This window comes from Corvus hawaiiensis, chromosome 4, assembly GCF_020740725.1.
Source record: "Corvus hawaiiensis isolate bCorHaw1 chromosome 4, bCorHaw1.pri.cur, whole genome shotgun sequence".
NCBI classification, from domain to species: Eukaryota; Metazoa; Chordata; class Aves; order Passeriformes; family Corvidae; genus Corvus; species Corvus hawaiiensis.
The window spans coordinates 56,234,378-56,478,170 of NC_063216.1; the positions used below are offsets into that span (position 1 = coordinate 56,234,378).

Genomic DNA, 243,793 nt, shown 5'->3' on the forward strand with positions numbered 1-243,793 from the left:
GATGAAAAAAACACAAATGATAAAATCATAAACAAATGTTATCATTGGTAACCCATCTATTTATGTGTGCTTTAAGAAGTTTACAGTGATTGTTCTTATGGACACATAATGTAAAACAGGGTTAGATTTTCTTTGCTTTATATCAATACAATTTTCAACACCTCATAAGAGTCCCTTTCTATGACCACCTTGTTCCTTGAGATTGTAAGCTATCACTTGAAAAGATACTACTGCCTTATATTAACCTATGTATGACTTACAGCACATATGTGGAGATATTTAAATGATATTATTTTCGTCTCAAACTCATAGTTTGGATCTGAAAAAGGTTTTCAAAGAAACAGGGGAATTTAATCTGTGTTTTGAGTAAGACTACTATTATGCTGAATCAATAGATGAAGAACATCAGTGCTATTGTATTTCTAAATATTTCAATATTGTTTCCCAAATGTTTCTTTCACAAAAAAATGGTTACACATATATGATATTAATTGCTCTATTTCACCTATTTCTGACACGTTTTGCTACATAATTAAGAAAATCTAGAAAAATTTACTGTCAGTCGTATGCCACCTTTCATATTCAAAGTAAACAAAAGCTTCACTTTTGAACATACATACTTTGAACCAAATCTTTTGTGATAATGTTTACTATATTAATACCATGGGAGAAAAAGCTACAAAATGCCTTTGGAGGTTGGGGGAAGGCTCTTGTAGCCAGGAGAAAGGGAATAGAGATTTTTATTTCACATGTACGCTTGCCTATCCAATGCACCTCAACATCTCTGGTACGCCTCAAGGTTATAGAATCCAACCTTTGAAAGCTGTAGCATCAGACTCCAACTCTTTCTACAAATAATCACATGAAAACTAGAATAAAATGACAGTAGAGGTATGAATGCAGAAAGTGAGGAATGGGACAAGATAAAGGGATTCAAATTTGATGATACTGTCTTTTAGTTACTATGTCAAACTGTTTCAGACTGAATGCCTTATGGGTGTCCATTAATCTATATGCATCTCCCAATAGAAAGGATAGAATGAATATTTCCAAACTCTAATATGGCAATACAGTCTCACACACAAATTACTACTTCTTATTTTGCTGAAGTTAATCTAGCATAAAATCCTACAACTGACTGTACATTTCCTTGAAGTAATTAATAGCACATTTAGGAGTCACTCACTACAGACACTAAATTTTGTAAAGGCTCTTGGCCAAGTCCTGTAGAGCTATGATAAAACTGAGGTAAATATTGCTTTAACTATATGGAAATGGCCACATAGGATTGGGGTAGAAGATTAAGAAGGTTTAGAAATAAAGTGAAGAAAACAAGACGTGGAGGTAGGAAGACAGATGGGCAGAGAGGGAAGGCTCACAGGGTGATGAAGCGCAGAAGTGGTACTAGGGACTATTAGTAACATCAAAGACATACCTGACAGTTTCCTTCACTTTAAGAGTTTTAATGTAATAAAAGACAAACAATTTTTTCATGTATTTTAAAACACAGAAGAATGTCTAATGAGAAACACTTCCACATATGGATACCTAAGAGTTGGGTTTTTTGTTTAATTCCGATGCACATAATCTATTTATCTTTTTCTGTTCTGGAATGCAAGCATGTTCTCTCTACATGAAAAGAGCAGGAGTCACATAGAAAAGATTTTGCATTAAATTCACAGCATGCACAGAGAGGAAGCAATAGATGAGACAGAAGCTGGCTATATACTTCTACAGTAGCATATTTGAGACAGCATATAAATTGTTTTCTTGTTGAGAAATACAGGTACATAATCTTCCAAAAGAAAATTTGATTTTTTTTTCACAGGCAGAAATAACATTACTAGTAGGAATTGAATTCTTTTATATATAAAGAATGTTCTAGGAATGTTTTTTCTATCTTTTACTGTTATTTTTTTCTGTCTTTCTTTTGGGACAACTGGTACAAACTCCACTCTGAAAGGTATTGTATTACATGCAGAAGTTCAAATTGTGTCCTTTTTTGCAGATCTTAAAACTATGAAACAGAAAATAAGAAGCATGAGAAGAATAAAAAAGTTATAAGATATCATTGAGGACATTATAAGTATTATGGTAGAAAGTAATTAGAACAATCTGCTAAAGTTTGCAGTTTTCCATGATGCCCTTCCTGTTTTCTCAAGAGCTGCATAGCACAATCAGGATCTTCATATTCCAGTCTCCAGTTGTGATGAAGAAAATTATCTCAAAACAAGTAAAAAGCCACTGATTACTAGACAGTCAGTTTATATCATTGTCATGAAATGGATATGAAACGGTCAGCCAGACATAAAGTCTCACTTTGTTATTCATTGGGTCAGATGAGTTTCAAAGACCAGAGGTTAAACAGAAAATAACTTCAGTCCTTTGATATGCACTTGCTCAAGTAACAGTCTTTCAGTAAATTCTGTTCAACTGGGATTAAAAAGAAACATACTTGACAAGAGTACATTTCAATGTTACACCCAGACAGCAGCTAAGCACCACTCAGTTGCTCACTCTCTTCTTCTGGTGGGATTTGAGAGAAAATTGGAAGCATAAAAGTAAGAAAACTTGTGGGTTGAGATATGGACGGCTTAACAGGTAAAGAAAGAATCACACACAACAGCAAAGCAAAACAAGTAAGCAATTCGCCACTTCCCATGGGTGGGAAGATGCTCAGCCATGCCTAGGAAAGCAGGGCTCCATCCTAATGAACACCTGGGAAGACGAGCACCGTCACTCCAGACGCCCCCCTTGCTTCTTCCTCCTGCAGCTGCCTGTGCTGAGCATGATGCCATGCAGTATGCAATATCCCTTGAGCTGGTTGTGGTCAGCTGTCCTGTATGTGTCCCCTCCCAACTCCTTGTGCACCCCTAGCCTCCTCACTGGTGAGGTGGTGTGAGAAGCAGAAAAGGCCTTGGCTCTGTGTAAGCTCTGCTCAGTGATAAGAAAAGCATCTCTCTGTAGTCAACACTGTTTTCAGCACAAATCCAAAACACAGCCCCATACCAGCCACTGTGAAGAAAATGAACTCTATCCCAGGTGAAACCAGCACACCCTTGAAAATCAGTATTCATTGAACTTAAACATTAGAGTTATAAACATGCATTAAAATACTTAAATTCCTATCTATTCTATGCAAACAAAAGAAAACAAAGCAACACCACAGTCCTTGGAAAGATAATAGCAAACAGTGTCTTTGTAAATTAGAGTAAAATGTTGTGTTCTCAATAAGTAAAAATGCAGCAATTAGGTAGCATACTTGAAAAAAATTAATCATTTGTTTCAGCAAACATGCTGTTATAATATTCCCTATTATTATTTTGCTCTTTTTCTTTTTAAAGTGAAATCTTTCATCATTACGTATGACCAGGTCTTGTGGAAAAGGTGATATTTGTTATTTATTTTTCTCAGAGTTGCTTCAAATTGTGGTCACCGTTCAAGAAGATGGAAGATCCATGAAGAATGCATTACCTGTTGGGTTGTGCAGTGTGGCAGTTTTTCCTACTCAGAAATCACAGCTCTGTGTCTGTATGAGTTCATTTATTAAAGTGCATAAAAAAGCAAAATCTTTTACTTAGTGTGGTCATTCTTTTCTTATGTGTAAGTTGAATAGTTTTTCAAAGGCCTCACTATCGTTAAATTAGTGTGGAATATCAAGAGCGGCAAGTCCTGACATTGCTAATTGTGGGGTATGCCCAGCCCCTGCCCTGGAGGGATCTCTGCTGAGACAAGAGATTTCACAATCACCCAGCAGGACTCCCTGGAAAGGCAACCACTTCTTTGGTCACAGCGAGAAAAGACAGACCCACAATCCTTTAGGAGACCCTATGCAGATCCTTCATAACCCATTGGTCCTCACCCATCCCCTGCATCCCTATAAAAGCTAAGCCCTCTGCCCATGTGGGATAGAGAGAGCTCTCTTCCCTGGCTTTCCCCTTCGCCGGAGGGGACCAACAATAAAGCTACATTTGTGCGGAACCAGCCACACGAGCCTCTCCTGTCTCTCTCTGGTCTGGCTTGGCCTGGAGGCTGCCCTGCAGAGCTGAGCTGGGATCACGAGCTGACAATCACTAAAGAGCTGACAGCCTCTGCAAGGGCCCTCCTGCCATCAGCTGAGGGAAGACACCAGGCCTCAGGAAGGTGATTCCTTTCAGGACCATCTCTCCGGACCGGTCACCTCTTCCTGGGTCAGAGCCAATGACCCCATCACCAGCCGTAATAACCAGGGACATAAGTTAAGAGAGTCTTTTACATCATCTGTGACCTTAAAAATTATCCTGAAAGTATGAGGATTTATAAGTTTCTCCTGTTTATATTATTTTTCTTACCTTGATACATCTTTCAAAACTGTGAATAGGATTTAAGTGGAGGGTCTATTAGTCCTTAGTATGGAGAAGAATATTTTTCTTGCCACCTAAGCTGGAATGATAAATTGAACCAGAAACTGATATAATGTAGGAATAATAAATATGGCACAACAAGGACTGAATCTCAAAAGAGATGAAACCTAAACTCCAGGACCAAATAAAATTGTAAATATTATTGAGATAAAGATGCCCTCTTTGAGATCTACTGGGTTTTGCATTAAATGTTTCACCTTGCATATAAATATAAGTAAGACTGTAAAAAATGGTTGTTTTTATGTTTTACAAGTGTGGCCCTTATCTCAGATGGCAATAACTCAAACCCTTGTAGGGGAAACAACAAGAATAAGAGCACAGCAGTGTGATAACAGACCTTCAGAGCACTGTCTTAATAATGGCATCAAATAGAGTACACTCAGATTTTTTTTTAAAAAGAACACTCTAGGATATTTCCTATTTTTAAACATGCCAGCAACAACTAGAGGAAGCATCTAACTTTATTTTTGGCCTAGAATTAAACAATTTTATTTAACAATTAAAAAGATAACTTTTGCAATTTGTAATTCCAAATGAAGTCATTATGAGAAAGAAAAATTGGAAGCTTCTCTCTCAGAAAGGGTCTCTCCTATACTTCTGCATGAACTTCTCTCTCCATGTTCAGCCGGGAGTCTGCTCCAGCATGGACTGTTATGATCCAACTATATGCCTCTGCCCAAATTAAGATGCAAACGAGATCATATGCTGCAGTCAAATAGTACAGATTTTATTGAATAGTAAATGTGAGGGAGAGAGAGAAAGACAGAAATAGGAAAAAGAGAAGCGTGTAGGAGAGAAAGAGAGTGACAGAGAGACAGATTAAGTAGAAAGATGTCACCACTCTGGATCCTGACAGAGTCCTGTTGGTCCTCTTCTTCTGGTCTTCTCAGTTGTGGGGGTCCCATGAAACATAGACTTCAATGGTTAATACATGTTCAGGTATGCATGGGAACACCCAAGCAGAGGGGGCGTGGTGGTGGAATTTTGCAATTGAGCCAGTTTGTGTAAAGGAAAACAACTGACAGGATAAAAAACACCATCCTGGCTCCGCTGGGTCTGCTTCTTATCAGCCTCTGGTGATGGATGTTCACCCCCTCTGTCTTATGCACAGCAGAGGTTTTGCCACCAGACACCCAAAACCTCTCCTCCTCCCTCTTGGTTGGGAGGAAAGAGCATGCAAACCTGAAAAAATGAGGCTGTGGGCTGTGGCCTCTGCCTGCTGGACCTAGCCTTGTTTAACTCTCCTGAGACCTGAGATAATTGAACAATAGTACCACTCTTATCTCAAGTTTCTGTCAGGTAGCTTAACCCACAGTCCAAATTTCTGAAAACCAAAGAGGCATATTTGGGGAGGATGGACCTTGGTGGTCACAGCTTCTTTGTACAGTTTGCCAAATCCTTTGATGGTCTTAATAGTGTTTAAGACAATTATGATTTTTAAGTCTCTTTCACTTCCCACAGAATCACAGCTTCCTTCGGGCATCCACCTGGGCCAGCATGGGCTCCTCCATGGGCTGCAGGGGAATCTCTGCTTTGGCGCCTGGAGCACCTCCTCCCCCTCCTTCTTTACTGACATGTGTTGCAGTGGGGATCCTGCAACACGCATATATCAAACCAGGAGTCCCGTGGAAAGGAAATACATATGGACAGACAGATTCTTGATAGCTATTTCAGAGATGTTTATTTCTCCAGCCGCATGGCCGGGGCTCTGCCGAGGAACTGTTCCAGTCACGGGACCAAGGGTCCTTCTGCCCGCGCAGGGAACACAAACCAACCAATGGGAACGAGGCTGAGCAGGGACAGGGAAGCCCCGTGTCTGTGCCCTCAGGGCCCCTCTCCCAGGGCTACACGGCAGGGAAGGGACCCCAACACCTCACCCGTTTTATTTTAATAAAAGGAGAATGAAAACAACTGGATAAACATAACAAGAACAGTTTCAAAACAAAACAAACCACCCTCCTGAGTCTTTAGATGTCCAAACAGATTCTCTGGAACATCTTAGGGCTGACAGAAGGGAGACAGAATTCTCTGAGCATGCTTTGTGGGGAAACTGAGGCAGGAGAGGGTTTAACTTCTTCCCTCCCCCTTTTCATCCCCCACTCGGCATTGGAAAGGGATTTTTGGGGAAACAATTGGCAAAAGCATGGTTTTGTGAGGGAAACCATGGATGAAAAAACGGATTGGGAATACACTGGGGGTAATAGGACATAGGGTAAAAGGGAAAGGTGGGATTAGGAAAGGGAAACTGTAGGGGGGGCTTACAATGGAGATACTGTCTAACATGACTACGATTTTTTGCATATATACTGCCTTTTACAGGAACACCATCAGGCCCAGTGACCTGCGATGCTTGTAACCCTTTTCTCCCTAGTACAATATTAAATTCCACCACTTCTCCATCTCCCAAGCTTGGGATCCATTTTTCAGGGTTATTCTTTTTAATAGCAGTTCTATGCACGAATATGTCTTGCTGGTTGTCACACCTTGTTATAAAACCATAATTTTGCTTAACATTATACCATTTTACTATCCCTAAGGTCTTAGTTACTATGATCTTTTCCTTTTTCCTAGTGGCTGCTGTTTTCTGTCTCGCTGCGTCTTTGCTCTCTCCTTCGGTCGCTCCCGTGTTGGAATTGTCGGGGCTGCTCGTGCCTGCGCGCTCTTCCCGGGGTCGCGTTCGGGGCTGTGCGGGCCGGGCCGGGCCACGCCGCTCAGTTCTCCGTGCGTCGCCTCCTCTGGTCGCAGCTTCGCTGCCGCTGCCGGGCGCTGCACCCACGTCTCGGCCGGGCCCCCGAGCGATGACCCCCCCGTGCCCTGCTCCAGCGCGCGTCTCGGCTGGGCACGGCTCCGCTCCACCGCCACCGCCGCCAGCTGCCGCCCGCGCGCCGCCCCTCTCGGTCGGGCGTTCACGGGGCTCGCTCCACCACGCGCTGCACGGGGCCATTCGGGCACCGCCGGGTCCCGCCGCTCCCGCCGCGCCTTGCTCCGCCACCGACACTGCGGCTCGCGTGGCTCCGCCCGCGCGCGGGAACTGCCTCGCTGCTGCTCGCAGAGCGCTCGGTGCACGTGGCCTGGGCCGCACGGTCCCTGCGCCACGCTTCCCTTCGCCAGGACACAGCTGACATTGCTCAACAGTCTCGGTAACTAAATAATATTCACGAAAATATTCTTCCATCGGCATATATTTTGACTCCAGTATTAACTGTGTCCAAACGGTTTTCCAAAAGCCCTTGGTAAGAATTAAATCCCAAGAAACATAGAAAAAGTTCTTAAACAACCATGCCAGGAAGTGTTTCAGTTCTTTTTGAGCTTGAATCAAGCTAAAATTTACAAATCGTTGTTCAAGAATCATTTTAAGTTTAAGGTAAATGTCCATATGCGGCTCTGAGAGCCAAGAGTCTTCCCACGGTTCCTCCATAGTTCAGATATGGAATAGCAAAGCAAAACCAAGAAGAGGAATCCAAAGTTTCCAGGGTTTACTCACACAAATCAGTCACTTAGGGATCGGGGATCGTTCTGCTCACAAATCTCCACCATTTGTTGCAGTGGGGATCCTGCAACACGCATATATCAAACCAGGAGTCCCGTGGAAAGGAAATATATATGGACAGACAGATTCTTGCTAGATGTTTCAGAGATGTTTATTTCTCCAGCCGCATGGCCGGGGCTCTGCCGAGGAACTGTTCCAGTCACGGGACCAAGGGTCCTTCTGCCCGCGCAGGGAACACAAACCAACCAATGGGAACGAGGCTGAGCAGGGGCAGGAAACCCCGTGTCTGTGCCCTCAGGGCCCCCTCTCCCAGGGCTACATGGCAGGGGAGGAGACCCCAACAGACATGGATGCCTGCAGGGTTGTTCTTCTCACATATTCTCACTTCTCTCTTCTCTGTGTGCAGTTTTCTCCTGTGCATTAACTTTTCTCCTTTCTTAAATCTGTTATCCCAGAGGTGCTACTGCTGTTGATGATGGGCTCAGCCTTGGCCAGTGATGGGTCTATCTTGGAGCTGTCTGGCATTAGCTCTATTTGATGTAGGGGGAGCTTCGAGCAGCTTTTCACAGAAGTCACACCTCTAACCTCTCCAGTACCAAAACTTTGCCACGCAAACCCAATACAGCTGTGAATCCAAAAGAAAATAAATCTTAATATTGATGAGTTTCTAACAGTTTTGCAATGTTTCTAGAATATCTCTACAATATTTTCCAAATGTAAATGGAAAAATAGATGACAGAAATTTAGGAATCAAGCCTCAGTAAAACTGTCTGGAGGAATCATATTCCAGGTAGAGATGACAAACGCTTCTGTGATACCTTTGAGAAGACACAAAATAGGGAAGAGTTTTAACATTCTCCTCATTTTGCAAACATATATAGGTGGAACACTAAGTTTCCACATAAGTACAGTTCATGTTCCACTTTTCTAAGCCAAGACAATCAAAACAACCATGTGCTCAATCCAAACAAAATAGTAAAGGAATGATAAGAGGTAAACAATTATTAACTTGTCCATGACTTTATTGATCACTCACTGTAAGAAGACGAAACTCAAATGGCATTCCATAAAGACAATCAATTGCATAATAGCCTGCAACAAATGTTGATGAACTGTTAAGATGCATATATCATATATGATTAAGGAATAAATTATGAGTAACAAATTTCTCAGCCTACAAATTTCTCAGTACACATAGCCTAAGATGCACGCATGTGTCATGGTTTAACCCCAGCCAGCAATGAAGCCGCACACAGGTACTCACGTGCCAATGGCATCAGGTAGAGAATTGGAGGGGAAAAAACTAGAGAACTCATGGTTTGAGATAAAGACAGTTTAATAGCAAAAGCAAAAGCTGTACGCACAAGCAAAGAGAAACATATAATTCATCTACTGCTTCCTATGGGCAGGCAGGTGCTGAGCCATGTCCAGTAGAGCAGGGCCCCATCATGCATAACAGTGACTTGGGAAGTCAAACACCATCACTCCAAACATCCCCCTTCTTCCTCCTTTTTCTTCCCAGTTTATATATTGACCATGAGGTCACATGGTATGAAATATCCACATTTCACAGATTTCACAGTATATTCTGAGCTGTAAGGGACCCATAAGGATCATTGCATCCAAATCTTAAGTAAATGGCCTTTTGGTCACTTGGGGTCGCCTGTCCTGGATGTGTTTCCTCCCAACCTCCCATGCACCCTCAACTTTACCAGTGGGGCAGCATAAAAAGCAGAAAAGGCTTTTGCTCTGTGAAAGCCCTGCTCAGCAGTAACAAAAACACCCCTGTGATATCAATACTGTGTTCAGCAAAAATCCAAAACACAGCCTCATACTAGCTGCTGTGAAGAAAATTAGTCTAACTCATCCAAAACCAGTGCAGTATTTCACATAATTTATTCTGAAATAAGACAAGACAGAATTTTTGAGCAACATGCCATTTGACCTATGCATCATCCTCAGGGGACAACACTGGCATGAGATTCCTCAGTTGAAACAAGAGAGTCCTGTCATGGGAGACCAGGATGTGAGACCTTTTTCAGATTTAAAATCTGTTTTCTATGTTTTTCTATGAAAATAGGAACTCCACTTGAAACTGGCTCACATGTCAGCCAAGAACATAACAGTCATAGCACCAGCTGGTGCACAGGCAAAAGGAAATGCTGGGTGCATCCCTGCTGAACATGAAGTCAATTACTTGTCACTGACTTATTTAATAAAAAAACTCTGTCTGCTTTGGCATGGGAATGAATAGTAATGTCATTTATCCTTGAAATAGTTGTTCTTAAGCAATGATCTGAGAAATATACGTAGTAGAGGTTCATAACCCCATATCTTGCAGGTAAACCAGTTAATTAACATTTTTCAAGTTGTGTTGAGGAAGACATTTAGTGCAGGTAGCTCTGTGTGCAACTGCAGTGTGATGTTGAGCTCTGGGTGGCAGGAGCCTGAGGCAAGAGGCCCTGAACTAGTGCACAACATTTTGCACAACAAAGGGCACGGGGACCTATTGGCACTAACCAGGCGACTGGACTCTCAGAGACACAGCAGGACACAAGGACTCAGCAGGAGGACCCCAGACTATCGGTGCATAGACTGAAAAAGCCCAGGGAGACTTTTGTTCAGGGTCCCTCCTTGAAGGCACCAGCTCAAGCATTTGCTACACCATAATTAAATTATTTTAAGGATCCAGAAGTCTGGGATGCCATTATGCGAAGCTGAGAGTCAAGCCATTAGGGAAACCTTGTCCAACTGTGTGGGTGTGGTGTATGTAGGGAGTCAAGTGAGGCATTCCCTGGAGCTCACTGGAGCTGCCCAGTGTGAAGGGGCTTCACTCCCGGCACTGAAAATCTCTGGTGGTGCAAGTGTGACTACTAGAGCATCTTCTGAATGGCCAGACATGAAAGTTTCCTTAACACTTGAATAAATAGCTTGACGATGATAATTGTACTTAGCACTGAAGGTCAATAATGTTCTTACATTAATATTTAAGAATACAAGGACGAAAGTCCACCCCACAAAAATCGTTAACAGCTTAAGCATTTTTAAGTCTATCAATAGAGAAAAAAAATAAGCATTCTAAAAGTTCCAAAAACATAAGATGTTGTGAAAGTCTATTATATGTTGGGGTTTTTTTGGTGCAAATAAATTTTGCCCATACTTTAAAGGCTGGTCATGGCTTATTTGTACTTGCTTTGTCTAATGAGCTGCATTGGAACAGTCTACACAGCAAGATGAATTTATGTTCGGAATAAATGTTCTTGACAAATTCATTTGGGTAGACTCTGCCAGAGCTAGTCATTGAATAAGCAGGTGTTTTCAGAAAGAAAAAGGTTTACAGTATTCACTAAAGTCATATGTCTAAAGAGATTAATTAAAATCCTCTACTGGAAAGTTTAATGATCTTGTTAGCTTAAGTTTAGGCCTTTGTCTTGGACTTTATTAGACTAATGGGAAAAAATTCCATCATCATGTTTTCTTCTTGCTGTTTTCCCAGGGAAGAATGCAAAGAAATTTTTATTAAACACTTATGAAAAAAAAATGTACATTCTGTAAAGAGTTAAAATTAATTTGATCAGTACAATTCATTTTCATGATATCTCTAAACCAGTAATTCAAGAATGTTTTTACAATCATTAAGTATCTAAACACTATACTCAGTGTTTATGCTGTATGTTTTATTGAAAAGCTCAGTTATTGATTTTTTAGCATTAAATAATAGTAAAGAGGTCATTTACAAGCTGCAGAAGGGAGGTGTGCTCTTCTTACCCAGTGTTGTACAAATAAGTTACATGATGTTATATTTCACAGGCTGAAAGAACCCAGCATATTACTGTCAGCCCCAATTATTTCAAAATAATAAAAACCCCATAAATCTTTAAACTTGTGTGTGTGTTTGTTTACTGCAGGGTTTTTGTTTTGTGTGGTTTTATTTTTTTGTTTTGGTGTCCTGGATCCAGCCAGGACAGGGTTCAATTTTTGCAGCAGCCAGAAGGGGCACGGCAAGGACCCTGAGGTTGTTCTGTACCACCCCACACCATGCAAACTAGGGTCGCTTCTTCCTGTGTTTTGCAAGAAGTGTGTGGTCAGGTAGCACTGGGTTCCACATGGCAAACAATCACGTGTGAATCATTTGCCTCTCTTGTACACGCTACTATTAGTATTGTTACTTTTTGTTTTTGTTATTTAATTGCTGTTTCCAGTAAACTGGTCTTATCTCAAACTGGTCTTATCTCAAACTGTGATCTTTACCATTTCACGCTTTCATTCACGTCTGCACCTCACCACAGGAGCCAGAAGGGGGGAAGTGAGCACGTGGCTCGGGGTCTGGGGTTTTTTCAGCAGGAAATAAAAACTGGGGAATGCACTTCCTAAACCACAATATTTGGGTTTTTTGTTTTGGTTTGGTTTTTTAAATTACTATGTGAAAATATGAGGGCAGATTATTTGTTGTTGTGTTTTTTGGTTCACACTTGAGGTAATTTTCAAGCTTTCTTTTAGTGTCTTAAGAAGCAGAACTTTCAAAATGTATGTCAGACGATTCTTTCTGGTAGTGTGGCTCCAGAAGCTAATGAAGGTTGAATCTCTTTGTTTACTGGATTTTCCAGACTACAAGATGCTGAAAGTTTGTTCATTTTCTTTTTGCAATATTGGGGTATTCACTTGAACCATTTGCTGCAAATCTCAGGGAAATACAGCAATAAACTCTTTTCTATACCAATGATATTAACTAAAACAATCTGAGTAAAACAGCAATTTAGCCAGCTGTTATTTTTCACAAAATGTATAGATGGTTGATATCCTTGAAGCCTCTGCTTTTCTGCCAGATTTGCTTTACGAAAACAATCTTTCAAAATTATTCAGAAAGGGTACGTAGATGAACCCAGATTGACCCAACCAGGAAATCAAGCTAATTACCCCTGATGCGGCACTGCTTTTGAATTCTGAACAGTTTTCAAAAAATGTACATGAAATCCCATGAAGGGAGGATGAATGAAAATCTCCATTTCAGATAAACTGCCAGCAGGAAAAAGAGATTGCTAGCTATTTTTCAGGAAGCACCTATTGCTCAGCTTTGCAGAGCTGGTTCAATAGCAAAGGATGTTAAATTGCAGCACTGCTGGTTTGTTCCAGACCATCCAGCTCTACCTGCTACACAGCTGATGATGTGTGACTGAGTATAGTTCTGCCACAATGACTTAAAGGCTTACCCTGGCATACTGCCCTTATTATTGTACAAATAGAAGTGAACTCTGTGTCCACAAAATAGCTGTTATGTGAATGAAGGAAAAGTTTCATTATTGGGTATAGCACATCTCCCCATCCCCATCTGTCTTTGCGAGGTTAAAGAAAGATCCTGAGCTGTTGCTCAATACCATCTCTATTCTGGTCAGGTCTGAATTCAACCTTGATTAAAGCACACTGTTCTCAAGCCATGGATCTTTTGCTGTTTTCTCTGTTATTCTGAAGCATTGCACAGAAAACTTAGCAGAGAACAAATAGCCTGCCTTTGAAATGCAGGTGTTGGTGATGTTCCTGAACTGGTACAGCATTTCATTAAAGTTGACAAAGATCTATTGGATCATCAGATCAACCCTTCTGAATCAGCAGTATATTTCTCTGAAATAAAGGGTTTATCTTCTTCTGAAGCTTTAGCTTCTGTTTAATAGCACTACTCCAAGAGCAGAATCATTAGGAAGCCTTGTCTAATGAGTCCATTCGTATTCCCAGTGGAAGGAATCCATCTAGTTAAAAGAGCAACAGATCTTTTCTTATTCTGGTTAAAGAATTAAGGGGTCCAGCCAAACAGCAATTAATTATCTGTAATTTAAATTCATCTGCACAAAAAGATGAGTGGTAGCTTCAAAGAAGTTGATGTGCTTGTCAGCTTGGCAATGTAACCTACAGGATGGTCCATATTCACAGGGAAATACAAAAGCACTTCTGCTGTTTTGCTGCCAAGAGGGACACCATCCTTTGATCAAGGACTTTGCACTGAGTTGCACACTCTCTAGCCAGAAAAATTGTGACTTCTGCTGATAGCCAGACATGGCTTTCTGCTTTTGGTGTCTTCTGTCTTTCATAGCCCAACACAAGCTTTTAAAATGTATTTAACAGTACAAAAAAATACTGAAAAAGTTTTCATTGCTCTTTTCTCTGATGGTTTTATGCTTCCCTCTTGCTACCTATTCCCCTAGTATTTTAAAAAGGTTTATCATTCTGGGCATTAAGGCCGTCACTTCAGAACATCAATAGAAACAACAAAGTCCCAGTGAAGTAGTGATTCACTTGGAAATATCTGCTTTATGGACTAGATTCTCTTGATGATATTAGTCAGTGTATTTATTTATATACTAGTGTATATTAGTTTTAAGTTAATTTCACTGCTTCCAGTGTATTTATATAATTTTATGTTATAGAGTGGATGAGTGGAGTTACAGAGTGGATGGCATTGCTTACTGTGCTTTTATACAGTACAAAAATTAATTGAAAGACCCTTTTTTAAGGCTTCAGAACCAGTCAAATCCTGCATTCTTTCCTTTTTTTTTTTTTTTTGCTCCTGGGCTCCTGGGTATCTGAATGCCCTGAATAAAGTGTGTGGTCCTATATTACTTACCCAAATATTTGCAAAGATTGATTACAAATATTTGTTGATTCAACAAGTACCAGTTTGATTAAAGTAATGGTTTCCTCAGATGTATTCCTGCAGTTGCAACACCCATTAATTAAACAATTAGTCTTAATTTTTGATCTGTTATTAGATGAGTGTTGCCATAGGAAGAAATTTATTTGGAAGCTATTTCTATTCTTCAGTGCTAGTACTTGCACACTTTATTTATATAGAAGTTACAGCCACGGCCCTTATGATCTTTACTGCAGAGACTGGAGCTCTGTAGTGGTCTGATAAGTTGTGGGAGTCAGCCATTTTTCTGAAGTGGTTATGAAACACATGGCAGCAGATTCTTAGTCTGGAGAAAGGGAGAAAGAAACACAGAGAAATCAGAGTGACAGCTGATTATGCTAATATTGACAGTTTAACTGAGATGATGAGGTCAAAAGTTTACATAATGTTATCATAACTGGAAAAAGCATCAGCTTTTATTTCAACACTGTGTACACAAAATACGACCTGTCTTAAAGAGAGGCTCATCTATTAATTACTCTTTTTATGTAATATATACCCTGCATTTTATATCTCTCATTTTCTGTTTCTCTATCCTCGATTTAAAACTCCCACATATCCTCAAGCTTAAACAAATATGATTTAAAGAGAAAAAAAAAGATCCCCAGGAAAATTAGTGCAGCTGATTGACTTATTGTTATGATATGGTTACTGAGAGATGCCTTTGCCCAAATTAAAGTGCAAATGAGACCATATGCCGATGTCAATAGTATAGATGTTATTGAAGAGTAAATGTGAGGTAGAGAGATAGAAAGAAATAGAAAAGTGAGGAGAGAGAGAGAAAGGGACAGATTAAGCAGAAGATACCACTCTGTGGATCCTGTGGTGTCCTGTTGGTCCTTCTTCATCCTGGACTTCTCAGTGGTGGGGGGAATCTCAAGGTCATTCAAAACTTTTTGGTTTTTTTTCATTTGGGCCAGTCCTGTTTAATATCTTTATAGATCATCTGGACAAGGAGATTGAGTGCATCCTTAGTCACTTTGCAGATAACACTAAATTGCATAGGAGTGTTGATCTGCTGAAGAGTAGGAAGACTCGGCAGAGAGATCTGGACAGGCTGGATGGATGGGCTGAGGCCAATGGTATGAATTTCAACAAGGCGAAGTGTCAGGTCCTGCCCTTGGGTCACAACAACCCCATGCAAAGATACAGGCTGGGGGCAGAGTGTCTGGAAATCTGTCCAGTGGAAAAGGACCTGGGGGTGCTGGTCGATGACTCTGAATGTGAGCCATCAGTGTGCCCAGGTGGCCAAGAAGGCCAATGGCATCCTGATCTGTATCAGATACAGTGTGGCCAGCAAGTCTAGAGAAGTGATCTTCCTTCTGTACTGGTGAGGCTGCACCTTGAATCCTGCGTCCAGTTTTGGGCCCCTCAGTACAAGAAAGACATTGAGGTGCTGGATTGAATCTAGAGAACTGCAATGAAGCTGGTGAAGCACCTAGAGAGTGAGTCCTGTGAGGAGCAGCTGAGGGACCTCGGTTTGTTTATCCTGGAGAAAAGGAGGCTCAGGGGAAACCTTATCACTCTCTACAACCACCTGAAAGGAGGTTGTAGCCAGGTGGAGTTCATGCTCTTCTCTCAGGCAACCAGCAACAGGACAAGAGGAAATGGCCTCAAGCTGCACCAGAGGAGGTTCAGATTGGACATCAGGAACAATTTCTTCACTGAAAGAGTGGTCAAGCATCAGAACAGGCTGCCCAAGGAGATGATGGAGTCACCATCTCTGGAAGTGTCATGTAATGACTGGATGTGGCACTTAGTGCTATGGTTTAGTTGACATGGTGCTGATTGGTCAAAGGTTGGATTCAATGATCCTGGAGGTCTTTTTCCAACCTTAATGATTCTATGATAATATGATTCCTTGGTATACCATTTCCACGATGGTATATAGTTGTTTCTTTCATTACCATAGAGTTTTTGCCTCAACAATCTGGCCTGGGAGGCTTGCTCTACACTTTATTGATTCTCCTTATGAAAAAAGCATTTCTTGACATCTGTTTTAATGTTATTTTTCTTTACATTCTCTTTAACCTCTTTGTCCTACTGGTAATCATATTAGCTGGAAAAAGGTAACAAAATAACTAATATCAGGATACAGTTCCTGATTTCTACAGAGAACTTTAATAAAATTCCCTTTATCTGTATTATGCAGTTTAAAAATAAGCGAAGATTAATAGTACTTTCTTTTGTACAAGCCTGGGGTTAATTTTATAATTCTCATTTCTTCACATTGTTAGCTATATATGATCTTCTCATTTAAATTAGCAAGGAAGAAATATCAAAGGAAAATTACAAAAATACCAAACAAAAAATCCAACAAAAAAACCACTCCTCAAATTCCTCTTTATAATCCAGATACACTGCAGGGTTTTGCATTTCGCTCTATGCTAAAGAGTATGTGGTTTTTTGCAATCCACTTGCATTTAATTTCTACTTAAACTGTTTGGGTTTTTTATGAGACTGTACTTGGTATTTTGACATAAAAGTTGTAATAGGCCAGAACTGTTTAACATTCACCTGTATGTCACAGTCCTTGAAAGATGCAGACTTGTACAACCTGTGTGCTTTGGTGGGATGACCAGAAAAGGTGGCTTAAAGGTGGCATTGTTTGAAAAACAATCCAATCTTTGAGGCAGAGATATTTAGAAAAGGGCTGTAGTATCTATCTATATATAATTATCCTTTCTGCTTCCTTTTGCCATGCTTCTCATGAGACAATTCAAAATGAATATTGCTGCAGAGGAGCAGAGTTGTGCTACTTCTACTCATGAGGATACAGCCTAGGTCCTTGTGCCATGTAACCATGTCAGTCTTAGAAATGTTTTCTCAGAAGAGGCTTATGTGATACAAAGAATATAGCATCCTATGCCCATCTAATTTCCCATTATATTTTCAATTTAAGAAGCAATTTTGGCTTCCATGAAGAGCCATTTTTTGCTGTTTCAGTTGCAAAGTGGCTGTATCTAGTGACACAGGGTTACAAGAAAGTAATCCTGCTAGTTTATTAAATAAAGTTGAAGACAGTTAAGTTGGAGGAAAAAAGGGGCATAAGTTCAGATATAACCATTTTGGAGACTCAATGGTTCCTGATGACTATAGCAAGATATTTAAATGGGTCCTCTATAATGCAAAATTCATCTTAGAATTACAGAATCACAGAATGGCTTGGGTTGGAAAGTACCTTAAAGATTATCTGGTTCCAAGCCAACTGCCATGAACAGGGACATTTTTCATTAGACCAGGTTGCTCAGAGCCCCATCCAGCCTGGCCTTGAAGACATCCAGGGATGGGGCATCCACAGCTTTTCTGTTCCAGCAAACTGTTCCAGCACCTCACCACCTACACAGTAAAAAATTTCTACATAATATCTAATCTAAACCTACTCTCTTTCCATTTGAAACCATTTTGTCTTGTCCTGTCACTACATGTCCTTGTAAAAAGTCTGGTGCCATCCTTCTTGTAGGCTCTGGAAGGCCACAGTTAGGTCATCCCAAAGCCTTCTCTCTTTTGGGCTAAACAATCCCAATTCTCCCAGCCTTTTCTCACTGGAGAGGTGCTCCAACTCTCTAACCACTGTGGTGGCCTCCCCTGGACTCACTCTAACAGATTGATATCCTTCCTGTGATGGGGCCCCAGAGCTGGATGCAGCACTCCAGGTGGGGTCTCACCAGAGTGGAGCAGTGGGACAGAATCCCCTCCCTTGACCGGCTGGCCACGCTGCTTTTGATGCAGCCCAGGATACAACTGGCTTTCTGGGCTGGGAGGGCACTTTGCCTGCTCATGTCCAGCCTCTCATGCACCCCAAGTCCTTCTTGGCAGGGCCGCTCTGGATCTGTTCATCCCCCAGCCTGTATTGTTACAGGGGTTTGCCCTGACCCAGCTGCAGCACCTTGCACTTGCTCCTGTTAGAACTCATGACATTCCCACCAGGCCACTTCTTGAACTTGTCCTTGTTTATTCATTAACATATTATTAAAATATCTTTTGTTCTGAGATAATAATTTAATAATGCTCTTTGGAAGACTGAGGCACTCCCATAAAAGAAAAGAAATTGTCAGACACAATGGAGAAGGCAGGGTCATAGCTAAAAGAAATTAACGCAGTTGTGGGAAGTTACAACAGCATCTGCCTTGACACATAAGAATATATAAAAATTAAGCATGAAATTTGGCTCTGAATATATCACCTCTTCAATTACAGAATTTTTCAGTCCTGGGACTGGGGATAACATGCAGATAGTATGAAGTAGCTTTACTGTCTTCCACTCCATGAAAGTTCCTGCAGTACAATATTTACTATACTTGCTATATTTTGTAATTGTCATTCTGATTTTTACAGCCTCATGTTTTAGTCCAAAAGATTATATCAGTCCGTTGTTGTCCTAAGAAGAAAGAACATTCCCCTGAAACAAAAATGTTTTTCCTGTGAATCACATTTTCGTTCAGTATCATTGTTCAATCCCAGATCAGAAACTTTCATATATCAGTGAGAGAGTATCCAAACAAACACAGTTCTATTAATTTACCAATATAACCACTTCAAATTTGGACTTCAGAACAACTATTCATCTATTTTATTACACAATCTGTATTATTTTAGATTTTTGTCCAATCTGTTCACTCTGCTTATATGTGGAATCTAATATAAAAATATTCAAGAAGTGTCTGGACACAATCCTGTGCAACGTGCTCCAGGATGACTCGTCTTGAGTCAGGAGGTTGGACCAGATGACCCACTGTGGTCCCTTCCAACCTTTCCCATTTTGTGATTCTACGAATATACCTTATTTATCCTTGGAAGATATAACTTTGTTCATATAAGCCACAAGGTTGTTTACAATCACTTAGACCTGTAACAATAAAGGCTTGCAACTACCCTGCCTTAAAAGGCCTAGCAACCACATGATATATACACACAACTAAAACTTTTTCACAGTCTGGTAGCTGCAGGATGAAAGGATAAGCAGCAATTGAAAATAGAAGGCATAAAGCATAACCAGTGCAGAATGGAAGGGTTTGCATTTACTTTGCATAGCTGTAACTAGAAACACTAGTTAAAAGCGAAGGAGAATCATGCCCAGAAACTGCCAGTAACAATCCCTGACCTAATATAAATTTTCCTGGCTCCATTGATTTCAATGGAGGTAGAAAATTTACAGCAGTGAAAGCTGCCGTTTTATTGCAGTGATTCTGTTCTTGCCTGTGTGCAGCAAGGATGGATATCGTACACCCTGGTTTATCTCCACCCTGTAGAAGATGAGTTTGTTCCCAGATGGTTTTAATGTGCTTCATTCCCGAAGCAGCAGTAGGATTGGTGAAGAACAGGAACAATTCACCCATTGCGAATGCTGGACATTCTCGCTTCATCTGTATATGTGAGGCTACTAGTGAGGGCGAGCACAATCTAAGCAGAGACATGAGCAGCAAATACTTCTGGAAGAGATCATCTGCATGACCTCTGGGGTTCTAAGAAATTATGAAAATCCAGCCCTTCTCTACTCGCTATTACACAGTATTAATTGATGGGATTCAAAAGCAGCTTGAAAGTCTGAGGGCACTATTCTGCATAGGTTTGCATGTCATATCACATTTTCTCATAATTTATTAATTTTAATTTATAATTTAAATGCGAACGTTGTAAAACATGGCTCTAACTGAAGTTGTTGAAAAATCAGTATTCTCTACCTTTTTCCTTTGTTCAGTTCTCTGCACCACAAATCTGACATAAAGTTAGAGGAAACTTAAAGGAAGGGAAGTTTTTTTTGGCAGACAAAGAAAAGGTACAGCAAAACAAAATAACATGAGTTTGTATCTAGGAGTCATATTCTTTAAAAACAAGTTAACAGTCTTTATTTGCAAAAATTTGCTGGTAGCCAAAGGAAGAGGACAGAAACAGATTCCTGGCAATCCAAGAAATGTGTGACAAACTCACCTATGCATCAGCTCAACAGCCCTTGGCAATGCATTTTGAATTGATGGTGAGATGCCAGGTGGACAACTGCAATGAAGCTGAACATATAGAAATATTTAGGAATACCTTTAAACAGCTGTGCGTGACAATATAGGAAACAGTTAATGGAACAGAAAAGATGCTTCATCATCTCCTCATGGCCTCTTATTACACAAACACAAAAGGCTACTGAGTAACACTGAATGATGGGAGATTAGGAAACATTATTTTCTACAACATAATTAGCCAGCAATACTCATTATCCCCAATATCAGCAAGAGTAAGTGCAAGTAAGTTAATAAAGCAGTCAGGTGCTTGAGAATGCACCAACATTGATTCCAATAGGATTTGCAAAAGAAACACAGAGATACTGTAATAAATCCCCACTGATCTAGTTTATGATTGTCTGAAAGCATGATCTCTGGAAAGCAGCTTTGCATACAGTCTGTTACGCTACCTATATCTGCCTCCAGTCTACCTTACAGGAACACAGAAAATACACAGGTTGCCTGTGAGACATCCCAGTGTATCTGGCAATATGCAAGAACCCCGGGTGTGCTCCAGCACAGGGGATCCCAAGTTCTTTAAAAGGGTTTGCTGATCAACATGAGCACCCAACTTGAATGCTCTATCAGCAGCCATAGAGGTGCAATCCATGAGCTACATCAAACAGTGGCTTTTGGCCATGTCAGCAGATATTAGACATCATTAATCTACGGCATTTTATAACTTTCGTGAATTCAGATGCCATGACCTCAGGAGGATTTGAAAAACAGGCATTTTTTTTTCTGGTTAGCTGAGGTAAAAAGAGAGAGATTAAACTGAAATGTCTGTACCAAGAGAAAACAGAAAAAAAACCCAAACCACTTTGGAAGCAATAGAAATCCTTTTGATTTAAGGCATGAGCCATTTTCTTTCATTGGATTGTTTTCTGCACATGGTTCAGGGTAGCAGGTAGTGCTAGTGCAATAAACAGGCCTGATCTGAATGAGGGTAGCCACACCTTTGTTCATATGAGCAAAATCCAGGGTCTGCTAATTAGCTGCAGTTAGCAAAGCTCAGTCCTTTTTCTGATGAGGGCCTCTACATCCATCAAACCACTGTATTTGGTCACATTTTCTTTTGTTTAATTTTAAACCTCTCTCATCATCTTCACTTTCTCATGTCATTTTTTAATCTGTTTGAAAGGATATGCAAGAGAAAGGACTTTAATTTTTTTTAGAAATGCTTAATGTAGGTGGTGCATAAGAGCAGATAGAATTCAATTTGGGTAAATGGTAGCTAATACATACTTGCAAAAAAATTGTCTGAATTTCTTGTGCATTCTAAAAGGCTTTGGTCCTGGTTCAATAAGTATTTGAGTGTTCCTGAGAGGATAAAGTCCTTCATTCCCTTTTTAGGAGTTAGGGCTTCTCTTTCTACTCAATCAGCAATGCAAAGAATTTAATGTGGAGCTCTGACCCCTCTTAAGAAGAATGTGAGTAATTTTTCAATGAAGACCACTTCTTGGTGTAGCAAACAGGTTGCTTGGATGAATTATAGGCATTGAAAAATGCCATATAAATACCACAATCCTGTTACACAAAGCCATATTACAAGCTAGGTAGGTGCTGAGTCCCACATTCGTAGGACCACTTCAAAAGATTTAATACTAGAATTTCAGAGAAGGTTAATGAAAGCAGTAAATGATATGCTAGAATTTGCAGGAAACAAGGCAGCGCAAAGAGCAAGGCATTCCATTCCATCCTCACTGTGCCTTTTTTATGATGGCAGCAAAATAGTCAAACTGACCATTCCCCTAGACAGAGAGAATTTAAAGTCACTATTGGTGATCTTATTACATTGCCCTCTGCAGTCTTCAGGATTGCACTCTTGGAAGCTGGCCTGGAAAAGAAAGGCAACTGCAAGATTTCTGTGCTGGACACTTCATCTAGACCAGAAGTGCAGTGGGGTTTGTGAACGATCACTCCCAGCAAAACCCTACTTAGTAGAATATAGGCAGGAGCAGATCTCTCTTAGTGCTGCAAAAAGCCAGTTTACATCTTTCCCCACCTTTTTGCCTTGGTCAAGTATGGATTACTGAAATACGAAGAGAAAGGCTGGATACTGAGTTTGGCCAAAATTTGTCCATCTTATAAATTTTTGTTTCTTACATATTTCAGGATAGAATGAACCATTGGAATTCCTTTTACCCTTTACACACTATTTTTATTAGCTGCAGGTATTTCTGCAAAATATCCCTCTCTGGCTGAACATGGCAAATGAGGTTTCACCGTTTCCAGATGTATATATTCACATTATGAGTGGAAAGTTATACATCTATACATTTATTTCAGTATGTGTAGTTTATTTCATAATTCTGAGTGTACAGCAAAAATAAAATAATTATCGTGCTAGAAGACATGCCAAAGATTCAAAACTTTTTTCTAGGATTTCAATTGAATTTGGTTTCTTAATACTTATAAGGAGGTTGTTACGGTTTTAAATAAGATCTGTTGCTAACAGCAACTATTTCAGTAACTGTAAAATCTGTAAAATAGACAGCGCTATTTAAGCTGGTTGAAAATTTATAGCATATAATATTTAATTAATACATTCAAATACGAGAAATCATTAATAATTTGGAATACGAAGCAATATTTTTCTATATGTGTATGTTTTGTATTAAAAACAATACATGCAATTCCCTTAATAGTATTGGAATGGACAATTAGTCTAAAATGGAATAGTGACTTAGTCCACTACTGCATTTCTTGACCTCTGTATGCCACACTTGAAATCTGGATTAGATAGGAAAGAATTACTGTGGAAGATTCAACAGAGCTCTTTGCTGGCATGTGAAAACCAAGGTTTATTAGCAGGGTTGTAGTTGTATAGTCATTGCAGTGTTTATAGTTTATTTATCTCCAGGTGCAATTATCATATCTAAACTCACACATATTAATTGATTTTATTACAAACTACCTTTCCTCTCCTAATAAATAAAATTCGCTAATTATATTTCCTTCATCATAATTATGTTTTTAAAATGCTATAAAAAAATATAGAGAACTCTAGAGTGCTACTTAAGGTGATTTTTTCAAAGCTCCTTGAGGTCACAAGATAAGTGGAACTGAGTAACTAAAATTATTATTATCATTATTATTACTACTACATGGAAAGTACAGGAAAGACTGAGTACAGTAGGTGTATATATATGTGTCTATATTTTTGTACTAGTGGTGTCTGAATTATATGTAATTGCATTTCAGGATTATTTCATTCTACTATGAAAACAAATAGAAGGCTATTATTTTCCTAAACCACATTTCACTTGGAAGTGGGTTCCTTTAACTACAAAAAAAAAAAAAAAAAAAAAGAAAAAGAAAGAAAAAGAGAAAAAAAGAAAAGGAAGAAAAAAAAAAGAGCTAAGCCCTAAAAGAGTGAGTTTTTTCTAGCAGGAGATGGCATGGAAAATTAAAGTTGTAGTACTTCACTGAGTTTTAAATAGGAAACGATATGCAGGAAAATTCTGTAGGGTTTCCATTGCTAACATCTCTCCAAAATCTCCAGTACTGTGTAAAGGATGGGATGTATTTTTCTCAGACTCAATAGTGGTAGCCACGCATTTCAGACTGGAAGATCTCTGTAGATTTATAGTAATCTCCACCTTAGACCCTCTACAAGAAGATCCAAGACCAAAACAACAGAATCTCTGTTTTAATGCGGTGTTAATTAGAGAATTCCTCTTCTAAGGTGTTCTCTGAACTCCTTAACAGAGATATTTTTTATCAGCACGGAAATTATAGTACTCTTGCTTCTCTCAGAATCAGTGGAATGAATTTAAAAGATATGTGAAGATCTGTAAATCTATAGGAGTGTAAAACTCGAATCAAAGAATTTTTGCAATGGCTGCAGTTTGAACAGTTTAAAGCATATATTTCTAGCTATGTAGTATGCCACAACACACAGTTCAGCAGCTGACCTAATCCAGAAAGATTTTACAGCTGGTGTTGAATGCCTTGTCACAGCTGCTTTGCTTCATTGTTAAAACCAGTGTGAGCATCTTTACAGTGGCAGCAGTACCATCGTGTGTAATCACAAAGTGTGTACATAGAGATTGATCTGATCCAGCTGCAGATGTATGAGTTAAACATGCACCTCTAAGCTAATTACTGTTATCAATGGAGAAAAGTAGACACATGGAGAGATTAATTAATTTGACTGAACTGCTGACTAAAAGACACTGGCCACAAGGGACAGGAGCCTACATACCTACCTTAAATCAAGGCTTCTAAATTCTGGTGCTGCATTAGAACAGAAAAATCCCATTCACACTGCTTAATGGATCAGAAAAAGATAAAGTAGGTTCCACTTAAGACTACACTACTTAGAATTTCACACCAAACCCAAAGAGAAATGAGTCAGAATGTCAGGGTGGAGGTCTTGAGACAGCAGATATTCCTGAAAATAGTAAAATGTCTGAAATTATCCTATTGCAGGAAACATTCAAGCATAGAACAAGTAATATAGCTGTGTGCCTTACAAATTTCATAGAATAGGATAAATACCTGTCTGGAAAGAGTCCACACAACCTCCATATACATTTCTAAGCATAAGAATAAAAATATGTTATTTTTCTTTCCATCCTCTAGGTCATTGAAAGGAAATTAAGTGTTCAACTTTGAGGAAGATCTAAGGAGGGAACTAATTTAACAGAAAAGCAATAGATGCCTGTGGCTGTCTGGAGAAATGCTAGCAAAATGTTACAGGGGGAAGAGAAGGGAGACACTAGCTCAAGACTTCAGATATTTCTATGTAGGAAAGCAGCCTATATCACAAAACAGAAGAGGATGGTCTCAAATTCTGGTTAAATAAGACAAAAAAATTATTTCAAGAACACCTATAATTGGCAGGCCCCATCATGAAGCATTAACTCAAGGGAAGATTATCCATGAAATCTTGCCCCAGTAGTTTTAAAATTTTCATTTTAAGTAATAATTTTCTACTCTCCAAATGATTAAACTAGAGAAGCAGGCTTATCTATTTCTGTGGAGTAAGGCTTCCAACCTTAAGACAGACCCACTATATCACATACAAAAAGACAACCTTCCCCTTAATGGAAGCAGAGGTAAGAGTTTTGATGGCAAAACCTGCAGAACTCTGTGACCTCTCACCAAGATCAAATAAAACAGCATGTAAACCTGAGCATGTTCATGAACAGTAAATTTTTTAAAATAACTGAATTGATTTATTTATGTATTTATTTATTTAGTTGCTTATTTATTTATTGAAGAGGACCCTCCCAGGACTCAACAAGCAAGTCATGTTCCAAAACTGCATTGGGAGGCAGACGGCTGAACATGACTCCAGAAAGGGATAGACAGAACTCTATGCAGCCAGAAGATAAAACTGCCTGCCCGAGTGCTGGAATTCAATGTGTAGAATATAACTTCTAGCTCTCACTAGTAATCATTTACACTTTGAACTTATATGCCAGGGTATCTGAGTGCATACAGCTTCTTGGTTTGACTGATTTCATAATGACACTTACAAATGTTTTGGTTAACTTCAAACAGCTTTGTCATAGAAGCAGATATTTCAAATGTCTGAGGAAAACTCATGAGGCAGAAGAGAGAAATCTGAATAACATCTCTAGGGGAAAAAAAAAAACAAAAACAAAAGAGCATGGTAGAAAACAAAACAAAATAGCCTAGGTAGAAAGATATTCAAGGATCAGGGTTTTGGGGCTATTACATATTCTCTGTGATTCTGAACTGCTTAAGGATTTTAGTATTCCCAAAAATCTATTAAGTTTACAGAAATTCAAGAGTACAAATGTTTTGGGAACTATTCTTGACTTAGATGAGTGTTGGGGTAGTCAAAAAGTAATACAATATATTCAGTAGCAGGTAGCTTCTTATTGGCTAGATGTTGTGGGCTTATGGTCAGTAATTATATGTTAATTAATAATTAATGTTTTCTGCAGTAATTTTACAGCAATCTCAGATTGTCTTGACAGACAGCATGTGTGCTTTATATGTCATCTACACACTGCAATAATCCTTTGGCTTTGTGTACGTTGTTCCGTAAAATTTCTCCAAAATATTTTCACAGAAAAAGCAGTTGGTAGAGTTCCATCAGCACTTCATTGCAGAAATATTGAGCTCCTGCAGAGAACTACCTTGTCACCCATATTATACCACACACTGACAAAGTCTTAGAATTGTTTGTCTCATAAATCCTGTCAGCATCTTTACAGTACTTTCAAGTATTTTTCAAAGCCTTTGCAGTGCTTTCAAGAACTCCATCCTTCACCAACTCATCATCTACACTGTGTTTCATTCCTGCTTTTACACACCACTTCTGTTGAAACAGCCCAGGTCTTGAATATAGGTCAGTGCAACCTCTAAAAAACAGAAAAAAGAATAACCCTAACCAGAAAATAATACCACCACCACAACAGAAGTACTCAGAGAAGTACTACAGGTGTCACAGAACTACTAGAAGTAGGAGGCAACTCTGTTATGGTACAACTCAAATGCTGTCACAGGAGCAGATCTCTTACCAAGCACCTGAGAAGAACTGATTAGAAAGAATACGTTGCCCTCTGAAAGTTGCATGTGCTTGTGTAACTCCTATGTTTAAAGGGTACCTCAAATATTTAGTAGGTCATGGTGTGAAGACCCTGTCACTAGAAGAATATATGGTGAGATACATGCTGAAGGGTACTTCTGGATTGTGCGTAACATCTTTGATTCTTGCGCATTGGTTACAGTGAAACAAAACAAAACAAACAAAACCACCACCACCACCACCACCACCACCAAAAAAAACCCAAAGAAAAAATCCCCCCAAAAACCAAGAAAACCCCACTAAATTGATAGCTAAAACCCAGACACTTAATTTTTAAATCTTCAAATCTCCAAATCATATACAATTTCTTAAGGTAATATATGACATAATTCTTGTTAGCCCTTTGTTCTTGTTGACCTCTACAGGACACAGAGGGCAATGGAAGTAGGAAAATATTTCTATATCACCTCATTGTGATCTGAGAAAATAGTGGGCTGATGGAGCAATTTTTTTTTTTTAATGTACTTAGCTCAATGAGCGTACCCTCAGTTGCAAATCCCTAAAACAACTGGACACTTTTTTTTTCCTTATTCTGAAGCAGCTAGTGTTTTCCACTGCCAGAGGTCTGATACTGGATTTAGCAGACCAGGGAATTGCTTTAGGTTGTCACTTTCTCTGTTAGAAAACATAAGTGCCGGGCTGTCTGTAGAAATTGTATTAATCATCCTGCCAGTTCTCTTTAGGCAGAAAAGGTTGAAATAAAAGCATAATTGAATGAGAAAAGGAAAAAAAGTAGCATTTTCTGGTATCATAGCCTTGAGACTCTCATCATGCTTTTCCTATCCTTCTGGGAAAGTGATGGAATTTTTATTTCAGATCTGATTCTCATTACTGACATAATGTCAGGTGGCTAAAGGTAACAGCTGGGAGAAGAAAGGCATCAATTACATTTGCATTCAGACTATCATTCGGGTTGTAGAAATCTGTAGCACTTCAGGGCTAATTTCTGCAGCAATGTTAACTAAATAGAGAAGCAGATTTGTGAAACTTCCATGACAACTCTGTAGCAGTAAATGCTGCATAATTTATAACAGCAAGAAACATAATACATGTATTGTAAAGCATTTTGTTATTTGGTTTTATATCCAAATAATAAATCACACAGTGGAAACTTGTTGGGCTAACCAGGAAACATATAGCAAATTTAATATTTGATATGCAGACTCACAAAAAAAGAATTTTTTTCCTGCTGGCAGCATGTGGTAGCAAGCTCAGCACCACTGAGAAGAGCTTTTATTGTATTTAACCAAATGAGCAAACAAGATAAGCAATTAGATAGTAAAAAGAAGACATAAAAAGGCATCCAGAACTCCTGGAATAGGACTTAAAGAAGTAATACAGGTCAGATTGTTCTTCTTCAACTTCTCTTAAAATTGAAGGATGGAAGAATGCTCTCAGGCTTTGTATCATCCAAAACCAAATAAACCAGGTGACTGTGAAAACTACTGATTAACCTGGTGATTCTTTTTAGTATATTGAATTTCTTGCTCAAATCATATGTTCTTGTCTGTAAATAAATCTCCTTTTTGACAGACAAGAGTCCTGTCTCTTTTGATATGGAAAAATTCACACCAAAACTCCTAATTGATATTAACTGGTGACAGTGAGTGTTCATAAATTGCTGCAGCCTGAAATAAATGAACTGTGTCAACATGTTCCACAGAAGAAAAATTCTGCCTTTTGACAGGTGTATGAAGGTTCATGACAGTAAACAGCAACAGATTCAAGCTAACTGGCTGACTACAAAGAAAGTGGGATTAATTTTACTGCATGTCTGTGATTATAGTGATAACCACACACTGAACATACAAAAACATAGGTCCAAAGACAAGAAAAATTCAGTTAATTGCCATTTGTGCACATTATAATTTTTTTTACCTTCATGGTTCACCCATATTCATGAAATAATTTGAACTAATTACTTTCAAAAAAAACCTCCAGTGAAGATATAACTCAGATCTTTTGGAAATCAAATGTACTGTGTCTGACAGTTCTTCCATTTTGCTGATGTGCTCAAAGTACACAAAAAATTTGGTCAGTAGGATTTTCCTTTGAAAAAACTATCTTGTTCCTGCCACATTTCTTATAGTTTAAAACCAGTGGTTCTGGCCTAAAGCTAAACTCTCTGCTAGTCTACTGATTTATCTCTGATACCTTTTACAAGTTAGGTCCAGATTTACAATTGTCCATTTGTGTCGTTAATTACTTGTTCTTACTGAGGGAAGGCACATCTTTGGTAGTCATTCAACCATGTCACTTTACCAGTTCAGTTAATTTCTCTCCTCCTCTTTGAAGGTTAAAATCCCTTCAGAAACTTGTATTGCTTTGCACCTGTAATTTGGTGGTAATGACCTGACGTTGATTATGAATAAATGCTGGCCAAAATTAAAGACATCCCCATGTTAATATATGTAAATTAGGAAAATAGAGTTTGCAGATTTGATCAATAAAGGACTAAAGGACTCTTGCATTAGGGACAATATAAGCCTTATTTAAGGTGGGTCACCTTATGGCCCAGTGTTCTCTGCATATTGATTGGTTAAAGTTAGACAGGATAGTACATTTTATTTTAAGGTACTGTTAGTAGCACAAAAATCACAGAAATTTTTGATAAATAGATAAAGCACATTATACTTTTAATTTAGATAACTGTTTTATAGTGTTTAGAGAACCAAATTGGTGATAACTCTATGATATAAGCATCTCAAGAACCATTTTCAAGCAGTTTGTTTTGTATCCATCTATTATTTCCTGGGTGCAACACAGTCATTGTTAATTACTTTCCACATTTCTTAAGTGAATTTGGTGCTTCTGAGTTGGGAAACATATCTCATCAAAATCCCCTAAAACACTAAACAATATACAGAGCTAAGGGAGCCGATTTGCAAGCTTTCAGGCACTACTGACTCAGAGACTGTCCTGGGTGACCCAAAAAATGTGTACTGTATTCCGTATCTGTGCTACATCATATACCCACGATTGTTACTGTCCCTCTAACACCCAGGGGCCAGAAGCAGAACCAAGGTGTCTGGCCCTGGGTTCAGGAAGGAGGGGGTTCCAGGGTCACTTTAAGAATCGGAGGACATTCATGCAGAGCCTCTTTCCCTTTTTGCTCTTGCCAGATTGCTAAGAGAGTTGCTTCACCAAGCCAAAGCAGAAGCCTTCTTTTGTTTCTCTCTGGGCTCCTTGCTTGCCTCAGGTCTCCGAGAAACTGTATTTCTCAATCTTACACTGTTTCAGGAAAAATTCTGGAAATGGGACCTGCCAGTTTCAGTGCCCAGGATGCTTGCTTCTTTCCTTCCATAATGCAATAACAACTCAGAACTGCAGCACCAACACCAACTGGGTCCAGCTGGCTAAAAAAGAAGCAGAGAAATTGACACCACAGCTTTAGCCCTGCCCCAGTTCCCAGTTCTGACCACTGCCCAAGTACCTGGTTCCAGATGCTGCCCAAGCTCCAGCCCTGACGCAGTTCCATCTGCCATTGTCGACGCTGCTGCTGCTGGGAGAGATGCCCTTTTGGGTGGCATGGAGCAAATGGCTTGAGGGGCATTTGACTGTTTTTGGACTCTGGGTTTCTTTTTGTTTTGTCATTTTTCCCTGTTGGTTGTTTGTGGGAAGAGGAAGGCTTTTTTAATCGTGGAGGTTTGGTTGCTGTGTTGGCTTTTTGTTTTGTTCTCTCTCTCCACACATGGATGGGAGAAGAGGGCCTCTCCACCATTTTACCGGTGTCCCTTGGACCGTGCAGTCATCTATGGGGGCCACCATGTTGGGGCAGGACCTTACGTGACATTTTTTCCTTTGTTCCCAGGGAGTCCCTGGAATTCAGCACTTTACATATAATAATCTAGTGATTTTTATTGTTACTTTGCTTGCTGCTGTTTCATTTTTTAGCAAACTGTTATTTTTTTACTTTTCTCGCATTTGTCTCTCCTTATTGGCAAAAGGGGAGTAGTTAAAACTAAAAGGGGAGATAACTCATTTTGGAGTGTCTGCCCTGTAAATTGTCTTAAACCATGACGGAGGCAAAGGTAGCTGCCTTTGAACCTCTTTCCTCATTTGCCACCCTTTCAAGAGGGCCACACAATAAAACTGTTTATTATGAGGGTATTTTTAGTGTAGTGAATACCTCTCTTCCAGGGCATAGCCATTAAGTCACTTTGGATGTATCATTAAAACTCCATCAGAGCATTAGAGTAAATAATTGTTTTGTCCTTGCTCTATGTCTGGAATTTTTATGGACATGCACATGGTCATGGAGAGTCTTTATTTGACTTTGTGACTTTGCTGCTGACTTTGTGACTCATTGCTGTGAGTTCCTTAATTTACATTCATTCATGAATACAATCATCTCACAGAAATAAGACATTTTTTCACCTTAGTCCCCTAAAGGGGATACATTTGAAACACATCAAATTGAGTGGTATTAGACTCCACAGAAGATGCCACTATTCATGCCTTTTCCTTAAAAGCAGATTTGACAGTTATTTTCATACAAGGTCTTACTTGCTTACATACTAATTTGGGAAGTGAAATATCCATTTCTAGAAGATTTCGACTTGAATTTACCTAAAACATGCCCTATTAAGCAGATGTGTCAACAGCCTCCATTCACCCTTCTTAGAAATCTATTTTATGCCCCAAATTTAGATGAATAATATACATGAAATGGACTAACCTAACATTTTACCTGTATAATATTGGGAATAAATAATTTTGTCAACTAAGTGTCTAAAGCCTAGGGGAATGAATCCAGACTTTGGTCTAGATGTTGATCTGTACAAATATGTATAAACTGTAAATACAAGAGCTGAGAAGATAACCAATTAAATCTCCTCACCAAAAAGAGACATTTGTAGTATCTTTTTCTAGAAAACTGAAAGTCAGGGGTGCACCAAGATCATAAAAAAGTAGGCTGTGGAACCATCAGTCTCGGTGAAATAAACTGTTGATATAATTTACTCGGCAGTTGCAGGTAATCTGAAAGACAATATAGCCTAAGTGATTCATGTGTACTGAGAAAGCAGGTCTAATTCACTTCTGGAAAAGCTGTCTTCATTGCAGTCATTAAGCCAGGCTGAGTTCAGCACTGTACACCTCTAGTACAGCTGTATGCCTACTGTGCTTCAAACTCTGTCTCAGTTTGAAGATTACCAAGTAAGAAAGACCCTGCCTGGAAAGACTGTTCTTCGGTATACGCTGTCAGCATCTTTATATCCTGCTTGCTTTCCTAGGGCTTCCAGTCACAGTGAGGCACAGTAGTTATTCAGGGATGCCTGATACCTGTGTATGGCATGTGCACAGTGTCAGTCTACATTTTGCACACATCTTGTCTTGCTTTCCTGGCAGCAGGATGGTACTTTCCTTCATGAATACGTGTGAAGTAAACAAGCAGTGAAGCCATCTTTGTTCACAGTGTATCTGTGTTCTGCCTAATTGTTCTCTGTGATGAAGAAGCAATAAAGCCTATTTTTTAATCCTGCATGTTTTCAGCATTCTAGAAATTAAAAAATAATACTGTATATAAATACAATCAGACTAAATTATGAGGATGGACCTCAATGCCAAAAAATTCAAGCTGCTAGAAGGAAGGAAATTATTTGCCACAGCTGTTTTTTCAGTGGTTGTGGCCATTTTCTTTCTCTGAACAAGCTTGTCCTTCCAGCCCTGAAGGAAGAACTTAAAATAGTCTGATAGTTTAGAATCCAGTCTGGACTGGATGTTTTATTTGGAAATTCGGACTGTTGTTAAATCCTAAGAGATAACTTGAACCATTTAATGTAATTCCTTGATAGGGTTTCATGTTTTACAGGAGATTTCTGCTGAGAGTTCTTATGTTATTGCACAACTATAGCTCTGATCACAGCTTTTTTGTGACACAGATTGGAGCTAATAGTGCTGTGATCAGCAATGGCAAAAAGCACTTAGCAATGATTGGGTTTCTCTGCCCGCCAGATTCACTGGTAAGGGAAATTGTGAAGAGCAAAGGTAGGTGATGGAGTTTTCATTTAGCACAAGACTGCAAGGATGAGACATGGTCTTCCACATCCGTTTTTTCCCCCCTTCATTCTTCTTGAACAATTATCTATTCATATAGCAGTTTAGCAAAGTGTCAGGTGATGCTCTGCAAATATGGATGAGAAGAAGCAGAACAATTCAAATATCTTTCATAATATTCATTGCAATTGGAAGATTCTACTACCCACTGATAAAAATGCTATCTATGCAAAAAATAAAATGAATAATCAGCAAGGGAACATTTGGACCCTAAATCCCCTATTTAATTTAAATTGGTGAATTGCAGGCGTGATGATATGTAGTAAGCTTTTTCTCCTATACAAGAAATTCTATATTTGTATGGGGTTTGCTGGAGAAAACCCATATATATATATTATACATAAAATAATATATATGAAACTTTCTACTTGGAAATACAGAAACCATGGTTTGCTTTGGTATCTGTCATCATGTTATCACAGGATTTTGAGTTGTATAAAGCCCACAATAAACGTTGTCTGTGGTTTGATGTAGATGTGCATCTTTTTGGGTGATCTTTATCAGTTAGTCTAGTACATTTAACAAAATGCTTTAGGAATGTCTACAATTATATATACATATACTTTATATTCAGCCTGAAAGAATGGTTGAAAGAGATAGTTATTTTCTTTATTTTTCTTCATTTTTCTTCATATATTGTTAATTAACTTTTCAGTTCTCCTTTGCTAAGAAGGTTTAAGGTATAAAATAGAAGTTGCAACTGTGGCCATGCATAAAACCTCAAGTAGGTCTTGCTACACAACTTCATCCTGTGCTTTGATGGAAAACAAATGCCTTATAAAGTAATAAAGAATATTAACCTAGGCATCAATTTCTGCTGTATGATGTAATAGTTTCAGTGTGATTGACCAGAGACAAACTAAATAAAAGTGATGGATTCACTCAAACCTAAGTTGACTGCTACTAGCATGGTGGTAGTGGAGTGGTGGCAGGCAATAGTATACAGTAAAAATGCAGAGAAATTTGAAGACTATCAAGAGTCATGGAATATCCTGAGCTGGAAGGGACAAAGTCATAGAAGTTCAACTCCTGGCCCTGCACAGAACATCCCCAAGAGTCATACCATGTGCCTGAGAGCATTCTCCAAACACTTCTTGATCTCTGGCAGGCATGGTGTCGTGACCACTTCCCTGGGGAGCCTGTTCCAGTGCCCAAACACCTCTGGATAAAGACCCTCTTCATAATATCCAACCGAAATCTCCCCTGACAGAACTTCAGGCAATTCCCTCGGGTCCTGTCACTGGTCACCACAGAGCAGAGATCAGTGTCTGCCCCTCCTGTTACCCTCATGAGGAAGTTGTAACTGCAGTGAGGTCCCCCTCAGTCTCCACTTCTCCAGGCTGAACAGACCCAGTGACCTGAGCTGGTCCTCATGTGGTTTCCCCTCAAGGCCCTTCACCATCTTCATAGCCCCCCTTTGGATGTTCTCTAATTGCTTTATATCTTTTTTATACTGTTGTGCTCAAAACTGCACACGGTACTCAAGGTGAGACCGCACAGTGCAGAGCAGAGACGAGAAGAGACAAGGCATGTCTTTCATTCAAGTTTTTATTAGACTGGAGACATACTTGAGATGAATGTTTGACCCTGGTCTCGGTTAAACTTCCACAAGAGATCATTAGTTTGATGTTCCTTCTGGAAGAAGTGGATGGGTACTCTTCAGAGCTGGGATGTTTTTTCAATTGAAACACAGAACTTTTACCCAAAATGCTGTGGGACTAGACATGTTCTTTGTACATTGTCATTACTTTGGTTTTTTTCAAAATATTTGATTCCTGTTGCCCAAAAGTTTCTTTTATATTGAGCAAGCTTCCTGATTATAAGTTGGAGAAGGACTTTTAAGGGTGTACAGGGAAGAGTTTTCCAAAGTCTCTTGGTGGGAGCTCAAACAAGTTTGTTTTACAGTTTTTAAAATAAATTCTAGATTTTTGAGCTGGCTGCTCTTATCACCAACTCTGGCAGAAAAGTTACTCTTTCACTGTGAAATGGATCAAGTAAAGATAATGAACTTCTAAGCCGTCTATTTTTGCTCAGTGTACTGCATCTAGTCTTTCCATTTGGCAGAGGAGGGGCTTTAGCTTTTGAAAATAATATTTTAAAGTTACCAGAAATCACCTAAAAGTGAATATAACATTTCAATTTAGTCAGGTTTATTCATGTTAAAGATTTCATACTTGAACATTCACTAATATGGAACTATTTCTGCCAGATTCTGAGCTCTTCTCGAGTGATGCCAAAACCCCAAGTTCCACTGAGATGCACATAAGCTGAAGCTTCTACCTGGCAACATAAGCTGCTTAGTTAATCTTGCAAGCTTAGATCTTATCAGAAGTGTTTCCTTACAAAAAAAGGAAAGACCCTTTGATGCTCTTCCTTCTAATTTTAGTATTTCTAGCATTCTGGCATTTTATTTCTCACTTTTTCTATTTCTCATTCCCATTTATTATCTACTGGATCAATTAATGTTTTTCACTCCACTGTAGGTGGAGAAAAAGTAATTAGACTACTATGGGGGATACTAATTTCTTATCTTTTCCCTCAAACTTTAATCTCTAAATTTTAATGAGGATTTGTTTGATCCCTTTCAAACCAGAATGTTATATTAAAATTTTGCTTCTAATCTCATTGGTCATTTGGTTATATTGCATGTGCAGTGACCTTATATCCATTTAAAATTATATAATAACAGGAAAAATATAAAGGGAAAACTGAGAAGAGAGATGACATGATCCTATATGAGACTATCACAGGGATACTACAATTCTGGTGTTGCATTTTAAGTCTGGTGAGACTCAGACTTGTCATGCCATTTTTTTTCAGTGAAGCAAATCATGTCAAGGCATCTTTTTTCCTGTCCAGTTGTTACACAGTGTTGAGTTTGTACCACTTATTATGGTACTAATTAGGCTATCTCTAAATTTAATATCATCTGGAGAAATTTATCAACAAAAACTGTCAGGCTATGAATTCTGAACACGGAAGAAGTAGGAGGAAGCAAGCTGAAATTAGACCCTGTATTTATAGTTAGTGCTGTGGAAGTCCAGAGGGAGATGCATCTATTTCTATCATGACTAAGCATAGATTGGAAAATTATTCCTTACAGTGATACTCTTTCTGTGTGGCTGTTGTGCACAAATGGCTCTACCACTCTTGTTGCAACTTGCTCATTCTAACTTGATCTGACAAAAGCCAGAGAACATGACACTGTGTAGATATTCAGATGACGAAACAAAAAAAAAAAAAAAAAAAAAAAGGAAAAACAAGCCCACAGGCTGTAAGCAGGCTCAGAAAGTATTTTATCAAGTTCCTACAAAAGTAATCAACATAGGGAAAAAAACGGGAAAAAAGGCAAGAAAATAATTATTCTTTGTAATGGCTAGGAGGAGTTCCTGGAAAAGTTTGAAGATTGTTGCTGTTTCTGGCTATCTGCACAAATCATGTTAACAAAGGTTTTCTATGTGAATTTTTTTTGTATATATATGTACATATATATTTGTGTGTGTCTGTGTATATTAAATACAGTTTCATAAACACATAAACCCTGTAGTTCAGTATTTGATTTACTGTAATTGGGACTTTTACTTATCGTTTTTACAGGTACTAATCAAATAAACTGCCATCCTTAAATTGCTCAAAGATTTGCAAGTCCTCTGAAAGGAGTTGCAAAAATGCTTCAGAATTTCAGAAGTGAAAATACTTAGTAAGCTACTGGGTAGCTGCTGTAGCATTTGGAAGATGGTAACATGGAGAACACTGCTGGAACATAATCCTTTAAAAAACAGCCTTTGAATTTTTTTGGAGTAGCCTTGTGAGGAAAATCTGGACTCACAAAATGTGTATTGCCAGATTAACTGAACCCTCAGATGAAATATTGACTTCATTTAGATTTTAGGCCATATAAATTAGACTTCTAAATTGTCAGAAACTGAAGAGTGAAGGTCCTGCTGATGAAATTCAGCTCACTGAATGATTTCTTTCCAAAGGGTATCTAGGGTTAGCTGTTTGCCTGGTTTGGCTCTTCAGTCAGTGGCAAGAAATAGGCACTTCCAAGGACGATTAATGTAATCTTCAGAGAAGTATCTGTCCTCAGTCAGCACTAACTGATAATTTTTTTCCTGCCCTGAAGCTTATATATAAAGTTCCATGATACATTCTGAATTCTAATTCTTCCGAATGCCAAAAAAACATTTTCTGACCTGGATGTATATTAAAAAAAACCAATCTTGTGATAATGGGGTGAAAGCATGCCTAACACATTGTGTCTGTGTATTACTGATAAGTGATTCTTTGCACTAGACATCTGTATATTTAGTTCCATGTATACAGATATGAAGAAAAAAGACATTTTGAGAAAGACATTTAGCTTTTTTTGTTATCTTAAAATTTGAAATTTAAATAATGCCACAGAAAAAGGTAAAATATATAAGTATCCTACCCTGTTAATTTGGGTTTTACCAAAGAAGTAGACTGTTATGCCACACTTTGTCATGAACACTAAACAGTCTATTCAGAAACATTCCTGGAAGCTACTATTGGAAGCTACTGGGAACCATTTTAGGGAACATCTTAAATATACAGTGTATAAACTTCTGCAAAATCACGACAGATTTGTGAATCAAACTACTTACTGAATTTTTTATTAAACATTATTACATCAGAAAATGTATTTTTTTACTTATATCTGATCAGCATTATCACTGGGAAATAAATAATATCTCAGATCTGTTCAAAGCAATGATGATGATGGTATTACCTCTTCACAGAAGGCCTGTCTGACTTTCAAGTAACAATTACAAGATATTACATTGAAGTATTATACAAGGGTGTCTTTTGCAATCCATTCAAGTCAACATTAATATACAATGAGTAGCGCTACATAAGATAATAATTAGTGTTAACTGGGGTTGAAATGGGAGGAACTGAATGGTGAAGTTGAGTTATTGGCTCTTAGAGGCTGTGACAGGGAGTTTGTACATTATGACACAAAGTATATTTACACTGTTGCCACTAAAAAGTGTCCAGTGTAGTGCATGTAGAGTGTTATGATTTAATTTTTCCAATGTTATTCATATGATAACAATTAAGAGTCATACTGGCACCAAAGAGGAAATAGATTTTTATGAGAAATACAAAGAACAGAAAAATCCCCTTGCTTATGTTAATGTGTTCTGAATGTAGAAGCAAAATGGAAAGCAGGATTTTTAAAAAATTCTATTCACAAAATACCTTGCTTGTTCAGGCATTGAGATACAAAATAAAGTGTGTGTTACTATGAGATAATGTTCACCTCTGGGGCTGTTGTAAAGGAAAAAAAATACAAATTGCATTATAAAGAGAGCTATTGCCTTCAAAGAACTTGAGAAAATTGGTATTACTGTTAGAAACACTCTAAAGTACCTAATTAGGATTTTGGAGATGGGATTAATGAACATCTTTTAAGGAAAAGAATCTGTGCTTGTTAGAACAATGACAGATATTTCTACTTATTCAAAAAAGAGGAGTGAAACGTAATGGCTGAATCCTTTTCTTTCATATGTGCACTTAAGTACAATGCTTTAAATATACAAAAAGAACATCAAACTTTCAAGGAGGCAAGCGGTCAAAAGTCAGGCTACTAGAGTAACTTTAATTTACCCCTTGTGCTCATGTCTTAGAATAGATGTCTCAGTTTAAGACCATTACTTGTTTTATCTGTAATGGAACAGGTTTTTACAGCCTTTGCAGTGATCTTGGATTCATTTGAAGACAGCTGTTCCCTCCAGTTAGCTCCTCTTTACACTAACTAAAACCAGTGAGATAACCTTTTCTCTCCAGTCTTTTTACTTTTTGAACCATTCTTAGTGTTTACCTCTTACTCTCCTGTACATTTATTTCTTTTTTAAAATAGGTGGTAGTATTCAGATCTGGAAAAAAATGAGCCAATGAATAAGCAGAGGCCTATTCACACTGAAAAGAGGGGGCTTCATTTACTTTACATATGAACTCCTATCTACCAATTCTTGTACAATAATAGTTTCATTTCTGTCTGAAGTCATATTGCATTGTTGTTTTGTACTCAGCATTACTCCCAGAGAATTCTTACATACTCCAGTGCAAAATCCCTGTTCTGTGAAAAAACTATTTTACCCCCATATTTCTGCAGATGATTAATCAGGTCCTAGTAGTTGCAATACATATTCCTGACCAGAACTTTCTCCAGATGAGGAAAGTTCTATCCGGAATTCTAGCTGTGAAATATCATCTGTACTCATCTCTTCAATTAAAGTCATGTCTGACCTTAACTAATGCTCACTGAAGATTTAAAAGTCTTTTTTATCAAGTTATTTGAGCAAAATATACGCTTTTTAAAATTTGATTTTTTTTTTAAATTAGCATAATACTGAGGTGAGTACAGGAAGAGTCCAACTAGTGACACCCAGGTTTTCTTTGGTAAACTGCAGTTGTGGGTACTCTGAAGTCCAGAAGTTATCCCATAGCACCTCTTGGTTCTTGACAGCATATTAAATGTATTTCTCCCCGTGTTCTTCCTGACTGATTGAAGTGCCAGAGTCATGACTGAGCTGTCATGGTTTAAGCCCAGCTAGAAATTAAGCACCCCTCAGCCACTCACTCAACCCCCTTCTCTTTCCCCCCCACCCTGGTGAAATGAAGAGGAACATCAAAATTAAAACTTGTAAATTGAGATAAGAACAGTTTAATAGTTGAAAACAAAATTAAAAAAAAAAAGAAAGAAAAAACCCTCACAAACAAGTGATGCACAATGCAATTGCTCAGCACCTGCTGACCAATGCCTGAACCCAGATTGGCCATCCTTCAAGGTAACTCCCCCAGTTTAAATACTGGGCATGACATTCTATGATGTGAAATATCCCTCCGGCCAGTTCAGGTCACCTGTCCCAGCTATGCTCTCTCCCAGTTTCTTTTTTTGCACTTTCTCACTGGCAGAGGATGAGACACAAAAAAAATAGTCTTTGATTTAGGATCAGCAAAACCCAGAACATCAGTATGTTATCAACACCATTCTATTTGGAATCCAAAACACAGCACTGTAGGAGATATGGAGAAGTAGTTAATTCTATCCCAGCTAAAACCAGGACACCAACTCATCAATATTTTATGCTAGTCAGCTGAGAAATTTTAAGCAGGTGTAGGTCGCATCCAAAAAAATGGCTTTCCAAATAACAGTATCTTACTGGTTTTCACTGTGTATTTAGATCTATTGACATCTAGCAGAGCTAAGTGTCCCCACTGCAATGATTCAAAGTACTAAAAGAAAAGGAAGAAACAATAAACAATGACTCAGTCTGAAGAGAACAGATGTTTAAGAAGGCTTGTCTCATCAGAGGCCCCCCAATCTTTGCACATCTAAAATTTATACATCCAAGTATGAGATAGTCACCTATGGTCCACTCACAGTCAAAGAAGGGAAACAAGGACCTCCCAAAGAGAAATTCTTCTGAGCTGTTTTATATGGCTATAGCAGCACAAGACAAATGTCCCTCTGGTGCCTATTTCTCTGACTGCAGAAAGAGACCCATGTGAGTACAACAGACTTAGAGGTATAATTTTGAAATGCTTAAGCTAAGCCAGATGTATTTAACTCTAGGTTCTTAATTAGTTCCTTTTTGTCTTTATTAATTCAAAATTAAATGGTTTCAGCTGTAAGGACTGAGAAAGACCCACCATAGAAAATCACACTAGATTTGTGGTCTTCTGGAAGGTATGCATTGACATTCATGTCATTGAGAGAATAAGCTGGATTTGGTTCTCCTTACTTCTGGGGCATTTTATTTCTGTGGTTCACTGAATATAGAATTTTATTTTATCTGGTGGACTCATCTCTGAATCCCATTTTGAGAAAGGGGTTGATGGCTATGTTTTCAAATACAGGAAGATCCAGCAAGGCAAGGTGTGATGAGAAAACATTTCCTATGAAGCTGTGAAATCTTACAGACTTAGTAGGGTCCTGGATGCTGCTGAGGTTTATTACAATTCATTGAATACTGTAGTATTAAAAATGATTTTGTGAATCTAGGTTTTTATGCATTAGCATCAAATGATTTTACTTTCTTTACCTTGAAATGTGTTACTGAAAACCCCCTGATAATTATTCCAATTCTGAACTTCAAAGTGATACTAGATATTAGGCATGAACTCCATGTGTACAAGTATCTATTAAGATTTTTTTATGTGTTAGATATTTAATTATACTCATCTCTATAAAACAAAAATATTTTTTCCTTTATAGCTATTCACTTGCTAACAAACAGGAAGAAGTAACATCATTACTAAATATAAACAAACCTACATCTTCCAATAAAATAATTAGAATTGTCAGTAGCAGTTTAAAGTAGTGCAATGACTTATGTTTCTTCTGATGACAAGAAGTCTTAATGACGTAAATCAGTAGTCTATGAGGAACACATAAGCCTTCCTAATCAGAATTTTCAGTCTTCTCCTGTTCAGTGTGTAATTGATCACTCAAAGTTTTGTCATCCCATTCCTTGAGTGATCTGACACCCTATAACCTTTGGAGAAATTTGTCTTTAACAAATTCATAGAATTAAACATGGGTAAGAATGGAATATGGACCACTAGCTAGGTGAGCCTTTAATCGAATTTAATTTTTAGCTGTATATAAAGATAAAACTTTACTTGCTTTCATTTACTTGTACATTCAGTGAATATTGAGAGTGAGTAATGATTTGTTCACTTTGTGAAATGCACTCATTGTATTTCATGACCCATGATCAGTTTACAGCCACATAAAAGACAGATTTTATCATAGAGATGACACCTGGAACAAGGAAAAAAACCATTGATTGTATTAGATGAGGCACTTGTAGAAATTGCAAGTGATTGACTATTAACACACTGTCATAAAATCCAGCCCTAACAAGTAAAGAATCCACTGTTTTAATCACAGAGGGAAAATCAAAGAATAAGGCTATCAGTTTCTGCTGCAGCATAAATCACCTTTAAATAACAAATTAAGCAGAAATAATGGCTAATCTTTGTTCAAGCTGTTTTCATTGGTGATCTAAATTACTTTAGGTACATTTTTAGGAGTGTGTTTTTTCACACTGTAATTTTAGAAATGTCTCATTCAACCTGCTGAAGGAGGTTTTCTTCTCCTAGAGGAAGTCACAGTTCAATACCCAGGGATGTTATTTAAGTATCAGATGCCCTTTCATGAATGTTCTTTCCAGCCTCACAATAAAACTTGGCTGCCACTACTTCTTAGATAAATGATGCATGCAATATATATCTGTGTTAGTAGACATTTGCTAAGGTCTGGCTGTCTCAATGAAAGGATAGATGAAATAATTTAATGTATAACCTCCTATTGCTATCCTGGACCATAACTAAACAAATCCTCTTTCCTCTTGTCCAGTGTCTTTGAAACAATGCACCTACATAAAGCATATTCATACTATCTGCTTAAAAAGGCATTGCATCCCTGCAGAAAGGAATTAAGTAATTAATGTCTACAAGAACCATTTCTTCCTAATCATGATGAAATATTTTCTCTTGCCCACTGTGCCAAACACCTGCCAAACACATGTTCAGACTTGGCTTGACAATTTACAGCACAGCTGTGTGGCTCTGTTAAAATTTTAGTCATCCAGAAGTGTGAGTTTGCCCTTGCTAGAATGAGTAAAAATCTATGTTTAGGTACCCATTGGTCAATAAAGTTCAAAAATTAAGGTCTCATGTAGTTCCAGTGTTGCTACTTGTGTTGGTACATAAAACAAGATGTGTCTACAGAGGTAAGACCCAAACTCAGGTTATTTGAGATAGGAACCTAAATGAGAATATGTTTAATCTGTATCTATTCTCAAATATTCTTGAAAAATCTTTACATGTTGAAGTGGTATAATTTCTTTAATAATATAAACAATTAGAAAAACAAATATGTTTTTCTAAAAATAGTTTCTAAAATTATCAGATGCCTCTGTGTTTGCAATACATCTTTAACAGGATATAACTCTTATGTAGTCTAAAGGAGTTAGTGATCAAAGAACTTTTGTGGATCTTGTCTTCTGTCTCTAGAATTCAATCTAAGCAAAGTACAAGGCTGTATCGATTGAGATGAAATTCAAAGATTTTCAGGAATTTATAATGGAATTTGCCTTTGAAACAAGACGTTGATTTACAAATTAGATCCTACTTGATAAACTGGATAAAGTATATCAAACCAAATAGATTTGTATGATAATTCAGCTTTTTTTCAATACAGTTCTGTAAAGGAGGAAGTGGTTTCCTCTCTGAGGAAGATTGCTCTACTCCTTCATATAACCTAGGGTAGGCATCTTGATGCAAACTCATTTTTCACTCAATGCATAGAAAATAAATAACATATTCCATATCCTTTAATTTCATTACAGATTAAGCTTTGAGAAAAAGAAATGATAGAGATTCAAAGGTAAAACATAAGATACATAACGCCCATGAACATCATGTACTTCCCTTTTGTTCAGGTGCTGATAAAAACAACAGTAAAAAAGGTCTTAAAAATAGAAGAGAAGGATGATAGAAGCATGTGAGAGAGTGAATTTTATGGGTTAATGACTCAAACCATTCCCCAGTTGTGAAGGCATCAGAAGGTTTTTTTAGAGCTGCATTTAGAGGCGGCTAAATTTTTTGGGTGTGTAATGGTCAATCCCTAAGACAGAGAATGAATGATGAGCTATGAATAAGAGAAGAAAACCCTGTGGAGACAGGAAGGAGTCCCATGCCATGCCTACACAAACCCCTGGGTTGTAACTCCTCCTCCTTCTCTCCCCCATTGAAGGGAAGGAGCATCCTGGCTCAGAAGCCTGAGAGGCAACTGTCATGTCTTAGAAGGTGTCATAAGCCATCAAATACACCCAAAGCACTCCCAGACTCATTTCTGAGGCCTTCCACCAGAGCACTGAAAGCTCTTCCCTGAGAGCAGGTAGCTGGACATTCCCACCTAGCCTGAGAGTATTTTAGCCCATTGGACTTTATGTTTTGGAGGCTCCCCCCTCCACCCCCACCCCCGATGTACTTTGACCAAGGGACATCTAAGCTGCAACAATCAAGACTCATGGAAGGTTGACAGGGTGGTGAGATTTTCACACTCTTATTCTCCCTCTCTCTCTCTCTTTTCCCTTACACATGTCCTTGGATGGTATTTTTGTGTTTTCACATTGCAATGCTTTCATATCGTTACATTACTATAGATAATAACAATCAAAACAGCTACATACCTGCTTTCCTTTGCAACCAAATTGTTCTAAAATAAACCATAAGAAATTTTTACATATATATATAGACTTAAAAGCATTGATCATTCTATGTTGTTTCACTTTAATCCACCCAAGGAATCTATTAAAAAGAACCCAGGTTGCTCTTGTCTCCTGGAATGGGTCATGACAAAGCACAAGTGTACATTGGCTTGCTATAATCTGTCTTTTAATTTTTAACAAGAAAGTGCAATAAAATTTGCTATATAGGGTCCATTTTGCTTAGTAAAACTTTACAGTCAGTTGAAAGAGCAGCTGGTGGCATTGTAGTCAATGCTCTCCAAAGCTAATTGAGAATGATAGAAAAAAATCTGATGTAATATATAGCTGCACAGATTTCCTTTCCATCCCAGACACTCATTACACACATCTGTTCTTCATTCCCAATGAAAACACAATTCCTCTGAGTTTCTTCCAAAGAAACTCATCAAAAACCCAGAAAATAAAGAAGCATACGTGAAATACGTGTTGGATTCTACCCACCCTGGATTAACAGTTGCTCTAACCATTGTCAAATTCCAATGTAACTTCAAGTATATAATCAATGTATGTTTTCTTCATTAAATTTAGAAACATTCTGAGTTGTGTTATTGTGGTACCTATAATATGAAAAATTATGTTCATAAATACAGCGAAATTGTTGCAATTAAAAGGTTTGTAATCTAAAAGACATAGCAAATAGAAATGTTGATTAAAATACGTGTTTTGAAAGAAGAAAATCCATTTTGGTAAGTTGGTGAGTTTCTAAATCCTGATGCCATTTTCCTGGCTCTTTTCAGGTGTTTAAATAGCCACAGAGCATTTTTTATTAGTTCAGATATTAAATCAAGCCATATGTAAAAAATTAGGAAAGAAATACTTTCCCTTATATTTTCTCCAAGGTCTTAGGTACTGAGTGTTAATTTATCATGTGGTTGTTAATCTAGTAGACAGCTTTGAGGTTTCAGCAAGTTATGTTCTACTAATAACATCCTTTTCAATGCACCATTAATTGCATTTTTTGTCATCTGATATTAAAAGTCAGGTTTTCTGCTTGTACACAGCCATGGAGTCCTATCCCATTTGGTCTGATAACATTTTTTGCATGCTGCAAATTTCAACCAAAAGCAAAGAAAATGACATAGTATTCCTCTTTTGATGGAAGCACCACAGCATTATTTTCTAGATTCATATCTCTTCATGACTAAGTGTATCAGCTGAAATGGAGTCCAGAAATTGAAGTGGTCTTGTTTCCAAATGCTCATCTCTACCATCAGAATGTTAGTAATTGGAATTAATTGTAAATAGACCGTGTTCCTGCTCGTGGTTGTTGGAGACACTAGAGTTCAAAGATGCAGAGCTGTCCTATCTCTCATACTGAACATGACCTAGAATTATTTCTGGTCTCTTACTCCTTCACAGCTGGGCCTGTACCATAATTATTTGTATTTCTGTATCATCTTCCTGAGATTCTGTATCCTCACATGTCTGACATGGCTTAATAGATCTATTCTGAAATTTACTATTAATTTTGGAAATCCTGGTGGTCACAGATATGGAGTAGAGACTTGCAGATGCGGGACAGAGGCTTAGAGTGCTGCATTGCAGCTTTGAGTGTGCTTACTGAGTAAGCTCCACATGAGCTGTTTTAATTCACTCTTCTAGTTTCTTTTAGTGCCACAATCTCTTCATGGTCAAATGACCCAGTTCTTTTATTTTTTCCATAAAATGACATAATGCTTAGGTTCTTCTCTTTTGGGAGGAAAGAAACTTGAGAAGTCTACAGAGGAGTTATTCTGGATATACCGTATGACATTGACAAGACAGTACTTAAACTCCTTCAGGCATGTGTAAAGGAGAAGAGAGCCACAACTGGGTATTTACCATCGCCACTGCATCACAATAAGAAACACTGCTCTGAAAAGGAGGCCCAGAGGAGTAATCCCATGTCAAAAAGTGATGAGAACTCTTATTCTAAATACCAGAAACACCTCTGAGACTTAATTTTTCATCCAATGCAATGTGGGATACTAGTTAATATATTATATTTACCATTACAACTGTGTGTTTTTATACCGCTTAGCACAGAAAATCTTTGAACTCCTTGGAGGGATAAAAGTCACCAGAACTAGTAAATTATATATTGTTTCACTGGGAAATACAGATGTGAGCAGCGTTTCCAAAGCGCACCCACAATGATACTGGTGTTTTATACATGTTTTATCTCTGCAGCCATACGTTTAAGATTTAAATGAATAAACCAAAACCCTACGCTGTCCTAAGGATTTTCAGCCATTTAGAAATGCGATAATTATCCTATCTAATTCAGTAGAGCTCTAAAAGTCAGCACTTAAAGTGAATGCTCTTTTACCGACACTCATTTACCTAGATGCTCTTCTAATCCAGTCTACTACTGATAATTATGTTGGACTTCAAACACTGAACAGTGTTGTCTATTTCGTCTGGTAAACATGTAGAAGAATGTAGATATTTGAAGGAAGGCAGCTCTGATACATCCTGGGGTAGAAATGAGCAGTTTCACCATGCCCATGGAAAGGATAAAACTTAACATCCTCATTTGCAAGCAAGGTCTCTTATGATAATAACATTCTGTCCTATTGCTAAGAACATTAAAAATGTTACCCCACTGTTACCCACTCTTCGACATAGCTTCTTTTTTCTGTTGTGCTCTTCAACATATTCTCCTGAGAGGCAGATTGATAAAATACTAATGTGAAAATCACATAATCTTATAAGTTTATAATTTTGTGTTTAAATCTTCTACCACCTGTTATCAAATGAGGGTGTTGTTTGATAATCTTGGTTTTTCCATTCTGTTTTCTTTATTTTTTTAATTTCCATGTTACTTGGGAAATGTACTTGAGGACTTTTGTAGTAGTAGTTCTTTGAAAATTGGTAATGGTTTAGGTAGAACCACTGAACATCACTGAACAGAGGAGCATTGGTTACCTCACCAGGTTTACAACCTTGTAGAAATAACATGGCAGGCTCTGGCTATGCCAGGCTGAGCGAAGATAGCTTTATTATGTGGCTAAGGAGCAGACTAAGGTTCTTCCTTACAGGGTCCCAAACTCAGATAGCACAACAGCAGCTGAAGTTTGAATTACTGTTAAGAATCTGCTATTAAAACCTGCTGCATGTCTTACAGGCAGCAATCTGAGTGTATGGTGATGGGCTTGGGAGCCTGCCAAGCCTTAATTACAGCCTGGACTGCAGGATCTCTGCAACAAATAAATTAACAAAGCTTCTTGCTGGCTTTCTGTTCTCTGGTCATCCATAATTTCCCTACAGCATATTATTAGAGTAATGGCTATAGCATCATTCTCAGTGGAGACGTCCACAAGTGACTGCATTCCTTCAGATTTCTTGTTTGGAAGAAGCCGTCTAATTCTTGGGAAAGGATACAGTTTCTTTGTGTTTAGGAGCAACCTGTTCTTCAAATGGCAAACTTACAGCAGAATGTTAGCTGATAAACACTTAGGGTAGTATTCAGTTCCCAAAACGTGTCTATTAAACCAATTTAGGTGCCTTAAGGATCTGCATGTGTCTGGAAAATAAATACAAGGTCCTTTAGCAGCATCTTGATTTTCTGAAACAAAACCTATTGGACAGATGAGAAGCTGCAGAACAGCTCATATTGTAGCAGTGCCTATATTCAGACAACAGTAAACCTCCCCTGATGTCTGATCCCTGCTTCTGAATCCGTGGAAATTGATAAAAGGCAATCCTTCATATACTCCCCTTCGGATGCTGTCAGTAACACATTTCCACTAGAATCTACTTCCCTCTTTCCCTCTGCTATTTTTAGAGATAGCAGTTCCTCAGACAGATGGGAAGCCTCTTGCTCTGGCTAAGCCTATTTTGGAAAAACTTCTGTGACTGTATCCAGTGGGTTATAAAGATGTTTGAATAGTAAGCTTTCTGAAGGGCTTTCCAATAAATCATCTCAAGCTTTTGGCTTTTACTGGGCTAGTGTACACATATGCTGTTTGAACACCAACCAAGAGCTTAACTGACCAAATGGAAGGCTAATACTTTCTCAGATACAGCTGTGAAAATTCCATTCTTAAGCACTGATTCATCCTTTATGTCACATTTTATGGAAGAAAATAATTACATGGAATTGTTTATCCTTTTCCCAAGATCCCGCTAGGAGTTATGTCAAACAGAGCCTGATTTAATTTTGAGTTCTTTTTGGACACCTTTCTTTAGACTTCCAACTGCAATATGAAAGTATCAGGATCAGAACGTCCTCTTTCTCTTTTATTTCCTGCCCAAGAAAAAGGAAGTTTAACTATAAAAACCTAATTTAGAAAATGCATCAAGATGGCACAACTGAAAATTCCCTTTCTTTTGCTTCCAAGATTTGCTACAGTGTAGCACAGCCTTCAAAAGTCTATGACTATAAGCCTCTGAATTCACCAATCCTCCAGACTCCAACCAGCTACAAGACCAATATGTACCTCCATAGGCTTATAAGATGCAAACCTACTTACGGAAAGCAAGGATGACAAAATTTTGCTGTCTTCAGATAAACTCTTGGAAGAACAGTGCTCTATCTTCCAGCAGAAAAGAGTGGCTTGTATATTCAGTCTGCTCTCTGTGGAAAAAAAAAAAAACCCAACAAAAAATTCGGGTTTGTGGTCAACATGTGAGCTGTGAAGAATTCTTCCTGGGTCTGACAGCACAGTTAAACACAAAGGCGGAAGACTTTTTTACAACAGAAACATTTCCTGTAGCTTTACAGAATCCACTTACCAAAGACGTACATGCTACCAAATCTCTGTTTAAGGTTCCCTCCCTTCTCTGAACAAGATTAAACAGAAAGAATTTCAACTCAATAAATCATGTCTCTCTAGAGAGAAACCAGAAACACAGATGTAAGTCGAAAGCCATCCTAGCCCTCCTTTAGAATAAGAAAAACATTGAAAGAAGTTGAAAACGTGTAACAACATCCCAGAAACAAAGACAACACAAGTTTTAAATGTTGAAGTTTTGCCAAGCACAGTATGTTTTCTTAGATATAAAAGAGATGCCAGAGAACAGATGTAGGTTTGATCTTGCTTCTCAAACAGGTTAACTATTTATGGTCTTAACTTTTAATAGAATCTAATAAAAAATTTGTTCATTCTAATGAAAGACAAATGTCCTCTTTGTTCCTTAATTTCCATAAAGTACAGAGGGGCTGTAAGACAATGAGAAGATGACCTTAAGATAATAATATTATATTTATAGATCAGAAAATGCTGGTCCAGTTTTTTGCTAAATTAATATGTTGGATCTTAAATGAAGTGAAACAATTTTGTGTATTGAACAAATTCTCAGAACATCTGACAGTACAAATTTGGTAGTTCTTGAAAATTAGGTATACTGCTGTGAAAGAGTAATTAGATATAATTAGATAACAAATTAATGAGCTGAAAAGCTTAAAAGTAATGAAGAAAAAATATAGCTCAAATGAGTTACAGAGAAATATATAGATGACAAAATGAAATATTCAATGCTCAATAATTTCCAAATATTTTAAAACACAATTACAAGTATTTTATACCTGTTTAATATTCTTTTATTTACTTAATAGGCAACGTCATTTTTAATCTGCTTTTCTATCTTTGTAATCTTCTAAGCTGAAAGTATTAGTCTATCTCTTTGTGTGACATGGATGTAAACTGAAGGTTATTTCTTACACTTGCTCGAGCATGCATGTCTGTGTGTGGCTGTGCACATGTATTCACTCACATGCCTATGCGAGAACTTGGATTTCAGGTTCATATCTCATCCAGTCCCCACAGATGCACTCCAAGTTCTGCCTTCCTAAATCATGTCTACATTGCTCTAACATAATTACTATGCATCCATTGCTGTTTTGCTTGGTGAAGATTGCTCATATGTGCTGCATACTGATTCAGGAAACATCCACCAGTGGTGGTGAACAGCTAATCTATTACAAGCTTTTTTGCTTTCACTGTAAACACAAAAAAATATTTTACTAATGTTTTCTGCTAGATAAGAAGACATTTTTTTCTTGTAAATGTTTCTTTTTTTTTTCTCATATTACTTCAAATGCCAGTAGAGTTATAATGCTCTTAGACACAGCAAAATTTCCAGAAAGATTAGTACTGTACCTTTCACAATAGATTTTTTATTAATAGAAAAGAAAAAGATAAATACTACTCAATACTGAGCTATAGGGTGATGTATAGCATCCCAAATCAGTGCATGCAGATATGAGTTATGAGCCTGATCCAAGTCAACACTGTCTTTTCAGTTGACTGAGCAGTGCTACTACTCTAATCTAATGCCAGTTTCACAATATTATTTGGAAGTGCAGAATAAACATGGCACCCAAAAGGAACATTAATTCACACACATATATTCATGTTCATACATGAGTAGACCAGGATATCTTTTTTATTTTCATACTCCCTGGGTATCTTTCCACCGACTTACCTTTTATTGTCTTCCTCACAGGAGATACTGCTATTTCTTGCAAGCTTCACCTCTGCATCTCCTTTCTAGATCGTACTTTATTTGCCTGAATGCAGTTGCCTACTAGAGTCATGGTTGCCATTACTCCTGAACATAATGCAAAAGAAAACAAAAAAAAAAAAGGAGAAAATATATTCAGTTTAGACAATGTCTCCACTGTGTCAACTAACACCATCTTAGGAGTCTCACTCTTTCTTTGAAAATAAGCTCCTAATTTTTGTGTGAGAGAGGAAGTCCTCTTATCATACCTTTTAATACTCTTATCTCTTACCTTTATTTTGTTGAAGCATATTGCTTCTCCTACCATGAAGTCTCTCTGCTTTTATCTTTCTACCTCAACAGTACCTAACTGGTTGCAGTCTTAAAGTATTATAAATGAATCAGCATACATCTCCGTTGTAGTCTGCTAGAGTGCAGTTCTCATGTTTATTTATTGCTTCTCCTTTTCTTGCTTACTGCAGACAGAAGTATTCAAATCTGAACAGTTTGCCCATAGAAGACCCATCAGCTCATCAGATCTGATCATTAAGTGTGAAGGTAGATATAGGTTGGTGCTATGTGTGCATTTGTGTATGTGGACCACATACTTTCATAGATCAATCTGTTAGCCAACATTTATCTCATTCTTCTCACTGGATTGACCTTTTGTGGTCCATTCCTCTTGAACTAAATGAGGGAGAAATGTTGCCTTGAGTAAAGGCTTCTAAAAAGTGAATGAATGGTTTGTGTCATACAGCTGCATAAGGTGATTCACTAAATAAAGGTGTGTATCTCTGACAATGTAGCTTTATGCCTATGTTTTTGGGTTTGTCACGTTAGGAAGGTCTAAAGCTGTTTATCTTGACATCACACTCACACATCTCACCTCTTAATAATCACAACAGGAAAAAATAATACAAAATAATTAGCAGTTAAAGGAAAAAATGTGTAGAGAATAATAAACCCTACAAGTCACACAGGTAGGGCTCAATTTCTGTAATGATATTTCAAAAAGCAGAAGTCACTAGGTCAGTTTGAATAAAAAGACACTCAATTTTGCATCTTTTGGCAGACAAAGCTCATCAGAAGGTGCTCTGTAGGGAAGATGCACAAATGCATCAGGCAGAAACTTTTATTCCCCACAGGCAAATATTCCCTAAAAATATAATCGGGTTGCACAATGGAAGCATGTCAGGTTCTGGTAGGTTTCTCTAAGTTACAGTAAATTATTTTCCTCCATTATAGTGGCTAAGTCCAATGGGTGAGGTCTTTAGGAGATTTGAAATATAAGAATGAAAAGTTTATGCTGATAAAGCAAATGACTTTGGACATTTAGGTACTGACAGTAGTAGCCTACCACTTGGTATCCTTGAACACAGAACTATTACAGGATTGAACTATTACACTGGTGGTTGCAACTGATAAATAAAGCTTCTCGCCATATGTGAAAATAGCTTGACCTTATTAGAGAAATCTGCCAAAAAGGTCATTTTGAAAGATAAATTGTTCTTGACTTTTTCATATGTGCCTAGCTGTATGGCAAGAATATTTTCCATTTATGTACCCTAAATGATTCCCATTCAGTATTTTCTTAAAAGACTGCAACAACTCCCCTTTGGGAGAATTTTCTAAAATATAATCCTGATGTATAAAAATGAGATATGATTTGTATAGAGACATATAGGAAAGACTTAGCATAGCATTCAAAAACTGGATTCTGGGGCTATTTCTGGAATAGAAAGTCTACAGTTCTACTAATTTGGAAAGCAAAATAAATTAAAATATCACTTTGCCTGTGGAGAGCATAATTGTTCTTCAAATAGGCAAGAAACATTAGGATTTCAAAAGCATGACTTTTTTTTTCTCAAGGGAAAAATGATTAAACAATGCAAGATAGTCTTTCATAATCTATTATTCATTGGAACATATTTCTAGTTCCTATTATTGCCCTTAGATATTGAAAATGAATCAACATTTGTAGGAAATGATTTGCATTTTTTGTTAAGGTGCAATTACTGGACAGCATAATAGTAATACATGTACTATTTTGCAGTACCTGCTAAATGGCCCACCTCAGGTTATTCTGGGTTGATGGCCATTTTTCACTAATGCAGTGGGGCAAAGCATTTAAACCCCAGTCTAAGAAAGCAATCAAGCTGGGGGCAGTTAAATGCTTAAATGCTCTCCATCATAAGTTTAAACTGCTCAAAGACATTTCACTAATTTGGAGACCTGTAGTTCACTAATGAACGTACTCAATATTACTTTTGGGCAATATTTCTCTATCAAAGCACAGCTCATTAATGACATGAGAGAAGTCTACAAAACTGAGAGGATGATGTGATAACTGTTAGTTTTTTCTATGGCAGCCAGACTGTAAAGGTGTCTGTTATGTTTTGATATCAGGTAATTCTAGCAACAGGATTATCGTTAATTCTTCATCCAGCTAACCAGCAACTTACACCAAATGTCAGATAAGATGTATTTCAAAGAGGACTCAAATTGGCATAATATATTTTTTCCTTTTTTTGGTTCATCTGGGCTCTAAATTATTTAAATCATGTTTCTGAAATGGTGATAGGACTCATTTTCAATATAGCTAAAACCTAAGGCTGGAAAATTGTTATTCATAGGTGTGACAAGTTATCCCATCTTTGGGATGTTTTTCTTTAATTTCCTGCAGTACTGAATTTTTGGGGATCTCCATTATGCATATCTGTGTTTGTAGACATTACTTGTATGTTTCTGAATCTGCTTAGGTACCTTTCTCAGTTCCAAAAACATGGACAAATTCAATTAATTTGACAGACAGGAAGTGTAATGAATTTATGTGAGAAGATGGAAAAGAAATTGAGAAAACACCAAGAAGCCCTATAATATTTAATGAAAATAAGTATTGTTTATAACAATAAATTGAAACTAGTAAATTGGCAAATATCAAAGTGAAGAGATTAGCATTATATATACTGAATATCTTTTCAAAAATCAAGAAGAAAGAAACTATCCTGTTATATGATCATAATATCTTATGAAATAATTTTAAGTGCTATTACTTAATTGGCTGAAGTGAATGTTTTCATCATTACCTATCATATATATTAAACTGGCCCCTGTTCAAATTTATTCTGTTGTCCCAAAACACAGAGGAAATATTTGGTTTTTGTTTGCACAATGGTTTGGAAGGTTCTTCAGAGGCAATGAAGAGCTGGTGAAATACGAATAAAGGATTCTTTAAAAATACTCTGCCACATCCAGGTATTGGACTTTACAGGGGTAATATGGAAAAAACAGATTGACTTTTTTGCTCCCACAAATCTGACTGTCAACCTATCAGAATACTAAATTTCTTTTTCTTTAGCCCCCAGTGGAAGTTCACGTAGGTGGTTTCTTTTTTACAACACTATCAACAGCTGTTATTGGGGCAATAGAGCAGATTATCCTTGACTTTCTGATTTGGTTTCACCATCCATCTTCTTGTTACACGGAATCACACAGAAGATGGCTGGTGAAATGAATTTAAAGATACATTGCAAACTAAAACAGTGTCATGAACATCTTAAGTTTTGTACTGGTGATGCAGAAGGTGACCTAATCACCTTATTAATATATTTAAGCATGTTAAACCACTGTATATGAGTCCAAAGAGAGTTTTTTGCATTTATTTGCAAAATTTAAAAAAATTAGGAATTAGCCTACAGGCTGGACCAAGACCTGGCCAGTAGCACAGATGTGGTGATATTCAGCTGCTCAGGGTTTTCTTTCTTTCGGATATTTTAACTTTTTTTATATATATATTTTATATATATATAATATATATATAATTTTTTATTTCATTCTGTTGCCTTTTATGAAATGCTCACTCATGCAACCTTGGCAACTTTTGGACAGCTTTCAGTAACTTCCACGTGACACACAACTGTATGGCTTGTGTGTAAAGAATTTAATCTTTTATAACACATTTATGATCTAAAAGATGCAAAAAGGAATGAATGTAAAAGCACTCTAAATAACTGAGACATAATTCCCCTACTCTTGTTTCTCAGTGAGTATCAAATGTAACACTTGTAGATGAACAATTTGATGTAAACAATAACACAAGAAGTCAGCTTGCACATCAACTCTAAATTAGGCCTTTATTGGTGAGTTTAAAGAAATTAATATGAGAAAAGAAATACTAAATGAAATTGGAGAGAGCTTAAGCAGTAATAACGTGTACAGTAAGTGGCACGTAAGAAACATGTAAATATACCAATTTATATTTTTCAGTAGTTTCACTTAGAATTATTTGAGTTAATTTATAGCTCCATCTATGAATTTGGTCACTGGGTCATGAATTGGTTTTCATTTCATCCTTCAAATTTTGCTTGTTTATAACAACTGATGTTAACAGAAGTGGGGTCATTTCTCTTGTACTTTTCCTACAGAATAAAATGACGGATGCAAGCTTTAATTTCAGAACATCTATAAGGGGATAGCAGAGCAGATTAGCATATATATCAATTTGGTAATTTTTCCCAATGCTTCTGAATCAGTCTTTCATTTAGTTTGGATTATATATCAGCTGAGAAAACTTGAGGTCCTAACCTTCTATCTTCTGATATGAGATTAAACAGTAATGGGGTCACTCTGATTGTACCATGAATTAGGATAGGTTTAGTATGTTATTGAATTCTTTATTTTGAATAATAGCTTTCAGTTGTCAACAAAGCTCTGAATTCAGCTAGCAGATTTTTAATTATTTGCTTCTTTCTGCTGGAGTGTTATACCTGTCCATTTCTACAAGAACGATTCAGAAACTCCCTAAAACCATCTTAGAAAAGATTTAGGTCACTCTTTCCTTCTCTGAAGTAGAACTATGCAATGTTTATGGATCTGTCTCCACCACCTGAGTTTATTGATGTTTTTACTCGTTGGCACAAATTAGCAAAACTTGATTTTATTTGCCAGCATTCTCATTTAAACATTAAAGAGGCCAAATTAACAAAATGTAGTTCAGTTAAGAAGTGAGATGCTTACAAAAGTTCAGTATTTAACTGTCCTGGGATGTTGACTCTAATGTTTTATGTCATTAGGTTTCCAAATATTTTAGGAAGAATAATGCTGAGATCTAATGGCACAAAATCTGTACATAATTACAAAACAACTTTTAAGTCTAATTCTTAAACTGTAGTAATTGATCCTACAGTGAGATTTATTCAGTAATCTTGGAAGGCAACAGCATTTACAACTAGAATAATTAAAGTAAATGAAGAGGAAAATTGTATTCTGTATAACATTTAGTTCATTATAGGCTTAAACAACTATGCCAATCCATGTTCATCAATATAAGTTATGATGCTCACAGACATAATTAAATAAAAATGTTATCACCAAGAAACAGTTCATGTAACACGAGCGTAGAAATTTTTGCATTATGAGAGTTTTGCATTTTTAAAGGTTTTATTGGCAGGGCTCAAGAATATGAGTAGCAGAAGATAGTATAGAATTTTTTATTTCTTTTTTCCCCCCACTAGTGTTCATAATATATAACATTACAGCCTTTTCTGCACTCTCTGCTGCTGGGTCTTACTCCCTTCTGTGATAATGCTTGATTCCATACCTCATTAAGTGCCTCTGTGGCTCTTTATTTGTTCAGTTAAAGTCTCACTGGAGTTCATTAAACCACATTAAACATCACTGATGTTTCTGAGGGAATTGCAGCATAAGATGTGCAAGAGCCTAAAAGAGGATTCTATAATTTTGCATGGTACATATAAGCAAGGAGGTCCATAAGGTGTGTCACAAAATGTGCATCATGTTGCCTACATATCATGTTGTTCTGTATCTTCCCAGGATCTTGAAACCAGAAAAGTATGCAGGCTTAAAAAATTTTTTTTGAGATATCATAAATGATTGATTGAATTTTTCATTAACTGAAATTTCCAGATACAAAGATTTAATAGCTTTTTGATGTTTGCAGATACTGTCAAGAGGAATATGGCTCAAAGAATATAATCACACAATTTAAATATTTTCCTGTACATAAGAATGGCTTCAGATGCTTTTCTAATAGTCCTATTAGCATTGAATATATGAGGCATCTTAAGAGGTCCTGGTGAGGCACAGAAAAAAAAAAATCCTTAATTTGCTGGTGTTGACAGCTTTCGGTGGAGTGGAACAAGAGAGAACAATTATTCATACCAACATTCTTTTCAAAAGAAAGGAACAGTGGATGAAAACAATTAACAATATATTTACCTGAATATTAAAATATTGCCTGGCCAGGTGTTTCAAATGTGACAGATGAGTTCAAAATCTCCTCAGGTAGAGACAAGAATTGAAGTACAGTTCTATTTATCCTTGATGAATATCCCTAGACACTGTTCTTCTGAATAAAAGGAAAATTACTCATTTGGCTTTTTGGTGACACTAGTGATTTCTTTAATTTGTTTCTTTCACAAGTACATGGTATGGTGGTATTGTTTCAGATCAAAAAACTTGTTTTCTGTGGAAGTATATAGTAATTATTTTATAATGATTTACTTCAGGGGGAAAAAAAAGCAAAGCAAAATGAAATTTTGGTCAATTTTATTGTAGCTTCCTTCTCCAGCTTTGGGTTTTTTCTTTTTGGTTTTTTGTTGTTTGTATGTTTGGTGAGTTACAGCAAAAAAATAATAGCTATAGCTCCACTGAGATGTCATTGTGGAGGATTGACCTTGGCTGGACACCAGGTCCCTACTGCACAGCTCTATCACTCCCCTTCCCAGCTGGACAAGAAGGAAAATAAGATGGAAAACGACTTGTAGGTTGAGATAAGGCAGTTTACTAAAGCAAAAGAAAAGTTTGCATGCACAAACAAAAAGAAAAAAAATGTTTATTTTCTCCTTCCCATCAGCAAGCAATGTTCAGGCACTTCCCAGGAAGCAGGGCTTCAGCACACATAGCAATGTGCTCCAGAAGGCAAACACTGTAAATAACAAATACCCCCCATCCCTCTTCCTTTCCTTAGCTCTTGTATCGTGGCTGATGTGAAATGGTGTGGCATATCCCTTTGGCTGACTTGGGTCAGCTGGCCTAGCTCTGTTCCCTCCCAGGACCCTGCCCACCCCCAGCCTACTGATGGCAGGGGAATGTTGAGAGACAGGGCTGATGCTGTGCTGGTGCTTCTCAGCTGTAGCCAACACACTGATGTGTTATCAACACCTTTCCAGCTTTCTGTGCAAAGCACAGCACTGTGAGGGCTGCTATGGGAAAACGAACTCCATCTCAGCCAGAACCAATACAATCATGAATGACATCTAATTATTAACTTTACAGGGAATAGAAAAACTCATAGCAGTGTAAAACACCAAAGATTTTATCAGTTTGTTGGTGCTGATGATAAACAACTAAATGAATTGTGACACAGGCAGGTTCTCCTATAGAAAAGACAAATAAAGTACTGTATACCACGAGAGTTATGTCATGTGCTTCACAGACAAACTATTTCAGAACTGCATGAGAGAACTTTATCCATGTGAGTTCAGTCTGAAAGCAGCCTATAGAAGGTTGTAAAGATTTTCTGAGGTAAAGATTTTCTGAGGTAAAGATTTTACATATTTCCTTTCAAATTTCTGTAGTATCTGACTTTTAGTTCTGATTTAATCTTTCTTTAGGTGTAATTAGATATATTTAGGCATACATTTAGGTATATATAGCCATATTCTATGAATCTGTGATTCTATAATACAAGTCAGCTGCAATTATATAGTTCATTGATTTAAATTTTGCTTCTTAATAGCTCTTAAAAAAGTAAACATTCTAATAGAGATGTATTGAGTTGCAACAGTAGTTAAAACAAAGGTAAAAGAGATTAAAGAGGACATCAAATCTAATTGCATCACAAGGAACAAAGTTAGACCAATATATTAAGGATTGGATCATGGCTTAACTCTCTTTTCTTCACTGAGTTTAAAAATGCATTAACTACTTCTTTTATGTATCCATACTGTAACAGTGTTTTCCTCTCAGCACATTGTATACTTTCCTACATTAATTCCAACTACATATAGCTTTATTCGTAAAAGTGCAAACACAAAGAAATGAGCCTCAAAATACAACTTCAATCCACCCCCCCTTTTTTTCAAGCACAGAAAAATGAGGCATATTCAATGAAACTGAGTGATTTTTTAAAATCACTATTAGTATGAAGAACACACTTCAACAAGACTTTATAACTAAAATGAGTAATGACAACATATGCATTTACATTGGGATAAAAATACATAGAGAAGTCTTCATAGTCAGGGCACAAATCAACTACCAAGAAAATGAATTTTGAAAAAAACTTCCCCTTTTGGTGGATCAATACATGTAATGAAACTCACATAACTATCCCCTGAAGTCAGCAAAACTGATGTCTACAAACCCACCAAATCTTACTGAGTGCAACAACTAGAGAGAGAAGAATTGTATTACTTTGAGAAAGTAATTGACAAAATGAAACCATGCATGATAAGAGAGTTAATGGATGCCAAGTTCAGAGTTGGACAAAATAAATTTGGGCCCTTGGGGGAATCTGTGTACACTTGATACTCACATCAAATCTATTAATAAAAATACATATAGAAGAAGAGGTCCAACTCACATCCAGTTTCATTGATTTCATCATGACGTGTTTGTTCAGGCATACTATGTGGTCCACATGTCATCAGCCTGCTAAGTGAATGCCAGGAAGTATCCATCCATGTGGACATCATCTGTTACGATGCTCAGGAGACACATATCAAAATTTAGATGGTGCTGGAATGCAAAATCCCCAGATTGCACTTAATGTCTCTATAAATTTGAATTTCAGCATTCTGTATCTTGCCCATGAAATTACTCCAAATACAAAAATAGAAGACATGGTCGGTTTATATATAGTAATAGTGGCGAAAGTTCTCGGAGGCTTTTTGGGGGACTTGGGGTGGTTTTTTGTGGGTTGTTTTTTCTTTCTGTTTTTTAAAATCAGATTTTTAAAAACAAATAGTTTCAGGATAAATAACCTGGATATAGCCTTATTCCTTACTTATGTCAGAGGACAGAAGGATGGAGCTAAGTCTGAACTTTATTTCTTTGCCCTATTCCTCTGATGTTGGTTTCAGATTTTACTTTGTGGCATTGAGCATTTTTATATTATATTTATATAATATAAATATATTTATATTGAGCATGATTTTTAATGTAACCTGCATAAGACAAGCAGTATTTTTTTAAGCAATAGTGTTTTCTTAACTGTTTTGTATCTGATTTCCTGATCAAGGGGCCACTGCAGAAATGAATAGATTTCAAACAACTGGGAGGGCGAGTGGAAGAAATATGAAGCATAGCCTGGAGAATTTCATAAAACCTAGGAAGAGTTTCTCATCTATCAAGTGATTTTAAACATTACACATCTCAAAAATTCATGTTTTCTGGTATTCAATTTGCTGTGTTGTTACAGTCCTGACCCAGTGATCCAGTGCATTTTAATTTGACTCTGCTTGGAGTCACATATACTAAAAGTAGAAGAAACAATAAATCTTGCTGCAATTCATTGCCAGGTTTATAGTTTCATGTTAGAAAAAAAAGTTGTATATTTCATAAGCATTCTATAGAAAGACATCACAATGTTGGTAGCTGGTAACAAAAATTCAATGTTGAATTTTCTGTTGTATTTGGAAAGAGACAAAACTTCTCAAAGAGCATAAACTTCTTAAATAATGTTTAGCCTTTGTTCTTCTGTGTAAGCTTGAAATCTAAGTACTTTTTATACATTCTTATTTTAATAATGTGAGGTGTTTGTACTCTCTTTGGAAAAAAATGCATTCAAAATATGAAATGCACCATCTCCTTTTACTGAAAACTGAGGAAATTTTCCAAAAACAAGTAAAATGCCTTGTAAATCTAAAACTAAATGAGCTAAAATTTTGATTGAGTTCAAGAAATTTTATGTCATATTTTAGTTGTAGTACTTAACATATGAAATGAAATTTTATTAAAACAATAGTAATGATAAAACACTGGTAATATTTGGACTGATTATAGTTTTCATTATGCAAAGGATAGATAAGGGTAATATTTGATCTGATGAATATTAGGTTTTTTGAGTTTCATTTAGGTGTCCCTCAAAACATCACCTTGAGTAGTTTGAAAAATTTGGAATACCACATATTTTGGTGATATGATTTTGTTGAAATGACAAAAAAACTGTGACCATCAACACATATTTTCTGTATTGATTTCCTATTATTATATCATGCCATAAATTTACATGCTTAGTAATTACATCGCCAAAATATTTTCAGAGTGCACTAACAACAATCCAGATAATATTTGGGAATTGAGAGAAAATAGGAATTATATAAAGAGTTCAGTGCAAATATATTTATTATGGCTTCACTATTACTTTGCAGCTTCAAATGTTGCAACCTTACTAAGAATCTTAAGAAAACAAAAGAATTTGGTAACGAAATTAAAACTGGTCTTGATGCACATGTACTAAAAGATTAATGTGATTACTGTGTCATCTCATCTGATCTCTTGCATAAAATGGGCTAAAAGATTTCAGTCTTAATAGGCTTAATTTCTATTTGAAACTCTTTTCCTCCCAGAAATTTATTCAGTCTTGATATAAGTACTGCAAGTGATTCACAGTGAGCCTATCTGAAGCCTCAATAGCTCGAGAGTCATTATGATTAAAAAACCCCAAGAAACAAACTCAAAAAAATTACAATACCTTACTTTAGTTCTTAGCTGACCTGCCTAAAATTTTCCTTCACTTTGTCTTCCTATACCATTTTCTTCCCATTTGAAAAACTGTGTCAGAAATCTCTTCCCAGTGTGCATATTAACAATATTACCTGCCCCCTACTCTTTTATAGGGCAAATTACACAAGCTGAGCTTAGTGTTTCATAAATTAGTTTATGATATGATGCATTTTTCCAGGATCCAGATCACTATTGTTAATACCCCCTTCTGAATTAATTCAAATTTTTCAAAAATCATAAAATACCTCCATTAAACTTCTAAATATTATTAATACCTCTGCGATTATGAGTAGTGTTCTGCATATACATACACATAAGGTCAGTGTTTATCCTTCAGTGCTGGAACACTCACAGGATCTGCCACCTGCATCACCAAAGGCTGCAGAGCCTTATGGGATCAAAAAGACTCTCCTTCCCTCCCCTCTCATGGTTTTTTTTTTAATTTCACACAACATCAATTCTTCAGTTTTTTTGTTATTTTTTTAGTACCATAGCTTACAGCAGTGACTGCTTTCAGTATTTGGAGAAAGGAATTTAGTCTTTAAATAAATTCCATTTAATATTCCTTAAAAACAAAAAGTTATATCCAATGTAACAGTTTTCAATCTATTTCATGTTGGAACCCTGGGTTCAGAAAATTTAGGGTTATGGGATATAGTAATATACATGTAACAAGATGGAGGATTGTGGGTGTGTGTTAGTTCTTCTTTTTCCTTCCTTCTTCTTCACAAGTCTGGGTGATCTGGTATTGGTTCAAAAAACCTGCAGTGCAGAACATGGATGATTAGTTATTGGATTATAAGTAAAAATAAATTAGTTGGCATTCCATAATTGGGTAATTTGGGCTTTAAAAGACCTTGGAGGGTAACACTCTGGGGCCATTTTCCACCTTGTTAACTTAGAGGCACATTCTGTACAGCTGTACCATAGATAAGAAATAATAAACATCTGAGTCAGAAGGAAAGCTCGGCATCTCCTGCATTTAATCCGAACTCTGAGTAAAAGAACTCACGAAACAGAGGCAAAGAAGAAAGGAACAGAAATGAAAGATTTAATAATTTCACATATTGGTAAAGACACTATAAAAACAACTTTCTTATTTTCCTTATTTGTGGCACTGAGTCATAAGTTTTTCTCAACAAGGACAAGTTTGTTCTGGTTTGGGTTTTGGTTTTTTTCCCATGACAGTGATTTGAAGATTTCAGTTACTAATTTTTCCTAGTTCTCTTTGCTGTATATTATAATAAATTTTGGCTGACTTATAGGATCTCTTACAGGGAATGATTTCTTCACTTCTCCCATTTCTGTTGTCTGAGATTTGTTCTCTAACGTTCATCTGTCTGTTTCTTAACTGAATGTAATATGTGTGGATGCCTAAATATTTAAAATTCCTCTATAGGTGGTTTAATTCTTTTTAAGAAAATGTCATGCAATAGACCAAGAAGACTCAGTACTCATCTCCCCATTCTTATGATGTCACTTGTTACAATGTATTTTATTCTGAAAATGACTGCTCAAATTTCTTCAAAAATACCAATTAAAAAAATTCCAGTGGAACTACTGCAGAATAAGCAATACACTTATATTATAATGGTATTAAGAAAGCAGTTCTTAAAGTTTCATTCAATATTGAATTTCTGTGCCTTGGTTGTGACAAGGATAATGTCTGTATTTCCTCAGCTCATTTCATACGACTGACTTTAGACTCCCAAAGTAGATAAGATACCATTTAAAGTAATATAACATGCTTGCTTCCTATAAGTTTCAACACATTGAACTAATGAGAAAAGTCTATTGGGAAGTGTGAGAGGAGATGTCACTCAGCCTTGGAGAGTGTCATTACCACCCTGTTTGTGACTTTCTCACTCTAATTTGCTGTCTTGAAGTGAGAAAATGTTGGATTTCAGGTTCAAGGTAAATTTAAGGCTCATGGCAATGATAAACCAAGGGGTAGGAAGTGCCATCACTAGCTTCCACTGAGCTTCTTGTTATTCCACTTTTTCACTTCTGGCTTCTCTTTGATTATTGTCTTTTCTTATACTCTGTTTTAAAACTAGTATGTCCCTTACAAGTCAATCTCTTTTCTTTATTTCAGTCTTTTAGCATTTCTTCATTGATCAGGTTACTTTTTGTTTTCACTCCTGATTTGAATACTCACAAAATATATAGGAAGGGGAGAAGGATTCCCATCAAAGAAATTGTGCAGCTTAATAAAGTAAAGTAAGGACAGAGATAGGCTTCAGGATCCAGGGAGAATATGCCACAAGGACATGGGACCAAGCTCATCACTACAGATGAGAAGCAAAGTGTATAGGCCTATTAAACACTATCAGTGTGGCTGTGCTGTTGTGGAATCACAAACTACCTAAATTAACAGCAGCTGACTTACCTCTAATAATCCTAGGGAGATTCCAGATGCCATAGAGAGATTGGCATATTGTTCAGCTTTTCCCCTAAACTATCTTCTGGCTCCTTCCCTGTTACATCAAGTATTTTTGTTGTTTTGGGTTTTTTTTAATCTGTTACTTCTTACAGATTTTTTTTGGTAACATTGGTAATATTATTCTTCAAGCCACAAGCTTCTTGCTGTTTCTGCCACATCAGTTTGTACAAACAGAATGTCATGATACAGCCCTGAAGCTGTCAATTCTTAAACATTCTACATAATTATTTTACTTAATTATATGACAATAGAGAACATAAGAGCAAGGTCTCTGAACGACAGGCTGACCCTAGCATACCTGGCCTAATCTGTACTATAGCTCCATGATCAGGTGAACTTTACTTTTTTCAAGGTTCCAACATTGAAAATTGAAACATTTCTGATTAGAGAATTGATCATTTCTTTGATGTCTACATAGCAATTGGCTCATGCAAGTGTAGTGTATGCATATCTGGAGTAGCTTCTTTTTAAAGATGAATAAATCTGCTCCTTAAAGTCTTTCAGTATAGAAGAAGAAAAGAAGTTGTCATTTGAAGGCTTATGGCTAGTTGCTTATAGTGTCTTAAAATTGTTTCGCTGGAATATGCAGTAATTTAGAATCTCTGAATGGAACTTTTCTGTTTTGGATTGCAATGTCATATAATATGGTTTAATCTATTCAAGTAAGCCTTTTAGGAACAAAATGTGACCAGGCTGGCCAGGTTGTAAGCTGAGTTCCATTCCAGAGGGAATTAAATTCATTGAGTCATAAACTCTTAGAAAACAAGGATTGCAATAGAACTGTTCTAGTAAGCGTAGCTATAATTACTCTTTAAATAATGACAATGGCAGAGTAAAATAACAGGTTTAACACACTTCTCTAGTAAAAAGGGAAATCTGGCTTCTCTGTCCCTAGTGGTAATGAATAAGTTGAACATTGAAGAGGCACCAAATTTTTTTTTTTTAGAACCTAGATGTGGCAGCCTCAAGTTGGACACTCTGTACTTCCTTTCTGCTGTTTATCTCACCATTGAAAAAACCAGCATTGTAATTGTGTAATTGTAGCATTATCCAGTGCATAAAGGCTCTTGTAATTTTTAAAGATTTGTGTTTCACAGCTCCTAATTCCTTTTTTTGCTATTATATATATTACATTTGTTCTTCATTGAGATGACCTGCATGAGGAAGCTCACTGCAGTGTTAGTTAATATTTGATGACATCCCGTTGTTTCTTTTAGTTCTTCAATAGACGTGGAAAAGCAATAATATCAATGTCAGAAAAGATATCAGATAAAGACATGACTGGTTAATGTTTTATGGGAAAGATACATTATTTATTACAGAAAAGCAACAGTCTTCACAGAATCACAGAATGGATGAGCTTGGAAGGGACCTCTGAAGGTCATATGGTTCAACATCCTTGCTACAGCATGTTTCCAATACTATGACCAGATAACTCTGAATACCTCTAAAGATGGAGACTCCACAATTTCCCTGGGTAATCTGTCAGGTGTTTGGTCATCCTCACAGTAAAAAATGTTTCCTGATGTTCAGAAGAATCTTCCCATGTTTCAGTGTGTGCCTATTGCTTCTAGGCACATCTTATCTCTAGGGTCTATCATCTTTTCACTCTCCCTTCAGATATTTGTACACATTGATGATATCACCCCTGTGCCTCCTTTTCTACAGGCTGAACAGTCCTAGCTCACTCATATTTTCCTCATATGGAAGATATTCCAGTCCCTTAATCATTTTAGTGGCCCTTAGTTGAACTCTGTTTCTGGTAGCTCCACCTTTCTCTTGTACCAAAGAAGCCAGAACTGGGCACGGTACCCCAGGTGTGGCCTCACCAGTGCTTAGTAGAGGGGAAGAATCACCTCCCTTGATCTGCTGGCAACAGCCCACTTAAAGTAGCCCCGGATACCACTCCCTTTCTTTTCACACAGAATCACAGAATGGATACGGTTGGAAGGGGCCACAGTGGGGTCATTTGGTCCAACTTCCCAATCTTTCCACAAGGGCACACTGCTGGTACATGTTCAGCTTGGTCCACCAGAACCCCATGGTCCCTTCTGTAGAGCTGCTTTCCCAGGCAGATGGATCCCAGCATACAGCTGTGCATGGAGGTCTTCCCTGTGGGTAATATTTTGTATTTAGCCTTGTTGAACTACATGAGGTTCCCATCAGCCCATATATCCAGCCTGTCAATGTCCCTCTGGAAGACAGCACAACCCCCTGGTGTATCAGCTACTACTTCCTGGTTTGTGTCAAACTTGCTGAGGGTACACTCTGCCACATAATCCAGATAATTAATGAAGATTTCAAACAGGACTGAACCTTATATTTGCCCCTGGGGTACACTGCTAGTCACTGGCAACTGGACTTCATGCCACTGATCACCACTCTCTCAGCCTGGCTGTTCTAACAGTTTGCAATCCACTTCACTGCCTACTTACACTGTCCATACTTCCCCAGCTTCTCCATGAGGATTTTATGTCCTATAGTGTTGAAATATCCACTGCCCTCCCCTCCATCTACCAGCCTTCTATGCTCTGTTCAACCTCTCCTATCACATGGGTAGAGTTTTAAAAGTATTGTTACACTTTCTCCTGGAAATGCAGCCTACAAATGTATTTCATTGCTACTGTTTGATAATATCCAAAACAAATGAATATCTGACTAACTGTCATTGGTTATTTGCCTTGTTTAGGACTGAAAACCACCAATACAGTTGATGTTATTTTAAGCCCAGCTGGAGGTGTAACATCACACAGACGCTCACTCAACCCCCTCTCCCCACCACTTCCGGTGGAATGGGGAGGAGAATCTAAAGTAAAACTTGTATGCTGAGATAGGAAAAGTTTACTAGTTGAAAATAAAGTAAAATAAATAATAATGGTAAATAATAATAATAATAATATAAAAGGGAAAAAGATGAAGTCACATGATGCAGTTGTTCACCACTGCTGACCGATGTCAGACCCCTCTTCCCAAACCTAGATCATCTGTCCTTCTGGGTAAGAGCCCCCAGTTTATATACCAGGTATGATCTCTGGTGTGGAATATCTCTTTGGTCAGTTTGGGTCACCTGTCCCAGCTATGCTCCCTCTCAGTTTCTTTTGCATACCCCCTCACTGGCAAAGCAAGAGACAAGAAAAAAATACTCCTTGACTTAATAAAACCCGAAACATCAGTGTGTTATCAACACCATTTTCATTCTGAATCCAAAACAGCACTGTAACAGCTACTGAGAAGAAATTAATGGTACCCTAGCTGAAACCGGGAAAACAGTATAGATAAATTACATCTGACAGCAGTATACTGAATACGGCTAAGAGAGGAAGGACATAATTTACCAATGCTAGCAGTAGCACATTTTTCACCACTAATAATTTGTCCTAAGTGTAAAAGAAAATCCACTTTTCATTTGTTTTGGGATTGTTTCATAAGTGCTTGCTTAATTGGAAAATTGATACAATCCCCTTTTTTCACAGTATTGGAAACAGGTATTTTCAAAATACATATTAAGTTATTCTTACTGCAGAAATATGAAAGAGAAGAATTTGGTATTTATCACACTCTTAAGATAAAAAGGAATTACATTGATTCTGCCAACTGGTTTTCTATAGAAGGTCTGTAAACATTTAAACATTTAAAAATAAATGTTTCCATACCATATTTTTGTCTCATCTTTTTCCCATGACTGGGTTCCATCATATCAAAATAGTCTGAACAGTTTGTTTAGCTGGTTGATTATGATGCATAGATCAAAGTTAAGTGAGGATATGGCTAGCTCTATGACTCCCAGTAGAACAGCAAAGTTAATGTTCCCTTCCCACTATATGTTTGGCTCAGTGAAACGTAATTAAACAATAATTAGAATCAATGTTTCCAAATGTTGGAAAATAAGTCAGTTGTAGTATTGATGGCATTTTTTCCTGTCACACATATTCGGAATTACCAACTAATTTTGGATTTCCTTTAGGCACAAAGTAGCATTCAATCCCAACAAACAAAGCAGTGTCATTCAGAGAGGCCTTTCCTTCAATTCCATCAGATTATTTAGTATACAAGAAATCACTTATAATGCTAAAATGAGAATTCAAGTCAGTACAAGTTTTAAAAATTATGTCTACCTCCATCTGGAGTTATACTTGGCAGATGCCATAGAATGCTAGGTAGTGGCTTTGGAAGAACAGAAGCTACTGTTCTCTGTAAACAGTTCAAAGACTCTTTTAGCAACTGAGATGCTAAATTAATTTCCATTATTCATTTTGCTGATGTTTGCCATATTCGGTGTTTGTCCTTTCTTCCAAGGCTTGAAATCTATTATGCACAAGGTAACAGCATGGGAAAGATGGAAGCACGGTTGTGATGCCTCACTGCTCCTCCTTAACGCGCAAGTTTCAGTCTTGTGTTTCATTTATATTAAGACAGTCTGCATCTGGCATTGCAGCAGCAAGTGATGTCTATCACACTGAGCCACATAGCATGTAATACTTTGTTGGTTTGAAAACAGAATGAGTGTCCCACACAGGAGTTATTTCTGGAAAGGCATGGATTTACTCCTTCTAAGATATAAGCATAGGAAAAGTAGGACAGAGTCTTATTTAAACTAAGCATTTTAAATTTAACCGTGTTTAAGCCAAACAACCAAACATTAAGTTTTATTTAGACCTTTGATCTGTTTAATCCTAGTATTTCTTAGTTCTGAGAAAGCAAAAAAGAAAAGGTACATTGCCTCTGTCCCTCTATACCGGACCTATCCATGTGATGATAACTGATGGAGTTTGTGCTGAAAAGTGCCCAGCTAATGTTTAATAAATAAAGCAAATTAGCTAAGTATTATTTGTCAAATCTGTATATAAACTCCCCAACGTTTTTATCTTTTTTATCTCTACAAATATCCACCAACTTCTTTATGTGGATTCATGAAGGAAGAAATAATAGTCATATTACTCTTGCTGTTTCACCTACATTTATTTGGTGTAAGAAAAATAATCTGTTTCAAAGACCAGGTTCTTATTCTTTTCAAAAGTGAGGGAAAATCCTCCATTTATGTTTTACCCTTTCTAAGGTGCTGAAAATTTAATTTTTTAACCAAAGTATGAGTTACTACTTTGGAAGTATTAGTAAGGCATTTTATTGGGCTGCTGAGACTGAAAACCAATATTTGTATCAGTACACCGTGCATATAACCTATATTTGATCCAACTTTGTTTCATGACAGACCTTTTGAGGAACTTTTAACTAAAAGAAATTAGTTTTTTATGGTCTGCTTGTTCAATGAAGAAGATCAACTATGAAAATTCTAACTGTTTTCTGCAATGTAATGACATGAAAGTGGTTGCAGCAAGTGTAATTCTTACACAAGAATTAATTATCAAGTATTATCAAAAGCCTCTGTATTGTATTGATAAAACACTTGTTTCAGAAGGACAACAACATTGGTGATCATTCTTAGGTATGTTTAAATATAAAATCCTGAACTTGAAAGAGAACAATTCTGTTTTAAATATTGAATAGATTCTTGGGAGAAGGATAACTCCAGCACCAGAATATTTTTTAACTTTCAATTTCATCTAACTGTTTTACATTCAATGAGAATTCCTATTTGACAATTGAAGGAATATTGAACTCTTTTAGCTACATACTAAAAGTAACAAATACAGTAAAAAGATCCCTTTTAATAGAGAAAGTGAATAGTCATGCAAGAGTTGATTAATGCAAAATGCAGAGATACAGATTTCAGTTTGCTTCAAGTATAGTTGCTGAGAAACTATCTGAGTGATGAACATACCAAATATGCATAGGAGTTTACCAAATCACTTCTGCCCTTCTGAGAACAGTCTTCAGTTTTAACAATACTCCTGTGGGTTATCGAGATGCTATCACAAAAGGCAGGTAAAATTTTAAGGATTTATAAGAGCAGTATCTTCTATTTCTCAGCTATATTTTAAGAAACAAAATAGGCATAGGACTTCGATGCTAACTTTATCCACATGATACCAATGGACTGCAAATGCTTTCCTTTGTAAGCCACAGGAGCCCTTAAAGAGAACAATACTCACACAAAGGGACTTATAAATGCTAAAAAGAATGTCATGCATAGTGACTCAAAGTAAAACTATGCAAAAATATACAAAAAATTTTAACTTATAATACAGACTTGCATAAAGCCAACAGGAAAGAAGTCATAGTAAAACAGGGGCTAAAATAAAGTGACAGTTTTAATGGCATTATTCCACAATGGGCCAAAAAGTTGCCTTTACATTAAATAGCCTCACATTAAACCCTGATATATTTCTAACACAGTCTATTCTTAGAATTTAGAATTTTACCACTGACAAAAGCATTTCATACAACAGGAAGTAGACCCCACTATAAATGACTGTACCATGAGGAAAACAAAACTGGCATTTATTTTTGTACTGTAGTTAAATCAGTTTAACCAAGATCAGAAAAGTTGTTTATTTCCTAAATGAATACTTACAGATGTTACACTGTTAAATCCTTTAAATTATTTTATGGTAAAAATTCCCTTGCTTTCCACTGATCATAATAGTCTCTAGCAGCTGGTGACAGCTGATCTGTGCATGAGTCATATTGGATATAAAACACAATTCATGTTAAGAAACAAATTATGGAATTAGGCACTCCATGCTCCTTTAAGAGTGAGCTGAATGAGTTTCAAGGTGGCTTTTTTGGTCAAAGTTAACTCTAAGCACAGACAGCACAAATGATAGTCTTGAAAAGGAGGGTGTTTATTTAAATAGTGAAACATGATCTGAAGTTCAATTTTCAGTGAATTAAGTAGCCAGTTCCTGGCAGTAATGTTGATACAAAAGCCAGAAGATTTGAGAAGTCCTGAAAGAAATTACAGTTCTTTAAGAAACAAGGTCCACAGCTCTGGAGAGGGCAACTAAATTTGTAAATAGAGTTCTATTTTATTTTCATACTATTTGGCTTCAAAATATTGTGTTACTGCAGTAGGTAACATAATAAATAATATTTGTGTATCATATATATGCAGTTATATACAACTTGCATATAAAGTAGATACAATTTGTATACAATGCATCGACTAATATAGATATCTACTATATTGACACAAAAAATCCAAAACAACGGAAGAAAGGGGAAGCAAAATACTCCTTTTGACATTGCAGTTGTAGAACAGGTTTTTCTTTAAGTTGTGTAAGAAAGTCTGCAGAATGTAAGAGGATATGGATTGTTAAGGCAATCATAGAATATCCTGAGTTGGAAGAGACCCACAATAATCATCAAATCCCACTCATGGCTCTGCACAAGACAAGTCCAAAAATCACTCTGCCTGAGAGCTTTGTCCAAATGCTTCTTAAACTCTGGCAGCCTTGGTGTCATGACCACTTCCCTGGGAAACCCGTAACAGTGCCCAAACATTCTCTAGGTGAAGAGCCTTTTCCCAATATCTCCCCTAAAGCCCCCCTGACAGCTTCATGCTGTTCCCTTGGGTCCTGTCACTGGTCACCTGCTCCTCCTCTTCCCTTCATGAGGAAGCTGTGCACTGCAATGTGTTCTGCCCTGTCTCCTCTTTTCCAGGCTGAACAAGTGACCTCAGACTCTTATACGGCTTCTCCTTTAAAGCTTTCACCATCTTCATAGCCCTCCTTTGGATGCTCTCTTAATAGCTTTATATCTTTCTGATATTGTGGCACCCAAAACTGCCCCCAGCACTCAAGGTGAGGCTGCCCCAGTGCAGAGCAGAGCGGGACAATCCCCTCCCTTGCCCGGCTGGTGATGCTGTGCCTGATGCACTCCAGGACACAGGTGGCCCTCCTGGCTGCTAGGGCACACAGCAAGGAGCTGCATTCAGCTCTGCGGTCCTCAATATCAGAAGGACAGGGAGCCTAGAGAAGAGAAGCCCTGGGGTGTCCTAGATCCAGCTCAAATCAGAGGAAGGTGGTGTGGCCATTTTATTACTTGGTACCCTCTCTCACCGTGGCCAGGGGTGGGGTGAAGGGACTCTCTCACTTCTGAGAAGGAGCGTGGTTTCTAGCTGGGAGCAAGTATGGTTGGAGTGGGGTGGTGCCAGCTCCTGTTACATCGGGCCATGTCAGGTCCTGGTGAGCATTTTGTGTGCAAATCACCCTCTTTTCACAAAATCTGAAATTGGTAGAAGAGGATAATTTCTCCCACATTCCTTGAAATGAATGAATAACTGAACCAGGACTCTTCAGTCTGAGAGAAAGACAACTGAAAAACAGTATGATAAAAAGCAAGAATGACAGAAGGAATGTGAACAGAAAGCTATTCTTCATGCTCTCCATCTAACAAAATGTCTAGAGGTGATCATATCAAGTGACAGCTGGCATTTAAAACAAGAGAAAGAAGATGTTTCTTTACTCATTTATTTATATTTGAGGAGTATCTGATATAGGGACCAAATAATTTACGTGAATGCAAAAAAACAATTGGACAAACAGGGAAGATGAAGATCATTGAGATGACTAAATTTCATTTCTAAAGCAGAAAGTTCTTGAGATAGAAATGTCAGGGATCTGGGAGAGAGAGTTGCAAAGCACCAAGAATTCCTGCTCACTCTGACCCATCCTTCTTCCACAGGTGTCCTCTACTGCCTGGTTTTGGATGTGGCATACTGGAGATGGTAATCTCTTGGTATGACATGAAATAACTGTTCTTTTTGAGCTACAGCAGAGTCCTGTCTCTCTTCAGCAAGATTCAACATTTCTCCTTTCATCTACTTTCTAAATGCTTGTATAATTCCATTTCTTCGTTCATTTCAAATTGAGGAACTGATTTCAAAATTATAAATCCAAAAAGCCTATTTCTGTCCTGGTCTTCTTTTATCTATTACCTTGTCTCTTTAATTACATTGCATGATCTATTGAAATTGAAGTTACATTAGGAACACCAAAAATTTCAGACTATTAAGATGATGTAATACTATGGGGTTTATGTCATTTTTTCTCACAGTACTTTTATGTTCCAATATTTTTATTTTTAACATCTTACAGCTGTCCTCAACATAAATTGAACCATGTGGATATTTTGCTAAATGAACAACATATTCACTATAGCAATTCAAACAATATGTAATGCCATTTCCCCCCCAAAATGAGAACAATAGAATACATGCCCTGTAACCCCATTATTTCATTATGAACAATATCCGGAGAAAAAATCCTGAGTTGATTTAAGTTAGCTTAGCAAACTTCCTTCCCAATTCTGTAGGCATTGCGCTGAGATGCACAAGCCCTCCAGCAATTCTTTTAAAGTTTTTGATTTTACAGAGCAGTTTGGTTCGTGAAAGAAATAGATTTCTTGTATTCTTAGTGCCCAGAGAACAACACAAATGATTAAAAAGTTCAGTTCATTAAAAAGCAAACAGAAAAAAACGTAGAAGTTCCATACTTGCAGCAGTGAACAAGTAAAACAAGAGTGTCTGAATAATATTTTTACCTTCTACCTGGTACACTGTGCTTATACCCAGCATCTTTCTCAGCCCCCTCATTTTGGTTCCTAGATTTATTTTTATAGAAAAAAACCACATGCTAGTAGAGAGCTTTGCGTTAAAAGAAATGCAAAAACCTAAAGACATATACAGTTGGAAAAAATTATCATAGTAATCTGACAGTTTGGAATAAAGAATTCCTTTGATAGATTTAATTTTTTACTATGTTTGGGCATGGTTCTGGAAGATTTAACATTTTTCTGATTTTTTTTTATAATTTGAAATTACAGAGCCAACATAATTGACGTATACTTGGGCGGCTGTTAAGTCAGGAACAATTTATTTTAAATATCTGACACTGCATGTAGGCACATTTACTGTAACACCTCAAAATTTCTGAGACTAATGTGTGTCTGCCTGTGCTCATCAATCCCATCAGGATTTTTTCTCAGGCTGCTGTCCCTGAAATATGTTCACTCGAGATGGCTGCACAGCGCACTGGAAACTTTGCATTTGTTATTATTATTGATTTATTTATGCAGAAACTATGCTGATTCTCCAGATGACAGGCATTTATAGCATCTCAGTCTTTGATGAAACTTCCAAAGTGTGAATGTCTGATCTATAAAGCTCCTTGTGATCAGGCATCCTACAGGCAACTGAACCTCAGAGCTGAGTCACACATGTAAGCACAGCAGCTCTTGGGCAGTAGCTGGGTAAGTGCAATCCATATGCATGAGTGTTTCAGGGGGACATATAGCACAATGCTATAAGTACATAATTTGCAGCAACAAGCACTTCGATGACCCAAGCTAATCCCCTGGCTACTTCCATTCTTAGTGCAGATAGGCTTCCTCATATGCAGGTGGAATTTGAGTGGTAAATGAAGGGCATTTATTTTGTACTCCTGGAACTCTTACTGAAGTATTGAGATTAAACCTGGGGTTATAAGAGGAGGGAGTAAGAACAGGCTGCCTTTTGCAGATGTGTCAGCCAGTCAGTTCCTAGCAAAGGCTGGAATAAATTACTGCTTCTACTGGCAGCCACAGAAAATGAGTTTCTGTTCAGGGACAAAGAAGACAAGAACCTTTTTATATGCAACTTGGATTCAAACCTGGATTTTGCCTTTTTTGATTCATCCTTTCATTTCCTTTATTCAGTTAGACTGAAAGCCCTCTTCTATGCTTCCTTAGAATAATTGCTTTGATGACTGTAAACTCTCTCAGCAAATGAATTGTTAATAGGAGATTAATATGAGAGAATGGTTGTTTTTTTCCTCCTAACTCATCTGCTCACACAGAGGTGAGAGTCCAGAATTGGTGTTGTTTTTCAGTTTAATTTACCATTATTACACAATAATCTTATATATTGAATTAATATGGGCTCAAATTCTGCTTCAGATTTGTAGACGTGGTTCTTAGTGAGTTTAAGAGGCAGTTTAGTTACATATCTTTGTGCAGACTTTTGCGCTGTGTAATGAATGAGCCATTAAATATGGCTGGAATAAAAGAATGCTTAAATTTTGCAGGGGGGCGGTTCCGAGTGCAGGTGAGCTGGCTGAAGTCATGATACAAACACCGATACGATTTGAGCATCGTGCTTCCCTTATTGTTTACTTTCACTAACTTATATCTACTTTACAAAGATTCACGCCCTATTCCCACGGGACAGCCTCTAAGCAGTGGGGGAGCTGACCAGTGTGTAACTTTGCCAAGGATTTTCAAGGCTGCCTGCAGCCAGGTGTCTTTCAAGCCTGTCTGCAGCCTGAGGCCCCTTCAGGGGTTCTTCCCTAGCAACCCTGGGGTGCCCAGACTGCCCAGACTGTCCTGGGGTATTATATCCCCCTGTTCCACAAGGAATCCCTCTACACTTAAATTTCATGCTTTTGTGTTGTAGGTATTTCTACATTCTAATAAATTGCAATTCTGAGTAGCCCAGTATAAATCTTCCCAGTGTCAATAATGTAAATAGGTAATGAACCTCAAACCTTTTTAGATATTTGAAGAAAGTTTCTGAATTTTAGGTAGCCCTGTACATGTCTGGACAGCTTTGCAATATAGACACTCTTAAGATTTTTAAGGAACATAATTTGCAATCCTCAGTAAAACTCATAAGACTGTTTTCTCTTAATTTTCCTTCTTTCAGAAACAAACAAAATTTTTGACAAAGATGGAGGCAAAAGATTTCATCCATATCAAGAATGTAATGAAGAATTAGAGGTTGTTATTACATTGCTTATAGAAACTTATGAAATGAAAGGAGAAGAGAATTCCCTTCCAACCTCACACATTATGTGATTCTGGGTTCTCTGAAAGTTTTGCAGTTCTAAATGGGGTTCCAGATGGTATGACAAACTGAGAAGCAAACCAAATGAAAAAAATATTATTTTGAGGTTTATAACAATTTTGTGAATGTAGGTTATTCATTGTAAGAAAATAAACAGAATTACTATTTTTTAAAAAAAATTAGCTATGTGGAAGAATTTAATCTTATAAAAATATAAATTATTTTATCATTAGCTTATATATTTACAAACACTTCAGTGTACTGTTTATAACTGTTCAGACATAATTTCAGAAATAATGAAGCAAAAAATAATTTAGTGGAAATATTCTGCTCTAATATCAATCAGCTACAGGGTGAAATCACCAACATGCCTTTTCAAGACCTTTGGAATAATACCCAGTCTTATGAATCCAAACAGCCAAACAACTAATTATACATGGACTTATAAATCATGAAGCTTGCATCTTAGAGTTTTAGAGCTCTTGTGAAAGCTGTCAGACAGCGTTTTCAGCTTTCATTCTTACTGTTGTACCGGAAGAATGACTGCTCTTCAGAAACTGTGAGAATCATGTTCTTTAAAGAGCACAAAAAATATATTTGCATTTGTTTAGGTTTTCAAAAATTCTTTTCTAACTTCATTTTTTTGGCTTTCAGTACTATCTCCCTACTTTACATCTGCTTTGGATGTTGTGATAGGTTGATGCTGGCTGGATTCCAGGCACCCACCAAAGAGAGAATACATAACTCAATATCTCAATACATTTGAGATAAGGACCAGGAGAGGGAGGTCACTCACCATATACCATCACATAATTGTGAGAATTTACTTGTTTCTCAGAAAATTGCAGTTTTCTTCTCCATTCAGGCTGCTTCAAATATTAGATAATATCACTGACTTATAAAAATAGGGGTGGACTTTCCCATGCTTCCTATTTAGAAAGGGGTTTGGTACAGAAGACAATCAATGGGTGTCTTTAACAGGTGCTAAGTTTAGCTGTTGTTTTAAACTCCAAAAAGAAGGAATATTTGCTTTGTTCACATATTTTAATTTATTTCATTATATTCGATCGAGGTATTTGTTTCGTCCCTTTTCTCTTGGTATTCACATAAACTCAGGATTAGATAGTACTGTGATGACAGTAGGTTTATTTCACAGGTCAACTGTTGACCAATCACTATAGAAGTCAAAGTCATTCCTTTCCATTTCAACTACATTTTTCCAAGAAATCCATCCCTAAATTTGTTACTAGAAAGGCATAATAATCATAGGCTCCAGACATCTCCACAGTCATCCTCATCTGTAAAGTACTCTGACATCTATGGATGTACTTTACCACTAAAACCAGTTCTAAATCAACCAGCTACTTAAAAATCTACAACTGGCAAGCAAAGGAACATGAATCTTCAAATGTGCTTGGAATAGCTCATGGAAAAAAAAGCACTTTAGTAAATAAAGGTCCATTATCTTTTCTTTCAATATCATATTACACCTTTGTAATTAAAATAGCAATTGTTCAGCTTAATATCTTCATTCTTAATACATTGTCATCTCAGGAAATAAGCAACTAGGCTACAAAATGCGTCAGCACAATCAGTTTTGAATAAGTTTAAATCATTTGTTAGGCATTCAGAAAATTGTCTGATCTCATTCTCTACTTTGAATCAGATCGTGAACAGAACTGAAAGTAGTGAATATAGTCAAAAATTTTTTGCAGTCAGGAAATTAATTTCTCCTGGTTTTTTGCTTCATTAAGAATTTTACATTTTGTTTATATATCCTTAAATCATCATTCATGACTTTCAGCTCAGATCTGCATTTATAAAAGTAAACCCATTGGAGTAGAAACAATAATATATTTTGGAGGTTAGATCTGGACTTAAATTAACCTCTCATTTTATTCCTCTCAAATTCTAAATTGGTAACAGACAGTTGAAAAAAATTAGCAGATTGTTTTAAATTGTTGGAGTCGCTTCAGATTACACTGCTTACATTCTATGAAGTTGCTCATTACTATCACATGATGTAATGTAATTTGTCAAAATGACATATCAGTAACATGGCAGAAACACCAGATGTCATAGAAATGTAAGCACTGCCAGCCTAATTTAGTTAATTTGTGCTTTCCAGCCAACCTATCTTTAATAGTGGCCAGAACCAGATGCCTCAGAAGAAGCAAAAAACCTTTGACAGTGAAAAACATTTGAAAAATCAGTGTAGGAGAGCATGTTCTTTCTTTCTAAATCCTGTTTAGCAAACAATTGGCTTATTTCCTGGGATATAAAGATACAAATTTCTGTGCTAACTCCTACATTCCTCAAGTCTGCCAAAAGCCTTCCATTTCTTCTAATTTTGATTATGTTCTTCATTCTCACTTTTATGTAATTCTGAACATCTTCACTCTGTCTCAACTGGCTTCCTACACGTCATTTAGGATGTGATTCAGCAAACCAAAGAGAAGAAATACGTGTGCAGGTAGCCACATATACATTGATTAAATGCATTTATAAAGAAAAAACCCCCCTATATTATAATGATTATCTTTCAGAAAAGTATGTTTTCATAAAAGAATCTGAGAAAATCAGAATGATGTTTTCTTCCAGATGCAGATTGCATTCATCTGGGGTGTCCCTTACATCATATACCATATGCACAGATAACAAGCAGTGAAGTGATATGCCAGTTAATATTTTGTTGAAAGTTCAGATGACCTTTGCATAAACAAGATTTCGACTAACTTAAACAGAGGAAAGTAGTCAGTTTGCCTTTTCTCACAGACAGAGTTAGAGAAGCTTCAGGAATTCGTGTTAGTAAGAACATAGACTTCCAATCCTTTCTTATCTGAACCACTTTGCTAATTCCTAGCTTAAAAAGTAGACAGTCAGTATAGAAAACTGTAATTCTTCTGTGAGAAGTAATGATTTACTGACATTCTATTAAGTTAGACAGAAAAATTCAATTTTCTGACTTCTGGCAAGGAGTGAGCTTCATTTCACACCACGAGTTCTTGAGACAATATCCATGTAATTCAAGAAGCCCATTCCTCAGTTCTTGTTGCTCTCACAGAAACAGAACTCATGACTTTTTTAAAGCAGCTTTTCCCATTTTCAAAGCTTTTGTACACTTTTGTGACTGTAAGGGACTTACTAGCACTGCTGCTTCAAATTCTCATGAGCTGCAGAAAAAATTGTTTATTTCTTGTTGATGAGTGCTACCTTGCAACGACATGCCGAGATAATTGAGAAACAGTGTATAGGAAAAGCACCATGGAGTAGATTCATGGATGAAATAGGTAAAAGGGAGGAGAATTTCATTGAGAATGTAGCTGGTTTGTATCCTCTTACACCAAGAACTTAATTTGAAAGAAGACATATGACTAAAAAACAGATTTTTGTCCCTAAAAATTGTCTTAGTTGCAGGATGATGCCCAGAAAAAAACAACTTACTGAAGCAGCATTGCTAGACAGTGAATGACTGACAGTCTGAGCAACGAGCCTCCTCAGGGGCATCTGTACACTGCTTCATAGCAGTCCAAATCTGGTAATGAATTTATAAGCTATAAACTATTTACTTTGCTGCATTTTGTTAGGCTTCAGTCCTGGAATCTGAGACTATTTAGAAGAAAAAGAAGGGCAATATCATATACTGCAATTCAGTTCCACCTGATCACATCTTTCTGATAACTAGATGAAGCTTGACCTTGACCCCGATGCTTATAAGAGAAAGAAAAGGTACAGCAAAAAGATGAGCAGAAGCAAGCAGGCAGGAAAAAGCAGCAACTTTTTTTTCCCTTTAATAACACAAATTATCTTATTTCAGGTTTTTGCACTTCTCTTTCTCTTTTTTCCTGTTCTGATGTGTATTTAGGGGGATTCAGATGCCTATTATTCCATAATGTCAAATCAGACATACTGGCCTGAGAACTAACACTGGCCTGCAGCACTTCTACTGCTAAATTTATAGAAAAAGGAATGATTTCTTTCTAGCACTAATTATTTTTCCTTATTAATGAGTTTGTGATACACTATTAGACTACAAGCAGAAACACCGGATTTATGCACATAATGTAGTTTTTCTCTTTCTGCTGCTCAGTAATATATTTTTTAATCAGCCTTTAGTTTTAGACTGAGCTGGCATGTAAACTTCCATTTTTTCCTGCAAAGGTAAGTTTAAAGTCAAGTCCATTCATTCTGGTACAGAATTCTGGCTGAAGAATGGAGCTTAGCTGTTAGAGATGAGATTGTGTGCACACGCATGGACTTGCAGGTGTATAATTGGGAAGCTGAACAGACATACCATATCTTGGTTTTGGTGTGGTGGGTTGACCTGAGCCGGTAGTTTAAGTCCCTACACAGCTACTCTTTTACCCTGTCCTGCCCCAGAGGACAAGGAGCAGAATAAGAAGAGGAAAAAGAAGAAAACTCATGCGTTTGGAGAAAGACAGTTTAAAAAGTAAAGGAGAGAAAAAAAACAACTAGCAGCTTAAAGTTCCTGAAGGCTCTCTGAAGAAGATCGAAAGCTGAATACTGTTGAGATAATGTGATGGACAAAAATAATTCTTATCAAACTGGCAGCCCTTCCTTTCACTGTGTCATACACTCCTCAGACCCTATGAGTCGCCTCAGTATAAGGGCCCTTATGCTCTCACAGGGCTTTTTTGCTGTCTTCATCCACAAAGCTTCAGTTCCAGAAATACTGGATGTCCAGAAAAAGTATTCTTAGAAGACACCATAAACTCCCCTTGAACTGGAGCCTGTTTTTCTGACTATCAGTACAGAGAATATGAAACCTTTTGACACTGTGTTCGCCCCACTAGGTACCCCCTGTTCTCCCAGAGAAAGGGTCTAAATTAAGTGCTGTAGTTTTATTGCTCATAAACAATATCATTAGCAAGAGTCTTCAGGTTTCTTAGTCAAGATTTTTTGTAAAAGATCATGTAGAATACTTCAAACTTCCTTAGATAGGTATTAAATTGGTTTCCCATTACAAAAGGAAAAGGAAACAAAAAAACATGTCTCTGCATGATTTAAATTTCTGTGACTACAGGCATGGATAGGACTTTGGAGAATTTAGCATACTTTGACTTTTTTGGAAGAGGTATATCATGATATATCATAATTACCTGTAAATAGAAAAGTTTAAAAAAATAATTCAGGTTTGTGTACTCTGTGGTTGTTTTTTTCAGTAAGAAGACTATTAGCCTACAAAAATGACCACTGAATATGACAGCTGGATAATTTTAATTTTACTCTAATCAAAACCTTAGGGAAAGCAAAAGATATAAAGAAAAAGGATTCTAGAGGATACAGGTTTTAGTACTATGCATGTAGCTTTTCTTCTTGAAGTTTTTAAGTGCTTGTTTGAGTACTGAGGTTATGAAGCCAAGATATAAATTACTCTATAGACAATTAAATAATCCTTCTGGGAATAAAAGAGGAACAATGGTAAGAAAGCCGCTGTAAGATATTTTTCTAAGGAAATAAAAATGAATTAATAGATCTTCAACAGCTTGAAATTAAGCCCAAGTGAATTGCTATTGTTGGAGTGGGTATGAGGAGTTATGTAGTATTTTCTCATTTTATTAGAATTAAATACAAGATGCCAAGCCTTAATGAATTTAAATACTGATGTAATGCAGTTTCTGTGACAAGAAAGGCACTCATTTAAAAATCCCCTTGTTTACTTTAGCTGAAAAGTCCCACACCTAATGAGATGAAGAAAATGTCTATATGTCATTTACAAGGCTGTAATGGTGAAGATGGCACTGTAAAGTAACAAAATTCTTGCTCTCTCTAAGCAAACTCATTAAAAAGCATAACAGTGGGTAGAATAGGCAACACTAAATTTGTAATATACTCTTAGATACAGTAGCATGTTGACTTCAAAGCAATAATTGGTAATTAATGCTGATTCATCAAAGGAAAATGGACAACTGTTTTTTTTTAATGTTAATGAATAAGTGTCATGTACTTACACATTTATCCACTTCTGATTTTTATGGTATTGTTCTAGAAATAATAATCTCAGTCATTATTATCTTATCAAGTGATTATTACATCTATCAAGGGAGTCAGCTGTTTCTGTGAACTGAAAAAACAAGAGCTATACTAGTTTCCTAGATCCTCTCATGCCTGATACCTCTACATGCCTTGTCCTTTCATCCACACATTGGTTTCATGCGGTCAGAATATCAGCTGGTGATACCCCTGCTGTGTGGAACCTCACCTGGGGGAGTCAACAGACTGTCTAGGTAATACGCCACTGTTGATGTTAATTTACAAAGGGAAAAGAAAATAACAGAAAAGCTGGGTTCAACCTAGTGTTCTCCATAAAATTAATTCATCTTTTTTATCATGTTGATTGTCATATTAGAACTTCCATTCACAGTCTAAAGCTGAGACATCTGTCCAGTTCAGTGCTTACTTTATCTAGATTTTTGTCTTCTTTCCTCAGCCCCTTCCTTATTTGCACTACAAAAGAGAATGTGTTTAGTCTAATTTCAGGAAGGTAAATTGCAAAATTCTTAATGAAATGTATACCTCTGATTCCCTTGTCTAATTTTTATTTGGGTGATTTTCTTAAGATAGTAGAAGGATTTTTTCTTAAGACAGCAGGAGGTTTCACAATTAAAAACAGAATGAAGGCCTTAAAATAGACCTTCACATCTCCAGAAAAGAACAAATGCTGTAATGAGTTTATGATTTTCAGTGGGTGTTTTCTGTGGAGCTACAATATATTATGTAGAAACATATTTGTATTGTAGTCGTGTCAGTAATCCAAGTATTCATCATCTCTTTCTCATGTTCCAGCTTAGATTTAGTAGAATTTTTTATTTTTGTTAAGAGAATCTATGGAAAATGGTACTGTAACTCAACTACATCCACCCTTCTTTTTTTTGTTTTAATGTTTTGATTTTAGTTTGAGTTGCAAATTACCATGAAGCTACTAAAATTTTTTAGTTCTTCCCATGTTGCCATCTCATTTTGTATTCTCTCAAGATGTATGAGAGCACTCTCTAATGCTTATCATTATTGATGAAAATAGTGGATAGAATTTTTTATATTTGTGACAAACAACGAGGACAATTTCAGGCACTTAGTATTAGAAAATCATTAAAATACTAATTGGTGTCTTCATGTCCTCAGAAATTTAGAAATTACATATGGGGGTGTATACTCAATGACCAAGCTTCTCGTTGAAAAATTAAAGGTTGCTCAGGTCTAGCAAAAGAAGATACAGCACCAGCCTCATGTAGCTATACCTATGTTATATGTTGTGAATCACACAGAGACTTAGAGTCTGTACTGGAGAATGTAATGAAGAATACTGTGTGTTAAACCTCCTTTCCCCTTCTCCGTTTAAAAGATGTGTTCACAAATGCTTAAAGAACCTGCTCAATTATTTCAGTTTTAGTAATGATGGGAAAACATTTTGTATTTATTGCAATTTATTCAGGATGAACTCCTCTGTAGTTAAAAATTATATGGCTGCTGTCTGTTAGCATTGACATTTAAAGTATTTTTCACCTCAAACACACCCTTCCAGTCCTTGCATGCATTTCTTCAATCTCTGTTCATCTACCCCTCCATTCAATTAAATTAATTTTTATGGAAAAGTTGCTTTGCTCTGTGGTTAACTGAACACTATACCACCCTCAATGGATAGAAGTGTAAGAATGTACTATGTGAATTCTCTTTTTACTTCTCCTGTGGCACTTAATGATTGTGGCAGCTGCATCAATGTTGCTAAGCAATGTCATTCAAGAAGAGCAGACCCATAAAGTGAGATGGTTGGTGCTGACTGTTAAGATATGCAGCCCTGGCAGGAAGTTTAGCTATCCAAACAGACTCTGAGAATCTACAGAACGTGACATGAGAAATTGCTGAACACCATAAATAACACAGCGAGAAATTGGCATAAATTACAGCTAGTGCTGTGAGGAATGGCTGGATTGCACAGATGGCTAAGGAGGAGGCGTGTGAGAAACGGCCAAGATTCACAGATAATTGTGAGTAGTATTGAAACTCTTTGGGGGAGGAGCACCTAAGTAACCCTACTGGTAATATGAAGTAAGGCTTAGACCCAATTACATGTGCACTCTTTATGTGGGGGGAGACAAGGATGGAGAAAGAAAGGATCAAGGTGGATGGAAGAGGAATACAACTATGAAAAACAAAGAGGAGGGGAGGAGGCTTTTTTGCGTGTAAGCAAATGGGTGGTCAGTACACTTGTATGACTGAGCCTCACTACTTTTGTTTTGTAATGCCACTCTCTTTCCTGTGTGTGCATGAGTTGGAAAGTCTAACAGCAGCTGTAGACTGGGTTGTCTGTATATTTAGCTAGGGTACTTGAGTCCTCTGTGTGCATGTGTGTGTGTGCGCACATCCGTGTGTATCTGCCCATGTGAAATTCACACTCAGTCCTGCTACTGGCAGGACCTGCAAACAGAAGCAGTAGCAGCTTCTATATGTCAAATACAGGAAACACAGATAATCAGGAGTTTCACTTCAAAAGTACATTCTGAATAGGAGCAAAGACAACAGTATAATCACATGCAATGCCATTTCATATGCTCTCTTTTCCATTTTCACTTTTCTAAGGCTGATGGTCATGAAATATCCCCCTGTGCTTCTGCACTTTTGGTCATATATTACAAACCTCTGCAAATTTTCTAGTTCTCTTTGGGATTTTTTTGGGGCGGATGACAAAGGAAGAGTTTTTGCTCAGCATACATCTGTGATGCAGAATACCCAGTGATGGGTATCACTGTCATGCTCATGTTTTCCATTTTATGCTCAATTCCTTATCCTTAAGATTACTTTTATTTTTTCACATCAGCTGATGACCTTCAAAATAATGTTATAGTGTAAATAACTAAAGGCATTAAATTAACAGATATTGCCTGTCCCTGATTAGACAGCAAATTGAAAGGTAGCAGAAAGCCTCCCTATATTCTGAAGGACAAATACAGAGTTGAGATCTGATCAGAGGTCAGATTTTTGGGTGTTGCTTCATGGCTGAAACTTTCAGATGCAGAAAACCTAGGCATAGAGAGATTTATGCAAACCTTGTTAAAACTGATATTTACTAAGCTGTGGGCTGGCAATGAGATATATGAATGTATAATCTTTAAGACCTTTTTTCTGATAAGTCAGACATGGAAGCAGAGATATCCAGCACAACAGCAGAAGGCAAAGCTAGACAATGAATCTTCAAACAGAAGACCCCATCTAATGTCTCCATGATGGAAAAAAAACCCTGGAACAAAGGCTTCTACTGCATTTATTTAGATACCTGCTTTATTGTCTCAGGTGAATAATTTCAGAAAATTGCATGCCCACATTGACAGCAACCATTGTGGCAGTACTAAGTAAGAAGGAAATAACAGAAGGGCTGATACAGATCATTGAAGGAGACCAAATACTATCCTAGCAGTGAAATTATATTAGTTCAGCTCTTTGTCTTCCTGGGATTAATGAAGCTTTCTCACTCAACTGAAATGTGAAACAAACAAAAAAAACCATCACAAATGAATAAATAGCAACTCAGAAATTCAAGAAAGTGAATTTCTTTAGAAAAGAATAAAAGCAGCATTAGAATATCAGCTGTGGTCCCTTTCTTTCAAGTAAACTCAATCCCTTACTTTAACTGAGTTTTAATAATACGGCATATATTCTGTTTAAGTCCTTGCATGCAACTGAAATACTAGAAATTTATCCTGGTGAAGATTTCATTACCTCTGAGTATTTGCCAATGAAAATAAAAACTGCAACACTGCTGAAAATTTTCCCTTGTGAGAGTCTGCTTTATGTTTGTATTTATTGACCATTATTAACATGAAAATATGATAGGAAAGGTTGCTATAGAAATATCTACTTTATGTATATTTTCATTTTCATTGGTTATTGCTAATTTTTTAAGTCTTCATTTCAAAACAAAAGATTTCCAGCCCTTTATTTTCCAGTTACCAGAAAAAAAAAATAAAGCTTTTTCTCTTGGTTCATATATCAAACCACTTCTTACCAAGGATCTTGTTCCAGAATACTAAACTCCATTTGCAATCTTACTGCATAAAGAAAGCTAAATTGACTGTAACTTGCTTTCATAGCCTATGCAGTAACAGCTGGGCCATGCTGGCAGTGATTAGCTTGTATTGGAAGTAGGCGAAATCCACGTTTGACCACTTATCTTCTGCGATACACTGGATCCAGCTCTGAACATGGAAGCAGAACCTACTCTTTTAGTGGACTGAAATGAAAGTCAGGTTGGAAATGCTGGGAGAAATACCTATTGGTATGTGCTCAGAATTTTTAAAACCAGTTGACATAAAGGTATAATAATGTGGAGAGGGTACTATTTTCACAGATTGCTTCATAAGACTATCTCCTAGCTCCAGGGCTCAATTTCAGTTTCTTGCTGCGTCCAAAACATGTGCCAGGCTGAGATAGGCAATTTTTCCCCTAAGCTTTAGCTTACCTTGAGATGAAACAAGGCCTGAAGGAAAAGACTGGTTTGGCAGGAGGCTCTTGACTATAGATGAATTGGTAGGGGTGATCACAGATAATGAATGCCCCTCAGTGCAGCAGCTTCCGTAGAGACCTTTTTCCCGATCCTGATCCTGATCCTTTATTCTGCTTCAAAATTTACTAACTAGAACTCACAAACTACAATGAAAAGTCTACAGTTTCCAATGTTTGGCCTTAAAATGATTATTTTTCTGAATAGTACAGATTCCTATATGTGTGTAAATATATATATATCTTCTGAGATACAGATAGATACATAGATAGATCAGAAACTCTGATTGCTGACAATTTCCTCATAAAAAAATTTAAAAATGCAAATGTCCAGTGTATATTTCTAACACTTGACCATGAAATCAATCATATAAATCCTTGTAAACAACAGAATCAAGTATTTTCTCCTTGAAGTGTTTCTTGCAAGATTCATTTTCCTTATACTTTTTACAAAGTGAAAGACCATTGCCTTAGACAGCAAAACTTCAACTTGCAAGACACCCCTTCTCACAACAGAAAATGTAGAACAGCATTGTTCCAGTTCAGGCATTTTACCAATTCATAGAACTGCACTGAAGTTCACAGAGACTACCCAATGCACCTGTCATTTCAATGAAAACTCTTTTTCAAACTCTGCAGATATGACCTCGCTGAAGTGATGACTACAAACACATACACACAGCCTACTTTTCTGCAAATTCTCTCATCAATGAAGGAAACATAATTTAGTAGAGGGGCAACATCATTCTCTAACCAAAGTAGCAACAATGCTGACAGATGTTTGTCTGACATGGATGAAGGACGGTATGTTTTCACCAAGTTAAGGTGGGGAAAACTATATGATTCAGATGCTACAGTTAGAAAATCTGACATCAAAAGCCCTAGTTTCTTGTTGCAGTGTTTGCAGATAAGTAGTAGACTGTCTTTTTGTACTAAATATGAGGAACCGACATTTATATTCATTTTCCCTTCACAAAACATACCTAATTCTTCTGATTGTTGAGAATTCTTACTAGCTCAGTCAGCAATATGTTAATCCCTTTTCTAATAATTTCCACTGCTTGCTTATACACAAGTCTTCCTTGCAAATTGTAATTTCTCTCTTTTGGAAACAAATAGTTTCAAAAGACTGCTTTAAAGGTACAAAAATGCAACAGGATTCTTCTATGAAAGATACGGCACTATATAGAATAAAGAAGCCAGTTAAGCATGTCTTAATGAAAAATGTGAATGTATAATTTTCTGTGAACATTTCTCATGTAATTCTGTCACAACCTATAAAAAAGGATTTTTAAACAATATAATAGCTTTTTCTAAAGGCTCCTTTTATTTTCCTTAGTAAGACATACCAAATTCCAAAACATTGCTTCAAGACAGCATGCAAGACAAAAGTTATTTTTAATTATTTATTTTATTATCCTAATACTTCTACAATGGCAATATCTCTATGACTCAAAAGTCCAAGTAGCCAATTCCAGAAAAGTTTCTTTCAGCAAGTCTAGTCTCACAAACTGTTAGACTATTTCCTATAAAAGAATGAATGGCTGATTAATCCTATCAGTAGTTCAGAATCTGTGGAAAACTATGTACGTGCAAATTGCTATTCTTATTATGAAGCACAGATAACAACTATACAAATATTTTATTCTCAGTATTTCACAACAGGATTTGTGCTGCTGTCTTTTATGGCAAGTGTAAAAAATCATTTGACCAATTCTTGGGATCCATTTGCAACAACAAAGTAAAATCTCGTGGATGTTTTTGGTAGGCCTGTAAAGAAGAGCTAAACAATGTTAGCTGACTGTTATTTCTTTTTGCATTATATTGAAGACAGTACTTCAGGATTTTCATCCAGAATTTTCATTAAAGACAGTAAACAATATGAGCCACAAAGCATTCTGTTCTGGAAGAGCTTGCTAACTATATTTGCATTGATTAAAATACTATTTTTGAAATAATAACCAGTGACAATACAAACATATCTGAGCTATTCTTCCATAAAGGACTGTGCAAGTCTTCAGATTATGCTCCAGTTGTCAACTAACTGCTGTGTGATTGCCCAGAACAGCAGCTTTTCTGTTTGACAAAAATCACAACTAAGCTAGTATCAAGAGAAAGACAAAGGGAGATCTGACAATGAATGAAGCCTTTACACTTTACTGTAGAATTAATGTAGATTTTCAGATTTAACTTTCTGATTGTAATGTCAAACCCTTAACAAAAGAGTCTAGCGAGATTCCATTGTTTTTCTGCATGAATTCTAAATTATAATGACAATAATCTGCTCTAGGCATGGTGCATTTCAGGGCTATTATTATACTTCACCATAGACTAGAATCACTTGGGTCTTGAGTCTAACATTTTATTCCATTACCCAAGGTATACTAAAACTGCCCCAAAATGCACTGCTTTTTCTGTCTAATTGTTTAAGGAATTTGATTATTCCCAGTAGGCGCTATTCAAGCCTGTTTAAAATGTTGGATATATGCTTGTTAGAAATTTATAGTACTTGTTTATTTACTACCTTATCATAGAACAACAATTACTTATGGAAATAAAAGCCCAGCTGGATATTCTCACTTGAGAATCTTTCAAATTAGAAACTACATTAATTTTCAGATTTGGAAAATAGATGAAGAGTGTCTGACTGGATTTTGAAGAGTTTATTAATTAATTTTGCAACAATTTAACAGTCTGTTCTCCAAGTAATTTTCTGCTGGATGTCTTTCGTTGACATATGAAAATGGGTTTAAAATTATTTAGATAATGGTAATGGATGTTTTGTTTGTTCTATTATTTTTATCTGAGCTAGAGAAGCTAAAAAAACCTAGAGTGATCAGAGATAAGTCAGAGACATGCTTGTTTTCCTCTTGAGATACCTTTATTGTCACTGGAGTAACAGGTAAATTACTTATTACACCAGATTGGCAGATACAGTCCTGTTTGTCTTAATGTCGCAGAACAAAAAGCAGTATAATCCCAGATGTATCACTCAGGGAAGTTCTGTACTCAGAAGTCTGTTTCTCCTTCCTTCCTCTCCCTTGTCTCTAATTTTTCAGATTCTTTTTTTGCTTTTTGACTCAAGGAATCAAGAGATCTTCTTCATCAATATCGCTGTAGTCAGAGACTTCTCTAAAGTAACAAACTTTGATTCCTTTGGGCCTTCCAAGTTGTGCATGAATCTGTATGACTATTAGCTGAGCTGTTAGAAGAGGAGAAGATTTCTGGAGGCCCAGACGGGCCTCACCTCTCCCTCCAGGCTTGGAGCAAGCTGGTACTGCCCAAGACCTTCTCCCCCATCCACATGGAGAGGACTTGCAAAGGGTATCTGAGGCAGTTCTCTTCCCAATACTTGTATGTGAGGAAATACATCAGTCTCTGTTTTGGGTCTGATTCAGCTGAATTGATGTGGGTGTCAGCACGTATTTCTTAATGTTTTCTTATTCTCTTCCATAAAAGAGGCTTTTGAGAGTTCATTGTGATTGGTGGTATAGTGCTGGCATAAATGAGGTTTGTATTTATGTTTAGAACATAGATATCCCAGTAGCAAAATACTACCTGAGAAAGATGATGTGTCGACAGTATCATATTAGATGCCCCTTCCTCCTTGTCATTTGATCTTGCAGACTGGTAGATTTACTGAGAACATAAAGAAAGCACTCAATACTACTTTTGGTAGCAGCCAATTCCTTCTTAAAAGTAGTCCAAACCAACATGCTGTAAGAGGTAGAATGACCTATGATATATTATAAAATTATATATCTGAGTAACAGATAACAAGCAATATTTGTAGAATGGATAACAAATAATGAGTAATTATTTATGTGAGAGGTATTAATGCATGACAATTTTGAGAACTATTTCAGACATGCTCTGATACAGGAATAATGTAAAATAAATTTGGGATTCAAGTTTCAGATTTTGTATTTCTTCTAAAAAAAACCCCAGCATTTGAAAACTACATGCGTCTTTTTCGGGATTCTAAAATTCAGCTGAAAACTAGGTAATCTAATTATTTAGAATAAGTAACTAAAAACCAACATCACAAAATTCTTAGCAAATCCATTATATAAAGGGAGTTCCTAATGTAATGCAAAGGCCTAAGGTGTTAAACTTTCCACTAACTAGTAAATCTCTATTGTCATTAATATCTCTTTTGTAATGAGGGAATAAGCTGCATGACACAAACAGTTGGGCGGAATTTGCTAGTTTGGCTTCAACTTTTGGTTAGATGGATGGCTAAGGGGCATTACAAAGAGTGGCATTTTTGTAGGATTTGCAAAGGGGACTGTCTTGTTTTTATGTTTTTTTCTGTAAAGCTGAGCTTACTTAGATGATTAATAAACCCTGATTCTGCAGCTGGCTTAATGAGGACAAATTTTAATGGCATCACATACAGAAGTCAGAAACAGGATTAGTCTTAGAATTCTAGGACATTTGTTTCTAGAGGGAGATATAGTTAAAAAATATAGTATGCAATCTAAATATACAATTTCACACAAGTTACCTCTTTACCAAAACTTAAAGTGAATGTGTCACAGCCTTGGGAGATCAAAATATGTAAGTACATTTTATCTGTTGATAATACCATTACTTTCACATGTCACTGATTGAAAATGTCGTGAAATAATAGAAATTATTTTAAAAATATTTCTGCTTCCACAAAACATGTCAGAAATGTCTGTTATTGCAGAGTTCAAAAACTTTCACATCACTGAGCAATGATTTTATTGTGATCAGTGAGCAATGTATTTTATATCTGGAGGAAACATAAGAAATACTTTAATACACTTATTCTGATTTAACCCTGAACATAGTAAAACATTATTCAAAGCTGAACAGCCGATGGAATTCAAAGATGGAGAAAGCATACTGAGTTGTGATAAAAATAAGAATGTGGTTGTGATAAGATTTTGCAAGCTTTAACCAAAATGTAGTTTTATTAGAAAAAGAAAAATCTCTCAAAATCTTTTCCCTATTCTGGATATTTTGCTGTTTTTCTCTTCATGTTGGCCAGTAGTACAGATACCACTGGTAACTGGGTAAGGAGGGATGGTGCCCTGTCCCCAATGTCTGACCGAAGTCCTACCCTGCTCCCACCAAGCTCACAGGCCATTTGCTCCAGCAGTCACTCCCTTCCCCCAGCTTACATTGCCTGTCATGACTGCCTGAACCAGCCACCCCTGTCACTTTACCCAGAACACCAGGTCCAGGAGGCCCTTCCCCAGCCTACACATGAGGACACCATTTAGTTTTGGCCATCATTTTTCGGCAGGGAGCTGCCATTTTGTTAAACAACCTAACCCACATATTTTCACATTGGTCTGTGATTGCCTGATGTCCATTTCTTAAATGTATCATATATAAATATATATTTATATAATATATTAGATACCTATATCGGTAACCATAGGGTCAGATAGCCCTGCCAGACAATCATGGGAGTGCCTGAGGACATATGTGTTCGACAGCATTAAGAAAAGGCCATTAGGCTATAATGTGTGTGCATACATATATATATATGTGTATATATGAATTTAAACATTAGAATATCTAATTGATGTTTTGAGAAGACATGTTTACACAGTAGTAAAGATAAATATTTAGGTGGAATGTGCAAGACCTTTCATAGGATGGGCAAAGTATATGAAGAGATAAGCATGAAGGAATCAAGCAGGTGGAAATACTCAGACCAGGTGACAATAAAATGGCATTTAGTCTCTGATGAGATGCATTCTTGACCTAAACTTCTGTTGCAATTCAAACATGCAGTATGAATTACACAACTAGACTGGAAGCAGTTCTTCTTTTTACTATTTTCTGCCTGTGTTCTGTATTGCATAAATTTATTTTTATAGCTGAAACATGAACAAGTGACTTTTTCAGAGGCCTGCAGTATGAATTTTGAAAGGTGGTTAATGGAGGTCTGGTGAAATTCTGTTGAAATAACTGCTCACAGGCACAAACTATCATATGCATTCAACAGCATTTGCCTTTTGCATTAGCTGAACCCATTTCAGAGCATGCAGAACACTGTGAAAAGATTCAGTTGAAAAAGATGAACATTTTTGAAAGATTGAGCATAAGGCAACCCCATCTTGATTATTTCTCCATTCTCAAACCTCTAAAAGAAGCTTTCCATTCCAGAAAGTCTAGCATTTACTGAGTTTGAAGATTCCTTTTCCCTTTCTTCAACCAGGGATTACAGCGAACTTTTCAGCACTTGCCAACACAGAATGTTAGTGTGACCTTGAGATCCAGGATTTGGGTTCTTTTCTTGTGGAGAAACTTTGGATTTCTTCTACTAGAACCTGAGAAATAAGTATCAATAATACATTATCCTTCTCTAACATTCCAGGTGACTTTTGCCAGACAGGAACAAAGCATTAGGAAAAAAAAAAAACATTGGCGAAAGAACTTGAGAAAAGTAATATTTTATCCATGTGCTCTTTGCTTGATTTGCTAGTAAGCAGAAGATTATATAGTTTCTGGAGATTTTATTGCATTTCAAAAGCAGTATTTCCACATTTCTCAGAAACCTAACCTACAAAACCTCAAAATGTTGAGTTGTTGTATTATCTTGGCCTAATAAAGCTGCAAATTTGCAAACCACAGAAAAACAGGGTCTGTGTAAGAGACTACAGACTATTGGCAAAAGACTTAAATTACATGTAAGGTAGGCAAGAAATGCACCTGTTCCCATAAATCTTTGTGATCATATGTTTTCTTTCATATGTGATGCACAATAGAAGTGAACCTAATTGACAGGAGGATGTATCCTTGCTGATAGAGGATGAAGCCTGCTGTAGGATATCAAACTTCTGTACTCAGGTTGCGTATTTCAATGTTCAAAACTTAACCATATCCTAAATAGTGCCTATCTGAGCTCTCTAATATATTTCAGTTCCTACTGACTCATTGGGAGTTGTTAATACAAAGCAGTCTGTAAGATCAAGTGCTCTGAGCACTTCAAAACCAGGAATATGTATGATAGCAGGGTATTTTACACTGGAATGCAGAAGAGAATTCTCTCCCCTGAGGAAGGCTAATTGTCCAAAAAGACAAATATTTCATCTTTTTACTCCACCTGGTAACTATGGCATCACTATCTATATTGGATACAGAGGATGTGTGTATACACAGAAAGTCTGCCAGCTAAACAAGCATGTGCAAATATAATCCCAAGGTTAAATTGACTTGGTTACTGCTGCAACCCTGTTCTCCAAGTAAAATCAGCCTACAAAAATATTAAACCTAGATTTGAGCAGGCAGGCAATGAAAAAAATGCACTATTAAGTAGCTATAAGCACAGGTTGGGTTTCACAGTTCATCACAGGCCATGATGCATCAAAGCCTGATGAATATTCCTCTTGTCCCTAATTTGTCCATTCAGATTACACATACTCAAATGCCCCACTCCTTGATGCTTAGGTTAGGAGAACCACAAGTGTAAAAATCCATCAAAAAAATTCCATCAAAACAGTATGCCAAAACAGCCAAATGCACATTTTTCAACTGACCAGAAAGTCTGGGTTTACTAGTCTGGGGACAATGATAGAAGACAGAGTTCTCAGCAAACACATCTGATATTGAAAGATAGGTGAAATCATGCATGGAAACAGCTTGTCCATTTTCCTGCATATATACAGTCTTCTGTGGCTCCCAAATTGTTTCAGATTTCTGCACTGCTTATGCAGCAAACTGATGCATTCCTGTTGTAACTGCTTGACTCTGCCTAGCAGGCTGCAGCTCCCTGTGAGCTCAGCGAGGGTTTCCTAGGGCTGTGCGCTTGATTGCATCCTGGAGTCCATTTCGGTCAGCCCCTCGATCTGGCCCCGGCAGCCAGCAGCGTTACAATGCAGTGGTGGTAAAGGAGGTAGAGAAGGGTCTCCCATGAGGGTGGTAAGATGGTTTTATTCACACCTTGTCCCCGTGCCCTCGGAGGCAGAAGACCTTGTGGTCTGGGTGCGGGGTGGTTTTGTCAGGGGCCTGGAGCCGGTCCCTGGGCGGGGTTGGGGTACAAGAGCCAATAGCGAGAATACGAGGGAGTGGCCAAGGCTAGGGCAGGGAAGAGGGGGAATGTGACATCACAGAATCAGGGGGTTAACAGGCTACCACACATTCCCTAGGCAGATTTTATCTCCATTTAACAGGAAGAATTGATTGAGAGGAATCTTTGGCTATTGGAATTCCACACAGAAAAAGTCAGTGATTAAATTAACTCAGTGTCATACATTTTTTAGGCTACTAAACGTTATCCTTCCCAATATACCCATTCTGCTCTAGACCCCTGGTAAAGATTAGGGACTATATTAATTAAGTGTACCAGGCACTACATTGTTAAACTGTAGTTCTTAGATTAATTCACATGACGGAGGAAACCAAGAGGGTGCACACTCTTGTTCTGTCATTTCCCTGCCCCTGTACACCTGTGATCACTGTGCTTCCAAATGTCTAAAGAAAAACATAAGGATTTTACCAGTTTTCTTGAAATGCCTGGACTCATGAAAGCAGCACAGACATTAAGGTTAATGTAAGCAACTTCTAATGACAGAGCTGAGTAAAAGCCAAAGTATTTTTTTGTTACAGTGGGATAAAAAAGGGCTTTCAAAAATATGGGATCTCAGTAGTCTGTCTTTACAGATTGGAAAATCAATCAATGATTGGCAAGTATGTAGAAATATTTGTGTGGTAAAAATATAGCAAAGTCTATTAAATAGACTGTGATGATACGTTCATGTTAACTCTTTTCTGGATTACAGAGAAATTATGCATTCTTACAGAATGGTGACCTCTGCATTCTTGAAAGTTTACTTTTTCTGTTAATTCAATGCACTCTATTGTTTCGTTGTCCTATGTATGGAGAACAGAAAAGCAAATGTGAAAAAGAAATACTTAGGTTTGCAGCTCAAAATATGGGAGCTGATTTAAAAATTCTAAGCTAGATTTTGGAGTGTTTTAAAAGTTAGCAAATGGTATGTGAATATTAGAAAGGAAACCAAAGAATTTATGGAACAGATCGAAATTCTGAATGCCAGGAAGCTTATTTGGTAAAATAGACAATACATAAAGGAATTACTTCCTGTAACACTTCAGCATTAATCTAGGAGGTTTATCACTTTCTTTTGGGTAGAATCAGAAAGCCAACGAGCCCCAAGTCAATCAGTATATTAGGTAGTCTCGGTCGTAGAAAAAGAATGCTCAGTGGCTTTTATCATAGAACTCTGAGTAATAAGTAGAAAAATAAACAACCATTTATTTTGATAAGATTAAACAAATGAGGGATTTGAACTACATTAAAGAAGACATCACTAATGGTCTGTGCAAATGTGTTGGAAAAAAATAAACCCCACCCCTTCACCACATGGGTATTTCTTGTTAGAGTGATAAATATGAATAGAGTTATGTTTTAGTTTAGAAGATTTGCTCTCCAAAATGAGAGAGAATGAGTATATCTGTACTGTGCCAGGTAAAGTGTCATCCAGAAATATCAGACACACAGGACAGAGACATGGATTAGGAAGAAGTATGAGGAAGACTAGGAAAAAAATGTCTGTCTTTAGGAAAGCTTAACATGGATTTTAGTGAAAGATTTATAGGAGAAGATATCTGAAAGAAAATAAAATTACAATTTGTAGGAATAAAGGGTCACTACCCTTCAAGTTAGACTAACATTTTATTTATATATAAAACAAAACCTATACGACTAGATTTATTGAACAGATAACAGACAGCAATTTCCACTCTTTTCTCAACATCACACCATCCCTGGATCCACACTGATCACTTGATCACACAGATCTTTTGGTATTTTATTTCATATATTCTCTTATGAAAACCAAAGTCTTATTGCTGCTCATTAATTTCCAACCTACCTTAACAGTACGTTTTTCTCTAGCTCAATGCTATTATAACAAGTATGTATTGTATATTTATTTCTCCTAAAGGTTATCACTTGTAATTTATTGCTTATTGCCACTCTTATTTCTAGTCTTCTTCTGTTTTTAGAACCTTCCCTCCTCCATCTATTTAAAGGAGATTTCTGTGAGCTTGTGATTTCTTTTCCAGCAAAGGCAGGGGTAGGCTGTTCTTTGTTTAGACTATTCAGGTGAACAGAAGGTTGAAAACTGGATAGGAAAGATTTGTCTCTGTAACTTCTAGTATTGTTTATGAGATAACATGTATGGCTCATTAGGAATTTTCAACAGTAGGTATTAGGAAGCGGAGCAAATTTGCTTAGTTGTGACTGGCCACTACAGTCACACTGTATGATGTCTGACCTCTAATTACAGAAGCATGACTATAATAGAAGAAGAGAGTACTGTAAATCACTAAGGGTTTAAGCCTGACACAGAAAAATTGACATAGGAAGGGGTGGCAGACTGAAAACCTGGTGGGACTTTACTACTAGATTTACCTGAAGCAACATGATTGAAATGATGGGATTTATTTTCTCTCTTCTCATTCATGAAGTATAATTGCACATACTTTCACTGGCCTGTCCATCTTGATTCATTCAATCCCTGCTGTGCTTGTATTGTATGGAAACATATACTCTGTTTTCTGAAGTGGTTTACTGCAGTATATAAAATGTACTCACAAAAAAACTTGGAATAGCCAATAAAATGTTCTTTCTGCAAATATCCTTGCAATGCACACATACCTCTCTTGGAAAAAAAACATAAAAAAGAGTATAAGAAGAAAAGAAACTAATTCAAACTCAGGTAAACACTCATAGAAATTATTTTGTTGAATTCATCCAGCCTCTAGTGAGTGACACACAATGCATGCAGAAAGAGATGGAAGTAGACACCCTGTCAGCCCTGTTTCACCTTAAGTTTCAAAGCAACTGGCAGGCCTATTGGACAGCAAATGCAACTCTCAATAGCAACACTGAAAAACTTCCAGTAAAAGACCATATTTTTATTACTTTGTTTACTAATGTATATAATCTTTCTTATCCAACTATTTTTTTTCAAGAAGAGTAGTGCTTAATTTTTCAGCTATGCCATTTGACATCCAGGTATAAACAGAACAATTCTTTGCACAATGTCACAAAACTACAGCCATTTCAGTCCTTCACAGATTGGCAGGCATGCTAAACTACCTACTTCTTTTTGCAGTGTATAGCAAAGAAATTCTTTTTGCAGCAAAGAATTGCTGTTGTGCTCTCAAATGATGAGAACAATTTGTCTCTACATATTAATGGCCAGGAATTTTATGCCGTTACTCAAAGTAAGTCACATTCTGCCATTAGGTCATTGAAATAGGACATCTTTGCGTGGACAAAAATATCTTATAATGGCCCTTTCTCAGATATAATCTCTAGGACTAGCATTTGTAATCTCAAGCATGTCAGTAAATATAACTAAAATGATGCTGAAAGTGGAACTTGATTGAAGCTTTAAAATCAGAGTGAATGCTTTAAAAAGACAACTTTTTAACATCATAAATTTCTGCATAATTCTGCAAATTCAGTTCCCAAATTAAAATTAAGTATCAAATAATTTCATTAAGACCCCGAAGTGAACTGGAAAATTAATAAGCATCAAACATAGATTTTATTGAAGCATGACTAATATGTTCTTTGCAAGCTGCTTAAAGAAGTGTTATTTCCTTATTCAAGACTATATTTCTACCAAACATGCTGTGATCGTTTGGAAACAAGCAGTATTTTTAGCATTTTTTCTCTAAAGCTATTTAAAAATCAATTATATTTTTGCCTAAAGAAACAAATCTCAGAAGGATTTTTCTTCATGACAGAATTTTTCATGGATTCTGCAGAAGCTGTAATGGTCCGCAGCAATATTTTGACTGTTCATAACCAGCATGACATTTGATACATTTGTAATTTCTTTGACTGTTGCAGGATAACCAAGAAGCTAAAATGTAATGTTCATATTGTCTGTTAAGAAATACATAACTTTATAATTTATCACGACATGTCTCAGTAACTTCCTCCTTATCTTAACAGTCTACCTGATGAATGAAATTTTTATGTAGCCAGATGACCAGAACTTTCCTTGCTTTAACTCCAGTAGTATAAAATCAGCAAAATACTCAGTGGAAAACATTCTCGCTGGAGAGTCAGAAAAAGGGTGCTGCCCCCATCTCTCCCTTCTAATTACAACCTCTTACAACTGGGCCCTAATATGTCAGAAAACATGCAGGGGAAGGGATTTTTCTGACACTGCTGGGGGGAAAAGGAACATACCCATTGCAGTCAGTAGAATTTATGGCATCAACAGCTCCAGCATGGGACAAACTTACTGTGCCGACCTGCTGGCCAATAGAATCAACCTGCATAAAGTTTTCCTGGCAGTCTTGGAGAACTTTTGACTGAATCAGCTTTGTTTTCTCCCTCAGTGCACATCCTCCTCCAACTTTCCCAAATCAGTCCAGGGCTACACTGCTGTATGTTTATTTTGCAATTTCAGTATGAATAGGTACATGATATAGGGGTGGGGATTTGATGGAGGGAGGGGCCTTCATCCTGTTTAGTAGGACAGAGAACATTCTCAGTGCCTAAGTGCAATGGCTACACAATTAGGTGATCCACCCCTCTGTTTAGCTCACAGAGAAAGGATTTCTCTCTTCCCCCATCTTTCCATCTATCCTTCTCTAGTTCTACTGCATTTAAAACAGCAGATAAATGCTAGGGAAAAAAGTAAAAACTGTGTCAAGCTGAGTAAATTGTATGAAGAGAACAGAAAATCTGAGGGTTCAAAGTTCTTTTAAAACTCCTATTAATGTGTTAGACTTCAAAGATAATATTGAACTGTGTGATGGGATTTCTTTTCTAAGAATGTATTTAATTTCTAGGACTCTAGGTAAGAGTGGTTTGATCATAAATTCAAAGAGCATATATACATATATTCACATTGTATCTTAGCTGGTCCTCTTAACAGCAGCATAATTACCTATACAACATTGTTTATACATATTCCATAGCAAACAGAAGTCAAGAGACCTGAGCCCTTCTTCAGGCTCTTCTGGTGAGCAGCTTTAAATCTGTGGGGTACCTGTTAGATGTTACTGTGCCCTCTGTGGGATAATGATTACACAGGACATTTCTGTTTCCAGAGTCCAGGAAGCAGTGCATATTTTCATAATTAAAACAGAGCTATTCATTCCAAATATGCATTTTATCTCACTTAACAAAGAGATTGAAACTTTGCTCCTGAAAATACTAAGATGACCTCTTAATTATATACAGAAAACAATACAGCTGGACATGCCTAACTCCTCAGATAATCCAATAATGATTTCTGTTCTGTAATTGAAAAAAAAAAAGTGAGAGATGTACCCTCCATTCTATACAATATTGGAAAGAAGCTCGCAATTCATAACTCAGCCTGAAAAACATTGTATAGTCATATCAAATGCAGGAAAAAAATATGCAGGAACAAAGAATACATTTTTAGAGATATAGAGTAGAAAGTTCTAGGAGAGCATTGACTTGGACAAGAAATTAGTGAGCATAATTTAGTATTGTCCGAAATAAAACCTTCTAGTGCTGAGTTGTGGCAAAAAGTATTATTGAGGCCTTTGAAGATACAGGAAAGGAATATCCAGTACAAGTCAGGGAGGAACTTGCTACTTTGTATAGCAGGATTGTTGAATTTTGTGTCTTCATTTTATAAGAGAAAGCAATTAGTAAACCTGAATCCAAACCATTGGGTTGTTTCATCTCTTCTGACTTGGTAATCTCTCCTAGCTTGGCACTAGTAGTTATGTTTCCCATACATTCACTCATCTTTCCAAGAGGGGACAGAATTAAAATAATTGGAGAACTCAAAAGGCACAAAGCTGAAGAAAAATAAAAGGAAGTAGAGAGAGCAGGAAAGAAAAAATTTAATTTTTCAGAATTATCATATTATGAAAAAAAGAAGAAAATAAAATCTTTTCAACCTATAAAAAGACTGGTGAAAATAATGCTGATTCCATGGGTAAGTGCTGTTTTGTAAAGAACAACACTTTGGTGCACTTGAAAAGATTATTTTGTTGTTGCAATGCAAATTTTGTTCCAAAAGCCAAGCTTGTATCACTGTGCAGTTCACATTAGACAGTGCTACTAAGTAAATTAATTATCAAGGGCCTAGTGTTCAGTACTGTGGAGTCTCCAAAATGTTGATTGAGAGCACTGTGATCTGAGGTTCTCATTCTCTCCAAACTGCAGGGGTTACTTTCATCCTTATTATCTTCACATAACTGAACCAGATCCAACCATCATCTCCAACTACTACTGAACTCAATTGACTTTGGGGGAAACAGGGTCTGTACAATACAATTACATTTAAATTACTGTAATCCTACAGCAATGAACAAATGTTTGGCTTGAAGTAATTATGCATTTATTATATATACAAAACTAAATCCATAGAAACACAAATCACCTACTGGGTCAGCCACGCATGTACAGACTTTGGGGAAATCTTCATTATAGTTCAAATACAAAATAATTCAATAATATATAAAAGAAACTTTTACTCAGCTTTTGGCCCTCAACTGCTATCACATTTTTTAAATTTTGTGTAGGAAACCATGCTAGTCTGTCGTGGTCCAGCAGCTTGGCAATGCCAGATAGTGAGGTGCCGCGACCTTCCTAAAAGCATCTCCAAGGCGAAGCCGCTCCAGCAGGACCATCACATACACACACGCGTGCATGCGCACACGCACGGATAGCTCCTTAAAATGGGTCAACAGCAAAGAGGCGGAAGGATCTTCGTACAGAATTCCATGGGAGAGGTTTATTGCAGCCACACTCATGAAAGGTTCCAAGGACAAAGACAGAGAACAATGGGGGGGGGGTCCAGGGTTATATAGGGAAGTGGAGGGAGCATCAGACACCAATGATCTGAGGGCATGGGGGCGGTACACAGGCGGGGCTAGGGTATGGGAACCAGTGGGGAAACTCTGAGGGAGTGGCTATGGGGCAAGGGCCAATGGGGGAACAGGGAATGGAGAACTTTCTAGGGCAGAGACATATAAGGTAACAAGGGGCAGGGAGGCCAACTGGCCAAATGGGAAGCAGAACTGGGATATATTAACATAGCATAACAGAACAGAGCATCCTGGGGGAAGCCTTACCTGGGGAGGATCTTTTGGTACTAGGGACTGTCCCACCAGCTGACTCTCCTTGTCCCTTGTACCACAGGCCCACTGGCCGCTGCACTAGTCAGTCATGGGCAACAGTTTCTGATTGAATTGGTATATAACCTGTAATATTACAATGTTGTACTCTAATTTTCTGCTTAAGAATTTATATTTTCCAAATTTCTTACTTCCCATGATTTTCAGAAATATTCAACAACTGTTTTTGAATTGTGGAAGAATAAGGAAGCATAAAGTGAAATAACATCTTAAAGGATGTGTTGGGTTTTTTGTTCTTGTTTTGGGTTTGTTTGTTTTGTTTGGGTTTTTTTTTGTTTGCATGTTTTGTTCTTCTTGAGTAACTAAAACCCACCTAAAATGGAGTTAGCATTCGGTAAGAATGCATCTGGCTAGGAATGCTTGTTCCCTTTGCATCCACTTCCCTGCATCACAAGCAGCCTGGAGGAAAAAAAAGTAAAAATCAGGGATTTGGCCAAACAAGTTCAAAACAGTTTTCATGTTGTGACATTTTGTCATCACTTAAACATTCATAAACTTTGCTGCAAATACTTAAGAGCCATTGATTGGATTCAAGTGGATACACTAAAAACAACAATTAAGTTATGGGCAAGACCATGATGTGAGATGTCCCTGATTTGACAAGTTTGTGTTACTAGTCAAAAGAAGGAATCACTTGTATGTGTCTCTTCTCTATGATGTGAACAGTGTCTCTAATTACACATCTGGAACTGTGGCTTAGAGGTGGTGCCAGGCAGTAATACGAAAGCAAAATATGGGAGCAGTTTTGCATGAGTTCCTCTGCTACTGCATATTATCAAAGATACATTGCAGTTTTATGCAGCATGAGGGATCTGAAAATTGGGTAGCTGAATCATGAGTACCACTCATGGAAGACAAGAAAAAAGATGGTGCAAGGTGTAATGGAAGTTTGAATTACTTTATGGTATCTTCTGCATCACCAAGCAAGATGTTCAGAATTTGTAGGGTGGTGGAATCAAAAGAGAGAACATAACTCAATAAATCTTTTGGTCAGATACTGCAAATGACTTGAGCATTCTCTTCTGGGATTCAAATTCAGCCAAGAAAAAGCTTGCTTTTTGAGTGGATTTATTAAGGAATTTGGGAAAATTGTGCATTCCCTCTGCACAATCTGTGTGGGGTTGCTGCTAATCTTGGCATGTTGTTGAGACAATTTGCATCTGAATTTGCATTTGAAGCACAAAGAAAAAAATCCTTCAGAAAGCCTGTCAAAATAAATAATACAGGAGAGAAATAATGTTCTCAGAATAACTGAAGATGTCTAATTTTAACAAATCCTGAATCATCTAATATTTTTGCAAAACAGTGAAAAGCATGCACATATATACTTATGCACATATATATGCATAGATTCTGTGTTATGTTTCATTAAATACTTAAGTGTTTATGTAAATATACGATATGCACATAAACTATTATACATATTCTACTTGCGCTTTTAGTACTGGTATTTTTCCAACATTTTTTTGTTCCTATGTGCAAGTTTTATCTCATGTAACATCTCTTACGACATGGTCTACCCTGCAAGACAAAGATATTACTTGCTACCTGACAGATGTGTTGGGATACTTCCATAGTCATTCAGTGCCAATGCTAAAACTTACAGTGTTTCATGAGAACTGAATTTGTTATGAATTTGTTATGAACTTTTAAGTGAGCCATAAAATTATTTGATATCCTATATCCTTTGAAAGTGCTTCGTTTTATTTATTTATCTGTTTGTTAAATCACAAATATCATAAAAGTGCAGAGTAAATGGATTACTTTTCCTGTGAGAAGCTTGTCTCCTGGATTCTTGTGTTTCTCTAAATGCACAATTAGACTATTGCATTCATGCAGGATTTTTCATCTGCTTTATTTATAAGAAACACAGCTAGGCTATAAAATCTATGAGCTATATTTAAAAACTGATACACATTATAAGGAAAAGCAAATAGAATCATCCAAGAGAATGAGAGGGGGCTTTTTTTCCTCCAGCTTTTTCTTATAATTTGATTTTGGGATAAAGTGATTTAGAAGCACTGTGGCAGAGTATTAGAGTTAAAAGGCTGTAGAAATAATGCAGGAGACAGAATATAGGCAAACACAGCATGATCACATAGAAACCAAGCTTGATTTGATTTCATAAAGCTGAACATAATGTGAAGAGAGAATATATAAAACATACAAAATACTAATGTTGGAGATAATTACAGATGAAGCTAAAATAAGACGCATCTTCAAAAATTTTGGAGGGAAAAAATGCTGAACCCAGATGTAATAAAATGAATATAGAAAAGAACAGAAGTAATGCTGGCCACAAGAAAATGAATCGCAATGTCTTTCATCCCCATCCAAAATATGTGTGGATATGTCCTTAGTATTGCCGGTTAAAGCTGAAGCATTTCTCATTCTGTGTGCCTGGATAGCACATATGATTGACTCTGTAATAACCAAAGAAAACTATCCCTAACAAAGAGTCAGACATGTTAGTGATTAGAAACAGGCAATGTGTGCATCCTTCCTGTTTCTGGTCATGGATTTAGAGATTCTGGCATCCTTATTTAAAATACATTTGTCCTACATGATGCATTTTCTGCTGATGTACAATCCTCATTAAATTAGTCTATAGATTGACTTGTTTATACTTTAGAAGAATCTTGAGGTTTTGCCCTATACATATTTGCAAGCTGATCATTACATCTTGACTGTTCTAGGACCTTCAGAATAGATGTTCTCTACAAGGCAAGAGAGAAGCACTCATAGCTCTGGATATGGATTCTACTCCTATTCATATATTCCTATTTGACCTGCTGCTTTTCAATTTAATTCCCAGAACTACCGTGTCTGGCTAGTGGTGATTCCCAGAAACATATTTCAAGGCAAGGCAAATCAATGACTTGATGGCTTAAATCTAATTTCTAGTAGTTGAGTGTAGTATAGAACCAGAGCCATACAACTGAGAATGATAATGCAATACAAAAAAATTAAGGGGGGGAGGGGAGGAGAATATGTCTCCAGACAACACATGGTAGCATAAATAGCAAAACTAAATATGAATTTGTCTTCCAGATTGAAACTTCCTTATTCTAGAGTCTGTATTTTGGATAACTGAAATCCCATTTATTCTGATAAAAAAATTTCTAAATTTCTTTTTCAGCTCTTATGCTTATGAGTTTCAATATTAAAGCCTAGACAGGCATAATCTAAGGGTATGAGAACACTATTTCTTTTCTGAAACTACCTTAAAAATTTATATTTGCAATCATTCCATACCATCATGTATACTCAAATAACCCCATTTTATGTTAACAGTATAGTAGTAGTCTTACAAGACATTTTCTAGCACTCTGGTAATTATTTATTTTTAATCAGAAAACTTATCTGTGACTAATATTTATAAATGCATTTTTTCCACCCCAAAGAAACCCACAAGCCTCTCTTTTCCCTAAAATAACATTATTCTGGGATGAAAATAGATACTTCAACCATCCAATTTTTAGTGTAATAAAATTCATTATCTTAAATCATTAAAACAAATGAATTGAATAAACCTCAGTATTTGTTTTCAAATTGATCTGTGAATAGCTTGCACAGTACTGATTCTACAAAAAGGTGATATATATTGAAAAGCAATTGAGAGATTCAGAACTTTTCGGGGATTAGTGCACATTTTAAAAGGGATTAACTAGAATCTTGAAAGGCATTCAACAACCTTGGTGCATTTAACATCATTAAAATTATATCTTTATTCAGGTTTATCACACTCTATCTTTCACAATAACTGTTGATCTCCTATCTTAACATCATACAATAGTTTTTATTTTGGAAACACGCTCATCATCTTTATGATGAAGGGCACCATAATGACATGATTAGAAACTAGCATTTTTATTACATTAAATCAAATTTTCAGTTTTTGAAATAGAATTCATCTGTAGCATAAGGGAATCACTTGTAGAATATGTGTTTGTAAGCAAATTTGAAACTCTTTAGCTATTTTTCTAAGGATAATTTTCAGTGTTGTATAGTTTATGACTTTTCTAGACACTGATTATTCTGCATTTGTCTTTTTTTTGTCTTCATCTTCAAAATATGCTGCTAGCAGAGCATTGCATAGTGAGAGTCCACCATGTCTAGAATCTACTGTGTTCAGTAATAAGTCACTTCACAAGACACATGCTTTAACACAATAGGTATACCTTGACATTACCAGGGAAATATTTGTGAAATGTTTGTGTGGTGTGTGTGAGGGGTGAAGAAACTGCTTTTACCGTTTTTTTCATGAATGACAAGGAATGTGGCATTGCAAAGTATTCCCTAAATGATAAGCAGAAACTCTTGTATTCCAGGTGCTAAACAGTGTGCAAGGAATTACTATTATTTGCTATTATACCAGAAAATGCCAATAATAGAAAAAATTCTGGAATGGAGTGAGAAAAATTTGGGACTGACTCCCAAAAAGCAGGTAAAGTATGCAGGTAAAGTATAGAAAACATGCCAGATACTATTCTGACTGATTAGAAAGAAATAATCCCTTCCATTAAATCTCTAGACATAGTCAAAAATCAGACCAACAAAACAAATATTTGAGCATTCAGGAAAGAAAATACTCTTAATGCAGTAGTACCAAGGAAATTGTTCTTTCCAGAAGATTTATCTCCATGCCACCCTTAAAAAGACCAATATAAATGCTACAGAAACCATCCATTAGATAGTTATTACAAAGAAGACTAGAATAAATGGGAATACCACATACTCACAATTGCTACTCCTACTCCTAGTAGCTAGAATGATACTATTAGTGCTATTTGTAAAAGGATGAAACTCAGAGAACCAAATATTAGGACCAAGATGTTCTACCAAATGTCCAAAAGATCTGTTCAAAACACATTCTAGATGCATAAAAAGCCAATCAAAGAGCAGAAGCAGCAAAGATCTGAAATAAGTTAATCTCCAGCATGACTTCAGACAAATAGCCTGTTCAGGGCTAGAAGATGGTCTTCGTGAAGCTCTGCTTAGCCGGTTGTGGTCACTGTGCTGCTCAAGTTTAAAGATACCATCAGAAGTTCTCCATGACTAAATTTTTCTTCAGTTTCCTGTACTAAGAGAATCGTTTGGAGTCTTCCTAAAGCTTTTATTTTTGTTATTTTACTGGTGAAAGTGGGAATTGGGAGAACAATGAGCAGTGGATCATAAATTGAATAACTAAGATATTTGGTTGGTGATAACAATATTTTCTGTGTGAGACCCAAAATAGTTTTTTCACAATTTAAGAGCCAAGACAGCTGAAAAGAAGGAGTAAAATAATGCTAAGATTATATTTTCTTTTAACCTGGGCACTTTATGGTTTTTATTTGGAAGGTATTTAAATGACATGATTTTGAAGACGGCATTATTCTGCAGGAGTCAATGGAAAAAAGAATTTTATTAACTTGACGCATCATTATTCATTTATTTATTTTCCCAAAAAGTTTCAATTAAACAAATCTTCATGGCCACTATCTCATCTTTCCTTTGGTATCTTTTTATTTATTCTGCATTTGTCTCAGAATACTGGAACATAACCTAGTGAATAATACAATAAAATCTTGCAAATATTATGATCTAACACCTCATCAGTAAACGATGTACTATTGCACCTTCTGAAAATTGCAAAGATGACTTCAGGAAGGATCATTAAAATGCTGACATTTTCTTTAATGGAGTTGCAGTCAAATCTCATTCAGAAATTTTTGTATTATCAGTTTGTATGGGTCTCCCAATTCTGTTTTAATTTTGCAATATTGATTTTAATGATAATGAAAAAAAAAAAAGAGAAAGGAATAATAATGGGTATTATATTGACACTGTAGTAAGAGCTTCTATCCCATCATTACAAAGGTAATTTAGTGACAGTGATTTTGAACACTAACAATGCTGCACTGGATGATGCATATGCTGTACAATTACCATCATCCATTAATGTGTTAATCTTACTCTAAGATACTATATAGCAAGAACATTATGCATTAATTCTGTACTTCTCCCTTCCTTCCTTCACAGTCTATATATTAATATTTAAACAGTTTGATAACCACTGCACTTTTAGTGTCCCACTGAAATTTTTTTATTAAAACAATGTCCTTATTACTGTATTGAACCATAAAATTTTAGTAGTCATATGACACTATTTATTTTGATTTGCTATATTGAATAAAAATAAGTACACCTGTGCAATGTTTTAGATATTTCAACATAATTAATTTATAGTATATTAAATTAGGCCACATAAAATAATGATTTAAAATAACGATTTAAAAGAGCAACTGCAACGTTTCAGAAACGCCTTTCCTGGCTCTCTAAATGAATGATGGTAAAAGCAAGTACTGACTTTTATACCTGAGAGATGTACAGAAGTATTTCAATCTATTTACAATACAACAGTTTAACAAGAACTAGAAGAAGAAGAAATATTTTTCTTCAGTTTGCTTAATATAGAGCAGATCCTTTACTTGCATACACATAGGCTCAATTATTAATATGTTTAGCTAAAATACTTGCTTTTGAAATTGCCATTTCTGGCCCAGAATTTTGTGAATAGTGATCTCAGTGCTTGTAAAATAACCCCATAAAATCCAAGAAAAATTTAATAAAATTAAATCTTAAATTTTTAAAATTAAATTTAAATTTTATAACTTTAAACATTACTCAGCATTAACCTAGAAAAATATTCATCTTTCTTCAAAATCCACGTTTTAAATGTTCATTTGGAAAGGGCTGATTACTAATCACCACTGCTAACATGCTATTGTCTTTCATTACATTCAATGTTTTGAAGATATCACTGAACAGACTATATTATTTGAAATTCCAGGTCTTCAAAAACCATAAGTAAAATGAACATTTGTCAGTACTTAACCTGCTACCTGGATGACAGAATTTGCTCTAAGGGAACTAGTCCTTCACGGTAGGAATCTGTTAGAAAAGAAGTGTCTTCATCCAGAATAATTATATAGTCAGAGCTTCCTCCTGGTATTTCTTGGATGAACTCTTTTTATCAGATAAATAGGTGAGATGAAGACAAAGTAAAGTAATAATCAGTGACTTAGTACAGAAAAGTTAAAGAGATAATTTTCATAATGTCAGTGTGCCATCTTACACTTTTTTGATTCAGTAAAGCTAATGTGCAAGATCTTGGTATTTAATTCAGCTGCTCTTTGTCCTGCCACAACCTATTACCAACACCATTTGTCCTGCAACCCCATAGAAATGTATTTGGTTCCCCTTGAGTAGCCATTCACAACCTTTGATTTCACACTCTATCAGCTTTAGATCAGATATATTTCCCTGAGTATGGGGCTGCCGTTTTGATAGATAACTCCTGCCTTGGAAAGTCTTCGTTCCTGAATCAAAGCCCGACAGCTGGGCTTGGGCCAGTTCTTTTTTGCTTTATACGTTACTGGAAGAAATTCAGGGTCACTTGTCAAACTACTGCTCCTTAGGGTAAAAAAGTGGCTGGCCACCAGCTTTCTCCAGTAAATGGATTGTTTAAAGCCATTCAGTAGTGATGTTAGGGAGCATGCACTGAACAGATGGGCTGGATGTTTGTCCCAAAGTAAAACTAAAGATAAAAGTAGGAGTTTCTTTCCAATAGAAAAAATGCAACTATACACAGGAAAATTGAAATGAACATCTGTCAAAGTATAGGTTCCCAGCGCTGAGCTCCCATGTTTCAAGTGTCAGCTAATGAAAAACAATCTCTTCACATGACCTAGTATTTGTCTACTTGGAAAACTGATAAACAAGAGGAAAACATAGCTTGAGGCTTGAATCCAGTTTTGAGTCCCTAAATCCAAAAATATGTGGAGTGGTTGGAGAATGTCTGGTGGAGAATAAAAAGTTTCATCCAAGATCAAGGAAACATGAACTGTAAGAGAAGAATAAATGGACTGTAATTGTTCTGAGAGAGAAACAAAAATGAAGAAGCAACATGATGACAGCCCTCAAATGCATGAAAGTTTTCTGCAAAGAGGAAAGGAACTGTGAAGCTGAAGAACAGATTGCTTGGGAAGCCTCTTCAGATCTGCAGTGAAGGCACCATGTTTTGAAAAGTAACAAGAAGCCCTACATCATGTTTAAGGGAGGAGCAAAGCACATTGCTCAAGTGAAGTAGGATACCTTGCACTGTGGTGTACTGGGACTAGTTACTGCAGTTCCTATCAGGAAGAGACAGAGAGAAGTTCGTCTGGTATACAGATGTATCATAAAGCATCAGTCTGTCATTTGATTCCTGCTGTCTCAGAAGGAAAGAACCCAGCAATTTCTGTTATGGTGGGAAAGCTTCCAAAAGAAATTGTATCCACCATGCAGCAAGCATAAGAAAAGGCAAGTAAAAAGGTCACAAATTTCATAAACTTCACCCCTGGACCATTGCTAACAAAGTGCAAACATCTGCATCAACAACATTCAGTAGCTGATCATGCTTTGAGCAGGGTATGTTCATAAATAAATTTTGGAGGACCCTGCCAAAACTGGGACATAATATTCATTAGGTCACACAAAAGAGGAGGTTCATAAGCATGACTAATCTTTTTATGTGATGCATTAATCTGATAAAATGTGAATTGAGAGTATAAGAGATCAAAGTGAAAAGTCTATGGATGCTGAAGGTTCTTACATATGGTACCTTAGACCCCCCCCCCACACCTGCCATCTGGAACAAAGATCTCTCTGTAAAAGTTTTATTTCTGATGCCTCTGTCCATACTTTACATTTTGACCCTTACAAAAAGGATGAAAGTATGACCTGGAGCCCAGCTGTTAATGCTCTTAGGAAGCTGGTTAATCCTTTGTAGAAGAGAATTGCACCTGTCAACATGACCTCTAAAGCATCTGTATACTTCGGTCCTGCACAAATTTAACCATTATCTAGAAAGGCAGGAAAGATTTTTATGCAGCCACCCAAACTTATTTGAGTTCATTTAATGACTTATTTTTTTATCTTGTATTCAAAATACAAATCAAAATTTAATACCAAGATTTGACTTCCAGATATTACTAGTGGTAAGAACTTCAATGGTGACCTGAACACTGTTCGCAGCAAATTAAGAATATATATTGAAGACTAGCATGACAGTCTAGTTTTACATATGTTGTGTTGAATGCTTGAGGATAATATATTCTCAACATTATGCAGATTTGTCAAAATATAAAAAAAATTCACTGGTAGTGAGCAACACTATCAACAGCTTCATACGCAGGTTTTAGAATTACTTCATTTCCCACAAGTTTTCCTTGTTTTCTTTGGTCTGGCTGGAATGGAGTTAACTTTTCCCACAGCAGATCTCATAGTGATGTGCTTTGTACATGTAGCTAGAATGGTGTTGATAACACACTAATGTTTTGACTACTACTGAGCAGTGTTCCCAAGCTTAGAGGATGTCTCTTCAGATCTCCTAATTACTAGTTACTACATTTTTAAGGTAAAAATATGTTTTATGTCTGTTACTGAACCATTTAATATTGAAATAGTCAGATGCCTTGATTCCATTTTCCACATCACTCTTTGAGGGGGAATTCCATTTTAGTAGATGCAGTGCTTTGCACAAGTTACATATGACTGAATGAATGAATCCTTATGAATGAAATGACAGTGCCATTGAGGAGCAAAAATTGTTACCAATCAGATGTAAAGTTCATTACAGTACTACTTCTAACCTAGTGGTCACAGCACCAAGCCTGCCAGACTTCAAGAAGCATTTGGACAACACTCTCAGGCGCATGATGTAGTTCTTGTCTGGTGCAAGGCCAAGAGCTGGATTTTCATGATCCTTGCGGATCCCTTCCAACTCAGGATATTCTATGATTCTGAATCTTTTTTTATTTTGTAGCACAGTATTGCCATGAAAAATAAGTACACTGAATTCATTTCTAATTAATATTTTGGATAATAGGAAATTCTATCTGATATTAAAAGAGATATATAGATATTAAAATAGATGTATAAGAACCTATTAAGAGGATCAATGCTCACCTATTGGTCACATGAAATACCAACCATACTGTTAAATACAGAGAGGTGCTCTACATAGGAGCTTTGGAATTTTTCTGAAGAGGAAGCCTTCCAAGAAATTATGGACAGATTGAATGCAAATGATCTTGTGCTGAAAGATTATTTCAGACAAAATATTTTAAATATTTATTGAAGAACTGCTTTTGCATTACATAGCATGAACCAGCCAACCTCACTCACTGTTCACCAAAAATTTTAAAAATAGCTAGCCTGACATGAGAATTAATCTTAAAAATATTTTTCCCATGTCCATAATGAAAAAGTAGTAGAATTAATTTGATTCTGTTTAGACTATCATGTTTCTTAAAACAAAGCAAAATTTGTTTCTGCATATTAATTTTCTTTATTCTATTTTGTGTTTAAAAGTTCATATTGATTAAAGTAGGATTTTTTAAGTCTGTTTAACAAAAGCATATTACCATTCAAAATTAATATCCCTTTATTTGTCTAAGACAAATGAAAAATAATTCTAAACAGGAAGACCCCTAAAAGGGGTCTGTTTTACTTGACTTAACCCACTGTTTCAAAAAACTGGTTTTTTTCACCCACTGTGTGAAAAAAATTCTGTAACAAATTATATACTGCAACAGAAAAAAGTCAGACTATATTTCTGCCTTTTTCTTATATAGAGTCACTGTAATATTAACAGTGTAATTTTGATTTCTGATGAGGCAAAAATGTCTTTGAATGTTGGAGAGTTTTCTGTTACTTTAAAAAAGTTTAGAATCTTATTTTTTCTTAAATGTTGCAATATTATTCTCAGATCAATAGGATAATTTCCCATATTTATCAGTGCAAATCTTGTGAAGACAGTTCCCAAGATAAATAAGCATCACAGTTAACCCCATAATGATTTTCTTCTTCGTACTTTCTGGTCATAAATCCCTATGTCTATTTTTACAGCACTCAGATAGTATTTCTTTGAAATACTTCCATTTACTTTCTCTGACTATTCATAAAAATTCGCAAAAGTTTTACTTTGTAAGATTGCTTTTAAAATATCTGATATTTATATTGAAATTTTTCTTCCATGAGAATTATTTTCACTATAGACACACATACGAATGCCAAAAAGTCCTTGAAAACACAACAAAAGTCTGCCATTTATTTTGCATTATCTTTGGATCAAAATTCAAGTCTTTAGAGAGAAAAACTGAGATTGGATGTTTTGGTCTTTATCCTCACTTCTGTAAAATCAATGTTTGTTAGGCGAAGGACCAAACTAGTAGCAGGAACTTTTAATCAACTATGTGCATTCCGGCTTAGGTTTTAAAACCTATCTTGGAAAGTTGATCCTGTTTATTTTCTCATCCCCTGTTTGATCATCATTTGAACAGCTTTATGGAGACTCTCTTGAGTTCAAAGATTTGTCTTTTATTATAATTTTTCTTTACAGTTAATATTAGACCCTTATTTTTATTCACAAAATCTAATGAAATAGTAAAGATTGCTGACAAAGTTACTGCTAATACACGACTTAATAGCTCTTATTCTCCTATTTAAAATGCTTCAGCCATCAATCGAAGAGCAGAACTACTGCCGCAGACTTTGCATGGCAACATAAAAAATAGTCATTCACTGTCATCTTGTCACAGGAAACTATTTATTGAAACTACTGAAAGAATAACTAAACCCAACAATTTGGAAGTGCATATTGGTGTCACTTCACAGTCAGTTTGGTAACAGAGAATGATTATGACACATATTTATTAACATTGACCAGCTCTGTTATCAAAATTGTATTTAACTGGAGTTAATCTCATCCAGCACTTATTTTACTAAGTTAGTAAAAGAGATATGACACGAAATTTTCTTGCAAGTCAGCTGTAATAAGCTCTGCGTAATAGAAATTAGATAGCATTTTTTCATCTCACCTGCAGATTTTTAATATAACTTATACTGTTACTGAGATTTTAAACTGCTCCTTTTTTTTTCCTAAACAAATTCCTGCCAGTAGAACTTAATAATAGACCCAAATCCAAGTTTCTGCTCCTAATCCAAACATCCATTTCGTAGGATGGAAGGACAAAAGCATTTCTTTAGGTTATCTGGTATAATGAAATTAAAACCTAAAAATTGCATTTAACCAAGAAATTAAACCTAAAATTCCAAGAACTTTTAGGGTTTTGAGTATTTTACATATATGTGCATATATTTCTCCTAAGAATCAGTCCCAAACCCAAAAAACTTCAACATAAATGTGTATCTTGAATCTTACATCTCCATGTTGAGGAGCAACACTCTATGAGGTTTCTAGTACATTTACAGATTATGGGGTTTGACCAATGACATTAAGATCCTAATATAATTTGCAGAGCTTTTCTTAGTAATGGTATAGAGAATGCTATTTGTCTCAGAGTACAAGGCAAATTTGTGAAATTGGTATTTACAGATCTTTTAATTTATGTATTAAAAATTGTCAGAGAACTCCAGGAAGTAGAAATTCTAGGTATCACAATGCTGAAGTTGCGAAAGGTTGGCTTTCAGTCTGAATCCTAATCCCTGCTAAAATCCAGTTATTAAAACTACTAGAGAGATATCTCTGCCCAAATTAAGATGCAAATGAGATCATATGCCAAAGTCAATAGTATGGATTTTTATTTAACAGTAAACATGATGTAGAAAGGAAAGATATAAAGAAATAGGAAAAGAGAGCAGGGGGGAGAGAAAGAGATTGTCAGAGAGACAGATTAAGTAGATAAAATATCACCACTCAGTGGATCCTGACAGAATCCCATTAATCCTCTTCTTCTGGTCTTCACAGTGGTGAGGGTCCCAGTCTTGTCAAAGTGATGGCCACTATCTTGATCTATTAGGAGTAAGAGAAGCCCACCAGAGTGCCCTGGGTTTGCATCCTCTCAAATTCAGTTGGGAATAACCAGGTGGGGAGTTTTACACTAAATGATGTAATGGTTTATGACATCTTTTAAGAGGTTACAGCTACCTCTTACAACAGTAAAATTAGGTCAATGATGGCCCATCAGCAGGGATGAATACCTTCAGGCTATGTGTGAATGTCTGGGTCCTTTGGAGTGGGGTTTTCACAGCTGATCTACTTGTGTGAGGACTTTGTCATGATAAAGAGCGCTATTCCACCTCACAGGATTTGCCTCTTATCAGCCTCTTCCCTTGTCTTTTTCAGCACCCAGCGGTAGCCTCCAGTGATGGGTGAGCATGAAGTCTGCACCTGGGTGGTTAAGTGGTCAATTGAGTCATTAACTATTAACAGTCCAGTCTCTCACAATCCCCAAAAGCCCTTTATAGTTCAGCTGTAATAGGAATAGCTAATATATATTGCTAATATATAGTGGCCTTTTGTTATTTAGGTCATCTCCAGACCCATGATGCTTAGACTCAAGGGGATGTCTGTCCATTTAGGAAACAAGTCTCTTTTTGTGTTGTCAAAGAGAGTTTTCTTTTAAAAGGAACCTGAAAACTTGGGTCAGGCAGAGCAGGTGTGTCTGTGTTTCCCTGCTCTAAGAGTGTCCAGTAGTTATCTTTTCATGTGTGAGCATTTATTATCCAACATAGAAACAGGCCAGAAAGCAGAATGCAATATTTTTAACTAAAAAATTTTTAGATGACAGAAGAATAGAATTCTTCAATTAGAAGAATGACTTAATGAGCTTATGAGTTTTGCACAGCTTCACCAGATGAAGAGTTGATAACAACCAGGACTGTCTACCTCCCTTCCCTGCTATATATATACAAATAGCTTCAATTTGTTTAAGGGCATCCCAATTGTAAGGGTGCAGGTTTGAGTCTCTCAAGTCGAGAAGACAACTCAGCTTGTTTTTCACTTCATGGGTGACTATCATACTATAATGCTGTTTTATGGATGGTGTCTAACTCAATGTTTTTATACAGTACTAATAACTTCATGGTCTAATTTATTTTATCTGTGACCTGAGCACACCTCTTACATGGGTCCTTTAAAGGACACAGATGCTTCTCTTTCAGGGGTCTCATTGTAGTAGTGCATAGGCAGGATGTAGGTACATACCTGGCTACAACAAAGTGATTCTGGGGCAACAATCCTGAAGATATCTAGAAATTCTTGCAATACCTAACTGGTTGCAGAAACCCACAGAGAAGATCTTCTGTTCTACATTGTATCTGACCCATTGTACAGACTCTGGATACTTGAAACTTTTGAGAGACAAATCATGCTAATTGCCTTTTTGCCTTTTTATAGTCAATGAAATCATGCATTAATTTAACACTTTCAGCAGTACTAAGAGCTGAGTTGACTCCTGACTTGAGGCTTACCTATAATTTTTTTTAGGATTTGGAGAGTTATATTTGTCAGCCAAAATGAGGGGCTCCTGCTCGTCTGCTCACTGAAGGCTGCTTCTGACACTGTGAACTGGCACATCTTACAAACCAACTGTGATGTGGATGTGGGAGGAAATAAGGAACTGCACAGCAGGAGGGTTGCTACTGCTAGGCAGGACAAGGATTCTGCATGCCAGAAGGATTCTGCATTGTGACCAGGTAACAATGATCAGAGAGAGACTAGAGTTCCCTTAACTGTCTGATAAAGTTGTTTTCCTCATACTAGAATAGCTGTTTGAAATACAAATGGTAGGAAAAACAGATGTAGGGATCTGTATAAGGGTAAATAAAAGGCTGGATAAACATCCAAATATAGAGTTTGGAACAATGGTAAAAAAAACTTGTATTAATTACACCTGTCAGATAGTCTGTAGTGAATTTGTTAGCTTAAAAGGAAATTACAGCTTTCACTTAAATTCTTTCTTTGGTGGATGAAGTGAATGAAATGTGTGAAAATATTGAAGAAATGGGGAACTACTTTGAAACACCTTATCAGGAGGAGAGTGTCCTTGTTCCTTTAGAGTTGCTTAAATTAAAGTATTTTCTAGAATCTAATATAAGGATAGTCCTTCTATATGCCATTTTCTGATGATAAGCTTAGGAGCATTCTCTTGTCCATATAACAAGGCCCAGAAAGACTTACCTAAATTACTTCATAAAACCTTCAATGTGTGAAACACATTTGACATATATAGGCCTATGTAATATGGTTTACTTTGAGATTTTTGGGGGTTTTTTGGTCTTGTTTTTTGTTTGTTTCTTGGTTTTATACAGAGGATAGGGGAAAAGGAATAACAAAGAAAACCAAAATTTAGTAATAAATATTCTATACTTTATTGAACATGTTACTGATGTTCTCTGAAAAGTAAAATGGAATCATCAAAAATGAAGGGTTCAGATAAACACAGAAGTTTTTATCCAAACAAATACATCTCTGCCCACAAGGAAGACAAGAAGGTTATCAGGAGTAATCAGCATGCATTCACTAAAGGTAAGTCATGTTTGACCAACCTGACTGTCTTTTATGATGAAACAACTACCTAGATGGATGAAGGGAGAGGAGTGGATATTATCTACCCTGACTTCAGTAAGTCTTTCGATACTGTCTCTCATGAAATCCTCATAGGCAAAAAAAAAGAGAAGTGTAGGTTGGATGAGTGAACAGTGGGATGGATTGAAAACTAGCTGGGTGCCAGATCTCAGAAGTCCGTGATCAGTGGTACAGAGTCTGGCTGAAGGCCTGTCACTCATGGAGTCCTCCAGGCTTCTCTACTGGGCCCAGTGTTGTTCAATTCATTCATCAATGACTTGGATGAAATCCAAGTTCAGCAAGTTTGCTGATGATACAAAACTGGGAGGAGCAGCCAATATCTCAGAGGGTTGTATGGCCCTTCAGAAGGTCCTTAATAATTTGTAGAGATGAGTAGAGAAGAACCTTCTGAAATTTAGCAAGGGCAAATGCAGGGTCCTGCACACAACATGCACCAGCACAGGCTGGGGGCCAACCTGATGGAAAGCAGCTCTGCAGAGAAGGACCTGGGGGTCCTGGTGGACAAAAAACTGGTGGAGCCAGCAGTGCCCTTGTGGCCAAGAAGGCCCATGGAATTATGGTGTGCATAACAAAGAGCTACAGAGATGGGCAAGGGTCTGGAAAATCTCTCTTATGATGAAAGGCTGAGGGAGTTGGGCCTGTTCAGCTTCAAGAAGAGCCTACTGTAAGGAAACCTCTTCAATGAGTATAAATATCTAAAGTGTAGGTGTCAACAGGAAAGAACCAGGCTCTTCTCGATGGTGCCAACCCATAGACCAAGATGCAACTGGCAGAAACTGATGCACAGGAAGTTCCACCTACATATGAGGAAGAACTTCTTTAATGTATGGGTTACCAAGCACTGGAAAAGTTTGCTCGGAGAGGCTGTGGAGTCTCCCTCACTGGAGATATTAAAAAATCATCTGGATGCAATCCTGTGCCCTGTGCTCTGGGATGACTCTCCCTTGAGCAGTGAGGTTGGACCAGAAACACCACTCTTCCAACCTTACCCATTCTGTGATTCTGTGACTCTGTGAACTTTCTGTGAATTTCTCATGTAGAAAAATCAGTTGGAAAACTCACACATGAAAGCTTTCTTACAGGGTTTTGTGGCAATTCTGTTTATAGGCCCTGTTGCAAATAGAGTACTGAAAGAATAAATCTCACAAACGTCTATAACATTTTATTTCCCCAGCCACCTGAGGCAAATAAAAAATTCATGAACATAAGTAATATAATTAGGAATTTGTTTTGTTTCTTATTATGAGTATCACTCTAGTACCAGGCAAACAAGAAAAATTTCAGTTTGCAATGCTCTGTTTTCATAAACTTCCAAAAATGCTCAGTACTTAAGCACTTCCAGGGTATGAAATATTGGCTTGTGCTAAACTACTTGCCAGTGTTTGAGAACAAAAAGATGGATGTTTAAATGTTGTTTCCATAATATAGTTTTGCTTAAACTGATAAGGAATTGTTCTTAGATAGAGAAAATAGAGTGCAGATGCTAAATCAGTGTGGGCCTTGTGTCACAAGACTGCAAATGCCACATCACCCATGTTTGTCTCAAGATAATCCCTTTTGATGTCTCACTCTGCCTTTTTATTTCTATTCTGTTCCCATGTGTAGGCAGTGCTCTGTTCTATCCCAAAAATTGAAGGCTCTTGTGCTTCTACTGCCTTCTATTCTAGTCATGAGAGATGATGACTTCTGCAGGTCCCCAGGAGTACAGAGGCTGAGGTTTTATGTGATTCAGTAGCACCTAAATGCCCTAATCTGAGAAGGAGAGGCAGTGCCAAAAGTCTAGGTGTTACAAGTGCCCAGCCCCATGAGGAGAAATATTGGGAATTTATTTGAAAACAAAGTGTGATGAGAAAACCTTGTAGTCTCTGAGAAAATCTATGGTTTTGTTGGGTTTGTCTGACTTAGCAGTGAAAAAGTACCTCTTTCAACTCTTTCAGAAGTGCATGACAGGATAAATTACTCATGTGAAAGATCGGTGTGTATCCAACAGTGCTGTATCATTCAGAGCTACATCAAAGGCAAGTAAGTTCCTTGGAAGCATAGCTGTTGATACCTCTCACTAATAATATCTGGAGATCCTCATACTTGAGCAGCGCTCAAGATCTTTTGTTCTGATGAACAATGTGTTTAAACAAGGCAATGAGATGACAAGGAATAATATTAAGGAAAAAGGAAAGAGCCACAGTTCCTCTGCTGGTTGGAAGTGTCCCCATTGCCCTCTTCCCATACTACTTCTAATGAAAGCAATAATTGTAATTATGATATATTTTATTGTGTTTTTCAGAAACTATATAATTTTAAATTGTGTAATCTAGACTTTTTTTTTCTCACAGTCTTTTTGACAAATGATTTTGGTACAAAGGAAAGATTTTTTAATATTGCAATTAACTTTTTCCACTAATTTTGTTCTGAAGCAAAGACGAGAAACAAAATTACTTCCTTCACATTCACATTTTGTGGGTATACCCAGTGTTAAATAACCAGTATCTGAAACTGAATTAATCAATACTCCTGATTAATTGAAATTTCATTTCTGTAACAGACTCTTAAACTTAGAATTTAATGTTAAAAAGATTTTTATCAGGGTAATCTGAATTAATGGTTTTTATCTTCATATAGTGGGACTGTAAAAATAAAAATACTGTTCCTAAAGAAAAAAAAGTTAAATCATTTTTCATTCGTTTATAAGAATAGCAGTTTCCCTTTCAATAGTCTCATTCCTGGACAGCAAGAAACAACACAGAACGAGCAGGAGCGGGGAGATTAAAGATAAGAGGATGGGAGATTAAAGATGAGAAAATGTACTGGTTGTTTTGAAACAGAAATATTGAAGGAACTCAAATGCTCAAACACAAAGTAGATAGACAATAACAAACAAAAAAAGAAAAAACATAAGAGGAAAACAAAGCAAAACTTGCAGTCAAGCCAAAGGTTAAATTGGCAGATTAAGCAGCACAAGGCTGCATCCAACAATAATTCAGAAAGACATGTTATGTGAAGAGGTATCATCAGTACAAACTGAAAGCTGATGGATAATCTGCATTTAAGAGTTGCATGCTTGTGATTTGAGCCACTGTTTGTATCTGAATTGGCTTTACTTTAGCTCTCAGTGTAGATCTCTACAACTGATCTTCAACAATTTGTTGTAGGATTGCTGTTATACAGAATCTATTGAATATGAGAGATTTGCTTATCTGTTTCTGTCTCTCCCTGTCATTTTTGTCCTGCATATCTTTCGTACTTTTTTAATGAAAAACAGTTCCCTTTTCAAATTATCCAGTGTTTTCTATAAATTAATACTGTTCTGCAGTCTATTTCCTGTAATGCACTTTTTCCCTCTGCTGCTTAGAAATCCTTTTTAAAGGCTTTATTTTAAAATACAAAGGATATACAATTATATAAGATATTAAAGGAAGTATTATGCATGCAGAAAATGAAAACTTCAATGATCAAGCTCTGCCTTTCACATCCAAGAGCAGAATACTCCCCACAGCACTTAATGTTTCAAAGTAAATTCCAGATTTAGTACAGTTTTTTTCTACTGTTCCTAAAAGCACTAGACAATTTTCAGGTGACAAAACTCTTGCTGTTTTGTTTTTCTGTTGTTGTTTTTTTTTTTTCTGATTTTGTACATGAGCAAAAATTCAGGAAGAGATTGGAGAGGATCACTGATAATATACTGCTGTCAAGAGGGAATCAACATAGAAATTTAACAAGAGTGAGTGCATGCAAATGGGCTTACAGAGAGATCTCAAGGTTTGGTCAATGGCAGGTTGGAAATTATTCCCTGTGCCCTGAGTCAGCGTGCCCTGACAGCCAAAAGGGCCAACCCTTTTCTGGGATACATCAGGCACAGCATCTCCAGCCAGTCAAGGGAGGTGATTGTCCAGCTGTACTCTGCACTAGTGTGGTTCCACCTTGGCATCCCCTGGAGAAATTTTGGGTCTCTCATTTTAGGAAGGTCATCAAATTATTAGAATACATTGTAGGGAGTGGCCAAGATGGTGAAATGTCTTGGGGACAAGACTTACGAGGAGCGGCAGAGGTCACTCAGTTTGTTCAGCTTGGAGAAAAGAAGGCAGGGGATGCATCACCATACTCTACAACTTCCTCAAGAGGAACATTAGAACCCAAGTGAATGGAATGAATCTGCATCAGGGAAAATTCAGACTGAACATTAGGAAAAGGTTCTTCACCAGAAGGTAGTCAGTCACTGAACAGGCTCCCCAGGGAAGGGTCACAGCCCTAAGCTTATTAGAGTTCAAGGAGCATCTAGATGATGCTCTTAATCATATGTTTTAGGCAGTCCTGCAAGGTGCAAGGATTTGGACTTGATGATACTTGTGGGTCCCTTTGTACTTGAGATATTCTCTGCTTCTATGAACTGCTTATCTCGATATGGGTTTACCAGCCATTGGACAGTCTATTTGATACAGTAAATGAGGAAAGTTTTAAAATATTTCCATTGCCTAACAAGTGCAGGAGGTTTTATTTTCATCTAGGTGTCATTGCTTGAGGTTTTTGGTGGCTGTTTCTGTCAGAGGTTACAGTCATGACATTGGACTACTGTAGAAAGAGATTCTCCACTTGAATTATATTATGGTTTCAAAATCCTGGATATAAACTTTTGATGAGTTCAGTTTTATGTTCTCATTGTGGATTTGTTTTTAGTTTCTTTGCTGTTACCACGATTTTGTGGATTGTATAATTATTTTGTTAACAAAGTAAATTAGGCCATTTCTTTTATTTCTAATAACAGTTTTAGTAAATATTTTCTAACAGCTCTTCCAGTTTAAAATTCTTGTGAAATTGATGAGTCTTCTTAAATATTTAAATATCAGTTTTATATATTTACTAAAAAAGGATATAATTACTTGTTTTTTTCTACTAAGTAAAACGATCTGGGCTTGAGTAAAGCTGTATTTACTATAGAGTGAAACTACAAATAAATAAATATTTTATGTGCTTCATCTGTCATAATTGAAGGTTTTTTATTATAATTCTTATAATCAACAACTTTGAAAAGTACCTAAATTACCCTTAATTACAATCATTTTAAAAAATATGTTTAGCTTTTACTTCATAAGCTTTGTATTTATTCTCCTAGGCTACCTATTTTTCTCAAGAAAAAAATTAATTTCTTTGTAAGCTGCTTCCGACTTCAGCAATGAGTGGTTTTTTATGTAGTACTTCTTCACAACTTTAAGCTCATATTTTATTCTTTGGTAATATATAACAAGTTCACTAAATATTTACAGCTATTGAAATGATTTTATATGTTAATAAATAAGAAACATTCACACTTCTCTCCATAACTATTAAATAGACATTTGCTGGACTTTGCTTATCTCTTATTTTAGTTGTATGTGTTTAAGCTAAAATTTAATTCTGAATTAATGAGAATAAAATCTTTGCAAAATGTTTCCAAATGTTTTGGAAGCATAAGGAAGCCTGCCCAAGTCCTATGGGAATGTGGAAATTTTGACTGAGCATACGGTCACACTGATCACCTTGCATTGCCATAGAGGTACCTTGTTTTACTGGTTTACAAAGGCAGTCACTGCCCCCCTAGAAAAAAAGGAAGAAATAATTACGTATTGATTCAAAAGTTGCACTTCTAAATACTGTTTGGGTATAGCAAATGAGCATTGAAGTCTTAAAACTTCAGTGGATCTCAGTGATCCAATTTTTTTAATGGCTGTTGCTGACCATTTTATTTTCTAGAGTAGTTACAAATGAAAAGAAATTAGTGAGAGGCTAGAGGCAACATCCAATCATAAAAGAATATTTGCTGTGGTACTGCTCAAAGAAGCACATCTGGACAATTTGCCATAATCACACAGTGAGTTGCTGTGTGTCAATCTTTATTGTGTTACAAATGAAATGATGGAAATTTTAAACAAATAGTTCTTAAGACTGATACATATTTGGAACCATATGTATCTGCTTTGAAAGGCAAAGTAAAGAAATCATTATGTTCATGAAATAAAAATTTATTCAGGAGCAATGAATGCAATAAAAGAAGTATGAAAAAAGGCACTCAAAGCAAGTAATTATTGTGGCAAATAAACACTGAGTAATCCACAAATTTATTTTTTCTATGGGAAAAATATGGGAACTGAAAAATAGATATTTTGATATATTAATTAACTTTCTCATTAGAAAGTTTGCAAACAAAAAGAATCCAGCTTTTTTTCTTATGTTATGAAAAGAAATTATTTTTTGAAAATGAAGGAGAAGATAAAGCTTAATTCAGATGTTTCCTTTGATGAGTTCTGATTTGGCTTTAGATTTTTCTTTATTATTTCAAGTGCAGATCAAAGAATAAACAGAGCCACCACCCTTCAGTGCCTATACATACAAATCAAATAATACATTTTCTGTAATTTTGTACAAAGTATTATGAAGAATACTTAGAGTGGAGCTTTGTTCAAGATTATGTCAAACAAATGAACGTCCATACCAAGATCAGCCACAACTGGTACTATCATTGCTGTCCAGTTCCAAACCAAAAAAATCTCCAAAGCACCCTTAGCTAGCAGCAGATCAATTTTATACCTTCTACCACTGCATTTAAGTATAGAAATCCAGCTATGAAAATAACTTTCTGTGAGCCAGGATCTTGGACTGGAAAGTCAAGGCATTTTACAGATGATTACATTGGATGTACCTTTTTTGGTTCCCTGAAATTCATGTAGTTGGGATGACCATTTACTAGATCATTTACTTCAAACTTCTTACGTATCTACTTTAAAAGTTTAGATATTGGGTACACTGTGTGTAATTTATGTTTCTGATGCATGGATTTATGCTGCTATAAAGTCTATCTGTGAAGTAAGATGCATGCATTTGATAATATTATTTTCTTTTCTTATATTTTTCTCCTGTTTGTGGATGTGCTTTTGACAAACAGTGCATGTTTTAAAAATAAAATTCTACTCCAAATGACAATTCCTTTCTCCAAGTCCAGGCATCAACCATATCTTTAGAAGGGAAGGTATTATAAAAATGGGACTGCAAAGTGAAGTTTCAGGATCTCTAAAGAAAGAAATGAGATAAAATATGCACTGTATTGCCTTTTCCTTTGTAGAAGTTATTTGAATGACATTAATTTTGGAACATAGCTGAAGAAGGTCTCCACTCTCACTCAGTTAGATTTCATTTGGTGCTTATATCTGGGCTATTTGTTCCTCACATCTGGGATCATGTATCTAGTCCTACCCTTTGGGCCGAGTCCCAAACAAAGGATTTTTTGTACCGTTGACTTCAGCCATTTTGTTGTTTTCCTTCTCTCCTTAGTAGAAAAATGCACTTATCACTGCAACTTATTGTGTGTTGTAGCCCAGCTTTCCAAATAACAAATGAAGTAGAAAATAAATTAGTAATCCTAAAGTTTTCTAGCAACAGGTAGTGTGACATTCATGTGGGCTTTGTTCCATAGTTGTCATGGTTAAATCCCATTCACCAACTAAGCCACACCTGGCCACTCACTCACTTCCCCTGCATTGGGATGGGGGAAACAATCAGAAAGGTGATAAAGCTTGTGATTGCAATAAAGACAGTTTAATAGGTAAACCAAAAGTTCTGTGCACAAGCAAAGCAAAAAAAAAAGAATGTTCACCACTTCCCATGGGCAGGCAGGTGTCCAGCAATCCCCACAAAAGCAGAGATCCATAATGCATTGAGGTGTCTTGGGAAGACAAACACCATAACTCCCAACAATCCCCCTTTCTTTTTCTTCTTCCCTGTTGTGGTTTTCGACAGGAGAGAGTCAATTTTTTGCACACTTTTCTAATCTGGGTCACCCACGGCGATGGGATGAGGGGAAGCTTTATGATGAGTGGCTGAGGTTACTTGGCTTGTTCAGCTGAAAGGAGACTGAGGGGAAAATTCTTTGTGGTCTACAGCTTCCTCATGAGGGTAAAAAAGAGGGGTGGGCACTGATCTCTTCTCTCTGGTCACCAGCATTAGGACACAAGGGAATGGCATGAAGCTGTATCAGGGCAAGTTTAGGTTAGATATTAGGAAGAGGTTTTTCACCCAGAGGGTTGTTAGGCGCTGGAACAGGCTCCCCAGGGAAGTGGTCACAGCACCAAGCCTGACAGAGATCAAGAAGCGCTTGGATAATGCTTTCAGGACCATGCTGATTCTTCATGTGATCCTCTGCAGGGCCAGGAGCTGGACTTTTGATGACCCTTGTGGGTCCCTACCAATTTAGGATATTCCACGATTCTATGCTTGCAGTTCTCCAGAGATCTTAGTGATCTGCAGTATGAATCAGAGGGAAGAGCAAGCCAATAAATGAAAAGAGGAATAGTATCACAAAGGATTCCAAACCCTCAACTTTCAGTATAGACTCACTCCCATATCTTATAAAAAAATACTGTAGAAAAATATTTTTTTTTTGTTATTTTGCTTATTATGTTTCTCTTGTTGCAGGGGTGGGAAGCCATTCCTTTGTTCTTCATTCTTCTTTCTCTTTGCGGCTCCAAATCTGTGTGACTGGTCTGACACTTGGTTTCAAGCAGTCATCACCATTTTCAAATGTGATGTTTCCAACTGGGAGAGCAGCTTTCCTCACTCCACAATTCTGCATCATCCCTCATGCCAGATATAGGAATATTGGCCATCTCTTCTTTCATGGGCAGCTGCATAATGGAGGGAAGGAAAAGTAGAAGCATTGATAAAAAAGTGTATTTATACCTTCATTTGACTTTTCCATTACTGGGAATCAGTAATGAAGAACAGAATTCAGCAATACATGATTAAGAAGATACCATAAAACTAGTTCGATTTGGACAACTGACGTGGTTATCCTTAAGTCCTGGTACGGATGACTGCTCTACTGATTTCACATGTGAAAGTATTGTTTTCAGTAATATCATTCAGCCCATGATATTCAGTTATCAATAAGATAAAGACTGATTTTGTTTGAATTAATGTTTGCAGAAGATTAAGGTCCTATAAATATGTGAATGTGTTTGAACTGCTGCTTGACATACAAGGCCTTGGCAATTTCTTCTACTGGAATTCTCTTAAACAATCTTTATTCCTATAATCCAAGAAATATGGTAGTCCAGTAATGTAGAAAACAGATCATCAGTTACATCAATACTTTCAGTCTATAATTGATACAACAAATATTCAGCAAGAAATTCACTCATATCCAGAGTTTTTGTAAACTCTTGAGAGATCCCAACTTGAAATCAGTACATAAATAAGAAATTAAACCTGTCTTTAAATGATTCATAATAGAGAAAGGACAAAAGTTAATTTTTAAGGTTTCCAAGAGGAATTATAATAGAACACAAAATTTTGCCTGGATGTTTTCCTTATATCCAGCTGGTTGGTTTCCAATTGTTGAGTGTTTTTGTATGAAAATAAGTTAGACTACCAAGAAAGAACAAACACAGCTACCATCTTTCAATGCTCAAAAGTAAAAAAAAATAATGTCTCTATTTTTATGTATCATTTTTTGATGAAAATGTTTCCTACCAAAATTGAGAGGTGATTTTAGTCAAACAGTGCAGTTAACCAAAATTGAAAGGGAGAAAAAGAAATAGGAACTGCTATTAGTATTTTCATTTTCCTCTGCCTGTTTTTATTTCACGTGCCCAGATTACTTTAGGCACTTGTACTTGTCTTGTGCCTCGATATAATCCTTCAATGGATTACTGTGCAATGCTAGGCACAACCCCATTTTCACAGTTTCATAAATACATTCAAATATAAAAGGCACTTTTCATTTAAGTGGAATTAATATTCCACTGGAAGCCATTATATACTTCCTATAGCGCACAAAAATGAGAGGCTGTAGTACTTTTGAAATGGAAGGCACCTTTATTGATAGATTAATTTGTCTTGTGAGGATATCCTAAAAAGTCTGACATACTGAAAATTCTTGAAAATGTATTTCTACCTGTTAACTATTAAGTAATAAACAGGAAGTCCAGTCAGATAAATCTATATAGGACAGAAAGATCTATATAGGACAGCTACATCAAATACAGTTCTTTTTTTTTTTGCTTGCAGCTATACTGGGTATTTATATGCAGAAATGAAATTCTACTGAATTTAATAGAGTTATTTTAGATTCAGAGTGACATAGAGTTGAATTTGGCTTAGAGAAGGCATATACATTTTGCACCAGTAGCATGGTCTTATAATGGAATGATGATCGAGATGTGAGGCATTGATAATCTTTAATTTTGCAAAAGAATATTCATAAAAGCTGCTCCAGTGGCATCATAATTCATTCATAACTTTGTTCATCTTGCAGCTGACAGTGCAACACAGGCAACAGTTTAATACTGGAGAAGGTCAAGGACAAGAACAAGACCAAATATTGGCATATCTATCAAGCATTCACGTTTGAAATAAGTGCTGGGATTAGTCAGTAGAGAGACACATTCAATTATGTGTGAGAATCGTTCAGAGATCACTGTTAGCATTATTAGCATCTGGCATTGTTCACTGTCCTTTTAGTTTTCTTTTACGTGATGTGTTACAGCACTATTCTGAAGGACAATATAAGAAACTCCAAACAAAATTGACTTTTTTTCCACTTACTTGCCTTCACTATGAAATAGGGGGAATAAAATACATAACCTTTGGGAGATATGGGAATAACATTGCCTGCCCTGATGAGGGCTGAGTTATCAGGCATCTCTAAAGAACAAATGGACCCATAATATCATTATTCTCTGGAAAATCCCATTGCACCTTGGTCAGTATTCTTACTGCAAAGTTTCTTATTAATTTTAAAGCTTGTGAGAGACTATATGTTTGCAGGCAAACACTTTGTATTTTTAGGTACTTTCCAGAATTTCTCTAGGTTATTGAGACCTCTTGCATTAGTATCTACATTGTGCAGCTTTTTACTCTGGACCAAATCTGTGAATTCATTTACATTGTTCTACTTGAAAATTCTTCGGAACTAATTGCAATACTGAGCTGAATAAGAAGTATTTATTTTGTAGATCCATGTAATTTTCTGCATAGTTAAAAATGAACTGATGTCCATGATGCCAATGTGTAAGTGGTAAACAAACATGCTTAGAGATAAACATGGTGATGTTTACACAGGCTTTCTGAATACCGTAAGTAAATCTCCAAAGTATGAGTGCCCTCAGTTTAATGATAACAAACATAGAGTACTGATAAATAAATTTTAATTTAAAAACTCAAGCAAGCAAAATCTATAGCATGGGAATAATTCTTAAAGAATGTCTTCATTCATATTATTAGAGAAAGTTAAAATTGAGTGTGATGCTACTTCTGAAAGTAGACACTATTTAGAAAATTCTTTGAAGTGTGATATTTGATTCGAGCCTACATCAGTTTTGGAAAGACGTTCTCAAAATGTTCTGTAAGTACCTGAGGATGCACCAATGACTTAGGATAGTGTTAGCAAGCACACACACAACAGAAAGAAATGCAGAATTTTTATTGCAAGAGTGATCACAACCTCACAGGAGAACTGCACCTTCTCCTGTGACTAGTCTTGCGTAGGGTAACTAAGACATCTGCTGTTAGTGCACTACCTAATTAGATGTATTTTGGAGCCCTTAACTTGAGGAATTACTGACATAACTGATCATAACAGAGCAGATCAAAGAATAAGTGCAATAAAAACCAGTTAACTTTCACTCATAAGTTATACACATTTTGAAATAATAATTTTAAGAGATCTTAATTCTACTCTTGTCCCAATAAGATTTCTACCATATATCAGGGACTGGGCGAAGAGAAGACAAACTCTTAGTGGAACCAGCAGTTGTTTGCTGTTGGGAGATAGCTAATTAGAGCGAGGAATTGTGATCTGAAAGAGCGAAATGATGGCCACATGAAAAATGGAATTTTTTCATTTTAACATAGGGGAAATTCTTTGTCTATTTATAGATATAGCTAAGCATCTTTAGAAACTAAAATTAAAATTTGTTGTTTTGAAATATCTTGAATGCTAGAAAGCATTCAAACATTTTATTGCTAAAAAAATAAACTAGTCTATTTTAACGTTTTTCTTAAATAAACAAGATTAATTGCCCTGACTGCCCAAGTCTCTGTGTGATATGCTGAGTTTCAGGCACAAGAAATCTGAAAGCCCTTACAGCTCCCAAATCTCAGATCCCTTTCTCCTTGAAATGAACTCTGGCTTAAGACAAAGCTCCTTTGTTCCTAGAACTCTTAACAATCAGGCAAATTTGAAGCAGCAAAAAATTCTTTTTTTGACATAAATTAAAAAAAAAACCTCTGCATTTTCTAGTGGTAGAAAACATGTCAAAAACTTCATGGCTGCCTTTAGCAGGTAGTTTGATGCTTTATATGTAACTGACTAATTTGAGAATTCATTCAAAATACGGGAAAAAATAAAGTGGGTTTCCCATAGATGCTGTTCCATGTTGTTATTGGGCAGTTATGCCCATCTAACATATGATAGAAGACAAAATCAGTGATTTCATACTCTCAGCTTCTGGTTCTATTCTTGTAGACAAATACATTTTATATGTTTTGTAGAAACTGACAGAAATAAGAAGGGTATGCAGTTAGAAGTCTAGTGGTCAGCATCTAACATTATATATGAATAGAAATTCACTATGAAAAACCCAATGAGATTATTCCAGTTACATTATAAATATGGAGTCATCTGATTTTCTGATCTCTTTAAACTCTTCTCTTATGCGGTGAATAACATATGTAAATATTTTCCAATAGACAATGCTAGCTGCTGACACTACAGTGTACATATCATAACCTCAAAGTAATTATGGCTGGATATGTGGTTATCATTTTGCTGTCTCCTTGTCTGTCTCATTCCAGTTTTGTATATCTCTCTATACTCCTATCTGATTATACTTTCACTCTCCAAATATCTCAATGTCATTTTTTTCTCTCTTCCTGATGCACAGTCTGCATTCTAAACATCTGAGACTGCAAGTGAAGAGATCTTGCTGCTTTCACATGGATTTTCTTGTTTTTTCTTGAATTTATATTTCAGTCTTGATAGAAAGTCTAAATGAAAGGAAATGTGAGGTCAAAGAAATTAAGACAATCATGGAATCAACAAGAATATCAACATATGATCATTTCAACCGGTAATGTAATAAGGAGCTTGCAAGCAGAGAAAGACGTAATTATAGTACCAAAAATCCTATAAGAAGAGATCAGTATTTTCATAAGAGATTGAAGTACAAAAACGAAAAGAGAAGCAATTTATATTGTAAGGAGTGGGAGCTAGAAAGGCAAGGTAATGCTGACTGCATGTGTCTGAATGCATGAAAGCATCTGCACTCAGCTAGACAGCAAGAAGTGATATTGAGAGCTTTGAACTCTATTGCATCTCTCAGTTTGTAGGAATTCCTATGGTATATCAGATCTTTCATTTGTTTGCCTGAGTGTCTTGTCTAAAAGTTGCCCATACTGTCTCTTCTGAGAGAAGTTATGCACAGAACACACAGCAGACTATGTTACCTCAGTCTTAGGTCTTTTCTCAATTATCAGAGTTTTCTGTAAGTCCTGAAGCACAGGAGTTAAAATGCATTCTTAAAGTGGTAGGAAAAATCTCACACTGTGCAATTTATATACACTGAGTCTGGAAATTTCTTGACCTCAAAAACTGTAGCAATAAGTTAGTAAATGTTAGTAAATGTTGCTTTCCTGTAGAACCTTTTTTTTCAGCAAGTATTCAATTTTTTTCTTGCATCCCTTTTCATTAGTCAAATGACATCAATTTCCCTAGTGTTTCTAAAGGTGCTGCTGGTTCTTCAGGGTCTACTGCTTCTGAGTAACTAAAATATTTTGCCACATCTTAGTCTGACTTCAATGTCATCACACATTGAAACGTTTATGGAAACTTAAGTTATGCAAGGGTTTTCATTATGCCATAATAAAAAACTGAAACAAGATCTACAGATGGAGTTAAAATCTACTATAAATTGAATGGGAAACACAGTCATACTTTGTGACAGACAAGCCAGATCTGAAAAAGCTGTATGGAGCCCATAGGCTTTTTTGCTCTACTCTACTCTACTGAAATATGAAACTGAACAACATCTTCTTTTATTTAATTTTTCCCCTGCTCAGTTACACTGGTAAATATAATAAAATACATTAATTTTTTTCCTGAAAATCTTGACTTGACACTGCCCCAGAAAGACAGTATAACATATACTTCACCTTTTCCATTGTCTCTCTTAGGATTTATGTTAAGTTAATGTGCAAGTTATTTACTGATGATGGCTGCTTAATTTTGTTACTACTTTTTGGACATTTTAAAATAATTTTTTGGAAACATAAATACGTCTCCATCTACCCCTGTTTTTCTTTATCTACCATTTTTCTGTTAATTCATATTAAAGGCCTACATCTTTTCACTAGTCCCTGCCTACATATACAAACACATTATCTTATTGAACATCAGGAGCCATGTCATTAATTGCTGTTCGACTCAGATCTTCATCAAAAACTTAAGAGAAAAAGATGTTTTGTCACAGGCCAAATATTTCTTTAAATTTATATCTGAAACTTTGCTGTATACTTTAAATTGCAACATCTAACTCCACTGTAAGGTTCAGAAATTTATAAATTAACATTCTTTCCAAAGCTCTTGTAAGTTTTTGAGAATTAAATTTATGGTTCATGAACTCTCTTTTCTAATTAATTTACTTATTTTGGCAACCTCTATGAAGTCTAGGCCTGCTGTCTCTCAGATCAATATATTCGTCCCCTTTGTCTCCAGGGCCCTAAATGTTTTGATGGTTTATCTGAAATCAGTTCACTGCTTTTCCTTTAACCTTAGAACTATTCTCTGTAAATATTTCAGCAGCAATGCCTTAAAAGAAAATGGACAAAAATTGAAAATACATTTCTTCAGTATTCAAAACCACTGCTTTCTTTGTGAGTTTTAAATTACATTAGAAGTAACAAATTTTACTTTTTTGGAATGATTCAATAGACCATGGGAGCAATTAAAAAAAACAAAAAACCCTTTAAAAACTTAAATATTGTACTGCTTATCTAACTTTTCATGTACGTCCTCAGTCATTTTTATCTGGACTCTTAAGAAAATACACATTGAAACAAAAGTACTTTGGTGTGATAGCACACAACTCTATCTCCAATATATGAACTCTGTAAGGAGTTTTAATATTATTTTTTATTTAACAATGAAAAGATATATATAGCATAGCTGACGTCACATGAAAATTAATTCTGAGATTATAAGGGACTCTGTCCTACTAAAGATATGTTGCACTCAATTTTGTACAGGTAATAGTCCTTAAAGTTATATAGTTGATATTGTGCTCATCACCAATTATTTACACCAGATTGCTCTTTGTTAATTCTAGGTCAGACGATGCTATGGGTAAATAACTCCCATGAAGTCATATGTCATCCAGTGACATTCAGGTTCTAAACCTATTGGTAGTGAGGAAAGTTTTCTTCAGTCTCTCTTTGTATAGTCCTGTTAACCATGATTTTCTGGTTCTTTTGGAGCTGTCTGCTCTATTGTTTTGAAATGTTAGGTCTTACCCATTTTTCACAAAGTTATTGGTTCTATTTCATTCTATTCCTATGAGCAGATTTGATGTTTAAATCAGTTGTGAGGGATAATAATAATGATCTAAAGATACAGTGATTCCAGCCTCTGAATTTGTAGAGTCTAAAATCTGGTACAGAAGCATGGGCAGCAGGATTATCTGTATAACCCCAAACCTGTAGCTGAATGGACTGTCCTTGCACACACTGAGAGGGAAAAGGCAAGGGCTGCCTGTCAGTCAGAACAATGCTAGTTATTAAGGACTAGATTTGCCTCTTAGGATATGCCTTTGAGATGCTATTACTGCAAGTTTTAGGCCAAATCTCCTTATTATTCAGGTTCAAGGATGTTATACAGATTTTTATTTGCTTTAAACCTTCTATTGAGTGTCTCTAGCAAAGTTTTGGTTGTAAGGGGGCCTTAGGGGTGCCCCCTGAGAGTAGATAGGGATGCCCCATGTGGGAGACAACCATACCTAGACAACTCCAACAGACCCACCACAGGGCACAGTTAAGCCTCTTGGCCAAGGTGGTGGTACAGATAGGAAAAGATGTTTAAGAAAGGGCAAAACCACTGCACAGCTGTGAGAGGGAGAAGTGAGTAAAATGTGAGAGGAGCAATGCTGTAGACACCAAGGTAAGAGAAAAAGGAGGGGCAGGAGGTGTTCCATGCACTGGAGTGGAAATTCCTCTGCAGCCACTGGAGAAAATAATAGAGAAGCTCTTGTCCCCCGGCAGCACATGGATGACCACTGTGGAGAAGATACCTGCACAGCAGCCTTGGAGGACTCCACACTGGAGCACGTGGAAATGCCCTGAGTGAATTTGCATCCCCTGAAGAGTCCATGCTGCAGCAGGCTCCTGGTAGGAGCAGTGGCCTGTGCAGAGGAACACATGCAGGAACCACTTGCTGGCAGGAAATTCAGCTTGTGGAGCACCAACACTGGAGTGGTCTGTTCCTGAAGGACTACACTCCACTGAGAGGATCTGTGCTGGGGCAGCATGTGGAAGGTAGAAGTTTTGGGAATGATGAAGTGAACTGGAGCCTTGGAATAAGAGGGGGGCAGAAAGGTCATTTAGTTCAGTAGTTCAATACTATTCTAATTTTTTTTTCCTTTCAATAAATTAAATTCAATTTCCCCAAGTCAAGTTTGTTTTCCAGTCATGGTGAGTTATCTCCCTATCATTATCTCTGTCCACTAACTTTTCTATCTTATTTTCTCCTCCTGCTCTGCTGAAGAGGGACAGTGAGAAGGCAGCTAGATAAGAATCAGCCAGCCAGCCAGCCAAGATCAGCCCACAATAAACCTGTAGTAGTATATCAAGACTGGAAATGTAGTTTAAAGCTTGGACTTTAATTTTCAAATTTTACAGCAAGGGTAGATATTTTCATTGGTGGGCTCATAATTCTCCAGTGTCTTTTCATTTTTCCCCACATTAAAATAAGGAATATTTTCATCTTACAAATGGGGCAAAAGGGTAAGAAAGCACTGTGCATTTTCTTGAATCAAAATTCATAGTATGTGGCAGTAATCAAATAAAAGGGATGATAAAATCTTCAAGGACACAGAATTCATTTTTCTGTCAAGTTCAGTGAAGTTCACCTGGCCCAGATTCATACAGCTATTTACCTTCAGATTTCAGATATCTGAGTAACCTTTCAGTGAGGAAATATCATTAGTTTTTATATAAACATTTTTTCAAATGCATTCATCAAGAAAAATAAGCATTTGAGCATCTTTCTTTTTCCCTTAGAAGTATTTTAGATTAAGTCTCAAAAGGAAAAAGGAGTATTTAAAATTATCTGCTTCATCAGAATATGACCTTCAGCAAGAAGCTGTCAACAAGCTAGTGAGGTAGTCAGAATTATTAACTGGACCCCAGAGAACTCAACTGTAGGCAGTTTTGTGAGGTTTGAGAGTTACAGTACACAAATCAGACAGTGAAACCTTTAACTTTGCTAATGATAACCATCACTCTAGATTTCTAATCTTCGGGATAGTAGTTCACCTGATTCATCTTTGTTCTGTGACAAAGGCATAGATTCCAGTGATCCATTACTTTACATTCCCATTAGCAGAATATTCACTCACTTTAGGGGCTTGTGTAACAGAAATCCACAGTGAGAGTAAAACACTTTGGATTGTGCCAGGTCTTTTCTGTAAGCAATTTAATTATTTTGACTTCAGATAATACTAAAATTAAGGAACTCTTCCATGCCTGTTATTCTCAGCTAAGGCCTGAGACAACAGATAAAAACCATAACACAAAGTACAAAGGCTGAGGAGTCACACAGTAATGTAGACTATACATATCATACATGGCATTCCGAGGTCATGATTTAAAAAGCAGAAAATGATTGTCTCACAAGCACACAGCAGTGACTATCCACTCAGCAGTAGTCTTCCTCAGTGTTAGTCATTAATATGCTTTCTCAAGGGATTGTTTTCCAGACAGGACTATGGACTTTGCAGACACTATTTTTCATTTCCTTTTTCACCACGATATATTGGAAGGATCTGGACTGACCAAACTTGGTACCTGCATTTTGTAGTTCTGCACTGTCTCTATTAGTCTGTTTGATAATAATGGTGAACTTTTAGAGGGAATGGTGTTTCTGACTCAGTGAAATCATCCAATCATCTAGACTATCTATATAGTCAATAGAGAAAGTAGACATTTTGTAACATGCCTATATTCTGAAACTCTTTACTTGCTATTTGTAAGAAAGATGGAGTTTGTTAGTTCCGGTTACTTGATTAATCCTGTTCAGTTCAAAGACCTAGTTTAGACCAGATGCAACCCTTTGCTCTTACTAACTTAGGGACCTTAATTAAACTGTTAAACTTAGGTAAAATGAATCCACACCTTCAGGACACATATACATGCACACACACACAGAGACACATGGTTCTTTTACCATAAAGAGCTATATTAACCCTCCAAGAATAATGAATTTTTAATGTTAGCATTGTTATAAAACATTCTTCCTGTCTAGACTCCAGACACAATAAACAGAAGCAATCCCTCCTACACCCAAACACTCTGATAGAAAAGGCCAATTTTTCTGTCTACACGATTTCCATCAAGCAGCTACTCAAATTAAGATGAGATATAGAGACTCAAAATGATGGAAAATCTATCTCTGTGAATGGCAGAAATAATAATTCAGAAAATATTGTTATCAAGCCTCACGTTACTGCTTTTTCTGCCAGCAGCTGAAGTACTTGTTAAAGAGTTCATAGCAGTATGAATGCCTAGGTATATTTTAGCAAGTCCTATTTCAGTTTGAACTCCCTTGAGAGTATTATATGCTGCAATGATGTTGTTCCCCTCTCTCCTTCCTTCATCAAATCTAATTTTAGTAAAATGTACTTTTTCACTTTCAAAAGAGTTAGACTGTATTAGTAAAGTTGCTATTGTTCCTAGTATCAATACCCCAAAATTTTACAAGGGAAGAAAGAGAGAATCCTTCCAGTAAAACTCAAAATTTATCACAAACACATCACAGCTTTGTGGGTTTGTTGCATTCCAAGTAATGAGGAGCAATAAATTCACCCTAAATTAAAAAAAAATAGGAAATGCCACATATTTTTTTATTTTATGGAAGTATTTATTGGCACTCTACTTCCTACTTGGAAGCATTATCAAAGTTGTTATAAACAAAAAAAACACAGTCTGCAGTGAGCAACGGTTTTTTCACAAATTTTGAGGACAGATGATTCAGTTCTGGATCTGAGATGTTAATTTTAACTGTGTAATAATGTGTATAATTGTTGTGGCATTCTTGGAGTCTCTCCTCTAGTGTTGATCTCTCATTGCCTGCTTGAGTTGTTTTCGCCATAATCATTTATCGTGATGTTGTGGAAAGTGCTGTATATGTATCATTTAATTGCATGTCCCATTACCTAAAAAAGAATCAGCGTGTGATCTTGAGGTAGCATAAATAAATTCTAATCCATTAGCTTTAATAAAGCTGTAAGCTTCCACTCTGTACCATGAAGATACTTACCCTTGACATTCAATAACCATTGAATTTGGCAATATATTGCACAAAATTATAAGGTTATAAACACACCTGTAAAAGAGGAAAATGTTTCAATAATTAAACAATTAAATACTTAGATAATTGAATAATGATTTGATCCGAACCTATTATAGCTAAGACAATCTCCTCACTGAAGAAGAATTTCCCAGATTAGGAAGTTCACATCTGTTAATCTCTGAAGGCTGAAAATACTGTGCCAATAGTTTTTTCCTTATAAATCAGGAATATTTAATCCGAATAAACTCTGCTGAGCTTCTTAGCATCTTCATACTGAAAAATTCATAAAACTGCAGAGAAAATATTAGATGCAAAACATCCCTCCAATTAAAATATTGATAGTAACAATTATGAAAGTTTGGGAAATAGTTATATGATATTTATGTTTAGTATTTTCAACTGTCTAGTTAGGTTTCCTGTGTTTATGTATCTCCTCAAATATTCTGAAGCTGACTTAAAAGTAAATTATGTGGTATGTTTCCCATTTCATATTTCTTTAATAGACAAGGTTTAAGTACAGAAAAGTAGATATTATTGGGCAGTTCATTTTCTGATAAGAAATTTTAATAATTTAGGTAATTTGTGTGGAATCACACTAGAAAATTACTGAGGTTTTCAAATCAAAGTAAAAGAAAACACATTCATTTTTATCTGACAGTTTTGAAGTTGTATTTAGTAATCTATATTTTGTTAAGATGTATTTTTTCTGGACTGTACTGAGGTTTGGATTCTTATACATGCCTCATTTGTTTTAAGAAAAAAGAGTTTTCTTGTATTCGGGTACATGCATTCATGTCAGAGTCTGTAAACATAGTAATCTAATCTTAGTTCCAGAAGTTTCTTACAAGGTATCTTAAAAGCTGAGAAAATTCTTTAACTCTGCAACATGAAAGTTCCTTATTAAATGCAGAATCTCAGGAATCTTACCATTTATTCAGAATTTACCATATATGTGGGTAGGTTAGAGCATATATTACTGTTCTTAAGATCATTAACTTTCAGATGGCAACAGATTATTAACATAATTTTTCACACCAGATGTTACCTCAAAATTTGAAATAGTGAACATAAGTTTCTAGAAAAATTTTCTCATTTCTTTTAGTTACAGTCACTTTCAGAAAAGAAATTATCCATCCCAAGGCAGTTTTTGATCAATCACATTAGCATGTAGAAATTAGATGAAGGTAAACTCAGTTTAATTCTGTGGTCTGAAATCTATGTTATGTACTGAATGCATATAGGAAAAGCAATGTCATATATGTTTGGCCCAGTTTTATCCAACCTTTTTTTAACAAACTGAAGCACAGGCTTTTGCAATGACCTGGCAAAGAAGTAGAGAAAGAGAGGGAAATAAAAAGGTCCTGAAATTTTAGTAATGTTTTTTCTTACTTGTAATGCATCTGATCAGTATGGAAGGGTTTTCTATCATTAGTTAGATTTTTGAAATGACTGGAATTTTCCTAGGCTCACTTTTCTTCTTATGGTTCACTCAATCTTGAATTGTATTATATAAAATATTGCCATATCTCAAATTATAATTACTTGAGAATATAACGGTCTTCTGCTACCCAACCTCACCATGAACAGTAAAGAGCCATGCTTCAAGTTTTACATAGCAGAAGACAAAAGGAGAAAAAAAATTGTTTCTAATGCATAAGCTAATAGTTTGATATAAAGGTTAAGCACTTGTAATTGCATGAGTTTATCGAGTAGATTTAAAGTTTTTCAAGGTGAAATATTCAAATAAATGCTCAGAATAAAATAATATATAAACAGAGTCTAATCTGTTTCTAATTCCCACAGAAAAATATTTGGTGGTTATATTGTTGCATATATTGTAGGTCTTGTGTGACTTGAGGTGTCTTTTTTTACTGTTTCTTAATTTAAACTTTTAGGCAGCATGCTCTACATCATCTTGAAAATACATTAAAAATGTACAAAGTGTGCTTGGTTTAGTTTCCTGTTGCTTCAATAATCTTTATGGGTAGCAAAGAAATCTGATTCTTTTTTTTTTTTTGCACTTGTGCTTTCAGCTCTCCTTCCCACAAGTCACTGGGGCATATGATTTTTCTGTCATCCGGACCAGAGTAAACAACCAGGGAAAGAATGAATGTTCTAGCAGTGCCCTCTTTCTTTGTGTACTACTAGATCCTGAAAAACTTGATTAATTTACTGAGTCTGTAGCTTTCAGATCTGGCTCTTGCAATGTTTATCAGTGACTCTGTAATATTAGCCCTGCTATGAGGACCTTTGTGAAAGCAAAACATAGTGGGCATCCATTTCACTCTTTTATCAAAAGCACTATTGATGAAAAGATCCCAAACACTGCAGTGTATTTGGGGTTTGGCCAGCTACACTCCTAGGCATGTTTATATGGCAAGTGAAAGGCTAAATATTATTGCACCAGTGCCAAAGCAGTTTCCTCTCCTTGGCGGCTGCTGACTAAAAGTCATCTTCCTGAGACTGGTAGGGTGGCTTGGTCCTGCTGTGCTATGACATTTCTGGGTACTGTCCTTTTGCAGCTAATATCATTAAGTATTTCCTTCATGTGCTGAGCATGTTGACGGAATAAATCCAACTGAGAAGAAGCACCTGGTATTATAATTTTCCATGCCTCTACTGAAAATGTAAATCAAATTCAACCTCAGCAGTTTACTATTTCCCTTAACGAAAAATGTATGCAGGCCAGTAAGAGAAACATCAAGTCAATGTGTTTTAATAACGTGCTTTTTAATGTTGTGATATTGTGACGGAGGGGAATTCTAAAGATTCATGTGTACCAGTCTGAAACATTATTATTAAATTCTATTCGGTGCATTTTCAAATATGTATGGAGTAGTATATATTTTGTTATTTCTACAGAGTATCTAGCTGCAAAAATACATTAAGAGGATTAAATATTTAGAAAGGTGCCTAGCTTTACAGAGTTGGCTAAATTTATGTTGCAGCATACTGTGCTGTTCATATAGGCTCTGTCTGCATTATTTAGAAATTTTCTATGTCATAATCTTGACTACAATTTCACACACCACCTAATAGTTATCTAAATTCTGACTTCAGGCAACAGGTATCAAGAGCTCCATGTAAAACTCATCTGAAGCAAAGGAAGGTTATTGTCGTACCAAGAAGTCAAGGACAGAGGAATACTTTACTATTGTGTCAGACCTCTGACAGAGCAGCTTGTCAGCTAAACAGCATTTTTCCTGACTTCCAACTGTTTTCATTTGTAAACAGAATAACAAAACATTTGCAATGGAAAATGAGCACTCTCTCATCAAAGTGGAGGTAACAGATCAGAATTTGGAGACAGATAGTCTCCAAATTTATCTTGTTACAATTTCAGTGCAAACATGAGATCCAGACAAGTTCTATGTGTGGCATCAATCGAGTTTTTCTCTATTATGACTTTCTGCATCATTTCTGTGGGACTGAGGAGGACCTAGGTCACTTTCTTTATATCAAGCAGTTGAATATTTCAGGCATTTTAAATAGGACCTGTGACATTTCTGAAAGTAACCTAAACACCAAGTTTCATTCTGTAAATCTGAGATCCTAAAGTCCTTCTCTGCTTCTTAAGAAGTGGTACTGTACAAAACTTTTTATTGTCTTGGACTAAGAAGTTCTGTCTTTTTTCTTGTCAGAAATAGAACTTGTGTGAGCAGCAGAGCACAGCGAGTGACAAATTGGCAGAAGTTCATTGTCTGTTTTGGTGAATCCTGAGCTGTGAATGGTGCCACTGAGGAACAGCACATTGTTGTCTATTGCATCAGAAACTGATAGTCTCCTACAGTAGCGTGGGTGGGCAGCCATGGAAGTACATTTCTAAGTAGCAGCATTCAGAGCTGCTGGATCCTAATTGTGAGATGTGTCAGAGCCAGCTAATTCGTGAAGCCTTTAAATTCTCTGAGTAGGTTAGTATTTGTATTGTCAACGGATTTCACATTGCTTCCACAATATGTCTTATATCTGAAAAGAGTACAATAGAATCACTGAGGTTGAAAAAGACCACTGAAATCGAGTCTAACCATTAACCTAACACTGTCAAATCCGAAACTAAACCATGTCAGTAAGTGTCACACTTACATGTCTTTTAAACACCTGCAGGGATGATAAGTCAACCAATGGCCTAGGAAGCCTATTTCAATGCTTGACAACCCTTTCAGCGAAGAAATTCTTCCTCAGATCCTATCTAAATCTCCCCTGGAACAGCTTGGAGCCATTTCCTCTTGCTCTATTGCTTGTTACTTGGGAGGAGACACCACTTTGGTATCAGCACTCAACTCAAGCAGCTGTCAGGATTTACCAGATCTGACTCTTCTTTGTCCTAAAAATTCCCTATGCATCTGTCTTTATATCCCTATCTGGACACTTGAAGTCTGAACCTCATTATGGAGGAGACTGACACATTACAAACACCAACCAGATATCCCTCTATTGGCCTGCCTGCAGGGATGACATATCCTGTCTGGAAGTTTGGAAAGTCCTCTGGAAAGTAGCAGGGTGCATCTGAATAATTTCTGGCTGTCATTGGAGATGAACCTTAATTCCTCGCTTTTAGGAAGACTGCTTTGATTCCAAAAGTGCTTATTTTTTCAAAATAAGGGACCTAAGGCTGCTTCTCTGGTTTTAAAAAGAGTGAGCCTTGCCCAGTTAGGTGCCTACCCATCTTAGCTTTCAAATGATCCAAGAGCTTAAAGGTTCAAGTCCCGAGTCACTCATCAAAGCTGGTGGGAAATTCCAGAGTTCTCAGTTACCACTATATTTTATACCTGCTCTGAGTGGCTTTCTGTCATCACACACAGATTTTGCGAATTATCTTTCTAAGGAACTTCTCTATCAAATTGGTGGTGAATGAATGTGCCTATTTGTGGTGCTGTGAATTATCCTGCTGGGCTGTATCTAATTCTGACACACTGTGAAACCACTTAAACGCCATCAGTTCATGATGAACCAAAATGAAAGCAGAATCCATTCAGGTCAACAGTGTCACATTGTTATATATCAGTGCCATATCAAAACTGAAATATAAATTCACAGTATTATGTATGCTCAATATATGCAGAAGGAAGTAAAAGCAAAAATCTCTGGGATGGTAAAGGATTTCCTCCCTTGAAATACAACTCCAGTGGAAACTGTGCTGTGGTCAAAGTCCTTGAAAGATTGGAATTGTCATGTAGCATGCAGGGAAATAACAATGACACAAGGGAGCATTGCATTTCAGTGAAGGAAAAAACACGAGTGGAAAGGTACAGAATTCCAAAACACTAAAAATAAAAGTTTTTAGGTTAAGAAACATGTCAAGTTGATATAACACAAACAAATCCTGAAATGAAGTAAAATGATGTTTAATTCAATTAGAATATGATGATATAACTCTTTCACCATGTTTGCATGATAAAAGAAGGTTCTATGATGGTGTTTTTTTCTTTTTTCTTTTTTTTTTTTAATCAGGGGTTGTTGTACGTTAATTGAAAAGGTTGTTTTTTCACACTCCTTTTGACAACAGTCAGGCTAACTTGCTAACTCCTAGGTTAGCAATGCCAGCTCTTAGGTTTGCACCCTAGTGGGCAGGTGCTGTGTTTGAGATCATGATTAAGAGATCATGTATCAACATTTCAAGCATCTCAGGAAGTGGAAACTAAAACTTTTAAAGTTATCTCTACTCCATTTTTCCTTCTAACATGCAAGCTCTCCTGAGTGGTTTTCATTTGCTCTTTTTTCAGGTCATTTAGTTTCTTATTTTAGCCATTATTCATTAAATATTAAATTTAAAGCATTTGATCAGGGCGCTCAGAGCTGGAAACGAGTCAGATCTAAACATTATATCTTACTGATTTGCTCTGTCATTGTAATTTCTCTAACTGCTAAATGAATTATAGGAGATCACTGTAATGCAGAAAAGACCTTCTCAAACTTATCCATGAAAAAGTGACATAAATCAGTGGGAAAAATATGGCAACAACAAGTTTTTTATCTCCATTCTAAATCAGTAGCATAAAATACACTTAAATTCAAATAATGTACACTGGAATAAGCTATTTTTGACAGAGTTCAGAATCTCTAAAACACAAAATACTGTGTTCTAGATTGTTTCTCTTTTCATATTTTTTCCACCATTTATGGATACAAGACAAAGCTATGAAAATCTGTACCAAATGTGAAGAAAGTATTCTGAAACCATGTCTTTAAGACAGTGAACTTCCCCTTTTAGGATCCAAACTGCTGCTGGATACTTTATCTGAGAAACTCTCCGTTTTCTTGTATCAGATTTTACTATAGCTACCTGTAAGGTATTTTACTATACCTTGACTGTAAGAAAAAATGTGCTGTCTTACCATCTGACTAGAAGCAACTTGAAGGTGACCTCTTGTCTCCAGCTTTCACAACGCGAGGGAAGTAAATGAGTTGCAATACATATTTTCTGTGCAGCTTTAGGAAATAGTAAGGGGTCCTCTTCCAACCAGGATTTCTGATAGACTGGACTGACTAGGGATGCTGAACTGAGACAAAAGGTTTTTGCTGCCCCAACACATCAGAGAGAGAAGGAGGTTTGGAGGTGGACTAGACAGTGACTTAGGAACATGGACTTTTAGACATCAGGCAACTTAAACTAAACAGTAAAAAAATAATCCCATTGTGCCTCTCCTAAGAGTCAGTACCATAAGATACTCACTGAAAAATGTCCTGCAATGAACCACAGCTATATGAGCTATAAACTTTGTTGCCACTTGTATATATTTTCTAAATTATTTACTTTTACTTCTTCTCTCCATATCCTTTCTCTGTATGTCCCAGCTTGAATTATTAAGACTTCCTTGGCTCACAGTTAAATTCACCACTGACATAATTCAAACTGATTTTACTGGCCTTCTCCAAGACAAAATGATCAAAACTCAATGCCTGTATTTAAATTAAAAACATTAATGTATTTTAAAAATGCCATGCATACAAAGAAGTATGTTACATGAGATCTACCTGTCTTTGCATGATGCAAGAAGCATTAGAAAGCATTAGAATGCTTTTTTGTCTCCAAGTTTTCCACAGCGATGAGTGTGACAGCACTTTTTCTCTCTCACTGTCATCCAGCTAGGCTAAAATAGTCACAGATGTTCACATTAAGGGCATAGCTAAAAAATCATAGCTTTCCAAAGATAGATTCCTTAGCACTTTTTCATTTGACTTTACTCTTTCCATTGATTGATCTGAATTTTAGAAAGAGAGTGAAGTTGTGCATTTTAAACAGAAATAATTTTAGTAGTGTTGATCTAAGACAGGCCATGAGGCTATTTCTATTGAAACTCAAAGCTTCTAAAACCACTAGATTCTAGATTAGCTCACTTGGTCAGAGCATGGCGCTGATAACACTAACATTGTGGGTTCGATCTGTGTACTGCCTGTTGACTTAGGTGTTGGACTGGATGATCATTGTGGGTCCTTTTCAACTCAGAATATTCTGTGAATCTGATACATTCATCCCAATTGCAGTGCAGTGAAATAACTCTGGTCCAGTCTTAGGGTATTTAAAACCCTTACCTTTGGAGTTGTTCAATAGGTTCATGGTTCAGCAGACGTTTCAGAAACAGTGTCCATCAATTAAATTTCCCGCAGCAAGCTGCAACAAATCAGTTCCTGCACTAACTAGATATTCCACCACAGTTTTAATGAATAATAAATGCTGAGACTGTTTTTTATTAATAAAACAAGAGAGGTGTACCTGTGATTATTGGTTCTAACTTATAAGCATATGGCACTATCAGAATGTATAGGAAATAAGTTCAGCTGCCTAATATTATCATAGTTACTGTTATTCATCACCTATCAAATGAAAAATACTATCTCTGGCTTTTTCTGCATAAGTATCTGCTGTTGATACACCTCTACTGTGCTATTAAGCAAAAACTCAGAGGAAAGACCCTCAGTGATAATGTATGGAATGAAAGAAAAAGGCTTTCAGGTACCCCAGTACGGAACAAAACATGGAAAGCATTTTAATAGCTTGAGAGCTAAACAAATTGATCCTTATTGCGTTTCCCTGTGCTAATTACCTCTAAGTTGTCTGTGCCTCTGAGTTCCTCCAGAGAAATAATGCCTTTGAAAATCAGTAGACTAACAAACCTTGGGACTAACAGAGCTGGAGTTTTTTTGGACTTCTAGCTTGTTTGATTGCCTTTTTAACTGATTTAAACTAAAACTTTTTTTAATATCTGCCATGCCATTCTTACCTGCTCCAACACAACAATTTGATAGTGAATTGTGAGCAGTAGGAATTAGCAGACTAGCATTGAACAGCTGTTCCTTTTGTGTCCTGTTAAACTATTTTTATCTTAATCCACAAGTTTTACCTTCTTTTTCAATCTCTTCCTCGTCCTACTGGGATGGAGTGAGCTGTGTGTCTGCCCAGTTAAACCAAAACAGTTCTTCATCTTTTCTCACAGCTGAGTTTACTGTCATCATTATTTGCTGAAGGAGGCCATTTTAAGCTGATACTGCAAAATATGAAAGGCAGACAATCTCTATGTCTCGAATCACTGCTATTAATACCACAAATCTCTAGTTCTTAGAGACATTCATAGAACTAGAAAAGACCCTGTTTCTGTGCATCCTTTCAAAAGCTTTGTATTTAAAAAACCCCAAACTTTAGAACAAACTGCTTGAAGAATAATTTCCACAAATAATTCCAGGGAATATTTTTAGTATAATGAGCATGTTTGATGAGATAAGGATTGTGGAGGGAGATTTATTTTAACACAGAAATGTAAAAAAATATATTTATTAACTATGAAATATGATTATTTGATTCTTGGCTTTCCATACTGATTTGTGGTAATTTTATGCCTCAAGCAAGCAGTAGTAAGCAGTAACTTATGTCGGAAGACACATTGGCTGAATTACTGATTTAGAGAATTTAAACTCTATATACAAGAGGGCATACTAAAGGTAAGAACCAACACTGCTATGTGCACCTTTGAATGTAAAGAGAAAGTAAATATCTACTTACTTCATGTTTTAGGATGCCTAACAGTAAAGATTTTTGGCTTCTCTCAGCCTGATTCATTGAAGGGGAAAAAGCTAAAAAGGAGAAATCAAGTGAAGTAGAGCCCTTTGCTACCAGTAAGCATTTGTTTTCTTAAAAGCAGTTTCTTGTTTCTGCCTGATCCAAACTGTGTGAGCTATAGTCAAAGAGATACAATCATGAATCATCTCTTTAAAATGGTGGATTATCAAGCTTAAAAACAGAGCATAACAAAGCAATGTAAAACATAAAGGCAGCCAAGCTGGCATTATGAAGAATCAGTTCAATTCTATAGAATTTATTAGATCAGGCACAATCCTCAAGCTAAGAATTGAAGCTAAAGCAAAATAGCTATATTACCATGGCCTCGATACTAAGCTAATAAATCCTGTCAAACTTGATTTGGCACCAGAGAAAAACAGCTCAGATATCTTGGCACAATCAGTTCTGGGAAGACTCATTTGTTCAGGCAGACCATCACATGGTTGCTACAGTTTTCATCTATCCAGTTTTGTGGTATTCTGTCAGATCTCATAACTTCTTCAAGAACCAGATGCATTGGGGAGTGGATTGCAAACTTGTCAGCCTGGCTGTATTGGCACTAGATCAGATCCATCCCCCTGGGATAAATAAGGTCGATATGGTTTGGGATGATGGGGACCAAATGGTATATATGCAAGCATCAATTTTCTTATAAGCAAAATCTTTACCAGTGAAGGCAAAACGCAAAGGCTTGAAAGCCATCTTTTAGTCACCTTTTCTTGCAAAAAATATACTATTGAATTACTGAGCTGTTATCCTTAATAGAGGATCTGGAAAGAAATATGGGTATCAGAACGTCAAAACATAAAACCATAGAAGTTGAAGGGAGCAAAACTTTTAATACATGATCCTACCAAGAATGGTAGGAGAGATTCCAGTCAGATAGGCTACATCCCCTGTGTTTATTTGGGGTATAGAGAAGCCTCTTTGCAACAACTCTGAGCTCCAGTTAAATAAACATACCTGACAGGCCACCTGACCATAGAAAGCCATTGCTGGAGCAGGGAAGAAGTGTGAGGAGGGAGGAGCAGCAGAGAGCTGTTATAAGCTGCCTGCTATTCCCCATTCTTTCTCCCTGGTACTGTCAGGGGCTAGAAGGGAAGGTGGTAGAGAAAATGGAAGTTTTATCAGTTGAGACTGATTAACAGGTGTATGGGTGGGTGTAAGGTGTTTTCATTTTTTCTGTGTCTGTTATGCTTGTGACAGTAATTGGCAAATTAATTCCTTGCCTTTATCTCAACCCATGAGATTTTTTGTCTTATTTTCTTCCTCTGTCCTGTTGAGGAGGGGGAGTCAGAGAGAAGCTTGTTTGATGTCAGGCAGCTGGCCAAGGTCAACACACCCCAATCATATTCATTACTATTTTAGTAATCTCAAGGAAATAATGTAAATGTGTCAGTGTGGGGTATGGCACAAAAGACAGAGAGGAATGCTTAAGCTACAGAGTACTACTGAGGTAAAAGAATGTATACCTTCACATTGATCATTAATTTATTTCAGAAATTATACAATATATATAACTGCCAGAAGAAATGTGTCAGAATCTTTCCACAAGGAAATATGCATACAAAAGAAAGAAGGGGATTGAATTCATGCTGGATCATGCTGAGATCCATGAATTGCATGTGATGATTCAGACATTTCTGTGCTCCTTCTCCTCTTCATTGCTTAGTAAATTTGCCTTTCTGAACACAGCTTCCTTACTGTAACACCGCTTACTGCAACACCACCTTGATTTCTACATATTGGCTGATTTTATGTTAAGGTAATAGATTGTGAATTCTCAACTGAAACACTACTCGGTGAGATTCTGATATATTTTAAGTAATAATAAAAGCAACGTAGGGAATGACACAGTCGATTGCAGAGCTAGCTTAGGCAGTTTAAATTTCCTTGGATGCAAATCATGGTTTCAGGCAGTTAGCCAACACCAGGATAGGCCATATTTTCTGCTGGGATATTTTCTTTATTTCTTTATAGTATATTTCATAGATAACATAGTAATGTGCATAAAGTTTAATTTCATAAAATAGTGTAACACTTTGCTTAACAATTTTAACAACTCCTGTATATTAATTTTTCATTCCCTCTTAAAGTATCACTACATTTTATCAGTTTGTGCATGCATGATAAAAAAATTGTTATTAGTTTTGGTTTTTACACCCTCAGCTACAGAAATTTACAAGAAATTATATAAGACCTTAGATTTCTTGAAGTTCCTAGGAAGATCTGTACAAAAATGGTTTAGAAGAAATGGAACCATTTTGTCTTTACATTGCCCTAAATCTTGTAATTATGTTTGGACTGAAAGGGAATGCCTACAGTAGAAATTTAACCATGCTATGAACACCCTCTGGCCCATAAGGTCAGATAAATGGTGTATCATTAAGCACTTTTTTCCCTTCAAAGGAGGATGGCCAGATCCAAACTGAGAATGATCCCTGACACATGTATTTACCTTGACAATGCAGCAATTGTCTGGGAGACAGTTTGGCACAAACCATGCCAGGGACTAAATCTGTGTTAAAATTTAAACAGTGTCCACAATCACAGGCTGTTACAAGCTCACATTCTGAACCATTTTATTTACTTGTATAGGCATTACCCATGAAACAGCATAAGTCATCCAGTTCCATCTTCCTCAGTCACAGATAACTTTGTCATTGATACTTATATAAGAAGGATTCATATATCTTCCAAAAAGGCTCCTCAAATCTCCAAAATACTGCAAGACAAAGAAATACGCCTCAGATACCTCACAATTAATTTTTTTTAATTTCTGAAGAGAACATGTATGATTCATGTCAGTAAAGAAGTGATTTCAAAGAGGTTGTGAGTGTAAGACCATAAAAGTTTTGGTTCCTTTCCATTGGACATATGGAGGTAGATCATATTACAGCAAGCACAGATGTCTCTCTGGCAGACGTCTGCCGCTTCATTAGATAAATGTCATACTGAACCCTTAATACCATGAACCTAACTTTTGTCTTGTCTTTAATGGAGCTCACCTCTCTTACATCATATAGTCTCTGCTATACAGTTTAAAAGCTTTAACTTAAATTCCAATGTAATGTTCTGAAAGCTGAAGTTCCACAATAAAACATTTTACTATCAAAATTATAAATTTCAAGATTGTGTCTAATATGATCATTGTTACCATATCAGTTTTTATTCAAACTAAGATTATATTTGGATAAACAAAATGAGCTCTCTGAGGACAAAAAATGGGTAAACTAATTCCTTTATTCATTAGACCCTAGTTAATAGAATTCTTGGGAAACTCAAGAAAAGTCCTTAAATGTTCAGCTATTTCACTCAATAATATTCCACTCAAAATAGACTTTCTAAAGCTCAGCTTGCCTTCCTGAAACTCAGCACATTATAAACAGGACAAAGAGCAGTTTATTTGCAGGAACTGAGATTTCTCTATATTTATGCAGCCTGTGGTACAGACCACGGTGTGACAGGCTGTGCCCCTGCAGCCCTTGGAGGTCCATGGTGGAGCAGGGATCCACCTGCAGTCCCTGGAGGACCCCATGGCAGAGCGGGTGGTTGCACTGGAAGGAGGCTGTGACCCTGTGGGAAGGCCATGCATGGAGCACTCTCTTCTTCAAGGATGGCACTCTGTAGAAAGAACACAAGTAAGGCATCCATACTGGAGCAGTTTGTGGAGCTGAAGCCTGTGGGATGAAGTCATGTTGGACAAGTTCATGGAGCATTGTCTCCTGTGGGAGGAACACCATGCTGGAGCAGGGGAAGAGTGTGAGGAATACTCCCCCTGAGTAAGAAGGAGCAGCAGAGACAATGCATGATGAACTGACTGGAGCCTCCATTCCCCATCCTTCTGCATCACTTGGGGGAAGAAGGTAGAGAAAGTTGGCAGTGAAGTTGAATCCGGGAAGAGCAGAAGGGTGGGGGGAAAGTGTCATAAGATTTGACTTTATTTCTTATTATCCTACTCTGACTTGATTGGCAATGAATTAAATTAATTCTTCCTCAAGTGAAGTCTGTTCTGCCTGTGATGGTAATTTGTGAGTGATCTCTCCCTGTCCTTATCTTGACCCACAAGCTGTTTGTCTTAATTTTTTCTCTCTGTCCAGTTGAGAAGGGGGAGTGACAGAGACGCTTTGATGAGCACCTGGCATCCAGCCAGGGTTAACCCACCACATAAGTATATATTGTCATGCAATTGTTTCTCTGTAATAATTTTTTTAACATAAAAAATTATTATATTTAATCAAATATAAAATAGCATAAGAACTAAGCTATGAAACTTGTCTACTCAGGAATTTTTTAAAGATGCTAGCATTTATAAGGAAAATGTGCAATATTTTTTCCTATCTAAATTACACTTTTTTTTTTTCTGTAATTCACTTTATCAGGATTAGAAACTTCTTGAAAGGCAATGGTCTATATTTGAGTGTTCTATGAGAAAAGGAGAAATACTAACTCTATATCTTTGACTACATCTGTTCTGCTCTCTCTGTACAGTCAGTTTAGTAAAGCACTTCAGATGCAAGCTAAAATGAACAGGCCTTAACTGGATAATGGGGACCCTTATCAATCTTACAGTACTGATTTCAGTAGTAGGGCTTATACAGAAACAATATATTTCTTTTTCCATTTTCAAAAGGAGCTCTTTCTTCTTGAAACTATAAATTACCTGAAGAATAAACTAAACTTTGCTAAGTATCTAGAAGGATCTAAGTATCTTTAAATGTTAATGTGATGCCAAAAATATCATGGGCATTTTGTATCTTGCATCTTATTTTCCAGTATTTGATATTGTCCACTGAGGTAAACAGAAAATGGAATACATGCAACTTTTCTGGTGGAAAAAAAAAAAAAAAGAAAACAAGGAAGATAGGGTGAAAATTATTGTGTTCATAAAAGTTAAGGCATGAGCCTGTTTTGAGGAGTTTTTCCATGAAAAAATTTTATTGATAATATTGCACTGGGTATGTTACAGCCCCTCTACTTCCTTTCTTTTCAGGGTTATCAGTCACTCTCAATATGAATATCAGCTGTATGGCTTCAAAAGAAATTAGTTGGATTTTCAAACCAGAAACTAATACACGGTTCAAGCTAAGTAATTTTTTTTCCTGCCAAAATGAATCACTAGCTTTTATAGGAGCTTTCCAGATCTCTTTCTCAAAGAAATATTGTTTTGTACTCCACTAATATCAAGACATTATATTACATATATCTAATTCTCTCAATATTTCTGTCACATAAAGCATTTATCAACTTCAGAATTTGAACCTGTATGCAGCACATTTCCCAGAATTATGTTATTCTCTGGTCCACTTTGTGAATTTCTTGAAATACCGTTTTCTTATGAAGGAGTAAAGCACAGTGTACAGTGGAATTTAACAAAAATAACTGTGAAAGTAGAATTAAAAAAAAAAAGGTGAATTACAAGACAGTAACTCTCTAATAATGGCCTGACTGCACCAAATTAATGGCAAAATAATGACTGCAGTGACATTTGTAGGTATATTTATAAAATTATGTCACACAAATGTTTTTTCAGACAAGACATTTTATATCTGTCTGGTGGGATTTTTTCAGTTTGGAGAACAAGTATGAAATATAAAATATTTTCTTTTATGCTTGACATTTTAAACCACTCAGCCTTCATAGTACCTTGTATTTCTTCTGCTCCTATTTAGTTTTCCAGTTTTACTATAGCAGCTTTTAAATTTTTTCTTTGCAAGGAGCGTCTGAGTTTCAATTTATGTCCCATGAATAGCTTGGGGTATGCAAGGTGCCTTTCACTTGGCAGTCAGATGAACAGAATGACCAGTTTCCCCTTCTTCAGGTTCTGCTTGCACTGGAATAATTATCATGAATAATTCAAAGATTATGTTTATTTGTTTATACACGCAATGTGAAATAAGGAGAACTTGAACATGTTGATATTAAGAATCCCAGTAGGAAAATATTCTCCCCATGCTCTCTGTGTAGTCTCCTGGTAATTGAGGGTTCAGCAACCCAAAATGAGAAGAAGATGCCTGTTTCTTCCAGCTGGCAATGGAGGGAGTTTATGACAACTTCTTTCTCATCATGGGCACATTAGGTCTTAACCTAAGTGAGGCTAAACTAAATGAGCGTGTACAGGACATTATCCTCTATCTGACCCTGTTCTTCCCTCAACAGTGGTCTCTTGTCTGAGGTAATAAGTCCTCTACAAGTGGAACTATACATAACAGAACAGGACCTTGAGAGGCTTCTAGGCATTTTTGCATTGTAAAATATTACTCAAATAGTTAGAAGTTTCTGTGGAAGAAACCATGACTGAAGAAAGAATCATCAAGGAACCTAGGTGCAGAAAGTCAATTGGAATGATGTTTGATTACTAGAATTTTCTGTAAAATTAATTCTAAAATAATCCAATGTTTTAATTTTCATATTCAATCATTATTTTATAGTCTCTCATAACAGCTATGGCAATTTTAATAACAGTTACTATTGCTAGTCATAATTTAAACCCTAAGTCTTCAGGCATTTTATTCAGGGCCTATTTCTGATATCCTATCAATGGCAAATGAACATCCTTAAGTCTTTACATTCCAATCACACACTGTTTGTATAAACTTAAATCTTATTTTGTAACGTCTTTTATATCAGAAGCATCCCTCAGATGTGTTTAAATTCTCTCACTTACATTCAAATTATGCTCTCCCTTCACTTTTAAATTCTTCCCTTTCAATTGTAAAATTTATATAACCCATGTCACTTGGCAAGAGAGAAAAAAAAAGACTGATATGTATTAAGAGGAAATAGGTGATGATGTAGATTTGAAAAGTGTTGCTACTATGCATGCAATTTACATCCACAATTGAGTTTTTCTCAGGAATTGGTTTTGATAAGTTGTGGGCTTGGATTTTGACTTTCTATTTAGAAATATAATACATTTTTATTCATGCAGAGATTTGTTTATTCTGTTAGAAAGGAGTGAATTAATTCTCTCTGGATATGTTGTAGGTTTGCCTCTTATGTTATAGAGTTCCTTTTAAAGTTTGGATTAGGATTCTACCTAGACAAGATCTGAAAATTGTTCCAGCTTTATTGACATACAAGAAAAGAAATAAAAAGTTGAACATAATAATTTAAAACATAGATGACTTTTCAGCAGTACAAGTATTGCAGTATTGGCAAACAAAGGTTAAGAGAAGGTTTGTTGTAAAAATTACCTGTAGAATAAACTGATATTTTCTTAGGATTGATGCCAATACTGTAAATGCTACTAGGAAACGAATGATAAAAATAATTATTTCTATGATTCAGTATTAGAAAACTCCTCTGGAAAAATTAGCTGATTCCGATCTTTTAGGTCATTAATCCCATATAATATGAAGAGTTCCACTATGGCAAAAGTAGAGGTAAAGACAGGATTGGTGAGAATGCCTATTTTGAGGAATGAGGCTTACAGATCATCTGTTTGGATACACATAACAGCTGCCATGTCCAAATCTGTGCAGCAACAAACCCAGGGAGTATATAATTTCCTTTTTCTCCAGACTGAGGCACTGACTTCAACTGGAGCAAAATCCATATCCATATATGAGAGTCAGAAAGGGCTCTAAGAATTTGCCAGCCTTGCTGCTTTAGTGAGCTCTTTGACACACACTCAGCCATGTTATAAATCACACAGCTGAGACTACCTGGAGATTAAACCTTTATTCTGCCAGAATAAAAAATATTAGAAGATGCCTCTAATGGGACGCTATAATTTCATCTGCTCCCTTAGAGCAGAGTCGGGTTACATATGAAATACAATATTCATAATTTCTTAGACAATACAGCTTGCAACAGTAGCACAATATATTTATAGCCTGAATTCAGAAATATCAGTAGCTTGGAGATTATTTGTAAACATGCACAGACAAAATTCACTGATTTAGTTTCATGATACTTTCCCCTGAAGTGGGCCCATTTCTCATATTTCTTTCATCTGTAATTTTCTTTAGATTAGCTATTTGTAATTCTGTATTTCAAAGCTTCAGTTTAAAGTTTTACTATGTCTCCATTATTAATTTAATACTGAGTTAATTATAAAGATAATGTAAAAAGGCTCTTTAATTTCCGAAGAGGATTTTCTACTTATTAACTATATATGAAATGAGACTGATGAAATGTAGATTATTTTAAAAAATACTGTGAGCTATGCAGCTCACAGTAAAGTGGAGTGTGGAAACACAAGCTTAATTAAACTTGAAGAAAACCCCTAAAATTAACTGGAATTAGTAATGAATCTTTTTTGTAATGGAACTGCTTGCCTGTCACCTGAGTGAATGTACACATCTATTTTAAACCTGATTGATTTGATTTGATGAATGAATTTGATTGATGAAATTTTGTGAGATGTCTGAGAAGCTGACAGCAGTTTCTTGGAAAACAAGAGCTTCCTTCAACAGTTTACTCTACTAAGTATGAACAGCAATTATGTGTCTCAAACTGCATTATCCTGAAGAGTTTTCTACATGTAATTCAGTGGGTGAATCTTAGTGTTTTACTAATGTCATATGTGTTTTTGTAGTGGGTTGATGCTGGCTGGAGGCCAGGCACTCACCAAAGCTTTTCTATCACTTCCTCCACAGATGGACAGGGGAACAAAGCATTCATGAATTAAGGACCCTGACAGATCCCAGATCCCTCACCAACTACTGTCACAGGTAAAACAGGCTACAATTAGAATTAGACATATTTTAATTGAACTTATTGCTAACAAAATCAAAGCATGATAATGAGAAGTAAAATAAACCTTAATAAAACCTTCCCCTCACCTCTCCCTCCTTCCCAGCTCTACCTTCTCCCCCAGTGGTTCAGGGAAACAGGGAATGGGGGTTATGGCCAGTTCATCACATGTTGATTCTCCCTCTGCTTAGGGAGAGGAGTTGTTGCCCTGCTCCACTTTGGGGTCCCATGAGAGACAGTTCTCCATGAACTGCTCCAGTGTGGATCCCTCTGCATGCAGTGCAGTCCTTCAGGCACAGCCTGCTCCAATATGGGTCCCCTATGGGGTCTCAAATTCCACCAGGAAACCTCCTCCAGAAGTATGGGCTCCTCTCCCCATGGGTCTGCAAGTACCTGCCAGGACCCTGTTCCAGCACAGGCCTCCCACAGCATCACAGCCTCCTCTCAGGCATCCGCCTGCTTCAGCATGGGTCCTCTCCATGGGCTGTGGATGTATCTCTGCATCCCCATGCCATGGGTTGCAGGGGCACAGCTGCTTCACCATGATCTGCACCATGGTCTGCAGAGAAATCTCAGCTCCAGCACCTGGGGCAGCTCCTCCCCCTCCTTTTCCACTGACCTTAGCATCTGCAGAGTTATTCCTCTCACATATTCTCACCCCACTTTTCTCTGACCACCATTGCATCTGCACAATATCTTTATTTTTCCTTCTTAAATATGTTGTCATGGAGGTGTTGCCACTATTTCTAATCGACCCAGCTTTGACCAGCATCACATCTGTCTCTGGAGCAGCCAGGAATTGGCTCTGCCAGCTATGGAGGAAGCAGCTTCTCACAGAAGCCACCGCTGTAGGCCCACCAATCCCAAAGCCTCGCCATGCCAACCCAATATAGTTTTCAAGCCCCTGATAATTAAATCCCAGAAGTTAAACTTAGTAGGGTTCTAGAAAGAGTGTGCTTATGGAAAATTGTTTTCCAAGAGATTTAATACCTAAAGTGTGTATTTGGAAACAGTGGCTGCTAGCAATTGCAGTCCATAATTCACAACTCAATAATAGATACACACACACACACATACACACACACCTTCCTAATGAGTCATTGATGACAGAAGTATCATACCTGCTGCCTATGTATAGTTTGAGTGTTTATTTGATGTTCCATTTTGAAGAAACGTCTAACTTTCGATTCAAATGTTCTTCACTATGGCCCAGGATTTCAGCTCATCATCAGTGCTGTGGTTTTTTTAATTGTGAAGAAGAGCAAGAACTTATTATCCAGTTCCTAATTTGTATATGTTTGAGATTAGCAGAGGACAAAAATTAATTTTGTCATTTTCATAGAATCTCATTTCAGTTTGAATCGAATGCAAAGACTCTTGAAATATGTTTGTTTCATGCTAAGAACAAATCTTATTTCCTCTCTTCTCTTGCTACTAAAGCAATTAAATGCAGATTTAAAAAGATGGCATTATAGATATCTATGGGAGTGAACCAGAGTCAGATCTTGAAAAAAATTTCTGATACTTAGTCTGCCACAGAGAACATTATTTGTACAAGGAGGCCTTGAGGGCCTCAAGGACTCAGAGGGATGACTTGTGATGTATAGACCTATTCATCGCACTATATCATCTTTCCAATAAAATGGAGACATGTTTTCTGTTTATCTGCTAATTATGACAGAACTGGCATTTTATGTTTTGCTATCAGAACCAGCTCAACAAAACACTGTACATTTTACATGATTCAGAAATATACTTTGTTTTCCTTTCCTCCACTCCTTCTCTTAATTCATAAGCATTGCTAGTTTTGCTTGCTTTCAAAGTTCCTTGTTATTCAGCAGCAAACAAAATCTTAAAAGCTGATATCCAGGAACATTAATTTTTTAAAAAACTGTTGTTATTTTTTCAGTGACATTTTACTTTGTCTCAATAAATTGCTAAGATTTCAAAAACTGTTTAAGTTCTTGTCTCTGAAATAAAGTTTCCAAAAAATTTTCATGTTATTGTTTTCTTGTTATTTTTTTCTTTTAAAATTGCATATAATCTTGTGCATTTTTTTCAGGGGAAATCTAAGACTTCTATTTATTTAGGCTAAAAATCACTGCTCTTTTCCAACAGAACCACACTTCACAAAGTAAACAGTGACTTCTATATAGTGGTGATATTTTTTTTAACCCTGTTTTGATTTGATAAAAACACAGTGCAAATTCTTAGTTGCTATAAGGAAAAGAATTTTATTATTAGAAATTATCTAAGTAGTGTAGTACAAGTTATCACCATAGTCATCTGTTGTACAAGTTATCACAATAGTCATTCTTATCTGTTGTGAGAAAGTAGGTTGATTATTAAGAACACTCTAAGTGGTGTAGTACAAGTTATCATGGTTATAACCCCAATTAAATTTATGGCAGAACTGAGTCAATTAAAAATCTATTTTTACTGTACATTTGTACAGATGAGATGCAGAATTTGGTAACATTAACCATTGCCCTAGAGTGACTTAGGAAATTTGAAAACTTTGGTATGTTATAGCAGATGCAAAAATGACTGTTGTACTTTTGTTCTTCCCTACAAAACTTTTTCACACTTGCATTTTCAAGGACATTCTTCAGGTCTCACCTGTACTTATATATATTCTTTTAATTCCAAAATTTCAGACAAGATAAAGAAGGACAAGGAAAAGGGGAAAAAAACCACTAAACAACAGAACAGTAACATAAATGCTCTAAAGGATACAGTATTCATGCTACTAAAAAATGGCAAACTTTAGAACACTTTTTTTTCCTTTCTCATAGAGCTGTGAATAAATAATGAAATTTATCAGTGACGTGACCCTCATTGACAAAAGTTTCCCAATGTTCTTAGCAAAAACTAGCTGTATATTGGAGGTCATACAGTAAAAATACAAGCAGTTGGCAGTATTTGCTGGCACATAGAGATCTGAGAAGATCTCTCTGTGCAGTTCATATCTGTTTGGATTCTCGTCATACTGAACAAGAGGAAATCTTCCAATTTATATACACCTCTGTAAAACACAAGCAGTGAAGTTCTACAACTTGCTTAAAACTTAATATTTTACAATTCATTTCTCTTTGGACACCCTGTTAATGGATGCTGTGGAAGTGAAAACTAGGTACAGACAATGGAGGGTAAAATTTAGTTCAAAAGATAATGTTTTCATTTATGCTGCAAGCATAACTTATGCTTCCATCACAACCCACAAAGACTAGTGAAGCCAAGAGGGTGATTCAGATTCAAAATAGTTGTCCATGGAATGATTCCATTTGCTAAGTACATGTATTTATTTCCATCTGAGATTCTTTGAAATATCTTCCCTGATCTCTGGGTGAAAAATTTGGACAATCAAAGCAAAGAGTAGTGGTCAATGAGTCAAAGTGTACCTAGCAATCAATTATAAGGCGTGTTCCTCTGGAACTGATTTAAAGGGATGATACTTTAACAACTTTGACAGTGACCTTGATGACAATTTATCCTATCAGGTTCTTGCATTATTTCAAATTGGGGATATGCTGGATATTGGTTTATATGCTGGAGAGCTGAGCTGTCCTTAACTGATGAAAGAATAAACAAGCTGGAAAAATGAACTAATAATCTCATAATGATCAATAAACACAAAGTAGTCTTCTACTTGGCATACAGAAAGTCCATCATCAGTCCAGGCTGGGAACAGACTGTCTGGGTAGCAAGTCTTTAGGAACTGACCTGGGATCAAGATATGTTTACAACAATGAAAACCAAATCCCTACTGGGCTGTATTAGCAAGGATGTAGTAAGCAGATTGAGGGTGTAGTTAGCAGATTGAAGCAAATGGTTATTCTTCTCCATCCAGTGATTTTGAGTTCAGTGTGTGTATCTGGAGTACTGTGTCCTAGTTTTGGACCCCTGGTAAAAGAGATATATCAACAAACAGAATCTAGTGGAGAGCCACCAAGACGATTGGAAAGGCTGAAGAACGTGACATATCAGGAAAGGCTGTTGAAACAGCATGGAGAAAACAAGGATAAGGAGGAATATAATTTCAGTCTTGCATTACTTAAAAGAGAGTTATAGTAAAGACAGAACCCAATTTTTCTTTTGGATTGGTACAATGAAAGATCAAGGGCTAATAGCCACAATCACAAGGAAGAAAAATTCTCCTTGGATATACTCATATGAAAGAGGTCAAGCACTGGAAAAGGCTGCACAAAGAAGTGGAGGAATCTCTCTCCCTAGTGATTTCCAAAATTCAACTTTTCAAGACCCTGGGCTGCCCTCTTTTGAGCAGGAGGTTTAATCGACCTGAGTCATCTGCCCTCCTGTGGTTTCCCCCCTACAGTAAAAATGAAAATAACCAATGAACCTTTTCATCAAATGCACATACCAAAAATATTTTCTGCTATTCTTCTCCCTCTCCCTTACAATATATTTTTACATATTTCAAAGCTGAATCTCCTAACCCGCTGTCTAATGATGAGTCAATCTCCTGCATTCACAAATCTTGGTTAGGCAGCAAATGCCAATTTTCAGTATGCCCTCCTCCAGTCCAATTACCTCCCCTGAGTTACAGAATTGCCACTGAAGAGCCAGGAGAAAACCAGAAGAGTATCTTTAATCAAAAAGATAACCTTCTCAAAAGCAAAATGTGCAAATTGATTTCTGAATCTCCTCAAAACATTTTACTGTGGAAAAGAAAGATAACGGTGTTTTATATTTTTTTTCAAACTTCTGAAAATTGTAAGACAATGGATTTATTTTCTTTTATCTTTATAATTGCCTTATTAATTTCTTTGGTTTTGGAGTAAAGAAAGTCAATTGATAGAAGAGTGCAAGCAAATGAATAGTGAGACTTATCTGTAATACCACAAAGCTAACACTTCTGCTGAGGGTTTTCAAGACACCTATTTCACCTTGTGTGATTTTATTGGTATTCAGCCCACACTGGAAGAAAGCAGAAAGGGCTATGTTACAATTTCCACTGTGCTTGTTTGTGAATTGAAGCGTAAGCTGACATCTTGTAGTAGAATCAAAGAATGGAAGTAGAACAGTTCATAAACCTGCTTTCCTCAGGTTTCACCAATTTAAAATATAATTGCAATATTAAATTCTACTCTACTTTTGACTTCAAGAAGAAGATAAGTTACTAATTATATTTGGTGTTCTAAATATTACATCAATATTAGAGAGAGAGTAATGATTTTGCAGACACAGCGCTGGATAAAGAAAAGCATAAACATATGCACACAATGTGTTAGAAATAACATGCATTAGACAGTCACAGGGAAAATAAAAGAACATAAGCAAATCCAGCATGGCCAGTAAATATGGTTGTACTATTCACCCTGGATATAGGAGGCAGAAGTTTAAGTACTTCTTCTTTCAGGTTTAGATTGAGGATTTGAACTTGAATGTTCCTGCATAATTTTCTTAATCACCTCATCACTTTTGAATACTTCCAACCCATATATATATATACGTGTAAGATGTATAAATTAATTTTTTGTATTTTATTGTAATAAATTTGACTTTCCACCAACAAAATATCCTATGTCCTTGCTATTATGCTGTTCTGTATCTACTTTACAACCAGCGTCCCAAAGACACTAAATCATTTAGGTAAATCAGGTATTTCCAGATTTCCTCTTTTGACAATCCCTTCACCTATTCTTCTTTCTAAGGATATGTCATTTAAACCCTCTGGTTATTCAAGTAATCCATTGGTTACTGCATTCCACTGAAGTTGTGAGTCAGTTGTTTTCATGTCCATCCTAGAGTCACTTTCATGTGTATCTGACTTCAATCTAATTTAAAGGAGGACTTTGAAATGCAGTCTTTTATATTGTGTGCTCTAACCATCACTTCATAGGTGTTTCTGGAACAGTTTGTTCTAAGTGTTTCCAGGTGATGTTATTCCATATTACATAACCTAAATATTCACCAGGGCAGCCAAATACTTCAATTCAGTAGATTGTGCAACCATGTGAAATGATAAAAGTCCATACTCCAAATCAATATTTAAATTATTGTACATGGTGAACCAGGTTCAGCACAAGAGAATGAGAAATGCTGCAGTTGTGTAGGAGGCTGGAGGGCTACAGAGACCTACTTCCTGCTCAAATTCAGTACAATAAAGATTTGTGAAAGGGTCACCCTTATTTCAGGCACTTCCAAACCACTTGGGTTTCAGGGAATCTGAGAAATCACTGTTTCCTGCTTTCTATTAATTGTGACCACATTCACTGGGCTTTAGAATAGAGTTCACATCTATCAAAATTGAGTGGAGTCAAGTCTGATCTAGGTCTGATAGGCCAATTCTTCCCTTTACTAGCGATTTCCTGCTGGCTGTGCTAAATACATAAATAGAAGCATTTGCTATTACAAAAAACTCCCCATGTTCTACAAAAAGAATTGTCAACAGGATATCATTTGGAATGCAAACCTTTACGTAAATAACCACTTGAAATAATAGCAATAATCATCGTAATAATATATTAGTATTCAAAATACTCAGCTCTTGATTTTCTTGTGAGAAAGCACTTTTGTTCTGTTCCTGAAAACTGACATTTAAGTTAGGTATAAGAATACTATTCTCTTTTACAAATCAGTACAGTAACAATATGAACAGTAAAATTTTTAACCACCTGCATTACTAAAAACAGAACCAGACACATCAGAGACCAGTTGGGAACCTGAGAAAAAGGGGCAGTGATACTCAGATGTGTGATCTAGGATCGCTGTTCTATCTTATACAAGTTGATAGGTAGTTTAATAAGTGATACAGGAAAGCTAGAACCCGAAGAAGGAGAAGGAACTTGTTTCTGATCACAAAAACTTTGCAAGCAGCCAAAGTAAAGTTCACTTTCCATGAAGAGGTTGCCTATGAGATACAGCACAAAGAGAGACTTGTGTGCAGTTTTTACAAAGAGGAAAATATTTGTGCTCTTCCCCTTTGTACTTCCTACAGGTGTAGAAAGTGCTTTAAGAACTGGACCAGCTGCTGGCTTAAACTGTGCTTATGCAACAAAAAAAGAGAATTATCACTATGAAAGAAATACACGCATAAAGAAAGAAAATTTAGAAAACCCCCATAAATACTCTACCAGGTCTTGATGCTTTTTATATTATCAGAGAACAAACAAATGTAAAATAATTTATGCTTTCTGAAATGGTCAAAGAAAGCCTGATATTTCCAAGCTTTGGTGTGGCTTAATTGTAAGCAAATTTATTTGTGTTTGTTCTGTTGTACATAATATTCTGCTATGACTAGAAATGACTAGGTTCCCTCTGACTTGTACATATATAACACAGAAGCATTGTTGAATAAAGAAGTAGCTGGTGACCTCATCTATACAGTCAGTACACACTTGAGTCCAGATCACCTGCATTTTGGATCACATTCTAGTTCTAAATCAGAATAAATTGTGAGGACAATCAGACCAACTCAGATCCTGAAGAGGACTGGCTAACACTCAGTACTATATCCCTCCTGGCAGAACTAATGAAACGAACTTGATTACCTGAAAATAGCCACTGGTAGCATTATGGCTCTAATCAGAAGCAACAATTAAACCAAATTTACTTTTCAGACAGGTCTATAAAAAGGTGAAAGAAGCTATTGAAATGAAGAAAGGAAGCAAGCAGTAAATGCCTAGGTATTATAAGGTTACCTCATAAATAAATTAAAATACTAGTCTCAACTGTGTTGCTCAGTACAATTAAAAAAAAAATTGAATTCATTCTTATGGAAAGCACAGTTTGGAAACTAGAAGTTGTGCTGTCATCAGAATTTTTCAATTCTTTCTACAAACTTGTCTCTTAACCTGATAAAATGTCATATTGCTATTGATACATTGCAATACTCATGACGTTGCGTGAGTGGAAAGTAGTCAGTGGAAACGTCAGCTCCATTTATACTGATAAATAGCATGGGATTAGGTTACCACTAGGCTAGAAGTCAAGTGGCATAACCTGGCTGCATCTTATTCACACAACACTCGCTCATGTGATTTCACCTCAGTTTCAGGTGGCTCTTACACATTAATATCATTTTGCTTATATTTTTATGTTTGAGTGTGGAAATAGTGTTGAAGGTTTACACAGAACAGAGAGAAACAAACCTCTATAAACTTATCCATGCTGCCCATTGTGAATGATCTTTGTCATGTGGTATTCCCAAACTGATGCTTGGGAATCTTCTTGGAAAGTAAATGCCAGTAAACCCAACACAGTAAAAATTTAGGTAGTATGAATAACCAGTATCCCAAAGCTGAAGCATGTTCCTTTTTTAGTGATATAGATTCGGTCACTGAAACCATGGCTTTAATATTATCTGTCAATGGAATTAAGCATAATGAAATTGCCAGAAATCCAATTTCCATCACATCCAAATTTTTAAAATGTAATCTGTAATTTTGCCCTACATTTGCAGACAAATCCTTCATTCTTTAAATTAAAAGATTAGATCCAATAGCATGGGTAGTTGCAGAGCAAGAGTTCTGGGACTCATGCATGGTTATATTGCATTGACTTCTATCCTTTTTTAAAAGATAGAGAAGAAAAAATTACCTTGATGGTTGTCTATTCTTTTTTTGCAATTAGTCTTACCTTGGTGTTGTGGGTTAACTCCAGCTGGCTAAGCTAAGTCCCCACCAAGTCACTTGTGCACCACCACCCTCCACTTCCTTTTCAAATGTGGAAGAGCATTAAGAGAGTAAAAAACAAGAAAACTCATGGGTCAAGATAAGGATAGTTTAGTAAGTGAGGAAGGGGGGTAGGGGTGGGGGGGCAGGGAGGAAGAAACTCCCCCACAAGGGATGCAAAAACATTCAATCACCACAACCAGACCAATGCTCATCCAGTCCCCAGGCAATGGCTCTCTTTTAAAATACACACACACGCACACATTTGATTTCTGAACATGATGTTGCATGGCATGGGGTATCTCTGGTCAGTTTTGCTGTCCCAGCTGTGTCTACTCCCAAATTCTTACCCGCTCCCAGCCTTATTGCTGAGGGGTGGAGGGAGAAGCAGACAGCCTGGACACCGGGCAAGGGCTGTTCAGCAATAAGGAAAACATTGGTGCGTTTTGGTGACCAGTCTAAGCAGCACCATATGAACTGATGTGGAGAAAATTAACTGCATCCCAGTCAAACCAAGTCAAACCCAGTACATTTGGTGTTGATACCCTTCAGTTTGCTTTTTTCCCCCCCTTTCATTTACTCCCATCTTAGTCATTGTCCTGGCACTGCAGCATTCTATAGCAATGACTAATTTAAAGTGGAACTTTTCATCTTTTCACATAATCTGTTCCTCACATCTCTGTATTCATTTTTCTATATTGATTTAATTTATGATAAATTTGAATGTAAAACTTGAGAAAGCATCAAAATTTTTATAGACTGCTTACATCAATGTGGGTGAAACAAGTGAAGAGTTAGATAAGACTAAACACATTCAAAAGGATCAATAAGCTTCCTCTGCCTAGAGAAATTACAGTCTTACAAAAAGGAACTTATTGCTCAAAAATATAATGTAATTATTTAGGCAACAAATTTCTTAGAACTCAGATACTTGATTCCTTCTGTCATCTCTATTTACCTTCTGGAAACAAAACCCCTTACAAATTCATAGTTTGTAAAGGAAATTGCTTTTCTTCTTTGCCTTTTGTCTGACTAACTACTGAAACTAAAAGTGACATAACTGACATCATGTAGCAAACCAATTTCTGAGCAGGTGGCTTGGAAATTGTACTAGCACTATTTCTATTAGCACTGAATGTAAGACTTTGTGTACTGTTAATATTTGCACTGTAATTTGCAAAATATTCCTTTTTTCCCCTTCACAAAATAACTGTTCAGCTTCAGGAACATGACACATTTTTTTAGAAAAATCGTAAAATGATAAAATGTTAGTTCAATGTATGCTACTGCCTTTTTTTCTAAACAAGGATTAAAATACAACATAATTGTTTAAATGGTTTCTGACTGTTTTCTGAGCAAGAATTGAAACATAGCTAATATTTTTAGACAATTAACAGTTCTGTAACTATTATTTTCTCTCAGAGCTATGCGTTAGGTAATTAATGTTCAATATTTTGAAATGGTATTATTACCTTAATATTAGAAATTAAATATCTCAGTAGATACACTCATTATTCTCTTGGATGCTGCACCTGGGAATTCCTATTTTTTCCTTATTGCAAGCTCCAGTTTCACAGTTTTGTCTACAAAGGAAACCACTCAATCCATGCATAATGTCATTTAAATCTGAGAACTCCATAATATACAGGATTCTTTAAGAAATGAAATTGCAAAATCAGAATGACAGTTCTTGCTTAGCCGTGTTCCATTTAGGATCTTGTCTTAGATCACCATGATTGAATTAATATTTTACATTTCAGACTGAAGAAAAACCGTAGATATCATTATAGTGAAGGGCAAAATAATGTTAAAAGTTATTAATTTTCATATTCAAGATTTCCTCTCAGATAAATAACAGGCTAGGGTAATTATTTCTTCCTTTCTGTAAGTTTTGGGGGTTTTGCTTTAAATTCCTATTATGTCATGTAAATTTCCCTTTTCCTCAGAACAGCTGCCTATTGAATTCAGAACTTCAGCTATTGTTCCATTCTTCAAAAAAAAGCTTTGTGACTCAGCAGTATTATCTAACCATAGGCTTATTGCTCAATTATCTCTGTTGTTAAGTCAAGGAACAGAAGTTTTTTAATTACTTGCAATATTTTTTTTGAGATATGTTAGTGTGACTTTAGGGAAAAGTACAGGACAAAAGTACAGGGCAAACTTTATGTTCTTTATAATTCAGTAAAAATGCCTTTTATCTTAATAAAATGGACTTAATTGAACCCTTTAATGGTACAAAGTGTTCTGCATAGGCCAATGGAAATTTAAGCACTGATGCTGTTGGTACGTTGATATAGAATAGTGAACCTTTAGGTCCAAATCTTCCAATTTTCTGTCAATACCATGTCTCTGCAAAGCCTTACATATTGCTTATCATTCTTACTTTTATTAGAAATTAAGTAAGCTTTGCTTCTACTTGCAAAATTTCAAGGGTACCTTTAAAGTGTGTTCTCTGAGGAGAATGCCAGCAGTATCCAAGATCACTTCCTCAAGGTGCTAAAAGTTTTAAAGGCTGATGAGATGGATTCATATCAGACTGCAGATATCAAATGCAAGATCATGAGACCTTTATAAAACAGGTATGGCTTTGATTAATAAAATAAGTCAAACTAAGTGCTGTTTTATGACCTTTAACAACAATTCAGGGAAAGCTAATGCTGTTGGCTGACAACAAGCCAATCTTTCCTGTAATGGCGGCTATTAAATCCATGGGAAATCAAGACATTATCCAATTCATATCAATCAGATACTTTGGCTAAGCAAAACTAATATCCCACTTTGTTATCGGTACACATAGTAAAATACAATAACTGTACTAGGGTTCAGTTTAGTAGCAAAACTAAGGTTTTGTGCTCAGGTATCTTTGCTTTTTTTTATTGATCTTTAAACCTTCTTTTAATTAAAAAGCAACTCTCCTGTTCTGGTTTTGTGGCATCTGTGACTGTTTGCAAAAAAATGAAGTGAATATGTTGTAGTCTTTTAAAGCATCTGACATTACTGAAAGATAACCTCATGAACCTCATGAATATTATACAACAAATACTCTGGACCAGCTGAAAAGGAAATGTTTAACAGATAAATTGTTTCCAGATGTATTTTGTTTTCACATTAAGGTAAATGTGTCGATTATAATGATGTGTTTCTGAAGGAAGTAGTATTTCAGTGAGGAGGAAATGAAGAAGAATCCGCCAGCAGAACAAAGTGTTACATCACATCTTAAGGTAATTAAATTGGTCCTGGAAAAGATGATCTCTTTAAAGAAGTTGTTTGAACATCTTGTGACATTCATTATAAGAAATTCTCAGAAGGAAGGTTTTTTCTAGTATGAAAATCATACTAGAGTTTAGTATAATTTGTGCTGAACAATATTAAAATATTGAATATATTTGCAAGTTGTAACATCTAAGTTGCAACATTTTGCGAATGAACAGACTATATATAATGATTTAAGTCATAGCTGGCCTTGTCAGTTTTCCATCCTTACATAGTTATTAAAGGATCAGCTCAGCAGCTATGGGCTATACTGGTGGTTGAGAGGGCTGCCATGGGTTTAGATTTTTGGTTAGTATACTATTGTCCGCTTTTCTCAGACTGCAACACTTATGTAAGTGTCAGGAAAGGGGACAGCAGCTTTTAGTGTTTGGAAATATGTGAGTCCTTGATGAATACCTAAAGGTCTGAGTGAGAATAACAAAGGTAAAAATCTTTACAGTACAGATGGGCAGGAGTAGGATGGTGTGGGTATATACAAGATTATCTTCATCCTGTGGAAACCGTATAGAATCAATCCCTGAGACTCCCAAAGGACAGAGTACACATGGTACTACTCTTGTGAGTGACCACTCTAGGGCCATAATTTGTAGAGAACTTCTTTTCCTGCTTCTTTACCACAGCATGGACATTTTCCTTGTAAACCAGGTAGATAATATCACAAATGGTACATCTCTCCAATTTAAGTAATCTCAGCAGAGCATTGTAAGTGACATAAACTTCATTACAGAATAAAATGGTGTATTTTTCTCATGTCTGATGTATTTGAACATGGTGGTAGAAGAAAGACAAGACAAAAGTCTCATGCAGCAGCTGAAGACCAGTCATCTAAATTAGTCAAATATTAAAATCTCAGGAGTTCTCTTAACATTTAAGACAAGCAAAATTGGATCCAGTGGGAACAGAAAGGAGCCTTCAGTATTAAGGGCACTGGTGGAAATCAGTATCATAGAGAATGTGCTGTTCCAGATCCTTTTTTTGCCTAAATGGTGCTTGCAATTATACATGGAATATACTTCCCATGAGAGTCAATTGTGAAAGTCTGCTGTTTCAATAGCAGCAGTACCAACCTTAAAACACAGTATCACAAAGAATATGCTGAGATTCAGCAAAAACTTAAAGTTCGTGCTTAAGGCCCAAGAACTTCTTGCTCATAATTTATTGAAGTATAAGTGTATACAGCTGTTTCCTAGCAATATTAGCTCTGAGGTTCTTGTAAGCTTAGAACCATAGAAACTCAGAATCATAGAATGGGTTGGGTGGAAAGCAACCTAAAGACATAACCTAGTGCCAAATCCTCTGGTGTGAGGAGGGGCATCTTTCACTTGATCAGGTCATGGGACATCCACAACTTCTCTGGGCAACTCGTTTCAGTGTCTCACCCCCCTCATAAAAAAATAATTTCTTCCCTACATCCAATCTAAATGTACACTCTCTCAATTTAAAACCATTTTCCCTTGTCCCTTAATAAAGATATTGAACAGTACAAGTCCTGGTACAGTCCCCTGAGGGACACCACTCAGTACTAATCTTCATTTGGACACTGAGTTGTTGATTGCAACACTTTTGATTAAGATGTCCAGCCAATTTCTTCTCCATTGAACAGTATGTCCATAAACCCCATATCTCTACAATTTAGCAACAAGAATGTTATGTGGGATCATTTAAAAAGTCTTAGAAGAAATTAAGATAGATGAACACAACTGCTCCTACCTTATTCATCAACATAGTTTCTCCATTGTAGAAGGCCACTAGATTAGTCAAACACCATTTGTCCTTGGCAAAGCCATATTGGCCGTCTCTATTCACTTCCTGTCATCTCTATGCCTTGTCACAGGTTCCAGGAGGAGCTCTTCTGCAACCTTACTGGGTACAGAGGTCAGGCTGACCGATCAGTAGTTCTAGTGTCCTTCTTTTTATCTTTTTTTAACATCAGTGTAATATTTCCCATTTTCCAGCCACAGGTGACTTCACCTAATTGTGATTACCTTTCAAGTATGATGGAGACTGGCTTTGAGACTACATTGGTCAAGTCCCTCAGGACCCTGGAATGTGTCTAACCAGGTCCCCTGGTCTTGTGCACTGTCAGGTATCTCAGATGGTCTTGAATCTGATCTTCAACAATTGGTGGGACTTAATTTCTCCAGTCCCTGCCTTGTGATCCAAGGGTTCAAGAGATGTGGGAAGAACAGTTTCTGATTAAAACTGAGGCAAAATGTTCCAGAGTATCTTAGCCCTTCCCCATGCCTATTGCCACCAGATCCTTTACATCATTTAATGGCGAGTGAAGAGCGTACTATTTCTTTCATATTTCTTTTCTGACTAACATACCTATAGAAGCACTTTTTCTTCACATAACTTGACAAATTTAGATCCAGCTATGCGCTTGCTTTCCTGATCCCATCCCTACACTCTTGGGCACTATCCCTCCATTCTTCCCAGAATGTGTGTCCCTGCTTCCACTGCCTATGCATTTCCCTCTTGTGCGTCAGTTTGACTAGAAGGTCCTTACTCAGGTATGCTCATCTCTTGCCTTCTTTGCCTGACTTCTCAAACATAGGAATTGATACTTCTTGTGTTCTAATAAAAATGTCTTTATCCCTGGAGGCAGTTTCCCAGGGTTTGCATCCACCAGATTCTTTAGAAAGCTGAAAGTTCACTTTCACAAAGGCCAGGGTCTTTACTATTCACCTAATCTATAACCCTTGAGATCACAAACTCCACGAGAGCATGATCATTGTAACTCAGGATACCACCAATCTTGGCTTTTCTAATAAGTCCATCTGTATTGGTGAGCAACAGATCTAATGCATCTCCTCTGGCGGGGCTTACTATCACCTGGATTAGAAAGTTGTCCTCCATGCATTCCTAAGGTTACCTGGACTACTTGCAGCTTGCTATGCTGCTTTTTATGCAGATGTCAAGGTGGCTGAAATACTCTATCAGGAGCAGGGCCTGCAGCCATGATGCTTCCTGTAGTTGAAGTAAGAACATTTCATTGACATCTTCCCCTTGATCAGGTACTCTTTGCTAAATACCAGCCACAAGGTTTCCTTTATCTTGCTCTAATTTTTGCTTATAAACTCCTGACCTCTGCATTACTGCTTTTCAAATAAAGATCTGTGCAATCAATCCATCAGTTTAGGTAGAGAGCAAGTCCCTCTACCTCTGTTCCTCAAGAACAGTTTATAGCCATCAATTGCATTGTTCCTATCATGTGATTGATCTGACCAAATTTCAGCGATAGCAATCAGATCAAAGATTTCCAGCTTCACTGTGGCTTCCAGCTCCTGTTTTTTGTTACCCATATTTTGTGCATTGGTATAGAGACCCAGTTGGTTGGACTGTTGACTGTCTCACCTTTTTCATGGAACCCTTTTGGAGGATTTGGGGCTGTGTGTCACTACTGTGGTAGGTGTGTTCATCCACTGTTGCTTGTGAGTACGCAAGGGTTGTGACTTTGCAACCCACTCCCCAATTCATTAGTGTATAGTGCAATTCACTGTCAATGAATTTTCCAGCAAAGATTCACCTGCTCTTCTAGATGGGGGATCTCATCTCTCCTTAGTAATTTGTATTCATCAAAAAATGTCCCATGATCACATAAGCCAATGCTCTGGTGATGACACCAGCCACAAAGCCATGTTGATGTGCATGATGTGTCAACTTCTGCCCATACCTGTGTCTCTGACTAGCAAGATAATGAAACCACTTGGGCCCCTCCTCTTCATTTGTGCCACCAGGGCTCTGAAGTCCTCATTGAACTTGCCTGGATTATGTTTCGCTGTGTCATTGGTGTCCACATGGAAAAGAATTAGGTGATAGTAGTCTGTGCTTTTAACCTGTTGTGGCAGTCTCGCTGTGACACCCCAGATTTCAGCTCCTGGCCAAGCAGTAAACTTTTGTTGACTATATAAGCCCAGAAGATGGGTGCCTCAGCAGAGAGTCACCCACTGTTACACTCTCTGCTTCTTTTTTAATCTCTTAGTATGTGCAACAGGTATGATCTCTTCCAGCTTCAGCCTGAGTGACCCCCCCTTGAGTGTCTAGCACAGGTGGAGCTGGCACTCTCCTCCATCTCGGACCATGGGGCTGTTTGCTGTGCTCCACGTGGGCAGCAGCTTCCCTGATAGGAAGCTTTGTCTTGATGGTCACCTCCAATTGCTCCCACCTGTCCCAGCAGATGGCTTCTGGCTGCCACAGAGCACAGGCCTTGCTTTGTCTCTACCACTATACTTCTGAAGATGTCAAATCACTGCCTAATAAGCCCTTCTACTTCCCTGGAATCCTCAAGCTGCTGGGTGGGCTCGTGCAGGCAGTAGCTGGCTGGGATGACTGTCAAGGCTGCAGCCTACACCTGTGGAGGAGCAGAGCAGGCTGCAGCCTGGCAGCTGTCAGGGTGCACTGTCCTCCTTGCACCAACTGTGCAGCAAAATGCCGTGCCACTCCTCCCAGGCACCTCTCCCTTTCTGTACAACCTGGCCATGTCACTCCTGGTCATTTGCAGTCCCCAAGGGCCAGTTCCTTGGATCTTTCTGTGGTTTGAATTGGCCATGGGGACAGTCAGCCTCCAGAGACCTCGCAAACCTCCTGGTCTTCCTGGCATGCTGCAAGAGCTGTTGCTGCCACTGCTGCTGCTAGCATGGAACTAAATAATAAACTAGGAGATATTGTATAATTAGAAGTATTTGATTTAAACTATTTTTACAATAGTTACTTATGGCAAGCAGCAACAAATTAAATTAAACTATACAGGTTATTTTTATCAGTAGCAAGGCACACCAGAAATGTCTCAAAGTACAAAATTAATGTAATGTAAACATGTGATTAGGTTCTTTTTAAACTAAAATAAACAGCTGCTAAACCAAATAGTATTAATATTTGTAAACAACTCAGAGATCCCATAGGGTAAAAGCAACTATACAAATATAAATTGTTATTCTCACCACAATTCTGGCTAATATAAATACTGTGCAGAATGTTACAACTGAGGTATTTTTAATACAACTACAGATACACAGCATATTCTGAATTAGAAGAGACCCACAAGAATCGTCCAGTCCAAATCGTAAATAAAGGGACCAGGGGGATTGAACCCACAACCTTGGTGTTATTATCACCATGGTCTGACCAACTGAGCCAATCTCAGGGTCTGAAATACCTTTAAAAAATATTCAAATTATCACACACATTTAGTGAATGTAGATTTCAGACAAAACAGCTATTAACTGTATCCAAAAGTGTGTATTCTAGAATACATGATAAATTTTCTGATACACAGTTGATTAGACAAGCCTTGCAGATGATCATAGGATGCTTTACAGACTCTACAGGAGAACAGTTCCACAGCTATTTCTGTACCACATAATGGAGAAGGCATACTCAGTGCCAGCCAGGGCTACTGAAGTGAGGGAGATATGCATTTTAGCTTTCTTAACTGCCTTCCATCTGGAAAACCTGTACCTTGACCAGTCGTTAATTTCTAGATGTTCTTCCTCAAAAATCAGCATTTTAAAAAGATGTCCATGGTTCTGCTTTATCCATCTGTAGACCTGCATAAAGACTTGGCTCAGCCCAACCTTTTAGTCCTACTTTAGTGGACCTTAAAATGCACTTAAATTGAAATCACACATGCTTTACTGACTTAAGTAAAAGTGCACTGACACGTACACAAAATTTCATTTGATATCAAGTTACTATTGTCTGAAACCAACATTTCACCTCTTACCTTATGTACTCAAAGCACAACATGGCTGAAAAGAGTCAGACCACACTGACTGTATAATAGTTAGTTTCTAAACCTACGTACTTTATAAGGTTAAATATTTTATTGGTGAAAGTGCGTAAGAAAGACAAGCTTCAGTGCAAAACAAAACCAGCAAAAGATCCCGACATGTACAGCTAAGCTATAAGTCCACAACAGAGGTTACAATAGAAATGCTGGCACAATTTGTACCACAGCTATTTGAACACAACAAGCTGTAATTGGTCCCATTATTAAAGATTTGAACTGGCTGCATATTTCACAGAACTGATTCTGCAATCTGGTTGTCACTTTGTTTCAAAACATTTATGATTACAGAAAAAGATTCTTTGCGCATTGTTTGGGGTTTTTTTCTGTATCTGGCACTCACATATTTTCTTGAACAGCTCGATCTGTTGTCAATACTAGAAATTGTTTCATTGTTAATATTACAGACTGAGAACACAAATTGTAATTGCACTAATAAATTTCTCTACTTCCATACCTGAGATTCAGGTTCCTTGGTCACTTCTAGCTCACACACATTTCATGTCTACACTTTTCACCTAATAAAGTATGAAAGAGATTGCATAGACCTCCTTTGCTCCCCAGCTGCTGCTGTTTATAACAGGAGCAGTTGAGTGGAGGAAAAGTAGCCATTCTCAAACCACAACTTCTGCATATATGCAAGTGGTTAAAGAGATGAAAAGTAGAGACAGAACTGAGTATGAACACCAGCACAGGTTCTGTGATGCCCTTTTGAGCAATCTTCCTGAAACAAGCATAAGACAAGCACAGATTTTTTGTCTGCCCAGCAAAGAGAAAATAGATTTTTATGTAAGAATTATAATCTGCTTCTTGCTTTCCAACTCAGGAGACACAGTTATGTACAGCTGAGGTTTATGACAGAGTTAGAATTAGCATCTTACTGTGTGGAAACACCAGTTTGTTTGATTTGCGAAATATCCAAGATGACACATTTAGGATGATGTTTTTCACATCAGTGAACACTCACTTAAAAGCATCCTACTAGGGCCCACAAAGATGATGCTGTTATCCAGTTTGTTCAAGGGTTAGGTTATGAAATGGAAGTGATATGGTCTTCTACTAAAGTATTACTATTAAGTCATTCTTGGGAGCATTTTAGTTGGAAGGTATTTTCAGCTCATTTCTTTTTACAGTCGTATTTTATCACTAGACATAACTCCCCACTTGTTATTGAAGAGTATTTTCATTTCCTGTTTGAGAAAAAGAGTTGATCCAACTCACATTGTACTTAATGGGGATCTGTCAGATTTAATTTGAGTTGATTCAAATCTGTAAACCGCAGTCCTGGTCACTGCTGTCTATCACCACGTTATACGCAAGTAAATAATTTTCATTTAAGTGAGGAACTACCATGCAATACCATCGCAAACCTTTATATATAACATAAAAAAATAATATAACAGGTTTTGAAATTAAGTAATATTATCTGTGAAGTAAACTGAGGAACGATAATTTACATCAGCTAGCAAATTGTTCTTCAATAACTCTATGAAAAATATTTATCACAAAATTTCAGAAATTCTGTCTGACAGTTCAGGTCAGCTCCCTTTAACACTTTCATTAGCAAGCACTCTTGTGCTTCTTGTGTGCTGGGGGAAGTATCTGACTGCCTGGCCTCTTTATCGATGAGTAACCTCCATCTAAGATAAAAGACTTTTGGAAATGATGAAGGGGTTCTCAACTAAAGAATTTCCAGTAGAGGTGGTGTGCCCACTAGAAATGTCACCTGTGTAAATAGCAGTGTACCAACTGCTACTATAGTACAGAGTTCAGAGAACCATAGAGCGAACCTGAGGCTGATTGTAAAATACCAAGGTGCCATATTTTGGAAATAAAAAACAAGAACATGAAATTGATTGGAATATCTAGAAATCTTGGTAAAACTATTCATATGACATGAATAATATCACAGAAATTCTGGGGAACAATTTGTTTTCTTTGGAGAGTTGATATTCCAGGAAAGACAGGTAAGGAAAGAAATATTGTCTTTGTTTATCATATTTATATCTAGACTTTATTAAGATTGAGAAACTAATATTTTTTATCCTGGTAAAAGAAAGCAAGAAAAAAGGAATAATGGCAGTAATCCATAAAGACCCTTATTGAAGAGCTTGATGAAGCATTTCTTAGCCTACTCAAAGATTAGATTTTGGTGGCAGCAGAGAGTTTTACTATGACATACTACTGCGATAGGCTATAGACTGACAATCATGCTCATGAAATGTACTGGGAAAAAACTCTGTTTACGAGGTTAGAAGGGGACCAAATAATTTAGATTAGTGCTGTCTAACAGGGAGAATTGATTGAGATGGCAAAGGTGCATTGTAGTATGGGGTGAAAGTAATCACAAGACAATAAAGTGAGCTACCCTAAGGAAACAAATGATAGAAGAACTAAAACCAGGGTAGTTTAAGAAGTCAAGCTTTGATAGAGATCTCAGGAAACTCATATGATAGATCATTTGGGAAGATAACCTAGAAGAGACAGAAATGCAGCATATCTGGCAGTTACTGGAAGAAACGATATTAATGCATAGTATCAAACTAGTTAATGCAAGAAGAAGATGGTAAGCACAGTAGGAGAGACATTTTAACTACTCAGGGTGTAGTTAAAATGTTCATCTAACATTTTCATAGTGACTTGAAAAGCAAAAATAAATCATTTAAAAGGGTCCTATGGTTGTGGGTCATATAACTGAGAAGATTAGAAAGAAGGAACCTATAATTATAAATTATAAGGATAAATCCAGAAATAGGACAGAGCATATGAGTATCAATTAGTAAGAGAAATTAAAAAACAAAATATGAGATCCTAAAACTGCATAAGAGAAGACTAGAAGAAATACTGATCCAAGTCTAATTGGAAAAAGAAAAGAGCAAATAGCAACCAGAGCTTTCTCTTCCTTCTTTGTTGAAGTCTGAGTTGAAACTCAGTAATTTGACAAGAAGATGGTCTGATTTTGGAAAGAAAAATTCATTGGTGATGGTTCCAAACATTTCTCAAAATCACATTATAGTGTTTGTGACACTGTGTGAAGAATTTGAAACATGAATGGTTTATTATGAACTTTTAGAAAATATGTGTAGGAAATCCTTAGAGGGCTGAAAATGGAACAAGAAAATTCATAGACCTATCTTCAAAAGTACAAAGAAAAGGAGGGACAAAAGAGCTGTAAACTGGACAGGTTTGGTTCCAGACAGTTCTAGAATATATAGTTAACTCATTTCTGCATACAAATAATTGAAAAGTAGTTAAGGGAAATATTTAAATGTTAAAGTCCTAGCTTAAATTTTCAATAAAGGTACATTTAAACTAAACTAAAGAAATCTGTATATGCAAAAGGCTAGGATGTGGACACAGTGTACCCTGCCATTGACCATAATGGGGCAGTGGAGCGAAGCAGACAACTGCATGCCAAGCACTGTTTGACAGAAATTTTCTCTCATCCCTCTACAACAGGGAATACAATTATTCAGCTCCACTTAGCACTGGTGATCCTTGGTTGCAGTGCCACAGTCAGTTTTAGGCACCACAGTTTAAGATAAAAAAAAAGAGCCCAGAAGAGGATGATATATGTGGTAAGCATGTTAGAGAGTACATGAAGCAAAAAATAATCAAATTGCCTTTGCTGGAGGCAGGAAGCAGAAAGACAGTCTCTTAATTATTATGGGTTGCTATGAAGAAGTAATGAAGATCATAGGAAAGGACAAGCAGAAATCAGTTCCTTTTGTAAAAAGAAGCTTTAGTTAAGATACTAACTTTCTTTCCAATGTTATGAAAGAGTGGACCAGATTACTGCATGTTGCTATAAAACTGTTTCCACAGTGGTTTTCAAGAGAAAATTAGAAAAATATCTGTTAAGATGTCTTCACATCTTAAGATGATGACTCAGGTGATTTTTCAAGCTCCCTTTAATATTGTAGTTGTACAATTTTACTTCCCTTACATTTTGCTTTAGCGTGAGTAGAGTATGTTTTGTATCTAGAATACAACAGAAAGCATCAGATGTTTTTATGCAATATATTTTATGCCACTGCTAACATTTTATTAGTGGCTGATTAATGTGGAGTTATAATATTTTAAAAACAGTCTTTAAAATGGAAAAGTGAAGAGTCCCTTACTTAAATATTAATTACAGAATTATAATGAAATAATCGTATCCAGATTTTAAAAAACCACCTCTACCCTTTCTAAACATTAGCCATTTGTTGCTACATTTACTGTTTAAACTGTGGTGTAATCAGATTCAAAAATATTCTGCATGGTAATTGTCTCAGCCTGTTGATATTTTTGTACTACATATTAAATAATACTTTCAGAAAGTTCTTTTGAGTTATTTCTGGATTGCACTGTCAGAAATCCAAATAGGTGATTGTACAAGACAGTTGAGTGAGTGACACTGGGGCCTGAATGAAGACTGTGCAAAGACTTTGTCTTGGGGTGGCTTTATGATGTGTATCCCATGTCGCTGCTCTATGCCCAGAAATTAACTTTGTGCCTTTCTATGCCTCTAAACTGAGCCTGAGAGGGAGAAGGAAAAACTGAGCAAAACTTTTTCAAAGCAGTTTGCAGCTTGTTCAAGGTCACACAGAGATAGCAGTTTTTCCCAGCTGCAGCAGGGGAGCGAGGAAGCACCCGGCTTGCTGCTTTCCAGTCAGCTTTTGGCCAGTTGTTTCAGTTTCTTTTTCTCCAGAGAGAGACTGAGAGTTGAACTTTGCTTTTCCTTCCCTGGAATTTCGGATTTTCTCCCTTTTCTACTGGACTGCTTCAACCCAGAGCACATCAGGAGGACTTTCCACCGGGCACAGAGGGCCTGGCCCTGGGCCAAGCCCCAGCTCCCAGGAGACCAAAGGGAGGACTCTGACACTTTTTCCCAGGTTTTTTCTCCACAGCGAGAGATTTTATTTTTAGCATTATTTTCCTTTCCTGTGTGTTTGGTAAATAAATAGTTTTTATCTCTTTCCTTCGAGGAGAATTTATTTTTTCCTGAACCTGGTGGGGAAGGGGTGGTTGTGCCTTCTCTCAGAGGATATATTTCTAAATTTGGCCAAACCGGAACAGACTTCTAAAACTCTGAACTGCTGTAATGCAACCATGTGACATACGTTTTCTTGTAGTTACAGAGAATGATCTTCCTGGTGCTAAGCCAAACATAAAAATCAAATTCTAATGTATTTCTGTCTTTAAAGAAGTGGGTTTAAAGCCCTTCTAAGCTTAGGCTCAAATGCATTGCACAGACCAATTATAATTCTTATATCAGAGGATTATGTTCCCAATTAAAAGGAAGATAAAAAGGTCAGGGTATTTTTAGAAATCTGGTTAATTGATTAAACTGCTGGCTAGCTGCTACTGTCTTACTTAGCTCACTCCACTAAAATTATCCACCTTTAATCACAAGTCATTTTTTTGAGGCATTAATATACAACTAGCTTTACAATGCTATCCTTTGTAACTGATTTCATGTGCTGACACTTGTTGGCCACAAATTCATTAAATAGTCCCAAATACCCAAAGCAGTCCTGAGCATGAAAGAATTTCTCCCCTTTTGAGCCCTTGAATGGAACTCAGTCATTCCCCACTCCCTTCTCCTTCCATCAGCTTGCATTCATTGAAAGCATATGTAAAGGACTACAGATGGAGATTATTTTGAAACTTCCCAATTGTGGTTTTCTTTTGAGTTAATTTAATAACCAATTTTTTGCCATTTGACACTAAAAGTTATTTCAATCCAATGTAAATTTGAGAGACGCATGGATCCATTTAACATAAGTCTGAAATATAATTGTTCATGTTTTGAGAGGTTCCTTAGAAGTAAGAAAAGGAAGATTTCATTTTAACTAAGATTTCATTTTGACTTATGTCACATGAGTAAGGTTCACAGACTTTCTGGATTTCACAGACCTTCTAGCAAATCAACAGAAGTGTTTACTTGCTTCATTTGAAATTAAAAACTTACTTCTGAAACATTCATCTGTCACAATCAAGGCAATTCAATTCACAGATCTTGATTGCTGTGCTTAGTAAGTCTTTTCATTTGGTTCAGTTTATCTTTGCATGTCCGACTTCATGCAATTAAATACTCTTGATCACTTATGAGCTCCTGCTGAGCCGTATTGTCTCACACAAAGCATCACAAGGTAAAGCTATTGAGAATCAGCATCCACAAAAAAGCACACCCCCAAATTCATCTTTTTCCATTATATTTGGATCTCTGGAGACTATATATTTTCAAATCAAGACAAAATTTATTTTTTTTTAGCAAGCACTAGCAGTTTATAGAAAAAAGCACAATGCCCATTCTGAAAATATTTCAGTGTGATGGTTTTGTCAAAGGTCATGAAGGGATATTTAACCTTCTTTTGTAGCTGAAAAGTTGTATTCTTATGCTTCTTCTTACTTACCTTGACTTAATTATCTCTCAGTGAGAAAGTTGGCTAAGAAGCAGTAAATTCACAGGAAAAGCCAGAGGACTTTGTGAAAACTATAGTTTAAAGTGGATCTTAGTTTATTATTGTAGTGTAAAACAAAGGTCCTATTCAGGTTTTGTGTTTATTTGGTTTTGGCTTTTTCTGAGGTTTTTTTTGAGTTCCTTCCTTTGACTGTCATGCAAGCATTCATAGAAATAAGATATGAAATGAATAGACCTGAAGACAACAAAGACCTGAAGCTTAGGGCAGTCTCTGTCTACTAAACCTGGTCACTTGTGGTTGGCAATGTGGCTTTTTGCATTTCTGCCAGGCAGCAGGACAGCTTGCTCAGGAAGTGTGCAAAGAGTCAGCACTCCTTTTCTGGAAGAGATGACTTTAGCACTGGAGATGACAGCTCAGATGCAACTGCTGTGGCTTCACAGTAGGGTGAGGAAGCCCTAGGTCCTTGGGTGTCACCGCCAAATTACTAGGTGGGCTGTGAATAGCAGCTTTTATTCTCTCTTCCTCTGGTCTTGAATGAATCTGGTTTTACCACTCTGCTTGTGAGTACCCTGCTTTTGGGGAAATTTGTGTAGAAAACTGACAGAATTCTGGATTGCCGCATGGGATAAATGATCACAGTAGCCTCTGTTTCCAGACCAGAATGCTTTTGTCATAAGATCAGTGCCTCATATTATTGGACTATGGATGTTGCTACCCTTTGGTTTTAGGCAGAGTTGGAGAGTGATCTTTGTGGTCACAGTCTCAGGCATATATTTTGATACTGCTAAGGCTCAGGGTTTAGGTTATCTGAATTATAACCTTAATAGTGCTTTGCCTCCAACTCCTAACAGTAAAGTAGATAGTTTGCTACCTTGTGTATCTAGACTGAAAACTCCTTAGGAGAGGGACTTTCTTGTACTCTCAATTTGTGTGCTGATGTTGACATTCTCACAGTGAACACAAGAAGGTCCAAAAAATATTGTCTGATGTGGGAGCCTTACTGTTTTTTTCCAGTTACCACACTACAATTGAATTTATGGTAGCTGTTGCTACAATTTCTTCTTTCAGCTAATCAGTTGTTGTTAAAATATTTATGACAGCTTGTACCATATGACGTTACCAGGAGTATGGGCTTCATTCACAAATTTCTGGACAGAGTGTGTTTTGCTTAAATGACTACATTCCCTTCATTAAATTAGGAAGCTTCTCCCAGATAACCACTTTTCTTCATACAGTGAAAGCAAAACTTCTAGATAAACTTAGTAAGAGTACCACCAACGCATTTTACTGTTCCTCAACTCTTCCCAGTAGAAAGAAGGGAAGAATATCCTTGCATATTTGTTTCCATTTTCAGATCTAAAGTGAATAAGTATAGTACTCAATATTTCATCCATGAATCATCTTTCTTTACTATAGATCTTTTTACAGCTAGACTCTTAGATACCACTGTAACAGTAATTTTCAATAATTTCATTTTCTAACAACACCTGCCTAAAATGAGACATCGGCTCACCATATCCATCTTTATTCCTCTTCATTAGGCATTTTCCTGCATGTCTCTCCCATAATATTAAAAAACCCTCTTTTTTTATCAGGATAATTCAAGTTTTTAAATAACTCTTCAGTGTTACCCTATTATGTTTCTTGTAATAACTATACATTTTCCTTACAAAAAGCAATGTCTTTAAAGTACCTTCCTTTTTAAGTGGTAATTTTTTTAAACACTGTAAATAATATATTGAAAACTACTTTTTGTAATTTTTTTTTGATCCAAAACCTATTTTTAATATATTTATAATCTTCTCCTTTTCTCAGGCTTGTAGTTCCTTTTTAACTAATGTAGGATTAAAATCCTTAAACCAGGGAATTTGCACAAGCATTGAAACCACTACAGGTTTCAGAATATTTCACGCTGGGTCTAGGATCTTATTAGTGAAAACTTACAGCTCTAACTTTCCCACTGCTATTACATCCGAGTTAAATTCAGAGAAATCACAGAATCACAGAATTTGCTGCACTGAAAGGGATTCTCAATGATCATCAAGTCCAAATCCCCGCCTTGCACAGCACCATCCCCAAGAGTCACAGTGTGTGCCTGAGAGCACTGTCCAAACGCTTCTTGAACTCTGTCAGGCTGGTGCTGTGACCACTTCCCTGGGGAGCCTGTTCAGTGACCAACCACCCTCTGGGTGAAGAACTTTTTTCTAATATCCAATCTAAATCTTCCCTGACTCAAGTAAAAGTCTGTGATGTCAAATAGAAGCAGATAAACATTTTGCAAATGCCTTTTCTGACTGGAGTCCCATAGATCCAATCATCAACAAAACGGACTGAAAACAACATGCATTTCTGCAGAAGAATTAGCTGGCTATATTCCAAAAAGTGTATCTTTGAATCAGATCCAGCTCACAATCAGCTGATATTTTAATCAAAATTTAGATACTTAGTTTACATAATCTGGGAGTTGAACCAAAAGATGTGATAAGGGTTTATTTTGGTTTTAGTCTCCTATTGGAAGAAAGATCTTTCCAGCTTAGTCAAACTGAATTCTGCTGGTGAGGGGGAACAGGAATGAAAATAATTTGCCTCAATGGAAGTTTGTATGAACAGAGGAAAAAATACATTTTGTCAAGATGTCATCAAGAAGATCAAAATAGAATCAGTTAAAATCTTTATTTTTAAAACTTGGATATATCCAATATTAGACACAAAACCTTGTATATAAGGATACTCAGGCATCCTATAAACCTATTTTAAGTCTGTAACCTAAGTTTCTGAAAGAAGTGTACAGATCGTCAAACCAAAGACCCCAGGGAAAAGTATTATACCTGTTGAAATGGATTTTTCCATGCATGTGTATACATATTAATTTATAAATAGCTAGCCAATTAAAAGAACATTTTTGGCTCTCCTCATCTCTGCCGTCCTCTATAACAGAATAGGGATATACACCATGAAAAAAAAAGATCAAGGAATTAATAAATAGAAAGACAGACAAAAAAAAGGAAAAATTTCTGTTTGAGTCTAAGAAGGGAAAAATGTGCATGCAGACAATGTAGAAAAATAATGAAATGTGGCTGAAAGATTGGTATTTACAGGTAAGTGGATGCTGCAGCAAGAGTTCTGTACATGTAAGCATACTAGGATCAAAGTAATGCTAACTGTGTGCTAAAAATACATTTGCTTGAGTATCAATATATTTTTCTTAGTAAGATCAACAGTATAGACATTGATATACCTTTGCAAACACACAAAAAAACCATTTCTTTGCTAAAACAGTGACTTTAAACAACAAGTTTTTGGCCAAAAAGAAATACCCTTTGTGCTATGAATCCATTGCCAGAGAAAATGGTATAAAAGTAATATGGACTAAATACTGACCTTTTCTTATCCAATTGAAGTTTCCAAACTGGTGCAAATTAAAAGATATAAACATAGGAAAAAATGCCATACATTTATTTTAAGTGTGAGAAGTAATACAGATTATAAATTGGTTGTAAATATGAAGCTTTAAAAATGCCATCATAAAAGATGTTAGAAACATGGATAAAGATATTGCGATTAATATAATTCTTCCTTCACAGTCCTCTGGCCTACAACCCATCATTCAATAATTCTCACAGTACAAATTTTTCATGCCTCACCCACATCTGAGGGTCCCAACATTTTTTCTTTCGGTCACTGTAAATTGTGATCACTGTTACTTCCTCAGCATATCTGATGCAGGTATGAAAGATATTTGAGATCAGAATGCTGTAGTTCATGTACAAGCATATTGGTAAAATACTTCCTTTTGGGCCTTTCCCACTTTTTTGACCTGCTCCATATCTTCAGGACTATGTCTCCATATACACTTTTTAATCTCACCTTTTTTGTAATTTAATGGTCTCTTGCTATTGATTTAGGAGATACTTAGCTCCCAGCTGAGGAATGGGAAAAATAGACACTAAATTCTTACAAGTGCTGAGCTTTTCATCTCAAATGATCTACCACAAGCTTTTTTCTTATCACATTCCACTCAACCTTTAAAACATGGCTAATACTCTTTGCTTTATACCTCGTATCTAACCAGTAAAATAAATGCTGCTGCTGACTGGAACTAAAAAAGCTCATCAATGTGCTCTTTATGTGCCTATTTGTTGCATTGCTCTTTATTTTAACCAAATGCATCATAGAAGAATTGTGGACATTGCACTGGCCTCATTCAGCTCAACAATTATACATCTCACACGTAGGCTATGACCTCTGCTTGTATACATTAGCTCCAACAATGAAAGATGAGGTGATCCATGGCAAGGTTGTGTCCTCTGCACTGTCTGGAGGTCTCAGTACTGCATAGCTCTGCCAAAGCCCACCAGTATCATCCTGAGAATTATGACTGTAATTCCTAAGCCAAGAAGTGATGCCAATAGTAAAACAGTTCTGTCTCAATATGTTTAAAACGTGTACTAATTAAAGAGTGCACTGCCCTGCCATTTCCTCTTTGTTGTATCATATAGACAGAGAAAAAAAATCTCACTTTGTAATCCTTACTCTAACACTTAAAGTGCTTAATGTAACAGAATGTAACCTTGGGGGACAAAACAAAACAAAACAAAACACCTTTAAAATCTAAATAAACCCCAAAAATATTTACTACAATTAAACTGACAATCCAAACACCGAGCCCTGACTACTGAAGGGATTGTTACTCATACTTCTATTCATCCTCTTGGTGTTTTTTTAAATTTATATAAAAGGAAAAATCCCTCATTTATGAAGTTAATAGAAATCTGAAAATATGGCTGTAAGGCTACCAGTGTTTATCAACATATTATCCACAAGAAAAAAAGAAAATAAACTATTTATTCTAGTTTTTCTGGATCAGAGACTATATTTGTGATGAAAAAGCACAGCTTTTAGTAATAAGTAATGAGAAGACCCTTATAGCAATTGCACTGCATCGTGTTTGCTTCTTTGTTTAAGATGTGATTAGTTTTAATATTTGGCAAGGATACTTTTCCTTTTGATAATATTTAGATATTATTAGTATTCACTTTTGCTGTGTTGTACTGTGCTTTTAGAAGGCTGGGTTTACTAAGGATACATTTTTAATTTTTTTAACAGAAATCTGGCAAGCTAACTCTTCTTAGTGGGAATGAATGTCAGTAACACTGAAATTAGGATTTTTAGTTATAATATAGAATTCATAATTTGCATCCTTACAGTGTTTGACACAATCTTTACTCAAACTCTTTTTGATGTCAAAGCTTTTCTTGAGGATTCCTGAATGAGAACTCACAAAGGCAGAGAACCATATGCAGTTATGATTTCTAATAGTTCAGGTTCAAGAGGGTCTTTTAAATATAATTATTTTCATTAATTTCAATGTGATTTTGGCAGACCCATATGGCTGCATATGTGCATAATCTTGATATCCATTTTGATAATCTCTGCCATTTTCCCAACCTGCTGAGAAACACCATCTTTAACATCTGCACAAACTGAAGGACACCTAGAGCTATTTGATGAATGTGGCCACCACATGGCTTAATTTACAACACACATTCTTCATTCATGGTTACAGGATGCATGAGTTAAAATGCATTATACCTTAGGGCCTTTTACTTTCATGTGCTCATGCAGTTTATGAATAGCCCAAAGTAACTCAAATCTCACAGAAAACAAGTTGAAAAAATAATTAATGTAGGTCATCTTTGTTAATTTTGGATTCTCAAAATATACTTACAACCAGGCTTTCCAGTATACTTTCCAAAGTTCTAGCTGACAGTCTTTTCACTTCTTTTGGAAACATGTTTTTGCTCTTCTGACTAAAAAAGTGTACATGCAGTATGATTTTTTATGTAATTGGCAATGAATTAGTACTTATCTGGCATTCTTTTCCCACAGCTTTCTGATAGTGGAACAAAATCTCACCTCAAACCCTGACAGTGTGAATTACTCTCCTAGCATTCAAGTATTTTACTTTGCCAATTCTATAAAATTATCATGACTAAAGAAATTATAAATGAAAAGGAAACCAGTTCATATTAAAATTGAGAAATGTGAGAGAAATATTGAGGTGGATGGAAAAATGGCACTAGTTTAGGCTGTGCTCACTCCTTGCTTATCTCCACAATTAAGCTTATTAACTCATTTTGGACCAGAATATATATTTTTTCTCCAACTACACTGCCTGAGTAGTTGCTTTGTTTTCTTTTTCATTTCCTCAAAACATGTAGCAGAGGTCTTTTAACATCAAGTCCATGCTTCCAATGGGACCAATTTCTAGAAGCTGAAACATTTGGGTGCTGATGGAGTGCTCTAATTTTTCTTTATTGCCAAGTAGCTAATAACAGCTTTCTGCTCTGAGTCAGACATTCAAACTTTTGCTAACTCTACAACTGATTCTACACTTCTGTGATGTCAGAGAATAGAGGAAGTATAGATCCTATTTTCTTTATTATTTTTTAAAATTTTCATTATATAGGTGTTTAGAAGCAGTAATAACAGCTTCCCTCTGTTGAAAAATTATTCATAGCCAGGAAAAAAAGAAGATAGTGTTTGCTCTAGATGTACAGTAAAGCAAAATTAAAGATCAAATACTTTGCCCAAGAGCCAGGCTTTCTTTTCCATGGTTTGAGAGGCTTTATATTTCTTAAATTTCCCATGTTAGTCACAAACACTTAAGCTGACACTTTGGGCCCAATTTATTCCTGTGTATGTCACATGAGAAATATTAGTGGTGGAAGTAAAAACTTGCTTGCACTGGAGTTGCTTTATAGCCTTCCAGTCACCACAAAAATTATGTGCACATTTAAAAGTATTACTTTAGAAAGCCTTCCAAGCAGTTTTAAAGGCTTTCACAGAACAGTGGAATGACTGATGTTGAAAGGGACTTCTGGAAACCCCCTTGCTAAAACAGGTTCACCTAGAGCAGATTGCACAGGGTTATGTTGAAGTGGGTTTTGAGTGAGTCTGGAGGAGACTCCACAACCACCCTAGACAGCCTCTTCCAGTTCCCTGTAACCCTCAAAGTAAAGAAGCTTTTCCTCATATTTAGATGGAACTTGCTATGTTTCAGTTTGTGCCCATTGCCATTTATCCTGATACTGGGCACCATTGGAAAGAGTCTGGCCTGATCCTCTTGACACCAGCCTGAAGATACTCGTGTGCAGTGATGAGATTTCCCCTCAGTTATCTCCTCTCGAGGCTGAACAGTCCCAGCACCCTCAGCCTTTCCTCATGAGAGGGATCCTCCAGTCCCTTAATCATATCTGTAGCCTTCACTGAACCCACTCCAGCAGTTCCTTGTCTTCTTGAACTGGGGAGCTTCCTCCCACATTTTTCTCAGTGAGTGCCAAGACTTGAAGTCTTCTGAAACGTCTTAATACAAAATGTTATCTGGCACTTAATTATGTTTTAAACATGCAGAGATTTCTCTTTCTGTGCTCTTAGATTATTGTCCTTTTAATTCCTAGATTTTCCAGGATTTTTTTTTTTAGAGAATATCACAAAAGTTGAGTTAGAAAAATAATGTTTGAAAAGAATGCTAAAAAAGAAGTTGTGAGACAGTCTATTAGCCTGAGCAATACCATCAAGTTTCTTTTCCATCTTTCCACCCTTCCTAACAACAGTTCTCTGGACTTTTATTTTCTGCTGAAGTGTGACACATTACAGGAGTGCATAATTTCAGCTCTAACAAGAGCTCAGATACTATTTCTGCTCACATGGTAGTGTAGGCTAGCATCATCCTGGGTAGCACTAGGTGGTGGGAGGTGATCTTTCCCCTTGGCTCAGCATGGACCCAAGGGAGGGCAGTTGCAGCTGCCTTCTCTCTGCTGGGCTGCTGGGTTCAGCCCAATGTCCCTGACACTTTTGAGATGCTATTTCATGACCAGTTTCTGGGGGCTTGGTTCATTAATATTTATTTTAGTCACTACTTGGACCATGCACTCACCCTAAGAGTGTTTAAAGTTACCAGCAACAAAATGAACTCTGATTAAGAAATTATTTCTGACAAGAATGAACAGACATTTGAAACAGTTGCTCTTGCCCACATCCTCTGGTATTTCCTCTCAATTTCACATCTTATTCACATACTTGCAAGAAGTCTGTACATAATAAAGTCTCAAAGTGCTACATTATAATTCCTGTTGGAAATCAGAGCCTCTCCAATATTTAATTACTCTGAACTGAAATTATGCAGGAGGTTTGTCCCTTTTTCAATAACTTTTTGGAATGCTTTGCACCATAAATAAAAATTCAATTTCCCCTTTCTTCTTACTCTCAGTAGGATTAAATAATGCTATAAAAGATAAATCAAATTCCAACTTCTTAAGCTTCTTTCGTTGCTTTAGATTTATTTGTAATTTCCAAAATTAATCATGTTTGAACTCAAACCTCTCTGCCCCTTAGCCATGATCCTTTTGTCCTTCAATATTGCCTCCATCTAAGTTACACTAGGGGAACAAAATATGGGTTATAGTTTTGTCACCACAACTCTTATCTAAGTTCTTTACTGGGACCATGTATTTGCATTGCAATGGACCTAAAATCTTGTCTCTTTTCTTGTTAGGAAGAGTCATACTTCTGTTTAATTACATTTGTTTAATTTTTCATGTCAAGGAGTAAAGAGCAAGTTGTGGCAGTGGGGAGAAAAATAATGAGTAAAAGGATTCAAAACTTGAGAAAACAAAGGGGAAATTCTAAGGACAGTGAGGACAGCCAAAAGACTCCATGTCTTCAACAGAGGCAAATGTCACCCTAGGTTACTGTTCAGAAAATATCCAGATGGTTTCCCCTGCCTTTCTTCTCTATGACTTTCTATCAGGTCATTCTCAAATAGATCCACTCCTCTATTTTTAGTTCATTCATTATTCTTCTTCATCTCCCTCTGTGGTGATGAAGGGACAGGTCTGGTGTCAGTGGAAGCAATTTGAAATGAATAGATGTGCTAACTGACCCCTTCACAGCTACATCACAAGAAAACATTTAGTGCTGCTATTTATGGTCTACACAAAGGATTCAAGCTCTTAAATGACTTCAAAACAAAAGTATCATTTGGAGGTTACTGCCACAGCTTGTCCTACACAATTACTCTCTAGGCTAGAAAGCGGTTTGCTGGTTACCAAAAAGTGGATTTTGGTTTTTAGTATTTGCCAATCATAAATAGTAGTAAGATTTGCAGCTATGATCACCAAGAGGCAAATTCGAGTGTATGATATTGTCTCAAAAATTACTTAGAAAAACAATCTAAATCAAATATATATCATCTATACTTGGATAGCCAAATTAAATCTATCAAATGCAATCTAACTTAATTTTTATGAGGTGCAATACAATAAACAGTATATTTTATTAAATATTAAATATTAAATATTAAATAAATAGGCCATTATATTCAATAATTCTACTGGGTCTGCCAATCATCTGGACTCATCAACATGTAGAACTAAACGTTTGTAAGTTTCAAATTCAAAACAGATCTTCTCATCTATTGTCCTAGGGGCACCTATTCAGTAAAATGTTTTCTATTGTATAGTTCAATATTTAAAAAAGCTTAGTGTATTTTTACTACATCCTTCAAATTTTTTCTCTGGGTTGCCTATTTTTGTACATTTTTCAATTGTTTTTATTATTTCTTTTTATCCTTCCAGAATTTCACAAGGTTCCTTGTACTTTTCTATTTTCTGTATTTTTCCTGCAATGGATATAAAGTGTATATGTTAGTTCAGATATATATCCTCCATATTAGGTGGGTTTTGAAGAAAATGCTCAGATGGAAACTGAACCTTACTCTATCTGATAGATGGGCAGAAATTCAGTACTTTTTGATGTGGGTTGCAGCCAGATTCCATTGCTACTGAGAAATCCCACACAGGTAAGGACACAAATTTAGAGATACATATCCCAGTAAAAATCTAAGTATCTGACAGGAGACACAAACATAATAGACATGGGGAACAAAAAATCTGTGAGACCTCAATTTATCTTTTAACAATTGAATGACAGCTTTCCAAGCAACTGAAGGTTGGCCAAAAAGGAGCTGATAAAGAATGGAGAGTAGCAGTGTAATCTGACAACGTTGATTTGACTGGGAGTTTCAGATTATCGAATACCACAGCAGACAACCTGTAAGAAAAACCAGGAAGATAGAAAAGGTATATAATACTTCTTACCAAAGTTATATCAGAACCAGGAGATTCTAGTAGATTGAAAATTACACTACATTTAGTCTATATTCAAGGGAAGGACATGCATCACTAGAAAGGAATTCCAACTATTCCATTTAGTAAATGATTATACATGGCCAAGTCTCTCTCCACGTTTGTTTGACTCTCTCATTTGACATAGGAGCCACCCTTACTATTTCAGTTTAAAAATTCTTAAGGCTAAATTGAGTGGAATCCTACTCACTCTAACAAAGAGCACAACTAAGTTAATGTGAGGTGTACTGAGAGCTTGTAAGAAGTGCCGTGGATATCTAATGCTGAAAGTTTTACTGCCTCAGGATAGCTTGTTCAGTTGTAGTCAAGACTACAACAACACTACTGGGGAAAGTGCTTTACTTTTTGTTTCTTGTGCCTTCCCCACCCACAAAACAAAATATAGAATCATAAATTCATAGAACTGTTAAGGATAAAAAGGAGCTCTAAGATCATGGAGTCCCTAAGGGCCACATCTATGTTGGACCACAAGACAAATAGACAACTGAACAGAAAGCAGTGAAACTTTTCATATTTTAAACTGATTACTTGTGACCATGTGATGTGAGCAGCCATAAAGATGTCCTGATTATAAAGGGAAAATTAGTGAAGAGAAGAAATTTTCTGCTGAGAAATACTGACAGAAATTTCAGGCTAGCCTGGGACCTGTGGACTTGGGAACTAGGCCTTCAAACAAGAAACATCCTTGAAAAGTGCAGCTGACCTCTTCACAGTACTGCTGGGGTACCTAGAAACTGGAGACATGTTGAGATACCATCTATAAGTTCAAACCCAAGGAAGTGTAATGGCCACTTATCATTGGTAGAAGTGAGAACAGTCTGGGAAAACAAAATTGGACAGAAACAAGAACCAAAAAAACCATCATCTATTGGCAGTTACAGACGAAAAATCAGAATTAACAGCAGCTGTTAGCTGCTTGAAATGGTGATGTCCTATACCTTCACGTCTCTGATATATAAAGGATTTGAGTTTTATTCTAAATAGAGCCTCTCTCTCTCTAAGAGTTTACTGTGCTGCACATAGTATTAATTTCGTAAATATGAACACTCAGCACAAACTTTCCAGAAGACCTTGGATTGTCACTGGGGCTTCCTGGCTGACTCTAGACTCTGTGACACAGATAATTTGTGAAGTGAGACCTTGTTATTGTTCTGTTTCCCTCCTCCTTGTGGTTGGTTTGTGTTGCAAAAGCATAACTATAGGCCTGACTCCAGATGCATGAATAGTCTATCAACTTTAGGTCCTGTTGCATTCAGAAGAGCCAGTCAGGTTCACAAATAGCACTATATTTACTGAATGCAGCATATACTGTTCTTTTGGATTGCCAGTGACAAATGCAGTAGCTGCAGAATATAGAGCATTAATAATACGACTGCAATCACAAGTTTGATTTCCTGGGTCAACACTCAGCATACCCAAGGACATAAGACTTACCAAAAGGCACCCTTTTTGGGCAAGGGGAGGATGACAAAGCCATTGATCTCTGCCTATGAATTTTGTGTCAAATTCTCATCACCAGTTAGGTATAAAATTGGGTACATTTTTACCTTATTACCCACTATAGTGCACATTGCTGTGGATGGGAGTGTGGTCAAACCTTCCATTCTCCGTAGTTGCATTTTATGGAATATTTCTTGGTAGGAGGTGCACTTGGTTTGTATAAAACCAATATGAAGAAAAGACTGAGCCCCTTCTAGTTCACTCCAGGTTTCTCCCGGATGCCACAGCAACACCAACCACAAGACCTCTATCTGGTTTTCATGTTTGCATCGCAGACCCTATCAGATATAGATTTTTGCATTTTCTTCACTGTTTCATGTTTCCAACAACTTGGTTTGGTTTTTCCTCCCATCTCTGGGATGGCTGTGTTACCCTTTGGGATCATTTGGCCCCTTCTGAAATCTGTCTAATTCACTTGCTACACATCACAGGTCTCTGTAGGCAATCAACCATGTCTGCATTGTTGACAAGTTGCTTCACTAAAGATATATTTATAGTAGTCTGTAATATATATCTGTATATACCTATTTGGTTTTTGATGTTACTGGTTGTTGCTATTATTGATTGCTGCCATACTGTTTGATTGATACTATATTACTGATTGAGGATAGTAATTTGTTAATAGCTTATTACAATAAGCTATACCTATTGATACAGATTAAATACACTATAATCTATTAGATATAGTAGATCATATATATTGGCTTTATTAATCATAAATATATTTACTAGTGCCGAATTTGTGGTAGTTTACTTGCTTAGAGACATTATTGTGGTATTTGTGTTATCCTGTGGTAGAGAAATTTAGAAAATAAAGCCTCTGTCTTCTTGTGTATTACTGAGTCCTATGAACCCATAGTCATGATGTCCACACACTCTCAGGCCAGGTAACCTTTTAGGTTGTGCCAGCATGTCACTTTCTTAGCAATGCTAGGAAATCAATGAAAAAATGATAAAATTGGAAGATGATAGGGTTGTGTTTATGATCATTATGAATCATATGAACTAGGTATATCAGCATAGATAAGAACTGAAGAAACAGGTACAAATAGAAACACGAAGACAGGATTTATGCCAACAAAACAATCCTTGCATTTAAATTCAAAATGTGTGAAGTTTTTCTCTACAGAAGCATTTGTTAAATAGAATGGACTCAAAAAGCAGAAAACAATCACCTGCAATTCAAGCTACCACTTAATTCATGCCTTTAAGTAAATTCTCTTTCCTCTAATAAACAGACTAAAATAAGAGCTGGATAGGATGTTCTCTCTGGGAATCTAAGACTCTATAAAGCACCAAATATTCTAAGATGAATACTATGAACACAAGTCTAGGCAAAGTCATAATTCTGCACCTTAGAATAGAGCATAAGAACCATGAGGTTTTCAGACTCAAGAGACAGTGACAGAAAAATGTTACTGAAAAAACCAGTACAATTAGCGGCCCCAGTTTTTTGGGCCCTGCTGTCTTTGCGCAAATGAAGTACATGTCTGCAGCAAAGATTGATGTCCACAAATATGAATGAATGACATTACACTACTCTTCTGTCTCATTAGAATCTAACAGCTGATGACCACATTCTACAGTTATTGAAAATATTTCAGCTATTACAAGTGAAGATAGTTAAGTTTATAATTTTTTTTCTGGAGCGATCTGTCAGCTATGAACTACTATAGTGTAAATGGTCCAAGTACTATGACATCAAAGAATTTTAATAATTGTACTTTCTACTGTCTTTTAGCAATATTTCAAGGTAACATACAAGGTAATATGAAAGGCAATTCTGAAGTAACTGAGTTGGGGGTTTTGTTCAATTTTTAAAACTATTTACTTACTGGTATGAAAAAAATGCATATAAAAATGTATGTCATAAAAAACATTTGTTAGATTTGCTTGGGGAAAGAAAGTTTAGAAATTGTATCATTGAGTTGTTTCACTTTACAAAGAAAGTCTGGAGCCAGGGATGGGAAGAAATGGAGAAAAGGATGTATAGTAGGCCATAATCTACTAGGTAAAAGCAAATGGAATTCAGGCCATTTTTAAAACCACAGACTCAAAGCAATTCCTGAATATCAAAGATTACAAGACCTGTCTTTGTGCAAGGATTCAGAATTTTTTGCTGTCTAATTAAGATAAACCTGGAATTTTTCAAATATTTTTTCTGCTCAAATAAGTTGCAGTTTTTATACACATATATTTCCAGAGGCCTCCTGCTACCCAGAGACTGCCTTCTATACAGGAGGCAGCTCCTCTGCTGGGATACATCACTGTGCGATCTAACTCCTCCAAGAAAAAAGTTATATGTAGTCACATTTACTAATCATAGCTCTCTTATTTAATTTTTTCAATAATGCTGTCCTGCGGTGCATTTTCTCCCTCTTTTCTCATTTAAAAAAACAACAATAAAAAGAGGGAATTATTGTCCCAGTCATGTACAGTAGAGCTGTATTATGAAGCAGTGAAAAGGAACCATATCCAGCTGTGCTTTAAATGTTACACAAGTTTTGCATATGCATAGTTTGGAGACCCACTTACTGAGTTAATACAAACAAAAGAAAATCATATCGTGCAGAACTTCTAAAGAGAAAACTATGAGAATAGATTATAGAGCATAAAACCAGAAAAGAACAACAGGATGCAAAACCAGTTATTTGAAAAGCACACAAACAATGTCATAAAAATGTAATTAACTGAATACATTGATTTCATTAAATTATATTAAGATCAGTCCAACTCCTTCTCCTTGATTTCTCAATACAATATAAATATGAAACCTATGAAAGATGTAAAGACAACCGTGATATTGATTTTGGTTCATTTTTTTTGTTCTGAAATTGGAATATGGCAAAGTAAAGAGTTGAGATTATGAAACCATCACACAAATAGCTCAGCAGTCTTATATTAATGCATATTAACCTGACTAGCTGATAAAATCTCATTCCATTTTATGGCTTTATTTTTGACTTGAATCAAGGTTGTCTTTTATTCACATTTATACAATTACTGAAACCTATTCCTGTTTTGCTAACATCAACCAAGGAAGAATGTCTGTACCAGGTGAACTCTGCCAATTGGAGTAAAAACCACTTTACGCTTCAAGTGATTATGAGTTTTTGAAAGGTATGTTTAAAGCAGCATTTTATATGACTTTGTCTTCTATTGATCATTATTTTCCCCTCTTTTGCCATTCACTTTCTTACTTTGTAGTAATTTATAACAATGTTTTCTTGTATTTCTTTTCCATAACATTTGAAATGAAAACTCAGAGAATGATGTTATCATGCAGTGATATAATGGCAATTTCTTTTGCAACCCATAAAATTGCCAAGGTGTTCTTCAACTTACTTCATGGTGGAAAGTTTAAAAGAAGCAAAAAGAACAGTGATGTGATAGACAGTCCCTAAAGAAAAGGGCTTGTAGGGTGCAACTGAAAGGATATTGCAAGATTCTGATAACTAGATGAATGGAGGAAGAGAGAGTGATGCTTCTTTTTCTTCCTAGAGATGATTTTCCTATAATTCTGGTGTTACCAGTTTCCAAAATTAGCCTTCCTTGTACTTGCAGGGATGCAAGGATACACCCAAGAAGCAGAAAGCTGAATTCCTGGATTCTTCTGTTTTTGCAAGACAGGCAGAATTTAAACTTAGATATAAGCTATAGTTTAAAACTTTGGGCTTAATTCTGTGATGCATACATAGGAAAGAGCAACAGCTGGAATGTAAACCTTCTTTAAGAGGGAACTGTGATCAGGATTCATACCTCCTAATTTTAGCCTTCAAAAAAAAAAAGGAATATCTCTCCTTAGTTGTTCACCAAGGCTGTCTTATAAAACCAGTGGAAAAGGAGAGGATTTGTCAAGAGTTCGTTTTTGGCTCTTTAATATCTTTGAAGCCAATGGAAAGGCAGAGGCTCCTCTGCAGCCTAACTTGGATGCTCTGAATAATTTTCTAGAGGAGTCTCTAGCTCATCATGGAGTACATTGAGATCTTCTGGGTTATTAGTCTCATTACAGAATATCCCCTGGGGCACACCTATAGATCACACTGTCATTTCTCTTACCTTAGTGCTCTGTTTTAAGACAGAATTAATTATCTGCTGGGGTGCCTTTCTCTTTTCCGTGAGTGTAAGATCTGAGTCCAGCTACCTTAGGCTAGACTGTGCCTTTTAGGTGAAATAAACTTGAAAAGATCAGTATCACTCCACACATAAAATATAAATGTGCTAAAGAGAATCTGAATTGGAACTTCATTTAAGCTGATAATTCAATTTCACCAGAGGATCTAACCTGTGATTTTAAATCAGGAGTCCTCTGTATTAACTCTTCAATACATTACAATATCCTTCATAATTCAGAAGAAATTTTGCAATCATTACATTATCTCAGCTTCCTCTCCAAAAATTTTTAAACCACAAGGTAAAAGTGAACTATGAAAGTTGTTTATTAATACTAAACTCCTGAAACTGTATTTAAATAATGTTTTTTGAAAAACATAAGAAGAAAGCATACAGCAGTAAAACATGCTTATTCCACTGTAACAAGATTGGATTAGTTGAGTATGTGAAACACATACTTTTCTGTACATTTTCTGTAGCTCTCTGATATTTGGTCTCTCATAAATGAAGCTCCAAAGAATTTCAAAAGGCAACATCTTAGTCAGTTTTAATCCAGGTTATACAGGTAATACTATATAAAGGAATTGAAGTAGCAGGAATTGCAAAAAGTATGGCTTCCAGGGACATTTAAAGATAAAATTCCTCTTCAGTTATTTTCAAAGGAAAACATACTTGTTCACAAGTCTCATTCAGAGCTTTTGGGTATATAAAATTACATAAATTGGCTTCTTTAATTGCAGAAAGCAAGTTATTAGAAAAAATAGTGCAAGTGTTTACAAGCAAGAGTTCAATTTACTTTCTTTATATATGAATCCATATAATTAATTTCTTTCCTATTGAGCTAATGAAACTCTAAGGGTGGTACCCTAAAACTGATGTCAATGTGATTAATTTCATTTTTAGTACCTCCTGGTTCATTAAACATCTCATTCATTAAGACTATTACATATTTTATGCCATTTTGATCATCTGCCTTTGGCAGATTCCTCTTAAACCCAAACTGCTGTTCTTTCATTTTAGACTTCATGGAATCCTCAGTCTTAATATGGACTTGGAGAGGAAACCTCTGTAGTATTTTCCTTCATGTGCACCATCTTTTTTTAATTTTTACTCTTTGCATATATTTGTTCACTTTATTGAACAAATACACATTCAAATAGAAAAAAAAAGAGCTACAAATACACCATTTGCATCTATCAAGAAGGAAAGTATTCTGCAATAAAGGAGTCTATGAAGTGGTAGTCCTGTGTTAAAAGGGCCTATAATTATGAATAGTTTAGACCAGATTTCATGAGATTAGATTAGGTAATGGCACATGAAATAAATGTTACTTCTTTGATTCTTTTATCCATGTCTGCTGCTATAATAGGGCATAATTGATGCCTTAGGTTTTAAATTTTATATTTTTCAAATCCTGTACTGCTTAGTGTGGAACTCTGAAACTTCATACAGTCTGTTAGCTACTGTCCTCTCATGCTGGTTAGACATAACAAACCCTCTCTGGGCCTGAACTCAAGGACACCTTGTTGTTCCAGGCCCCAAAATTTATAAACTAAAGCCTCTGACAGGGGGAGCAAACTTCGGGTAATTACATCACTACCTGAAATTATAATTGGAGAATTAACCCTGATATGCAAATGGACCAAACTTATAAAAATGTGAATAATCTGTGACCCAGCGTCCATCTTGGGTGGAGCCCCTCAGAGGCTTATGACTGCCCAGGGTGTACATTTGAAGGCTCTTCAAATAAATGCCTGCTTTTATTCTCTTAATCTTCTCTGGCCTCTGTTTTCAGGTAGCCACTTCAAGGCATCATAATGATATATTATAGTAGATGTAAAGATTTTTAAATTTTATTTACCTTACATACTAAATTCCTTAAATCCTAAATTATTGCTATTATGATGAGAAGAAAAATTATTTGTTAACACTTAAACAAATGTTAAATCTTTAAAACCCATCATTTAGTGAATTTATCTATTGTCCTTTACCAAAACCAAAAGTGCTTCACAATTCAGTGAAACAAAAGTATCCAAAAATAAAAGTATTCTTCTATTGGATATAGAAATTACGAGATTTAGATTTTCCATTATTTCCCATAACAAATTTTCTTTATTATCATGAACTATAATAAATTGTCTTTTATATTCATGTCAAAACAATGCAATGCCTGTTGTGTCAATGCTGTTAGCTCACAGTTCCCAAAAACTGCTTGGTTGCACTGTCTTGTTTTCATGGCAAAAAGTCATTACATATCAGTGCAAAAATAATTATTATTTGACATGTGTTACAGCTCCTGACAATGATTTAGTTCAAGTCTGCTAGAAGGGTGAAGCTACGTGGTCAGGACCATTGCAGTATTGTGGGCAAAGATTAGCTAAGATATGTCTTAAATTTTACTGTAAAAATTTTTACCTATATAACTCCAACAGTAGGAAAGTAGAAAAAAAATTGTTTTCTCTAAGTCTGATAACTCATCCAGCATACAATATTTGTGATTCTCTCAGAAATAACAAATTTTTTTGTTTAATAGTACACAGTTAAAGTGACTGTCCTAATTATGCCCTTTTACCAAGCTCGGCTTGTGGAGTCATCTCTGAGCGTGTGAACTGAGATGAAGAGGTGTACCCCAGGAAGGTAAAAAATGCAATTTTGGATCAGCATGGAACGTGTTGTACATCATCAGGCCTTAGATGTGGAACAACAGAATTTTTACCCATTCCTAAGGTTCAGCTATTGAAATATTTGAGCAGATATTATTTAATACAATGACACCCACATGTTTGTACACTCAGATGTCACAGGGAGAAGGCTCAAAGAGTGTTTACTGAGATAATGAAATTATGGAGCCACTTTGTTTTCCTATTCAGACAAATCTCGATTCAAGGAAAACTTAGTGTAGAATTTATGCTAGAAAGTGTGGTGAGATGGATCATGATTTTTTGTATCATCAAGGCATGATGGGAATGCAATGATATTGAAGGGCAGTTAAGGCCTGTTAGGTCAATCCCAGTCTAACTATGTTTACTTCATCTAACAAGAGTAGAAAGCAAACATATGATCTTTCCAAATCTTAAAAAAAAAAAAAAAAAAATTGCTTTAACCTTTAAGAGTGTAGATTTCTAGAAAAGAGTATTGTATAGATTGTCCTTTTAGGCTTCTTAAATATATGAAAGTACCTTTTGAATGGTAGGATTTTGTAGTCAATTTTTCTTCCTGAGATAAAAAAAATGAGAAAGAAGTAGTTAAGGTTTTTCTTTTTCCTTTATAAAGAGAAGATTAAAGGACTACTCAGATAAAATCTTCACTCATTTTTTATCTTTGTTTCTTTTTTTTGCCAGAAGGAAAAAATAAGATCATGTTATCTAGACTTTAAATGTAGAACAATCCTTTAAATCCTCATTATTCTGAAGATTATAAAGATTACAAGTCCATACAATATTTCCTGAAAACAGACACAGAGAAATGAAAAGCAAGTATCTAAATGAGTAACCAAGAATTCTTTCTTTCAAACACTGAAAGAAAAGAGAAAAGACACATTGCATTAGCAGTCTTTCTGCCATTCTGTCCTCAAAGCTGTATGGTAGAGACCAACATGAATTAGAGAGAACGGCCTAAAAAGAATGTAAGTAGGTTTCTTAATACAAAATATGCTAATCTGCAGAGCACAGAATCAGCTGCATTTCCAAAGGCGCTCAGTATTGGAAAGATATAAAGCAAAAAGCATATGAAAGTTAAAATCCTGCTTAGAAAAATGGATGTGCAAGCTCTGCATTCCAAACACTCACTTTACAATTCTGCCTTTTCCAGTTTTACTTATGCAATTTACGATCATTTGAGGTCACTTTTGCTTTCGTTTCATGCCACACATGAGCCACGCACCACTATCAGGTTTTTTTCAAGGCCATTTCCAAATTTTGCTTTGAAAATTAATTTGCCAATTCTAGAAAGTTTTTCATTTGTCCAACATGTTTGAATATTTACTGAAATACTTTGCCTTGATATCGCACAAGATAGAATGTACAGAACACGTGATAGCACTAAACTGAGCTGAGTTCATGTTCTCTTATACTCACACTACACTTAGAAGGAAATAATTTGAAAGCTGTGAAGAAATGATTGGGTATTTTTGAACTGAGAAGTGTTTTTTCTAATATAGCCATCATAAATGTCAGGTCATCCTGCTATAAACCAATTGCTTCTGGAATATCTGATAGCTTTCCCTGTGAATTAAATAAAATGGTACCACAGTGGAGGGAATGGGTGGAGTTTAAAAAAAGTAAAATTCTCTGACCAACAAAGTACAAAAGAGCAGTACTATTTGCCACAGTTCTCAAACAGCAAGTTGTTCTTGGTCCCTTTTTTTGGTCCTTATTCTGGATCAACTGAAATTCAGAATCTCACAGTGTGAGACAATGTTTTGAGAAAGAACCAGTAGTGGAATCCAGTAGTGGAGTCTTGATGCCTGATTTATTAAGAAAATTAAGTATATTGGGTTGCTCGGACTGTGTGTCTGCCCATATAATTTAACTGGGCAATTTCTAAGAAAATAAAGAGATAGAAATCTCAGAGACAAAAGATTTTGACACATTTTGTGGCAATTTCAAGGTAAGTAGAGGATGGAGACCAAACTAAGGGTATGAATTTGGCCCACTGAGTAATTCCAAGAAGAAAATCAACACATATATGCTCTGAGGTACCAGTAATACATCCTGACACAGGAACACTAAAAAATAAAAGACACAGCTAGCCCGGTATTGCACCATGGGACTTATTAAGGAAATCAGCTGTCACCCACTCTGCATCTCATAGGACTACCTCAGCTTTAAATAATTTTTTTGCTTGAAATTCTGAAAAAAGTGATCATTCTACTACACTCACTAGTGCTTTTCTGAAAAGATTTCTAGTGTTTATGATTTTGTGTCTGTTAAAATTTATGGCTGATTTATATGTTTACAAAACCATGATACTACTTAAAATTTAAATTATTTATTTAAGATTTCAGAAATGCCATATATATGACAGGTGAAGTATGAAGTCAGTTTGTATTCCTCTCTGTTAAGAAATGTGATGAAGGTATCAGCAACTTAAAAGCTTTTTCCTCTGTGATTTATGTATTGGTTTTTTTAGAACAAGTGTGATAGAATGTTTGCTACCTATGTTTTCCAGATTTATTAGTGGAAATTTTTTATTGTAGAACTTAAAATTTATATTCTAATAAGTTTTTAATAGATTACATGATGGATTCTAATATATGCATACTATCTTTCAAATTTTTATTTGTGTGTATTCTGTATATAAAATGTTTTCATTGGGGTATAGAAGGATTTCCACTGAGGCTGTTTGTTTGCTACTTTTCTCTAGGGTTGGAGAGACTATTAGCAGAGAGCTAATAACAAAGCATTGTTGTTACTTTTGAAACTGCAGCCCCTTATCTCAATGACTAAGCCGGAAGCAGAAACAGGGTTTTCTCAGGGAAGATTATGTGGAAGCGACAGAACACCTGCTGAACGACTTGAAGTCTTTCAAGTCTGTCAATAATTACTTGACTGAGAAATCCAGAACTTTACAAAGGAAAGCCTTCACAGTGATACTTGCAGAAAGAAAAGAGAGTAGAAGGAAGGACACTCCAAAGACCCAAAGATCTTGAAAGGACTGAATAAAAATTAAAAGTAATGTAAACGTTTTTAGATTAGATTTTGAGTGGAAACCTTTATTGTTTTTCCAAAAAACAATGTACTTCCTGGGCTTCTCTATAAATTATCTGTGGTTGTTTTTTGACTACTCTGGTCTTATCTTTATTTCATTGCTGTCTCATCCCTGAGAGTATTTTTAAAAAGTAATCTTCAGAATCACATTTTGGTGGAGCTCTGGAAGCAGGAAAGAACTACTTTGCAGCAGAACTGGCATAAGAGGAGATGGGATCAGGATGTAGATGGCTAACACAGAGAGTCCCATCTGTTTGGAACAGGTGCTTGAGAGTTACTCTGCAGACCCTGGTGGTGCCCATGAGCCTACAGATGCTGAGCCCTGGTAAATTTCACAGGCCAACTTGATCAGGTATGTATTGAAATAGCTTATTCGGTATTATGGTATTACAAATTTCATGGTAAATATGTACCATCAATTTCTCTATTTCTTCTAAAGGTTTTCAAAAATCTTAAAATTTTGAACAAAAAATGTTGATTGAATAAAATACATCTGTCTTACTATCTGAATACACTGTAATTATTGGTTTCTTCCCAGACCTTTAAACAGGAGACCTCTATTTTTACAGCTTTTGCAGAAATTTATTCCAGCACATGCTTTTTTTTCTTGCTGTAAGAGACCTGTTGTACGTGTGAGTTCTTCAGTAATGATCCTTATTCCTTTTTCAGATGTATAATAACTACATGTTCTGCTGGAAGAGGCTAAAGAATTTGTTGTCTTGTCAAGGGTTTTTTTTCCAACCTGTATTTAATTCTCGTCATTTGGTTTTAGAGGAATTTCCAGAGTACATTCCTCTTGGATGTATGTCAAAAATACTTATAGAAGCAACATGCAGAAAGGTGAGTAACTGAACTTAAATTATGACCATTACCAAAATAATACGAATTCTATTATCAGATTACTATCTCTAACTTAAAAGCATAGCAGACACTTATTAAAATATATTTTCTTCTTTTCCTTTTTCAGAAGTGAAAAAAACATCACTACAAAGTGCCAAACTGACAGCATTGGAATTAATTCTGTCTGCCTGGTAGACAAAGCATAGCAACCAAGATGGATTTCTTTAAATTTTATTACTTTTGTCAGGCTTGTCTTTTTCCTCTGCTCTATGCAATGTCTCTTTATCCAGTGAAATTAACGGTACCATTTCCATTTACTCCGAAGACTTTTAGGTCAACTCTCAAACACAGGAACTAACTGCATGCTAATTACCATTTCAGTAATACGTAAATATGCTAAACTATATGTTTGTCAAAATAAAAAGAAGTAGGAGATGAAGAAAGGATATGGTTTCAGATTATTGACTAAGACAAGTCCTATTCTTGAATCTTCCACTTAATGCTAGCAATTCTAAGTACTTTGAGGAACATTATTTTTGATTAGTGACTACCAAGAAGTAGGAAGTGCAACCCATTAAAAATAACTTGGGTCTTGCAATAGTGAGTAGGAGAATGATTAACTATATTGACATCATGGATGAAAAATTTGTGTAAGGGCAAATCTAGCACATCTGTGAATAGAAAAGGTTTCTAGGATGACAATTATCCTATTCTTTCCATTTTTCAGGGAAGGAGTTGAACTATTGTAGATGTAGGAGTGACTCCGTGGAGGGCTCTATACTAGCTAGGGGTGATTGGGACAGAGGTAGAGAAGAAGGGAAAGGAGTTCACATTTTTTCCCCAGTCTCTGAAGTAAAAAAGATATATCCTTCAATAATTTTGGAAAATATATTACAAGAGTAAGAATTTTTGTAATTTTAATTGTATTGAAATATAAATTTTAATTGAATAAAAATGTTAATATCTAACAAAACTCAGCAATTCCAGATAACTCAGATGCAAACATTGCAGCAGCCTTCACAAACACACTAAGATAGACATTCCCCCCTTCCTATTAAATCCACATGTGGATGGATTGACACCACCAAGTTGAGTGGTGTAATTGACATACCCAAAGAACAGGAAGCCATCCAGAGGGACCTAGACCAGCTCAAGAAGTGGGCCAATGGAAACCTCATGAGGTCAAATAAGGCCAAGCACAAGGTCTCAAATCCTTTTCTTCTGCATTGCCAGGTTTAACTTCACTCCTTATTTCCAACCCCTCTCATTATCCCTGCAGGTTATCCTCAGTTCTTTCAGCAAGCAAACGTGAGGAAGGGCATCCTATGGTCTATACTTAGCAGTTTTCTCTGTGACATTCCCATCTTCTCACACCTTTCCTCTGCTTCAGTCAGAGTTCGTCCACTGCCTGCAATGCTTTTCTAGAGCAGGTTTTCCTTGGGTGGAAGGGAATAACCGCTCTGCCATGGAACAGTTCCTCATCCCCCTTGTCTGACTTTGGTGCTTCTGCTGTTTTGCATGACTTTTGTTCCCTCCTCCCCTTTCTGTTTGGTGTTCTGCCCTCTCTCAAATACAGTATCACAGAGGAGGCACCACTGTGGCCAAGAGGCTCTGCTGTGCCCTGTGTGTCCCTGTCCAGTCCTAGGCAGCCCCAGCCTTTCCTCATGGAGACTGCCCTGCACCCCCTGGCGAGCAAATCCAGTGCAAAGAGATACACAAACTCCTTGAGAAGCTGTAGAAAGCCTTGTCTCAGAATTCTGGGAGAATAAAATTCAAACTCCCATTATCTGCTTGATTCCTTTAAATACATATGAATACAAGAAAATTGTTTTGAACTAGATTTACTGTATTTTATTTACAGATAAACTACACTATCTATTGCCATGAAGAACAGAAAATTAGTTTATTGTTGTATTGTGTAACAATGCTTGACACATCCATTGAAATCAGACAATAGAAAGGTGGTGATGTTCATTGAGAAATTTTTTCTCAATATGTAATGAAAATATTCAAGTTTTTACAGATATTTGCAAACGTGCCTGTTCATATTTCTATAAAATCTGATGTGTAACAGAGTTAACAATTTTTTTTCAGAGAGGGAAGCTGGACAAAATACAGAAGATGGATATAAACTAGTATCTCTTTTTTTAAATGCAGTGCTGAGCAATGGCTTGAAAAATGAGGCAATTAAGGTTTGCTTATGAACAATTAGCTGTGAGACTGTGAACTGCTCAGATGAGCAAAAAAAATTAAGTACATGTATAGAGGATATAAGAAAAATATTAGATTTTTGAACCAAGGAAGAATAATTCTATAGCAAATTATCAGATTATCAGATATCAGAAATTATCTATGGGAAAAATCAGAATATGTTAATAATCTTATATGATTAAACTAACAGGCAAAATAACTGAAATCTACCAACAGTTTGCAGAAGGACACATGAAACATGTGGGATTGTTTTAAGACGGTTTTAAGAACTTCCTTTCAGGGAAGCTCTTGGTTCTTCCAGTCTGTTGAGACACTGTCAGCTTTTGTTCATGCAGCTCTGTGAAGGCGTGTGGCTGTACCAAACACCAATTTCATTTGAATGTACTTGCTACTGTAATAATACATTATTCCCTAAGTTCTTCTTACAGCCTTGGTTCTCTTGGGCTTTCAAATTGTGACATCTTTGTGGTCTGAGTTTGCTCAGAGGATTATATACAGTCTCTGCTCTTCCCATATTGTGATCATTGCACGTACAAATTAAAACAGCTGTATGAATGAACATAGTGACCTGTAATATTTGAGTTGCAGTCTTATATATCTTTAAGAATTTTCATTCATCTACTGGGAAAAAGATTATATCAAATGATACAGATTCTTTTTCAACAAAAATACATATTCCAGAATAATAGAAGTAAACTGGAAAATAATTGACTTCTATTTAAATTCTATTAGTTCTGCATGACCTAGGAAAAAAATAATGTGGAAAATATAGCAAAATATAATTTCTCATCAGTACAATTCAAAGATTGGTTTTCTTATTCAATAACAAAATCATTACAAGTCAAACTGACTTATGCAGCTGAAAAATGAGATAAATGAAGGACTGTTTCTCTCCCTCCTTGGGTTACAAAGGCACAGACGGTCTTTAAGATAGGCTTAAAAGGAACAGATGAGAAGTTTTTGTTGGGTGCCAAGTAATAATTCATTCCAAAATTTACTGGTCTAGAAAAATAAGAAACAAAATAAATTTTAACAACTCTCTTAATGCTAATCCAGAGTTGAAGCACTATTGGTTTTGCTACTTTCTTTGTCTTAGGGGACAAAATGGTTAGACGAGCAACGTAACCACAATTAACTGGCTTATTAAAAACAATGTAAACATACAGGCAATAAACAATATTTTATTACAATGCTCTTCTTATGTCCAAACAGTGGCAAGGCTGAAGATGTGTTCCCAGCAGGTGTACACAAACACAGAGCCCATACCATATATATCCTACATAGACATTCACACATACCTACATACATACATATGTATACACATATACATAATCAGCCAAAGATCATACAGATCCACAGAGCACCCACATGAACACAGGGTGCACCAACACCCTCCTTCCCTCTGGCTGGGTATAATGGAGGTCCAGTGATGAGAAATATATATCCATATGTACGATGTGGGTCCCTCCAGCAGCTGCATTTACTCAGCCTGCCCAGTGTTGAGATCTGGTTATTAAAATTTTTAGTGATGCCTGTGCCCAAATTAGAGTGTAAACAAGACCATATACCAAAGTCAATAGAATGAATTTTACTTAACAGTAAATGTGAAAGAGAGAGAGAGAGAGAGTGTGTGAAAGACACAGAAAAGAGGTGGGGGGAGACAAAGGTAGTGACCGAGACAGATTAAATAGAAAATATCACCACTCTGTGGGTCCCAATGGCATCCCATTGATTGTCTCCATCAGGTCTTCTTGGTGGTGAGGGTCACCTGCAAAAACATAGAGTCCAATGGATTAATATATGCTTGGGCAAGGTGGGAACGTCCAGGTACGCAGGCTGAGTGCTTGAGCCCAGCTTCTGGAGGGCTCCAAGTTGTGTTGTACATGCCCATTTTTCACTAACAGGCTTTCATCCTGATTAGCCAGAAAGGGGAGCAGGATGAGTCCTTCTGTGCTGCTTATGATTCCTGAGTGCTGTGGTTTCTGTCTGTTTTGATCTGCAAGTACACAGGGATGCAAAGATATGTGCATGTCCTGGGTACGTGTGCATGTGTGCCTACTGGGAAGCTGGACTTGGAAGCACAAAGCTGGAGCACCTTCCCTCTGTCAGGCTGCCAGATTAGGCAGCTCCTCAAAGTAACATCTGAGAACAGTGTGTTCTGAGTAGGATTTGCAAAAACTCTTAGTACATGGTTGGATGAATGGGAAAATTATCATTTGCTTCAACAGGCGTGGATTCCAACAAGGGAAGTCTTAAGAGCATAAACATTCCAAGAATCAAATGATTTTTCAAAGTACTCTTTTTTTAAAAAAAACCACCTGTCTGTGAAAATATACTATGTGTTCAAAATGCAGTCTCCCACATTTACACCCTGTTCTGTTACACTATTTTGGACTTTACTATCCTCTCAGACCTATTTTACAAGTGGTATATAACAGAACAATTCTTTACTTACCCCAGCATATCTGTTAAAATAATCAGTTCATCTATATTTTCTATTAACTCTTGATGAAAAGTGTATACTAAGTAAACAGAACAATAACAGGTGTTTAGTTATCTGTGGTTTTTACAAGAATGTTGGTGTTATTCACACTGTATTTATGCCATATGAATATCACCAGTGTTCTCAGATGTTCCAAGCTATATATTTCCTTTGTTGTTTTTATCAGCACTAAAGGATATATTGAGAAATGAGATAACCTTTTTTTAGCAAAGATTAAAAAATAATTTCTCTTCATTCTCTGGAAAACATAAGAATTCACTATGGAATCATAGGATCATAAAATATTTCAAGTTGTAAGGGACTCATAAGGATTATGAGGTCCAACTCCCTGCTCCTCTAAGGACTGCCTAAAACTAAAAACTAAAAGCATCATCTGGTCACTCCTTAAACTCTGGCAGGCTTGCTGCCATGACCCCTTTCCTGGGGAGCCTGTTCCAGTGACCAACCAATCCTCAGAGGTGTTGGCATTGCTTTCAATGCATCTACAGATGGTAAATCTAAACAGGAAAATAAAATTATACATTAATCTGATCTTTTACATTGTTGCATATTGCAACACTCTGTCATTACTGACAGTTTTAAGAGATACTTCTTTCTTTTCCAGGGCATATGCATGTATTCTCCTTGAAGATTATGGTACACCAAATGATTATTTTCTTTCCGTATTTAACTATATAAGAGGTTAGTCTAATTTTAGATATCCTTGGAGTCTTCCATTTTCTGTCAATCAGAGAGAGGTTTGGTATGTCAAAAAAATTCCTAGTTCTAGAACATCAGAAATACAAGTTCAGAACAACTGTTTTGTTTAAAGTTTCTTTATGCTTTCCATTTATACTTTGAAATACGTATATAACTACTGGGGGGGAGGGTGTATGTGTATTATTTTTCATTACTGGGAACAACTTTGCATGAAATAGTGATAAATCTGCAATTGAAACTTTGAAGTGCTTGAGGTATAGAATGTAAGAAGGAATAATTTCTAACTGTAGTCTCAGACACAAAATTAGTGTCCTCCACTTTGAGTTATATTATTTATATTAGTTTATTCCTCCAAAAGACTTCAGGAATATTTTATTGCATATTCTTTTTTATTTCAATGTCTTTGTTTTTAAAAATAGACTGAGTATATTGAACATGCTTTGGCTATGTCCAGTGTATTTGCATTTTCTTTACTTCTTATATTTTCAAGAATATATATTTGAGTTCTACATTTGCAAGTTACATATCTAGTAAGAAGTTTTGCATTTAGATGTAAAAAGGAGAGTTAATATTTTCATTGTTGTAGCAACTTAACAATCAATGCTTATTAAAAGTGTATATTATTTGAGATACTAATTATTCATTAATGTTCAGAAAGTTCTTCTCAACTTCAAAAGTGTCATATCTCTCAGAACTTTCTAATGCCTCTTGAACAGAAAATAAAAAAAATACTTTTTGCACAAGTCACTCTTCTCAAAATTGAAACAAAAGTAACAAAAAGTTGACTGTAAATTTCTGACCTGAAGGGACAGCTGAAGGAGCTCTTCTTTAATTGCACTGGCAACACTTGTTCCAACCCTCTCAAATGTTCAGCTAATTTGACAGCAGAGATGTGAACTGAGAAGATCAGGTCACATTATCAATAAGCAGCTTCCTCTATGACACCCTTCACTTCCTCACTTATAATCTGTGTATCCTGCTCACCTGCAGTAGCACAGATCTCCATGGTGTGTAATCTATGCCCAGGAAGGCACACTCAGACACCTGACTCACAGCACAGGAGACAGGAGCAGGAGCTGGACCCAGTTAGCTGCAACTGGAACCAAAATATAATGTGAGAAGTATTCTACTGAACCAGTAGGTACTGAACAAGCCTCTCCCAGACCTAGCAGATCCATATTCCTATTTAACTCATGTCCAGGGTGCACACACAATCAGCAGTGCTGCCATCAGATCTGACAACTCATACACGGCAATTAATGCAGCAACTGGTATGGGATGGAGTGCACAGGGGGCCAGAGCTGCCACTCAAGGCTGCTGAAGTCAATGCAGGGATGGTGGTGAGATGCCAAAGGATGCTTGCCTGAAGTCTGTGGCATGTCAGAGGCCTGATTCCAGACTGATCTCACAGGGTGGTGTTAGGGAGTAGCAAAGAGCACAGATTTTTATTACTGAGGGCATTTAGGTGCATACTGCTAAAAGAAGTTTAACAGCTGCTGTATATACTTACTTTAAATTTAGATTTAAGATGAAGAATTTGGAACAGGAGGGGCTCTCCTGAAGCATGAAGACCAGTCTCAGCTGTTATAGCAGGCAATTGCTTCATCACAATTCCTTTAGCTTCAATAGAACTTAATCAGCTTCTTAGGTTTGAATTCCCTCCCTGCCTTCCCCTCTTCCCCCTAAATGTCACTCCTCTGATGGTTAGAACTGTTATAATTTACAACCTAATTGAATTTATGGGCAGATTAAATTCATCATTTTCTTGTATCAACATCACCCTTTACCTAAAATAAGGCGCTTTTTTTTAACCCTGACGTTTATGCTTATAATGTGGGCAGTGGGAAAATGATTTATCACCTCAGTTATATCTTTTCTTACCCTTTGTTTTGCAGGTAAAAAAAGAAAACCCATTTTTCTTCTTCAAAATAGTCAGCCTTTTCTCCACATGTTTCTAGAAGCATTACTGTGTCAAATCTACTTCAGTATGAATAAATATTTTCAAAACATGGGGGGCCAATTCTGTATACATCACCAGTGCTTTCCTCATATACATTCTTTTACACTTGCCCCATCTGAAAATGCCTTTCCTGGATGCAATCTGTGATGTCACTTGTCATTTATGTTTTCACAGTCTGATCTATTAGAATAGTCAGATCTTTTCTTTATTATTTGTAAATGATCTTGTGCTTGTCCTTATTTGAGCAGCATCCAATCTTTTCAAGACCATATCTCCACTTTCTTGAAAATATTTCATATTCCAGCCTATTCTCCAGTACTTATCTTACTAGTGTTCTGCAACATGCAGCCCCTCTTAAATTCTTGTTATCTAAAGCATAGATATTTAAAAATAGTGCTGAAAATTAGAGCAAATTGTTGTGGTAACCTGCCTCTCTCGTTGATAATCCCTGTCTTTCCTACCAGTTTGCAGTCATTCTTTCTGAAAACAAGAATTCCTAAATTTATTTATGAAATGTCATGTGAAACAATGCCAAAAGCCTTACTAACATCAAGATATTTGACATCCACTGTTCTTCCAGGATTCACAATGTGTTACCCCGTCCCAAAAATAACATGAGTCTGACACTACCTGATTTTAGCAGATCCATGTAGGCTCTCGCTCATCACCTTTTTCTCTTGTAGGAGTTTACCAAATTGTTTGATAACTCACGCAAGTATTTTTTTCTAGGAGCTGAAATTCAGCTGTGGATTTATAAATACCCAGATCCTTCTATTTTTTGCTTTTAATAGATGGGTACCACACTTTTGCCTCTCACGCCACTGTTAAAAACTGCAAAATCATTACATATTTCATCTTTACTGCCATTAAGGAAATAAACTAGCCAGGACAGATACATTTAGAATCGGATGCAAAACTACCTCCCTGATAACACTAGGAAATGGGAGACAGAAGTTAAAAAAAAGGCAAAAGATTTATTCAAGGACAGAGATTTCAGAAATGAGAGGTGTATGTTCATTACTTTCCTTAAAATCACTATCCAGCAAAACCCTGTTTCAAAACGAGGTGCCAGCATCTTACACATACATGATGAAATCAGTGCACCTCTGAAAATGCTAACTGTAAATGAAAACATTAAGTGTTAGGAAAAGATTAACAAACCTTAAATGATATTACTGAAAGACACAAAATTTTAGAAATTCATCAGCAGTGCAATATAAAAATATTCTGGCACTCAAAATAAGAAACAGTAGGCAGAGGTACGTGTTAGATTGTTAATCATGGAGTCCTGAGTAGTCATGTGAAGTGGACAGGAAATCTAACACAGTCATACAGTTGTGGACACATACCTTGCATCACAGAGGTGAATGGTGACTGGCCAGGCTTAGTGTTGTATAACACATGGCAAGCCAGTCAACAACTGCTGTAATCACTAAAATATAGACTGCTAGAGTATGGTGCAAATGAAAATTTAGAAAGATGGATAGCAGGACCAAAAGCTTTCTGAAATGTCTGTGGGCTCATGCCTCACAACACTCTTGAAAAGTGAATTGAGATATTCTTTTATTCAGAGAACTAATAACTGGATATAATAAAGACTTTTAGAGGAGCTAAAAACCACCATTTAACTCCCAGTCTTAGGATTGCTGTGTTTTAGGTTAATGAGTCACTGGATAAAACCCACAAACAAGGTTAGGTAGAAATTTGTGTCCATGGTTCACTACCCCTTTGAGACAATCCAAACTACTTGTTTAGTAGTAGTAGATCCAGCTGCCCTGGATCCCAGCCTTCCTTGTTGCTGGCACCTGAACACAGAAACCTCTGAGACCATGGCCCTGCTCAAGTTGCTGGTACTCTAGCCTGCATGCAAAGCCATGCTGACACATTCCCACACACAGTGCAGATTGGTCCAGTAACCATTCTTGCACACTCAGCTTGTTCATTAGCTGGCCCTAGACCCCTGACCCAGCTGCCCCACACAAAAGCATATGAAAGCCATGCTGTACTACCTGGTTCAAAGTTATAAACCCACCCTGGTGCACAACTATGACCACCTCAGACTCCGTGGTCTCTCCGATACCTGTCATGGACCCTGTGGTCTCTGAGGTAACCAACTTTCAGACTCCCTTGTCTCTCCAGGATGCAGCCCAGGCTCTGGGGCCCCAGCTGCTGAACCTCTTCTATTTACTGGCTGGTCTAGCTTGATTTACACTGGTGGTTACACACTGAAACACACACTGGAACACAATGAACCCCTTTTGTGATCTCTCCAGTTGCTCCCACCCCAGACACACAGGGCCCGCTCCTGCTGCTGCACTCAAATCCCCAGACATGTGCACACAGGACAGAGATCCCTGCACCTGGGAAAATAGTTAGAAATGGAGTGTAATGACAAGACAGACTCTTTGAAACTTTCCTTCCCTTTGATTGCAGAAGGGTCTTCCTGACATCTAATAATGCCTCCCATATTCCCAAAGGCTGTTATCACCTTCCACAGATTGAAGAAAGGATTAGGTTGGTGGCCAGTCTGGGGCCATGGGCTGAAGCTCTCCTGTGACTCTCCTGGGGAGCAGCCATCTCAGAGTCTCCCTTTGCTCTGATGAGGTTGTTGAAGTTCCCCCAACTGTCATTGTTCCTCTGGGCTCCTTTGGGTTCATGGACATGTGTCTTTAATCACATAAACTAACCATTACATGCCCATCTCTGATACATACTCTTCAGTTTTCAGCACTAATAATTTCTTAGAGATTCAACAAAAAAAAATATTTCCCTTTTGAAAATCAAATTTTGAAAGAAATTTAGAAAGTTATTTTGAAAGAAATTTTGAAATTTTTGAAAGTTAAAGGGAGATAGTACTGTGAGGAACTACAATTTATGAGAAAGATAGATTGAAAATTTGTATTTTTATTACAAATTTTTATTTTTATTTTGTATTTATATTTTTATTTTTATTACATCAGAAGCTACAAGTAAAACTCATGTCAATAATTGAAAAGAGGGACATAGAGTTTACTAAAATGTAGTATTTATAGGTAAGCAGGTAAAAAATATGTAAGTTGTAAAACTGTGAATAATGCAAACGATCTGGAGAAGACAAGGGAGACTATAAAAACAAAGAAGATGTAAAAAAAAATTGTAGAAGGAAAGTGATGGAAAAAGACAAAAATTAGCATGTTTGGAGGGTATTTCTGATAAATCCTTTGAATCAAAGAATTAAAAAACCACACAAGACAAGTTAAAATTATTACAATGATTTATTCACATTGTACTAGAATCTGATAAGAGAATAAAAAAGAACTTTGATGTGGAAGGTTCTAAGGAATATAGCCAAATATAGATGCATCAAAGCTCACTGTTTGCTCAACAGGATAACAAAAGTAAGGATAACACTGCAGAGAAGAAAGATTCTTAGACTCCAACCAACAATTACTAAGGAGTTACCGTAAGTGAGATTTCTTCACAAGTATGTATGGTAACATAGAAACAGGTAATTGGAAGTAAAGTCCTTTGTGATAGATTCATTGGTCTGGTGCCTCTTAGGAGTAAGCACATGATACTAAGTATGAGCAAACTTCATCTGAACACATTGGAAATTGTCAATAGCTGCCATTGGCCAACCCTGATGACTTAACTGTGGGACTTTTTCAGCGGAGAAGAGCGTTAAATCCCTTCTTCCTCAAACGTCTGTCATAAAAGGTCAGTGTCACTAAGCACAAGTGTGCCCCAAGGCAGTGTGGAGTGAGCCACTTGCTATGCTGAGCCTAGGCTGTGACAGGCCACAGGCAAAGATGCCTTGGCCAAGAGAGATGGAGACAGTAAGGGGAATCTCAAGGCTGATGGCAACTTGTGGCAGACAGTGACATATCCAGCTGTGACCTATTAGCCAAACCAAACCAAAACTCCTACAAATCCTATTTAAATATAATCCGTTTCAGAAATTAAGCATACAGTTTACAAAGGTGTTGCAACTATGTAGGCTTTCTGGTGCTTGCCTTTGTCTCTTGTTTTGTACAATCTACATTTTTCTGTCCAAGTTTTGTGTATATCACTAGGTGTGTTCACTCAAGACTGAGATTAGTTTTCCTGCAACTGACAATGAGCTGCTAGTATCCTCTGTAACAGAGACACTTCAACTGAAAAAGCTGCAGGAATGGGTATGACAGAAGGGAAGTTTAGAAACCAGCCCGGTATAGTTCCATTACTTTCACTGTGAAAGGAGACTAGTAAAAAGCTACAAAAGAAATTGTCATGAAGAAAAATACTGAGCAGAAAAGGAAGGGGAAATGGGACAAGTTAACAGGATAAAATTTATCCAAAGTTATTCCACAGCACTTTACAAATTACTTACACAGTGAGGAGTGTGCTTTGGACTATATCAGGAATATTTGCAACTATAATGGGGAGCAGGTGTTTCATAGACTATAAAAAAACAGTAAGCCTCCCAGAATATTATTCCTATAGGACAGATAGGACCTGCCTTCTGAACTTCAACTGCATTGAAGGTCAACACAGGAAATAAATACTATGGAAGTAATTGCCTATTATTTCAGAAAACTGAGTTGCTCTAGTCAGCTGTTCTATCACTACATAAGCCTAATATTTTCACAAGGTGGACACATCTTATGTATGATAACACAAACATTTAACCATTTTCTTTGTCAACTCTAAAATCCCAACTTTATTCCCTTCTCTGTCTCTGAAAGGTAAAACTATTCTTCAGTAATGGAGGAAATAAAATTGACTTTTGAACAAGAGGAAAATTTAGTCAAAGGTGCAAAACTGCTTAAAATCAATAGAGCACTGTCCATGGACATTTCATATGTGATAATGAAAAAGAAACAATGAAATTACTTGCACTTAATGCAGTAGAGACTGTTGAAGAAAACTGACCTAGAAATATCTTTAACAAAATCACAGAGATTATGGTATAGCTATAAGGGAGTTTCAAGTGATAAGTACGCTCACTTAAATACATTTTAAAAACAAATCTGAAACTACATTAATTAAAATTACAATAGTATTAATTCTGAAATGGCCCCACTAGAAAAATCCTTAAACTGCCATTGGTACCAGCACTCCAGCCCAAATTCCACTGACATTCTCTTCATTAACACTCTTCAGATGATGTTAATATTTCTGCAGCTTCAGACTGAAATTTAGCCTGTCAGTGAAGGACATTTAAATAGCTCTACTTAGCTATTTGTCATTTTCATTTAGTAATTGGCAAAACATTAAATTTTTGAGATTTCAAGCACTTTTATGAAATCTTAATTCTGAAAAGTAAAATTTGGTAGACAGACTGTAAAACTTCAGTTGCTCTTCTTAATTGTATTACTTTTCTAAACTGTGCAGCTGTATAAGAGGCTTTCAAAAGAGTTTTTGAACATGCAGTTGAAGCTGCTTAGCGTAGCATTTTTCCATTGTATCTTTGTAGCATCATTGCTGTGTTTAAATGCAAATAGGCAGAATATGTATTTGCATAACTCCTGGGGTTTTTGGGTTTTTTGCCAGTCTAAAATGGTTACACAACACTGGAACATTTCCATAGGTTCGTTTGAGGTAAATGTTGGAGCTGTTGCTCCAACTCTGCCCATATTAACTTGATGCATGGTAGAAATGTTGTTGTAGTATTCTGTGCAGTGACCTGATTAGTACAGGCAGAAGATTGAGGGGAAGTGATGATTTCTATTAGTTTTTTAAGTGTACAAGAGAAATTACTAGCTCTAGATATGGTAGGAACAAAGAAAGGTACTTTTTGTCGTCTTGTCAACTCGATTCAAGAGCAAACACAAAACAGTTCAAGTGCTTTCCATGATACATGAATTTTCATTTTGAGCAGCTTTGCACAACTCTGCTCTGAGCATGTTTGAGAGGTTATTATGAACATCATGCGGACTGGTTGTTTTGTTGTATAGCTTCTGACATGACTCAGGGTTGATTTTTATGTAAGCATTTACAACTGATTATGTGGAATTCACCTACTAAGGAATGTAAACCTCTGTCATGATTCTGAATCAGAAACCATGATTCTGACCATGTCCTGAACATTGCCTAGCAATAAATTAAAATGAGGGGAAAATAAGGGAGAAGCACAAGGCCTCATCAGAGTTGAAACACTTTTTAAATAAACAGGGTATATGAAGAAGTTTTAAACAGTAATTTTTTTTCTGCTGTTGAAAGTTACCAACACAAGGGTTAATAATCAGAAGTTATCTTTGTGTGTCTGACAGTAAGTGGCTCTGAAATACCTGATCTAAAAGGCAACCAGACATATTTTAAAATACAAAGTCACAAAGTCAGGGTTTGCAAGGAGCAAAATCCTACAGAAAACAGACTTTTGTTCCCCTATCAAACCAAAATGAAGCAAACCTCACAGTGTTTCAGCCACACTTCTGAGCCAGACAATAAACTTTCTGTGAATGAACATTCTTCACATATTTCCATGTTGAGGAAAAGGCTTTTAAGTGTTTGTGTTGCTGTATATGAGAAAAGTGTGAATTCTAATGAAAGGCAGCAATGAATGGTGCCTGTGGTTCCCTGTACCTCTGTTCACTCATAGTACATGAAATTGACACTGGACAAGAAAATTCTGCCAAAACTAGTCCATGAAACATTAAAATGCTGCTTATTTCAGTGGGTCATGGACTATGGCATCCTGCTATGGAGTTACTCAAACACTACTCTGAAGCATTTTACTGAAGCAATACAAGTCAGCTTCTTTGCAGATAGATTTTTCCTGTTAGATTTTGAATAAATGTAGCAGTTTAAAATTTTATGGATTCACTCTTTTTGTTCTCTCATATCCTTTCTACTCCATCCTCCCTCTCTTCTTACTGCACGTTGTTCTGATCCATCCCCTTCTGACTCTTAAACTGTTATTCAGTAATCAGTCACTGACTGGGCACTTACCTTTGCAGCTGGTTCCAGCCACTTTCAGCAGACACACCACAGGACACAGCTGAGCCCTTCTGTCAGGCCGGTGGCACCTCTGTGAAAACATTTAGGAAAGGAGAGAGAACACCAATTAAAAATATCAGTGCAAGCAGAGCTGTAGGAGGTGATCCACAGTGGAACTGGTAACATCCCAAGAGGAGCCGTAGTCAATGGACAAGCCCCGAAGGAACTACATTCTCTGGAGGACCCATGCCAGTGCAGTGAAAATTGGCTGTGTGGGATCTTGGCTGCCAGCCAGCAACAGACCACCAAGTAAATTTTACATTTATGAATGCTGGTTTTCCTTCTTCTCTCATTTAATTATCTTCTTTATAAGAGTCTGTATGAAGCACTCTCATTCTTTAAAAAAATTCCATGTCTGCTAAATCAAAGAAGTTAAAAACAAATCCATTAAAGATACTCATGCTTTCCTCAACCTCATTTTCTTCATGGCTAACTTACGAATTCAATTTTGAACTGCTTAAAGTCCCTATTCAGCTCTACCACTGTCACTGGGCAAGTAAATCCCACCCCACAAAAAGAAAAAGACAAAAAATATAAATTGGGGAATAAAATTATTTGAGTACTGTTGTGGAAAAAAAATTACAATTTTAAACAAAAAATATGTACACTGACCACCAAATAAAGGCACCATAATAATGTAAGACTAGTGGGGTGATTATGACAGCAAAAGTATTAGGCTGATGGAGGCATGTTTCGCTGTGAGTTTTTTCAGAAATGCTCAAAGCAAAGGAATAGGTCCAAGTATTTCTTGTCTATTTTTCTGCCCAATAATAAATGCCAGCTATAATAGTAATGAAAAGCATATTTTTAAATGGGGGGAACAATCGCAATGTAAAATGTAACTTCTGACTTCTAGTCATTTTCATTGCATCCCTTTAAAATTGAACCATGCTTCTTACTTAACTGAAGCAAGACTCCTCATGTAATTTAAAATAGCAAGGGACTGCTGTGGTATTCTGGAGGTGTTTCTGGATTTTTCTCCTTTTGCAAAGTCAATCATTCTGCTCCTGATATTATATGTATATATATATATAAAACAATCTGAGTCAGAGGGATTCAATTTATAGAGAAAGAGTTACACTCTCAGTGTTACTCTTTTCTCACAATCAGAACAGCCCTTCATTGCTCCTGTGAAGTTCAATATTTATTAGAGAATTGTGGGAATGAAAAAGGCCAAATGTCCTGTAAAAATGAATTTATGCAGATAAAAGAATATTAGACTGATATTTCTGAACTTAAACTCTGGCAGCTTGGTGCTTAATGAGAAAACTGTTCTCAAAGATTTTCTCTCATTCACCATTCAGGCTTTGAAGAAAGTTTTCTGGGTTAGATCCAAAAAAAGGACCTGAAGTGCGGCTTGGTGAGATTTAACAATGAAGTCTAAATCACCAGCTGAAAAGCCCTGGTTGGGAGCTGCTGTATAACCTCCACAGTTATTTTATGTTTTCTTAGAGGGTTTTCTTGACACAGAAGCAAGAAAGTCCTTCCGGAAGGGAGTCACAACACTTTCAACTAATTGTCCACACTGAATTATCTCTGAAGAAAATTGCCTTTTCATTGACTGTGTCAGAAACCCACACAGGTCAGGTCCAGCCAATTTAGGTTAGTTATTGTGTCTAGAAGATGTGCTTTGTGCACACCCTGAACTCTTTGCATCATCACAGTTCAGATTTGGTTCAAACATATACTTATTCTATCCACCATCCCTAAAATCTGATGTTTATAGCTGGAATAACAGAATCATAGAATCCTTTAGGTTGGAAGGCACCTCTTGAGTTCATCTGGTCCAAACCTCTTCTCAAGAGGGCTCATTTGGAGCAAATTGACCATGTCCAATCAGGATTTTAATATCTTCTTGAATGGAGACTTCACAACTTCCAATATACTTCAGGGAGTACTTTGTTTAAGTACTCCCTGATCTTGTCATTTTTCACTGAGGGTAAGGAAGTCTCTTTAGCTCCAGAATTTCCCTGTGATCTCAGATGATTTTTGTTGCTGAATGCAGTTCTTACTGGCAAAGACTGAGGCAGAAAAGCCTTTGAGTACCTCTGTATGTTCCATGTTATCTGTCACCAAATTCCAATACCCCCTTCAGCAGAATTGTAGAATCCTTTCTTGGCTTTGCTAGATTCAGCTCCAGGAAAGCCAGCTCTTGCCTTCCCAAGCCCTATCCCTACAAGATTGGACAGAAACTGTCAACTCCTTCTGGGTCACCTGCCCCTGTGTTAAACTCTGATATACCTTTTTATGCAAGTTCAAAGCCCCTTGCTCACCCATGCAGCCCACACACTGTCTTTATTTCCTACTTCTCCGTATGACTCTTTCTTAAGTTTGGAGGGAGTGATCCTTGAATATCAACCAGCTCTCCTGAAACCCTCTTCTCACTCAGGCTCTATCCCATGGCATTCTCAATCAGGTCCCTGAAGAGACCAAAGTCTCCTCTCCAAAATGCCAGGATTGCAGACCTACCTTTTGCACTGCTCCCTCCTTTTAGGATCTTGAGCATCAGCACTGCAATCAAGGCTGTCTCTGACTTTCACACGCCAACCAATTCTTCCTTGTTTGTAAGTATCAGGTCCAGGACAGATCCTTTCCTTGTTGACTCCTCAATTACATGTGCCAGGAATAAGAACAGTCAATGACACTTTGACCAATTTTTACTGTTCTCTTCTTTTCTAGAAAACAGCAATATCCATCTGTTACCAAATAATCTATTACTTTGAGAACCCAGATTCAATTTTCTTTTTAATCTGAAGGTTTTCAAAGAACTTATTCAATCTAATCAGTTATGTACCTAACTTCTAAATTATTTTAAAAACAATGATATTGCCATGATATTATTTCTTTCTTTTTAAAAAGCAAACTTTATTCCAGTTTTGGAAAGGTTAGCTGGAAGGTGCTATCCCACAGAAAGGAGTACTCTCAGGAGAGGGCTCGTCAAGGAACATTTATAGAGTTACACTCTAATTTATACCTATTTATGTCTTTAATTAGGCTATGAAATTGCCTATTGAACATCTTTCTTCCCATGTATCAGCTCTGGACCTAACATAATGACCAGACTTAAACAGACAGTCAGCAAATTAAATGTCATTAACTAACACTCTTGTGGAAAGTAAAGCTAAGATAAAAATTATTTTACAAAATAATGACATTAAAAATTAGATCCATAGGATTTTGTTTGGTTTTTTGGGTTTTGTTTGTTTGTTTGTGATAAATAAGGTAAACAAGCCTTGGCACATTTGGAAAGAGAATAGAGCTTATCATTTATCTCTATCTGAACCAAACAATTGCTTAACAGACAACAGAGAGGCGCATCAGTCTTTAAGGTGGGATTCATATGACCTAATTTGGGAATCTACATTAGGCAGTGGTGAGCTGCATTCTAGAAATACTTGTTTGTCTCCTTTGTCTGAGTGGGAATATATACTTCTGTCTCAGGCATAGACAGATGTGTACTGCAGATGCTTGCATCAGATCAGATGAATCCCACGCTGGATGTACAAATGAGGTACGTTCAGCAAGTCAAGCAACTCCTAAAATAACTAGAAAATGTAAACTACATCCTTGTGCTGCTATGATCTAATGAAGGCTGGTAAGCACTGATGATACTCAGAGCTTCTGCTGTGTAATGGTGGAATAAACAGATAAAGGAAATATAAAAATAGGAGTTATTGCTTAGGTCTCCATGGAAGATGGAGATAAACAATGGCACTTGCTTTCTCAGAGTATCCTAGCTGTCTATGTAGGAAGAACAGAAGTGCTACAAAGAACACCACTTCTTATATGATCTGGTGAATTGGGTTTCCTGGAAGAGTCCAAATAAAATTAAATGTAAAATGACTACTCTTAAGCAGCCATTATAGTTAAATAAATGTCATTAAACCACCACTCGATCACACCCTTTACTAATTACAGGAAAAATCCAGGAACATGTACAATAATTTATTTAATCTTATTTTTCCTGCCAGCCCTTTCCATACCAAATACATATACTCCATGGGAATTTTCAAACTATGTAAATGACAAAGATGGAAAGAACAGAAGAAATTACTCTTGGTTATTTTAGGAATAGTGAACTCAAATACGGCCTTAAAATTGCCTCACTCTTAGTCATCTCTTTTATTATTTTCCTTTTTCAGGCATTTTAATATCCAAGCACTTCATTATTCAAGTATTTGTTATTCTTCCCTGTCATTCCTACAGCACTTGGCAGGCTGTAAACCTGTGTGACTTCATAGAGAAGGCAGCTTTGTGATGCTACCAAGAGCTCACTCCAATTATTCACTGTGTCTATAACATTTTTCCAAAGCTTTTCTAGAATACATTATAATAAGGTAAGAAGACTTTTATTTCAATGAAATATTGCATCCCAGTGGAAGTGGCGTTTTGATTTTTTAAAATTTTGTCTTGGTTATTTTTTTTTTGGGGGGGGGGGGTCCTTTTTTTTTGTGTGTGTGTGTGTGTGTGTGTGTGTGTGTGTGTGTGTTGGTTGGGTTTTTGGTGTTCTATTTTTTTTTTTCCCTGAGAAGCAGTCAATGCCATTTTCAGTGACATATATATTGCTGTTACAAGAGAACCTAATCTGGAACACTGAGTACCTCAACTGGAGTGTAAGAAATTTTTATAGTGACCAATGAGTGCTTGAGAAGTAATCTCAAACGACAGTTCAGAATCCCTACTACTACTATAAACTATAGCAAGTCATAGAAAATCTTCAGTTAAATAATCAATGTCTTCTTTAATACACTATCTGCACCTCTGTTATTAAACCATATTTTACAGACATGTAGAAAAAGTGCCAAAAGTCACAGCTGGCATAATTCCACCAAACTAGCTAATTTGCAGTAAGACTAACATTTTTGGTGGGAGCAATAAACAATATCATGTAGAAAAACTCTATCAGAGACAAAAATACAAATGTTTTTCAGAGGCTGTGTTTTAAAGCCAGCATCAGATCTTCTTTCCACTGCATGGTTATACCAACCTTTTTTTTTTTCACTCTTTGTATTTAACAGCATACCAAGCTGTTGACCTATAACCTTAGCAAATGGATCATGGACACTGCATGAGTACATGAAATTCCTTCAGTCATGTAAACACTTAGAAAAATATGTTGCAATTTCTGTTAATACTAATATTACTGCATAATTACTTGTAGTTTGTAGTTCTTTGGGGTCTTTTTCCTTATAAACAGTTAAAGTCATTAATCATGCTGTCTCACAGTTTTCTTTATTAGAAATGCAATGATAGCAGATCATGTGTTCAGATAACTTTGAGACTTGGACTTAAAATAGAGTCACCAGTCTATCTCATACCAAAATTTAAATTTACTTTAACTACTTGCTGCAATATTTCTAAAGAATACTATCAAGTTTTCATAGAGAGTTGGTGGCTTGTTGTTTTTTTTTTTTTCCCCAATACTCAAGTTATGGAGATTCCTAAACTTTTTTCAAGGAACAGCACAGCTTAGAGGTCTAACATTACCTTGTCATTTCCTCATATTTCACCATTTAAGTAGCACAGTTCCACATACAGACCTATTCTACAGATATAATGTATATATCATAAAAAGATCTTGGGAAAATATAGTGTTAAATGTGTGCACTCATAGTGAAGTCCTATAGTAAGGCTGAGTGGAAGAATGGCTTGTTAATGTCCTTTATTTATACTGGGCATGGATGTCAGGATTCCTGGGACAGCTTCTCTGCACTTACACCTATGCCTCATGGAATGTAAGGTACTTTCCTCTGTGAAATTCACACACATACTGACAAGATTAATTTTATCATTTGCACATTTATAATCAGCTGAATGTGAAAAACTTATGCTCTGGTGTTTGGGGATTTTTTAAATCTCTTTTTTATTGCTGTTGTCCAAGAAACACCATAATGGTATGTGAATATTGCTTAGGAAAAAAAATGGAAGCTATATTTGTGAATAAAAAGTAATAAATTCTGTCATAAAGTATCTGTGTAAAGGAGAAAAGTAGGATCCTTCTCACAAAAGACCAGTAAACATGAGCACCGTATTCTAGATCTTGAGCCATTATTCCACCTAGCAGCAGGATAACACATCCCTGAAGGAAATAGCAAGGAGGTTCAGCGGGAGCATTTAGCTGAGGATAAAAGGCCCCATGTGCTGCTCTGCAGTCTCCTACTCCTTTCACATGAATGCAAAGTCATACTATAATTATGGCTAGTAATTTAAGTTCCAGACCATTTTCATATTTTGTTAATTTTTTGCTACATTTTAAGCACCCTAACAAACAGATTGCGTCTTCATAAATATTAAAAACAAACTGAAGTAATTTCATTTATTAATTTTTGATCCCAAAAGTCTAATCATAATGGTTTATTGTGTTTCTTTTCCTGAGGCTGCTTGCAATACAAGTGTTAATTTATCAAGGGTTCATCTCAGCTGAAAAAGAAAGAGAGAGGAAAAAAAAAAGCCTTTTTTCAGAGAAAACTTGCATGACAATGCAGAGAATAAATATACTTTCCTTTGTTATTCAAAGAATGAACATCCATTACAGGCAATATTTTGGTTCAAAATAACAGCCAAACCAGATAAGAAAAATAGATTTATTCAAGATGTAGACTATATCAAAGTTGAAAACAATAAATCAAGAGTGGTAAATGTACCAACAAAATGCATAAAAGACAAAATCTGAAAGTATGCAAATTGGAGATTTGTATTGTAAATGCTGCAAAGCAAAAGAAAAACATGTATCACAGAACAAAATTTGTACTGCAGAAGAAACCAATTCATTGTTAGACCTTGTCAGTGTACCTACCAATAAAGGAACTAGAAAGAGATAGGAAAAGTAACTTCTGATTTCTTGGTAGAGCCAATTTGATTGGCAAGCATCAAAACACAGACATGCCCACGGACTGAAGGTATGAATCATTCTCATTGTGTAACGTCATTGAGAAAAGACTTCAACAGAGGGTCTCCCAGAGTGGGCAGACTGAGCCTGCAAATGCCTTTTTTGGGAGGGACTGAGTTGGCTCAGGTGGGAATTAGCAGGGAGAAGAGATCAGGCTTACAGATTGCTCTCAGTAGTCAAGGAAAGAGGTGATCTAGTGATCTTGGAGGATTTACTAGTTTGATTGACTCAGGAAGTTACTAAAGCTGCCAATTAGAAAGTCAGAGTGTGTCAGAGACTGAAAATAGTTCATACCTCAAACATTGATATAAAGTTTTGCTCATTATAAAGAAGCTACAACCGAAGAAGCTTCCCTGAAGAGAGGGATTTTGAACTGAAAGTCAAACTGTTGATTAGATAAAGGGAAATGCATTGTTCAATCATCTCAGGCTGAGGGAAAGGAATGCATCCACAAAAGGCCAAAGCCACCAGCTGCAACTATCCCTGGTTGAGTTTGGGGTGGGGGAGAGCACAGCTCACAGAAGCCAGGTTTACACAGACTCCCCACAACCGAGGGGGAGGAGGAGGTTTTGGGTGCATGGTGCAGCCTCTGGTGAGAGGCAATAAACACCCATCCTCCATTACACAAACTGGCCCAGCTGTGGAACCCCCAACCCCACAGGGCACATCCACAGGACATCCACGGGACTTCCACGTGAGAGGCTTGGCCCCACAGGGCTGCACATGGTGCAACAGACCCAGAGTCTGCTGTGAGAGACTGCCCCCACCCCAAGGGGACATGGCCGGACATGCCCACCCAGCCTGAGCATATATATCCATGGGACTCTCTGCCTTCTGGGGGGACCTTCACCACCAAGAAGACCAGCTGGAGAGGATCAATGAAGCATCTTGGGATCCACAGAGTGGTGATATTTTCCTTATTCTGTCCCTGTCACTCTTTCTGCCCCCACTGCCTATTTTCTTTCTTTCTCTCTCTCTCATATTTATCATGAAATAAAACCCTTACTATTGTTGCTAGTATATGGTCTTGTTTGCACCATAATTTGGGCAGAGGAATTTCTAAGAACCTTAAAACTGGATCATAACAGAGTGGAAGAAAATTCCTGACTTAGTGCTGTAGCTGGCAAGAGACAGGCAAAGACTTTCCCAGGAGATATGAGTTTTCTCATTGAGAGTGATTGCTTTGCTCTTTCACCACAACTTTAGAGACTGCTGCAGTGGTCTCCTGAATTATGGAGTATGTCTAACAGTTCCTTAAAGTTCTGCCCATCTTGAGACCTATTTCCACTCCCTGAGCACCTAAATTCTTCACTGGAGCCTAAAGTTATGGAGCATCAAGCATGACATTTTGCAAATTGTAACTTGTTATCACACAAATGGTTTTCCTGAATGGATATTCATTGCATGCAGTTCTATATATGGCTAAAATTATCCTGATGTACAAGTATTTGTGTTTTAGGTTGTGTCTTGTGCCCTAGAGGAAACAGCAAAACATGAAACCCCAATTTGCATACAAGTCCAATGTCTGTCTTTTTTTCAAGTCACTCACAGAAAATGCGATGTTGTTATCTTACACTTGTATTTTGATCCCCAAAATATACTTCTCAGCTGGTATTTTAGTCTTTAAGTACCTAGGGGAAGACAGTCCTATAATCATTGAAAACCTACTGACTAAATGAAATATTATGTCCTAATATATTTAGTGAATATAGTGAATATTAGTGACTATTCTTGCCCTCTACATCCTTACAAGCAAATGGGAGTTCTAAATTCTCAGGCATATATTAAACAATAGTGTTTTTGCACGTACTGTGTTCCTGGTACTGTTCTTATTAAGGTAAACAAAAATACTACTCTTCTTCTAATGTTTTTTAAATGGATATAAGTATAACATTTCTGATAGCACATTAAAAAAAAAAGGAGATTCCAATAAATAAATAAATACAAACATGCTGTTTATGGAGGTTTTCTTGGCCTTTGCAGTGCATTTGTTTTCCCATTACAGAAGGCCTAAATTTGGAAAGATGAGGAAAATAGTAAATAAGATTTTAAATTCTTAGATAATCACAGATGCATGCTAGATGTGACAATATAATTAGTTTGTGTCCCAAGAATTAGCTCTCATCAATTTATGACACACACTGCTGTATGGGAGTATGCAAGTATAGGGAGATGATAATAGTTTAGTTTCTCAGAAAGTTTCCGGTTAGAAGGTTATAATTTTGTTTAAGTCTGTTTCTATACTATTAGATTAAAGACAAGAAGGCAAAAAAGTATGTCCTGAATAGCCTACATCATCTACATACTAAGTAATGGGGAATGTAAAATCCAAGATTTAGTGAATGCATTTACAGAAGGGAATTGATTGTTTTAAATGATGAGTTGTGAGAAGAATCTGTAAGAAAAATTGTAAAATAATATAGCTATTTTATAAAAGACCAGCCAGTAGAGAACCAAAATAGTCTCATACATGTGTTTAAGAGAAGAAACACTGCTGCTTGGATGAAGAGAGTGTTTGCTTTAAAGCACTGAATTAAAAGTAAGTTGAATTTTGATTTGCTCTTTTATTTGGTTTTGATTTTTCCCTTATAATTCAGAGTAACAGAATAAGGAATAAAAGCATGTATTTTCAACCTCTACTGCAAGTGTTTTACTTTGGTTGGTTGGTTGTTTTTTTCTTTTTTTCAGGACCTTTCTGCAACTGCTTTGAACTGTGTTTCACAGTGAGTTCTTTGCCAGTTTGGTGTTAAAATTTGTAGTTTTATTTAAAAATCTTATCCTACAGATCATTATGGACAAACGTAAGCAAAAGGTGGTTTGGAAATTCTTACAATGATCCAAAAATTAGTTTAAAATGCGGTTTTGAATATAGATGCAAATAACTGCAGGTCCTTGCATAAATTTTTACATTCACACATCTTTTAGAGTAACCATGCAATCTGAACTAACACTGCACTGTCTCCTCTTACAAATCAATGGCAAATGGGCTTCAAGTTAGGACTGCAAGGGGGGAAAAGCTTGAACAGTATATCTCCATACCTTGACTCCTATCCATAGTAACATTTGTTGCTTGCTCATATACAGGGTCTTGTATCGAAAGGTCGAGCATAATATTGAACCTTAAAAACAGCCTTGAATCTTTATGACATTTCTGGTGCTCAACTCAACTTTCCCTGGAAAGTTGAACAAGAAAGGCTGTGACATTAGAGCCAGAGTTGTAGCACTGCCAGTAACCAGAGATGGTCAACCAAATGTACTCTAGAACATCTTCTCAGAAAAGTTCTCTTTCCTATGATTTTATCCTTTTGTCTTTACCTGTACCTATGCACATCTTATCAAGGATTAGTCCCTCTTTTCCTGCTTTCAAGTATTTAAACCTTACTCTCAACTCTAGAGTTCCAAATGAGAAATCACTCAGTCCCCTGATACTATTCTCCTTTTTAGCTCTTCTACTTTCATTTCGTCACTTTGACAGCTCAGAGACTTTTGAATCACTGATATATACTGGAGGCAATGGTAGGACTTCCACGACTAAAGTACTGTTCTTTCTCTCATCCAAGTTTTTGAAACTAGAAAAGAAAAAAAAGGAAACCTTTTCATCACTAAAAGTGTCAGGAATTTTAGAGCTAAAAAATATTCTCAAAAACAGAAATACCTTGTTCAAATTGTGTTAAATCTATTCCTGGATTTTAAAAATGCCCTCATTTTTGTGATAACAGTATGAGACAATTTTGATTGAGACCTCTTTAGATAGCTAGAAATGAATTATGTGAACTTAACTTCACTCATCTAATTTTGAGTCTTTAGCTGGCTGCCTAAGTTAGGAATCTGTTCACCTTAGGCTTCTCTCCATCATTACTGCAAAAAGATATTAATTTCCAAAAAGTGAGTCAGCTTGTGTAAGATATGAATCATTCTGTCAAGATGTCTATAACTCTCCATACGAGACACTTTCAGTACCAAGCTTCTAAATTAATTGTCTCCATTAGGTACCTAAGAGAAGGTAGGATGAACTCAGGTCATTGGTTTAAGAACTTTGGCAAAAAAAGAGGGAAGATTACATCCCACTCTCTGCACATCTAGGCCTCAAGATTAAATTCTCACACTTGTAACACACATATATGCAGAGCTATATTTATATTTATATTTATATTTATATTTATATTTATATTTATATTTATATTTATAGCTCCAAGCAAAATGGACCAAAATACTGCCACCTTTGTACTGCTGCTAGTTCCAACAACAGCTGCAATACACAAGGAAGTCACAAAACGTTTGCAATGCAAAAATGTATGCAGATACTCTGGATAAACAAGGATGATACAGAGATGGTTGAAAATGTGGGTGTACATATCTGGAGGAGTCCTGCCTCACATGTAAATTGCCTGCTTTTATAAAAGAAAGCTTCCTAATTATAAGAGTCATACCTAAAAGAGATTTTAAAAAATAATTGGTCAATATGGAATTTATAATTTCAGGCAACAGTGACAATATCCTGAGTCACTGGGGACTGAACGAAATAGAACAAAAACAACCAGCCAGCCTGGGAGTGTTGTAAATAATCATGTGCAGTCAAGTTTTCCCAAGGAATTTGACTTGTCTCAGAGAACAAGTTGTCTGCTGAGATGCTGCTTCACATTCTGCAGAGAATGTGGAATTCTTCTGGCTACTGATGCAATTAATTACCAGTATAGTTAAAGAGAAAAAATATCAATCTCCCACACAGATGGTTCAAGATATCTGTTCCTCGAAACAACCTTCATCCTACTTTCACTAGGTGTTGTATTTCACTATTTAAAGTCATTGGATTTATTCCACTGCATCTGTCTAAAACTGAAAATGGTAAAATCATTGAATTCAGTTCATCAGTGATGGCTTTTAGCACAAAAATAAATGAAGACCTTTGGAGGTATAGTATTATGTTTGAAATGAATGGTGGCATGCAAGTCCCTGAAATTTCTGTCTATCAGACAAACATGGGAAATATATCTTATTAAGATTAATGAATTGTCAATGAATTTTCCAGTTCAGTGACTTATGTCCACTACAAAATTCTAGAAATTAAGCGTAACTTACAGGATTTGCTTTCATATACCTGAAATTGGAAGTTTTCCACAGCTGCAATGTGTTGAAATTTTGATTCATTATTATGCATAAAATAATCTTATTAACAATTCAAATGCAGAGCTTTACAGATTATTAAGAAATAAAACACTAGTTAAGATTTTTTCATGTTTTAGGTATGGCACTAAGTTTGGACTGGATCATTGGTTGGAGCATTAAGCTTTTTTCCAATAAAATTCGGGATTTTCTCTATGAGCCTTAATGTTTAATTGATATTATCTAGTTATTAATGTTGTGGAAAAGTCCTGTGAAGAATATGAGAATTGAAACACTCATAGGCATATAATGCACAAAACAGCATGTTTTCCTACAAGACACATCCTGCTCTTTATGTTCTGGCACTGGCAATGTAAGACAAGATACTAATTTAGTTTCTGGATGGCTGTCACAGAGTATCAGACTGCAGAAAATCTTCTATAAATGAAATATAGCCAAAAGAAGGGAGGAGCTAAGTTATCAATTAATCTTTGATTGTTGCTTAATCTCAGTGTCTGTTAAGTCTGAGGTATATTACTGGGGAGTCCTTTTGTTCTTGAAGCTTATATAGAGTTATAAAATGTAGACATTTAAGTTATACACAGTGTAAACCATTTTTTAACTATTTCCTGGAGAAAAACAACCTCAAATCCCCACACTTTTTTACCATTATTAATTTTCTTAACCTGTTTTGGAATTTGTCATTCAAGCTACATTCTGTGTCATCTGCCTCTACTCAGGACTTTTCAGAAATCAAAGTTGCTATGTTTTCACAATGTATACTAAGTTGAATTCTGTGTTCTGTTTCTTTGATTTTGGAGAGATAAGAATTTTAATCTTATTAGTAAAGCAACCATATTTTTCTAGGTCCTCATCAGACCTGTTGTCAAATAAGCGCAAGAGAATTTGTCATTAGATAACTGGTACTATCTTACTGAGGCCAGCTTGTTACAGAGCTTGAAGTAAATAAATTAAACTGTTTCTTTCTACATACTACAGAAATAAGACTGAACTTGAGAAAGAGGTAAAATAAAATCCCAAAGAAATACTGAATTTTTCTAGAGAATATATAGGCAGAGGTTGTGCTTCGATTACATTTCAATGTCAGTACCCTCCAATATACAGAACTTCTTACAACCTCAAGATGATGTTAGAGTTAACATTGCTTGTGGACTCACCAATACAAATCTTGGAACATCTATCATTTTCCTTCTATGCAGGCATGTAAATGATACAAAGTCAATATTATACTATCTAAGATTTTAGATTATGTCATTTGCATTTGAAAAAATGTAGCTAATCCTATTAAGTGATGACTTTAAAACTGTCACTTTATATTCTAAATATTAAACAGATTTTTGTATTATACTCATGTTAGATCTACTTTAGAATACCATCAGAGATTTTTTTTTTTAAAGCAGAATAAAGCTGCTGATTTTTTTGAAAGATATGGGCTGCTTTGAGCACACATATTCAGATCTGTACTTACTTCAAGCATTTATACTGCAGCTGTAGATCTGGATGGGCAAATAAGTGCAGTCACTGGTGCCCCAAAACCTGAATGACTAGACTAATCATTGACATTTTAGTAATTTCTGCAAATTTTCAGTCTTTGGGTAGCCAGGGTATTTTGATGCCAGCTTCCTCTGTGATCCGCAACAGCTCAGAAAATAAGGGCCAGTTATCTTGTGTTGGTTAAGAATATCTGTTTGTGCTTGCTACTTGATTTAATCATAGCCTCGAATCCCATGATTGCCTTCAGAAAGATGCCATGGAAATGAGTCAATTAATATAAATTACTATGGTCTTGTAGGTGTTCTAGAATATTAAATGAGCAAGCTGGCATAAAATACCAACCAGTATCTTTCTTAAATCTTCTCTAAGGCCATTTGAACTATTCTTAATGTTTATTTGTCTAGCTGATTGATTATGCCATTGCTCATTGCAGTGAGTAATGATGGATACAGGAAAAACTATTTCAGTTTGGCGCCGGGTAATTTGTCACAGCATTGCACATTTTGGGGTTCTGTTGTTTTCAAAGTTCTCTCATCTTGTTTGAACAGGACCAAATTCTAAGATGACTTTTTTTGAGAAAATCTAGTTCCTTTACCTGGTATTTTTTCAGAAGCCTAAACTCCTGAATCAATCTGACTCAAGTGAAGAGGATGTCACTTTTACTTTGTTTTGGGGCTGTGAAATATGTGTGGCTTTGTCCTGTTTTGCACAAAAGCTGTGCCTTTGGGGATTTGAGGGTTCAGTCTCTCCATGAGACAGGAAAAATGAGGGTCTATCATCTCTCTATGAAACTCTGATTCTATACTGATTTAGATATCAATAATGATAGCTATATAGAAACTCTATTCTACATACTCTTCGAGTCAGTCAAATTATAATTTTGGCTTTATTCTGCAGAAAAGCCTGGGTCAATCTGGTTGTTACTGTTACTACCTGCAGGTAGTAACCCCAATTCTGTCATTAGGGAACTCCTCTGAGATTTCTAAAAGATATAGATTTATGTGGGGTAGTGGCAAATAAATGGGCTTCATCAGAAAGGCTCTGGAAGAACATTCCGACCAAAACTTATCTCAGAGCATATTAATCAAGAAGGAATACATCCAACTTATTTTCTGCTCCTCTCATGTAGTTAGCAGGCCGTGCTCCTTGGAAGTAATTAATGACCCATGCTATCATGGGATTTTAACATGTGCTCTCTCTCTTGGAATTTTGACACCTTGAATAGATTTTGCCAGAGAAAATGACTCACCTTGCTGCAGTTAATAGACCCATGGAAAGTGAGCTCCTGAGCTCAGTTATAAGAGGTTTAAACATTAAAAAAGAGATTGGATGCATTTAACTATCAATTCAGGCTAATATTCATGATAATTTGTTATGATTCAGGGGAAGATATTCCAATATTTGTGAAGTGTATTTTAAATAGAATAGTTGGGTCACTGAACTTTCTGAATTGTTAGAATTTCTTGAGCTCAAAAATCTAGAAGCAATCAGGATAGCAAAGTATCTTGAAAACTCATTGTGAGTCTCTGAAAATTATTTTCTATATCCCAAGGAAAATTTTACCCAGTTTCTTGGAAATTAAATTGTAAAGTTTAAGCCTTTTTCAACTTGTAAAATTCTATATGTAGGATTATTCCATTACAATTTCAAGCTTTTTTCTAAGCCAATCATTAATTCGCACAGCAAAGAATAATTTACATATTTTGCAGATTATGCTTTTTTACCCCAGACAATGGCTTAATATCCAAAGTGGCTTTATGTACTGAAAAGACTGCTAACTGTGACTACTTATTCTGTTTCTATGTGCTGCAGAACATTTCTGCTCATTAAAGTATCATATTATTAAATCACTGTGGTAAAGTCTAAGAAAAGAAAGTTCCATTTAACTTCGAAAACTGTTTCTTAGCTGTGTTCAAACACCCATCACAAAACACTTTGGTTTAATTCTGAGGTTCACATTAAGTGATAACTTTTTTTTTCTCTGACATGATTTATTCTTTTTTATAGAAGGCAGAAGACTATGCACAGAAACTAATATCCCATCCTGCACATTCAGAGCTATCATGCTGAACATAGACCATCTCTGAAGTAAGTAGGAATGTCTAGGAAATAAAACCTTGTAAAAAGGCTGATATTCAAATTAATGATCCATGAAATAATTCTTCCAGAAAACAAAAAAACTCTGAACTTAAGACAAATACAGTTTTCTAGACTCTCATCTTTCCTGTTAATCTAGATTTTTGGTATTTTCACTGAAATCTTGCAGTAAACACACATTGTCTCTCAGCTAGACCGAATCACAGAATAACTTAGATTGGAAAAGATACTTAGAATCATCAAGTCCAACTATAAACCTATGACTGCCAAGCCCACCACTAAACCATGTCTCTAAGTACTACATCTACACATCTTTTAAATACCTCATCCAGGATGATGACCCAACCACTTCCCAGGGCAGCCTCTTCAAATGCTTGAAAACACTTCAGTGAAGAAATATTTCCTAATATCCTATCGAAAGCTCCCCTGCTGCAACTGCAGGTCAATTCTTCCTGTACTGTTGCCTCTTACCTGGGAGAAGAGACCAACCACCACCTGGCTACAGCCTCCTTTCAGGTAGTTGTAGAAAGCAATGAGGTCCCCCCGACCCTCCTTTTCTCCAGGCTAAACACCACCAGCTCCCTCAGCTACTCCTCATCAGACTTGTGGTCCAGATCCTTCACCAGCTTCTTTGCCCATCTCTGGATGTTTTCCAGAACCTCAGTTTCATTCTTGCAGTGAGGCGACAAAACTGAACACAGAATCTGAGGTTTGGCCTCACCAGTGCTGAGTACAGAGGGGTGATCACTTCCCTGGTACTGCTGGTCACAATATTTCTGATCTAACCCAGGATCTCATTGGCATTTTTGGCCACCTGGGCACATGCTGGCTCATATTCAGCCACTGCCAACCAGTTCCCCCAGGTCCTTTTCTGCTGGGCAGTTTTCCAGTCACTCTGCTCCCAGCCTGTAGAGCTTCCTGGGAATGTTGAGACCCAAGTGCAAGACCTCGCACTTGGCCTTGTTGAACTTCATACAGCCTCATACGTCATATTTGGTCCATTGATCTAACCTGTCCAGATCCCTCTGCAGAGCCTTCCTGTTCTCCAGCAGATCAATATTCCCACCCAGCTTGATATTGAAGGTGCACTCAACCCCTTGTACAGATCATTGGTAAAGGTAGTAAACAGGATTGGATGAAATACTTATCTCTGAGGAACACCTCCTGTGGCTGGCTGCCAGCTGAATATAACTCCATTCACAACAAATCTCTGGACCTGGCCACCCAGCAGGATTTTTATTCAATGAAGTGCATGTGTTAAGGAAACTTCCCTGTCCCACCATTTCCTCTGGTAGTCACACTTGAACTGCCTGAGCTAGGACTGAGGCCTGTTTGCAGATACATGCCCTGTTTGTAGCTACATCTCATGCAGTCAGACCAGATTCTTTTACTGGTTTGAGCCCAGGTTTCCCATAGCAGAGTCCTAGACATCTCTTTCCTTAAAATAATTAAATCTTGATGCAATAACTAAATAACAAAATAACAGCTTAAGCTGGGTGCTTCTGGGAGGGACCACCTGGGCTTGTATACTGTTAAAGTCTAGGTGCAGAAAGTCTGCAGTCCTGGCTCCTGCCCCCTGGCCAGTGCCACAGGTCCCTGTGCCCTTTGCACAAAAAGGTTGGTGGCTCACGGCCTGGGGCTCAGTCTTGGACTCAGGCTCCTGCCCACCTAAGCTCAACTTTCAGCTTGCATGGCAACTTGCAAACTGAACTACCTGCACTAAATGTATTCCTCAATGTGCCCATCCAAGCCATGAGCAGCCAGTTTCTCCAGGAGAATGCTGTAGAAACCAGTGCCAAAGGTGTTACTAAAGTCCAGGTAGACTTTACATCCACAGCCTTTCTTTCATTCACTATGCAGGTTACCTTGTCATAGAAGGAGATCAGGTCAGTAAAGGCAGACCTGCCTTTCCTAAACTTGTGTTGCGTGTGCCTGATGGCCTGGTTGCTCCGCATGTGTGGTATCATGGCACTAAAGATGATCTGCTCCATGACCTCCCCTGGTCCTGAGGTCAGGCTGAAAGTCCTGCAGTTCCCCAGATCGTCCTTCCCACCCTTCTTTAGGTGTGTGTTACATCTGCTAATTTCCAGTCAATTAGGACCTCTGGTAAATGACTGAAAGAGTCTCAGTGAGCTCTTCTGACTGCCCTTTCAGGGCCCTTGGGTGCATCCCATCTGACCTGAGACTCCTGTGTATATAAGCAGTGTAGCAGGTCTCTAACCATTTCCCCTTGGATTATGGGGTATTATGGATCATTCTGCTCCCTGTCCCTGTCCCCCAGCTCAGGGAGCTGGGTACCCTGAGAACAACTGGTCTGGTTATTAAAAACCGAGGCAAAAAAAGTCATTAAGTACCTCTGCTTTTTCTTCCTTCTGTGTGACTATGTTTTCCCCTTCATCCAATAAATGGTGAAGATTCTCGTCAGTGCTACTTTTGCTACTAATGTATTTATATGAACATTTTTTATTTTCTTTAACTGCAGTAGCCAGATTAAGTTCTAGTTGGGCTTTGGCCCTTTTATTTTTTTTTTTTTTATACACATGACTAGTGGGGTTTTATGTTTATCATAGAAGAAAATACACTATTGATCAACAGATTCATTAAAATTTATGATCAATTTATTTGTTAAACTTATTATAGTTATTCTGTTTTTAATGCCAGTATCTTCAAGATTTCAGAAACTGCTTGAGCTATCCACTAACTTCCCATTATTTCCTCAAGTATGCAAAGTCCTATCTTACAGAAACTGATCATCATAATCTCTAAAACACTGATAGGTAAGTCAGAGACTGCCATCATCAGACATGAACTTCCATAGATTTTACAGGGCAAAACAAGGTAGCCAGAATGTAAAATACCTATTAGAATTTACCATTTTCAGTATAAGCAGTCCAAAGGACATAGAAGAGCAAATGAATGCAGATGTATGGAAAAAAAAACAAAAGGGAAATTCAAGACTTGTCCTAAGAAACAAGGCATATTATGAAGTTGGCAGGATTTCCAAAATTTGAGCAGCTGGGTATCAAATAGGAGATGATACGGAGATATTTAGAAGGAGACAGCTGAATATAGGAGGAATGAGGCACTTTTGGAGAGAATTTCTCAAGGGAATAGGAAATCAGTAGAACTGCTTGTGAAGTTAACACATTCATGAGCATGAAAAAAGAGCAGATGTAGGTTCTCTGTGACATTCACAAAGGTGAAACTTTTTCAGAAGTATAAATGGGCTTTTGCTGCAGCGGAATTTCATCAGATTCTGAGTATGTCATTGCTCTGAGTTGCCTTTGAAACACTGTCCATATTTTTATACAATTTTATACATTTTCCTACAACATAGTATAGAATTTATATTTATATTTGATCATTCTCTTTACATAGCTGTATAGCATTTTAACTGTAATAAATGATTACTTTTTATTTTAATTCTAATGACATTGAGGAAACAAACTGGAAATCGAAAGTGGAAGCAATTTTGGAATTAGGAGTTTACTAAAGACAGTTGCACAGTGAAAACAAAACATAAATCATACTATATACCCATGGTATGCACATTCTAGTAGAAGTATCCTGCAGTCCTAAAAGAGCAAACATATATAAATATGAGTAAAATAAATGGGAATGATGAATCCCACACAATAGCTGTTTAGGAGTAAAATTTCCAAGCCATGAACAAGAAGAAAGATCAAAGTCATTGCCATTAAAATAAATAAATATATAACAAACTAATATCTAAATATCACCCATGCTGTTATGAAATTGTATCTCTGAGGCACTATAATAATTAGAATACAAATAATATTTATTGCCACCATAAACACAAGAAATACTAGAAAATGTGGTGAAATGGATGTTTTATTATGTATGTTTATTATATTTTATAAACTGTGAATATTTGTTCTTTAACTTCTGATTTTGTCTTTCTATTTTAACACCTTTACACATTGAATTTTATAGTTCTTCTTTATTTACTTGCCTCTCACTTTTCTTTTGGGCACATATTTATCAGTGGTTACATTTTGTGTATTTTAACAGGCAAAGTAGAGGAATGTATATCAAAAATATGGATGTCCAGACCAAAACTTCTGTTTAAGAATTAACATCTGTTTTTGTTTTATACTTATGGGGTTCTAAGTTTTGACCAGGTTTGGAAACATACTTATTGAAATACTTCATTTGTCAAATTAGAATCTCCTCGGAAGATCTTAAACTTTTACAGGAAAATGGAGATTTCCAGCTCCATGTTTCTGGTCCAGGGAACCCAGCAGCATTTTGTCGGCTCTTGGCTCCAGGGTTCTTGGTGTTCTGGTGCTCCCTCACCAGCCCAGAATGTCTTTGACTTAGAGCCTGAACTCATCCTGCCCTGCCCAGGACTGGTGCCCTGATAAGCAGATCTAGGCTGTATCTGCAGGTTTTCAGATGTGTGGACCTACCAGTGTTGATACCGCACACTAAGCTGGCCAGAAAGAAAATGTTTGTGTTAGCAGAACAGGCAGTTCTGCTTTAAGGTAATCCAGATATTTTCCAGACTGAGGTGGACTGCATGCACAGCACTGCAGTATGCCAAATCAATACTTGTTTTGCATCCTACTCCATTGAAGAGAGTAGGTCTGCATTATGCCTCTAATCTAATTTCATGGGTGCTTGAAAATGTAGAAAGTCACTTGCAAGAACAACACAACTTTTCCAAATGCACAATCATTACAATACTGTTACCAAGCCAATGCTGGGCTGGAGAAAACTCTCTGACACTCTGGTTGAAATTTAGTGAAATCACTGAAGAACACTGGGAAGGGCCTCTTTTTCTGAAACCATTTATTTATAATTAGTGTAATGCTAAATTACATTGCCAAAGCAGAACTGTGTGGTACAACTGGCTAATGCAACAAAAAGTCCTATGGCTTTCACCCCACAAAGGGTCTTTCTCACTGTGCCTTCTAACGCAGATTAAGTACTTACACCAAGGGTTTCAATAACAGATTTGGGAACTGCCAAGAAAAGGAGCTATGTATGCAACGCTGGTTTAATTTACACCCCACACTCCCTATATGTTTTGTGAAGTGAATTCTATTAATCTGTTGGTGATAAGAGATGTGGGAGACAAAAATCCAGTCTGCTTGGATGTCTATGGGTGATGGTTATACTTTATATACTTTATTTTTTCACACATTATTTAACTAAGACACATGGACAAATTAGATCGGAGCAAGTGTGGAAGATCAGTGCTGGTAGAGCACCAAATATTATGAGATATATAGCTTAAAATAAGATCTGTTTATGATTATTGCACATAATTAACCTGTAATGAAACTCACATATTAGTTCTCTCCTACTACTGTGGGGATTATCCTGCCTTGAACTGCTGCAAACCACCATTTCACATGAAATATTAAATCTGCTATTTTTGTTGAGATAAGTTTGCCAAGTGCTATTATAGATACTAGCAGATGTACTTTTAACTTGAGCCAGTATCTCAGAAAGTTTAAAATACCTAAATTGGGAGTGTTCTCAATTATAGACCTTTCCTATAAACCAGGAGACAATGTCAGGCTGATATTCATAGATATATGATCATTTCCCTCTGGAAATCTGAGTCAGATTCCTAAGTTGTGTTGATTTAAGCAGAACTTCAGTGATATATGCCAGTTGCTGATCTGGGCCAGTAAGTTTAAATAGTATTCTGTGTCCTCTAGAACTTGCTATTCAAGATTTTGTTTCAGCTTAGTGTACGACCAGTATAGCCTTATGAGCATGAAATTAGATAATGCTGACAGTTGATGAGTAGGGGAGATAAAATGAAAAGTATGATCAAGGCATTTTACTTTCGCTTTCAGAGCTTTGTTTCCCCTCAGACCAGTGTGGAGTACAGTCACTTCCACCTTTGACATTTTTGTATGTAAAAGACATACATCCCTGTACTGATCTGCTCATTTCTTTTGAACCTTTTTTTTTTTTTTTAAACCTTATTCTGGTCAATTAGTTCTGAAATTATTTATCAGAATGCTGTTAAGTAGTCCCTAAATTCTTTACAGTATTCGAGGGTTTTTTTATCCATTCACTTACTGAAAAAAATTCTAATTGCTTTTCTTATGTGTTGTTATGCTTCTAATTATTTCATTTGGGAATTATTTAGTCCTTTTTGAATATATAAATCAAAAACTATTGGCAGACAAAACACAATAAGAATTAGTTCATCATTAGGAAAGCAACTGAAATAGAAAACCTGCGCTGTGATTAGGCATTTTCAGTAAAAAGGAGTTCTACCTGATAAGAGGTAAGGTAGAAGCTACATTATAATTAAGAGATTTAGTTCTTACGACCAAAATTTTCTGGCCAAAATTCTCACTAATTACTGTAATAGAAGATCATTCCCAACATTGTCTCGCACTGCTTTATAATGTGACAAACACAGCATACTCTGGCTACCGAATCATATTTGTCTTCATGCCTGTTTTGCTCAGTCACAAGAGAATACTTACACATATTGTCTATACCCCCTAGCTATTTGATTCAACTTATTATTTTGAGCCAAGATACTCTTTTTACCTACATTTCCTGTACTTTACATATCTGGTTTGTGTTATAATGCACAAAGATCACCATCAGCACCTTCCATTTTTTTATGTTTAATATTACCAGGGAGTTTTTTGCCTTTTTCTTTTTTATATCCTTCTGCCTTGCCTTTGTTCTTTACAAAATACTCCCAGTGCATTTTAAGGTTGTATTTATCAGGTTTCATTTGGGCATTCAAACATTTAATACTGTGAGGTATTCTGTTATTGCAGTATCAAGCCCTTCTGATGAGCATGATGAATAACAACAGGTTGGCTTTTTTAAGGTTAATGACTTCATGATTTACAAGTGAAGATATATGAGCCAAAATTGTTGCATTAATTGTTCCATTAAACAATGCGAACTTTGAATATACTGTTTGGGAATGCCCTGGGGAAGTGTCATCATCATGTTGTATTAATTGTGACGTGGCATCTATTTCAGATCTGCCAACAGCTAAGAAAAAAGTACTGCAGCTTATAGCTGCCCAATAACTTAAAGGTTAGTCTCTCCTTAAAGGTTAGTCAGATATTAATGGCCAACAACAAACTGAAAATTACCTCAGACAAAAGCCAGAACACGTCAACAGCAACATAGACTGTTGGACTTCCTGCGGTTTTAAGTGATGTTAAAGCCTGGGGTAATTGGGTTTTGGAGGCAGTTGCATGTATGTAAGCTATAGTAACACCAGTGATGGACTGCTGCCACCTTGTCCTTCTCTTCATTTTGGTCTAGTCAGAACTGCTCCATACAAGAAGCCTCAGCTGAGATCTGTTGGGTTGCAAAAAGATAAAAGAAGAATCAACAAAGATCATCTGCATTTTATGGGATCAGAAATGTTTTTGAAGCAGAACAAATTCCCAATTGGTATAGCTAATTAAAGGAATGTCTTACTTCTGGAATTAATTCCGAGACAACAGAATGGGCACCAGGAAGCTCTTTTTGGTATGAAGAACATCCATTTTTACATTTGTTGATGGCACCTTAGAATTTAGCAATCTCACATCAATAATTACAAAGGGATGATAATATTAAGTCATTATTTTACTTATTTAAATAACAAGGTTTTTTTCCAGTATTGTTGTTTTAATAACAAAATAATAGAGTGAAGCCAGCTGATGAATGCTCTCATCTGAATTTTTGATTCACCAGGGATATGCCAAACTTCTATGTTTCAGAAGGAAGATTTTATGGTAATATTTTTAATTTCAAGGGAAAAGATCAGTACAATTCAGAGGAGGTCTGAAATGGCAAATGATCTCTGAATACTCCTAACTCAGAAATACAAGTTTTTTCTTTAACAAGAGCAGAGTAGCTCAATCCAGCCTTGTTAGCTTTAAGCAGGCTTGTGTTCAGAGACCTCAGTAAAGCTCCACCTTTTTCCATTCTGTTTGAGTAGATAATATCTTCCTCTGTTTTAGCTTCCTTTCCTTTTTGTATGTGGCTATAGAATGACAAATGATTCTGCTGCCTGTTTACAGGACAACTAGGTATAAGATTACTTGCAACAAGTAAAGTTAAGCAAGCAAATTAGTCTAGTTTATTAATAAACCATTTACTTCACTAAGTGATGAGTGGCATCAGTGTTTGGGGGGAATGGAAGACACAGGGTACAGACAGAAAGTACAGTATCATTTAGCATCAGTTCTAACTGCAGTTCTTTTTTCCTTTTCTCATTTTTGCCTTTGCTTTCACCAGTGAAAACTGCTTCTGCTTTGTTCCCTCTGTCTTTCCACCTTCTCTGTATTTTGGATGCTTTGTGTAAGAACAGCAGCAAACCAAGCTGGAAGATGTTGCTGCTGCTGCTAGGGAGAAAGGAGATTATTAGATTCTATTTAGTACCAACTAAATGGGTGCAGCTTTCACACAGGGCTTCATGAGAGTGGGAACTAACAAAAATTTCACTGGAAGACATTACCTTAAATTGTTTACCTGGACCTTGGGGTGGGGAAGGTGGGCTGGAGGAAGGGAGAAATTGCAGGAAAAGCATGGCTAACCTTGGCTTTTTCAAAAAATGTGCTGAAACATTTGTAAAATATAGTGTAGGCTTTTATAGTTTTCACCCAGAGTAAAGAATGATTTGTACTGGAAGTGTAAGAATAAATTCAGAAAATGGCAGTGAGAATTAATGGGTAAGTTTCTCTACCTGTGGCTTCCTTATTCTGTTACAGTTTGGGCCTTAGTTTTGAGGATGACATTGCATCATGAAAGTGGTATCTCTCTTTGATGAGCCCTTCATTAACTTGGACTTATATGTAAATTGTCCCCATGGTTTACATGGGGCAGTTTATATTCAAGTAAACTGAGACTCGGCTGAGCCTCAGCTTATTCACTGATGAGGACTGAAATGTGAAGCTCAGGCTTGTTATTATCCCACTTCTGACACCAAAATAATGTTATGATACACTGAAATAATGTTAGGATCCACTTGTTAAGAGATGCCTCTGCCTGAATTAAGATGCAAATGAGACCATATGCTGAAGTCAATAGAACAGATTTCATTTAACAGCAAATGTGAGGTAGAGAGAGACAGACAGAAATAGGAAAGGGGTAGGGGGTGGGGTGAGGAAGAGAGAGAGGAGATGGGGGGGAGAGATTAAGCAAAGGATATCCCACGTGGGTCCCTGCAGTGTCCTGCTGGCCCTTGTCTTCTTGTTGGTGGGGATCCCAAAGTGTTCTTCTGGCAGTACCGCTTTTATACTATCCAAATCCATGAGGCAAAGGCACCAATCCCTTAACTTTGAATGGCATGAGTATAAGCAGTTTCTTCCTTTACTCACAGCTTCCCGAAGTGGGAATTTTTGTCCAGACAGACTACCCAGATCTGCCTCACCAGGCCTGGCATTTTCTTGTTGTTGTCTGCACTTTTCCCACAGTTTGCACAGTGGAATCCTGTCCAGTGTGCTCATTCCAAACTTTTCACCTCCATGTAGGCCTGAAATTTACACCTTCCTGTTTGCCATCTGTGCCTGTTGTGGTACCTTATTTTATGAGAACATCCCCCTTTGTGTCAGGGTTTTGAGACAATTAACTGCATTCTTGAATCCTCACAGAGCCATAAATACCATAATGGTACAGACAAAATTGCAGGTGAACACTTGACTGCTAACACACATTTAACATTAATTAATGCCATATTTGTGACTTCTTAATTCTTCTAATCAGTTTTCTAACAGGATAGCAGCTTCTTAGGTGCTCAGCTAAGTCCTTAATGATGACTTTATGCAGTAATGATATTCAGTAGTGTCTTTAGATTGTTTATAGCCCTTAGTGACTGGAAATTGATTATTTTACCTTTTATTGAGCCCTTTTTTAATTTCCTTGCTGAGAATTAGGGACTCATGCAATGGCTTCAGTCCCTAGTTTTACTATATAATTTCCTTCTTATTTCAGAATGCAAATTTGAGAAAAGTATATCTAGAGAAAAGACTAAATATTCAGATTCAATGCATTTAGGATATAGGCAATGGAATTATATGGTTCAATGTCTTGGAATACCCAGATATACCCTATTTTAGTGCAATGGCAAATTTACAATGGAACTCTCTTCTAGCTTATTAGGGATTACCTCTGAGCTATTAGGGATTACATCTGAGAAGCCAAACAGCAGGTAAAACAATGTCTCTTCTTTGTGATATGTATTATTTGGATTTCAGTATCAAAAATTGAAAATCTAGTGAAAAGTTACTAGGAAGGATTGCCTCCTGTCAGGAACATATGTTAATTTTACACTAATTTATATCTTTTGTAAATGTGACAGCAGAAGCATATGTGGAAATGTTTGCATGTGGAGGGGAGCAAAATATGTTTTGCTGAAAATAAGATTTTAGCGATTGTCACAGTGTATCTGCTGGTTAACAGTGTTGTGCAAATGATTTGCTGAAAATTGCAGACTGAACACAAGTCCTTTGATACTCTAGCAGAAAAGACAAAAGAGATGCAAAGTGAATATCTGGGTTTTGTTTTACTATGATAACACCTAGCTCCGTCTGCAGTCTCCAGCTCTAGCATTACTGCAGACTGGCAATCTAAAAATTATTAATACATGGGAACTCTCACTGCTCCCTCCCTCTTCATTGATTATAACAAAATAAACCTGTCATTTTTTCACACTCAACATCTGCTGAGGAAAACACTATTTGAAAATAAGGTGCAAAATTCTGATGTAGAAAAGGGCTGTTTTATAGGAAGATAGTACAGATGGTGATGCTTTACTAATAAAAATGGATTGCTTCTTTCTATTTTCTGAAAGGCATCATAAGCTTTTACACCTTTTCATGGGAAAAATGTTCATCAGAACCAGGAAGCAGACTGCTAAACTAAGGGATGATAACAGTTGCATGCAGCAGATAGGATACCTGTCAGGAAATAAAAAAAAGAGGAAAAAAGATATTGAAATATTAAGAATTCTAGCAATGCAGTAAAAAGAATAGTTTTATATTAGAAATGAAAGTTGCGATGAATGTGAATGTATCTATAAATACATACAGTAAAGGATGGGAAAAGGTTGAAAATTGCAGAAGGTTAAATTAAAGAAAATGTCTAGATGGGGGAAAAGCATTCTCCATCACTTCCTGATCAGTTAGCTTTCAAAGTCTGAAGAGCTTGGTTATAATTTTCACATTAAGCTAAATAATAAAATATTTTTCCAAAACTTCTAGCTTTCCTGCTTTGATTTTTTAGAACTGGTATAAAACTGACAGGAGAAGAATCTCCTTTTAGCAATTTAGACAGACAACTTAGTACAAAAATATTACACTTTCAATATTTTAAAAAAAAATTTCACCATTTATTGATCCAAACAGAAAATAATATTTCAGGTTAAAACCTAAGTTGCTGGGAATGTTAGAGGATCAGGGATATGGATCATTGATAGAATTATGGGATCAATAAAAGAACTGTAGCAAGAGCCTGCAAGCAAAAGGCCTGTGTGAGAAAAACTCTCCATGAGAAAATCCCTGTGTAAAAACAGGGCTGGGAACAAGAAGGGAGTTTGAGAAGGTACAGCTGTGGAGATAAGACCTGGAGGGAGGAGGGTGAACTCTGAATTCTTTTAATCATAACGTAACTGTAGAAGCTTGCCAATGTAAGTCCAATTATGTAGAAGTAGAAATGCACTTTGATAAGTTTTAAGCCACTTAAGAGTTAACAAGCTGGTATACTATATAAGTGCCTCTGGATTGCTAATAAATGGAGCTTGCTTTTATCAACCACATTGGTTTTGGACTGCAATTTCTCCCCCCGCTGGAGTCCACGGACTTTTTTCAATTCCAACACTAAGTCAATTAAAATGTTTGAAACTACAAAGAAGTATCACTCAGATTCATTCAGAAGATTTCATGTTTTGCAACTCCTTTTGTCAATATCTTTTGGAAACCACAGCAGGACAGCCTGGCTCTGACATCATCTCTTGCTACTGAGTGCTCATATGAAAACAATAGTTACATGTGCCTCTAAACTGCTGTATAAAACCAGGGGGGAAAGAGGGGGGGGTGGAAATGGTATCTTCTGTTGCCATTCACTTCCTTATATCTCAATTTTCTCAGTTCAGTATTTTAACATATATCGTACTTATGAAGACCTCAGATCTTTTAAACACTTTAAAACATTAAGATAAAGTCTGCATATTGACAGGTGTCTCTGTGAAATCATTTTAGTCTTTTTCTCCTCTGCACAGGTAAGCCACGCTTCCTGGTGAAAATCCCAAAGGCAACTCAGCAGAAGTGACGGTGTCTGGCAAGAGCAGTGTTTTCTCAGCGTGGTTCATCACTGTTTCAGTTTTAAAAAGTTATTTGAATTTTTCTGGACCAGAAAAGATCCAGCAAATATGTGTTCAAATGCAAATTTCCAAGTTTTCTTATCACACTATGTAAGTATATTAGGAGGTTGGTGTGCAGCCACCATTGGTTTTCTGTCAGAAAAGAAAAGGCATACCTGGTCAAGATGCAGACTGCAATTTGCATTTGTAATTTTGATTTTGAGTGCTTATTTACAGCACAGATTTTCAATTAGCTTGAGGGCCTGTGTGAGTGCATGAAAGAGGCTGACTGTGAACATGTAGATTTAAACATCGAAAGATATGACAGTTACATTTAAAAGGAAGTAGCAGAACAAGCAGACTGCCTTAACAGATAAGAGACAAGCAAGACAGACTTACTAAGGTTGTGTTTCACAAGACTAAAGCACTTCTGCAAATGCAGCACACAGACTGTTCTTCTCCTGACCTAAAATGGGTTGCTGCCCCTTTCTATCAAAATGCCATTCATGCTGGGGAAAAAGCATGGGCATCTGACACCTCGCTTCTGCTATTACCTGACAGCGCAAGGCACATTAGATGAAGCTCTAAAGAACTAGAGTGCACTCTTAGACTGAATAATGTTAATGACATTGTCTTTAATGGTGTAAAGCTTCCACCAGTAAAAGTTTGTGAAGACACTAATATCCTGTTATGTACTTTGATCATTTGCGGGGGTAGAAGCAGGGAAAAACAGGGATGTTCTCTAAAATGTTATACTGAAACCTTTTTCAGAATGTTATCAGGACCAGTAAATATTTAACAGAAAAGC

The 243,793-nt window shown here is 36.6% G+C and overlaps 1 long non-coding RNA gene across 3 annotated transcripts; it reads right to left on the reverse strand.

Annotated features, from left to right (window-relative positions):
• Positions 1–123,179: 123,179 nt before the first annotated feature.
• On the reverse strand, positions 123,180–238,227 carry LOC125325523. 3 transcript variants are annotated; one of them, XR_007203365.1, is made up of 5 exons: positions 237,788–238,227; positions 217,544–217,749; positions 215,027–215,105; positions 136,481–136,546; positions 136,115–136,376 (listed from the first exon to the last, which is right to left on the reverse strand). It is a non-coding gene; the product is annotated as an uncharacterized LOC125325523 (long non-coding RNA). The 3 variants fall into 3 exon arrangements; XR_007203364.1 differs by lacking the exons at positions 136,115–136,376; positions 136,481–136,546 and adding an exon at positions 123,180–125,579; XR_007203366.1 differs by lacking the exons at positions 136,115–136,376; positions 136,481–136,546 and adding an exon at positions 211,392–213,761.
• Between the last annotated feature and the right edge of the window lie 5,566 nt (positions 238,228–243,793).